The sequence below is a fragment of the Spinacia oleracea genome, chromosome 6, assembly GCF_020520425.1.
Source record: "Spinacia oleracea cultivar Varoflay chromosome 6, BTI_SOV_V1, whole genome shotgun sequence".
NCBI classification, from domain to species: domain Eukaryota; kingdom Viridiplantae; phylum Streptophyta; class Magnoliopsida; order Caryophyllales; family Amaranthaceae; genus Spinacia; species Spinacia oleracea.
In genome coordinates this window covers 120034374-120322731 of record NC_079492.1, presented here as the reverse complement: position 1 = coordinate 120322731, position 288358 = coordinate 120034374, and the positions used below count along the sequence as shown (strand labels likewise).

Below are 288358 nucleotides of genomic sequence, written 5' to 3'. Positions count from 1 at the left end.
TATTAGAGATTGTACCCAAAATACAAAAATCCATAAAATTATATTTTGTTCACATTATTTTGAGTTTATTATTTTACAGACTTTAAATTTGTGTTTACAATACTTTCAATATCAACGAGGGCCCCAATTTTATAAAACCGCAAAAGGCCCCTAATCACTTTGCCACGCCCTTTTACATCGGAGTAGCTCTTATTAAGTTTTTGGTAAATTTTAACATGAGGAATAATTTTTATTAAACAGAAAATTTTCATCACTAAAAAAAATAACTTTTACATTATATTGGGGTAACTTTTAATCATTTTGAGTTAAATTTACCTTTGATTTACAATATTTATTGTACATGATTAGAGTACAAATTTAATTAAGGGGGATTAAGCTATATTAAAATACACGGAGTAGTATCATTAAATCGTCCTAGATTTAGGGAAAAATCAGCCTGCATTTAGTACCCATTATAATCGAACTAAACTTAGGTGATGTTTGGTTGAGATGAAAACCATGAGAGTATGTCTTCCTAGGAAGTGGAAAATTATATTGTTTGGTTGAGAAAATCACGAGACACTTCCTAGGAAGTTATAAGGTTCTCCTAGGTAAGTAAAACTTTCCATGTTGCTTTACTTCACGTTTAATACCATCACCCAATTTCTAGAAAATGCTTATATCGAGTACACGTGAAAAGCTTCTTTCTAAAAATTTATATTTTCTTATTTTATTTATTTTGTTACACCCTGTAAAAGATTATCCCATATACTATAAATGGATTATGGATGTCTCTATTTTTTTGCCCCATATCTTTACTCTTTAGTAGTCCACACATGTTTCTCCTCACACACTATTATTTAATTTAACTACTCCCTTTGTATTTATTTAAGGGATACACTTGCCTTTTCCGGCCTTATTTATTTAAGAGATACACTTACCATTTTTAGTAACTTATCAACCCCACCATCTAATTAAATAATATATCTACACCCCACCCCCACCCACACTCCCTAAAATGACATGGTCCCCACTTATTTTTCTTATTAAAATATCAACTCAACTCCACTTGTTTTATTACTTTATTTCATTCAATTCTTTTTCTTAATACGCGTGCCCGATCAATTGTATCTCTTAAATAAATATGGAGGGAGTAAAAGACAAATTATTTACCCATTTATTTTTGGTTAAATTTTTTTTTACCACCTGAAAAAATTGACAAATTATTTTCAAAAGGTCTTGCGCGCACAAGGTGTACAATAAATTTATTGTACACCAAAATAACTTTTACCTATTTTTTTGTAACTTTAACCTAGTTTTGATTAACTTTTATATTAGTAAAAAAAAGTTGATAGATAAACATTGTAAAGGGTTAAATGATTAATGTTATACATTATTAGTGATTTTGAAGAAATAAGTTTTACTAAAATAAAAAAATTTATCACTTAAAAATAGATAACTTTTACCTATATAAGCTTAACTTTTAAGCATTTTGAGTTAACTTTTACTTCGGTGTACAATATTTATTATACACCCCTTGTAAATAAGAATTTGTGAATTATTTTTTACCACCTAAAAAATAAAAGTTGTCTTTTGCCACCTAAAAAATAAAATAAAATTTGTTTTTTTTACCACCTCTTAACCCAAAAAAATGCAAGAAAATGTTATGTAGATCAATTTCACCGACTATATTTTTTATTTCTTTTTCTTCTCCCATGATTTTTATGCATATAAGTTATCACTTTCCCTTACTTTCCATTAATTCACACAATATTTTCATCCATTTTATAATTATAAAATGGTAAAAGAAATTTTTTATTTTACTAGGTGATAAAAAATAATTTTTATTTTTATAAATGGTAAAAAACAATTTAACCAAACAAAAATAAAATAAAACTCCTGAGATAAAGTGTAATTAATTATCCTCAAAATCGGCAGCAGCTTCGAGAAGTAATAATCGACAGTATGAGTTAGTGAACTTTATACCACAACACCCATTCGCCATTAAAGAGCCGAGAAGAGAGAGAGACAGAGAAATCCTTCGAAATTTTGTGAAAATGAAAAAACAGAAAATTGAAGACGATTTGAAGGTATGCATGTCAATCTCTTCCCCCAATTTTATTTTTTTCAGCGCCTAATTTGCTACATCTTTTTTTGTGCTTATTTACTTATTTCTAATTTAATTTGGTTTGTTAATTGGAAAAGATAGTGTATTTAATACGAGTATAATTTTTATGATAATTGAACATGACAAATTTTGCACAATTCATGCATGAAATTAGGTTTAAAATTGCAGTGTTTTTTTGACAATTTGGGCTAAATTCGGGAAAGTTTGTTATTCTGATGGTATTAGGGCTTTCCTGTTTAGAGTTTGTTGGTTGAAATTGACCATCTTTATGCTTTTAATTAAATTTCGTTGCTTTACTTTTTCAAAATTAAGGTGTTGGATTTTTTAATTGTTCAGATTCGTGGGTAATGTTGCTATGATCTTAAGCTGTAATTGAACCTAAGATTTTTTTTGGAACTTTATGAATTTATCGGGAATTTGTTGAAGAAGAGGGGTAGAATTTGTAATTTAGGTTTGCTTCCAGTTGAGAATTACAGTATAAGCCCTACTAGAAGGTTTCTATTTTTGCTTTCTGGGTGTTAATGCTGTAGTTAAACATTGATTTAATGGTTTTAATAGAGGATACATTATATTCACAGGTTTAGCTATTACAGTAATTGGTTTCATTGCTGAACAATTGAAGAACTCGATTTAACTAGCGTCTAGGTTCTAGGTTATAGCCACTGGCGTGCTGTTACAATTGGACTACCTTGCAATGGTTGTGGGATTGGTTATTGGAGAATTTTGTATAGGGCGTCTGCAATGTTAATGTACATAATTTCTTTTGAAAGGCTCTATGTATACGATCCTTTGGATATGCAGTGCAGCAATGCCATTTGGTTGTTCGTTCTTTTGATGAATTTTTGCCTGCACTATCTACTATCCTTCATATGAATGCACTATGTTCCATCGAGTGTCTTTTTACTGTAGATGTCCTGTAAGTGTGTTAATACAAGAGTTTGGCATGTCAAGGGGCTAAAGTCTGCCACATTTTCATTCAAAATTCTTAACTACATGAATATTCCTGCTTATTTCGCTCTAACAACCCCCCCTCCTCTCTTGCACATTGTACAGTGGTGCTTATATGATGTATACAATATATTATTTTTCAAAAGCTGAATGTGAATAGAGTAATCTCTGTGATTCTTTCTGAAAATTCTCCCCGAGTGTAGACTTGATAGATATGTTTGCATATCATGTTAATCGGTTCTGTTGTTATTGTTATATTGTTCACTTTAGTTTTCTCTATGTCTAAGAATAATACAGAATAAAGGATGGAAGAATTACTGGAATCCTTCTAAGTGCTTTTCTGTTGTTGTATTCTTCGGTTCTTCTTATTGAAGCTTAATGATTGGTAGGAATCTTCCTCTTTGATTGTATGATCATTGATCAATGAATAGACTTCATGTATAGTCTACTAAGATGTTGCTGAGATATTGAATGAACAAGATGCTGAAGGACATTCTAATCACCAACAATCTGCGGCTTCTTTTAAGTTGCCTGTTATTAGTTTTAAAATATCGGCTTTGCCTTACCCTTTTGTTACTCAGAAATGGAGAATTGATTTGCTCTAAACTAATTGTCATCACTTTCTTTTTAAAATATATTTCTTCCCTGTAGCCAAAGCGGGGTGCCATAGACTTGTATGCTGCTCAGTGTGCTAAATGCCAAAAATGGAGGTCAATCGCTACAAAGGAAGAGTACGAGGAACTGCGAAGTACGTTCACAGACGACCCGTTTACCTGTGACAGAACACCAGATTTAACATGTGATGACCCGACAGACCTTGAATGTGATGCAAGCAGGACTTGGGTAATTGACAAGCCAAATCTTCCATTGACTCCAGCAGGATTCAAAAGGGAACTCATACTAAGGGCAGATTACTCTAAGTTGGATGCACATTATTTGACACCAACTGGGAAAAAAGTGAGATGTCAGGGAGAATTAGTAGCATTCATGGAGAAGCATCCAGAATACCAACACTTAAAGCTGGATGACTTCAACTTTACTGTTCCAAAGGTATTGGAAGATACAGTCCCTTTAGAGGTGAGAAAGAAACGTGCTGAGAAATCTGCAGCTAAAAAGGAGGAATCTGATGGTAAGAAGAAGATGTCAATCAATTCTTAGACTAAGTTGGCAACATTGCTAATGCTCTTTTGCTATCCTGTTTATCCATTACTCGAAAACAAACAATTGTAATCACAGAAGTTTAGGTATCTAGGAATCGTAGGACTTGAACGTTTGTGATGTGGGTGGATGGCTTCCTTTTGTGTGATTCTGGCCAGAGTGGTATGTAAATGTAGATCATAACTTTCTAGTTTCCGTGCATGCTTATTGGATGTCTCATTAGCTATCACCTTTCCTCACACATTCGAAATCTGGAAATACATGGTTGTTGCCGTGATGTGTTGTAAATATTTTTGCCTTTCCTCTCTTATGTTTATAAGTATATTAATGTTACTTGACACTAGAGGCCTTAGAGGCATACTTGGATTGGTGGCAATGGCATACTAGAGAAAACTCAGGAGAGGGGATAATTATAAGGTAGTGGTGATTAAAAGAGGAGGTATTAGGGAATAATTGTGGCCAATTAGCCAAATGAGCATAAAACTTAGCACCCCTCAGACATTGGTGTAAAAGTTGTCATTGTGGCAAATTAAATGAGTACAGAAATTAGGTATGTGAACAATTTAAACGAATTTATTTTTTGGCGCCTCACTTTTCATATTATTACATTTTAACTTTGTTTCTCTCTATTCTCACCTAATTAACGATGAAAATAAAATGGCATACCTCCTCTTTCGTGTGAATTGTAATTCTACTTTTTTTTGGTGCTTCGATAATCTTAATTTCAACATGTTTTGTTAAGGTATTGCTACATTTTTTTTAACCGTATTTTTGGTTATTTAAGGTCCTTTCAATATGTATTTCTAAATAACTATTTGTACTTTTTACAAATATGTAATTACACTTAGGTTATGTTATTTTAACCTAAATTTTGTCAAATTGAAATTCTTTTTTTTAGTAATCCGTATTAAAGTATATTTTCTTGATTAAAATTGACCACTATTTACTTTTCTTACCTTTTTAAAATAAAAATAAAAATTTACCACAGTTTATTACTATTTACGGAGTATTTGAATTTTATTGATTTTCTATTACACTTCTTGTATACAATGCATCGACCTTAATCGGTTAAAACTAAATTGATCCAATTGAAAATTTATTTATCAAACTATTTTTTTTGGCACGATTAAGCAACAAGGCTATGCAAAATACAAATAGGGGAGGAATAGTTTAGATTGTACCCGTATAATGTTCCTAAATCTTACACAATGAGAATGGGATTCTTCTACTCGTATCTAACAAAGCAACATAGTCATTTACATGACTGTAAAACCTTATACTTCGTATATTAGTATATACATGCTTGAATAATTCTACAACTACAGAAACAAGTACAGTATATACATCAACTTTTTCCCCTAAAATAAATAAATAAATAAAAACATATACAATTTTTTCTTAATCACTACTACGTGTTACAGCTCTTGTGTGTCTACACCCGCTCTCCCAGAAACCATCAATCAAAGCAAGTACTCGGAAACTCTTGACAAGAACTGCTATTAGCCTCGCATATTGTACACGTCTAGAATTCGTTCTGAGCATTTCTTCCAAAAATCGAAGTAAATTGCTGAGACATTGCAAATGACAGTGGTTTTCAAGAGCAAGTTTGGAGTTGGAAAGCTGAAAACGATCACTCAGAGACTTGATCTCTTTTGTCTAAAAGAAGCATAACATGTTCTCACCTTTGAACATCTAATCAGGTTTGGTGTATTCGAGCAACATGTGTGGCGATCTATAAATTTTGACCAAGGTCCAGTAAAGGACTTCCTCCACTCCCAGTTCACCTTCTGCTCTTGCAGCATATATGTCTTCACAGATAGCAATCAGCCTGTACCAACCACAACAATGTTACTTTTGATTTCAGTATCATATATTCACAACAATATTACTCTATCTATCAAGAATTAGTTGTCACAACTCATAATTACAGATAAAATATATTTACAAAAGTTGACCCTTATATAGTTAGATCTTCTTACCCTCTCCCTTTCACTTGAGCAAGAAGTGGCATAATCATTAACATAATCATTGATTAAGTGAGAAATCATTTGCAAATGAAAAAAAAAAGACGAATCTTCTGGGGGATCTGGAAGCAAATTTAGGCTTTAGTATCTCAATGATGTGATACACCAGGACATTTGGGTACAAAGTGTTGACCCAAGAGTCAAACTTATTGATTTACATGGGAATCCTTCTGCTTGGGAACATAACTAAAGTGGCGTAGTACCATATCTTGGTGCCAGAGTAACTGTAGAGTGTGTAGACTCTTGAAGATGATCAAGTTCCTAGCCCTGAAACTGGAAACTGGCCAAGTGGCCATACACTGACGGCACCCTTCAATTCAATCAACTAAAGTCATATTCTTTCAAGAATATTCTCTCATTTCTAATATGGCACTTGTGAATATTTCTCTTAAACGAAAATAAAACTCTCTAGTTCCAAGTACTATTTCTTCAACTAGGTGCTAGACCACCTATTTTGGAAACTTTGTGATGAATCAATACTTACACCACAAAAATTATAGAAAAGCATGCATGATGCAAACTACAATCTCTTCTGTTGATTTGACAATTACATATGTGAACCAGGGGGAAACGTTCTAAATTTGCCAAAATGTATTTGAATTTATCCCAATTATCTATAATTCGTAGAAAACATGAGAACACTTCACTGAATTTCACTTGACTTGTTTGAGGTTTTCTGGGAAAAGATCGAGTGAGGAGAGGTCGATAATTTAAAACAATAATAAATACAAAGGTATATATCCAGCTTCTCAGCCAAAGTGCGGATTGTTTTTCAAACGGATATTATGGTCCAAATTGTATAAACCTCCAAAGTAGGGCTTAGAAGGGTTCAGTATCAACTTGCTTTGAGAAACGGATGGCTCGGTATTAAATTCCTTTCCCTTTTGACTACCTGATGTTTTGATATTCAGCGTCTCTGTAATTGTACCTTTTACCTGCTTTGGAACCACTTGCAGACACCAAATTGAACCATTCACATTGATCTCCCAATCTCGTTTTTTTTACAATGGACTGAAAGTTTGAAACAATATGTTGTTCTCGCCACTTAGGACATGGAACTAAAGCAGAACAAAAAAGTTATACTTTCTAAAGCTTAAACAACTTGACCCGTTAACAGTTGGATCTCTGGTACTTGTATCGGTGATCAACCCAAACCCCAATCTCTGAATTCTCAAATTATTGACACGGAAGTATATTCTGCTATGCATACACCCAACCTCTAGTCTTCTTAAGGTATTTTATATTGAGCAAGCAGTAATACAAACTAACAAAAGAAAAATAACGGAAAGCTGAGGTAGAAATACCTGTCACAGGAAGGCAGGTTCTCATATGGGATTCTCATTCTAAGATCAGAGCATTGTAGCCTGATAAACCGTCCAACAGCAAGCACAAATGTAATATAGAGACCCCAGATGCTGAACTTGCTTAAAGTATCTCCGAGAAGGCCCTCTAATTATTAAAATTTCAAGCATTAGAAGACATCATAAACACTGAAGCATTAGAAGACGGAAAACATTAACTAATTCCCAAGATCTCAATGCGAGTTTTGATCATACTTACGTGGTGTTTCTTCTGAGACCACAATTGCTGTAGGTCCAGTCAGACCCTCACACCTAGAGACATTTAGTGGATTGACATCATAAAATGACCACCACTCAGGATTCTGATGATTGATGACAAAATCTGCATCAACTGCATCTAACTGAAACACAAAGGAATTTAGACAACATAATGATGAGGAATGTTGCAATTTTCATGTCCTAAGGTTAAAAAAAAAAAAAAATTAAAAATCCACTTTTGCAATCTGAATTTTGATGACCTAATAATATCATAAAATAGAGTCGTCACTAATCTTAAATAACAATAAATAATTTGTTCAATTTCAGTAAAACATGCACAAAAACCTTATATTTTAAAAATTATTAAATTTATAATCCTGTTACCGATGTTTAAGCTTATTTTAATTAAGTTGTCTGGATACATTCCCTATCATCCTCCATAAGCTTTGTGCCAAGGAAGGCAAGGATCTATGTTGAAGGTAAAGATATACAAAGGAACTGTTGTCATTTTATCTTGCACCAAGAGTAACCCCCTTCCCCCCCCCCCCCCAGTTCTGTTTTTGGCTTTAACTGGTATCTGCCAAACTAGGTATATTGACTAGTTCCCACCTGATCCTTGCATCCACCACGCATCAATCAATATTTGGAGAGGGAAACGGATCAAAGATTATCAGCTAAGTATGATTTGTGTTGACAGTAGGTTAAGTGGTATGTTACATATCTTGGGATTTTGTTTGTGTGCCAAACCTTCTATGGATCAATACTGCAATCTTTTGCTTTGTTCTATTGTTTTACTTCTATTAATTTTTTTTCCATTATTAGTACTTTCATTCAGCTAATGACAATTGTTTACTCACGGTTGAAATTATGTAGTATTCTCTGACATTATGTCCAGATCAAGTGCTTCCACTCGGGGCTACATTCTGATCAACAAACTCAAGCACAATGTATTCCGGTTATTCAAGTTCTATAAATTTTCCCTTTGTAAAGCACTAAAATTAGATTAGGCCTCTATATCACTTGCTTAATTCAACCTACTCCCCTCGACTCTGCTAGCCTCAGCTGTATACACATACCAAGGATATGATGAGAGAGAATATGGTTTTGAGAGTGTGTGGAATTAAGCGCGTCCTTAAGGAATAAAGCAAAAGAGGAAATATCCTTAAGGGATGGAAGGAGTACTCATAATGGCTTATCGTTAATTAGAATTTAGAACTCTACATTCTATTCCACACTCCAAAGTCAGCTGGAACTCAAGATTACATTTATCTAGTTCCAAGTGTGTCTCACAATGTGATGGTCTAGGGCTGGGGTGAAGGGAGGTTAAGTGAATCAGTAATACCACACTAAGCACACTTTTTTAATATTTCAAAGTTATATGCAGAGTTAACTAGTAAATGCATAGGATGAATAGACAAACCACTAAGTAGCATTATGACCACTTCTGTAATGACCAACAACACCATTGCTAATGGTTTACAAAAAACAGAAGCCAAGAAAAATGCGGAAAGCATAAAGTTGAGCATAACGTACCTCTGGATCAAATGGCCTCACATCACCAGAACCTGTAACTCGGAAGAATCTTGGAAAGATGTTCTTCACTCGGAAACTATTCATAGAACCACTGAAAACAGCCTGTACCTCTGATCTTTTAGGAAGATCGGACACATTGTCAACATGTCTTTCATATTTCACAACCTCTTTTCCTTTAGGTCTATCCCTGGTGAGTACCCAAGAAAAAATTATATCCATATACGGGCCTGCATTCAGAGACTCCGTAAATCTCTTTTGAACTACTTTCGGGACCAGCCAAAGGGTACTAGCATCAGCTTGGCAACATATTAATTGAATGTCATTCGCATCATAAGCGGTCAAGAAACCGTGAGGATCAAGATCACCCTTATTCTTGACATCTTCCCACTTCACCTTTTCGCAGAGGGTTGTTTGATATAGGGTCAACCTACCACCATTTGACTTAATATCAACTTGAACAGTGACGTCGTTAACGGGATTTGCGATGTTTGTGGGATTGCCACTGCTGTACATCTGCAAGGAAAATAATGCATCAAAGCCCCAAAACTCAGCCATACATACGTATACATGTACAGATTATATAATATTTGGGTTCTTAGATCTTCATACATGGACGCTGAACATCTCAGTGATCTCACTGTGTCATTAATGGCATTTTCATGATTTTGCAACTTCCCAAATCTACGTTACTCGGTTTGGGTAATCGTGTTCAACACGGGTACGTGTCCAAGTTCCCAACTCCGCTATTTTGTGAAAAGTTTCATGATTTTGGCCCAAAATATAGTGTCATACCCATGTCCGAGTGTCGAGGATCCGACACGGGTACTTGAGGTGAAATGAAGAGTCCATGTAACATAGTCCCAAACTGGTTCCCTTTTTTCTCTTTTAAATCAGTTTCAACTACTTTTTGACTGATTTCATTTAGTTTACTAGTTTTTTCTTTACTTTTAAACTCTAATTTAAAAGTACTTGTCGAAAATGATTTTTTAATCAAAGAGATTTAAAAGTTTGCTGTCAATGTTGTCACTTGATGATTATAAATATATTTTCTTCATTTAAAGTTTAAAAACCGTGTAGAAAGAGTTCCATTATCGCCATCGGATATTTAATTTTAAATCAATACAAATTACTTCAAAGCCTTTTTGCTTTGATTTTAACAGACGAAATTGTCTCAGTTAGTTTTTATTTTATACTGGGAGGAAAAGGGGGTAAAATGTAAGGAAGAAAGCTATAACTTAGGGAGGGAGAGTCGGCAAAGGTCATTACTGTACTGAGTAATCCACCGTTCTCCTTTTACATATACATTTGTCAGTTGACCAAGGGAAAGTAAAGAGGCATTTCCCATCACAAAAAATTCTAGACACTATTAATGAAGATAGATTTTTATTTTTATTTTTTTGTTTCTCATATAACAGATGTAACCTCCATAAATGCAACTGAAAGAAAGAAGCCAACCTAGGAGCTATTATAGATAAAGAAATATTCACATCTTAATACTAGAGACTTTAGTGCAGGACGGGAACAAACAATTCTAGAAAAGGGGAGTAATTGGTTATTTGTTTTAATCTATTTTATATCAAGTACCCGTGTCAGATCCTCGACGTCCGGATATGAGTATGTACACTTTGCAGTTTGCACTTTATTTTGGGCCAAAATCATGACTTTTTTTCATGACAAGTCGGACACTTGGAAACATACCCGTGTTCGGCATGGGTACTCAAGTCCAAGTAACATAGGTTTTAATTTCCATAAACTTACAGAAGATGAAGAAAACAGAACATCATAGTAAACAGGTAATTCACTTCAATTTAATAATCAAATCATGCAAACTCAAAAGCCATATTTTAACAAGCTTCTTACCAGCATTGGAGCCCAAATAACACACATCAAAATGAGGAAGAGACAGATGCCGCCGCAGAATTTAGTCATTTTTGTCTGTTTGTCTCCTTGTTTATGACTTGCTCTATTCAAAATGGCATCACATTTAACCAGATATAAGCTTGCATTTATATCCTCCAACTATTCAACATAAAATGAAACATTGTGTAAGTTTGTCTGGGTATCTCCAATACAGATAATGAAACAAAAACTTCAGGCATCACATCGTTATGGTCAGTGCAAATCAAGTAAAAATAAAAAACGACAATTAAAAACTTAATAATGATCAAAATTAACCAACTAAAACAATCAGAAAAATGAACACAGCAGTACATAGACTGGTCGATACACGATCATGTCAACAATAAAACATGTAGGCACATGGATCAAAATAAAGTCTGAAGAAAACCTACCATACCATTTTATTTCGACCGGCATCTAAATCCTTGGCCTAAACACATGTTTGAAAATTTGTAGAATCGTATTGATTGTAGAGTGCGGCACATCTTACTGTTACTGGTTACTTGTGAGATAAGCAGTTTAACAAAAGATATTTCAACTTCCATACATCCGACACAATATCCACTTAATTAAATACTAATATCTGTTAACTCATCACATGTGTTTTCTGTAAATAACCAAAAGAGTAAGTCATCAGAATCTTTCATTAAAATATGGTTTTTTTTCAAATGATGACCTCAACTGGATTTTAAAGTAACCACCTCCAATAGTTATTATGCAGTAAACCCACTTCCTCGCAGTTTCTAACTAGAATTTACCAAAATTTAATTGATTTCTTGTCATTCTAGTTTCTAATATAGAACTGTTGTTGGTCCAGCATTCCATACGAGTCGGAATGTCGCCTTTCAGGAAAGCTCATGTTTGGAAGATAAATGTGCAAAGATGTTAGTGCCGAGGTGGAGTTTGGTAACACAAGAAGAGATGGATCCACGTTGTATTGATCCGGATTAGGATCGAAGTGGCAATCACGAAGGACAAATTGAAGAAGTAGGATCCGGACTGCGATTGTTTGGCTATATCAAACACCAGCATCAAGAGGTACTAATTTGTGGAATAGAGAGTTGGAATAATGAAGACATTATAAGAAGTCAAGGAAGGCCAAAGATGATCTACACAGATAGAGTAAAAACGAATGTAAATCCACATGGGGATGACAGTTTGGTCCATGTAATGGACCCCATCCTATTAGAATTAAAGCTAGTTGGCTAACATTTTTTTGAAAATCTTTATTCCCTTCAAAGTTATTCAACATGGAAAAATAAATCCAAATTCCATCAGAAATCAATAACAGAGGCTCACGGAAAGTGGATTTAACCTTGGGGGGAGAGAGGGGTGGGGGCGATGCTGTCAACAAGTGTTTCGTAGCTAGAAACTGACTTCAGCAGCTGTATTTAGTGAAATCTACTCATTTGGTTTCTTTTAAAAATAAAAAAATAAAAAATTGAGCTGGTTTTAGATAAATACCATAACTTTCAGACCCTTTTCTTTTTCTTCTCTCCATAATGAAGATTTTGAGTAAGAAACGAAAATATATGTGTTGGCTAATAAGAGTTTTAGCAGGTTCAGATACACATGTTTCATAATAAATGAATACCATAAAGTCCATAAATAAATATAGTTGTTCTTCAAGTGCATTTCAAGTAGGAAATCTAAAGGAATTGCAAGTGAATCTTGTTTCAAGCACCTTATTGCTTAATGCACACTCTAAGCAACTCAGCCTAATTTTTTTTTAATCATTGAAACTGAAATTGGATGGCCCATGTAGCACAAGACTAAGTCTTTCACTTTGACTGCCTTATATGGTATTACTCCCTGAATTTGGTGGTTATATTTTTCTAATAGAATCAAAGAAAATGAGCATCTCTTTTCCCATTCTTTCTTCTAACATAGAAACTTGTCAATGATAGAAATTGAAACAGATACAAGTGAATAAAGAATCCTCAGGAGACAAAAATGAAAAAACAATAGCACGCCAATCATTACTAATAAAAAAAGAAATCTCCCACTCAATAGCAACAAAGGAATACAGCTATGCAAGGTAAACTACTTGATCCCACAAAGCCTCTAACCCCACAGCACACCAGGGCCACTGACAACTTGATCTTTTGAGATCCAAAACCCAATGTCAAGTCAGACCATTGTATCGGAGTATTTGTCTCTAGTGTAAAAAAAACTTCAAGAATCCAGAATAGATCACTCTGCCGGTTGGGTTTAAAAACAGTCTTTCCATTTCCCTCAATTTGCATCATCATGCTATGAATTAGCATAGATCACAGCCCAAAACAATAAGACTATGGACATAAAAGAGAGATTAAAGGTGGAAGAAGGATGATTGGTGAAGAACAAGTAAAGACATGACTGAATTAATGTTAACCAAGATGATAATCACCAATTACAGCCTCGCTAATCTTTCAAGAGGAATGGCACTCTACCAATCTACACTTACTACTCACTTTCCACAATTCAACATACTTTCCCTCTTTCTAACTTTCCTTATTTATAGAGCTTCTACTCTAATAAACTATCTTCTTCTTCAAGCTACCAACAACACAAAGCTATCTCCTAGAGTGCCCCTACTTCTTATATCAGTTCATTGCACCTCGCTAACAAGTTTTTTTGAAGAAATATTCCTGCGCACATTCATCATGTTTTAAAAGGCTTTATGTCATTAATAATTGATCTCTCGTTATAAAAGGATGTTATACCCTCTTGTACAATTTTCTACGATTTAAAAAAAAAACCATCAGAAAAGAAGTAATTTCAGTTCATACTACCTCAGTGATTCAGACAACAACTAATATTCCTGATTGGAAGTCGACGTATGTGAACTTTGGCAATCAAAATTGATATACATTGATTCGAATCATTAAAATATACTGTCAAGATTCCAATCGAAAAGTAATTTCAATAAATGTCATCTTCATTAGTTTAGCCATCATCTTGAGTGAAACTTAAATGGTCAAAGGTTGTCCTCGGAGACCATAAATAATGGATAATGAAGTTAATTGTGAATGGAGCATTATATACTATCATGTTCAAGTATTAACTCCAAGAGAGGGAGAAGGGAAAAAGAAAAAAAAAGCAGTTTAGGCAAATCAAAACAAGAGCACCTCTTTCGGTTATTGGGAAACAACATAGAAATAGGAAAATAACAGAAATATGATTGTCAATGATGATAATGTGAAAATATAATGAATGCACTGCAAGTAACTATTACCTTCAGCCAGTCATACATTGTCAATGATGTTGTTGTACATGACCAGTCAAGCACACAACGTAACTCATATAGGAAGGGAAGAGCTCGATAGAGCCGATAGCCAAGGTAGTTAATCCTAGAAACCGTGCTGGTCAAAAATTGGCGATACAGTGTACTTTTGTGTGGCATTCCGTAGCGGATTTGTATTGCCTGAAGTGCTAGGGACACTGCTTTTGTCAGAAAGATAGCACGAAGTGCTAAAATTCCAACGTACTGTTGAAATGGTTGCATGTTCCAAGCATACTCTGTAACTGAATATGTAAAGAGTACAAGGTTGAAAAGGTAGAACAAAACTTTCCCCGTGGCAAATGAACATAGGTAAATAATTCGATCAACCACTATCAAGAAAAAGATGATCTGCATTCAAACAATAAGCAGTTACTTATACCATCTCATGCAACACAAGCTGGAGATTTTAATAAATGCGCAACCCCAGAAAAAAAAAGAACAGGAATAAAATAATGATGCACTAAGAAAAATTATGGAGAGAAATATATGCATGCCAAATCACATCGCATCACTAAGAAGCAAGTTAGGACCCCATAGAATAGTACCAAAGACATGTAAGATGTAAATTCTATCCCACAAAACTCCTAACCTATCACTCTTTCTAAATTTTCGTTATTGTTTCTTTCTAACCATAATACCAAAAACAGAAAATTATGCGAGACATTAAACGTAATCTACACCTTAATTCCTCTTCCCTTATTCATAAATAAATAATATTCCCAAGTGGTTTCCTCTACAACAACAACAAAGCCTTAGTCCCAAAATGATTTGGGGTAGGCTAACATGAACCATCATAGGGAACCGTCCGTTAAACGCAAATCAAGAAAAGTAAAGGTATAAAAATAACAGAAAAGTAAGAAAGTAAACACAAAAAAATAGAGAAAGTGAAGGTGAGGGTACTGAGTCTACTGACACAAGAAAAATAAAGGACACGAAACAGTGTTGGCTCATAGAAGAAATAAAAGATATAAAAACACAATTTGAAAACATTTTAAAATTAAAAATAAAATAAAAACGAAGAAAAAAGTGAAAACAATAAATGTATAAGTTTGACAAAACCTTAAGAAAGTGGGCAGAAAAGTTTGCAAAAATAAAAAAGTGGTGAGTAATGATATTTGTTGATCAGGTAAATCTTCCCGCAATACACAAACTTTCCTAGTTCCTAGAAAGGCTAAAAAAGCGGCGTACACCATGCACAGTCTATGTCATTTTGACAGTGAGTTAATACACAATAGTGGCATGAGATCTCAATACAACACCGTGTAAAAAAATTAAGACATACAAAAGAGAAAGTAGTGGAAACAGAGGCTTACCATTAAAATAAACACAAACTCCTTCGGGAACTGATCTTCGAGTTGGTAGACACCAAGAAAATCACTTTTATTCTTAATGACCGACTGGTAGAAAATAACAACCAAAAAGAAAACTGCAAGATCAGCTCCAAATACATAGGCATATAGATCAATTTCTCTTTTTCCACCACCAATTACAGATAGTACAGGGTACGGGAATCCAACTTCTTCAATATATCCCGAGCGTTTTGCAATAAGAATTTCCCTGGCAACATCGGCAGCTGGTGTAAGTGACTTTGACCAAACCATTGGCACACAATCCGGCAGTGAAGAGGCATGTACAACTTCAAACACAGCCAAAGCCACATTGGCGTTTTCTTCACTTCTTTCAATGCTCTGAATGTTAACCCTGCTAGCTGAGGGGCAAACATTTGAATTTTCTTCCTTGCAACTTTCACGGTGGACGATCTTAAGCAATTGATTCATTACTGACTCGATCTTCTCAGGTTGAATACCATCTTCAGGCCATGCTCCCACATCCATGGACAGCTGAACAAAGTATGGGGGAGAGTCTGCTCCCAGTGTGAGTGATTTCCAGTAACTGAAGCAGCTTCTAGCTATCATCTCCACTGCATCTTTCAGTGGTAGGAAAAGTTTATTTAGCTTCTCACTCCAGCTAGAACATGGGCCCACATATTTTTGGTCATGCATTTTTCTCTTTAAAGCATTAAACTCCAATAATGCACTCCAATCACCATCTTGTGCAGTTATGGAGCTTTGTAAAAGTGTAAATAGGTAGACCAAAAAGAGTGGCAACGAGCTTATCACAAATGATGAATTGATTTCATGATGAGGAAAACCCAACTGTTGAAGCAATGTCATGTCCAACAACCCACAATGTTGAATGATAATTTGGTACAAGTATTCAATTAAGATGTAAAACTCTGTATAGATTAGCATGATAACCCAGAAGGTATAGCTAGGACCTGTGTTAACACACAGAGCATACAAAAACAGAGCTGCAAGGTATGCCATAGATAATAGACTGAAGTTCCAGAGGAAGACGAGAATAAAACAACAATAGCAAACAATATCGTTATTGGATCGCATTTGAGACCATATGTGTCGAAAGATTCTCAGAAGCTGCAACCTCACAGATTCGGACATAGTTCTACTCTTGTCAGACTGCAAAGAAGATGTACGAGCGATATGAACATTTTCAGTATTTTGGCTCTCCATTTCACCACATCCTCCATCATCTTCCGAAGAATGGTCGATGGAATCCACATCCTCATGCGCTACATTCAAGAGATTTGCAAGATTGCTAACAGCTTGGTTTCCAAAATATTGTACTTGAGAAACACCATCACCTATCATCTGCACCGCAGATTTTAATGGGTGATCCTTTGCCTGGCCTTTGGAGCTCTCTCTTTTCTTTTCAACTGCTGAATGGTGAGCAGTATCCTCAATTTCAGTTATTTCACCAAAAGAAAATTCTTTTGAATCTTGCCTTGTTGACTGTTCCGCAGTCGGACTTTCGGATTTTTTGCTAGCTGGAGATCCAAGCAATTCTGAATCACCAGAAGTCCTCTGCCCCTCTCTCAACGTAGGAGCAGCCCTAAAACCTCTATCCAAATTAAAAGAGGGGCATAACAACTCCTCCTTATCAACAGCCATAAAATCTTTATCCACAATAAAAGAGGCACTTCTCCTCTTCCTTAAACCTGCACTCCCGGGAGATACCTGACCACAATTACCTGGAGAGTTCATATTGTGAAGCTGCACTTGAAGATCAAGCATCTCTGACTTCATCTTCTCCACTTGCAAATTACGTTGTCTTTTCTCCTCCTCGGTCTCGCGAATATGCTTTAGCTGTGCAGTTTTCCATGCAGCTTTTTTCTCCTGCTCACGTACAATGGCCCCAATTTGTTCTGCCTCGAGATACCGTGATACATGTTCAAACTCTGGAGATGAGAACATATATGACTGCAGTGAAACCAGCATGAAGATGACGATCTCAACCAATGCAGATCTTGAAGTAATACGAAAACCATAATCATATTTATAAAAACCTATGGCTTCGTAAATGTAACCGACAGTACCACACTTCCCTTTATTGAAGACCCCAATAAAAGGAGATTGATAAGCAAGAGATAGAACTATAATGACAAAATTGTACATGCGCAGGAACTTGAAGATCTTGTTCCTTTTCCGTAGAATTTCCAATCTCATCCGGAAGAACACCAAAGCAAAACCAAGATATCCAAGGTGCAGAATGTCGTACTCCAAAGTTCCAGTAATCAAAATCAAAGTAAGCACAAGATCCAGTAGGTGGCAATAACAGTAAAGTCTCACATAATCAAATATGGTCCACATACTTTTCGTTTCAAATGAGAGGTCCTTCCAAACAAATATGTTCTTACGCTGAGACATCATCTGATTAAAGGTAAATGATCCTGATAAACTAGGTGATCTGTCAGCACGCAGCTTGAAACAAGCAACAATGAACACTATAAAGTAACTGATTAGCATTCGAGTGTCATCCACAACAAACCCTGCAAAACATGATAACAAGTTTAAAAATTTAAAACTTAAGGCTAAAAAAGTCATAAGTATTCTAACACTCTAACCAAACAAGACTAACTGTATTCTAATAAACAAGAAGTGAAATTTTCCACTAGGTAAGGAGAGAAACAAAAATTGTGGTTCTAAAAAGCCTCTTTCCAGTTTTCATAGAACATTGACATATGACTTAAGATTAATATTCCATATAACTAGTATATAAGATCACACTCATTAAAGAACATTAGAATAGTCCAGCTTGTAAAGTTATGGTAATAATTGATTAGCATAAAATTTCAATAACATTAATTTGCAATGTTCTTTTGACGAAAAAACCATTATAAGCAAAGGAAAAAGAAGGGATATAACCAGTGGACAAGATGCCCTTGCATTTGACACTGATGGGAGAAAAATATTTGATCAACACCTATCAAGAAACCTTCTCTGAAACATTCCACAAAACTAACAATAGATTTCAAATATTCTGATTTTCTATTCTATTTTTCTTTGCTATAATAAACTTATCAAAAAGATCTACAATCAACCAGTTCCATTTTCTCAAGAAGGTCCTGCATATGCTCAGCACTCAGATGATGGTTAAGAGATGATTTTACAAGGATTTTAAGGGCATAGATGCATGACAACAAAGTGACATATTGATTTATGGGGTGTTACAAGTGGTTATAGAGGAACCATGCGTAGAGTTGGGCATGTGATGAGCCGTGAAGGCCCACGTGCCAAGCTCGCGTACCTCGACGTGTGGGAATGGGTAAAGGAAAATTCATGTTGTGTCGGGCTCATGCCTCTCTGCCATAAATGAGGCTCATGCACGACCAATCCCATCTATTGTGGAGGCCAACAGGCCCCTTACTATTTTAAAGATTTTTTTCTTAATAGGTTAAAATTAAGCACGCCGATGTTTGAGCCGACCCGCTGAACTCGTGCCAAGTTTCTAAAATTGATGTCCATGAACTTCCCATGGCCTATCGACGTGCCTTTTGTGCCATGTCGGGATTACAATGGGCTTGTGCCATGTCAGACCAATATAGTATCAGGCTCGAACAACCCGCGATATTCCTGATTAGCTCTAACCATGTGTGCCGTGTCGGACCAATATCATGTCAGGCTCGAACAGCCCGCGATGTTCCTAATTAGCTCTAACCATGTGTGATAACCATATGGACAAAAAAGGAGCTTGGGTCTACTACCTAATGAAGTAACGATGAGAGGATTTTGGGCCGACATTAGGGTGGACAACAGGTTAAGAAGTTAAGAGGGAAGTGTACGTCTATCAGTCATCAAAGCACAACGAGAAAGTTGGAGTCTTCTTAAGGGATTGTATGTAACACCCAAATGATAAGTGATGGTTAAAACAATAGTTTATAAGGATTTAGCGGTACAACCTATACCAACAAGGTGCACCTTTCTTTTCTTTCTTTCTAATGTCAAGTGCAGCTTTTTTTTAATGGAGCCTTTGTGTTATGAAGGGCAGTGGGACGCAAGAGGGCAGTGGGGCCCGATGGTATACCTATCGAAGTCTGGAGATGCTTGGGAGAGAGAGGGGTTGTATGGTTAACAACTCTTTTCAACAAGATTTGGGGAAGTAATAGGATGCCATTAGAGTGGAGGAAGAGTACTATCATCCCCTTGTACAAGAATAAGGGTGATGTCCAGGATTGTGCCAACTATCGAGGAATCAAACTAATGAGTTATACTATGAAACTTTGGGAGCGGATCTGAGCAAAGACTGAGGAAAACTGTGAAAATTTCGGAGAACCAGTTTGGATTTATGCCTGGGAGATCGACTATGGAGGCCATTCATCTTATAAGGCAACTAATGGAGAATTATCGGGACAAGAAGAAGGACTTACATATGGTTTTCATAGATTTGGAGAAGGCGTATGACAAGGTACCAAGGGAAATCCTTTGACGGGCATTAAGTAAGAAAGGAATTCGGAGGAAGTATATTGATATCATCAAGGACATGTATGAGGGAGTTAGCACGAGTGTGAGAACTAGTGTTGGTAAGACCGAAGAATTCCCCATTACAATTGGAGTGCATCAAGGTTCCGCACTTAGCCCGTTTCTTTTTGCTATAGTCATGGACGAATTGACGAGGTCAATCCAAGATGGTATTCCCTGGTGCATGATGTTTGCAGATGATATTGTGTTGATTGATGAAACAAAAGAAGGAGTGGAAAGTAAGTTGGGGTTATGGAGACAAACATTGGAATCTCGGGGTTTTAGGCTAAGTAGAAACAAGACGGAATATATGGAGTGTAAATTTAGTGGAGTCCAAGATAGAGAGACAGGGGAGATTACCTTAGATGGGAAAATTGTCCAAGGCTCTGAAACGTTCTGTTATTTAGGATCTATTATCCAAAAGGATGGAGAATTGGATGGCGATGTGGCCCATAGAATCAAAGCAGGTTGGTTGAAGTGGAAAGGTGCCACGGGGTTCCTATGTGATTCAGGCATGCCCCAAAGATTGAAGGGAAAATTTTACCGCACGGCAAACCGGCTTTGTTATACGCCACAGAATGCTGGGCAGTGAAACATTGTCACGTGCACAAGATGAATGTGGCGGAGATGCGCATGTTACGTTGGATGTGTGGGCATACAAGAAAGGATCGTTTGAGGAATGAGATTATTAGGAAGAAAGTAGGGGTTGCACAGATTGAGTTTAAGATGATGGAAAATCGTTTAAGATGGTTGGACATGTGAGCAGAAGACCAAGTGATGCCCCGGTTAGGAGGATAGAAGGGTGGCAAAGTGATAGAATTGCAAGGGGTAGGGGAAGACCTAAGAAAACTTGGAGGAAGGTGATTGAGCACGATATGAGCTTTCTTGGGATTGAGGAAAATATGGCGTTGGATAGGACAGAGTGGAGGGAGAGAATATATATTGATGCCTTCAGTTGATTTATACAGTTTTCATGTTTTTGTTTCTTTCTATTTTTATTTTTATTTTATTTTTAAAATTCTTTTAAATTTTTTTTTTTTAATTTACATGCTATTTTGAAATATACTTATTTTACTTATTCATTTATTTTAAACTTTACTTATTTTTTATTATCTCTTACAATATTTCTTCTATAATATATATACCTTTTTCTCTTATCTTACTTTCATTAATTCCACTTTCTCTTCCTTGTTTTTCTTATTACTTCTTGCTCCTTTTTGGTTTGATTGGTGACAATGACGATCTCCTACGTCGATTCATGTTAGCCGACCCCAAATCATTTTGGGACTAAGGCTTTGTTGTTGTTGTGGTTGTTGTTGTTGTAGCCTTTATGTTATGAAACTCTACAGTCAATTGTAAGATAAGCAACCTCTTTGAAAGAAAGTTATAGAGGTTGTGCATGGGTAAGGATCAGGGGTGCTGAAGGGCGGGTTGGTTTGTGGGGCAAAGGAGAGAGTCAGGGTGTTACATGCTCGACAACACCTTTTCTGTTAAAGACAAACCACCTAACTGATCCATTGGTAATGTTTGGGTTTGTAACTTGTGTAAATTCCCTTTTTTGGGGCTAAAATTAGGGTTTAGGGTTTAAGGTGTATAATCCCCTATCGCTCCACTCTTCTATCGGTAATTTGATCACACACCTGGCATTAAACATCACATGGAAGCAAAGAGACTTAAATATGCCTGTGAGGTAGTTCCCTTCCACTAACATGACAAGGATAATTTGAAGACTTTGTACTTCTTCCTAGTATAGATGGCATAATCCAGGGAAAGACTATTTTTAGGGTTGGGTGGCTTTGTTCTCAGAACCACTTCCTCCTAGTTATGATGAAGGGGTAGCAGGATTTGTGTCTTAGAGGGTGTTTGGCCAAGCTTCTAAAAGAGCTTCTAGGTCCCAAAAGCTGAAACTTGGCCAAACACCATATTTTTTGGGAACAATTTCTACTTCTTGAGAAACCCAAAATGGGCAAAAACAGCTTCTAGGAGGCTGGGAAACAGAAGCTACAAATCCAAGCTTCTCAAAACTATTTCTAGGGAAGGATTTTTGCCAACTTAATGAGTTTTTTAGTCTGCCAAAAGTACCTCTCATATTACTAAAAAGCCTTTCTTCTCCCAAATAATAAAAGACCAACATTCTTCTTCAATAATTCTTTTCTCCACTCAGCATTGGATCCTCCGACATCATCAATTCCTTGTTGCTGGTAAACATTCTCGACGAAACAAAGTAAACCACACAATCCGTGTTTTTCAAAAACCAGTCAACATCAAATAAAAAGTGAAAGAGAAGAGGGAGATAGCAAGTGAAGCTAATTTCTGCAAGCTCATCGTCGATCTCCTCGGAAAGTACTATCAAATCGATTCTTTCAATAGATAAATTGAGGTTATTGGGCTTGAAAAGTAGGGGGTGATAACATCAGATTTTAAAGAAATAAAGAAGGAGGTGAGGATCAGGTGAAGTGAAATGGAAAAAAAAAATTGTAGACTCGTATATTATAAAATCTAGGGGCCATGAATCCCACTTATTACTTAAAATAAAACGGAGTATTAGTTTTTATAAATAATTAAAAGTATCTTACTTTTTTGAGGGAATAAAATTGCGTACAACATGAGTACTTGTTCATCACTATGGAGTATTTAATACTTACTCCGATTGGAAATACTCGCAACGTTGGTCACTTTCACGCATGCCAATGCACAAGTTTGATCGTTAGTATCTTAAATTCTATTCAAGCAAAAATTTTAAAAGAAATTGATATTTTGAAAATACGCATTGAGACGAATCTAACAAGATCCCACATCACTATGTTTTATTTGACATAAATTACCAACTATAGTCAAAGTAGAATATGTGAAAAATGTAAATAATCCAAACGTTGCGAGTATTTCTAACCGGAGGAAGTATGAACTATTATGGTAAGTAAATAATGGGCCAAACATGATAAAGCAGTTTCTATTTTTCAAAAGTGCTTCTTAAATTTTGTGGCCAAACAAACCTATTTCTCATAATGGTGTCTCTAGAAGCTACTTCTGGAAATCTACTTCTAAGAAACAGAAATTGTTTTCTAGACACTTGGCAAAACAGACCCTTAATCCGCATAGTGTAAAGGCGTGGAAGTGGGATGGTGGGCGTAATTCATTGGGCGTAGGGGCACCTGTTACCCTTTAAGCACTAACTCCACAAGTGTGGCTAAATACAGGGTAACAAATAGTCTTTTTTAGTATTCATTAAAATAAAATAAAAACACAAAGAGCACATCAAATATTTCTACTCCTCTAAAAATTAATCAGTTCACACAAATGAAAAGATTATAAACATTAGAACCATCATTCTCATTTCCAAACGGATCGTTTGCCGAAAGAAACTTAAGAGGAACATAAACTTTACAAGATAACTAAGGGGGTTTTTAAATACTACTCCCTCCATTCTTGAATGTTAGTACCTTTTGGAATCTAAGACAATCCAACATAAATACATTTGTCACATGAATCTCAATCTAACCCGTGTAGGTAGGAGAGAAAAATAATTAAGGGGATAAAGGTTTACTTGGGAGTAACCAAGTGAGTATTTTGACATTTATAAGGGCATAATGTTCCAAAAGGGACTAACAAAAAAAAAACTCAATACGAAAAGAGAACTAACATTCAAGAATGGTGGGACTGTGGCAGTACTTGATATGTCCAATTGTATTACAGCAGCCCCCCCCCCCCCCCCCCCCCCCCTCTCTCCCAAGATTTTTATCCTGGTTCCATAATTAGTTAATCCGATCAGCAAACTAGTCACCAAAGAATGATTTATTTTCCTCAATAACATTACAGAGAAAGGGGAAAAAATCTTACCCAACCAACAGCTTTGACAATACTGAAAATGTAGCTTTGAGCTTCTCCAGCAATCATGGCAATGAACAGTAGTCTCCTGTGAGGATTGCCGGTTCAGAGACATCTTATTCTCCCAGATGGAAAAGTATTCTAGAATCAGGACACATGCGAACAGGAAAACCAGAATGGACCATAGCTTACGAATAATATGCCTATCCAACAGAACAAAAGCAGCAAGCAAACCGATATAGAGCAGTGAAATGACATTCAAGAGGGCAAAACTAGCAAGAAGCAAGACAATCATGTTTATTTCTAGACCAAAGAGGTTAAACATATTTTCAATCCAAAACATCAAGTACACTTTCAAAGTCGTCTTCTGCATGTCAAATCTCTCATTTCTTAAGGCAATAACTCTCCTCTTGTTCCACTTCTGACTCTCCTTGGTACTTTCCCAGAAGTACCCAGACGAATATCTTTCCGTTCTGGAATTCTCAGATTCTCTTCCCATAAGAATTGGTTCAGAGGGGTCAGTGGTCGATGATTTCCACGTATAGCTTGTTGCTCTCCTTTCCATATCAGAGAGCGTGGAATGTGACTCAAATCTATTTTCTTCATCAGAGCTAGACATAGAAACTACATCATCTTCAGATGTGACAAATAATGGACATGGCTCCTCCCAATCGCCTACCAATACATTATTATTTGGCATCCTATCCAACCAATGAAAAACATTATATTGAAGAGTACATGCAGATATTACTAAAACTTTTCCCCTCAAGCTTGATTCTATTCCCCAAAATCCAGGCTCAAATACTTGGAGACCCAAGAAATCAGACACGTTAGAATGTTTTTGGCCAGGGAACATCTTTGCCTGCTGACCCCACATCTGGAAAAGATACTCCACCATCACAACAAATCCTGTATAAACTAAAGATGACTTTGATGGGAACCTTGAAGTTTTGGGGAAAGTGGAGCAGATGATCATGCCTAGAAGATACAAAAAACCAAATGCATTTATTTGTGACATGGCCGCATAAAAGAGAGCAGCAAATAGAAGCTTATTGCTGTGCCATATCAAAAACCTTCTCATAAAACCTAATGACCCTGGCTGCAGCACGTTAGCGTCACATGGTTCATTGTACTTGCTTTGTCTCCTTTCATAGCTATAAAGTTGCATTACGATCAAGATTGCCAGTGATTCCCAGATGTTATCCAACAGAGAAGCTTCAGGTTTATAGCCCAGGTTTGGGTAGAGATCAATACTACGAGAGAGCCATGTTTGAAAACTGGGAATTATGCTGAGGCTATACATGAAGATGAATACCAGAATAGCATAAGCTTTTAAAGGGAACCATAGGCGTCTTTTTGTCTGTTCAACAAGTTGCCTTCCAATGATCCAGGAAAGTAAAAGAAAAACATACCCAAACGATATATAATTGGGTCTAACCAGGTAAACTGCAACAAGTATTGTCACAAAAGCAATATAAGTTCCCCATGATCGGTATACTGCAAGAAATTTCTGCCCTACTGCACTCAGGTACGATGCTATTCTTCTCTCTGCAACAACAAGAGGAAAGAAAATAGATACAATAATGATTAGATCCAGACATCAAGACATACAACAAAGATATTGACATTCTACATCCCCCATGTTACAGTTTTAGAAGAACTGAGGAAGTAATAAATTTTTGACAGGGATAAAACAACAACAATAAAGCCTTAGTCCCAAAATGTTTTGGGGTCGGCTAACATGAATCGTCGTAGGAGATCGTCATTGTCACCAAATAAACCAGAAAAGAGCGAGAAGGGGAGAAAGTGAAATTAATGAAAGTAAGATAAGAGGAATATATATTGCAGAAAAAATCACAAGGGATAATAAAAATAAGTGAAGTTTAAAATAAATAAATAAGTAAAATAAGGACATTTCAAAATAGCATGCAAAAACAAATAAATAAAAAAGTAAATAAATAAATAAATAAGTCAAAATGTAAGTTGTCTAAGTCAAATGAAGTCATCAACGTATATCCTATCCAATGCCATATTTTCCTCAATTCCAAGAAAGCTCATATCGTGCTCAATCACCTTCCTCCAAGTTTTCTTAGGTCTTCCCCTACCCCTTGCAATTCTATCACTTTGCCATCCTTCTAGCCTCCTAACCGCGGCATCATTTGATCTTCTGCTCACATGCCTAAACCACCTTAAACGATTTGTCATCATCTTAAACTCAATCAATGCAACCCCTACTTTCTTCCTAATAATCTCATTCCTCAAACGATCATTTCTTGTATGCTCATACATCCAACGTAACATGCGCATCTCCACCACATTCATCTTATGCACGTGATAATGTTTCACTGCCAGCATTCTATGCCGTATAACAACATCGGTTGAATTGCCTTGCGGTAGAATTCCCTTCAATCCTGCACTTTTCCACTTCAGCCAACCTTCTTTGATTCTAAAGCCACATCGCCATCCAATTCCCCATCCTTTTGGATAATAGATCCTAAATAACGGAACATTTCAGAGCCTTGGACAATTTTTCCATCTAAGGTAATCGCCCCTGTCTCTATGTCTTGGACTCCACTAAACTTACACTCCATATATTCTGTCTTGTTTCTACTCAGCGTAAAACCCCGAGATTCCAAAGTTCGTCTCCATAACTCCAACTTATTTTTCACTCCTTTTGTTTCATCAATCAACATATCATCTGCAAACATCATGCACCAAGGTATACCATCTTGAATTGACCTCGTCAATTTGTCCATGACTATAGCAAAAAGAAACGGGCTAAGTGCGGAACCTTGATGCACTCCAATTGTAATGGGGAATTCTTCGGTCTTACCAACACTAGTTCTCACACTCGTGCTAATTCCCTCATACATGTCCTTGATGATATCAATATACTTCCTCCGAATTCCTTTCTTACTTAATGCCCGTCAAAGGATTTCCCTTGGTACCTTGTCATACGCCTTCTCCAAATCTATGAAAACCATATGTAAGTCCTTCTTCTTATCCCGATAATTCTCCATTAGTTGCCTTATAAGATGAATGGCCTCCATAGTCGATCTCCCAAACATAAATCCAAGCTGGTTCTCCGAAATCTTCACAGTTCTTTGCTCAATAGTCCGCTCCCAAATTTTTGACAGGGATATTATACAAAAAATAAATTACTTCCTCCGATTTTTAATACTCGCAACGTTTGTGATTTTTACACTATTCACATATTCTACTTTGACCATTATTAGTGATTTATACGTAAGATAAAACATAGTCATGTGGGATCTTGTTAGGTTCGTCTTAATATGTATTTTCAAAATATTAACTTTTTATAATTTTTAGTTAAAGAAAATTAAATCAAAGTTGTGCATTGGAATGCGTGAAAGTGACAAACGTTCCGAGTAAAAATAAACAGAGGAAGTATGTTATATCGCAACACGAACATTCTGTGGGATATTGAGGAGTGAAGGAATTCAAGGAAATTGTAGCCGTCTGGCCCGTCTCTTACAACAACTCATCAGCATAATGACCTCCACAGTTTCCCGTGTGAGAATTTGATATGGGAATCATCGACAATTCATTCCTAAGTCTACAAAGATCATGACAAGGAACACTTCAAGGTACATCAATTGCATAAATACCATGAAATAGGCAAAGGAACATACTGGACAACAGGACTGATTGAGCTTGTTTCTCCACTCAGGAAAATACAAGGAAATTCCTCTTTGTTCCATTGTTATCCAACAGCGAGAAAATCACTCTTTCTTTGGGAGCCTCACTTTAAAGGCTTGGTACTCAATTTGATACTTGATAGGTCGGAACAACAATTAACTCAAAGCAACCTAACACTTTTGGGGAGGTCAACAAGCCCTCCAAGTTTATAGAACTATTGCAAAGACTAAAACCCTCCAGATAACAACATCTCGACACAAAACACTTGCAGTTCTCATCTGCAACATTCCCTCATATCATTCACTAGAACCTGCTACCGAACCATCCTGCTAAGCAGTCCTTGCTAGTCCCTTAGGCAGTCATCTCTCGTGGAGAATGCATTATTACATGACAATTTTAGTCCATCAAAGGGAAAGCAACAGAGTTTGAAGCATAAGTTTCCAAATCTGAGCGGTGGAATAAGTGAATAACATTTAAAGAATACATCACAACTTCCTTTCCCCTCTCAAGCTAGATAGTCTTTTGACAACAAATAAATGATCTAAAAACCGCTAAGGTGGGTGTCACCCATGTACAGAAGGTAGTCTAACATCTCGATAGAAGTAGAGTAAAATTAACATACCGTGAGAAGGACCATTGCTGCTGTCTCCATTAGCTGAAGAGCAATAAACAGACAATAAAACTGACTTGTTCAAACCAGCTTTAAGCACACTGAATCCCACTGGAGGATAAGGTGTATGCTGTACAAATGCTGAGAATGAAAATAGCATATCAAATCCATGATTATGAATGGCACAAAAACACGCAAGAAGAGCTGTTTCCAAGAAGTCCCATGAACAATCACGAAGACCTACAACATGGAAGATGCAAATTTGATGAAGATGATCCTTTATAAAATAGAGTAAACAGAATAATGAAAAATTACTGAGGTAAAATACTAGAAAGAAGGAAGATGGACAACAGCAGAAGTATACCTAGTTGTGACAGAATTTCGGCAGTTAGTGGGCCTGCATGCTCCAGTTTTTTGGATATCAGGTTTATTTGAAGAATGTACAACAATGCAAAATGAGCTTCACATAGAAGAATTAATGCCTTCCTTATCTTCCGGCTGATACTGTGTCCCAGAAGATATATCAAAAAAAATATCACTGCAACAGGTGGAAATATTCAGCAGTTAAAATTTAGCAAAAACCTCAACTTTATTTTGGTGATATTGATTCCACTCCAGACAAATGACGGAAAATACAGAAATCCCCAAGGAGAGCTCATAAAAGAACAGATAAGATGCAAAGAATAAAAGCCCCTTTACATACTGTAAACAGCATGAATAAATCCAGGCTTCATCGCAATAAGGAATATCAAAACCAACATGATAGCCCGGGAGCATTTCCGCAATCCCCAAGCAATTGTAGCAACAATAAGCACCTTGGTCTCCTCCTTTACTGCAAGTTCGGCATAAAGGTTAAAAAACTAGATATTAGAGATGAAGAGGAAGCAAATCAAGGGCCACAGTACACACAGAACTTGACAGGACATATGAAAAATAAACGGTGACTTTTTAAAACTAACTTTGAAATTGAGATTAAGAGTCACCAACTAGGTTTTGCTGTTTTCTGGAAGTGGTAAACACTATTTTGTTTATTGTATTTGTATAACTGAAATTAAACTCTAAAACTTCATCATTGGTTGATTATATGGGAATACTCTGATCCACGGAATAATTAAATCTATGTTGGTAAGCCATTAAATTGGACTTGCACAAACGAGTTCAGAATAACTTCCTTCTACGTCAACAAGGAATTGCAAACTAGATAACAATTGCGGCAAATTATCTGACGCACTTTACAAGTTTCTGGGACATTACTGAGAAACTTGAGAGGTTCTTCACAAATACTTTGTATCGTGCAAATATTTTAGTGGGCAAGAGCACGTACTTTACTTTAAGTAATATCTGTTTCCACAGAGAATGACTTTATTAGAAAAAAACAGATTTTATTAAGGAAAATAGAAGTTTCGCGAAGGGACAACCAGAAGCCCAACAAATATTAATGAAAAATAACACATGGGAAATTCATCCCATTTTGTATCTGGTGGGGATATGCCAAAGAAAGCCTCATTTTCATGAGTCTAAAGAGACGCTAAACCCACCACTATCCCACAGAAACTTTTATTACTAAAATTTCTAAGATCCCGCACTTCTTGCCAAGAAAACCACCAAAAAAACTAGGACCGTTAACAAAATAGAGTATACCTTCTATCGTATGGTCTCCATTTGGAAAATCACCAGTCTCATTAGATAGGTACGTAAATACAGAATTGTTCACAAGATTACCAACAGCAATCAGGACTCCAAGACCAAATTGAGCAAGAAGGAAATATCCAGGAGTCGTGTAACGCCATAAACCAACAAGCTCCCAGATCTCCATATTCTGCACATTTTATGAATTAGAACATCCAAATTAAAAGAAAAACTTACCAAGTAGCACAAGATTAGAGGATTACCTTCCCCAGTTTCCAGTTCACAATTGAAAATCCCACATTGAATATATAAGTACTGATGGCCCACAGGAGTGTGAAAACAAGCAACAGACTATTCAACCGGTGCAAACGAAACAATGACGGGAAAGCATACACAATGTAGCCAACGTATGCTAGCAATCCAAATGCGCATATACTTGCAAAATGGAAAGTCCAAAAGGAAAGAGCAACCACCGATAACTGCCACATACAAAAACTGAAAATCAATGTCCAGAATATAATAATACACATAGAAATTCAAGATGTTTATCCTTCACTAAAGAACTTCTTATATACGAAGTATAAACAACTAAACCAACAGACTTCTACTTCCTCCGTTCCATAAGGTTCCTCACTTTTACTATTCATGTGGTTAAAGTTTTATAACTTTGACCGTAATTGGTAGTTAAGATATTAGATAAATTATTATCTTGATGGATATCATTGAATTGGTTTCAATATAAATTTTCAAATATCAAACTTAATAGTTTTTAATAATGCATAATTAAAGATGTTAATGGTCAAAAGAATGCAATTGATATTGCGCAACTGAGGGAGTACAACAAAAGAAAAAAGTTCCAATTTTCTAAAAGATTAATGTCATAGCGTCAGACAATCCTATATTCCTATGAGCTAAATACTAAGGTAATGATTACCAGTTGCACTTTACATCAACTCTAAGTCAACAGGCTTTTAAGCTCGTAAACTATTTGGTGGTAAAAAAAGAATAGCAACAAAAAAAAACAATCAAGAAGACACTAGAACTCTTATGTGTAGAACTTAATAAATAGAAAAGTGGTCAGTGGTCACTAAGGCACTAAATTACCTCAATTTTCCTGCAGAAGAAAAACTGGCAAGAATCCTAAATTGCCGTACATTAAGATACTTACCGGGAAACCATATGTGAAAAAATTGATGGTAAATGTCCGAAAAACTGCTCCTTTCACCAAAAAGTTGGTATGTCTCTCTCCTGACCTAGAAATAAAGTATAATCAAATGAGCTCAAGAAACATAAATCAAGTCAATGTTAAATAATCTTTATAAAGCATAATTGATAAAATCTCAGAACCCCAGATTACATGATAATATAATAAGTTAAGGTAAACGGACTCGGGTATGCATGTCGGACACGTCGGAAACATGCACGTGTCCGAGTGTCTAAATCAACTGTTTTGTGAAAAAAGTTCCACGATTTTAGCCGAAAAAGTGTCAAGTGTCCACACCCATGTCGGGCGTGTCAGTGTGTCGTGGATCAGACATGGGTATTTGACGTGAAATGAAGAGTCTGAGTAACAAATATAATAACTACATCCGGTCTATATCAACTGTCGTTTGAGATAATGAACAATTGGGCAGTTTTTTCCCAAGCAAATTTTCTTGGCCAAGCCAATTTATTAAAATCACTCCAATGGTTAAGCTAGTAGCTTGAGATTTTTGCAAATTGCAAGCAAGTCCCTAACTACAATCATTGGAGTTGCTCTTAGAGTGCACAACTAAGGTGCTTTTGCACATTCAGATCAATTAAAATTAATGACATCACCTTCCATTGTACAACGCCTATTCAATATTTTCAAAATTTTCTCCAAATTCTACAACTTTGGAAAGGTTTAATTTATTAAAGGAGAAAGGATAATGGATCCTCACATAACCTTTTCTCTCAACCCATCATAAATATTTTCAAGATGTGAAAGATGATTCACTTTCTCTCACCAAACATAGCTTTATTCCGATCTTACTGATCATCACATCATAATACCTGGTAGGCAACCAAAGAAATGTGAGGGCTTTCTATTGGACAGCAAATTAATTCCCTGATTAGCAAATTAAATTATGACAGAAATGAGAGTTATCATCAAAAATCGAACTAGTGGCCGCCAGATGACAAAGTTTGATACATACAGACACTACAAAGCCACACTGTAAGATTGCATGTATCACCATTCTTTAATTCATAAATATGCACCAAATAAGATACCTTAACTGACGAATAAAAAAAGAACGCCTTGCAGGAAGAAGTTGCTCAGTCAAATCACTTTCTGTAGTTGACATCATGAATTCCATTTCCTCCAAGTCATTTTTTATGTATGACAGCTACATAACAAGGAAAAGGAAACAATAACAAGGTCAATACAGTTCAAACAAATGGTTAGAAAACTTAAAAGTGATACTTGTGGTCTTATGGACAACAATAATGCCAACTGGTTACCACATAAACATTAAAGACAAATGAAAATTGCTGAAGAAATTTGATTTCAGACAACAAAATATTTTTACTCCACATAAATTTGAACAAATCCGGGCTACTTAGGCACAAGATCAATATTTGTAGGCAGTTATACTTTTGCCTTATCTGATCTTTCATGGGTTGAGTAGAGAGTGACTGTAGTAGTAACTCAAGCAACAGCCATGATTCTGCAGAGTCCGTGTGACTGATATGCAACAACCATCATTCCAGATACCAGAAAATTTTCCAGTCTGTGAGTGCAGCATTAATTGATCTCACAAAAATTCGGATAGATGGTGCCACAAGTTTGTCACACCGACACAATATCCTTGTTGAATACTTGAATCCAAATTATTTACCGTCATTTCCTCACCAAGCACAGATAGAATTTATTCATTCTGCAACATCAATTATCTCTGTTTGAATTTTGTGTAGAAGTCCATTGTAGCAATAATAGGCACGAATTTGTTAAGTAGCCTTCAGGTTCCTTCTCTATATAAAGATGAATTACACAATTTGCTACTTGAATTTAAGGTGGATGAGAGATGACAATGGGAAATAACAGAAAATTTCATGTTCATATGTTTTGACATAAAAAAGCCACTGCACTCCTTGAAACTAATGTAGCTGTAAGTGTATGGTTTGAGTTTATACTACAGATTTGATGACCAATGCTTGTAACTTGGTACATATTAGTTGTACCAACTGTACATGTGTTACTTGCCTATGAATATAGCATTTCAGATAAATTTTCATGATTGAGACGGAGTAAGTTTTTATGGACTTAAGATCCTTATCATGTTCCTAATCCACATTAAGACAATATATTGATGCCTATTAGCTAAAAATGTTGAGCATTGGGTGTGGATTCGAATCCGGCATGCCCTACGAAAGTTTAGGTCTTATGCTAAGGCTATGCATCTTATGCATGGTGGTTGTGTTAGTAGATGAAAATTAGTAGACCTCATACAAGCTGCTCTCTCGCTTAGGGGAAAGAAAAAAGAGGTGATAAATTTTAGATGGATTGCAGTTAGACCTGTCAAAATCGACGTGACCCGAAACCCGACTCGAAAATAATGGTCCTTGAACAAGATTTTGTGACCCATAACCCAATTTTAACCGAACCCAAACAACCCGAAAAGTAATGTGTCAAAACCCGACCAAACCCCTTTTTGACCCGACCGATTGAAAATCGTTGTATTTATAGTAATAAATTAGATTATGAGGAACTTTAACCACAATATACACGTTGTTACTATTGTTGGGTGTAATATGATTTTGGTTTGATTTATACGTCTTTTTATGGTTGATTTTGACTAAAAATAAACCTCTGTATGAAAATTTGTTAATTTGTGCGCAAATTTTTTACATTTATTACCCAAATTAATGAAAATATAATGCGCGTTTTAAAATCTCTCAACCCGTTGGGTCGGGTCGACCCCAAAAGTTCTTGGTCTTGAACAAGCATTTATAAACCTGAACCCAAAAGTGACCGACCCGAATTAACCCGAACCCGAAAGTAATTTTTTATAACTCGACCCGATAGATTGTTTGCCAGGTCTAATTACGTTGTTCAGTGGTAGTGATTTATGTCTTGTGCCGATGTGGTAGTGATAGAAGGCAGTGAAGGACATTAGAAGTGAAGGACATTAGAACAGACAAATAAGAAAGGAAGTTTTCTTAACCCAAGATGGCTCATTTACATGCGAGAGGTCCCGTCCTAGTCCAGTAGTGTCGTCGTTCTTAATAAAAAAAATATATATCGAAAGTCTAGAGAACTATGCAAGTATAAGGACTAAATTATCCCTATCGAAGTCTAAATCTACTTTTCATCATCTTATGCCAAAGTGACCAAGTCCAATATTCAAAGGAAGAAAGAAATTATACGACACCAATTACAAAGCCATGCACACTATATAATCTCTAATTCTCTATCTTCCTACATAAAACCAAAAAACAATGTTACATATTTCAAAGGATTCGATGCCATACGGGGTAAGGAAATGGATACACAAAACTCTACCTACGTTGGTATGCACATGTTTACTCATATTGAAATGTGTGTTAATTCATTTAAATAAACAATTAGTTCCCAAAAGTGCTACATAATAACGAGTAAATTTAATGGGTATTAAAGTGAAAATTGAATTGGGTAAGAGTGCCAACAGCCTAACATCATCCAACAGAAGTCTTAATTGCAGATCTTAGGCTTTTGATCTAAACCCAAGATTTATCCTTGATTGAATGGATTTTAGGGGATCGGGAAGATGAATTTTAGGCCATCGAGTTTAGTGATATGGGTCGCAAAATGCAGCAATCCAGCACACGTCTGTCTTGCTGTCAAAAAATGTCTTTCACATCCCTTCATCCCTTGAAAGTTTGAGGAACGTCTACTAGGATTACAAAGAGTGTATTTCATACCAGATGCTAGACAAACAACAATGAAGTAAGGTGATATCTAACACCCAAAGCGAAGTAAATTCTTCTACCACCTATTTTTAGCCTTAAGATACTCTGTCATAAACACATTAGAAAAGGTTTTTGAGGTTATTACCAATGGTAAGAGCCTATAAGGGGACTAACCTCCTTTTACTTAGTAGGTTATCCTCACAAGTAAGACAACATATTCCTTCGGTCCCTATTTAATCGTCGCACCAAGGTTTTCCCCAAGATTTGACGATAAGTTGTTATTGGCTTATCTAGTATTTACTTTGTTCTTTTTTATATGACACAATTACTTAAGCACGTTTGTCAATGCACGATTTCAAACATTAATATCTTCAGTTATAGATAAGAAAAATTATGAAAACTTGATATTGAAAAAATATTCATTGAGACGAATCTAATAAGACCTTGCAGGACTATGTTTTTCTTAAGTATAAATCACAAAAGGAAGTCAAAGGAGCTTGTGTGAATAGTGTCCAAAACCCAATTGTGTCATGTAAATAAGAACGGAGGACGTATATTTTAACAGAGTGGGAGATAGTTGATAAACATTTAAATAGAATGAGAGAGGTCGTGGGGCTATAACTTTTGGTAGTAGGAAGAGAGAGATAATTAAATAACAGTAGGTTTAAGCCATAAAAGAAAATGTGATAATTTAATTTGGAGGGGCGTAAATGGAAAGTGTGACGATTAAATTTGGACAAAGGAGTATGAAAGAACGCATAGGAATTCCAAACATTGTAACACCAATTACCACCTGAAACGTTTATTGTATTGCACAATTTCAGTTAGGGAAACAGTAGTAGTATTCCTGACATTCTATAATCTCCGTCTTTTAAGGTTATGAACACATATTAAAACTTGTTATTTACTACACTAATTTCAAAAGCAACTTGTAATCTGCATGATAAAGTAAAAAGGAACAAGAAACACTGTATTGGTGTTTTAAATACAGATTATAATAGAATGAAAAAAGTTGGTTTAGTAGACATATGAAATGGAGAAGTAGTTTCTTAGAGAGAGCTTTCACAGTTTAGGCCAAAAATAGAACTGGATATAGGTAATCACCGAATGAAAAATGCCGCAAAAAAAGGTATTCCCTTTGAATAATAATAATCATAAATAATAAAGAAATGTATGTCCCTACAAACAAGTGTTTTGATTGAGCTTAGGGTCGCAACTACTCATTAGCCAAAAGTAGATTCCTCTAAGAGGTCCATTTCAAATCACCATATATCATGAGAGTACAACGGAGAAGAAGATAAAATATTACCACCTTATAAGCCTAAAAAGTTAATCTGCCCAAAACTAATTGGACTAGGGATGGAACCTCGCTTAAGCTTGTAAGTGTCAATTAGTTTAAACTGTCTTGATTTGTGGGTTTCCCAAGGCAGCAAGCCCATTTGCATTTCTTCACAGAAGAAATACAGGATTATGCAACTAGATAAGGATTCGGCCTCTATTGGATCTTCGGTCATAATGACGATCTGTTATTTTTTTGCCTTTCCGTGTTTAATCGAAGTTTAAGTCACATGTGAGGTTTGGAACCTGATTTTGGCACACCACTTAGTTGACTTTGGCACACCACTTAGTTGACTTTGGCACACCACTTATGAGAGAATGTAAAATTGTGTTGTACTGACATGAGGTGTGCCAAAATCAATTCCCGTGAGGCTTATGTTGATTACCTATATGTTGTGCACGTGTGAGTTATCTCACGCTGGAGAAGGGGAGATAATATAACCACCTTATAAGCCTAGGGAGCTAGTCCTCCCTTGGCCAATTGGTTTTATGATGAAACCTCACTTGGGAAGATAAATGCTCTAATCTCTTCTAATTAATGGGTTGTCCATGCCTATTCTCATATCTTCACAAAAAAAAATTGTTCTTGCCACACGGAGGCTTGTGACATTATCAAACCATGGTGCATGTTATGCCCAAACATTATTTGTGACCTCAAATAGCATCACATGTTGGACTGATGACGACAAAGGACTCATTGATCTTGAGAAACTATGGCATAGTTAACCAAATATGAAAGAAAGATAAGATTTCTAGTTCCTCCAACTTTGAACAAGTACCAACAAACATTTGTGGGTTAAAAGTTTTAATCCTTTATTGTGTATCGGCAACTATTGACAATTGGTTATACCTAATTGAGCTGGCCATTGAAGAGAAGACCGAAATTATTATCCAGGAGGACAACAGTCACCATTATGGAATTATACTACTATGTCAACCAAATCCTGCATAACTCTAATAACAAGAATTCAATATATGCATACCACTGCAGAGAAACATATGAGAGAAAGACCAGAACATATTTCCAGCCAACCAGATTCCACAGATATCTTGTAAAGACCAATAAAATTAGCCATCTGCTGAAGCAATGTTGGGAACTGCACAGGGAGCTGATACGTATAAAGTAGGAGAATAATGAAGCAAGCATAGAGTTGAAGAGACCTCCACCACCTTCAAGAGGTTCAATAAGAAAAGAAATTATCAGCTGTGTATGATTAAACAAAAAACCCCTACTCAATAATAGAATAAATGATGACTGGAACTGTCATCATAAACATTACCTGAAGAGGCCTGAAAAATTGCTCGTCAAAGACCAGTCCACTAGCCCGACACAGCTACAAATGAAAAAGGGCAAAGACACCCAAGAAGGATGACTTATGCCCACTACCAGTTGGATGGCAGGCAACAGGAAGCAGGACACACCCTTGATGTAAGAACCTTTGGAGTGACCAACATGAAAAGCAAGGAAACCAGTAAACAGTTAGCTGAGGCTCAAAAGAGAGTAATAAAACAAAACAAAAGGAAAGAATGACTCAGCAAGCAAAACTAAGCTCAACTTGTACACTTCAACGGATTATCAGCAGTCCCCATTAGATGAATCTTAGGGTGTGTTATTTTCAATATTTTTTTAATTGGCTGAGCTAATTTTGTATGGTACGGAGTACTTATTTTGATGGAGGTTAGTAGCAATTTTTTAAAAACATATTACAATTTATTTTGTCTAAATTAACTTATCTGACCTTAGTTTTTCTTAAAAGAAAAAAACTTTATCTTATATGAGCTGTTTTTTGGTCAGAATAAGTCAAACTAAGTTGAACAAAACACCTTTATTTCCTAAGAGTCTGCCTTTTGTGGTTGGGACTTGAGAAGATATCGAAGTGGTTAGACCTTGGAAGTTAGCTAGTTGTTCCTTAGCAAGTAGGTTACCCTCATCCAGCCTTATCTCTTTGGCATTCCATTGTTCTATTCGTTTCCCTTCAAAAAAATCAACAACTTATTCTGCATAAACTAGAGAGGCTAATGAATAATGTTACTTTTGTTTGTGAAGAGAACTGAAAAACATGATCTGATAGGTTGGAACTTGTTTGTGAACCTAAGAAGGGGGTAAGGTTTTAGGTGGGTGGTGTGACACAAAAAAGTTCCTGAAATACAAGTGCACGAAGTTGTTTCGTTCAGAACTTGTTTAAATTTTGGTCAAGTCGTTGTGATGCTTTAGAAGGAACCCTCCTCCCTCCCACCCCCCCCACCCCGGAATTGATTTTGGCACACCTCATTTGGTAGAGCACAATTTTTTATTCATTCACAAATGTTGTGCCAAAATAAGTAAGTGGTGTGCCAAAATCACCCCCCCCCCCTACACACACACACACACACACAATTTTTTACATAAGATGCAAGACATAGCATCATTGGTTTCTTTACTTTTCTCTAATCTGAAATTTGATAGCCAGGATAACTATGTTTTATAGGAGTCGTGCATGGGAAGCAACCACCATTCATTCTCTTTTCTCGTCTTTAACCAATCAAACCAACCAAGAATAACTTTCTATTTGTTATAGGATAGGATTGAGTGAGTGATTCTCTCTTTTTTTCATTCCTCGACTAAGTTAAAGTACCTGTTGTTAATCCCCATTGGAAAAACTTCATTTCATTTTTATTTTTTGGGGAAGTTAGCATAGTTATTTTAAGCAACGTTAAAGTCATGTATACGAGATTTTGAGGGGGTATGTAGAAAGCAGCCAAAGAAGAAAACAGGAAAGGAATAACAACAAAACTAGATCAAGAAGACTACATGAAAATTATTGATAAAATAATAAAGTGCAATTTCTATTGTAGTTCTAGTGTAAGATAGGCAATGTGTTAGAAATGGATGACCTTGGTACAGTGTAAATGATGACTTTTATGTGTGGCCTTTAACACAGATGATGAGTTTCAGAGGTGAGGAGAATCAGGTGATTCTGACCTTATTGTCTACAACCATCGTATCCTAAAGTTTGAACAAGTTTTATAATTGTATTTTGTCTTCTCTTGCAAAGCAATCTCCTTCCAACTTACAAATGTTTCATAAACATACTATGATCCTCTCTTGGGAGCTAGGTACTGTCGGTAAAACGACTTTCACGACTTCTTTTGCCTACAGTTGCAGATTTATTAAAAAATCACGCTACCATGTCTTCCTTTGGTATTGACTACTAATACATTGTATTCACTTTCACATGAGAAACACGCAAAACTACATGTGATTTTACAAAGAATATTGTCAAGAGAACATAATTATATAAGACATATGGGACAAAAGCAGATTATTAAAAGAACCAAAGACTTTAAAGATACCTAAAGACAGAAAAATGGATGAGTTCCCCCAGCGTGAACCTCGCGAAGGAACCATACTGAGTCTGTGCTGATACAACCAAACTAAACAAACAAAGCCCACCATAACTTGTATCAGGGCGTAAACTATTGCAGTTGAAGATCTCCAGGACTGGAACCTGCAGGAGGCACAATATATACAGATGGTGCCAAGTCAATGGAGGAAAGTGGACACTAAGGTGTCTCAAGAGCTCAAGCAAATAGCAGTCATTCACGTACCTCATGAGCCCAATTAGCTCCACCCACGATGCATCTCCTAGGTTCCATTTTCCCTTCTTGATTGCCCATGTAACTATGAAAATTGCTTGTACAAAGGCAACAAGCAGGGAATATATACTAATACCCCACAAAAACAGAATCAGCCTACGGAAATGGAAATCTGTGAAAACAAGTCAGGAAGTTGCACACTATCTAACATCAAATACAGTATTAAAAATGGACACATCAATTAATAGTTTTTACATATTATGTGACAACAAATAATTAAAGAACGCACAAGCAGCATAGAACTCACCTCTTCGACGCAGATTGAATAGAATGAAAAGAAAAGCTACTAGGTCGACAAGTGATATTAAACTCCAATTAACCAAAGCAGCTGCAATAACAAAATAACCCCATAAGAAGGCTAGTAATTGCCAAACTTAATGGAAAGTAGAAACAACGAAGAAAAAGTGGAACACTATGCAAGCTCGGAAACGCTTTCTGGGAAGTAAAAAGGGCAAATAAATTGACAAGGAGCTAATAGGACCTGAGAAGCAGACACAGATAAATAGCCAAAGTAACCCAAATCCAGCTGGAAGCCAACTGATCCCGCATACTCTCACTTGCTACTAATAGATAAATCATTTCATGCAATATCTACAACAGAAATAAAGGATACTATATCCAAAAATGACATAGACAAATAGAAAGATTTATCTAAAAGTAGAAAGCACATGAAACACATGAATTATTCACTGGGACAGTTGAACAATAATTATCTACATTTTATCAAATACCTCCTCTTCTTGAACATACGTTTGAACTATTAAAGTACTTAACCTTCTAGCACAAAAAGGTATACAGACAACAGTAAACAAGGATATATAGATAAGACCAAAGACAAAAAATCTCTCTTGGAAAACTGCATCAATTTCATCAAATCACACTTTACGGTCTGTCTGACAGTTTCAGTCCCCTGTAGTTTTCAAGTCTTAGACCTTAGCACAAATTGAAAATCCAGTCCAACAAATCTTATTTACTGAGAACTTCTTTAATTACCAGGAGTTGGCCCATTATTCGTATGAATGAATCATCCTGAAAATGTTCCAGCTATTATCTGAAACTAAAAAATCATGCTTGTTTCAAGGATTGGAGCAGTCAGCTACCACAAAGATACAGCGACAAACTGAGAAAGGCCATCTGGAGATATGGAGGTAATTAGAGAGATGCCGGTCATCTCCAGTCTTTGATATGTGTTATTCATGGTTGAGAATACCAAGGTATCAAAGTGTCACAACTACAGGAGAATACACAGCTGAACATCAATATAAGCAGATTGAAGTTGATCCCCACCCATATCTCCTCCAACCATTCAATTGGGATTGATGGAACGCAAGTTTCCACACAAATGTTTGAAAAGATTTCCCTCGCACTTCAAAATATAATTCTCATTGTTTAAATTCTGAGGACAAATGGCGAACCTCGTCAACTCAAGGCAAAGCTCCTCTGCCCTTTTATAAGGCTCTTTCTATTTTCTGAAGTGCTACCTTTTCTCAACAGTGCACTTCCCATCCTATCCTTTCCAGTGGTCTAATATGAGTGAACAGGAAAATAGATACAGACTTGCCACATCGCATCCTTTCCAGTGATTTTTGTTTCTGTGAAACATTTTACTATATGCCTTAGCAAACTAGGGGAACACAGAAAACGCTACTCCGTTGACCCTGTAATTTGTGCGATGGATAATTCAGATCTGAAGGCTGAAGACTTTATTATTGGGATCGGGGTTCAACAATTCAGTTTACCTGGGGGAGAGGAAGTGAGGGTGTCGACCCTAGGCATCAGCGTAAGACTGTAAGAGATGAGTAGTCTTGGGTCTACACTCTTCAATAAACTTGGGAGAGTATGATAGGAGAGCAAGGGATTGATGGGTGAAAAATCAACAAAAAGAAATAGTGAGAATGTTAGAGGTTTAAGGATCAGGATAAAAGAAGATTTCTTAGTTGCTAATTATGTAGGAAGTCCACTCCTCGTGTTTGTCCAGATTTCCTGTTTTGTAAGACACTAAGATTGAGTCTTTCAATGCTTTTCACATTATTCCAAACAAGGCTAACAATAAGTACCGAAGAGGGGGGAGGGGGGGGGGGATGCAAAAGTAAGGATGACTAACAAACTCTTCTTCCTAAAAGGCACAAACCATGTAATGTAAAAAGTTCCTTCTCGTAAAAACACCCTCAGTCAGAATCTTCTTTCTAACAGCTACAAAGGTCAGCGCAGGGTCTAGAAAGGCCTAAATGTACGCAGCCTTGCCCTTATTTTCATAAAGTGGTTGTTTCAGGGGTCGAACCCGTGAACTAGCGGATAGCAAGTAGAACCCGGGACCTAGCAGATAGCAAGTAGACACTTGACTATCGCGCCAAGGCTCAAATAATTAGGCTCAAACCTGATCATATAAACCTCAAATAATTAGGCTCAAACCCCCTTTACACACCATGCCACCATGGTCCCAAAACTAATGCGCCCCCCCCCCCCCCCCCCTCTCGTTGCCTTTACAGTTTTACACCATGTCTCAATTCACAATCTACTATGAAGTGCCAATTTATAAAATGGCCTTTCTCATCGTACACTAAAAAAATGGCCTTTCTCATCGTACACTAAAAAAATTACCTTGGGAACTTCTCGTGTTTGTTACCCACCTATAGAAACCCAAGATGAACACAAATAATAAGCCTAGGCACTAGATAAAACAGGCATAGTAAAGGTGAATTTTACTAATAATTTGAAACTTGAGATTAATAAAAAGGACAAGAGTCTTCTCAAAAAACTAATAAAGGAAAACTACATAGCACTATCGCATTAAAATTCGAGAACACGATCTTTCAATCCAATCAAAAGTATCATCTCGCTCGACAGTCCAAAAGATTGCCCATCCTTTCCATTACTTAACTTTACGTTGCCTATGCAAATGTTATACCACCTACATCAATTCAGTTTCTCTTCTTAACTTTAATCCTCCAAATTGGAGATTTGGAGGTCAGCTAGTGAACCATTTGATATCGTAAAAAATGCTCCAAAACTAAGATACAATTCTGAGGAATTTGCATGACCCAGATTCTAAATTGATAAACAAACAACAAAAAGAAGCACTGAAATTACAGTAAAACTAAATAAGAACATCGATTATTACCTGCTAAAAGTAGCAATGCCAGCAAAAATTGGCAGAAAAAATTCTCCATAACCCAGTTGATATCATCGATAAAATTGCCTTAAAGTTGCCCACTTCATAACTAAAACCATCAAATGATCGAATTGGAGAAACCCCAATTAAACCCCAGATATTTTCGCCAAAAATATCAGTAATTTAGGGGATCTCAGCAATTAATCGATGGTAATTTGATTAATTGAACTTCCTCCACATTAATTAGTGTGAGATTGTGCGAAAGCTGAATACTTCCCCAAGTCTAGCTTTCAAAATCCGATAATATAGAACACACTAATTTTTTGAGTTGATGTCACCTGATCGTACGATTACTGCTCAATTTGAGTCCAGACAACGGAGAAAGCCGAAAGAGAAGTTTCTAAGATTTGATTTGCTTCCGCCAATCCGCCAATGCTCGAGTATAGTTCCGCCAATCCGCTCAATTTTCTTTGTGCAGAATTTAGAAATGTCTTAATATCTTTTTATATTCTTATTAGCCGATTTCCGGTTAAATACGGGATGATGATATTCTCAAACACACATCAGAAAAACTTCGTAAAAAGGACATGCTTGCAAAAAAAATATTAAAATATATGAGTGTGTAGCCAACCGTAGATATAGGGATGTCAATGAGCCGATACGCTCGTGAACAGCTCGTGAACAAGCTCGGTCAAAGCTCGGTCAAAACTCGTTCAATAAATAAATAAACGAGCTTGAACAAAAAATTTAAGCTCGTTTAATAAATGATACTAGCTCGAACAGCCTAGTGTTCGGCTCGTTTAGGCTCGCGAACAACTCGTTCATGTTCATTTCCAAGCTCGTTCGTGTGTTCGTTTATAAGCTCGTTTAAAAGCTTGTTCAAGCTCGTTTATATTAAATTTCTAAAAAACATATGACAAATTTTTATTTATAAGTAAATATAAGTTGCAATTATTTCGTTAGATTTTGATTTTTAGGAGATTATAATTTATGAAATAGTATTAGTTAGTATACTGTGCTAACTTTTTATTTGGGTATGGTTATGTTTTTATGTTTTATACGGAGTAATTTTTTAAAAATAATATTTTATATTTAAATTCGATCTTGCTTGTTTATTAAGGCTTGTTTGTTAAAAGCTCGTTTGTTAATAGCTCGACTCGGCTCGAGCTTGAACTTAAACAAGCTACTCGTGAGCTAAGCTCAAACAACGAAAAACTTAAACGAGCCAAGCTCGAACAGGGAAAATGAAAGCTCGGTTAAGCTCGGCTCGAGCTTGAGCTCGAAAATTTGTTATCAAGCCTAGCTCGAACAACCAAATACTCGGCTCGGCTCGGCTCGTTGACATCCCTACGTAGATACAGAAATTACGTAATCAACTATCAAGATATCGTACTCGGTAACTCTTTGAGTAGGTAGCTGATTGGAAAAAAAAAGTATAAAAAGGTAAAATAAAAAATTGTATATTGAATTAAATATTATTACAAGGAACTACAAAGTATTGCAGTCAACCAATGGAAAATTTTGCACCTTAATAGCATTTTAGCTGGAAATTTGATGCGACAAATTTAGCTACACCGCCTTGTACTCTTATAGCTAGATATTGGAGTTGCTTTTTATACGCTCCATTTTATTTTAATTCTTATTATATCATCCACATAAGCAAGAGTTAGTAAAATAAATATACAAAATTCCTAATTCAATCATGAACGACCAACACTCAAATGGCGTTTTTGTATTGTAATAAACCGTCATTTGAATTAGCGGTTAAGTGTAGTTAACCGCAATTTAGAAGGTGGACTATGGTACACATAGAACATGGTGCACCTTAAGAATACTAGTATATAATTGAAAGAATATCTGGTTACGAGAAAAGAACATGAGTAATTTTTTTTTAAGATTTTTAATAAATAGTAAAATAATATATTATTTTTATAACAAAAAAGTTAAATATTATATCGCATGTTCTTTTGCCGTAGTGTCATGTTCTTTTGCTTATACACATATGTTCTTTTGGTGCACCATGCTCTATGTGCACCACGGTCTATATATAGTCCACGGATTGTGTAGTTAACCGCCAACTCAAAATAGCGGTTTTTTTGCAATACCAATACTCCCTTCGTATAGAAGTGATCACAAATTCTTATTTACAAGTGGTTTACAATAAATATTGTACACCGGAGTAAAAATTGACTCAAAATGCTTAAAAATTACCTTTATTTATGTAAAAGTTATCTATTTTTTAGTGATAAAATTTTTCATTTTAATAAAAAAAAAAAAATCAAAATCACTAATATTGTATAAAGTTTATCTATCAACTTTTTTCTATAATATAAAAGTTTTAAAAAAACTAGGTTAAAGTTACAAAAAACTGCATAAAAATTATTTTGGTGTACAATAAATTTATTGTACACCTTATACGCGCAAGAACTTTTGAGAAATTTTTGGTGCACTTTGATCGGCACAAAGTTTAATGAAAATGAGTTGATTTTGTTAAAATATGAAAAAGTAAGTGGTAAATGGAGAATAAACAGTTGTAATAAAAGATAGGGTATTGAAGTATTTAAAGAAAAGAAAAGACAAAGAATAGATGATAAAATATTACTAGTAGAGTCGTTGGTGTAAGAAAGATATAATAAAATAAGGGGGGAAATTTCCAAAAATAGAAAGTGCACCAATCATTAAAATACCCCTGATTAAGAAAAGTGCAGAAGGTAGGAAAAAATATTATCAAATATGAGTGTCTTTGCAAATAATCAAGAGAATTTCCTAAAAATTATTTGATAAATACAAAGTTGTATATAAAATGACAAATTTGTAAGTACTTGCAAACATTTTATTTACAAATAATGAAAATCTGATATTTACTTTTACGTACAACATTTGTAATTTACTACGCAACATTTATTCTTGAACATACAACATTTGTGTCCAAAAGTACAACATTTGGTCCCCTCGAAAACTCCGACAGTAACTTGGACGTGAAATTATTAAAATATCCCTTGTTTGGTGCGATTCTTCTAAAATATTGTGTGATTCCTCTTTTATCATTAATTGTGCTTTTAGATGGTTAAATTCGTTCGTGGATACTCTAGATCTATAATTTTCATGGTTGAATTAGACATTTAAAACTTCAACTTAACCTTTAATATATGGTGGCGGTGAGACGTAAAGAAGGAAAAGAGAGAAAATGCACGGCGGCGGTTGAAGTAGAGAAGGCAACGACTACTGGGGTGGTTGCGGCAACAAGAAAGGATAGTGGTGGCAAGTGGCAACATATGAGAGAATAAGTCTATGGTAGGGCTAAAGTAAGAGAAAGAGGAGATGAAAAACTTAAATATCACCCAAACGATGCGGGGTATTGAGTACATGTGAGAAAACCTGGCAAAATTCAAGTATTGACGAACTTTGAATTGGAAAAGTATGTTATTGGTGAATAGCGCAAATAATATTTTATTTTCGTAAATAAATCGGTAGGAAAAAAAAAAGTGGAAATAAAAAAACAAAAAAAGTAAATTAAATAAATAAAATATAAGGTTAACAAAATATAATTTGAAGTTAACATAATAAAATGCGAGCTTAAATAAATAAAGTTGAACTTAAATGTATATCTTTAAAGTCTATTTATTTACAATTTTGCCGTGTGATTTATACTATTAATCAGAATTGATTTGGAATCACCTGAGTTGAAGTGACAAAGGAAAAGGGAATGACATAAACAAAAAGGGAAAGAAGAGAAATGAAAAGCTAAACTCTTCGCAAAGGCTACACATACCTTTGGTGTATGTGGGCCAGCTATACCTTGCTCTCTCATTCGCCAGATCCAACTCAGCAAATCCAAGTCAGCATCCAAAATTTCAGCCAAATTTCAAACCTGATTTGAATTTGAAATTCGAATTTTTTTTTTCTCTTTTTTTTTCTTCGATGTTTCCTAAGTTTTCAAAAAATACCAGATCTTCCATGTTTATCTGACAGATTTTATTTTCGCTTGATTTACACATATCACTTGATTTACCAGATCTACAAATATCGTTTGATTTTCTGACATTTTTTAATTTTGTTTCCTTTGTAAGTTTTTGTCGTTTAATTTAATTTCATCAAAAATAAAATGATATTTTGATTTTTGATGATTGTTAATTAATCCTAAGTATCGTCAATTGGTTATTTATTTATTTTTGATCAAATTTATTTTTTTATTTTTTGATGAAATGATGTTGGAGGTAGACGAAGGTAGACGAAGGTAGACGAAAAAGAAGACTTGACTGATGGGCGGACATTACAATGTTGGTTTGAGTATTTTTTTGTAACTATTGTAGTTAATAAATTTAAGTATTGTATGTGTATTTTGACATATTGTTGCTTATTAAAAATACTCCTTTTGTAATTATTAGTAATGTGCAATGAATTTGCAATTGTTTGTTTTTTATGAATGAGTCTTACCCCATAAGACAAGTTATGACACAAATGTACAATAGTCGTGTGTTTTTATTTTGTTTCACGTCTAAAAAGTCATGTGTTGAATTATTGTTTGTTGAATTATTTGCCCACACAAGTCAAGTGAATATACTTTGATGATTGAGTTCACATTGAAAAATTGCAAAAAAGGAAAGAAAAAAAAAACGGGTGGTGGGGGTTTAGCAGAAATTAATTATCACCCTTCAATTCAGCGGAATCGAACCAGTGACCTCCAATAACAAGTGAAGCGCTATTTTAAGGCATAAGTAGTAACCAAGTTGACAGTGAGGCTAAGCCATTGGCATTTATAATGAATTAATTTACTTAACGACTATTGTTGTACTCGAAAAACAGTAAAATGCAAAACATTAATTAAACATTTTTACTTGGTTTAAGCAAGTTATGTAATCCCCCGTAAATTTAGAAACATTATTTATATATTTTAACGTATAGTTAATTATATTTAAATAAGAATTTATGAATTTTAGAAATAAATATATAATTAACGTATATTTATTTTATTGCATTTTAAATATTTTTAATGATTTATGAAATCAAAAGTAATTTTAGAATTTTACGTTGAAAAGAAATCAAATTACGAAAACTGATTGAATTTAGAAAACGATCCTATTCGATTTTGGATTCGAATCCTAAAACTAAATTCCTAAGTCTAGCCCAATTGGGCAAAGCCCAATATTATAAACCCATACCCCCAAACTACTCTACTCCCTTCTCTACCTCTAATTCACGTGAATCAAAAGAGTTCAAGCAAACCCCCTTCACTATTCACGTAACAAGAAACAAGAACCCTCAAAACCTTGCCTCCCTCACCCTTCGACGCCGCCCCTTGCTGATGCCCAGCCACCGCCGCCTCAGCCACCGGCGAAGCCTTACCGCTGTTGTTGTTTGTTCGACCAACACAACCGCCGCGAGTCTCCTCACCGCCACAACAGTCGCCACAACCCTCGCCGTCCTCCACCGCGAGCACTACCGTCGTCCGGCCGTCATTCAGCCGCCACCGCAACTCTACGTCGCCGGCCAGCTCTCCTCCCTTCTCTACGTGGCGGAGAATTCTCTTTAGGCGACTTTTGAAAGTGTTAAGTGGCCTATCAGTTTGTTTACACCAGGTACGTACATACCTGTGTGCTTGGAATGCGTGCTATTTGTTGAAACCATGTTGAAATTGTTGATGAACTTGGTTATGTTGAGATTGTTGATGAACTTGGTTATGTTGATATTGTTGATGAACTTGGTCAGGTTGATATTGTTGATGAACTTGGTCAGGTTGAAATTGCATGTTAAATACTGTTGGATGGACATATTGAACCTATATTGCATTATGAGAATTATAACATGTTAGTATGGATGATTGATGCAAACATGTTGGTTGGGAACACTAGATTATTCTATATATGTTGGTTTGGATTGATCGATCGTTGTTCCCTTTTTAGCTTTTCACTACTTTATGAGGGCTGTGGACCTTGTTTAGTAAGTTGAAACCTTATACCCATATACAGGGGTTGATCATGGTTAAAGGAAAGGTTGGATTAATTGGAATGAGTCTTGATTGATGCCTTTATGATCACTTACTTAATTCCAAGATAAAAATAGTTGTGAACAAATGTGGATTGTATGCCTTATGTGATTGTTGAGTCATAACAGAGTCTCAATTTGTAAATCACGTAAAGTGAAAGTGAGTAGCAATAGCTTTAAACTGTGCACGTCTAAAGTGACGGACAAACAGGAGTTGGGGTTCATGGTGGTAGCCCATGGCCTTTTCTGGGACCGGATTGATCACCGTGTTCTATTTTTATTCAAACGTTCCTCGATATCGCAGGTCACTGAGGTTACGGAGTCGCACCCGTACCTCGTCTTCCTTAGTGAAGACTTCTGGATGGACAACTCGGTCCATTGTCTATTTCAACTAAAATAATACTATTGTTATAAGTCTAGCCTAGTTTAGTCAAGTATGGTCGTCAAATTATCATGTTTTGTCTTCCCTTATTTATGTTCATTAGTATCATGTTAGGATGGTTCGTTTGATAGTATCATGTTAGGATTATTATTGCTTTTAGTATGTAGTACTCAGCTTTGCTGATTACGTGCTTTGCTTGTGTGTGTTGATCATGGCTATGCCTTATTGATCCTGTGATGACCCATCTTTGGTGAGCAGTCTCTAAGGATCAATAAGCGTTGCCCATCTACAGGTTTGAAGATGATGCATCGTTGGGATCGGGATTAGAGAGCTTGTAGTTAGATTTGGTTTGTTAATTTGGATTTGAAATTTGTCGTACTATTCGTATTTCCTTATTTCCGTTAATTGGTTTTGGGACTTAATATGTAATCGCTTGTTTATGAACCTAAAAGTTAGTTTTATGTTTTCCGCTGCAAAATTCTGAATAAGCCGTTACGTTTTCACACGGGCGATAATACTTTGATAATTCTCTATAGTTATATTTATAAAAGGGTTATTTTAGAAAAAGGGAGTTTTCGGGGTGTTACAAGTTAATAGTAGTATATAAAGTTAACTTGGAGTCGTTACCAAAAGTAACCCCAAAAAATTACACATTAGTAGTTACGTAATAAGCCGAATAATTAGTAATAATACTACATCGCCCCAAAACTAAAAAGAGTCCTTATATAGCCGATGTGCGCCTATGTTAATTTCAGTTGTTGAAAAGTCTATTGAAAACATCATCGTTTGGTTGATCCGGTTCTCCTCCGGAAACTTGTTGGACGATCGTTCCGATCACCCGGATCACCTTGATAATCTGTCATTATTTAAAATAACCGTTAAAATTTTCTTTTTATTTAGTAAAGTTTTAAAAGAAAATCAAAAATTAAAAATAATTTAACATGCAATTGTTTCATAAAACTAAGTACAGTATATATTACTTATTTGTTATCTAAAAAAAAAATTATGATAAAAATTCAATTTTGATTATGGTATTGAACCAATTTAGAACACGGAACAAAACAACACCAGAATATATAACGCAATTATTTTGTTTAAAAAATAGTCAAATTTATGAAATAACGCAATATTGTTAAAAAATAAGTAGGAAATCCATCATAAAGTATGTGTGGTCTGTGGACAAAAAGCAAGCAAATTCGCACGAAATAAATTAAATTTGCAAAAGAAAAAAAAGACTAAAACAAGATAAATTACCATTTTGAAGATCATCCAAGTAAGGTAAAGTGCATAGATGACATTCTCAAGCAATTTCATGGGCTCCATTGTTGAAGAAAAGCAAGCTAGAATTTTTTTCGTGGAAGAGAAGTTTGTGGTTTAGGAGGAAGAAGGATGGAAGTAGAAGTTTGTGAGAAATGAATAAGAACCTTGGGTATATATAAAGGAGTACATAGATTGGTGTGTAGTAAGTTTAATTGTGTAAGATCTGTTTGCATGTCTACTGAATTTAGAGACTTAGCCTCTGTTTTGTTTGACGTTTGGAATTCCAAATCATTTTCGTAAAAATTGAACTGAAATTTGAATAACCTATAGATTATTAATACATTGAATTATATTATTTATGCATAGTGTTGTGTTACAGATCAATGCGTTTTATAAATTTTCATGTGGGTGTAAAAAAAAAGAAAAAAAAATGAAAATTGCATGTCATGATTACTAAATGGCGTGTGTGCAGGTGAGTGTGGGCTGCCTGTTTTTTTCGATTAACGTGATAATTTTCAGCAAAGCTACTTGTCTCTTCCAATTACCTTAGATGTGTAGGTTTAGTAAATAGGTTTGTGTATATGGTCGAGGGGTTTAGTAGTAGATTAAAGGGCAAAAAACACAATATTGGCAACGAAATGTTCCAAAAAAGTCGTATCCCATACACGATCGCATTTTACGGAAAAATAAAAGTTATTTTCATTTTTATTTTTACGATAATTGTAACATAATACAACCATATTTTTCTTTAAATTTGCAAAGTCACCTTGGTTATATTATTGAACGATAAGTAAAATCCCAAACACGATCCCATTTTCCCTACAAATTTTTTTAGTATGTAGTGTGTTAGTCAAAATTTTGTTAAAAAAATGATACGATAAGTTGCATAAGACTCATAAGACTAAAACAAAAAGAATTAAGGTTGTTATTCTTCGTAGGTAAGCCTTTTATAAAAGCCGTACATGTAGTCATTATACTAAGTAGTTTTTTTGTTTTTAAAAAAAACGCGCGAATAATGTAACTATTACTCGACCTAACAGAACCGAAAAAACCCGATACCCGAATAAGAGGGCAACGGTAGTTCTAGATACGGTTTAGGGTGGGCAAAAGTATAACCCGAATGAAATGGTTACCCGAAATAAATTCCTATCGGGTAACCGAACCAGTATATGCACACCCGTGGGGAATAATAAAGCTAATTGAAGGCAATGTACCGTTAAGGGACTCAAACTTGACTTTTTGTGGAGCATTGTCGGTTACTTGAGAATTATTTTTTCGTTGAAAATCACGTGGCATGAACAACAAATTATATAACACAATTCTAAATATTTTAAATAAAATGAGATATTAATAGGATGCAATGTTTTCGGATAAAAGTAATGAATCCAAGGTAAAAATAATGTGTCCAAAGTTAAAACTTAAACGAAATATTGTGTCATTCATTTAATTGGAAACAATTCAATGGTAGTTGACTAATCGTACATCATTCCATAATTGGGCACTAGATCAACGTAGTACATTTACCACTTGTACACTGTAAGAATGATGAAAAAAATTGCCACACACAAACAATTCTTATAAATCAACTTTTCGTTATTCCTTGCTTCAAACATTTAGTGTGCCAATTCTTCCTATTTTCAACAAGCTGAACCCTTTCATTCATCACCAAATTCTCCAACTTGAGTGTTTCATTCAAGCAAGTCAACTTCACTAGTTGTTCCCGGAGTGTGGAGTTCTCTCTTTGTAGATTGTTCATTATGTTGTTGTTGACCTCGTCTTCCCAAAAAAAAAACCCGCAAGTATCGTCCTGCATACAATCGGGTAAATAAATTCTGAATAAATCATAACAGCAAAAATTTCTTAAAGATGTGTAGAAATGAGGTGCTCACCTTCCAAACAGGGCACGAGTAAAATCTTAGGCCCGCATTTGCAGTGTGGTTGCAAGTTTGTAACTTCGCCGGGTAACCATGATGACAACAAACATTAGTTGCACTTACAGGGGTGTGTCTTGTTGCGCTTCCTCGAGTTCTTCTTGTTGAGGAAGCTGAGGTTGGAGTGCTTGGTTCCCTCGCCATATTTTTTTTTTTCTGAAAAATGTAGCTTACAATTGATAGTATGACTATGTGTTGTGTTTGAAATGATCTGTTTTGTGTCTTTATTTATAGGCACTAAGATGTTACCGTTAGACAATTTGGCCAGTCAGGTAATTGCTGATAAAAATCATATAACGAAACTTCAAATGAATTATAAATATTTGGCTGGGAGGGAAATGAGTCATAAATAAATCAACTTCAAATAGTTTAATTTTTTACAATTTTTAAAACAAAATAATTGAAACAATTTAATACAAACTACATAAAAACATACACTGTAGTGTTTATTAAAAAAGAGTGAACTACCTACAAATACTACGCACAATTAATGGTACGTAGTTCTCTTTGAAGTGTTCATAAACTTATACAAGCGACTAAACAAATATTCAACTAATGTTACAAAACAGCCACGAGATGTGCTGTTTATATATCTCCGTACACAAGGTCGTGTACAACGTCTGCGTATCCGTAATCACCATCTGGACCTTGATCGAATTTTAATGCCCTGCCAATGCTCTCTTGATCCCAAACGCGAAGGCGACAAGCGTTTGGCATGATGTTCAAATTCAGTGCTGACGATGCGAGCCTATCTATGTAGATTATCTGTTCACATGACACTAAATCAGTTAAAATAGTTCACAACACTATATTGGCATACAAGCAATTGTACAAGTTTGAGTACTTACGAGCAAAAGTATTGTGCATCCACCGTACCCCTCTCTTGATGTGTCCAATTTTTTCACGAATTTCACCAGCCAGTCTAACACATACCTCGCCCAATTAAACTCTGCCGCGTTAAACGCTTTGTCTAACATGTAGACATGCAACGGGCTTATGGAACCACATCTTTCGCTTGGGCAAAGGATCGTACCAAGGACGTACAACAAAAAGTGTTTGGTGAAGGTTTTCTTATCCTGTGGCTGTTCTATTAGTTTCGCAAACACAACATCCTCAGGTATATGACTGCACAACGTATTTTGGTTGTACTGTCTAATGATTTCTTCGGGATTGCCAAATTTTCACCGGAACGTAACCCTAATACCCAACCCACCATCTCCTCGTCTATTACTACCTTATAATCATCTCTAATTTGAAGTTCTAATGTACAAGGATCAAATCTAGAAGTAATCCAATACCCGAAGGCGGGATCAATATTAGTGATCTGCGTAAACAACAGCTCTTCGAATCCCATTTCCTTAATCCACTGTTTTTGCTCATTGGATAAATTCTTAACAAAGTATGCAAATTTTCTCAGACCACAACCCACTCCAGTCTGTATTAATGTGAAAACGGTTTACTAACTTACATTGATCAAAATATAACTGGTAAGTTTGCAACATATGTGTGCGTGACTATCAATTTACTGAAAATTGTCAATCAGATAATTTGTCAAATATTTATGATGGCATACAATTGAGGTGTTATTGAACTAACCTTTGTTGAACTTTCCCCATTTTTTTACTGGCCCGTACTACGTTTATGCAATGCAATTTTCTGGAAAACATTGTGGTATATAATTTTAACATTTTGTAAAATAAACCCAACAACAAATGAACAAAGATTGTGTCACCGTTGTTAAAAATTAAAAGAGATAAACATACCTTTCCCTTTTGTTCTTGAGGACGGCTCAAGGATGAACGCTTCAGATTTGAAATTGATTTCTTTTCCTCTTCAATTTCGTCAGTGCAACAGTGCTGGACTACTATGTTTACATAGTTCCTATTGACCGCCAAATCAAAAACCCTATCAAATTCGGCTTCATATTCGACCAAAAAACCTTCCTCCCCAAATCGATTTATATTGCCCACAAACTAGATCTTGTAATTTTCGTGACCCATTTTGTTAATGATTTTGACCAACTTCGTAATACTTATAATGTAACCGGTTGTTCTAAGCAATTGAACTTCTTTTCTCAACGAATCATATGGATCCTTATATTAGGTTAGACTAGTTGTAATATAACCGGTTGTACTAAGCAATTGAACCTCTTTTCTCAACGAATCATATGGATCCCTATATTAGGTTAGACTAGTTGTAATGTAACCGGTTAATCTAAGCAATACGAGAATTGAACTTCGTAATACTTATAATGTAACCGGTTGTTCTAAGCAATTGAACTTCTTTTCTCAACGAATCATATGGATCCCTATATTAGGTTAGACTAGTTGTAATGTAACCGGTTGTCCTAAGCAATACGAGAATTGAACTTCGTAATACTTATAATGTAACCGGTTGTCCTAAACAATTGAACTTCTTTTCTCAACGAATCATATGGATCGCTAAATTAGGTTAGACTAGTTGTAATGTAACCGGTTGTCCTAAGCAATACGAGAATTGAACTTCGTAATACTTATAATGTAACCGGTTGTTCTAAGCAATTGAACTTCTTTTATCAACTAATCATATGGATCCCTATATTAGGTTAGACTAGTTGTAATGTGACCGGTTGTTTTTTCAACGAATTATTTATATCCCTAAAATTGGTTAGTGTAGTTTTAACGTGACCGGTTAGTCTTGACGACGACCATATGTGAATACGAATGACTTAAGTCTCTAATTTAAACCTTTTTATCAAATGATCAAGTACGTCTGGTAAACGTTTTGTGTCGTGAATTTTCATTAAAGGTATATTAATTATTTAACTAGTTTAGTACATTTATAACAATACGATAATAAATTATATACCAAAATAGTTGTAAATAATGAAACTAGTTGTCTACTAAATGTAACCGGTGTCACGTTTTCTCACAAAAGTCTAACCCACGCTTTCCTAAAAAGTCGAGAAGGATTGAAAATGAAAAAAAACACTGACATTGGTTTTGTAAAAAGCTGGTGTCAGCCATTAATGAATACTTTTATAATTTTTTTTCGTTTTTTTAAATGTGAAAAATTATAACTAATAAATTGTAATCTGAAGAAGGATTGACTCATTTCACACTATCACCGTCTTCAACATTGTTTGAAAAAAAAAATTGCAAGGCTACCAAATCCTCCAGGCCAACGTTGTTCAACACCAGCAATTTCAATGTAAGTAAAAAAACCAACCCTTTCAACTTGGCTTGAATTCAACTTAGTAATTTCTCCCCAGAACCAATCTTTGTTGATTACCCTTATAAAATTGGGCTTTGTGATATTGCTTTGAGATTTAAGGTTTGCATGTCATTTTTATAAAATTAAACTTCAAAGTTTTTCCCTTTTTATGTGAACCAGGGAAATTGATCCGTCGATCAATCAATTCGCAGAAGTAATTGAGATTACAAAGGAGTTTGAAAATGAGGGAAATATTCAAGATGATGAAAATGGGGAAGGGGAGAAACCAGTGGACGAAACAATACCAACGGAGGTATTTAGGTTTAAGTTTGATTTAATACATTTTTTTGTGGAGATGATTAAGTAATAGTTAGTCCTAGAAATTTATTTGTTTTATTGTTTTCACTCGTAGCTTGAAAAAAATAAAGGAACCAACGAAAAGTTCACGATTCCAATTGTGGCAGAGGAAATTAACCAGGTACTTATAAGTGTAACGAAGAAATTAGAGTAATAACATTGGTTTTTAAACATAAACAACATAAATTTTAATACAAATTAATATGTTTGTAGGATACATTATGGAATGATGTTGACAAAATTAACATAGCATCTGGAGTGTTAAATGAAGAAAATGTTTGCTTAGTTGATTCAACGTACACAAAATGAAACTGACGAAAATCCAATCAATCCCGTAGTTCAATCACAAAATCCTGAAAATTCAATGGGATCAAACCATGTTGTTTACGATAATGATCCCGAATCTCGGTCAAATGAGGACCCAATTCACACAACTGAACACTCTACTGCGGCTGAAACTGTTGTTCAGGAAAACAAACCCCATCTTCGGCCAACTGCTGATGTGACCGCGGCTGATAAACCAACAGAGCAACGAGTTAATGAACCAGAACACAAGAAGAGGGGAAGGCCACCTCTTGCCCCGGGACAGAGTAAGTCTAAGAGAAAGCCAGGAAAGCCGTGGGTTGCTGGTGGACCAGGCAGACCACCAAATTCAGTAAGGGGTGGTGACCCGCCAAGGGCGAAGGTATGATTTGCTTTCATTGATGTATTTCTAATTCAAAATTGAAAATTACTAGAATAATATAGTTGGTGTATCCTTTGTTGCAGCACAATTCTTTGAGGGCGTACCCTGGTTTAGTGACAGAATTGGTTGAAACCCTAAGTCCTCCATGTCGTAGTTTGGTACAAAATGCTGGTTTCGGGTCTATTTTAAATCTACTAGTTGACAAAGTGGATAGGCTATTTTTGACTTGGTTAGAGAAAAGGTGGGACTGGGAAAAGAAAGTGTTGAAAATTCGCGATGGGTATGAGTTAGTGATAGACGAGAAGATGATCGAATGGATTACTGGCGTTCCAAATGGGGGGTACAGGTTCCATAAGCGTAGAACAAATGACAAGGAATTGCAAAAGTTGTACGATGAATACATGACTAGCACTGGGATTGATTATATCAGTGTCTACAAGAAATGCTTCTCGGAAGAAGACCCTATTGCCTTCATCCGGAATTTCATCCTCTTGGTGTTTGGTTGTCTTTTTTGTATGAATACATATAATTCAACCACCCCTAAGTTATTGCCTGTCCTAAAGAGTGCATACATGAGGTGTCCAAAAAAGTGGAACTGGTGTGGTTTCTTGTACGAGTGGATGGTTGGTCGAGATGGAAAGAAAGGAAGGGCATCAGCTTTTATTATTTTGGTAATAATTTTTTTCTATTCGTACATCTTTTGAATTCAGTTGTCAAATGCTTCACATGTTCAACTCTTTGTACTACTTGCAGATTGCCTATTTGGACAGGAAAAAATTTTCTGAGACACCCAAGAAATGGAAAACTAATGAGCCTCGCCTAGGTGCGTGGACACCAAATGACATTACATAACTCATACAACAAGATACGGGTCCAAACGGAGAATTCGGTTACGCAGAGGTAACAGTAAATCTTTTAGTACGCTCCTCCTAAAAGTGGTGTAATTTTATTGATTTGAATTAATTGATCTTGATGTTCCTGGTGTGATTTTTTATCTAATTAGGTAAGTGACTATTAAATTAAGTGTGTGTACATTTTATGTATTTAAATGATTGACTTTAAATATAGGTGGTGAATAATGTAGTGTACGGGGAACCATACCCTGCTACACCAATTGTTCCGTCAGCTCCATGGGTGTTTCCATTCGAAAAGGAATGCATTGGTATATCACGACTACAATCTAAGGATGTTGATGATTGTACGCTAGCGGACCTCCGTCATAGGAGAAGAAAGATAAGAAGAAGATTGGTGCAGGATAATGTAACCTTGGATCAGACACCCAATATGGGGGATCATTCAAAGTCCGCCACCCCGACAAATGCTTCAAATGAGCCAACCTCTGAACCTAACAAGGAGTATGACGAGGACGAAGAAGACCAAACTGAATCTGATGAAGATTGGGCTCTGAATGCTGAAGGTGGTAACATGACGCAGGTTAATCCTACACAAAAGAAGTTTTCCGATATAATTCTTGAAAGGAGGAAATTTGGTGATCAACAACTATTTGTCAAGGGGGATTCCATACTTAGTCGGGATATGCTATACAACACCTTCAGGATAAAAGGAGAGGTTCAGTGGAGGTATGATTTACAAAACTCAATGTTGTTTGCATTTTGAACAAATTGCGTAATATAAACGACTTGTATTTCTCCATTCGAATAGGTGATGACTGCTTGGTGTGTATGTTTGAACCACGACCTCTTCCAAATGCGCATGGACGTTCATATTATCCCCCCGAAAATCGCGGTGAGCAATAATTTTTTATTTTCAAACAACTTTAATACAATTTTATACTTACGATTTTTATTTTTTTTTGAAACTAGTGTGAATTTGCAAGGAGTGATCTGTCTGATGTAGAACTTGCTCTCTGCACTGACAAACTTGAAATGCATATGAAAACTGAAATGGCCAAGGGTCTAGATTTTGCTACAACTAAGCAGGTTATTAATGTCTACAATAGCTGTTATTATTTGCAGCTCTCTTTACCATTTTGCTGAACCTTTAGATTTTAATTTCTTATTTGCAGCTTTACATACCGGTTTTTCACGAGGGCCGTTGGAGTATCTTTAGGGTTACCAACAAAACTAAGGTGTTATTGTTTGTTTATGACCCAAAAAAGACGTCTGTTGATCAGCAAGGTTATGGTGAGGTTTTAAGGGATCTGTTGATTCCGCTGGTAAGTTTGGAAATGTTGTTTTTGTTTTTGGTGATTTTTTTCTATGTAATTGATTGTAGGATTTTAATTTAATTACAAATTTTAAATCTTGTGTAGGATGGTGCATTTCGTAAGCTGGTTCCAAAATTTGGAATAAACAACAAAGTCTTTCGATTTCGTGTAGGGCGCTATAGGGTGTATGAGGGTCCTTGGAAGCAAAGAGTAAAGAAAGATGGGGGCTTGCTGTGTCTGGTTTTCTTGCTCACGACCCTGGAAAGTGTCGGAGAGTGGTTAAAGGTATTTCTAATCCAGTAAAATACGTGTACTAATGCGTGCTAATAAAAATCTAAGATGCATTGACATTGCGCTGCGTGCTTATGTTGCAGGTTTATAGAAAAAATGCGAGGGACCTCCGCGCTTACATCCTTGGACGTCTACTTGGTCACGAAGTCAACACCATCATTCCAGCCGAAGTTCTTAGGATTGTATCAAACGCTGCTGGATAAGGATCAATTCTAATGTTCCAAAAACAATTTTAATGTTTATGTTGTATTTCGGATTTTTGGTTTGGATATTGCCAGTTGAATGTTCAACTTACTTTTGGGCTTTGGATATTGAAAGTTGAATGTATTTCGTCATTTTGTTATGAATGTCTTTTGTTTAGAACAATTAGATTGTCAAACAAAGGATGGTTTTCTTTTTTATGCTAATGAAAATGGTTTCATTTCTATGCTATTGATATTGGTTTCCAAAATATATTTAACGAATTAGTCATTTGCAATTGCGTTAACAAACCGTTGTATCCATGGACGACACTTTTTTGAAAATAAATATTTACAATAATAATTACTACGTATAAAAAAAATACAAATATTATTAATAACTCAATAATCATACTAGTAATACTCCAAAAATACTAGTAGTTATAAAATCATCAAATACGGAGATAAAAGATGATAATAAAATTGTACGTTTAATTACAAAAGGTATTCATAATTGCCACTGGCTTTGCCTCACTATCAACTTGGTCACACATCATGCCTCAAAATAGGGCGCGCTTAACTTAATGGTCATGGGTTCGAATCCAAGCTCAAGCATATAACTACAATTCCCCCCCCCCCCCTCAACATTTTTTTGCAGCATCAATAGTAATCTATTTCGTTTTCCTTTTTTGAAAATAATTCAACTAACAAATTTTATGAGGCATATTTGATAGATTTAGAAAAACCTTCAAGTAATATATTGGAATTAAATCCTTGCACTGCAAGACTGAAAATAATTCAAGTAAGGTACATTAGTCTTGAGTTGGCAAACAAACGGAAAAAAAACTACATTAGTCTCGTGCACCATGGGTAACTCCCAACATTACTTAATGGTTGTGAATTATCTTGAGAAAAGTTAATTTGGGAGCCTTGAGGAATATCTTCGAACAAAACTCCGTTGTTCAAGCCCGTATCTAGAGAAGGTCCAGCAATGTTATTTGCGTGCTCACGCCTAGCGCGATAACTAGGAATGTTACCAAATGCGGAGTAAATTAGTGCCTGTAATAATCATATAACAAAATTAGCCAGGCATACAATTTAATAAATTCTGGAAAATAAATAAATTAGTTCTACGTTTTGCACAAAGTAGTTACCTCTTTCGCGACTAATTCCTCTTGTGTTGTTGTTTGGTTCTTCTTCGACGGCCCAACAACACTCTTATCAAATGCAGAATTTCTTTTAGTCTTTACCCTTCCAGTATGCCTCTTATCAACGGGGGTTTTTAGGACGTCATCGTCAACAACCTCCTCAACGTGTATCCTTTGTTGAGCCCTTTCGTTGCATTCTCTTGGTCGTAGCCTACGACGGCCAAAAACATTACGAGCATCGGGATCCCACCAAAGTATTGAATCGTCACCCGTGTCACCCGTTATCCTGATTCCGATTGCATCCTCCATTTTAAGACGAACCACATCCATAGCCTCTTTGTACAATTTCAAAGCTACCTCACTACGCATGCATGGCCATCTCATACAGATAATTATGCCTTTGTGACAACTCTTTGGCTTTCTCTAAACGAGATGACTGTAATTGGTCAAAGTAAGAAATCTGAAGACTTTCATACGACCTCACTTGTTTCATCCAACGTGGTAAAATGTATTTTTCAGGAAGAAATTGAAAATCTTCAACATCCATTGCCTTCAATATGTGCCTACATAGTATTCCCGTGAATTCAAACAAGTTACACGAGCAATGTAATTCACCCTTAACCTTATCCACTTTGACGTTGTACTGTTTGAACCTTTTCCGCCAGAATGGGGATGTCAATTTCTCATCTGCTCTATAGAATGACACGGTCCCAAGAGCCTCGATTTTAGTGACATTAGTGTGCGTCAAACCCTTACGTTTTGCCACCACCTCCGCAAACTTCTCATTAGTGTACGACTAATTAACCAACACATATTCAACTAACACACTCTTATCCGGCTCAAGCCGGGGAATCTTATCAATGCTATCATAATTATCCTGCTTCTCTTCCTCAGCTTTAATCCTCATGCACCACTCATAATTTTTAATGAACAAAACCAAACCGCATTCTAAGTTAACATGAGTTTTGAAGAATCAGTTCATACCTTCACTTCTTTGTGTAGAAGACATACCAGCCCAAAACTTTCCTCTGTTGTACGCGGGAGCCCACTGACACCTCAGTTCGTATGCATCCTTCATCCACCTAGGACCGGTTAGACTGTATTCTTCCATCACATGACACCATGCTTCATCAAACTCGTTAGGATTAAGCAAATCATGTATTGCAGTACGTATTAGGGTATCAATCTTCGGCCAGTCCTTACGGCTACCAAGCGCTTTCGTAGCATTTTGGAGCATGTGCCATAGACATAGTCTGTGTGGCACGCCAGGGAACACTTGCTTAATTGCTTTACCTATTGCCCTGTCTTGGTCCGTTAGGATGCCCGTAGGAGCCTTACCCATACACTTCATGAATTCTTCGAACACCCAAACAAATGTTGGCGCATCTTCGTGGGATATAAGTGCTGCCGCAAATATAATTGACTTCCCATGGTGGTTTACACGAATAAATGGTGCAAAAGGCATACGGAACCTAGTACAAAATTGTTAACTAGTCAATTAAAAAAACATACGTAACAAAATCAAAATAGCGATTACAAAAATGATAATTGTATAAATACCTGTTGCATGAAAATGTTGTATCGAATGTGATTACATCTCCAAAATACTTGCATGTCCCTCTACTTCGCGCATCGGACCAAAATGCGTTTGTAAATACACCATCATCATCTTTTTGGATGGAGCAATAAAACTCAGAATTCAATTCCCGTTGCGCCTTAAAATATTGATCTAATCCAGCTGCATCAGAATCCTTAAACCTAGACTTACGACGTTCAACACTTATCGCATTTCTAAGGTCCCTATGGTTGAATGCGATATTGTCAAACCCACCCTTTTCAATCAATTGGGTACCATAGTTTTTGCTAATGCTAACACCACCCATGTCATTAATCATCGCTCTTTTAAACGTCGTACTATCAATATTCCTATAGTTAACCATCATTCTACTACAATCTGGATTAGAGCATGGTTGTGTTTCAACTCACACTTCAATATGGTAAACTTATCATCTTTATTTTTACCATAAATGAACATTCTACAACCAGTTATATTGGACCCAACGTTCATGCCTCCCTTCTTACATTTTAATCTAATGAATTCCATCATGTGAGGCTTTGGCTCAAGCTCTCCAACACCTTTCCTATTCACTCCAATAGCCTTATACTCTTGTTTCAAAGCATTACTTTTCATAAACATCTCAAAACCTTCCTTAAACGCATACATATTACAAATATAGAAAAATTCTTGACCCGTTAAAAAGCACATGCCTTCGGTAGGGGGATTGGAGTTCTGATCAGTTGCACCAGTATCCTCATTACAATCTTCAATTGTTACAGTTTCATTAAGGTCTATTCCTTCCATGGCTCTAGCGTATAACACTGTAATATTTAACGGAACATTATTAAATACGTGATGCATTTAACATTTAATTTAATATAACGAAATATATTTATTATTTTGACAGTAAGTTTTACGTTAATATAATGACATGTTTTTTTATAAAACGAAACGCATTAATTATTAACAAAAATCTATTTAACCGGTTTTTCAATAAAATACGTACTACAAGTTTTAATACTACGTAAACTATAAACCCTAAAATAATAAAACAACTTCGTAATATCCGCCCAAAATTCACGAACTCAGATCTGATTTTTACTACACAGTAGATAACATGCATTCAGTATGTATCACAAAATCATAATTTCATCAAAATATTCTCAAGATTTACAGTAAAAAGATAAAATCCTAAACTTGGTTGAAAAAATTACCTGAGCTCAGTCTTCAATGAAAATGGAAGTTACGAACTAGTTCCACTTCGTCTTCAAAAACCAGACAAGTTGCGACCCAGCCAAAAAATGTTGAAGCTCAGATCTGTTTTTTTGATTTTTTTTTTTTTTTTTAGAAATGTGAGGTGAGATGAGCGTGAATTTTTTTTCAGGAATTAGGGCGGAAAAACTACCGCTCAGCAGGAATGAATGGCGCAATCCCAACCAAAAATTTCCCCCCTTGTTTTAACCCAATTCCCCCCAAAAATGAATTTTTTTTGCTGATATGGCCCAATCAAAAGCCAGTGTATAATGATACAACATTGTTTTGCTGATATGGCCCAATCAAAAGCCAGTGTATGATGATACAACTAGAGCTGGCAAAAGATGACACGACACGATAACACGACACGAACCGGACACGAAAAAAGTGGGTTAGTGTTGAGAATTTCAACCCGTTTAGTTAAACGGGTCGACACGACACAACACGACTATTAAATGGGTCGGGTTAGTGTTGAAAATTTAAACACGAACTGGACACGAGACAACCCCCTTAGTTATGCGGGTTAGATGTGTTTACCCGTTTACCCGTTTACCCATTTACCCGTATAAAAATCTAACACTTAATTATGAAGAACAAAAAGAAACTAATAAATAGGCCCAAAATAACAATTAATAAATAGGCCCAAAAAAGAGTAAACCCTAAAAAGAGTACTATATAAGTGTGTCAGTCAAAATACTTCAAACCCTACCAAAATTATTGCAGTAAAAAAAACTCAAACCCTACATTTTACTCCCTTGTGTTCTCCGTCTTTTCACTTTCTACTGGAGAGTGGAGACAAAAGCCTCCATTTTACTCCCTGATTCCACCTTCAACTTGAAGCTAGCAAGGTAATAAACTAATTAATTATTCCTCTCTAAATCCTCATGTATTATTTTATTCTTTGATTACTTCGATTCTTTAGTTAATTAGTTCTTTAATTCCTCCATTCTTTAGTTAATTAATTCTTTAATTCTTTCATTCTTTAGTTAATTAGTTCTTTCATTCTTTGGTTAATTAGTTCTTAATTCTTTAGCTAACGTGTTTCACATGTTTATATACAAATACTATATTTTGGGATTCATTTATTAGTTAATTATTTTTGGGGTTTTAGTTGTTGTCAAATAATGTTAATATGTTTTCTGATTTTTTCTTTGATTTTGTAATTTTGTAGGTTACTTTGTTGGTGTTCTGCCTTTATCTAAGATTCTAAGGTAAGATTATATTTTCTTTTCTGATTTTGTTTGTTATTTTTAAATTATTGTTCTTTTTTTGGTAATCTACTTATTTTCTGATTTATGGTTTAAAGTTTATTTCTTGTGAATTTCATATGTCTTATGTACGTTATTATTTTTTGTTAAGGTACTATGGAAGCTACTATGGATCCAAAATCAATGAACATTGAAGGGGCAGACCCAGAGGTTGAAATTCTCTCTAAGCCTAATAGAGAGAAAGGAAAGAAACTTGGTCATACATACAAGCCTGGTAAGAATTTCAAACGCTCTAGAAAACTCACTTCTGGTGTGTGGGTGAACTTCACTTTTCTAGAACCTGACCCAGAAGGTAATTTATGGTGTAAGTGTAAGAAATGCGGTCAAGTTTATAGTGCTGAGAGTAAGTATGGTACGGGCAATTTAATTCGACATTCTGCTAGTTGTAAGAAGAAAAATACTAGGGACATAGGTCAGATGCTTTTGCAATCTAATGGTGTTGGTCTAAGAACTAGGGCTCTTACATTCAATTCTGATGTGTTTCGTGAATTACTTGTTGTTGCTATTGTTAAACATGGGCTCCCTTTTCAATTTGCTGAGTATGAAGGGATAAGGAATGTGTTTTCTTACTTGCAACCTGATGTTAAGTTGTTTTCTCGCAACACCACTAAGAGTGACATATTAAGGATTTATAATATTGAGAAGGAAAAAGTTGTTGCTATGTTACAATCTGTCCCTTGAAAGATATCTTTAACATCTGATTGTTGGTCTTCCATTACAACTGATGGTTATATCTTTCTTACTGCACACTATGTTGATGCTGGTTGGTCTTTACAAAAAAGAATTTTGAACTTTTCTTTTATGCCCCCACCCCATACTGGTGTTGCTATGGCTGAAAAAATTTACAACTTATTGAAGGATTGGGGGATTGAGAAAAAAGATGACCTTAGATAATGCTTCAGCTAATGATGTATTTGCAGATTGTTTGAAAGGTAATCTTGATTTGATGTGTGATGGGGCTTACTTTCATGTAAGATGTTGTTGTCATATACTGAATTTGGTTGTCCAAGATGGACTTAAGGAGGTTGATGAGGCTGTTTGTAAAGTTAGGGAAACCGTGAAGTATTGTAAGGGTTCTCAGGCTAGGAAACAAAGGTTTCTTGATTGTGTTGCTTATGTTTCACTTAGTTCAGCTAGAGGTTTGAGGCAAGATGTGCCAACTCGTTGGAATTATACTTTTTTGATGTTGGAGAGTGCTATATTTTATAGGAAGGCTTTTGTGCATCTTCAGAAAACTGACACTAATTATGTGAACTGTCCAACAAATGATGAGTGGTCTAGGGTTGAAAAGCTATTCAAGTTTTTGAAAGTTTTTTATGATGTAACCTGTGTCTTTTCTGGATCCAAGAATCCAACATCAAATCTCTACTTTCCTAATGTTCTCAAGGTGAGGTTATTGTTGAAAGATGAAATGGAAAGTGGGGATTTTTTTTGTTAGGAAGATAGCTACAAGAATGTGGGGTAAGTTTGAAAAGTATTGGTCTGAATTCTCCCCCATTATGGCTATTACTGCCATTATGGATCCTCGGTACAAGTTTCAGTTGGTGGATTTTGCATACAACAGAATTTATGGTTCAACTAGCTCTTTTGAGGTGTCATGTCTGAAAGACAAGCTCTTTGCCTTGTTTGATGCATATGTAGCAAGTTCGACCCAATCAAATGGTGGGCAATCCATTTCTAACCTTAATTCTGGTGGTTTGAATGTTGTTGCTGGAGATGGTTTTATGGAGGTATACTACTTTCTACTTACATATTTTTATATATACTAGTTGTTGGAACGTGCGCTAGCGCGCACGTTCCCCCAAGATATAAAAAACTATCTCCCGAGACACTATATAAATCATACACAAATTCTTGTTTATAATAGGTGTACAATAAATATTGTACACCGGAGTAAAAGTTTACTCAAAATGCTTAAAAGTTACATTTATATAGGTAAAAGTTATCTATTTTTTAGTGATAAATTTTTTCATTTGAATAAATATTATTTTTTCAAAATCACCAATAATGTATAAATTAATCATTTAACCCTTTAAAATGTTTATCTATCAACTTTTTTATTTTATAATATAAAAGTTACAGAAAAATAGGTTAAAGTTATGAAAAACTGCATAAAAGTTATCTGGGTGTACGATAAATTTATTGTACACCTTGTGCGCGCAAGACCTTTTGTAAATCATAAGCCTAATTACTCTATAGAAATAGTTGAAATCATGAAAAGAAACACCGTTAATTACTTGATGTAGGTTACATATATAGAAATCATGGCTAAGCACAAAAAAAATACATGACTAAGTATAGAGAAATTAAACACGACCGACATAATAGCATAAAGAACAGTCGCGATAGTTCCTCGCCCAACTTTGTGGCAACGTACAACTCTGCAAGAAAAGATACATTATTACTTAGTTGATCAATGATGAAGCAAGAAAGCAAGAAACTTGTCCGTCCTGCAATTATTGATTATAATTATAATTATACACAGACTATTGTCGCACTCAATCACCTGATATAAGGTCTTATGCATAATAGTATTTTAGAGTTGGATAACTACGTTTATTACGTTTATTTGCGCTGGTGAAATTTCAATTGCACCCTGAATATTTGTTTACATTATATTTACCAGAAAATCCAAATAGAATTAGCTCTTCATATTCATTTATCAAGTTCACTTATGTTGTGGTGTACTCTAAATTGTAATTTTGAGAGAGTGCTGTAGAAATTTGTTGATTGATTATATGTAAGTTTAAGATATCATGTTCCATATTTGTTGCCCTGAGACTTCATTTGTAGATTATACGTTGCTCCTGAGATAAGGAGGGATTTAAAAAAATGAGCTAACTTTTTTTTTTAAAATGACAAAAATTAAACAAACCATCCTTTCTAATGTGACAGACACAATGTTGAGTGTCCTCGACGACAACATTTCCAATACGTACTGCTAAATAATGAAACAAAAGCAATGCATTTGCTGGAATTTCAAGGCTCCTACACTCGTACCAATCTCTAACTTCTTTAGAACTTGGGGGAGCAAATTTCCTTACAAACGAGTATGCAGAGTACTTGTCTCCGTTTCTCCATAGTCTGACATCAATCTCTCTCCCTCGGAGTCCCAATCTATCTGATTCATCTTTTATAGCGCTCACTCAAAGATGCCCTCGTATGCCATCTTCAAATGATATATTCAAGCCTCAGAAAAGAAGAATGCAATAATGATGGCCTTAGGAAGAACTTCGCAATAAAGGGCTTGGATTTATCATCAAATTCATACTTGACCACTTCAGGTCTGAAAACGATCCTGAATATTTGTCCCAAAGTGGAGAAGATCAGGCTATCTTCTTGTTTAAAACGCGATAACCAACTGGATTTAACTGATATCCTGGAGTGCAACAGGGGACTCGTGAACATGAACTTAACTTGCGAACTGAAAGTATCTAGAAAAGACGCGGTTATCTCAATGTTAGAGGTGTTGAATGTACAAGATTTAGAAATAACTGATGAAGTGTTAGGGATGTTGGTGAGGATGTGCCCTGGGCTGGCTCATTTGGATCTAGAGGATTGCGACGAGTTGACAGAAGAAGGGGTAAAAGAGGTGATAAAGCCGTGTAAAAAACTAAGATTTTTAAGCCTTAGTGCTTGTTTGAATGTGGATGTCAACATTATAGTGTGGATTGTGGATAACATCCTATCCTTGAGACGACTCGTCTCACCATCTTACTCATACCCAGACGACGAAGATCAAAAACGTTTCTTGCAGCAAGGTTGCCTTGTTAGTAAGGGTAAAGATTACGAAATGTATTGTGTTTGCTTTGCATTGATTTGTATGAGACTCTTTTCTTGTATTTTGTTGTGTACATTACCTTAATTTGGTTTGGGGTTGATGATTATATAATCTAATGAAATACGAAGTGTAATATGCTAATTAATTTATGCTTATGGTATGCTTAGTCCTAGTCAAATATTGCTACTATTTCAGGTTAGGTACTGCATCAGTTTACAAAAATCTCAGAATGTGAGGTACGGATTACTCATTAACTTTTGATAATATTGTAGTCACTTTTGGGACGCATTTTGATGGTTGCATACTTGATGTACGATGTGGGTTTGCCTGTAATATTCTATCAATAAACAAAGTTGACTTTGCTCTTTTGGTAATTAGATTGGTGGATTTGGAACCTTTTTTGTTGGTGCATTTTAATATTTGTTAACAATGTGTTGGTCATTTTTAGCTTAAGAACTCTGTAATATTGTCACTTTGTATTTAGTACTTCGGTTTGGATTGGTTCTGGCAGTATGGGGTAGTCAAGGTTAGAGGCGCTGTGTAGAGATTGTTGCAGTTGGTGTAGTGCATCAGTTTCTAAAGTCATCAGGTTCAGACGTCTCAGATCGTAGGCTCATTAGGTGCACTCGTGAGCTGTTGTGGCTGTAGTAAAGCAATGGCGTTTGCTGGTGGTTTATAGGTGGTTGTGTATCGGAGTTATTGCAGGATTGTGTTAGAGGCTACTTGTGGTAATGTTGTATATATGTTCTTGCAATGTAGGTTATTTTGTTGCTGCAGTTGTCACTTGTCATTTAAAGTGAACTGACCAATGTTGACTTTTGGAGGGTGTTAAGTGTTGCTTCACTCGCCTGTGTTATCTTGTTTTGATTTCGTTTTGCAAGCATAATATACTTCGTATAAGCTAGAAAAGCAATCAAAATAGAGAACGATGACACGGTGTTCAATAAACGAAACCTCCATTAAAATATGACTTTTAATTACAGACCAACCCATTCTGATTGCAAACTAAACAACCAAACCCAAATAGTTTGAATCATGAACCAAATAATAGTCATACCTACAGTAATCAGGCTGACTTTGAAAACTGACAACAAAAAGCTGAAAAGTTTTCATAATTTGTAAAAAACAGAAAATTGAAAACAACAAATGATACTGAACGATCCCAGAAGCAAAATTAAAGCTTCCTATCACTATCCAAAAAAAATTTATTGAAATTGCAGCTTAAGTGAAGCTAAGAAGACCACAATAGAAATTGGGTTTATGAAACTGGTGTACCTTTGAAAATGGGATGTTCCAAGATCGTTTGGAAAGAAGATCGTATACGAGAGAACCACCATGAAAACGCCATTAAAATGTTCTAGTTTTCCTGACGTAGCAGCCGTTATAAGAGAACCACCATGAAGACGACATTATACGAGAGAACCACCATGAAGACGATAGTATAGTTGATCAAATAAGTCTTTTTCGCAACAGGAAACCCACACCTATAATTGATATGTTTAAAGGTAGCCTGATGCAAAAAATTTGAGCAGAATTAGGGAAATTGTATGATTTTAGATTGGCAGCCATTTCACGGATAATGAACCACAAATAGAAATAAGGTAACACTGATAAGACCTAGTCTATATAAAGCATGAACTATGTGAAGCCAAATTAGTGTTGGTATCATGAAAGGTTGGTGTACCCTGAGAAATTATATCAGGGATAAATACCAAGTTTAAGACGGCCTAACACCAACCCAGTTCAACAGGTATTGTGGTACAGCTCAAGTCAGTTCAACAGGTATTGTGTAAAGCTCACCTGAGATGCTGAAACCCAGTGTATCATTGACTTAAGTTGTGGATCTCCACCAAATCTTCACAGCACACCCTAGTAAGAGATAGAATGGAGGAATGATAGTAAACATTAGAATGTCAATAATGCTCCCAAATTGCGGAAATTAAAGAATGGGGGAACGATAGTAAAACCCCTAAAAGCAAAATTTAAATACCTACCCCTAAAAAATTGAAAATTTGGGAGAAGATAAGACTTTGAACGTACACCAAGAACCCCTAAACCCCCTAAAACTCAAAATACTCTCATCGTCTGTAGAGTATTTTTACTATGTGCCTTAAATTTAATAGAAAAGAAAGGAAGGACATTGGTCCAGAATCATAAGAACCTGAGCACTTTACCTGAGCCTGCTATATGATCAGGATTCTGTCAAACAGCTGCTATTTGAATATTTTCTGATAATATGCAATTGAAGAAAGAACCTGCAACTTAAGAAGCATTGGTTTAGACAAAGGAATAACAAGTTCAGATATAAATAGTACAATTAACTACAGTTCCTTAGTTTCAAGATTTTTTTGTCAGCAAAGGCGGCAATGTACTTATCTCTCTGTCTATGTATCTCTCTATCTCTTATAGTTATCTCTGAGTCTTACTATTTACACTCTCTCCCCCCATCTCCACTATCTCCCTCCTTTTAAATGATGATTTGAATTTTGAAAGGCTAAATGATATGAGATAATCTCGTGGGTAAATCTCCTGATTCCATAAATCAATATAGACTTTTACAAATCATCTTGTGAGTAAATCACCGAATTCTATAAATCAACATAGATTTTTACAGTCATCGAACTATTTCTTCACCACAACATAAACTGATGACAAAAATGCAACACAATAACATCACAAAGACGATTTCAAGTGCACAAACGATTCCAATTAAACATGAAAAAATCATCAGAAATCCTAAGCTAAAATTAACGAAGCGAAGCTCAAACTTCAGGAAAATTAAAGAATATCGTACAAACATAAGGCTAAATGAGAATATGAAATGAGTTATATTGTGAGAAAATCAGTCCTGATTCTAACAAAGCAAACCAGTTCGTGATAAATAAAGCAAACAAAATTGAATCCCTAAAATTCATTATACAAAATTGAATACAAGTAATTGAAGCGGGGAATAAAGCAAACCATATCTACAGCAAGCAGAAACCGACAACCTCAAGTTCATCTGGCGAGATACCCTCTTGTGGTATAGCCGGGTATACTTGCACTTCAGGAGAGCCTGCAGTAGCATAGATTCTTCCTTCTTCAGTGAGAACCCAGCGCTCCCTCTAATATCCTGAAAATTGCCAAAAATACATATTCGCTATAAATCATGCAACAAACCCAAGAAAAATCTAATCTAGTATCCTATACAATTACCAAACATGTATTAGAGATAAATAACATAAATAAACAAAAAAATCCAAGAAAAAAAATTCTCGAAGAGCATAAATCCATAGGCCTGGAAACAAAAACCTTTTTCCTTATCCACACAGTTAAACGAACTGACCTAATTGTACAAATCACAAATGGCTGAACAAACTATGCAAATTATATTCAGTTAATATAAATGGCTGGACTCTACAAGAATGGAAAAGTTAATATAATTGACCAAGCTTAATAACATGTACTTGAAGACCAAGCTCAACAATAGCTTATAAAAGATATCAGTGACATTGTGCACAAGTCAAACAAGTCACGGAGACACTCAAGTCATTAAAAATACAAGAATAAGTCTCACTATATAGGGGAACATTCGGCTAAAAACTCACTGTATAGTCGGATAATTGCTTGTTTATGCCAGCCTTCACTCAAAGTAGCAAGAACTATTACGGGAAAAAAACCAACTATTGAGTTCTGAAATAAGAATTTGGAGGTGAAATGTGATCAATAAAGAGATCACTTGTTAGTTATATACATCACTCAAAGTAGCAAGAACTATTACGGAAAAAAAAATACAAGAGTGAGTAAGCTTAGTACTATTAGTCACATTAGACTCAAGAACCTTGTTTCAAGCAACCCTCAAAGTGTAACCAAAATCATTTTAGGCAGCTTACAAAAATTCAAGTGCCTATACAGTGTAACTACAATATATCACTCAACCATACTTCCCTGCCACTTACTTCCAAAACATTAAACCTAATTAACTCATCAAAGTTCCACTCTTTCCTCTTTTGGCGATATCTATTTAAGAATGATTCTCAATATTTGTGTCCTGGATATACCTCATATCTCCCCATACCCTCCTAGAGCTAATAGAATTGCTTCAGCCTGCGATAATCAAATACTCAAATAAAATAATTATTCCCTCTGTTTGATAATCTAAAATATCTAAAATTAAAGGCATTTGAACAACATATAATTCAGATAAAACAACAGTGGACGGAAATTAATTTACTATCTCACTTGAGGGTTAGCCTCTCAAGTCTCAATTACATCAAACACGGATGAATGAAGTAATCAAGCTTACTATCACACTCTTATTCCTAAAAGAAGTAGGTCAAGCTGATCTAAAGATAAATGAAGTTTTCTTGAAAAAGGAAAACTTTCCAAATACAACCCTAAAAACTTAACATTTTACGGGTTACAACCTCAAACTCTCATTTTTGTTAATTACAACCCAAAACTTAAGCTCCCTTATTAAATTTCAACCCCGGGTCACATTCCTGCTAACTTAATCGGAATGTGATGTCATAATTATAATTTCAACCAATTTAATCCCAATTAAATGAAATTGAAAACAAAAATCATTAACAAAAATTAACAAAAAGGAATTTACTCCCTCAAATTAATCCATCTTCTTCTCAACTCTGTCCCTCGATTATTCCCTTCCCCAATTACTCCATCTTCTCACTCCCATAATTCTCAAATTGCTTCCCACAAATTCAGTTGTTCATCCATGGAGCTCAACACACACATCCTCAGTATCAAAATACACATATGAGGGCCGCTGCGCACCTCAACACAAAAACACAACTCCAGCAAAGACCGGTAAGAACAACACCAATAGGATGACCACGCAACTACAGTAAATTTAAACATAAAGAACATCAAATTTCTTAGTTGAATCAACAATAGTTATTCTAACTTCTAAGCAATTTGGCTATGTAATTGACCCAGAAACACAAAACTCCGATAGCAAAATACCCATACGAGGGGGCTTTTTGCACCTGCACAGGGATGTACTCGTATGAACCAATTCAACAGAGAGATACGAGAGATACTCGTATGAACCAATTCAACTAAATTGTAGATCCAAAACACAAAACCCTAATACAAAATCAGCCATATGAGGGATATTCTCAAACCTCAGTCCAAAAAAAACACAAACCCAGTAAAGAAATATTAGCAGCTAATCATAAAAAAGCTTTCTTTGAGTTTTCTTTGTTTGTACCTTCCGATGTATCAATGTTGTACTCCTTCTCAGAATCCTCGAACGTGGCCTTCTATCACCATAAAACAACATCCTCTTGAAGAAGAACGAACATTGACGATCTTAAAATCTAGGGTGATGGAAGGAGATGTGTGAAGGGGCGGAGGAGATTGTAGAGAGGAGAGCTAGGGTTTTTTGAAAATGGAAGGGGATGAAGATCCCAGTGTCGAGGAAAAGGAAAGGGGAAACAAAGAGGAACAAAGAAGGCAGATGGTTGATGGAACATGTGGCATCATCCAACATTATGGCAAAATTCAGTAATTAAGGTTGAAAGTTAGGGGCAAAATAGGCAGCACACTATTGCTGCAATAATAAATTGAAGTTTACATGTTTTAAAGTGTTAGGATTTTGTATCTAATGCACAAATAATTGTTTTTTTTTTGGTTAATTAGGAGTTTGATTCTTTTTCTGGAGGGGAGTTTACCGGTATTCCAAAATCAGAACTTGCATTATACTTGGAGGAGCCTAGAGTTCCTCGTGCGAACAATTTGGATATCATTGACTATTGGAGATCTTGTTAGTTGCGCTTCCCCGTCCTTTCTGTTATGGCTAGAGACCTATTATCTATTCCGATTTCTACAGTTGCATCTGAATCTGCCTTCAGTGTTGGCGGAAAAATCTTGGACCCTGTTAGAAGCTCTTTGAAGTCATCTGTTGTGGAATCATTAATATGTCTAAGAGATTGGACTTATGGACATCAAGGTGATGCTTTTGACTTGTATTTTTGTTTACAATATAACATGTGATATTAAAAGTCTAATATTGTGTTTGTCCTACTAGCTTAAACGGTTCCAGAACTTGAGGAATTATGTGACAACGTAATGAGCTTGAAGTTGGATGTTGATATTTGTCCTCCCACTACTACTCCAAGTCCTCTTTCTGCCAGTGGAAGTGAAACCACTGCCTTCTCAGCCCCCAAAATGTCTATCAATATTGATTAGGTAATTAATCTCCTTTTTTCTATTCAATCGGGTTTATTTAAGTTTAAATCCTTTATTTTATTTACTTATTAATTATTTCATAGAGTTATTTATGTTCTTGATCTTTTGAACACTTCTTCTATTGTTAGGTCTCTGTTGTTTGCATGAGGAACAAGAAGTGGCTGATCGTTCGTTGAAGGATCTTCTAGGAGTCAATATTAATATTTTGTCTAAATCCTCATCTTTTGCCAAAACTTTTAAACAATTACATTATGTGGTTTGTAATATTTTGGAGCCCGTGTTTTGAGGCTGTAACTTATTTGGGCTAGCTTGAACTTTATATAGCCAAATACATGTTGATGGTATTTGTGGTACTAACTTTTATGAGCAGCGTTGCTTATGGCCTCATGGATTTAAGTAATATTGGAAATTTATTAGGGTCATTGTTTGCTTTAAAGTATCAACATATTTAATGGGTTTAAAAGTTATGACACGAACACGACCTGTTTAGTTAAACAGGTAAGGCGTGTTAGGTTCGTGTTACCTGTTTATTAAACAGGTCGTGTTCGTGTTTGATTTTTTTAACCCGTTTATTTAACGGGTCGTGTTCGTGTTTAAGGTTTTCAACCCGTTTAACAGTGACACGGAAACGAACACGACACGACACGACCCGTTTGCCAGGTCTAGATACACATACCCTTATCATCTCCCTAGACTCTTGGATATCGGAGTAACTAGTTTTGAAGCCCGTGCGATGCACGGGTTTGTCAATTTTCGTACATCTTTGACTTATCATGTCGTCATTTATACATAGGTGTTTTTTATAAATTATGCCTATAATGAAAAGTTAAAAATAGGTCCCTATTCAAACTGGAGCATAAATATTTTCTTAAGATCGATTTAAAATATTACACTCATAGAAAAAATGAACTTATAAAATGATTAGTTCATGGGACAACTCTAGTAAGATTATTATTTCAACCAATCAAATTCATTGGGTCATTTAATTTCTCACATTTTTCCATTGGGGCATTAAATTTTTCTCATTTCCCAATATCAAAATGTTGATAAAAGTGAAAACATTATAAGTAAACGTAATTTATCTCGTTTAAATAAAAAAGTTGAGAAATTTTAATGCAAATTAATTATTCGTTAAAACGCGTGAAAAATAGCAAACGTAAAAAAAACAAAAAGAGACGGGGGGAGTACTTTGTAGTTAAGAGTAATAAGAGTAATTACTGATATTCTTCTGATTTATTTGTTACTTCTAAAGTGAGATGTCATTGAAATCCTCTTTATATTAGGCGTCCACTTAAGCTCACACCTATTTCTTTCCTTGCTTAAAGAGACCTAGGCGAGTCAACACAACCATAATGTCCATAAATAAAAGACATCACCAAAATTACTATGGCATTGGAAAAATTAACTACTGAACATTGCACTTTTCAGGCAAAACAAAAAAATGTATTCACATGTTTGTTGTAATCTCTTATCTTTTATCACATTCATAAGATAATAAAATATATTTATATGTTGAAATCTATCTCTTATCATGTTATCATATTAAGTGGTTTGTTGAAATCTGCCTCTTATCATATTAAGTGGTTTGAAGCTCATTTGTCTCCAACGAAAACTTTATTATCAGTTTCTAAATACGACAGGACTCGTTATTCATGTGATCTCAACAAAATCATTACATATATTTTGTATAAGTATATACTCTTTTTGTTGCTTCATTTTCGACGTAGTAGTTAGTTGATTGTTTTTTTTTTCTTTTTTAATATCTTTAAAGATAATAATTTATATTAACTATGCTACCTATCCATTCCAATTTATGATGATGATAATAATTATCATAACTCAAAATTATGATATAAATATTGATCCAAATATCAAAGGTTTAATGTAAATAAAACTCTATTACATGCTTGATAATTATCTCAAAATATAAATTAATCGTACTATTAATTTGACTATTCTATCTTTTTTTCTTGATTATTTTTCCTTTTTAAAATAAAAAACTTTAAGACTGAGTATAGCCTATTAATTATTTGACTCACTTTTCGTATTGGATTGTTTTGCCACGTAGATATTTTTAATGAACTAATTAATTATATATACAATTCCATTTAAAATTAAACACTATACTAATTAAAAATAAATCTAAAATTCAATTCAATTCAATTCAAAATAAAAAACTAATCTAATCTAATATATAAAATTTAACAATTGTAATAAAATTTTTATTTTAAATGAACAATTTAATAAACGACTAAAATCTAGATTTTACTAATACACGATTTAGGAGCGCGCATAATGTAAAAGTGATGAATTTTATGAAACGGAGGGAGAAGTATAATAGCATGGAGTAATTGTTTTAAACATCAAGCGTACATCGGTACATTCTTGTGTGTATCCATTAATTAATGAAGCTTTACGTACAATACAATTAGTGAATTAGGACATTTTTACAGAAGATTACAAATCAATCCCATTTACATTGAATCGTATTCATACGCTTCAAGTTGTACTTCTTAATCAAAATCTCATCAATCCTCCTAACCAGAATCCTCCTAACCAAGAAGCTCTCAACCAGAACATAACACCCCACATCGTGTAAAAGACACAAATCCTGACACAACCGCACGGGGTTCGCTTATATCATGGCTTTGGTACCATAAAAATACCATCTTCCTACGACAACAACATGAGGTGGTAGAGGATAAGGAGGAGGAGGAGGTAGAAGAAGAGATGTTGGGACAAACTCGTTAAGGCATAATGAAGTCATGGGTAATTTAAAGAAATAGAGGGATATATATACAAAAAGCTGGTAGAAATAGGATAAATTTTGTTGGAATCTAATCTTTATCATAAGCTAAAATATTTGTTAATATAATATATATATATATATATATATATATATATATATATATATATATATATGGCCGTAGGATTGGTGCTAACATTCCAACAATTTTGTTTGGTGCCAGGACTCTAACATAATATACGAAAAGGTAGACGTAGGATTTGGTGCCTAACATTCTAACGAAATTTAATTATGGCAGGGCTCTAATATATTATTTAATTTTATTTTTTGATAAACCTAAAATATTAGTGTGTGATGACATGAAAATCCTACGTGGACGCTCTAAATACTCTCCAAAAAACTCCCCTTTATTTATATATATATTAGATTTTTATATTTATATGTATATTTTACTTTTACTTTTTTCGAAATTCACGAAGGTTCCTATTTTCCCCGAGAAACTTCTTCTCAAAACCTCTTGGGCTTAGCTTAGGTGAGGTACTTGCCCGCCATTGCGATTTGCGAGAGCTCGAGCAGAAGCCGCGGAGAACCGCTGCGCGCGCTAGAGAGAAATGTGTAAGGCTTATCTACTTCCGATTGTGCTTCTCACTTGGGTTTTATTAGCAGTAACCCTTTTAGCTTCTGATTGCTCTATCAATGGTAACTTTTCAATTCTCATCCTACTTCTTCATTCCATTTTTTTACGGGTTTTTATTCTATTTTATTTATTCTTTATATAGTTTTTGCCAGCCATTTCATGTTAATTACCTAATTTTATATCTGGGTTTGTTTCAATTATTTGGTTGTTCAATTGAATTACTGTTTTCCGCAATTTAAGTTCAATGCCACTATGCATATTTGATCCGTTAATTGAATTAGTGGAGAAGGGAAGGGAACATTGTTTTTTAGATTATGTATTGACTGTTGTTGATGATTAGTTAGGGTTTTAGTGGTTTGATTTTGGACAACAGTCTTGTCCTGAAAATGGTGTGTTCCCGGCCACCCGAGGTTTGTGTAAGAGTTCATGGTACTTTAGGAAAAAGAGAGGGGGAGGGAGGAGTCACAGGGTGCCTTTGATGAAATGGACAGGTACGACTTTTTCGATCACGTGCAGGTGTTAATGGTTGATTAGCAGTACATTTAACCATGTAACTAATCATTAAGACTAGTGTAGCGGTTAACTGACTAGCCTCGTTGTTTTCCCGGTATGGTTATTCAAGCTGTTTTACCATAATGGTCGATTGTATCTAACCGTTATTATTTATAATGTAATTTTAAGCATAGCTGTAATTGTTACCATTAACTGAGACGAAGTTTTTGGTCTTTATTACTAATTTATAGCTAACCGAACTGTTTTACCATAAACGGTGAACTTGGATAAAGGACGGGTTAAACAATTTGCACAGCTCTCTGCATTAGGGTACTACTGGAGTTTGGATTTTTTTACAACTTGTTGCATGATCTGTTAACTGTCATTTTGCATTTGGTAGGTAACATCTAGGTTGCACCAAAACGGATACGGATACGGACACGGACACAATACGGGTACGGGGATACACCATTTTAAAAATGACGGACACTGGGACACGGGAAATAATAATATTAAAATAATAAAATATAATATAAAAAAAAGATAAAATTACAATCATTTATAAAATAATATGCAAAAAGTAATTAAATTTATTAACGGCATTCAAATAAGAAAATAGAACTATTCTACACGATAATGACACGATAACCATCTCCTCCTACACCCCACATTTTTGTTCTTCCTTTGTAATAACTTTCACTCATTCTAGAAAGTAGACGGAGATTGTTGTGAACACCAATCCTTCATAAACATAAGATCATATTCATGTGATGATGGAGTAACCCACAAATGAGACCTTAATTAATGTCATGGTGGCTTGTGAATATGGTCATATGTTTATGAAGGTTGTTGATTAGGAGACATTCGAAAGAATTGTGAAAAAGAAAGAAGTAATTGAAATATGTGTTCAAGATGTGTCCAAAATGTGTCCATCGTGTATCCGGTCGTGTGTCTCGTGTACTAATTTTTCAAAAAGAACCGGACACGTGATTTCGCGTGTCAGACACATATTTTCGCGTGTCCAAGGCGTGTCGGTGTCCAATACGTGTCGGACACGGGACACGGCAGCCCAATGGCGTGTCCGTGCTTCCTAGGGTAACATTAGTATAACTAACATGCTAAAGCTTTCCCCTCAAAAAAATAAAATCAAGCTGAAGCTTTTGGGTGAGGTATTATTCTGATTTTCTCTGTTGCACACTGCGACCGGTTGGCAAGTGCAACTTTTTTTCTTGCTCCCACACTCCTTGTTCACATCTCCTACTCTCTAATTCCCATTTCTTGAGTTGTAGTAAAAACAGGTCAACTTATATTACATGTCATCGAATTATGAGAAAGCATTAGCTAATAAATAAGTACATATCAAGTGTATACTAATTTCAAAAACTGTCACGATGCAGATGCTTTTAAGACATTATGTGGCAAGTAATTTGATACCATCCTACCATTTTTCGGTATAGTACTAGCATCATCTTTTCCCAAATGCCGACATGAGATTCTGTATAGTTAATCCGACCCAAAAACAGTGTGTTTTGCCAAAAAAATCCCCAAGATTACTTTACTGAAGCAATAGTAGATGATACGTAAGTACGTAATGTCGCTAGCAGAAGTAAAATAAGCACCAAAGGAGGTTTTCCTTTATCTTTCCTGTCTTAATTTGTCTACCTAGAGCATGGGGTTCTGCTACGTGTAGTACTCTAAACTAGTCTCTAGTGCTCTACTGCACTAGCAAACATTTTGGCAAGTCACAACCTTGAGGAGAAGATTCTTAAAGCTCCTTGCTATCCTAGGTTGGGGTTTTAGAAGTACGAGCTTAGTATTAATCCGAGCTATTCTTGTTGGGTATTACTCCCTAATGGGTGCTAAGAAAGGAACTCTGTGGCATTTAGAGAATGAAGACAAGGTGATTTTATGGAGGGACACTTGGATTTTGGAGACGAAAACTTGGTTTTTGGGGTGGTATAAATGATTTGAAGGTCAATGGCATTCTTGATTATAGTATTGATAGTTGAAATATGCAGTAATTTCTAAGTCGTTTCTTCTGTTTGAGCAGGAGAGTATATAATCCTTTCCAATAGCCTTATTCTAGCAGGCTTTGAAGATGTGGAAAAATATATGGTTTTGGGAAAGGTCTTGAGTATAGTAGTGCTACTTGATCTATGCAGTGGATTTCTAAGAGTGGATAAGTTGTTTCTTCTGTTTGAGCAGGGGAGTATGTTAGCCATCCCGATTCGCCTTATTCTAAGAGGATGTTGAAGATGTGCAAAACATGATGGTTTTGGGGTTTGATTCCTAGGGCTAAGATTTTGCATAGAGAACATGTATGGAGCTTTTCCAATAAAGTGAGGGATGATCTGTCAGACCACAATGGGACAGGTTTTGTGTTTGTTATGGCGAGGAAGTGTCTCTATTACATGCTATTAGGGTCCGCAATTCTGCATCATTGCATAGGAGTTGTGGCTGGATGCTGATATAGTAAGGATTTGATTAAGGCTTGCAAAGCGGAGATTGATTCTCTTGGGAGGGCCTTTTTGACATTTGTTGGAGCATCGGGGCCTCAAATTGATGAACTTTTGAGGGTGAAGCAGCAACTCGTTGCATACTACAACTTACGTTGATAGAATGTATTCTAAGCCACTAGAGGTGTTGGAGAGGCTGTAGAGATTTAGTTGGGAGGTAGTGAAAAGTGGCTTATATCCATCATATTCAGGTATACTACATGTTAGATGCAAATAACTTTTGGAGGTCGGTACGCGGACTGGCGTGGTGGTAGACTGGTAGGTCAAAGTTTGTTCAACCTAAGTTCCTGAATTGTGTGCATTTGTTCAATGCGGTCATGATGGCAAGTTCCAAGTTCCAAGACCCATTTTGAATTGTATTTGAAAAAATCTCGTGAAACTGTCCACATATGATTGTAAGCAACTAAGCACAATATTAGAAGCTATTACTCCTTCCGAATACTCGCAACACTTTTGTTTGTGCGTAGTTTTAGGTAAGTTTGTGGTACTACATGAAAACGAATAAATTAAAAATGGGGTTAATAGTGATATTGTAATGGTTTATGTGAGAGAGAAACAATAAAGAATTGGTGCAAGTGGGGCAAAAAAGAAAGAAAAATAATAAAGAATTAGTGGTCCTATGCCAAAAGAGGAAGTGTTGCAAGTATTCACAAACAGCAGAAAGAGGCAAGTGTTGCAAGTATTCAGAAACGGAGGGAGTATTATTGGACTATTGCTGGCTCTACTGTGTGCTGGAGAAAAGGGCCTTTCTGATCCCTGCAGTAAGCAAAAAATATTGTGGAAATTATTCAGAAACTATACAAGATGGTATTTTATTGAGCGAAACTTAGTGTTGTCTTTCTGTTATTTGTTGCATAAAAACTTAAAAAGGATACTATTTGTTGCGACGTTACTAACACCGGGCGTTTATCTAAAACTCTGACCTTTATAATGTTTAATGTTAGATATAAAGATGGAATACATTCTTTTTGTTGAATACTCATTAAAAGGAGATGAAGGTTTGGTGTAATGCAGGCAATCCATTATATTCGTCTCCCTGGCCTTCTTTGAGGTCTTGTTTCCTTTTGTTTATAGAAAGATTTTTAGGATGTAGATTTCATTTTCTTACTTTACCACGATCTTTGACATAGATGCATCATTTCTGACATGTATGGTATGTCAAGTAATGTTTAAAGAAAAATGTTTCTAGCACTAGATTCAGAAATCTACTGTCTTGTGTCCTTCAAATTATTAACTTGTACTAGTATATTACTTTTAGACCCAATAATTTCTTTTCAATAGTTTGCTATTGATGCAGGATTTCCACTAGTGAGGAATATAAGTGCGCTTCCACAAAGTAACTATGGTAGAGAAGGCCTCTCTCACATCACCCTGGCTGGGTCTCTCATCCATGGAATGAAAGAGGCAAGTCATATGGTTATTGCTATAGATTTTCATTCGCTGCTGATTTCTCCTTTCCGTAGTATCTAGAAGCTTTCAAGTTCCGTATTAACAAACATTATATACAAATATATATATTTTCTAAAGGTGTGTTAATTATTTGGAATTCTCAGATGCTTTTGTATTTTCAAATATCAGACTGTCAGTCATTGATGAATGTGTTATTCTGTGTGAAAACTTGTCCTAGAGTCTGAACAGATATTGCTGTGGAGGTGTGTTGCTTTTTAATACTTGTGTTGTGGATAGGTCCGTGCTATGTTCTACTGATACCTAAGAAACCTTCTGAACATGTGCTAAAACCTTCCTTAGGTTTTTTGTCTTTTTATTGGAGGATAGGACTCTACACTTACCTTTCTTACAATTTGCACTTTCCAAAATAGTTGTGGCCTATGTGGGGTCTTGAAAGTCATGTAAGCCACCAGCCCACCAGGTTTGAACTTAAACATAGAACCAAGTTCAGCTCTTGAAACACACATGTAATATTTTTTGCTTGTCTAGCGCTTGATTACAATTTTTAAATTCAAGTCGACTCTTGGTGTTTGGTTTATTCGTGCGGTAAGTCTTTGGGTATGAATGCACGAGGGTTTGCGAAACTGGTTTATGAAGATTGTGGCAAGTATTTAGGAAGGCATACAAGAGTTTGAAAATGAAAGGGGTCTACAGTGATTGGCGTAAGTTGGATAGGATACGAAGTTCACAGAATGATAAGTTTTGTTGAAAACTCCCTCAATCTGTTCTTTTAAAGGTATAAATGATAGGATTACTCCAGGTTTATCAGTTTATTACTAAGAATGATAAGGTAGGTTGAGTAGTTAAGAGTTACAAACGAATGACAAAGTATTTAGAATAGGATTAGGGAAAGATGATCACGAGCCTTGGGTGTGTTACAGTGGCCAGTGAGAATGAAGATGATGGTTTCCTTTTTTTTTTCTTTAATAAATAAAGGAATCGTGCGACCAGGAATGAATGCACGAATGTTTTCGTTACTGGAATAATGTTTAGGAAACTAACTTTTTATTTTTTTGAGGGGATAAGAAACTAACTTTATAAAATACTAATATTTAGGAAATTAACTTTATAGAAAATTAAGCATATATTACTAAATACTTGTTTTAGTTATTGTTAAAATATATATATTGTTGCTAATAAAATATGGGCTATTACACTCCGCCCCCCTTATCCAGGTCTTCCTCTAGGTGCTTCTTTCGTCCAAGATCCATTTTTTTAAGGATGAAAAACTAAGCTCTACTTTAGAAAAGTGGAAGAAATTTGGAGTTCATTGTTTGGAGTTGAATATTTCTATGATACCAACTTGTGCCTTCTCTTATTGAATTGATAAGCTCGACCCTTTTCTGTAATAAACACTGTGAAACATGACAGAAGAATCTCAATTTTTGTGGTTGTTCTGGTTAACCACAAAAGCATACTGTTTGAGTGAGGTGATTGGAATCAGAACTTTTTAAGGGAATTATAATGGTTAGGTGTAAACAAAAGGTGACAATAATTAAGACGGTATGTAGAGATCACATTAGTATATGAAATTATGAATTCTTATGGTTGTGGTTTTAAGATCCCAATGGCCTAATTTTTGCATGTTTAATTTTGGCAGATAGAGATATGGCTTCAAACCTTTTCTCCTGGATCACACACACCAATTCACAGGCACTCATGTGAAGAAGTTTTTGTTGTCCTGAAGGGTACTGGTACACTCTATCTTGCTTCAGACTCGCATAGAAAATATCCTGACAACCCTAAGATGTATCCTGTCTTTGCAAACAGCACCTTCATTGTTCCTGTTAATGATGCTCACCAGGTAACTGATATGTGCCTATTTGGTGTTAATATCTAAATTGTTTATGGAAAATATGGGAACAATAGATGTGTTCTACCCAGATACTAGTCTATTCTCTTTGTAGTGGCTTTACTTCAGTTACCAAAATGACACAAAAAAGAATGTTCAATAATTTATTCTTCGAAGGTCACTGTATGTTACTAAGTGGACATCAGACATCAGAATACATGTCTCAATCTCATACACTGGGTTGGGAATAGATTGAACGGTGGTACCAAATCAGGCCTGTTAAGTCCAATTGGCTATTAAAGATGTTTTAGTACTCATACGAGTTCAAGGTTAGAACTCTAGAAACTCCTTGGATGGCTTGAGTTTTTGAGCTTTGGTGATCTTATTATCCCTCTTCGATAGAGATTTAACACAATTACACTAATGAAGTACTCTCTCTATTTCACAAAGATGGTTACACTTTACTTTTCACAAAAACCCAAAAAATGTTTAGAAGTAGTGGAATATTGTAAAAAAGGATAGTAGAGTAATGTAAGTAGTAGAATGTTGTAAGAAAAGATTAATAGCATAAGGTAAGTGGGGGAAAAGTGGAGAAAGAAGTAACAGACATAAGTCCAAAAACAGAAGAGGTGAAATGTAACCATATTTATGTAGCCGCTAAAAAAGAAAAGGTTAACCATCTTTGTGAAACAGAGGGAGTTTGAAATGTAGGATTAAAGTGCACTTGCTCACTTTAAAGATGTGTAAAAGAAAAAAGAGGATATGGAAAAGGACCAACCTTTAGTACAAGGAAAGTTTTAATTCGAAAGCCAAGGGTTGCTTTAAAAGTGGGGTTTTTGAGTGGACATCTTTGGGTTTCGGCCCTGTATAATCACAGTAACTTTCACAAGGGAATCGAGACTCTACTGACATTTTTCATGATTGTTACAGAGGAAAGCAAAAGATCTAAGGCGGCGTTTGGTTGGGGGTCTTCAGGAAAGGGAAGAGATTGGTGGGGTTTCATTCCCTTCGTTGTTGTTTGTTTGGTGGTTTTTGTCATTCCCTTTACCCTCTTTTCTTCTTCACTTACCCCTAAATCCCTCTACAATGATACCCTACGCCCCCCAAGGTTTCCCATTCCCATTCCCTTGACCACCCTCTTTTCATAATAAATAATAATAATAATAATAATAATAATAATAATAATAAATAATAAATAATAAATAAGTGATAAGTGATAAGTAATACTCCCTCCGTTCCTTTAAGTTTTATCCATTTGGGAAAGTGGGGAGTTTTTAAGAAAATTGGAATCTTGGTTTGTATTGGTATAAGTGTAATGATTGGGTTTAAGAAAAATGATTGTATGTAAGAGATTATAATAAAAAAAGAAGAGAGAAAATAATAAAGAAATAAGGTAAGAGAGAGGAGTGATAATGATGGGTGATCAAGGAGGTGAGAGAGTGGGTATATGGGGAAAGGAAAAGAATTAAATAATAGGGGTGGAGAAATTTAGGTGGGAATATGGGTAGAATCTTTAGGTATTTTGGTAATTAGATAGAAATGTAAGGGTATTTTAGGATAAAATGTATGTCCAAACAGGGGCGCAGGAATTTATATATGGGGGTCCAAAAAACTTATGATTTTCTTTCATTTTAGTGGCTTAAAGTTGAAAGGTAAATAGTCAAAATATTATAAACGCCTTAATAAAATATGTGAAGATTTAAGAACTTTAATTTTATGTTTTCATAACAATAAAACTCAATAGAGATTGCAATTTAAAATGAAACGAGATTTTCATACTTTGAAGGAGATTTCCTTATTACGATAATTATATTGTCAATGAACAAATAGCACACAAAGACCCCGTGGGGTATTATAAATCTATATATGAATTAATTAATTAGACCTATAAAAATTCTAAGTAACATGCAACTATAAGTCTATAAAGGTGAAATATTACATCCTTTATTAGAAGTATATCTTATGGAAATTCCGAAAACTTTTTGAGAAAATATAACACTACTATTTATTTTTTGTGTTTTATAAAGCAAAATCATGAATAATTATAGATTTATAGAAACAAAAACAATAAAAACTGGTGAAAAAAAACGACTTACAAAGGGAAAAACAAAAAAAGTGAAGAATTTAGAGGACTAATGAATGACAAATAAAAGATAAAAAAAATTGTGAATTTTTTTCTTTTATGGGGATTCGAACCCAACTCACTTGGGTAAAATATAAATCTTGCAACCATTAAGCCAAAGGTATTTCATTGTCATTAATGTAGGTTAATTAGATATATTTTAAGTATTAAAGTACAATTAATTACCTCAATATCAATTTTACAATTTTTTTGGGAAAATAATGGGGGTCCCTTTGGACCCCTCCGAGGTCACGTAGGTCCGCCCCTGTGTCCAAAAATAGAAACGGATACAACAAAAAGGAACGGAGGGAGTAAATAATAAGTAATAAATAATAAATAATAATAATAATAATAAATAATGAATTAGTAAATTAATAAATAGTATTTATTATTTATTTATTGTTATTATTATTATTTATTATTTATTATTTATTATTAATTATTAATTATTAATTAATTATTTTTATTGTTATTTATTATTTATTATTATTATTTTATTAATATTACAGAGTATTTATTATTATTTATTATTTATTATTTATTATTTTATTATATATTACAGAGTGTTTATCATTTATTATTTATTATTTATTATTTATTATTTATTATTTTATTATTTATTATTTTATTATTTATTATTTTATTATTTATTATTTTATTATTTATTATTTTATTATTTATTATTTTATTATTTAGGAGAAAGAATGGAGAAGAATGGGGAAACCAAACACCATTCTTAAACAAAGGGTTTTCATTCCATTCTCCTTGATTCTCATTCTCATTCTCTTTCCCTTTCCCCTTCTCCAACCAAACGGCCCTAACTATAGGTGACCTTCCCATAATAATTCTTACTACGGGTTATTCTAGTATAATCCAACCTAAGGGAGTGTCTTCCCAAAATAATCCCATGACCTGAACAAACCAGTATAGCAAGTCATTAGGCCACGTGTCACTAGGTGATTTGTATTCTTTATAGTGAGAGAACAAATGGAGATATTAACTTGTGTTGGTTGGTTGAACTTATTAGTTATTACAGTTCCTGTCTTACGCTTTGTTTCGTCGTACGGTAATGATGTTTGATAAGGATGAGGGATGAATGATTTAATGCAAGTGAGAAGTGTTGGTTTGTGATTTGGTGGCTGAGGAAACTTGTGGCCCGTGGAAATTGATGGGAATCAACGTTGGTTTAAGACTGAGATGCAAGGTTTGGTGGTGGCTGGGGCGTGTAGGGGTGGTTGAGGTGGCTGGATTGGTCGGGAGGGGGGTGGGTGTTAGTTAACTAGGCAGGGGTGGGATACATGGCAGAGTTTGGCAAGGGAGGGGGTTAGCTAGGCATGGAAGGGAAATGATAAGAGGAGAGAGAAGGGATGAAAAATTCAAAAAGAAAATGAATTACCAATTCAACTAGTTATTGGTAACTCGGATGGATTTTAGAAGATGCCCTCTAAGTTTTGGAATACATCAGAATAACCCATAGTTGGGTTTGTATTTGGAAGCCCCTCTATAGTTCTCAAAATTTCCAATCTAAAAAAAGACGGTGAAATATTTTCCTGTAAACTTTTAGAATTTTAAGTCGCTTGGCTAATTCTTTATTTTACTTAATCACAAATTCACATCCTTTGAGCTCCTGCACTATTCTTTTTGTTGTGGATGAAGAAGACTGAAATAGTGCCTTAGGAAGCAGAATAATCTTTCTTTATCTATGCAGGTTTTAGAGTCGGTGATGCCTTGGATATCTGTTTTTCCTGATTTCTTTGGTTCCATAGTTGTCTTGTTACAGTTCTTTTACGTGGAAGTTTATTTCGGATTAGCCTTCTTGAAAACCTGAAGTTCCTGTCCAACTCCATATGGGGAAGGGAGAAGAGGGGGGGGGGGGGTTAACCTTGTTGAAGTCCCAGGTGGGCCAGGTGGTGTGGCTTGTCGAGAAACAGTGAGATTTTGTGGGCTGGAATAGAGACAAAAGATTATCATGGAGTTCAATGTCTTCTCTAGGGGGAATTGTATTAGACCTCTCTGCTGTGGACTTAGCTCTGTAGACAATAATGAAGAGTTGATAGGGAAATGAATTTTCTGGTGTTAGGAGGCTAGGATTGGTGAGCGTAGAAAATTTTCTTCTCTCGTGCCTCTCATGGAAGCAAATATTTGGAAGCTTGGTACTTTTCAGAGTTCATGTTCGCTAATGTTGGCAATAACTTGAATACGTGATTTAAATTATAGAAAGATCGGTTAATACTCTGAACTGAGAGGACCTATGACAAGTTTGCCTTAGAGAATAATGGCTTTAAAGTGTTTAGTCCTCCACCAGAGATGTAACTTGATCAACTGGCAAGCACTCGTCAACAGCAGTCTGTTATTGCGTTCTCCTTGTTCTTAATAATTTTGTGAAGAAGAGAGAAAGAGAAAGTGTCTCTAGTTTAACATTGTGACTATATTTGTTTACTTTGTAAGGTAATGGCTTAACATGGGGAAGTCTCGTCTTTAAAAACTCTGCTGCTTCGTGCCTTGTTTCTATTTCGTTATAATGTGTTGTATATTCCGCATCAGCAAATAGAATATGCAACTTCTCTAATTCTTCTCTTGCAATGACAATGGACAAATGTTTATGTCCCTTAACTTTGTTTTGAATGCACAGGTATGGAACACTGACGACAGCGAGGATCTGCAAATGCTGGTTATTGTATCACGTCCTCCAGTCAAAGTGTAACTTTCTTTTCTTAGTAAAGCACTGTAGTTTTCCTATTTTCGCCCACTTTTGAGCATGCTCTGAGGTCCAACCGTCCAATGAAGTACATATTTACATTCTTAGTAGTGTCATTTATTTGATTTGTTTTAAAAATATCTGCTTGACTTGTGAGAGAGTGGCGTGCTACCATTTTGCCGAATAGTTAGGATGTTCTTAACTACTTTAATCAAACTTCATTGCTTGAAGGTCTTGCAGATGAGCTTATATATAATCACTTGCTCAGTGCATCTGTTGTAAATTTTCTTGGGCATTTTTCATTACTAAACTTTTTGATGAATTAGATCTGCCTTCTTTTGATTCTAATATACCCCTATGCCCTATATCATATCAAATTTTGCAAAACCTATAGGATATGGAAGATCCATGGTGGTTGCACTAAAATTGGGGCTTGAGCAAAATATAAGAGCAAATTATTGATGATGTTTAAATATAAGAGCAAATTATTGATGATGTTTAAATATAAGAGCTTATGATAACTTGTGACGATGAAGATTTGGGGTGATACATTTTTTTTTATGGGTGAGAGGAGATTTTCATATATTGATGACATCTAGACTATTCTAGCTGAGCTTATCATGTATGCAGACATCTAAACTATATTATCTGCATATAAAACGTTAAACGAGTAATTTCCAATGTTACGAGCAATGTTGAAATTGGTTTTATTGAGATTCTTTTTGATGAATTAAAACATCAAGGCTGTTTTGAGAAAGCTTCATTACTGGAGGAATGGAGGGTGTCCAAAAGCAATCCCTCATTTTTTTCACATTTTTACTTTCTTTTTTGTTTCACGTTGTATCTTCTATTTAATGTTCTAGTTGAGCTTGAAATTATAAATGCAGCATCTGCTATCTCATCCGTTCTTTGTCTCGTTAAAAGATTAGCGATCATCAAATAAAATCTAATAGTATTCACTTTTTCAGTGTCAGGTGTAATTGTGATTTGTGAAATTGTGATTGCCAAGCCATCTTCAGTTTCTAGTTTCAGGGTGTCTGATATATGCCATGTTAGCAAAGTAGGGTGAATCCTTTTTTGATTTGGAGAAAAATAATGGATAGATTAGTTCTGAGGTTGACATGCTTCGAAAATTTTGGCATGCCTGCCCCTCACCAGTCTTCTTTCACTATCAGCAAAGTTGGACATATGAGCTTAGCCGAAAGATCTGTCACGAGACATGATCTTGAAATGCGGGGAACTCAACCTATGATTTTCTGTTTATGTATTGCATGCACCCCTTTATGGTAGATCTTGATTACACAAGTATTCCATTGCAATATGCTTAATTTCTGTAATTTTGGTTGATTGGTTGCTGATCAAAGCACTGCATGAGTTAGTCTTGAGACATTCTTTAAATTTGAAGCAGAGATCCTTCTAATTTATAGTTACTGAAAACTTGGAATATATATCAACCCTCATTATAGTGAACAACCATGGGACGGTCTAGGAATGGAACGATTTACAGTGGAGCTTTTATTCTGATATTTCATCAAGATCGAGTGCTGACTTTAGGTTGCCGACTAATTGTGATAGACTGTTATTTCAGTGTTAATACCATGAAATACTTGAGCGCCATTGTTGAGTCACAATACCTGCTAGGGTTCGTATAATCTCGGTCTTGAATAGTATGAATGTGTTCTATTTGTATTTGCTGTATAGATCTTGAGAGGGATTCAGGCTTCTGGACAAATTATTAACTTTGATGTTTATGTTTTAGGTTCATATATGAAGACTGGTCCATGCCTCATACTGCAGCTAGATTGAAGTATCCATACTACTGGGATGAACAATGTTTCGACTCACCAGTAAGAGATGAGCTTTAAAACATTTTCACTCAGAAGCTTTAAGGAAATTATCTCTCTAACAAATTACAGTGCAACGAGCAAACAATTGGAGAAAAGTTTGTGTATTCGAAATTTCGAACTTGTAAGTAAATGCTCCTAATCTTGTATAGAGACTTGGTAACGTGCGTTGTTATGGTAATATAGAGAGATGTTTAAAAAAAATGTGTTTCTTTAAATGTACTCCTACCTTTTTTTTGGGTGCTTCTCCATATTTCAATCCTCCTTTTCTCCTCGGAAATGTAAAGTAAAGTTTCCTTTCTGAACTCAGTGTAGAAAATAGAAATCATCGGAATCTAAACTAGGGTTTGACATCTACCGTCCCACCATTGTTGATGACTCAAATGCTTACTTCTGCATACACCTGCAGCACGAAAAATCTATGTTTCAAAAATCTGGCTACCTGATTTTGAATAATCATAGGTCTGTTTCCTAGCTCCTTAATAAAGTAGACTTCAACCCTTGCTTCGTTGATGGGTTGATCAATTTGTCAAATATCATTATTATCGTTGTCACTTTGCGAGTTACAACTTTAAACTTCTAAAATTGCGAAATACAACCTCAAAGTCACCTTTTAATTTAAAATACAACCACATATCAAATTCCAACCCGGTAAAGTGGAACTTCTTAGTTGTTGTAATATGAAAATAAATTTTACGCATTAAATTTGTATAGAAACACTCACTCCACATAAACCATAACCTAAATCTATTATATTTCGACCCATAACCTAGCTAACGGATAGACCGATTTGACAACTCTATAATATAATGAAGGCCTTAGAGCAGCTCTAATGGTGAGCTACACAATGGTGTAGCCAAGTTTGCCATATCGATTTTCTAGCTACAAGTTAAATTACAAATTTTCACATTGGTTGTTTACAATACTTATTAGCTCCATATAATATTTAATTTTTTTTTCCAGCTACCTGCTCAAAATAGCTACTCCCTCCGTCTCTTTTTGTTTTTTACGTTTTCCTTTTTGGGTGTTTCAAAATGTTCTTTACATTTCCTTTTATATCATCACATTAATGATTTAATATTCTATCAAAATTTGTGTCAAATGATTTTTTAACCAATTAAATTCATTGGTTATTTAATTTCTCACACCTTTCTATTAGGACATTAAATTTTTCTCATATTTCCAATATCATAATTTTGATAAAAGTGAAAACATTATAAATAAACGTAATTTTTCTTGTTTAAATAAAAAAATAGAGGAATCTCAATACACATTAATTAGTCGTTAATAAACGTGCAAAATGTCAAACGTAAAAAACAAAAAGAGACGGAGGGAGTATAAGATTTTGATAGTTGCTAATGCCATTGATGTATCAATGGTTGGCTACCTGCTCACATATTTTTATTTTTTTATGAACATGTTACTTTTTTAATCACTTTGACGAACATAATCGGGACCGTACGTTTCTAATAATAAATCTATACCACTCGTTTGGTGGACTAATTAAAATAAAAATGATTTTCTAATAGAGTGAAAAAGTAACCGCTTCATAAACCTGGTTTTCCTTTCCCTTCCATGTAGGCAGTAGGGATATACTTTCATTTCCACAATTTTCACAAGAACATTAATGCCCGCAATTCTTATAAGAACATTAGCGGATGTTACGGATATATAGAGTACTTCCTATATATTGCCGCAAATACATTTTACTCTTTGAACCGTGTCAATCAACTGTGGAATTCACTTTTTTTTCCTCATAAATTGATAATAACATGAATATAGATTAAATTGTAAATAAAAAAAATTCAAGCCCTTTAGCATGAAAGCCTCATTAAATGAAATTCGGGACATGGAAATTCGTAGAAAGAGAATTTTCTTCCATTAAATCATCATGCATTTGTTATGAAGCCTTATTTATATATACAATGCTTGGGAATAACTGAAATTTATTTGATTTTATTTTAATAGTCTAACAAATAAACGACTATAATTAGTCCTATAAATTCAAAGATTCAGATCTAAATAATTATAGTGGTTACCATTTTTTGTTAGCCATTGAAAAGACTTCCCTTTATATATTCCGTATTTAACAAATATTAACAAATAATGAATTTTTAATATTTCTTGTATATATTATACATGTACTTCTTATAAATGTTACGCACGTGCATGAAAACATGAATACTATAACCAAGTTATCATGTCAAATTCACAATGCATTTTTATTTTTATTTTTATTTTTATTTTTATTTTGTTTTACATAAATAAGTTGAAAGGCGAAATATATGGCTTCTCCTTTAACTTTCCGTTAGCCTCTCATCTTCCATCTAACAACCCTTCTCTCTCCTCTCGAGCTCTTCTCTTCCTTTTCACAATCCATGATCAATGTAAAAATAATCCCAGATTAATTAAAACAAAAAGTATGCATAGTTTTAATCTAAATGCACCATCCTCAAAATTCCGGCATTTTCCAACATCATTCTCTCTTCTCCGACGACAACCGCAGAGGCGGCGGAAGCCTCGGTGGTGGACAACGATCCACGATCCTCGTAGCGAATTCATAACTAGCTGGAATAACCTGTTCCTCGTAACATGCCTAGTTACCCTCTTTCTTGATCCTCTTTACTTTTATGTTCCTACAATTTGTGGTTACGCATGTCTTAATACTAACTTCCAGTTATTAATCATTGTCACTCTCATTCGAACTATTTCTGATTTTCTTTATCTTACCCACATTTTCTTAAAATTTCGAACCGCTTTTATTTCGAGAAATTCTAGAGTTTTTGGTCGTAAGGAACTTGTTATGGACCCTAAAGCTATTGCTGCTAAGTATTTAACGTCTGATTTTATTATTGACGTTGCTGCCATGCTTCCTTTGCCTCAGGTATGTTTACATATTTCATCTACTAATTAATTAGTTACTAGCCCGGACGATTGCCCCGATAGTTACGCATAGTTTAATACCAAGTATTAAGTTTTTTTTTTAAAAAATGAAATCACTGGATTGGCTAACCAACTATTAGTGAAATAAATCTTAACTTTTAAGTAGTTTTTTTTTTTGGTGAAAGTAAACTTAATTCAATAACAAAATAGTTTACATGATTTGTAGAATCATTATTTTTTGTAATGTACTTATAACTTATAAGAAATGTCTTAAATTACAAACTTCACCTTAACTTACAAAAGTCGATATGATATAAATTTTGAGGAAAAAAAATGAATACTTAGCTAAACTTTTTGTGAGATATATACGAAGCATATGATTTGAGTAAATTAAGAAAGATCTAGGCACCAAAGCTTTAAAATTTATAAGAATGACTTTTTAATTTTTTAAATTTTTATATTACTTTGAAGTCCTACATTGTATCATTGTAATAGTGGTTAATACTTTACATTAATAAAAGCGAGGTCATGAGTTTAAATATTGATACTAGATTTAGGGATATAGTGACAAATTCGTACCAATGGTCTCATAAAGTTCATGTATGAGTGTGATTTGTTTTAATATATTTTTTTTTACTAATTATGAGCATGTACAGATAATGATATGGTTTATAGTTCCGGCATTGAGAAGCGCAACAAAAGCTCACACAAATCACACAGTAGCTCTAATAGTACTTGTTCAATTCATTCCTCGGTTGTTCGTAATGATACCGTTAAATCGCAAGATTGTAAATTCTACCGGAATTGCTGCAAAAAATGCATGGTCTGGTGCTGTTTATAATATGCTTCTCTTTATATTGGCAGGCCATGTAAGACCCTTTTTCTTTTTGCACTTACTCTAAAATCAATTAAGCATTAGGATTTTAATCCTTCTGTCCAACATTACTCGTTACTCCCACCTCTGCACAAAGTTTTTAGGTTATAAATGGGTATTTTTTTTATTATCAATTGTTATTTTATTGAAAAGTGATAGGGGTTTAGTGGAATATTTTTTGATGAATTGAACGATGATAGCGTGTAATGACCAAACTTTTGTTAGTTGAAAGAAAGAGATCGACAATATAATAATTGTAGGATCATCTTAATTTGGATGTATACCAAGCTAGTAATGTGATAGTCATTACACGAATGAAAAATGAAAGTGTAAGAAGTAACGTGATACGAATGGAGTATTAGTAATGAAACAAACTCAGAGGTATGAGTTATATATATATATAGTCATTCCATACTCTTAACTCTTACATTACCTTATTATCTGTGTGCACTAAACATCCCCTCGACAACAATGCTAGCTAAGAAAGTGAGTAAGTAATAATCTTAGTATTTTGTTACCCTATGGTGCATGATATATGTCACACAAAAGACGTGTTGTTATTTGTTTATTGATACAAGATTTCAAACTTAAATTTGTTGTTATATCCCAACACAGGTAATAGGAGGTATATGGTATTTATGGGCGCTACAAAGAGTACACACTTGCTGGAAAATAGAATGTGTAGGGAAACAAAATTCAACTCGGTTTCCTTGTAATCCCACATTCTTCGACATTGAGAATAAAGAGCTTCCTGCTCGTAAACGTTGGTTAGAAAAATCGGGTGTTCTATCAAATTGCAACCCTCAAAATAAAAATCATAAATTCACGTTTGGAATGTTTGGTCGGGTTATTACTGATGATGTTGTATCTGCTGGTTTTACCCAAACTTATTTCTATTGCCTCTGGTGGGGCTTGAAGACGTTAAGGTAAACTATATAGGTACCTTAGTGAAGTATTTACTGTTTTGTCGTCTCAATATGTATTTTCAAAACATAAATTTTTTGTTCAATCTTAATCAAAGATACTATTATTTCATTAATATGGTAATTTTAATTTTACACAGTTCTTATGGACAAAATACAGACAACAGCACCTACATTGAGGAAACACTATTTTGTAGTTTTATTTGTGTCATGGGTCTATTCCTTTTTTCCCACTTGATCGGCCAAATTCAGGTAATTTCATAAATCATATTAAAATCTTGACACGCCCACATATCTATTTTGTTCTAAGAAGGTGATTTTTTTTAATAAGCCCAATTCAGGAAGAGTTCTATTGTGATCAGTGAAATTGTAAGTTCAAAGAGGTGAAAATAACAAATTAGGTTTTGTCATGGTAGCTAAGACCGAGTTCTTGTATACTATAGGTCTCATGTTCGTACCCTCCTTCCCCTATATTCACTAATTTGTGTTGAAAAAGGTAATTTAAAAACAAATTTTCAAGAACATATAATAGTCGATCAGTAACCTTCATTTTGTTCTCAGGTACACTTAGAGGTAGTTTAAGGTTGGCTTTGGGCGTATTTGATCAATTTTGCTTATTCAAAGAAAAACCAAATGAAGAAAGAAAAACATGTACTCATTAGATACACCTAGTTGGCTATCTCTAGGTGTATTCGAGAACAAGAAAAGTTATAATTTTATTGGAAGTTAATTTATTTTATTTTAGGGTTCGTTTCTTAGAATTATGATATGAACTCATGTTGCAGACTTATCTTCAATCTATAATGACCAGAATTGAAGAGTGGAGAATAAAAAGAAGAGATACAGAAGAGTGGATGCAACATAGGCAATTACCAGAGGAACTCAGGGAGCGAATTCGACGATTTGTTCAATATAAGTGGATTGCTACAAGAGGAGTCGAAGAGGAGTCTATTTTACAATCACTACCCTTGGATATTCGACGTGAAATTCAAAAACATTTATGTTTGGGTCTTGTTCGTCGAGTAAGGATTTATTTTTCTCACCTTATTGTTATTGATTATTAAATCAAACCAGACAAATGAGATCAAACCGGCCAGAAAAAATCAGAGACCATGAAGAGAGAATAAAACAATGACATAAATATATATTCAGATAAGGGCAGACAAAGAATCAGACAAAACCATACCATAATTTAATTAATTAATGCATGACATCTCCTCTTTTAATTTGTAATTTGTAGGTTCCGTTCTTTGCACAAATGGATGATCAACTATTAGATGCAATATGTGAACGTCTAATACCATCATTGAACACGAAAGACACATATATAGCACGAGAAGGGGATCCAGTTTCAGAGATGATGTTCATAATAAGAGGACAACTAGAGAGCTCAACCACTTACGGTGGTCGTTCGGGTTTTTTCAACTCCATTACACTTGGACAGGGTGATTTTTGCGGGGAAGAGTTGTTAACATGGGCAATATTACCTACAACAACAACCCTAAACCTTCCTTCCTCAACAAGAAAAGTAAAAGCCCTAACAGAAGTCGAAGCCTTCGCCTTACGAGCAGATGATCTAAAGTATGTAGCCACGCAGTTTAAACGTCTACAAAGCAAGAGGCTACAACATTCATTTAGATACTATTCTCATCAATGGAGGACATGGGGGGCTTGCTTTATACAAGCCGCTTGGCGACGTTACACGAAGAGGAAGATGGCTGAGGATCTTGCTAGGAATGAAAATTACGAGTTTTACTATCTTATGCAATTAGATAATGAAGAAAATAATCATGAGGATGAGGACGAGGATGAGGATGAACCCTTATTCATTAACCACGATGAAGTTGATCATGGTAGTAAACGCCAACAACAACCACTTAAAGCGACGATATTAGCTTCAAAGTTTGCTGCAAATACCAAAAGAGGTGCAAACCATAAAATGAATATTATTGCTACTTCATCTCACGACCTAAAGATGCCTAAGATGTTCAAGCCAGAAGATCCTGACTTTTTTTAACCAACATTTTATTTATTTATACTATTTCACATCTATTGAAATTTTCATGTTAGAGATAAGTGTTTAGTGTTGGAATTAAAGCTCCAAAAGGGTTGCCCGACCAAGCGCCAGTGCAAGTAAGAAATTGGGTAATTTCTGTCGCACTTTCGCCCGATCGGCCAAATTTGGGGAGTTTTGGTGGAGTGCACTCGGGCGAGTTACAACGGGTTTTGAGAGTTGCACTCGCGCCCAATCGGGCAGGCTCATTTGGTCCGATTTTGATTCTATTTCTTCCATTCCTTCTTTGTAACAACTTTTTAATTGTGGTTTAAGGATGATTATCATTCTGATTATGATGATTTATGTTAGTCCATTATTTCTCTTGATTATGGGGTTATAAACCCTTCATTATCATGGGTTTGATTGGATTGATTAATATCATTGGATTCCTTTGAGTCCTTTGATTTCTTTGGGTTGTTTTATCTCCTCCACCAATCTTGTAAATACTCTTCATTTTTTATTAGGTTGAGACAAAATATCATCCTCTCATCTTCTTCTTTCTTCCTCTCTTTTGGGCATAAGTTCTAAACCCCATCTCACACCCAAGAGTGCCATCGTGTGTTGAGAGTTGTGTAAATCTTAGGGAACAAATCGGTGAATACACCGGTTGCCTCGAATCTCATTTTCAAGGCAGTGGTTGGGTCACCACAACACAACAAGTTCCGTAAGATTTTCTTATTCTCCTGTTCTGCATTAGCCTAGAAAACACTTAAATACAACGGTTTGAAAATCTATAGAGTTTCTCTTTGGAGGAGACATCTGAATAATATGATCATTAACTTATTAAATAAATCTACAACTCCGTATTTGAGTGAACTAGGAGTTCGGAACACTCCTTGGCCGGATCACCCAAACCACAGGCATGCACTCCACGAGCATGCGCATGGGCCAAGCTCATGGTGGAAGGCCTGCGAGCGTTGTTGTGCTCACGCACGCCAAGGATGCACATTGCAACACACACGAGCTAACGCACTCCTTGCGGGCTTGCAGTGTAACACCCAAAATGTGAACCTTTTTACATAACCAAAATTCATACTTACGGGTATACCTGGTTATTGGACAGGGTAGTCCAATGGATATAGGGTTAGGGTCAAGTTAATAGGGCTTTTATTGGACAGGGCCTTTATTGGACAGGGCCTTTATTGGACAGGGTCATTATAGGGTCAAACTTATACTACAATTATTTTGAAAATAAAAATAGTAATGATACAAAAAATTACATGCATAGCTTCGTATTTACTTGTACTTGCACATGGCTCTTTTGTTTTTCATTTTTCATTGCTCGTTTATTGACCCGCCCAATAATGACCCGCTATTGACCCGCGACCCGCTTTTGACCCGCCCATTATCGACCCTCTAAAAATGACCCTTTCAATACCCGACCCTCTTTTGACCCGCACCGACCCTGACCCGCCCCGCCCGATAATCAGGCCTACTTACGAGTATATTATTTGAAAACGATTGTTCAATATTGTGAGTGTTACTAAGGCTCTGTTCTGTTCACCTTATTTCCACTTATTTCAGTAAAAATAAGTTTAGTTAAGTTCGGATAAGATAAGTTTAGGGAAAATAAGGGTTGACCAAGTACAATTTATAACTAAAATAAGTTTTGATAAGTTCAGATAAGTTCAGTTAATTTCAGATATAAGTTTCGATAAGTTCAGATAAGATAAGTCTAGAAGAAATAAGTGAAAATTAGGTGAATAGAATGCACCATAAATACAGAGTAAGTAACTAAGATATTACTCGATCCCTCCGTCCCTTAATACTCGCCCCGCTTTCCTTATAAAGCCGTCCCTTAATACTCGCCTCATTTCTATAGATGTCATACTTTTACTAATATTATATCATTTCTCTCACTCATCACGGACCCACATATATTCTTATTTCCTAAAAAGAACATTAAAAAATTCAATCCACTCCCACCTCCTCCCCTTTATTTGACACATTTTCCACTAACTATAATAAAATAATACTCCAGTATCAACTACCACCTAATAAATTAATAAGTCAATTAAATTGTCTAAAACTCGGTGCCAGTCAAATCAGGGCGAGTATTAAAGGACGGAGGGAGTATAAAACTAGTCATTTAATAAAAAGATTTCTAAGTGGTCTAATCAGTGATATATCAACCAACACATAAATATTATTATCCAAATATAGCCAAACTGGTATCCCAGATTACCAAGTTGTCTATTGACGGGGTAGCCTAGTCTTTAATCACGCACACATCACTCGTATGTAGCCTATCTTACTACCAACCTGCAAAAAAAATAAGAAAATAGAAAAAAGAAACAAACTCACAGAAATCAGAAAAAACCAAGTAATCATGACTCAATCCCATGGAATAAGTAACTTTATTTTTAAAATGCTTTAGGAAACTTTAAAATTTAACAAAACCAAGTATAAACCAAATTATGCAATTCCATTAATTAGTCAATAAAAAATATATACATTTTCATCGAAAGGAGGGAAAGAAAACACTATAGAATATACATTTTCATTTAAGGGAGGAAAAAAGAACACTAGTAGGGTGAATCTCAAATAACTACCTATTAAGTAGGGGTCGCACGTCACCCTAAAATGATGGTCAAGTAACAACATTACAAAATTTCTCTAATTTGCACACCCCTCACTAATAGATTTGATGTCTTAATATGAGAATGTCAAAATTTCGCACGTCACCAGAGATGACTTTCAGAAAGCTTCATATCGTCTCAGGGAACTTGGAAAACTTGATACCTTGCTTGCTAATATAGTCTCGGGATTGTTGGAAAGGAAAAAGATCAAAAATCATTTTTCAAAATCATTTGTAATTTTCTCCTTATCGAAAGTTCACTCTTTGTCATCATTTTTTTATCATGATTATTTCATTATGCATTGATCTTTGTTTTGCAGACTTGTAGAAAAGTGAAGAAGATGAGTCTGTTCCAATTAAGACGAGATGTTTGCTTTACAATTGAAGTTTGACTTTCTTTTCTTCCATCAATTTCGGATTTGAGTTCGTTCATGTGAGAAATATTTGCCGTGCTTTCTCATTAATTTTCTCAGAATATATACATAGCTAGGTTAGGGTTTAGCTGAGGCTATTCTAGAAATTACAAAATTACAAAAATAATTAATTTACATTAATTACAAATTATGTATTCTATCACACCCCCGCAGTCGAAGCGGGAGGTTTACGTACGGTTAGACTGTCCCGAAAATCATCAAATAGGACGCGCGGAAGCCCTTTAGTGAAAATGTCAGCAATCTGATAGCGGGACGGAACATGTAGAACACGTACTTCACCACGTTTTACTTTTTCACGAACAAAGTGAATATCCATCTCAATATGTTTAGTGCGTTGATGTTGTACCGGATTACCAGAGAGATAAATAGCACTTACATTATCGCAATAAACCAATGTGGCCTTAGAGATGGGACAATGTAGTTCAAGTAACAAATTACGGATCCAACAAGATTCAGATACAACGTTAGCCACTCCCCTGTACTCAGCTTCGGCACTAGATTTTGACAACGTAGGTTGTCGTTTGGCCGACCAAGAGACTAAGTTGTCTCCAAGAAATACACAATACCCCGAGGTAGAGCGTCTTGTGTCCGGGCATCCACCCCAATCAGCATCTGTGTAAGAGAGAAGTGTATCCAATGGGGAAGAATGCAAATGTAGGCCAAAGTCAATTGTACCTTGTATATAACGAAGGATGCGTTTCAAAGCTTCCATATGGCCAACTTTTGGGTCATGCATAAACAGGCAAACTTGTTGAACCGCATAGGAGATGTCGGGCCTGGTGAATGTCAAGTACTGGAGGGCACCGGCAAGACGCCGGTAATGTGTCGGATCAGAATAAGCGGCGCCGGAAGTGGCGCTAAGCTTGCCTTTCGTATCAACCGGAGTGAGGCTAGGCTTACATTGTGACATGCCGGCACGGTCAATGATATCCTCTGCATATTTCTTCTGAGACATAAAGAGACCAGTATTATCCCGGGTGACGGCAATGCCCAGAAAATAACTCAGAGGACCCAAATCCTTCATAGAAAATTCGGAGCTCAGTTGAGAGATGATGGAGCGCCGGAGAGTATCTGAAGAAGCAGTAAGGATGATATCATCGACATACAATAAAATATAAGCAATATCAGCACCATGACTGTAAATGAAAAGAGAGTTATCCGACTGGCTGTGACAGAAACCAATGTTAGCAACATAATCAGCAAACCGTTGGTACCAAGCCCGGGGTGCCTGTTTCAAGCCATAAAGAGATTTCCGCAAAAGACATACATGATTGGGCCGAGTCAAATCCCGAAATCCCATGGGCTGATACATGTAGACAGTTTCATTCAAATTACCATGTAAGAAAGCGTTCTTGACATCCAACTGATGAATGGACCAAGAACGAGATAAAGCAATGCTAAGAACAACCCGGATAGTAGCCGGTTTGACTACCGGACTAAAAGTCTCATCACAATCAATGCCTTCCCGTTGAGTCTGACCATCACCTACAAGACGGGCTTTATGCCTCTCAAAAGAACCGTCAGATTTCTTTTTATGCCGAAAAATCCACAATGACCGAATCACATTAACATCAGGTGGACGTGGTACTAAGTCCCACGTCCCATTTTCAATAAGTGCATTATATTCATCCTGCATAGCATGTTTCCAATTTTGGTCATTAAGAGCACTTATGGGATTTTTTGGTATAGGGGAAATGGATTGGGTAGAGGCATGTAAGGCGTGATTTTTGTATTTGGGGTTAGGTCGGAATATCCCATGCTGACTACGGGTCCCCATTCGCTGGGTGGGCTGCAGTGATGGACTGGGCCGGGGCAGGGCTGGCGGGTTTTGGCTGGGCTGGGTGGCAAGTCGCAGCTGCGGTGGGCTAGGAGTAGGGGAGCAATGAGAGTTGGGCTCCACATTGTGTGGTGTTCCTGCAGGAGGGGGACTGGCGTGTTGGGCCAAGGGGGAGGAAGGGGGAGTTGGCCCAACATGAGCTGCTGGATTGGGTTGGGCTATTTGAGGTGGTTGAGTATTTGCAAGGCCATGTAGATAATGAAAATGCAAAGGAGATACATCATCACCCAAAAAATCATATGAAGTGTTTGAAGATGAAGAGTTAATTTTGGCAAACGGAAACTGCTTCTCATCAAACCATACATGCTTCGAAATAATAATTTTACGACTTGAAATATCATAACATTTATACCCCCGGTGGTTGGATGGATACCCAAGAAAGACACAAGGTGTGGATCGAGCTTGTAGCTTATTTATTTGGGTTGATGGGAATAGAGGAAAACACAAGCAACCGAAAACCCGTAGATGAGAGTATGTGGGATCTTTTTGGTACAAAATTTGGGTCGGAGACTTGTAATTCAAAACCTTAGTGGGGAGTATATTGAGAAGATAAGTGGCCATTTCTAAAGCATGGTGCCAAAAGGTGGGAGGTAGAGAGGCATGACAAAGCAAGCAAGGTAGGGTTTAGCTAAGGCTATTCTAGAAATTACAAAATTACAAAAATAATTAATTTACATTAAATACAAATTATGTATTCTATCAGTTCATTCACAAATTAGGATCTGATTGCGAAATTGAATTAAGTTGTAGTTTCTCCATATTGTATTTGAGGGATCTCAGTTTTCTAGAGATTGAGGCTTTGTTTTTCACCTGGTCTGGTTTGGCCTGGTATAGTATTAATATTTTCTATGAGTGTCTTTTATTTTTCTGGTATAATATTAATGTTTTCGATGATTTTTCCAATTTGATCATACTCAATAAAAAAAAGTTGAAAAGAACAGAGCTTGAGCTTTAGCGATCCAGTAGTAGTTTCCAAAACATGGACCAACCTTGAATTATTTCATCAAACTGTTTAAGCACAAGATTCGAATTTGTATGGCCTTTTTTAGACCCCAATTTTTTTTTTGACAGAACATAGCTAGCTAGTTACTGTAATTAAAATTCATTAAATGTGGGGACAGTTCTAGTCTTATTAAAATATAAACAAGTTATAAAAATAAATAATTAATAATAACAAAAAGATTAAAATAACATCCATTTGAAATTATTGAAACTTTTTACAAGCAAAGACCACATAACTTTTTGTTTGGACTCATTCGAGTGACAAAATCACAAACCCCTAATATTTCCGATTTTCTTATCAATTCGATTATGCTATTTGGGGATTTCCGGAACAATTCGCTTCCTGAAATCCCTAATTAATTGCACCTTTTACTAATTTAGGGTTCACTATTCGGATTTTTGTTTGGAAATTTTGAATTTGATTAATCTCAAGATTGCTGAAAATGTCAAGCAAAAGGTTAGAGGAGAAAAATGAGAAGATCATCAGAGGTCTAATGAAGTTGCCACCTAATAGACGTTGCATCAACTGCAATAGTTTGGTACATTTCTTCAATTTTTTAAAAATGTTTATATGATTCCCCCTTTTTTTAACTTTAAATTATACGCTTTTTGATTTCTTCTTATGATTGATTTTACAATTTTATACTTCGTATATTGATTTGTTTAAATTTAAATTAGTTGTGTTTGTTGTGTGTGATGTAATTGTTTGGATTCCATTTTTGGTTATTTAGTTGCAAAAGTGATGCTTTTTTTGAGAAATTTATCTAGTTAGAGACTTAGAGGTGAGTTTATAATGGGAAGTTCTGGTCCAGGACTTTGGTAGTACTTGCATTTCGAATCAAAGAAAAGGTATTACTTGTTTGTAGCTATCAAATACATACCCACCTACCGGTAATGAAAAGGGGAAAAAAAAGGTTTGTTATGGATGTCTTTTTGTTGAAGGAATTGTGTGATAAGTAAACAAACAGGAATAAGAAAGTTGGTGAAGGTATTACTTGGCTAATATTTTCTGCATTAGAGCAAGAAAAGCTTCACTCTTACAAGTTTAATCAGATTCATTTTGTGATGAAAGAAAAGAGAAACTGAAATAGGATACTCCGTTTGTGGATTTGTATTCCAAGTAAGAGCTCTTGACAATTAAGTTATGGTTTTTATGCAAACAAGGTTGTAGGCGGAAAGCGAGAGATGTGAAAAGAATCAAATTTTTGGAAGAAAATCAAGTTCCTAGGTGAAAAAATTCAGCAGTATGTTGATACGCTTGTTGGACATTTTATCTACCAAGATGAACTTTATGTTGTTTGTCAATTAGGAAGTTTTTGGATGAGTGCTCAGTGGTGAAGGGACTTAATACGGATGATAATCATCAACATTTAAATTGTGATTATGGTTGTATTCTTTTGACTTGGAAATTCCCTTTATCGGTCCTCATCTGAACTTATTTTTAACTGAACTTGATAGACCTTCCCTGAACTTGATTTCTTGAACTTTTTTTGAGGTGAAAAGACAAGGCATCTGACACCCGTAAATTTATTCAGTACTTTCTCGAAATGGGATATCAGTTCACTACAAAATCAGCTACTTGGCTAGCATAAGGAATTTTTCGAATAGGTGATTAGAAAAATGTGATTTTAACTTTTGAGTGGATCTGGAAATTTGGTGTACTCAGCAGAGTAAATAATTTTAAAGGGCAGACTTACGATGATGGATGATCTTCTATAGAGAAACAAACTCAGAACGAATACAGCCTCAGTTCCCCAACATGCATTTATCGCGATAATGATGGCAGGGATTCTCACTATATTTTTTTGGATGCATGTCTTAACCCTGGCAATAAACTTGTTATTCAAGTATTCAACAGATGAAATATCATAGTTTTCCATCCGAAAGAAGATAAGTTAGATAATAGATCTTAGTAGGAAATTTATACTAACACTGTATTTACATGTCTGAGATTCTGATATGCTTCGAAGAGGAAATAATAATCATACTCCCTCCGCGCAACCCCCCCCCCCCCCCCCCCCGTCCTGCCTAAAAGTATGCACCATTTTCCTTTTTACGGATGTCCCTGAAAAAATAATCTATCCCATATTTGTTCATTTGGTCCCGTTACTTTACTCTCTCATCACCATGTGGTCCTGCTAGATCGCACCAGGGGGTTGATTGTGAGTATTCATGTCGTGAATGGGAGTAGAATTCCTGATATTAAGAAGAATTTATGGTCATCTCTAGTGTTTTCTTATTTTCCCTAGATTCCGCATCTTTTATAGATTTCAACTTATGTCTACTATCCCAAATTCACATTTTTTAAACATGCTTCAATGCAGGGTCCTCAATATGTTTGCACCAACTTTTGGATGTTTGTTTGCACGATTTGTAGCGGAATACAGTAAGATTCTTGCTCTTCTTTGAGAATGATTTGTAGCGAACCATTGTGGACTTGTATATCCCTTTTTAGAACAATAAAATGTCATCATTGAGGTGGCTATACAACGGCACATATTCGAATGCATATTGGTTAGTTAGGTGATTATACCTTTCAAAATCATACCAGCAGTGTTGCATAGGAGATTGCACCCAGAGTAAATTTTCTAGTCAAGGTCATGTCTCTTTCCTAAACTGAGAAACAGAATGAGGAAGAAATTTCTATACATGGACTCATGGAGTATATGCAGCCAAGACTGTTGCACTCTTTGTCCAGTCTGACTCTCCATATTGCTCAATGATCTTTGACTATTCTTACAGACCCCAGCTAGTAAGATTCTTGGAGCTTTTGTGTGTGTGTGTGTGATGGAGTTGCTGTGATATTAGTCAAATGCAGTCATCTGATGCTCAACTTTTTCAATTAGTTTGAAGTAAATTTGAAAATGATGTTTCTTTCAGAGAGACTAAAACTTACGGCCCGTTTGGTAGCCGGCCATAAATGGAGTCAATGGGAATGAATTTGTATGTAAATTTGTAAGGAGAATCAATATTCATCCCATGATAATGTTAGTTTTTTTCTTTATAAACTTCCATTACCATTTGGGTAGTAGTATTAGGTGGTAATGCAAATTTATGAAGAAAAACACCAAGTTTAAGACAAAATTTCATTACCATGGACATCATGATGTTATTGTTTTGCCAAATAACACTTAGATTTATTCTCATTCCCACCATTTATTACCGGCTACCAAGCGGGCCATTAAGTCATTCAGTTTGACAGTGCAAAATTGACATGTCTATCAGTCTAGCGTTTGGTGTTGGAAAAGAAAATATATGTTCTTTGTGGAAATAGCCAACTTTCTTCAAATTCTCTATCTTTCCTTTTTAACAACTCAAGTTTTGGATATCTGTAACTTGGGTTTCTAGGGGTGGACAACTGTCTTTGCTCTTGCATGACTTGCGTACTTTTTCTTTTGAACGGAGTACCAACTATATCTTGCCTTCTTCTCCAAGATCATCTTTTCATGGTGACATAGGCTGTCCAGTCATGTGCTCATGTCCGCTTATTCTTTTATGTTGGCTATAATATTCTGTCTTCTGTGCTGCTTTCTCGATTCTGTGCCATTGGGTTAGACATCTAGAAAATTTTCACTGCCTCTTATTTATAGATTTTACTCCCAGTTACTTGGTACTTTCGTGTTCCCTGATTAGGGGCTTGCATGGGCTGGAGGCTGGAGCCACTTTTCTATGTTCCCATTATTATAGCCTGTCCGGAGGTGTTGAAGAAATGTAGACCATGTCATATGTTGCATATTTTGCATGTTTTCTTCCAATATGCTTGACTGTTCACGAGGGATAATTTTTTTCACGCAGTCGTGAGTTTACACATCGTGTTAAGTCCGTGTCAATGTCCAAATTTACGTCACAAGAAGTTGAAGCTCTTCAAAATGGTGGTAATCAGGTAGATATTGACATTGATCTTGTTTCAGAGAAATACCTTCCCTCTCCTCTCTTTGTCTGTGTGTGTGTGTGTGTCTTTCTCCTTCTCTCCCCTATTATGTGTGTCTCTCTGTTGTGTGTGTGTGTGTGTGTGCCCACCCTTATAAGAGGTGCTATTGTTTTTAGCGAGCAAGGGAAATGTATTTGAAGGACTGGGATCTGCATAGACAAAGACAGCCAAACAGTAGGTAAACAATGTTTTATTACCTTCTAGTGTTACACATCATATTGGAGACTCTAAAAGTGTTGTAATCAATTTTCTTGCAGTGACGTTGAGAAAGTCCGAGAGTTCATCAAGGCTGTCTATATAAATCGGAAATATGCCGGAGGAAACAATTCTGAGAAGTCTTCTGGGGACATGCAGGTGATTAGTTCTTTAATGTTTCCTCTGATGTATTGGATTGGAGGTTGTTTGTTGGGAGATTCATTTCTTGCTTGGTTTTTTCATGTTTCTGATCATAACACGAAATGTGTGACCTTATGCAAAGTATCACTGTTCTGTTTGTATATGTCAGGGTCAGATCCAAAGAAATGTTGAAGATGAGACAAGGCGAGCCAGTTCGTATCATTCTTTCTCTCAAAGTCCACCTTATGATTATCAATATGAAGACCGGCTCAACAGAAAGCAAACAGGTTCACTCACTAGAAAGCCTGGCTCGGATCATAATCTTTACGGGAGGAAGGCTGCAAGTTTCTTATATAGTCCTGGTCGTTTAAGTGAGCATCTTTACGAGGACAGATTTGCAAATGATGGATCTAGCTCGCGAGTTTCAGACTACTCCTTATCAAGTGGTGGAGATCCATTCAAGTCCGCTCCCCAGTCACCAAATCTTCAGAAAGATGATGGATTTTCAAGTCCTGCCTCTGATTCCTCAAGGGAAATAGTTGATGGTCTTCATCGCCAGACATCAAGCACGCATTCAGAAATCTATGTAAAGAGAGACATTGACAAAGCTCCCCTGCCACGACCACAGGTAATATTTCTTACCAACTGGTTAATACACTGGCTTGATTATCTTTCATAAATCTTCTTCTAAATGGGAGGGATTTAAGTACATGATTGTGGGATGTAATGTTAAATCCTTTTTGTCTCATGGTATATAGCACTGTATTGATATAGTCATTCAGAAACTAAGGGTGATAGATATGCCTCAGAACAAAATTCTAATTGTGGCAAAGGGGGTGGATGAGGGGATATCTGACTCATTTCAAGCTGTTTAAAGTGTATAATTTCTACAAATATGCCCAACTGTAGCATGCTTGATTTTGCAACTATGCAATTATTTGTTACTGTTGATTCATGGAGCAGAGTTTCAGTTTAGTACGTATTCATGATTTTTTTTTGCTATATCTATTTCACGATGTATGGAAGCTGTATATGTAAATTTCATTCAGTTTACTGTTTCTATGTTGTAATTGACATCAATGTTTTCTGGCAGAGAACTCTTTCTTCGGGGAGTGTTGGTTCGTTTGAGAAGAACTGTGTGTCTCTTCAGTCAACTGATTCTGATGTCAATTTGAAGCCCAGTCCCTCAAATGCCACCACTCAAAATAAAGTTTCCGCCATTCCTTCTTCCTCACAGTTGCCTGTAGGTGGATTGGATCTATTTGAGGATGCATTGGCAATGTCGTCCGCCAATTCAACTCGGGGTGTTGACCTGTTTCAAGGACCAAGTGCTGGACCAGTCGCATCAATGAATTCTTTTCAATCACCTGCAGATTCTTCAGCTTTTTCTCAAAACTTTCCACAATCATCTTGTTCCTCATCGTCAAGTTTCCTTTCTCAGATTTCTCAGAACCCTCATGTTCCATATTCAAACCAAAAGATGTCCGAGCCGACAGAACCAAGTAATGAGGGGTGGGCAACATTTGATTCGCCTCAACCCAATCCTCCTTGTACTAATACCTCGGATACTGGGGGTTCAGAAGCAGGTTCAGATGGTGGAGTTTCTTTAAAAGATTTTAATTCTGCTGCAACCTCAAATGCCGGGTTGCAGTGGCTAGAGTTCCCGAGTTCTGCTATCCATTCATATTCCTGGAATGAGGGCCTGCAGGATGTTCATGTTCCAACCGACATGCCGAGCAGTCAGGTATGTCATTGGCTGAAAAAATGAATCTCGTCTTTGGATGACAGGGAATTGATGTTTTTAATGGAGTCCATGGACATAAGAAACCTTCTCTAGCTTATTCTTTGATTGAATTCCCTTCTCTGAATTGATTGTGCTTGTCATTAATGAAAAAATGTTATTTTTTGTACTGTATCAAACAATCCATTTGCTGGTAAAAAAAAGTGAAAAGTTTGAACTGGATATTGTTATTTGATGCGGTTGGCAGGATTGGAAAGCCTTTGGAGAAGCCAATGAACAACATCATCAATGTATAGACATGGGTGGCATAAATTTGCAAGTTTCTGTCGATACCTCTAGCACTGATGTTTTCCCTGGCTTGAAAAATCCACAGGCGAGTTTATTTTTATGGGCGGATCATCATCTCTATTCCTTGGTTGTATGCTTAGGGAGATCCTTATTACTTCTTGAGATTGTACATGGGTTTCAGAATAATTGCATAGATAAGACTACTATTCTTCTCTTGAAAGCGTTTTTGAAATTATGTACTTGCAGGATTCTGTTGTAGATGGCCTTCAGAAACTTTCTTCTACTGAAGGATTCTCATTTCCAACTTTACCATCTCATACTGGATCATCATTTGTTGAACCAATGCACCCTTTCATGGTTGGTGTTGTCTTTTCCTTCTCAGCCTTTAAGCAGGGATTTTTTTGCACATGCACAGTTTCCCACTGCATGAATTGTTCTTTTTTTGGCAGAATAATATAGCAAATGTTCAGCAGAAATCTGGGAATCCATTTGATGTGCCATTTGATTCTGAATTCGAAGCACACAATACGGTATGCATAAACATTTTTTTCCAATTAGGTGCATTCTACTTATTTAGTTAGCTATTATGGATAGAGCTATCGATCATTTGGTGCGTCATGACGTCATTATTCCCAGATTGAGGCTTCATTCATTTCACCTAAAAAACTTTATTGGAACTTGTTTTTTTGGAACTATCTAAACTTATTTTAGTTGTTAGTTGAATTTCAGTACCCTTATGCAACTTATCGGATTATTTGGACTTGAAGTTATCTGAAAATGATTTGAGCTTATTTTTCCTGTTTTTTTTAGGTGAAAAGAACAAAGCCTAAGATTCCATTATATTCTTAAAGCCTAATTGAATTGAATTTAAATTTCCTGCTATCTGAAGTTGTAGACTTGTAGTATGTGTGAAGAGTTTAAGAATTATGCATATAAGTGAACTTTTCCTTGCGTATATCTGGGGAAAAAAAACTTTTTATTCTAAGAAGTTGTTAATGTTCAATTTTCAGTTGTCTTATAGTTTGCATTAGTGGTATCTCCGCTCATCGATTGGCTCATGCTGGAGAAAGAAATTTATGACTTCTATCCGTTGTAGTGCCAGTAGAGATTAAGGATATAGAAAATTGGAAAAGTTGCTAGTGTTTTAGTTTAGTCTTTCTAGGAATCGGGTAATTTGTAATAGTTTCTATCTGATGAGCTATACTTGTTACTTGCCTTTATTTTTGTATTCTTTACGTCCTATTACATTATACTTCCTACAAACTCTGACTTTAATATTTTACTTATATGATTAAAAATATTATTATGTGAGATCTTGGTAGATTATTTTTAAGGAAAAATTGTTTTAAATAATCCAACATTTGGACGATTTTCCGTTAGTAATCCAGCATTTGAAATATTTTCTAATAATCCAACCTTTGCACCCCATTCACTTTTATTACACCCAACAGGTCACCAACCCGGTACAACCGTACAACAGGTAATATTTACACGTGTCAAGCAACCATTCGTTGTTAGTTTTTTTTCAAAAAAAAAAAAAAATCATTTTCTCTGTTTTTATTCATTTACTTTCTTATCCTTTTTTCCCCTTAAGATCATCCTTCATTACCAATTCTTCTACCTTCTTCGTTATCTTCTTAATTAACAATCTCCATCATCATCTTGTTGAATAAAAATTGATCTGATGCATTTCAATCTAGGATTTCCCTTAAATTAGAATTTAAACACACTTTATTCCTTTTCCTCTCACTAAGCTCAAACCTGTAAAGCACTAAAGCACTCAACAGTCAACAATGGCGATTATCACTAAACATGAAGGCAACCAGATTAACCAATCATCTTCCCCTTCCAAATCCAAACCAAAATTCAAACTCAAACCTCAATCCAAACCCATAACCATTTATCTTCTAGTTCTACTTCACTGTAACAATCTCTCTCATCATTATCCCTTCGTTTCTCTATCCTCTTTCACCTCCCCTGACCCCAATTCCCCAAAGCCTGGTTTTTGAATCCACCATAGTTTTCATGTATCATTATTCTAAAGGAAGAACGATCAAGGTTCGGGTTAACCATAATGAACCCCCTAATTGAGGTACTTGCTTACTCCCCAAGGTCCCGGACATCGTCTGAAAATGTGTTGATAATTCATGGGTTGGGGTAGTAGTTCTTTCACATTTCGGAGGGTCGTTGATGATTTGGGTTCTAAGGGATTTTTCGGGGTGGCGATTGATTTACCGGGTTATGGGTTTCGAATAAGCAGGTTGAGAGAGAGAGGGAGATAGTTGGTGCCTTTGTGGTGACAGAGTTTTAGTGTTTTAGAGAGATTTTTTGAGGTGTATGATGAAGAAGGTCTATTTTGGGGGTTTGATAATTTGATTGAAAAGGACAACTCCCCTTTCAAAAGAGGGAGGGGAGATCAGAGAAGCTATGGACTATGGACTATGGAGGCAGAAAAAAGGAGGAATGAAAAAAATAAATAAATAAAAGATGACCTTCCTAGTCGGTTCCCTGTCATATAGGTTCAATAAAAATTAATGGGGTTTAAAGGTTGGATTATTGGATAATAATGAAGATGTTGGATTATTAACGGGAAATCGTCAAAAAGTTGGATTATTTAAGACAAAATTTCCTATTTTTAATATGTAGTTTAAAAATATAAAGTTTTCACAACTTTACTAATACGTGAGTAATAACTTGTGCAATGGTGACTGTTACATATTCAATGTTGCAAGTATTATAGTCTAGTCATGATTGAATAGTTGTCACATTGTCCCACACTTACAATTGTGCCAGAAAAATCTGTTCTAGTATATGTATCATCCTCACACCCTTCCTGAAGCTTCTTCTAAAAATATCTTTGGGAATGGAATGCATGTTACTATTTAGAAAAGGTACAAATTTTGTGGACATCTATGAGTATTTGATGAGCTTAAATTTGAATGGGGGGTGTATCTTGGGAGTTCTTGAATTTAAACCTTGATGACAATATCCTATTATCATAGACTGAGTACGTACATGTATATAAGCAATAAGAGCTATTACATTCTGGCCTTTGTTAGACACTGCTTACCCTTATCTCTTATTAATTTCTCTTTCTTACCTCGAAAATTAAAAAAGGACCCACTTTCCACTAACTCCCTCCTTTCCTAGATTGAGCCATACCCACTTCCCCGCCAAGGGTTTCTAAATCCCTTATCGTATGGTTGAGACTTTGAGGTGTGGGTTTAAAATTTATAATATTTTCAACCAAGCACATGGTATGGGTGTTATCCATTCTAAACCCATAGCTCATTCTAGAAATCTGTGGGCCAAACGTCCGTTAAGAGAATTAACATTCTGTTCTTTTTCTTATTGCTTAGCTGTAGCTGATGAGGCTGTCTTCGTCATCAGTCAGGTGTTCGAAGATCAGCTAGTTGGTCTTTTTTATTATGTTTTTAATTTGGTATAATGTCTTGATTGTAGTTTTTGGACATGAGTACGTTGCAAGCTGCACTTCCCAATTCACCGCTACCATCCTCTTTTATGGGGGGTATAAATGAGCAATGGTTTCCTGGAAATCCTGTGGCTTCTCATGGTAACTTCTAGTCTTAGATTTTACTGCGTGATGTATGACTTGATGGTATAAGTTGGAATCTGATTGAGTTGTTTTAACAGGTGGAATGTCATACATGGCGACACAGGCTCCAAGCTCTCAGCTGCAGTAAGAACGTCCTCTTATTATTGTTTTGTCTTTACAGAGTTCATTACTCCCAATACTTCTCTTCCTTGTAGATGATGGTAGAATTAACTTGCTAATATACATCCTTGTTGTTACTCTTGTGTTATATTTAGTTTGGTACTATCCTTTTCGGCCTGCCATGAGTACTTGAGATTATAGCTTCCTTTGGATTAGCTGCAAATTTTGAATTATTTGGGTCTAGCAGAAGTCAAACTTTGGACTGACTTGCTTATGCAAGCTGAGTGTTAGAAACTTCTTTAAAGTTTTTTTTTTTTGTGTGTGTGTGTGTGTGTGTGTGTTTGTGTTGAAGGTGATTGTGATCGGTGTTGGTAGGCATATTGGGGAGGAAAATTCCTATGGTGGTCTGCTTGTATGTCTATGTTTTGAGTGTTGTGTAAGAATGATAAGATTTCAGTGTACAAATTCTTATCAAATCATATTTAGGGGGCGGAGGGTCTTTTTGACTTAATTGTTGGATTGTTTGTGCTTCTAGATCTAGGGAACCATTGTCATTAATTGTTTTAAATAATGCAATTAGACAGCTATGAAGGTATCTGTGGTGGTAGTATGTATAGAAGAATTATAGGAACAGAGGAGGAGAATAACAAATTATAGTATGGACATTGGACGGAGCCCGTAGGTGTACCTGGTAATTTATTGGAGGCATGTGCTCAATGAGAGGCAAACTTTGCTACTCTATTTGTCAAAGAAACGGTATAAAGAACCATTCGAGAAGACATCCAAAGAAGCTTAATGGCCACTGGTGTATCTGCCCTTTGTCCCTGACAAGGCCACATATAATATATGTAACATTGTAACCTACATGTTCGCGTAAATGGTAGCAGGTCAAAACTACTCTAGCAATAGAACTGAATAGTTAAACAGCAATCTGGCAGTGCCAGAAGAAATAGGTACTAGTTTTTCCATTGGCAAGATAAATGACACGTCAGATGATTGCACTTCTTTTGGTTCAAAAATATGCAACTTTTTTTTTTTAATGTCTATTGAGTTAAGCTGTAACAGTAACAGATGTCAACAGATACGCTTTTTATCCATGTAGTGCTTAAACTTCCAAATATTTGAAGTGTAGGTGTTGTGAGGTTTTCAAACTCCTTTTGTTGAAGGAATTACACGAAAATTACTCAACCAAATTCTCCTATCTAAAAAATCTAGCAAAGAGGCATGTATTTAGAATTATGAATAACTTATTGAGCTCTCTTGACTGTCAATTTTGTGGATTATTCTAATAGACATTTTATATAAGAGCACCATTTCCTCCAATAAAAGTAGAGATTGAGCATGATGTAGCAAGGAATTGGTGATAGAGATGCTGAAGAGAAAGACCGACTTAAAATTATATCAGAAATCCTTATATTTCCTTTTCCCGCGCTATTCTTGACCATGTTAACTCCTGGTAAGCTTCCTGGGCCTGGTTTCTGTTCTAGATTTGTTTGCAAATGCACTTTGTGGGGTTCAATGCTTATATGGTGATTCTATGTTGTGCCTAGTCAGAACAGAATTTGCGTCTTTGTTTTGGTAGGCATGGTAGATTGGTAGCCAACTAGCCACTATATATTGGGCTAGCTTTGGGGTAGTGATTTTCTTAAGACAAAGGAATTGGGGTTACTATTTTATGCCGTCCACCTTTACATTACAAGACTGTGGTGTGGCTTACATACTTCCTTCTGTCCTTGCCTGATGGCTGCTATTCACGGCTTTCTGTTCTTTGATATCTTTCTGGTCTAATATGTCTGTCCCGTCTCAATGATGATGCCCATAGTAAAAGAGAAGAAACGCAGACAAACACTTTGTTCACAATATTTCAAAACTTTCTAGTGTGGTTTCTGGATGACAAAATGAAACTTCCTCTAAAGAGCTGCTAGGTACTATCAGGTTATCAGCTGAAGTGCTAACTCTGGCTGTACGCTTTCTGCTATCTGTGTGTTTGACATGGATAATGTTAAACAATCTTGTGCTCTGCGGAAATTCATTTCATTTGTTTATATTTGTTTTCTTTTTAATATGCTGTCTGAGTTTCTGGTGCCTATGAAATAAATATGTTCACTATTCTGCAGGAATGTTCCAACACATGGACCTGTTGCTTCCGTTGGGGGAAACCCATTTGCGTAATTTATGATAAAAATCAGCACGTACGACATCTCTGATATCTTTTTTGTATCGATAATATTCTCCGGGAAGGTTTTCTGGAGGAAAGACGGTTTTAGGTTACTTTTGCTACGTTGGTGTGAAAAAATTCCGTGCAGCGATTACAATCTGTGCATTTCAGCTTCAGGGATTCAGCGTGCAAAACAAAGATGCTTTACACTTTGTTCATTGGGCTGCAAGGATGCTGTAACACTATGCATGGATATTCGACATTCCATGCAAAGGATGGATACTTTTACATTGATCGGTCATTGTAGGGTTGAACTAGTGTTACATTTCCTTAAAACTGTATATAGCTTTCGTTTGTAAATCGCTGAGATACCTTATGTTGTTTCCACATCAGAAGCCATTATTGTATTTGATCCATTGTGCAAGTTTGAGAGGTAGATTATGTTCGAAATATACAAGATTCTTTCTTGTGATGTATTAGGGTTTTATTGCTGTAAACCTCATAGTGGATGCCATTCCTCGATTGATCTTCTTTGCTTTCAACTTTTCTCGAAATTCATACATTTGAACATATGTACAAGTTTTTGATTATATATTTATATGCCTTTTATTTTATTTTATTTATTCGTTTCAGATGATGTGCAACGAATCTGTGTCAAAAGCTTTGAATTTAACAACTGAGAGTAGAGGAAGAGTGATCTATTAATCATGGATAGGGGTGCTTATGAGCTCAGAGAACTCGCGAGCTACTCGAACCCGCCTCGGTCAAAGCTCGGTCAAAACTCAACTCGAATCAGCTCGACTCGAGCTCGAGATCGACTCGAAAATTTAACGAGTCGAGTCGAGCAACTTGATACTCGACTCGAAAAGCTCGAGAAGCTCGAATTATATATATATAATATAATATTTTATTAAAATAGAAATTTTTTATTTTATCATTTTTATTCATCATTTTATGTTTTTTTGTTCCTTAAAAAATATACTTGTTTTTTTTCTTCCTAAAATGGATGAATAAATTATTAAGGACAAAAAAAAAAATCGAAATCGTCCATCTAAATTACACTATTTGGCAGCCAAATTTTTTTTCTATAGTTACTCCAACATTGGTATATAGATGAGGGAGGAAAGAAGGAAATAATTATATTCATTTTGTCCCACATAGGTAAATAAGTGAGGGAGGAAAGAAAGAAAGGTTATATTATCTTTGTCCCACATTGATAAATAAGTGAAGGAGGAAAGAAGGAAAGGGTTATAACTTATAAGTATTACTCTTTGAGTGTGAAAGTGTACAAATCACTTCCATTGGGCTTTCATTTGGGCTAATGGATATAATGATTTGGGGTATAAACTTATTTTTTATAAGATTTGAACGTGATTCAAGTTGAGTTTGAGCTCAATTTTGGATTTTCAAATCGGGTTTTGAGCTCGAGCTTGAGTTTTCGAGCTGATTTTGAGCTTGGGTTTAGTTTTTGAGCTTGAGTTTGAGTTTTCGAGCTGATTTCGAGCCGATTTCGAGTCGAGTTTGAGCTTGGGTTTAGTTTTCGAGTTCGAGTCGAGTTTGAAAATTTTAAGCTCGCGAGTTTTCGAGTCGAGTCGAGCTTGACTATAAGTTTTCGAGTTCGAGTCGAGCTTAGCTAAACTCGAGCTCGACTCGGCTCATTAGCATCCCTAATCATGGATATGTTTTTCAGTCTAAGGGGATCCTCTTTCTCATATCTACAAAGAAATAAGTACAGAGAAAGACGGTTACTGCCCAGGCTGTTGATCTTGTGCGGTTCCTTATTCCTATTATTATAGCTACAGTCAGTTAAGGGGATCCTCTTTCTCCATACTTATTTCTATTTTATATCAACAAATAATGGACACTTGATGGATTAAACAAAATCATAAGGTTACTTTAGACAATGAAACTTCTTTGTTTCCACTATGTTAAGTTTTATAACCGAAAGGCCACGATGTAGAATTCATAGGCTATAATGTATGTATAATGAATTAATGATTAACTAGCTCTTTTGAGCCCGTTCACTTATATAGTGGTTATTAAGCCGTCTTTTAAAGTGCTAATGTTATTGAGGGTTTGCGATTTTAGTGCGAATAAATGATTTATATAGAGGTGAAATTTGAAAGTTGAAAAATTGTACTCCGTATAAGTTAGATGGTGAATTATGAGTGTTAAAGCGGGAAATGGAGTGAAAGAGGTTGAATGATCGAATGCATAAATTAAATGGTGAATTGATGTTGAATGAGCAGGATAGAGTGAAAGAAGTGTTGAAGTTGCAAAATAAGTACTTCGTATAACAAACCACAAAATGAAAAATTAAAAAAAAAATGGATGAAAGATGGAGGTGACACTTGTCATATATAATCAATAAGATTGAGGTGACGCTTGTCATATAATAATCAATGGTTATCCTTTTTATAGACTAGGTATAGATAGATAGATGGTGATAGGAACCTTAAAGAGAGGGAGGTGTTTAAAGGCGTTAGGATCCTTAGAAACTCTTGAGTATATAAAGCTTAAGGCTCTGTTATGTTTGACTTATTTCAGATAAATAAGTTCATAAGTTCAGTTAAGATCAGATAAATTTAGATAAGTTTTATTTTTAGGGAATAAGTTCAGATAATATAAGTTCAGCAAAAATAAGTTTTTTTTCAGATATTTTCACACACAAATAAGTTTATTTCAGACAAAATACGGAGTAAGTTTTTTTAAGATAAAACAAGTTCAGTTAAATTCAGATAAGTTTAGTTAAGTTCAGTCAGAATAAGTCCAATAGAACAGGGACTAAATATCATTTGAGGTTATGTTTTGAATAAGTTGAGTTTAGTTCAACGTCCCTTATGATTCTACAAGGTAGATTAACTTGAGCGATTTCCTTCAATATTGCTAGAAGATACATTAATTCCCAAAATATGTCACATTATCATTTATTTCCCACTTTACCGTCCACATCAGCAAGACAAATAATTCTTTATTTCCGGTAGAAAGTTGAACCGCCAATTCAAATAGCGGTTTGGTTTTAGGCTAAACCGCCATTTGAATTGTCGGTTAAGTGGACCAAATCGCCAACTCAAATGACGGTTTAGCCTGAAACCAAACCGTCATTTGAATTGGCGGTCTCGTCCAATGGCGATTTAGATTTACTGTTATTACTATTATTATTATGGAGGAGAGGGAGGAGGAGAAGGATGAAGAAACGACGTCGTCGAATAATGAAATTGAAGCATGAGGAACATTGGAGGAGGAGTTGTTAATGTGTGTCGTCAACCGCCATGGAATCAATAGTTGGGACTCCATTGCTAAGGAACTCCAGAAACGTATCAAACACTCTTCTAACAATAACCAGAACAACAACCGAAACGACGACGACAAAGAAAACGACGATGACGGTGGAGGCGGCGGTGAAGGAGAAGGTACAATCATTTCTTCATGTTTTTCGTCGGGAAACTGCCGGAAAAAGTACGTTCACTTGAAGCGCCCCTTTCATATCAAGGAGAGAGAATCCGTGGAGGAGGTGGCGGAAGCGGTGGCGGCGGAGGATGGATGTGAGGAGCATCTTTTGCGTATGGTGGATGAGCTGCGGAAGCTTCGCGTCGAAGAGCTCAAGCGGGAGGTTCATCGCTACGACGTTCAATCGTGTAATTTTTATTTACATTTTTTACTTAATTTAATTCTTCCGATCTAAAAAATATATTTATTTTTGGATTGAGATCTGATTGTTGAAAGCAGAGGAAGTTGAAGAAGACGACAGAGAAGAAGAAGAAAGAGTAGTCGTATTACTACTGTTATTATTATGGATGAGTTGTTGTTAGTGTGTGCCGTCAACCACCATGGAAACAATAGTTGGGACTCTATTGCTAAGGAACTCCAGAAACGTATCAAACTGTATAAAGTACGTGAACCGCCAACTCAAATGACGGTTCATTTAAAAACTGAACCACTAATTGAAATATCGGTTTACTTGTTTCAATCGCTATTTCAGTTGACGATTTTGCGCTGATTGATTAAAAAAAATTAGACCTCTTTTAATGCTAACATGGATGGTAGAGTGAAAAATAAATTATAATGTGACGTATTTTGGGAATTAATGCATCTTTCAACAATGTTGAAGGAATCGCTCAATTAACTTTTTCCTTTTTCTTTTATAGTCTAGAGGATCTAAATGTTGTTTATTGAGGTTCAAAAAAAATTGTTGTTTAATGACTCGTACATGTTTGTTTTCATTTACAAAGTGAAATCACGTAAAAGGGGAATTTAAATGATTGTCTAACATCTAAAAGTTGCTTACTTGACATTGCACATTTCACTTCCATCATTAATTGGAGTTATCTATTATCAATGATTGCCTTTAGTTTTATTTGAATAATTTTTAACTAGAATTAGTATAGATTACAAAAATTATATAATTCCTTTTCTCACTCCACTTTAATATGAGTCATATCTTATTCCTTTCATCCACACACATAACATGTTATCACCATGGACACATGCCTTTGACTTATGTGGCAATCAACATTATTAAGCAACATTAATTTGTCCAATGGCTTTATCCTTGATGTTACTCTTCATCATTCTACCTTTAATATCAATTTCCATCAATCATAAAGATAGAGGCTAGGAAGTGTGGAGCTAGCGTAAACCAATGCTTTAAAGTACTTCCTCCGTCCCTTTTATTTTTTGTAAATTAGGTAAGGAAGAAAAGATCCTACTGAACCAGTACTTATTATAAGTTAATCAACCTATGCTACACAGGTTTTTTACTTGAGCCACTCTAAAATATTTGTAGTTGATGGGGCTCAACCCTGTAACCTCCAAGTCACAAGGTAAGTACCCCACCAACTCCATAAACTTATGTTGGCTGACTGACGTAATTAATTATAAGAGCACTAAATTGACCGTAATTATATACATAGTACAATTATATATTACTCCGTAGTAAAACTATATTTACAATATCGATATTTGAACAATATACTTACTACTAATCCAAGAACATATTTCGTATTACGCAATAACATTTTATTTTATTCAGCGCCGAAAGGAAAATAAATTCTTTTTTTCTTTTAGAAGCAATCTGATTATCAGAATCAGATATTTAGTAAAACAATATGGTCAAAGTTAATATATGAATAGTATAAAAGTCAAACTGTTGCAAGTATTCACTGCAATATTTAACTTAATTTAAGGGCATGTCTATGGTGATTAAATACCATCACCATAAAACTTTATGCATAATTTGATGCCATTATTAATAAACTTTAGCTAGAGGTTATGATATGACTTGGGCGAGAAACGTGTTGGACCTAAGCTTATTTGTTTGTCCAACAAGCTAAAAAGAAAAGAAACAAAGTCCTCTTTTCTGCCCTTGACTTGTTGACCATAACGCCTTATAAACAAGTCGGTCTTGCCCGCGGGCTAACAAGACTACAATTTTTTTTTATTACAAAGTCAAGGCCCAATTAAATTACTTGTTTTTTTTAAACTAAAATTAATTCTTTAATAAAAATTCATACGACATCTACAAAAGAGATTTGAATCCATCAAATACATAACTAACTGAATCAAATAAAACTCATTTTCTACAAAACTACGATCATTGCACGTCGAACATCTTGTATACCCTCTAACACATCGTTGTTTGATACAGCCTTCAACGAGGGGGTCGTTTGATCTGTTGTAGTTTTGACATTGAATTAAATCTGATTCAATTGATTGTAGACGTATAACTGATATCTGCTACAACAACGCACAAATCTTCATCGCTGAATCAATTTCTCCGGCCTGCTAAATTGAACAATATTCTTCCCTCGTACACCAGAAGTTTAGGATCCTCTAACCTAAGAAAAAATCTCCCTAAAAGAGGAAGAAAAAACCCTGTCTTTCGAGGGAGAACACTTCTTCACACAAAGAGAAGTATTATTAAAACCCTGAAAACAAACAAAATTAAAGAAAAGAACAAAATAAAAAGATTGAGGCTTTCCACCGATAAATGAAAGCCCCTCTGAGATTCACTAATGGAGGCTAGGGTTTGAGAGAGGGAGAGGAGGCCCAATAAATTACTTGTTAGTCCGAAAATTCTTTTTTATATTACTTGTTCACCGACATTTAAGATTTTAAATATTTATTTTGCTCAAATTATTTTCTAAATTTTGAAAGATAAGACAAAGTGAAAAGTAAAAACAGTGAGATATTCCTGTAAGAACGTTGAAAGAATTAATTTGCAATGCCCTTGTAGGTCATTTACACGCAAAAAATGTTAGAAAGAAGCAAATTATTAAGATCTGTTATGTTCACCATATTTTCATTAATATAGGAAAAAAAAGTTCAGATAAGTTCAAGAAAAATAAGGGTTACCTAAGTACATTTATAACTAAAATAAGTTCAGAAAAAATAAGTGAAAATCAGGTGAATAAAACAATTTTATAGCCTTAAATAACAAAGTAAATAACGGAAGTAAGTTCTACCCAATGAAAGATAAAAATAAAACATTTCTATTACTTGAAAAAAACACAACCAACTCAAAATATTATAAAACTAGATAGATGCCCGTGGGATGCACGAATTACTTTTTCTTTTGTGTTCTATTTGGCCTTTTTTTTTTGTCGAATATTGTTATTTTAATCAATCATAAGAATATGTAAGATGGGTGGTTTAGACTTTAGATGATTGTTGACATAAATTCTATCATGATTATTAATTATGTAAACTGTATTTAAAAAAAATTACGCTTGAACATACACTATCTTTTTACCATAATAACAATTTATGAGAATCCAGTAAATCGTAATTAATGCTTAATAATGAAATTGCTACTCACCGGCCTTTTGTAGGTGGCTACACTTCGTGAGATTTTTATCCAACTTTATAATAGTATTAATAGTACGTAGTGCTACGTCTAAGAGCAAAAAATATTATTGGTCATGACTTAGGTCGTAGGTAATAGACTAAATTGTTTATTTCGGAAAATACATAATCCACACCGTACCATGTAAAATCCTTCAATGAGGATGTCAAACAATTATTAAATCTAAAGTTTTACGGAATGTAATCTTGATTATATGGAGAATATACATGCAATGGCTGCAATTCATTTATTAATTAAGAAGCAATAAACAAACAATTAGGGCTACTTTTTTTTTGTACTTGTTAAAAAAAATCATGAAACCATACATGGATCATTCTTAAAATATATTTTGTATACGTTAATACCCTATTCGATACACGGAAATATTAATACACTTTATTACTCGGTGCTATGCATTAACGTCTCAAGCAAAACCAAACAACAACATACCTCATAAGAATAAATAAACCAAAAAAAAAGTAAAAGTATTTGCTTAATTAGGGGGGGAGGGGATGTGGGGTTGATAATTATGTAAAATTTATGGGTATAAATATATATATATATATATATATATAACTCTTACCTATGCAATGCAATTCTAATATCTTAGGAATCAAAACTATTTTTAACCAAAATTTATCTTTATAAAATTATTTTTTTTGAAAGAAATTTTCGATTTTATCTCATATTTTTTCAGAATTTTTTACGGAAATCCCATGCGGACGCTCCCATTACTCTCCAAAAACTCTCCTTTATATATATATATATATATATATATATATATATATATATATATATATATATATATATATATATATATATATATATTATATGAGAGTTAATTTATGTTTGTTGTATTATTTGATTTTTCACCCTTTACTCCATCCATCAACTTTCATGGTCTCGGCCGATGCAAGAGTTTATATAGTAATTAAATTTGGTACCCCGTATCTGATTTTATCTTTAAAAAAATGATAAAAAATTATTATCAAATTATATCTTTTAAATATTCACTTAATCTTATCTTTTCAAAAATTAATATTACCTTATCTTAAACCTATTTAATTTATTTTATAATTGCTAAATTTTAATATTTAAATAGAATTAGTAACTGGACAATCCTACGTGGATGCTCCCAATGCTCACCAAAAAACTCTCCTTTATATATATACTAGATTTAGCCCGTGTGATGCACGGTTTCTATTAAATTGTTAAGTTTAAATAAAACTCCTATATATATATATATATATATATATATATATATATATATATATATATATATATATATATATATATATATATATATATATATATATATATATATATATATATATATATATATATATATATATATATATATATATATATATATATATATATATATATATATATTACGTAATAGATTATACTAATTTTTGATTTTAAATTGAATTTAATTTTAGATTTATTTTTTAATTATTAGAGTGTTTGATTTTGGATTAAATTGTATGAGCGTAACATTAATAATTTAATCAATAAATATCTACGTGACACCTAATTATTTATCTACGTGGCACTCGAATTGTTTAATTCAAAAATAATTTTGAAATCTTATTTTTCATTGGCTGAAACCATTAGATTTCCTATGTGGCGCTCTAATATTGTATTAATGTTTGATTTTAGATTGAATTTTATTTTAGATTAGTGTAGTATTATATATTTTTATTTTAGATTTATTTTTTAATTATTTGAGTGTTTGATTTTGGATGGTGTTGTATCGATTCTATTAAATTGTTAGGTTAAAATAAAACTCCTATTTCAACTTCTATATTTTGTATATTAGATTAGATTAGTGTTTGATTTTAATTTAATTTAATTTTAGATTTATTTTTTAATTATTAGAATGTTTGATTTTGGATGGAGTTGTATATATAAGTAATTAATTAATTAAAATATTTACTTTTGGATGAACTTTATATCCATATTAGAGCGTCACGTAGGAAATCTAATGGTTTTCACCAATTAAAAATAAGTTTTCGAAGTTATTTATGAATTAAAAAAGTCGAGTGCAACGTAGATAATTAATTAGGTGCCACATAAATATTTTTATTAATTAATTACTAAATCAAACACTAATCCAATATTAGAGCGCCACGTAGGAAATTTAATGGTTAATTTTGACCAATGTAAAATAAGATTTCGAAATTATTTATGAATTAAAAAAGTCGAGTGCCACGTAGATAATTAATTAGGTGCCACGTAAATATTTTTATTAATTAATTACTAATACTACGTATACAAACTTTTCTATAAGACGGTCTTACACAAAAGACCACCTTGGTATCATATAAGTTAAGCAATGAAACTAATTAGTTAAGTACTGAAACCAATTAGTTAAGCAAAGGAATTAATTAGTTAAGCAATTGAATCAATTAATAAAGTAATGCAACCAATTAGTTAAGAAATTGAACCAATTAGTTAAGCAACAAAAGTGGTCTTTCCGGTAAGGCGGTCCTACACAAAAGTTGCCGTACTACGTATATACAATTTCATCCAAAATCAAACACTTTAATAATTAAAAAGTAAATCTAAAATGAAATTCAATCCAAAACCAAGCATTATTATAATTTAATCTAATGTTATATATTTGCTGAATTATTAGAGCGCCACCTAGGATTACTATTGGTTTCGGCCAATGAAAAATAAGATTTCTAATTTATTTTTGAATTAAAAAAATCAAGTGTCACGTAGATAATTAATTAGGTGCCACGTAGCCCACCAAAATTCTATTTTCAATTAAAAAGTCCAGATAAACTCATGTACACTTAACACAAGTTCAAATAAGAAAGGGAAAAAAACTCTCATGAATTCTAGTAAGGAAATTTTGGCAATTTACATTTCTATGTACAACCATGACTATTCTTTATCTTTATAACTAGTTCTTGATCCCGTTCATAGAACGGACAGTTATATAGTGGTTGTATAACCGTCTTTTAAAGTTATAATTTTATTGACAACTTGTGATTATATATATATATATATATATATATATATATAGAGAGAGAGAGAGAGAGAGAGAGAGAGAGAGAGAGAGAGAGAGAGAGAGAGAGAGAGAGAGAGAGAGAGAGAGAGAGAGAGAGAGAGAGAGAGAGAGAGAGAGAGAGAGAGAGAGAGAGAGAGAGAGAGAGAGAGAGAGAGAGAGAGAGGTGAAATTTGATGGTTGAAAGAATATTTAAATTAAATGGTTAATTAATTTTGAGTGTTAAAGGGGGAGATGAAGTGGAAGAGATTGACTAAATATATTGGACTGTTGGTGAATTGATGTTGAATGAGAAAGACTAAGTAGAAGATGTGTTTAAGTTGTAAAATATAGCCAATCAACAAAAAGAAAAAGTAAAAAACCAATTTGATGGATAAAAGGAGGAGATGACATGTGCCATCTAATAAGTTATGGTTTCGCTAGGTATAGACTAGGTACGTATAAATTATATCTTGTGAGCCTCGGTGCAACAAAAAACTCCATGTTTATGTAGCTTTTATCGTACCTTACCTTGTAAAGCACGTACTATACAATTGACCGTACGGTAAATCGTTGGATGTTTAAGGTGAAATGAATGAAGAAGTTGAAATTTTATTGGTCCATTATTATATGTGAAGGGGTTGATTTGGGTTTTAAAATGTTAGGCTTACGTCGAGTTATCAATCTCACATGTAATTTACAAAAGTGGATAAAATGGAAAAGGTTAAGATTAAGTATTTCCAAAAATAGACATATCACTTCTGGATTTGTCAATTGAACACAAGTGGGTTAGGTGTTCGTTTAATTATCCATGTTGCCTACATCATATTCGTTGTCCATGACTTGGACTTATATATTTATGAAATTATTAGTTGTTAACCATGTAAACACACTCCATTAATGGAAAACAAACAACATTTTAGATATGTTATTTAATTATCAATCACTCTGTCTTAATTTAATTGCAATAGTAAAACATATTCAGTATATCTTTTTTTTTTGTACCACCCGATTTACATTTAGGGCTAATTCGAATTTGGGGCGAATTATGAGTCGATAGGTTCTAGTCCCCTCCCAATAAATTCAGTATATGATTTACGTAGTACTACGTACTGTACGCATTTACCAACCTAGCTTGGTTGCTCCGAAAAGTAATCAAACTCAACTTATAACATTATAAGTGCACAAATTAAAGTGTAATCAGCTTATCAAAACGGTTAAAAATAAGATTAGTCCCAACAAATAAAATTACTTAAAATGATTGCTTAATTTTGATTGATGTAACATCGATATCGATCCACCAAACAAGCTCCTTATTCCTCGAGTAAACTCATCGTTAACTAATTTAAGTATACATATCATGTCTTTTCGTCGACTTTTGTTACTTTGTTTTTTTAGGGTAACTTCAATATATATATATATATATTCAATTCTTGTCTTTACTTGATAATTCTATTTGATGGTACTATAACATGATGGTTGAAGTCCCAAGATTAGTTTTATATTCTATCACGCCCCCTCACATGAAATGACTCTGATACCATGTCAGATGACCAACTCAACCAAAAGCTTAAGCTGATGGTTGAAGCCCCAAGATTAGTTTTATACTCTATCATATTATGATCTTACAGAGTTACATTTATCGAATTATCGATTCATTTTTTCCTTTCCTTGAAGCTCTTCCTTACACATCCGAAAAAAAATCACGTACGGAGTACTCCGTAATGTCCCGTCAAAAAAAAAGGTCCTAATGCAGATACATCAGTGCGAAAAGAAGGTAATCATTTGTGAAATAGGTTGATTTCCGATCCGTATACTAAAGGTACGGTATAGTTGAGATAATATTCATATGTACGTATGTAAGTACCAAGTATTCAAGTAATGTCTTGGCCTAGTGAAAGTTTTACCTTTCACCCAAAAGATTGAGCATACAATCCCACTAGGGCACCTTGAGAGTGGGATTCTCTTTACAATAACCCCGGCCCACTCTCAAAGTGTCTAATTAATATGCATGCTAACCCAGGTCGAGTTGACACGAGCGGGGTTCCGATATGGTAGAGTAATTGATGTTACGTATTAAAAAATTGTATACATAAATGATAATGATTTCAGAATTGGATTTGGGGCCATCTATCATTAATTAAGAAGAAGATTACATGTACAAAAAATCCAATGAACATGGTATTACAAATACAACTTAACTATATACGTAGTATGCCATAAATATGTATATGTATGTATAGATAGAGAAATAGATACAAAATAGTTTTATCAACCACCCAAATTACCAATCCATTGCATGGTAATACTACTGCATAATTGTACTTTCATATACGAATTATATATATAATTAAGATTACATGCATAAAGGTTGATGATTAATAACAATAGTACGTAATTAATTAGTACGTACGCGTTAATAACCATACTTAATAAATAAATTAATTATTATAGGCGTTAAATAATTGCATTGCCCAAAGATCTTCATCAGGAGTGACCCAAAAATTATCAGTAGTAGTGACAACAGGATGCATTTGATGAGGAGGTACAATATTATAACTTGTGGCCTCCATGGCATGTTGATGGTGATCTACGGGGTACGACGACGAAGCTGACATGGATGGCAAGTACGGAGTATTTTGTTGTTGATTCGAAACATAGTTATTGTTCGGTTGTTGTGTAGATGCCGAAGCAGTGGATAAGTGGCTGGCCGCCGCACACGCTTGCTCGCGGTGGTTGTCGGAGGAGCTCATCGTCGTCTCTTGTCTTGAAGTAGTAGTACTAGTGCTGCTGCTCTCTACTTGCTTCAAATGCTTTTGAATCCTTGTTCTCCAATAATTCTTTATTTCGTTATCTGTTCTTCCTGGTAGATGTTTTGCAATCTTAGACCACCTATAAAGTACAAACCCATATTATAAGGGATAGATCCATTATATTATATGAAAACAACTAGTCTCCTATCAGATCCAATAGCGGGGAGAGATTGATCTTTGATCTTAAGCAGTGTGCGGAACCAGGATTAAATTAAAAGTTGGTATATATAGGTGTTCCAATTAGCAAAATTATAGTTTAAAGCCAAAGGAAAACTGTGAAGAACAACAAATTTCTTTAGTTTTTTTTTATATATATATAGGTCAGAAAAAACAAATATAATGGACCACCACCTATCACATGTTAGTCATCTCAGCTAAACGAGTCTACGTATGAGCTATACCCAAACATTTTGTAACAGAGGGACTCGATTTTGTAATCTCCAATTCATAAAGTAAGTTTCCCACCAACTTTACCAACTTATTATTTTTTTAAATAGGTAAGAAGAAATACCCTACTGAATCAACACCTATGACAAGTGTTATACCACATTACCGAGTATTGTTTTATAGTAAGGAAGTAGCTAGGTAAAGGGATACACTTACCAAAACTATCAATCAACACTTAATTAACTACTTGGAAAATTTATTTCCACTTTGACAAAAGAACGAAAATTATTTGAGCAATGAACACTACATAGTACATACTATGCACTAGGGGATCTAGTCAACCGACCCCCTAATGTGAGAGAAAATCCTTAGTCGAAAGTAGGATAGCCGGCCTCCTCGTCCTCGTCCTCGTCCTCGTCCTCGTCCTCGTCCTCATCACAGATTCACAGATAAAAGGAAAGAAACACTTATTGACGCGTAATTAAAGACGTCACATCGAAGAAGATGAAATCCAAAAGCATAAAAACTACTCCGTAAATGTAACTATTATTCCTGTTTTAGAGAGCAAGTTTTCCAAATTAGGAAAAGAACGTAAAAGTAGTAACAAGTTGTAAATAGAAAACTTGGTTAGAAAGGAATCTGCATGGGTAATTGCGTGTTGATTAAACTACGAGCCCTCGACCAATGCATGTGCACACTACTATTGTACGGCATATTTAGGTTAGGTTAGGTTAGGTTAGGTATCACCTCTTTTCAAGCTTATGTCCATTTTTCTTTTACACATTTTCAGCTTAATTGCTTTGCATTTGCATTTACATATGCACTCATTCCAAGTATTGATGCAAATTTTATTGATTCCCACACTTTTTCTCTTCTAGGCCGTTCATGAATTTATTCTCACTCCTTTACATGAATTTATTTCCAATTTTCTCTTCGGGAATATTTTTGTAAAACAAATACTTCGTATTATTTTAACCTACTACGGAGTATTTAAATGAGAAGAATTTAATTTACACATCAGAGTGAGTATCTATAGCTCATTAAGATAATGCATGCGTGCTACTCCCTAAGGACGAATGCAACGTAACTCGATCTGAAACCTTAGTAGAATTTTATCGAGACACTATCGTTTATACACCATGCATGTATTTTTTTTTTGAATTTTTTTTTATGCATGTATGAATGAAAGAAATTAGCTAGCTAGACAAGGCATGCACAAGATCTAACTATTAGACCTGTCAAACGGGTCGGTCGAGTCAGATTGTAAAAAATATTCGAGTTCGGGTTGAATTGGATCGGACACTTTCGGGTTCGGGTTGACCCATCGGGTTGAGAAATTTTAAACTGCACATTACATTTTCATTAATTTAGGTGATAAATATACAAAATATGGACACAAATTAACAAATTTTCCTACACAAGTTTATATTTAGTTAAATTCAACCATAAAATGGCGTATAATTCAAATTAAAATCATATCACACACAAAAATAGTAAAAACAACGTTTTTATTATGCTTAAAATTTCTCATAATTTCATTTATTACTATAAATACAATGATTTTCAATCGGTCGGGTTCGATCGGGTTTTGACCCATTACTTTTTGGGTTACTCGGATTCGGATAAAATCAAGTTACGGGTCCCAAAATCTTATTCAGGGTCCAGTATTTTCGAGTCGGGTCGATTTGATTGATGATAGGCCATGGATCAAAGTACATACTCGATCCTGTAGGTAGATAGAGTCTAGACAATATACTAGGAGCCTTTTTACGTACGTAGTACTATATTAATTACATGTATCGTCTTTTTAGTTTGTTTCACACTGAAATTTCTCGAAACAATCTCCCCGGCCCTCAATCGTACGTGCTACGTACTATATATGGCTTTCCATAATACTCAAACCAAACAATCCCTTAGCATTACATAATCAATTTACCATACCTTTCGAAAACTACGCCGTACGGAATTCCTCCCTGGGATTTCAATATGCTCCTTCATCTTCTAATTTCAAACTACATAATCATATCCTTAATTTCATTATTCTATTCAGTGATTTTCTCTCTCTTTTTCTCCTTGGAATCATTTTTCTGGTTCATTTTGCAATTCTAACTAGGTAATAAGTTACCGTTCCTTATTCTATTAATTACAATTTTTAATTTCAAATTATACAATACCAATTTAATTATATATAATACTATATTTTTTTCTCGATAAAACATCAAATGAAATACATATACGTATATTATTGTATTTTGGTCGGTAATATTTTATTTTAACGACTACTTTAAAAGTAGTCGGTAAAATTAATTTTACCATCTAATCGTCTATTATTGTGACAGTCGGAAAATTTCCGTTTTCTTATAGCGTACTCTTTTAGTCATGTGATTTGAAAAATCAAAATCACTTATAAAAAAAATTACAAAGGTCGTGTATGGGACAAGGTCAATACTAATAAGCTTTATACATTGACCAAGATTGTTTTTTATTTAGATACCACGCGTAATTAAATAAGAATATGTCAATTTAGAAGGTGGAGCATGGTGCACAGTAAGCATGATGTATCTTAAGAAGAAAGAACACTAGTATATAATTAAAAGACCATTTGGTTGCGTGAAAATAACATGAATATATATATTTTTTTATATTTTTATATATAGTGAAATAATATATTATTTTTTATAACAAAAAAGTGAAAAGTATATCACATGTTCTTTTATCGTAGTGTCATGTTCTTTTGGTGCACCATACTCACTGTGTACCATTGTTCATAGTCCACGAGTTGGGGACGGAAAGATGCACAAAAAAGAGCTATTAACTACAAATATTATGGGTAGAGGTCTTCATCGATGACACCTGATCGAGAAGTGTTTTCAATTTGTTTTTCCTCTTTATAGCAAAGTTTTAATTAACATATTTCTTTTCCTATGGTTTATTTTGCCTTCAAAAATCTAAGACACAAAAAGCTGTCAATTCAAAGACTTGTACCTATTGATAACTTCAACTTGTAAAATCTGTCACTAAATTCTATTCAAGTTAATCACTTTGACAACTACCAAGTCATACATGGAAAAAGATCCTCCAAGTATTTCTTCTTTTGTTCTAAATTAGTTTCCCATTTTATCCTCAATGGCTCAATGTGATTGAACAAAAACTAACAATTACGGAGTAGATAGCCAAAACATAATTAAATAACCACCGAAAATTTCCATTATACATCAGGTGTAGAGGCGGATCTTGATCAATTTAACCAAGGGGCCAATAGAATAATAAAGACTACGTTATAATATGAAAATTATACAACTATACGCAAATTTTAGAAGAGCCCAGAACTAAAACCACTACGAAACGAGTCAGACACACCTAGACCATAACAAAGATATGTCGTCAATCGGGTGTCCCATGAAAACAGTACATCAACACTCATTATGATCTTAGTTAAATATATAAAGAAAGATGAATGACCTCACTGCACTGGTACTCTTTACGTGTACTTTTAGCCAGTGTTGCAGATCAGACTCATTAAAAGTGAGGAAGATTGATAAGGACTAAAATCCTTGCTTTCAAAGAGCATGGGTCCTATTGGGGTTTGATCTCATCACCTTGATATTATGAGGCGAAACATTTACCATTAGGACAAGCGCATATTGCTTGGGTTAAGTTTTTATTTTTCTTTTGTTATGCACATGCATGCAGAAGGACAAGAAACTTTGTATTACGTATTGATTGTTGATGGTGAATAGTTAGAAGAAAGAAAAAGAACCATGTTTGTCTAAGCATTGATAGAAAAAAGTCATGAGTCTATATAAAAGAAACAAAACAAAACAAAATTATAACTACACCATACTATACTGTAGCCACTATAAATATGCATCACAAAGATGCCATGTCCAACAACAGTGTTAAAGCCTATTTAATTTCTAGAATTAGATAGTCAAAAGGAAAAATATATACACATGCATGTCGTGTACTACTATAATGAAGCGTTCATAACAAAACAAAAAAAAAGGGAAAGAAAATGAATGAAACTACCGATTACAAGTTGATGATAATGTGATATACTTTAGAAGTTTTTCGATCATAAAAAAAATCTTACAAGTTGACGCGTTATTCCCATCAAATCATACGTATATTTTAAAGATTTACATTGATAAATGTGCAAAAATAAAATACGTAAAACATTATCAAATAGATGTGGCATAATTTAATATCTTTACCAAATGGAAAGATAAAAAGAAAAGAGGGTTAAAGAAGCCATAGGTTTTTTTAATAACCACGTGTTAGGTTCTTTTTCCTTTTTTTGTTGCGATGTTACTTTAGTTTGAACACATGTTATGTGATCCTCAAAATGGAAATTAGCACATGTTACACGTTGTGTCTTATCAATTTGTAACTTCACAAATGAATTATATATTTAATTAAATTCATAGTGAATTTAGTTCATACTATTAATCAACCTAACTTCTCAGTTTTCATCGATGATTGAATTAAATCAATATTAAACATTATCTGATCTTAAGGATTGGGTAACACTTCCGGCTCTAATACTATAACTAACTAAACTAGTTGATATTTACGACGTATTGTATATGTGCCCTTGAAGAGCAGTATGTTTCGACCTCTTAATTAATACTCCGTATACTTCATTCATTTTATTGTGCCCTAAACCATGCCTATATTTCCTAGCTGGCTAGCTAGCTCCCATATTTTCAACTCGGGCATTTTATGAATTTATGAAGTTCCCTTTTAAACAAATAAAAAGGGTACGTAGTGAACTTTGGCTATTTTTTAACCATAAAAACAAAATTAAAACATCCACTAAGGGTACACAATAAAATTGAATCTGAATTTAATTCAATATCAAAATTGCAACAGATCAAAAGACCCCCTCGTTGAAGGTTGTATCAAACAACGATGTATTAGAAGATATACAAGATGTTCGATGCGCGATGATCGTAGTTTTGCAGAAAACGAGTTTTATTTGATTCAATTTGTTATCTATTTGATAGATTCAGATTTCTTTTGTAGATGTCGTATGACTTTTTATTAATGAATTAATTTTAGTTAAAAAAAAAAATTATGAATCAAATATTTCTTGTGGAAGATGCATATATATAAGTGTACGTACCTGTTACCCCATTTAGCATGCAACTCCATGATCAACAACTCTTCTTCAGCAGTTATATTTCCACGACGAACATCCGGCCTTAAATAATTCAACCACCGAAGTCTACAACTTTTTCCGGTACGTTTTAGCCCTAACGTACGAAAATCATCAAACTATGTTAGGGTTCCAAACGCAAAATGGATCAAAAAGATTAACCAATATGATTGAAATATGTAATAATAACAATATCGATCAATCATAGGTTATAATCAAATATATACTACTAATGGGATCTCAAAACGTACCAGCAGATCGAGCTAAGGAGTTCCAAACACCTTCGCCGTGATTAGCAATATAGTTAATGAGAATTAAGTCTTCTTCCATGGTCCATGGACCTTTCCTTACTTCATTATTTTCTTGAGAGTTGTTTGGATTTTTATCCATTTTTTTTGGGAGCTTGAAATTAGAGAATTAAGAAAGAGGAAGAGTAGAGAAGATATAATATGATGCATGTGATTGTGAGCAAGAGAGACAGATACTGAATGTTATGAGCAGTATTTATAGAGGCTATCTAATCTAACCCCTTTTATGTAAGCTCATTAAATCAACCCTATACTAGTAAACTACTCATGTGCTAGCTAGCTAGCTAGCTAGCTAGCTGCATTATTTAACTTAACTTATGGTCTAGTTTCCATTTGCGTCGTATGAGCTAAAACTAGTTATCTTTAATAATTAAGTGAAACTATATTTTCTTTATCGTAGACTAAATGTAGCTAGCTTTGAACGGGTCGGGTTTATTTATGAGTGGGTGAACCATGCGCTTTTGAAATTGTACGGAGTACCACGTACAATTAATGAAGTTTCTTTAAGGTTATGATCAAAGAGATGAATTTCGAAAAGAAAAAAAAAAACAAGTGGAATGATGATTAAAATAAAAACAAAAGGAGGATTGTTTGATGAAATGGTGTTTAGATTATAGGGTTACCTAAGGGCTAAGGGCCATACACCATTTTATCATCATTCCACTAAGGGTGCATTATGTAGATCATTAAATGGAATAAACTTTCCAATTTCTTTTAAGTTGAAACAGTTCTAATTAAATTATAATCGAATCCATATTTTCAAGTTCAATTTTTATTTTCTTTATAGGCCCAATATAATTTATTGAAACTTAAAAGAGGTTTAATACCATTTTGGCCTATTTAATATCATTGGCCTAAGAGCTTTACAAAACGTGATACAACAACTGAAACCGACCTAAAACATACATGAAGTTACTGAGAGAAAGCACTAAGTCGATACGTCAAGAAATCAACCTGAACACAAGACTAATTTAAAATCGTTTTGTCATATGTCCTACATTTGCATAATTTGGATAAATTTGTGAATAACACTAAGTGATGGACCAAACACGACATATTGTCCACCTCTAATGAATGCTAATTGATATACATTAAACAACCCATGAGATATTGGTCTAATATATAAGACCGAGGATCTGTGTACGGTAGATCACCGATTCAAATCCCCCTTGACTCGCTCATTCACCCATTTGAAATTTGCATAATATTAATTTATTTTAGTTTAGGTTACATGACATCTACAAAGTATATTATCAAAATGAGTAGGAAAAAAAAAACCTTGAACAAACTCCATCATCTACTTTCGTATTCTATATCTGCAGCAATCCACACTCAACTGCATTCTAAAATATTTCTCAAGCCTTAACTACAGTCTACAGATCATCTGCTATAAAAGATGTAGAAAAGTGTTAGGGAATTGCCTGAACTCGACAGCTCTGCGGTTCAGCCTCATCGGAATCTTTGATCAGTTATTGCCAATTAGTAGTTGTAAACAGGCCTCATGATAGTCGTTTACATGGACTTTATACACTTAAGCTAGTGTCAAACAGAAATCATTAAAATCTAATGCAACATCATTCAAGGTCGTCTTCTAACAATGATATATGTATTGATGGTTTGCATTAATTTTTTTGTCAAATGGTCTAGTTAAGGATTTTAAGAAGATGAAAACCACATATATACAACGAATTACGAAATACTTCTACGGCGTATATTATTACAGAACTGCTAAAGAGTTGGGATTGTAACAACAGCTAGATAACCAGTTGAAGTCCCAACCCAAGCGATTAACATACATGGAAAAAAAAAAGAAAAAAAAAAGTAATAAGCCAAGAAGTAAGAGAATTACCGGCTTCAGTTACCAAGATGGTTGACGAATACTTTGACAGTGCGGAATTCCGTTTTGGGAAGCCGTACTGGTCGAACTCATAAACTTAGCCAAGAATTCAATCGAACAAGTTCTCACATAACTGGTATTCTTCCATGTGTTTGTTTCACGTGGTCCTAGAACATGAATACAAAGCAGCTCTAATACTATCACATTAATGAGAGTGCTTCCATCATCTCAACATCAGCATCACTATATCCTCTTAGACATCTTAATGTTATCGTCTTTAGCCGAGTCGAGAAACAAGCAGGAACAGAGTTTGGCTTATTCCATGTCATAGCCAGTTCCTCAGCCTTTTGAAGTAACGAAAACAATGTTCACCCTCCCAAGATGTACACGAAATATTTAATTCTTCCAATAGTGGGCAAGACTTGATCAATTTGGCAAAGTCCTGACAATCTTTAACCACCAACAGGCGAAAGATAAAGTTTCTTCATATTTGGAAAGCCCTATATCAGGATTCAGGAGCATTGAAATGATGTGTTCCACCGAGTTTGAGCTCTGCAAGAGATGAACATTGCAAAATACAAATTGGTAGTGAGAACGACTTTGACATGGAACAGAAAAAATTAACCTCGATTCGCTCAGGCCGGCTGCCAGTAACAAATAGTGGAGAATCAAGATTCAAAAAAGACACTTGATTTGATTCTTATTCACAAAACACAAACCAGATGTATGAACTTTCGACGAGGTAAGCTGTGGTTGACAGCAGAAAAGAAATATTCCAGGCTTTCCACCAAATTCGAGTATTGACTGATGATCAGGCGAGAGACTTGAGTCCAGAGGTAGCGCCATCTCGAAGACAAGACGGAGGAAGCAGCAGTAGATCAAGTGTATAGAGAGGATGTCAGACAGGATGCAGTCCGGAAGTGAGCTCAATCGATCATCATTATCCGTTGTCTCCGAATCCAGCCTCTCATCTCCTTCTCTGCTCATTTCTTTGATTACACTTTCGGGAAACAAAATTAATTAAAACCAAGAAGCTTCTCCTTGTACCTGCTGCAGCATTGACATGAGCCCAATGCACTTGTGCCACCATCTTCGCAAAAAGAGGAAGCCAAATGCTGTATTTCTGGCAAAACTAGCAGGGGCATTAGAAATGCCAAGAAGAACACCAACTAGTTGATAGGAATCCTCAAGTATCCATAGCTCAACGGAGAACATTGAGACAAACGAACGCTTCAGCGTGTAAGGAAGAACGACCATCAAAACTATCACTCTCAATTAAACCAGGGAATTAGAGTACGAAGTTTCATCAATTCGCAAGGAATGATGATTAGAACCTACATTTGAAGAGCCAAGATGAACACTCAACAAACCAAGAGGATTACTAAGTAAAGTCGAGCGAAATTGTTGGCCTCGAGGAACCTTCTACCAACACTAGAAACATAAGATAGGTTGTTAGACAACAAAAGTTATCAACACCAATCTTACAACAAACTACTCTAAGTGTAAGTCTGCTCATGATTCATACTTTTGCAGTTGGCATCTCCTTTATCAATCCAATCCAACCATCCAGGTTAAAGTTTGCCGTATTCCTGCATGTCCCCACCATAAACAAGCAATGGCTGCAGTGACTTTCTAGATTCAAATAATGTATGGCTACAGTCCTCAGCTCATTGCTGCAGATTAAGCTGTTGGAAATTTGGGAGACAGTATGCTTCTTTCGGGCCAATTCAAAGCTAAGTTCCATATACATCCACAGAGGTCCTAGGCATTCACATTGCACTCTACAATGTATGAAAGAACCTGCTGTGGACTAAACAACCACCTAGAGAGCCTACAGTAAGTTTCCAGCAGCAGCATCCTGCCTATCAACCATGTATAAAGTATCGGACTTATACCTTTTAACTTTGTTCATCATCTGCTAACAAAAATAGAAAAAAAAATGCAGGACATATTAATGACATTAAACCTCCTCATCTTTTGTGCATGTTTGATATGCAGCATGAAAACAGAAATACAGAAGCAGAATAACATGGAAAGACAATATCCTCATTTTTGTTATTGGCAACAGTATATACTTTTATATTCTAAAATAACAGGTATTGGAGTTAGTTTGGGCTTTTGCAAAGAGAACTTTAGCAAGATCCATAACTATTACACAAGTTGTTTCAATCCAAGGACACTCAGACAAATATGCTCAAATTTTTCAGGTTTAAAATACAAGGTCTAAGAAGATGATTATGAAGCTACTCTTTTACAACAAAAAATTTTGAAATCCATATTCGCAATCTGAAAGCACCAGCATTCTTTCCCTCATTCCTCTCTCTCTCACCAAGCAAAGCTTATAGGATTCATTCATCCAACATAGGGTGTCGAACTTTTCCTAATTCTGGTGCCAGAGCTACCCTTTCAACATACAACAATGACACTTGTGTAAAGGCAAGGTGACAGCTGAGATTCAAGGGAAGCAATGGGCTAACATAATGAATGAAGTACCTACAATTTTATATACTTCATTTTTATAGGTATGAGAACTTTGGTGATTATTAATTGTGTCAAAGATGATAAGATTATGGTTGCTGAAGGTTTATAGTCACCAGCCATGTTGCTGGTAGTTCCAAAATCCAAATGTTCTGCCGATGGGGCTGGATGGTAATTTAGGTACTCGTGAAGTTTGCTGGGGGGCAGGAGTATATAAAAGGGAAGCTGGGCTTTTTAGTTCCCTACGACATGGCAGATTTTACCTGGGAAGAGGTGCTAGTTGGTAGGAGGTGAAATGAGAAAGGTTAAGTAAAGGTATTTGTATTTGTCCCATTTAGTATTGACTATTGACAACATAAATGAACGCACACACCCCCATGCATAGAAGAGTGACGTATAAGGACTGATTGATTGCTTGAAATGTAAAATACCTAGTAGGCTAAAACAGCATAAAACAACTTCAAATACCAGAGGCTATCAATCAAGGGGACGGGATGAACTCCAGGATTTGCGGGGAGACCCCGACAAAATTAAGGCACGGCAGAAAGATTATAAACTGGATTATGATTCATAGTTTCACAAGGGCAGAAATTAACCAGAAAATAAAGGAGGAAGGAATTGCCAAATGAGTGGGCAGACATAAATAGAAAATGACAAGACTAATTTTACAACTCTAACCCGAGATATGTCTTTTCAACTTCTTCCTCTTAATGCTAGGATCACCAACTCTCCTCTCAGTTACAGGAACATTTTGCAAAGGATGATACTTCTTGGAATTTAGCTGTTCCTTTGCTTCTTCAAGCCTTCGTTTTTCATCTCTCTAATGAAAAACAAAAAGTTAAAAGACTTTTCATTTAAGAAAACAGCTGATGCTATTCATTAAGCAAAAGATCAACTCTTACATAAGTCTTCTCATGCACAACAACATGCTGCTTACAGAGCTTCAGCTCCATCTTAAGCGCATTGATCCGTGAATCAACAGGAACAGCACATTGCTCCACTATTTGTTTCTGTCTTCCCCGAACAACCTCTGGCTGCCACACATTTAAAGCTACAGAAGCTTGCCTAGAAGGTGTCAAGAGACTCATTAGAGTGGATAAATGTCCCTTACCATGTCAAATCTTTAGACATATGCTAACGCAACCAACAATTGATGATGCAAGAAAAGTAAACTACTAAAGAAACAATACAACTACATATCAATGACGTATTCAACAGAGATTTTGAATAAAACAAACGCCATAAACTCGGTTTGCACAACCCCTGATTGCTTAGTTCTTTCTCCCCTGCTCTAATTCACATTTGACATTTGACATTTGACAGTACCATAGGCAGATAATTAATAAACACTGTAAATTTGTGTTGCCGCGATTCAGTTAATTAGTTAATCCTGTGTCTAAACTAACTCAACTAAATATATATAAAAATGATAAAACCCATTCAATCAAATCAAATTAGGAAATTTGGGGTGGAATATTACCTGACCTTATGCAAATTCGACAATTCCGAAGCGACCGCCTTCATTCTGTCAGTCTCTTCAAGCCTACGCGTTCGCAATTCCTCAAGCTTTCTAGAATGTTCAGCAATCCGACTCTCAATCCTTAGCACAACTCGTGTATGTGCCGCTATCCTTTTCGCCTTATCTTTCTCATACCTAACAATTTTCACAATTCGAAACTCAATTGAATTCAAACCCATAGAGTTAAAATAAATTTTAAAACAAAAAAACAATTCAATTGGGAACCCTAAATTTCAGCCATGGGAGAGAGGTAGAGTGAGAGACCAAGATTTATAGAGTGATTTGGGGGAAAACGAAGAGGAAGACGATGAATTGTTGTTGGTGAGGCGAAGAGGGAAGTCGACGGAGAGCAAAGAGGACCAAAGCGAGGGTTCGTTGGCTATGCGATGAAGGCGTTTACAAGAGATTGCGATGCAGCACAAGTCTTTGAAGCTCAAACCATTGTCGTTGGAAATTTTTAAGGTTTTGACTCCTATTTCCAGGATTATCCGCCATAGTTCGTCTGGAAGGTCCGCCATTGTTAATTGCTTGGTTATTCAAGTGGTGTCAATGCTCATATTAACGCCAAAAAAATTTTAAAAGAGCCATTTATATTTACCTCCACCGATTCTTTTATGGAGTACCATAGAATGGTGTTTTTTTTTAATTAGTTAAATACGGAGTAGTTATGTTTTTTAATTCTACTTTAAATATGTTTAAGTTAGATAGGATTAGCGTGTATTTATAGTATTTTTCACATATTTTTATGTTATTTGCTAATTTCCACAACATAATGATTGTAGGAAAATGTAAATTTTTTGTTATCATTTATTGAAATGGTTTCGAATAATATCACTACATTTTTTTTTTTTTTTTGACAACATTCGAATAATATCACTACATCTTTAATTTGTCCATTTTCTACATATCATATAACATGCTTTTTAATTTATTAGTCAACAATTGTCTCAGCATATATGGATTACTAGTCTTATATGCACGCGATGCGTGCGAAATTATTTGAAAAACTTAAAATTGTATTATTACAACTACGAAAATGATAAAGGTCGCAACATGCGACCTTTAAGCCGTGTCACAATGATGACATGGCATGCTTATGTGTCATGATTTAAATTGGAAACTAAAATATTTAACTTATATAATCTATTATATACCTTTCAAAAAAAGGTAGGAAAATCTTAATATTCTAATTTGTTTCCTTCTTTACATTGATTACCTTTTTTATATATTTTTATAGTAAAAATATTGAATTGATAGTAAAAATATTTTGATGACGCATAGCCTACGTGGCGCCTATATGTACCAATGAAACTGCGACACGTAAGATTGCGACAACTAAATGTTGTCGCAACTTGCGACCTTTATCATCATCCTTACAACTAATCACAACAAATATTAGGCACAAAAATATTCACAAGTTCATATTTAAAAACATGAAGGTCATGCTATAAGTCAATTTTGCAATCTAAGTTCATATTTAACTAATCACAACTATTGCATCAATCAAAAAAAAAATCTATGTATGTAAATAATAATCAAAGTAATAAACATTTAATTAATCAGTTTTTTAAAATAATAAGTAATCAGATTTACATTAATACGTAATTGTGAAGAGCTGAGGGTATTTTCGTCTTTTAGTTGGTGGACACCAAAAGTGTGATTACGAAAATAACCCTCCCCTCTTGGCTTATATAATAGAGATAACATATATACAAGACATTAATTAGATATTGGCCCTGTTTGGCAATTGGCTGTTGGCTGTTGGCTGTCGGCTGTTTTACTTGGCTGGTTTGACTGGCTGTTCAAGTTGGCTGCTTTTGTTGGCTGTTTGACTATGGATTGGTTAAAAATATGTTTGGTAAAATCAGTTGTTGGCTGTTGGCTGTAGCTATGTAAAATGACATTTAAGGACATTTAATGTATTTTATTCATTTTTCAATACATACTTTGTATTATGTACGGAGTAAAACGTAATTACAAATAAATAAAATATAAATTTAAAAATAAATTACTTTATGCAATAGTATTAATAAATTTTTATTTTAATTAATAATTATGGAGTAATAATTAATAACTAATAATTAATAATAAATGATTAATAATTAATAATTAATAATAATAAATTAATAATAATTATTAATTATTAATTAATTATTAATAATTAATGATTAATTATTATTTATTAATTAATCATTAATAATTAATGATTAATTATTATTAATTAATAACTAATTATTTATTAATTATTCACTTTTAGTTATTAGTCATTAATTAATACGGAGTACTCCGTAATTATTAACTTTTAGTTATTAGTTATTAGTTATTAGTTATTAATTATTAGTTATTAATTATTAATTATTAATTATTAATTATTAATTGTTAATTGTTAATTGTTAATTGTTAATTGTTAATTGTTAATTATTAATTGTTAATTGTTAATTTAGATAGTGAAAAGCCAAAAGCCAACTCCAAAAAGCTAGTGTTACTAGCTTTTCATTTTTGGCGGAAAAGCTGGCTTTTCAGCAAGATAAAAAGCCAGTTACCAAACATATTTTTTGGCTGTTTGACCAGATTAAAAAGCCAACAGCCAAAAGCCAACCAAAAAGCCATCAAAAAGCCATTTGCGAAACAAGGCCATTATGTATGATTTACAAATACTAACAACCCAAAAAGGACGAAGAACACTATTATTAAAATATGATACTACGTACAACACACCATATCCAAATAAAATAAACTATTTCCGGATAGTTATTAAAAAAGAGTCAAACGGGCATACCCAAAACATGTAAATGTAAATAGTGCGTAAAAAATTATTTCATACACGTTTTAATCGGGGCATCGTCATGGGTAAACACTAGTTAGAAGATCAAAATTGTGTTAGGGGTGTTTGGTTGGAGTATTCAATTAAGGGTAAGGAGAACCGAAATGATTTTCTTTGTTGTGGTTCACTGATGTCATTTCCTTTTCACTATGTCCTAAAGTCTCTTCTAGGTTGATTCGCCATACCCCGAGTTCTCCTCCAACCCATAAAAAAAATGTTGACCACCATTGACCAACCTTATAACATCGTCCCACCATTTGCCATCCTCTACAGACCCCCACCACCCCTAATATCACCCCATTGTCGATCTACAGTGTAACGCCCCAACCTCTAATTCAATAATTAAAGCATAATTAGCAGCGGAATTAACCTAATTGGTCAGGGCATTACCTGCCGTAACTCCCTCTTGGGAATTACAAGGCAACCATCAATCATAAGATATTAAATCCCAAAAATTAATATAATAATCTTTAATATTACCAAAATAAAGTGCATAACTTACTACAAGTCTTTAATTAAACTATTAAAACATTAAGCATAAACTAAGTGAATATTATTGAAGTGAAATCCTCGCCACTACTCGTTCCCATCGTTCCCAACGGTACCTAAAACAGAAAACAAAATAACGGTGAGCCGAAGACTCAGTAACGAACTATTCTAGCGACGTAAATTCATTTCAATTCATTTTATTTAATAACACAGGGAGAATAGAATAATGTAAAACATTTTATAAAGTCCTTTATTTAGTTCATTTTCAACTTTTAGGGTGCACATGCTAGTCGTGGCAAGTATGACATGGTGGAACGTCTTCCACGATGGACCGCTGTCCATAAACATGGGGCCTTGGCCCGAAAACATGAGAGCCTTGGCTCAATGGGCGGATGCCCCATGGGTACATGCATGACCGAGAATCGTAACCTGTGAACATATACTGCCAAACGGACTAGGAATTTCACTTTCATTTATCATGTTTCGTTTAATTTTACGTTTTAGCCTTTTTACTTCAGTAGAAGTAACATAATTCCTTTAGATCATGAGATCATGATAAAACATCATTTAGATCCTGGGATCCATAAAATATCATTTCTTTCCTGGCATCATAGAGACATCATTTCATTCATGGTTTCTTATAAAGATCGTTTTATAAGAATTTCAATCAATCATATTATAATAAATAATTCAATCAAATCACATTTCATTTCCCGCAATTCATAAAACATGTCAAAGCATTCAATTCATAAATAAATCATAACATTGTATTTTCATAAACGCATTTATAAGGGAATTGCGGGTACTAGCAATAGCCGTTACCTCACTTCCGCGATTTGCTAAGGGTTTTCGTTGGTTCGTTCGTCCTGAGCTCCGAGTCCAATTTCTTTAAAAGTAGTAAATAATTGAATTAGTACTAAAATCGATAAATAGTTATAAAATCAATATTTTATAAATCATAAATTTTATAAGTAATGGATTTATAAATAACGAATTTTAATAAAACATAATTTCGAATTTAACGAAATATTATTATTATTAACCGAATTTTCGATCAAAATAGATATATATGCTTTATGAATCGATTTTCATGAACATATTATTTCATTTTTATTAATTCAAAATAGTGAATTGATTTTGGTAAATCCTGAAAATTAAATACATATTTCTACTTGAAAAATAATAAACAATTTGATTGGGAAAATAACTAAATTATCAAAATTTATCAAAGCAAGCAAATTAATAATTAGAATTTCTGAACATGCAATTCAGTTGGCAACTCACCCAAAAGCCCAAAGGGATTATGGCCCAAATTTTTAATGTGGGATTTTAAGGAGAATTAAGACCAAAATTAGAAACCAAAGTTTCTGGTTCTTTGGTTTCTGAAAAAGGGCACGAGTAGGGGAAGGGAAAGGGGCTGAAACAGGGGAGGGCGAAGCAGAGGAGAGCACGAGGAGGAAGAAGGGAGGTGGCTGGCTGGGCGGTGCGGGATGATGCGACGGTGATGGTGAGTGGTTGGCGGCGGCAGTACAGGCAAGAAAAGGAGGAGGGAGCGCGAGTAAGGGAAAAAGACAGGGGGGTTTGGGTGGCGTCGTGGGTGGTTGGGGAAAGTTACAGTAGTTTTCCGGCGAGGGTAAGGGTGGTGGTGGACTCGACTGGTGGTGGTGGTGACAGTGAGTGGGTGTCGCGGCTGCAGTTTGTGCAGGGTGAGGGCGGGAAGCAGGGGAAATTAAGGAGAGGGGAGGCAAGGCTACGGTGGTGATGCGGGGTGGTGCACGGTGGTCGAGTGACGCTAGGTGGTTGAGGTGATGGTGCTGGGAAGTGGTGGTGACGGTAGTGGCGGACGGTGGTCGTTTGCGGTGGCTCGAGCATAGGGAAGAAGCAAAGGGATTTTGAAACTGATTTTTGGTTGTGGTAAATTTGAGCAGAATGTTGTTCAATTTAAGAAGCTCACATGATACATCTATGAGTTTATGGTAGAGTGATGAAGAAGGGAAGTGCTTGGAGACCAAGGAATGTATCCAGACTAAGTTTAGGGAAAAAGGGAAGTCAAAAAGTGGGATTGTCTGGCAAGCTCCATGCTTGCCAGGTATGCTGTTTCACGTGCCAAAGAGGAGGAAGAAAATTGGATTTTGTTTCTCATTTGTGGTGTTAGGCTATTTTTTGTAGTTTAGAAATGTTATAAGTCTTCAGAAATTCTATTGCTATTTTTGGAAAATAATAAAAATATAAATGTTTAACTAAAATAATTCTTTATAAAATATCGTTAACGAAAATTAAATAAATTTTCGTTTACAAATTTATCGTTTAAAATAAATCATAAAAACATTTAAAATAACGAAATTCGATTATTCGTAATTATTTAAAACAAAATCAAGCTAATAAATATTTTTAATTTTAATAAAATCATGTTTAAAAATTTCGGGGTATTACATCCTTACCCCCTTAGAAAAAGTTTCGTCCTCGAAACTGGAGCTCAGTCGAACTTGTCATTCTTAAAATCATACGAGTCATATTTAATTGTTCTATTCGTCATTCACTAATCGAAAACATACATGTCATAACCAATCATTTGATTTCACGCATAAGCATGGTTGATACATTACACATTCACAGAAAACATGGAGATTCGTACATCATATCGTTCTTAGGCAACTATTTGAAGATATTTCGTTTTCGTTTTTTTTTTTTTTTTTTTTTTTATTAGGCTCCTTTTTACTGGAGGGATCTTGTCGTTGACTTTCATTACTTGATTCGTTTTGCTTTCGAACTTCGATCTTTTCTTCTACGCTAAGTAACTTTGTGGATTACGTTCGTTGCAAGGGTTCGAGTCCAATCATGTGACATGAATACATCGTTAGACATGTGACTTGTTACTTATCCTTTATATTCTTAAGTCGACAGACCTCGAATTTTGCAGATAATGCTAAGCAATCCAGAGTGCCTTTATCAGAAACAATCTAGCTCCCAGAAAACTCAGTTCAGCCTACATGGTCCTATAGATATGTCATTTGTTGATTTCCTAATCTCAATTTCATTGCAATCCTCAATCATTCTTTTCGAATTTCTAACATTCTATGATATCATCAAACTTATTGACAGATTAATACTTGATAACTTATTTTGGTAAAATTCCTCAAGATCTTATTCATGTGTCACCTCAGATGGGTCTTTCATCAAAACTCGTGTTGGGTTCATAACATTTCTGTTTAATCTCTTAGCTTCCTTAATAGAGGCATATCAATCATCTTTTAGTCCTTCAACATGCGTTTCTTTGATTTCACTTCAAAACAGTGATGTTCAATATTCTCTCTCCTTAGTCAAATTCTTTCAACAATGGAGGGCTCAACCCAAATTACGTGACTCGGTCCTTGAACATATCCTGGTTGAGATTTATACATATACTCAAAATATACGGTAGATACCTTAGCATAGATTAGTCTAGGTTGTTCACTCTAGATTGCCATTTCATAGTCTTCGAAACTACTTTCTTGCCAACTTGACATATTTCAAAACTTCACGAACTCCTGTATTTTCCTCAAATTTGTTCCTTAGGGTTCTCCATAATTCTGAAATTATCCATAGGTAGGTTTACTAAATGTATCAAAGCACGGGCCTTAATTGTGATTCATCAAGATCTCACATACAATTGATAATCCCAAAATAACTTCAGGTAACTTTATGGTATTTGGTTCACAACCTCTAGTATATTCTTAAAAGCTCAACGAACCTTCCAAAATAATTTGTACCAGTTTCATTGATACGGGACTCATGAACATAACTTGGCTTGATTCTCTATAACTTATACTCATACGCTATTGTTTCTTTATACTTAAGATTGGGGTTCCCAAGGTGACATTTTCACGTTATTATTCTTAGAATGATTTCCTCAAATTAAATCTTCTCATCTCATTGAAAACTAAAATCTTGTTCTCTTGTTAAAGGTCTATCATGGTTCCTTCTTGAATATATATTTGGGCACTTACTATGGGCAACTAAAATTTTCTCTATCTCAGTTTCTCCCCTAGTTGTCTGATTCCAATTTCAATCTTTTGCCTCTTAGTCATCGGAGTAATTTACTCCTATTCTTTCATACGCATAAATGTCAATCTTTTTCATAATCTCCAACCTATCATCCTTTCATTACATCCTCTAAATATGCCTGAACTTTCAGGTTACCTATTACTCACTATCCTACTCATGTCAACCGAATTGGTATAAACTCGAAACATGTATAACAAATAATAAATGAAGGAATACCAACGAGTATCATACAGAATAATTAGAAAAGAGAATTACAAGGACCATTGGTAACATTTCTGCCTTTTTCATGTGGTTTTGCCATAGAATCTACTCCAATCATGGGTTCCTAAAGCATGCTAACAATGTCATTGGTTCTATGTTTGTTGTCAATAGACGATCTTTTAGTACGTGTAGCTGATGGTGATAGCTCAGAATAATCTCGAACCTAATGGTCATGACTTCCACAACGATCATTTGTTCCTATTGCAAATCCTTAGTTCGTGCTTTCCTACTCTCATAATTCAAAGTTGGCATCGCATTCAAGCAAACGTTTCCTTTATCCTTAAGGAACTCGACTTCCATAACAAATATTTCCTTAGTCTCATCAATCAAAGTTGGTCTCGGTACTGACTTAACGCATTTAAACAAACATTTCCTTTATTCTTAACAACTTAACTTCTAGGTTTTACAGATCATCTTGGATGGCTCGTAGAAAGGTAAGATCGAATTTAGGTAAGATTTTGACTCAAGCATCTATAATAACATTAGCTTTTCTGGTAGGGTATTGTATATCAAGATCATAAGTAAGGTAGTTCTATTCAGGGACTTGGAGTTGGCGAGAGAATCATCTATGACCTTCCTGTTCCATTTCGACACATCATATTCCATGTTTAGAAGTATTAATATAAATAACAAATCTCTTAGTTCCGGATGGAAGGCAAGGATATAGGAAATTGTGATACGTCTCTTAAGTTCTGAAATTGCAGATTTACAATCATCATTCCCCACAAATTTGATATTCTTTCTAACCAATCGGATTGTGAGTAAGGCAACCTTAGAGAAATCTTAGATAAATTTTCGATAACCTTCAGCTAAACCCATAAAATTTCATACTTCAGGGAAATTGGTTGGTCTAGGGTATTCCACGATTGCTTTTACTTTCTCATGATCAACAGATACACCTTTCTCAAAAATAATATGACCTAAAAACGATATTTCCTTAATGCCAGAATTTACACTTTGACAACTTAGCATATAATTAGTTTTCAATCAACATATCTAACACTTTTCTCCGATGCTCCTCGTGTTCCTCATTACTCTTAGAATGTACCAAAATGTCATCAATGGAAACAACTACAAACTCATCAAGGTATGGTTTGATAATGCGGTTTATTACATCCATAGATACTGTTGATGCATTAGTTAACCCAAAAGGTATTGCAATAAACTTATGGTAACCATGATTGGTTCTAAAGGCTGTCCTTGGAATATCCTCAAGTTTTAATGCAAAGTTCATAGTATCACGACCTCAAATCTATTCTTGAAAATACTTATGTACTTCGAAGTTGATCAAACAAATCATCAATAAGGGGTAAATGATACTTGTCTAACTCTCTATAACCTATGCATAACCTCACAGTTTCATCATTCTTTTCCTCAAAAATATGACAGGGCTCCCAGAAGTGAAGCACTCAGTTGAAAATACCCTTATCCAAGTAAACCACTTGATTGTTTCTCGATTCTTTGCAACTCAATTGGTGTTACTCTATAGAGGCTTTAGAAATAGGGGTGAATCTTGTGATTACTTTAATGCTAAAGTCTAATTCACTCGGTGGAGGCATACTAGGTTTCTTTTCTGGAAAACATTTGCCTATTAAAAAAAACGATAGATGTATCGGTGATGGGTGATCGAAAACACTACAAGGATAACCAGAAAAACTCACCATCGGTCACTAGGGGTTTTCAAAACAGCGACAATTGGTTTTCTTCACTAACTTTTGTGATGAAATCCTATCCTTATTTGCCACCATGCCTCAAACAATTGATATTAGCTTCATATTCATTCAACCAATTCATTCCGAAAACTACATCAAATCTAGATAGGTCAACGGATAATAAAACTCAAATTTCTCTAACATCATTGGACAATTTCTCTACTAGAAAATAAAACATTCATAACTGCATCGATATGGCATAGTCCTAGTGCATAATGTGGTTATCATGGTGCTCGTTGCGAGCCCTTGGGGACATCATTCATAGTCTTGATAAGCAACATTCAACATAACATGTCTCAACAAATGGAAGCAAATAAATCATAGAAAATAAACCCGTTCATCCCGTTCCTACACTCACACTCATATTCATTTTAACTTAAGTAACATGATTTTAGAAAATTCTTTTTAACTCATTCCTTAAAACTCTTTACTTAAAGCCTAATGAATTCTGTTCGTGCGAAAACCCGTAAGGTTTAGCACTTATGGTTCAGAACCTTGGCTCTGAATACCAAACTGTAACGCCCCAACCTCTAATTCAATAATTAAAGCATAATTAGCAGCGGAATTAACCTAATTGGTCAGGGCATTACCTGCCGTAACTCCCTCTTGGGAATTACAAGGCAACCATCAATCATAAGATATTAAATCCCAAAAATTAATATAATAATCTTTAATATTACCAAAATAAAGTGCATAACTTACTACAAGTCTTTAATTAAACTATTAAAACATTAAGCATAAACTAAGTGAATATTATTGAAGTGAAATCCTCGCCACTACTCGTTCCCATCGTTCCCAACGGTACCTAAAACAGAAAACAAAATAACGGTGAGCCGAAGACTCAGTAACGAACTATTCTAGCGACGTAAATTCATTTCAATTCATTTTATTTAATAACACAGGGAGAATAGAATAATGTAAAACATTTTATAAAGTCCTTTATTTAGTTCATTTTCAACTTTTAGGGTGCACATGCTAGTCGTGGCAAGTATGACATGGTGGAACGTCTTCCACGATGGACCGCTGTCCATAAACATGGGGCCTTGGCCCGAAAACATGAGAGCCTTGGCTCAATGGGCGGATGCCCCATGGGTACATGCATGACCGAGAATCGTAACCTGTGAACATATACTGCCAAACGGACTAGGAATTTCACTTTCATTTATCATGTTTCGTTTAATTTTACGTTTTAGCCTTTTTACTTCAGTAGAAGTAACATAATTCCTTTAGATCATGAGATCATGATAAAACATCATTTAGATCCTGGGATCCATAAAATATCATTTCTTTCCTGGCATCATAGAGACATCATTTCATTCATGGTTTCTTATAAAGATCGTTTTATAAGAATTTCAATCAATCATATTATAATAAATAATTCAATCAAATCACATTTCATTTCCCGCAATTCATAAAACATGTCAAAGCATTCAATTCATAAATAAATCATAACATTGTATTTTCATAAACGCATTTATAAGGGAATTGCGGGTACTAGCAATAGCCGTTACCTCACTTCCGCGATTTGCTAAGGGTTTTCGTTGGTTCGTTCGTCCTGAGCTCCGAGTCCAATTTCTTTAAAAGTAGTAAATAATTGAATTAGTACTAAAATCGATAAATAGTTATAAAATCAATATTTTATAAATCATAAATTTTATAAGTAATGGATTTATAAATAACGAATTTTAATAAAACATAATTTCGAATTTAACGAAATATTATTATTATTAACCGAATTTTCGATCAAAATAGATATATATGCTTTATGAATCGATTTTCATGAACATATTATTTCATTTTTATTAATTCAAAATAGTGAATTGATTTTGGTAAATCCTGAAAATTAAATACATATTTCTACTTGAAAAATAATAAACAATTTGATTGGGAAAATAACTAAATTATCAAAATTTATTAAAGCAAGCAAATTAATAATTAGAATTTCTGAACATGCAATTCAGTTGGCAACTCACCCAAAAGCCCAAAGGGATTATGGCCCAAATTTTTAATGTGGGATTTTAAGGAGAATTAAGACCAAAATTAGAAACCAAAGTTTCTGGTTCTTTGGTTTCTGAAAAAGGGCACGAGTAGGGGAAGGGAAAGGGGCTGAAACAGGGGAGGGCGAAGCAGAGGAGAGCACGAGGAGGAAGAAGGGAGGTGGCTGGCTGGGCGGTGCGGGATGATGCGACGGTGATGGTGAGTGGTTGGCGGCGGCAGTACAGGCAAGAAAAGGAGGAGGGAGCGCGAGTAAGGGAAAAAGACAGGGGGGTTTGGGTGGCGTCGTGGGTGGTTGGGGAAAGTTACAGTAGTTTTCCGGCGAGGGTAAGGGTGGTGGTGGACTCGACTGGTGGTGGTGGTGACAGTGAGTGGGTGTCGCGGCTGCAGTTTGTGCAGGGTGAGGGCGGGAAGCAGGGGAAATTAAGGAGAGGGGAGGCAAGGCTACGGTGGTGATGCGGGGTGGTGCACGGTGGTCGAGTGACGCTAGGTGGTTGAGGTGATGGTGCTGGGAAGTGGTGGTGACGGTAGTGGCGGACGGTGGTCGTTTGCGGTGGCTCGAGCATAGGGAAGAAGCAAAGGGATTTTGAAACTGATTTTTGGTTGTGGTAAATTTGAGCAGAATGTTGTTCAATTTAAGAAGCTCACATGATACATCTATGAGTTTATGGTAGAGTGATGAAGAAGGGAAGTGCTTGGAGACCAAGGAATGTATCCAGACTAAGTTTAGGGAAAAAGGGAAGTCAAAAAGTGGGATTGTCTGGCAAGCTCCATGCTTGCCAGGTATGCTGTTTCACGTGCCAAAGAGGAGGAAGAAAATTGGATTTTGTTTCTCATTTGTGGTGTTAGGCTATTTTTTGTAGTTTAGAAATGTTATAAGTCTTCAGAAATTCTATTGCTATTTTTGGAAAATAATAAAAATATAAATGTTTAACTAAAATAATTCTTTATAAAATATCGTTAACGAAAATTAAATAAATTTTCGTTTACAAATTTATCGTTTAAAATAAATCATAAAAACATTTAAAATAACGAAATTCGATTATTCGTAATTATTTAAAACAAAATCAAGCTAATAAATATTTTTAATTTTAATAAAATCATGTTTAAAAATTTCGGGGTATTACATACAGCCTCGAAACCACCGCACCGTCGAGCCACCATCTAGACCCAGCAACACTACCTGAAACAACCATATGAACCACCGTCCACTACAGACCCCATCGTCGGTCCACCACCTCGAAACCACCACCATTGTGAACCACCACCCAAATCCAGCGACACTACCTGCAAACAACATTTTCCACACTGAAAACCACCTCAAAACATCCCAAAACCAAAATCACCAAGAAATCCACCTGAAAAATCTCAACCAAGATATTTTTTAAAAAAATAGATATTTCGGAAAAATATCAATGATTTTATATTAGTAATTATGTCTTCAAATTACCAATATTAGAAAGATTATGATTCGGTTGAATGGCTTTTTATTGAATATCTATTGCTCTTTCTTGGATTTCCTAGACTATTTGTTGAATGGATCATGGAATGCTTATAGCTTCAAGGTTAATTTGTTCTTTGGAGTTGAAATAGCTACCCATCTTTTGTAGGTGGGTATAGCTTCAAGGTTAATGGTTTAGTGACAGACTCTTTTAAAGCAAAAAGGGGTATACGGCAAGGAGATCCTATCTCTCCATATTTATTTGTCATTCGTATGGAGTATCTAAATCTGTGTATGAATCTGCTTCGTGAGAATTCTGATTTCAAGTTTCACCCACGGTGCAAAAAATTGAAGCAAATTCACATGTGCTTTGCCAATGATATTCTTCTCTTTTCTAGCGGTGATGCTAATTCAGTCAAGCAATTCAAGTCAAGTGCGGAGATTTTTTGAGCGAAAAAATCACTCACGAGTATAACTTTTCCCATTAACGTAATCACTCTTAACAGATACCGCTAAATGATAATATTTTTTATTTTTAATAAAATACGTGTGCTAATAAATAAAAAAGAGTTTAATTCGAGTAGTTTTTTTGAACAAGAAAATGATACTTATAAATAATTGTTGCCAATAGTGACAAAATTTTAGGCAGTTTGTTCACAAAATTTCCTTAGAACTGATTGAGATTGATGTTTATTGTAACAGTTTGTTCAGGAAAAAAAATGAACTCATCATTTCTCTTAATATCCAACTTCAGCTAAGCATTACAAAACAATGATACTAGAGTTTTAAATTGCTCTCTAACTCAAGAAGTCAGGACCTTTGTACCCAGCTGAAAGTGTCTTCATCGCGCATACAACTTCCAATATCTACATTCCATGGATCACTTTGTGAGTGCACTGGCGTTAGACAAAGAGAATGCGACTTGATGACCGTGTCAAAAGACAGAACTCTGGAGAAGAACTTAGGGGGTTAGACGGAGTACTGCCATCGGTTGAATTTGTGAGTGCACTGTAGGATGCCAAGCATCAGAACCTGAAATTTTAAATGGTTGATGAGGTTTTTGGCAACAAAGAAAATAACAATAATCAATAAATTAATAAAAATGTGTGCGCGGTTGCATACTTACTTAAGAATTATGGCCTCGGCTGATCTTTGCTGGTCATGAAGACTACGCAATCCTCTGCTCACATTTGCAAGTGTTTGGGATGCTTATATTTATCCTTCGGACACTATTCTACCACCATATTTTGTGCATCTTTGTATATAGATTGGAACAGAACAGTAGGAATATATCTTTCACCAAAACTTGGAAATATCACCTGCAACATCACCAAATTGTCCAACTTACCCCAGGAAGCAACTACTCTAACAATAATTCTCATAAACCAATAAAATGCAATCAAAACTCGGTAATTTGTACATTGACTTACTTCAGCCGCTGGCATCAAATTTACGCATTGTAGACATTATAGTTGCCCAGGTCAAGATTCTAAACACGCTTAATGGCAGAAAATTTGATGGGTACAGAATAAAGATAGCTATGAATCTGAATTCTGAGCCTCCACATCTATTTTGTCACTTGGTTTTTCTGTTTGTCCCACTATCACGTCCAGTGCACTGATGCTACCTTCTACCAAATATTTTGATGGATGCCATTTAAGAGTAAGAGCTACTTTGGGATTGAGGAACTATGATTCTTTGTTTTATAGTGTTTGTCACTTTGTCCTAGTTCACTTTTCACCAAGATTAAGAACTGAGGGAAAAGCCGGAAAACACCAAAACGGAACTTAGAATAACTTTAATACACATTAAAAGCTTAGAGAGGCAGTGGGAAATTTAGAGTCAGTTGAAATATGATAAAAGCGAAAGGACATTAGGACAGTCACTATGAAACACAACGAGCTCAGAGCTCCTTTGCTCAGGGCATGCTTGCATTATGGGGTAATTAAGACAAAACGTAGAAAACGAAGATGGGTTTGGGGAACGGTAGAACAGATGACGTAGTGATAATGCAAAGAGGAAGGGAAGGGGAATCATTACCCTCTTTCGGGACAAATACATTACGCTAGGGAAATGGTGAGTTCCTGTTGCATGCTAGATCTCAACAGTTCATAGCACGACAATACCTCACAATAATGCAGAAAATCCTTGAATCTCATAGTAATAGAACCTGTCCTCCTGACTCTATCAAATCGCATTCACCCTAGTGATATTTTCTAGTTGGTTCCAATATCTGGAAACCGTTTACATGTTCAAGCTTCAGCCTTCATATTTATATCAACATACTCTAGTGTGATGTTGGAGGAGGTTCTTAATATTGCTGGCTTCCTAACTGAAAATTGACAGCAGTTGCATATTATGATCTGTCAATACATTTAGATTTCACTTCATCATGTTAAAGGATTACTGACCCAGAAAATTATCTCAAACTGCATGCTGAAGCCTAAATGCATTCAGGAATGAATATCTTGTGGTCCCACAAAGTGAACTTTTAAACTGCTCAGCGAGTTGTGGTTCTAATGCCATGACATCTTCCTTGATGTATGATCTTAGGCTCCATTAGTCCTCAAAATTTAACTAATAAGCTAAATATATTATACTAAAGCAGGTTTCCCTCCCTATAGTTCTCTCCTAAACCAAATCAGGTGCAAGAGTAACAAACGACATGTTGGAGATGTAAGCAACTAAGCATGGGTCTTTTTAATTGAGCATTGATTAATATGACTGTACATTATAATTTGGTCAGCCAATGCTTGTAGTAGATTAGTAGTTCACTAGAGATTATAGTTAATTACCAACTTTTTTTCACATATAAACAAAACGACCAATCATGGCTAGGGAATACCTAGTAACATATTACTATATTAGAGCAATCAAAATACCACAAGTCCGAATATGCAGAAAAATAACCGAAGTAGCCCATGAGCCTACTTGTGTCTTTGAGTTTGAGACTAAAAAGTCAAAACTAGCTGGCTGCAGCCATGTCAACCAGGACACCATTTAGCAAACTCCTTTGCTCTAATAACTTACAAGTAACTTTTAGCAATTCTGATATGAAACAAGAGATATTGCTTACACAACAACTGGCGCCTAATTTAGATTCTAGACTAAATTGATATGGAAGGGGGTGGAAAGAAAGAAAACACTTACAGCAATAAGCTTTCCAGCATTCTCAGGCCTCTTTGCTACTTTTATTGCAGCAGCAGCTGCTGCTCCTGAAGATATTCCAACCTGCAAGCAAGCATATGATATCCAATTAGAAACAGCATACGAATGCACTACAGAGACTCAATTAAACAACACGGCTTGGAAAGACGGAACAATATATCAAGATTATTAGGTGTCCAAATGAGGAACCAGTAACCGTTGACATATTAAGAAAACCCCTTCACACGCATCACGAATGAAGTTAACATGAACAATAATACTTTGTATGATTTACACCTAATATGCTAAGCAGTTTCTTAATGCCACCCAATTCAAAATAAAATTTACCAGTAAACCTTCCTCCAACGCCAATCTCCTGGCCATCTCAACTGCTTCACCGTTGGAAACCTTCAAAAAAAGTTTCCAAGATTAAATATTAGTGAAAAATTCAACGGACAACATAGAGGCACAGATGTATCAAATAAAATGTCCAAAACCACAGAAATAGTTATAAAAAAATAGTTATACAAGGGATGTCATAGACAAGCAATTCGATGACTCGAATAGTCATACCACTAGAAAAAACAGTTATAGAAAAATAGTTATACGAGGGGTTATTTCACAAGCTAAAAGATGCATTTAAGGGATCAAAGCAAAAGGGATGACAAAAAAAAGCAGTTCGATGACTTGAATAGTCAGATCTATACTGAAGCAGAGAAACAAATGGTGTAGTACAGTTAAGAAGTGTAATTAGAGAACTGGCTTCCAGTTTTAGGTCTATACTATAATAAGATTAATAACTTTTGTATGCACTGCTCAGCTTGTGTTCTTAGAACCATACGTGTCCATACCACTAGCATCTACCTGACAACTGAAATACAAATCAAACTTGGTATCTATGAGATGTATGGCTCCTTGTAATTGCGCTATAGACAAAAATGGACTAAAGGAACAAAGCATTAGAGAAATTTTCTTTTTCTGCTATATTGCCATCCTCAATTTATACATCCCTTTCTACTCTTCCTTGTGGGTGGCATCACAGCTATCTATTATCGATTTATATAGGTTTTAAAGGGTGTACAAGGCCAAGTAACCCATACATTCATTGTAGAGAAACAAACACTTCCAGATGTAACTCCTCCCTCCATCCAAAAACAAACTTTAGCACAGGTTTTAAATGTAGTTGTTGAATGTTAAATAATAAAATAATTTGAAGAGGGTGAAGAGAAAATAAAGGTAAGAGAATGTGTAAGGATAAAGAAAGAAAAGCAAGAAATGTGATGGGGAGATTAAAATAGTTTCACCACTGGATTTTTGTTAAACGAAAAGAACAACTTTTATGGAAGTCCTCAAATAATAAATAAATGGGTGGGGGGTGGAGTCCATCTCAATGTATGAAAAGGCACACCCGCTGCTCCCAAGTGCTAGGCAAAATGCACAGTGGCCGCATTATTTCACATCTAGAATGGTAGAACTTGAATCTTTAAATTTAGAAATCAAGTGTTACTTTGATGAGGCGTGCACCTCATACTTCCGCTTTGTGCCTAGGGCCCTAGGCTCTACAACCCCTATCACGGATCACCTTAGTCCGCAACAGAAATTAAAGAAAGTAGGACTTTATGAATGTATTTTCAATATATTCTACATAATGCCAGAAGGAGACTGCTTGCCGATGTGGCTTCTCACGTGGATAGGCCACTGAAGGTATTTCTAAACTATCCAAATATAGAAGCAGGCTACTGTACAGAAACTCGTATACTCATCGCAGATTTCAAGACGCATAAATCTCAAACTCTTAACAATTTTATCGTGTAATTGTACAACGAGGTCAGGCCCTATAAACTGATTAACCTACTCGTGATTCAGATAGCAGCATATAACAATGTCAGAACTAAAGGAAGATCACAAGAGTATTGTGAGAGTGAAAGATTAGTGTAATACCTTCAAAACTTCGTCAAGTAATTTAATATCCAAGATACTTGGCACATATCCTGCACCCACATCAAAAAATTGCGCAAAGGGCATCAGAAGCAGAGTGAGGAGGGCACAGAAATAAGCATACATTCATATAATGCCTAGCACCCCTAAAAGTAAACACCGTGGTGAAGACAAAAGGCAAAATTCAAAACATTTACCTGGGTTTTCTCCAGAGATAACACCTCTTTCAGCAGGTTCTACACCTATTACCTGAGCATTTGCAAAAAATTAAGTCATCAATGTGATCATATTCGGTGGACCAAAATAGTGTTGAAGATAACAAAGAAAGGGATAGCCAAAGGTGACATGTAGCAAATGGATAAACCCAAAAAGTAACAAAATTCATATTCAAGATCAAATACAAAGGAAGGTAGACGAAAACGGGGTTCCTTAGGATATATGAATTTGGAAGACAGCATTACAAGACAGAAGAGTATTCAACCTTCCGGCTCAATCCATAAAGGAGGAGGATTCTAAAATTAGTGGATTATCTACAACGTAAAAGTTCCATGATCCCATACCAACTGGAAGTCTGGAAACTGCAGAAATGACTTTGAATCTCAGATCTTTCAACTGGGAAATAAATCTGAAACCATTGCACTAATAGTTCAAAGGCACAAGCCTTCACGAACATAACATAATTGTCGGAGAAAAAACTCAACCCTAGTTCTTCTTTTTCTTACAACTACTTGCTAAATTTCAAGTCCCTGAGGTAATAGAAAGTACCAAAACTAACACGTTAACATTTTGGACTTGAAGATTAATTGGCATATTTGATAATCCTGCTACTGACCTTAATGTCTTTGTTAACCATTTTCAAATAACGTCCAGTGCCAGTGACAGTTCCACCAGTGCCCATTCCAGCCACAAAGATGTCAACACTACCCAAAGTATCTTCCCATATCTCTGGACCCGTAGTTTCAAAATGGATCTGCAATAGCAAGAATGATCAATGAACAAGGAGTGAATGGTTCAATTTGATATTTCTAAATCTAATAATAGAAAAGCACATGTGATATGTTATTTTTCATTAGAAAGAACCTTAGTATTGGCAACATTATCGAATTGTTGTAACATGTAAGCATTTGGAGTGCTCAGAACAAGTTCCTCGGCCTTCTCAACAGCACCTTTCATGCCTTTCATAGGGTCTGTTAGAATAACTTCAGCTCCAAATGCACGTAAAATAATCCGCCTTTCAATATTTACATATGCAGGCATTGTGACTATTAATTTATACCCCTTTGTCGCTGCTGCAAAAGCAATACCAATTCCAGTATTTCCACTTGTAGGCTCCACCAATATGGACTATGGTATGCACAACAGAAGTAAGAAACATAAGAATGTGAGAATAAAAAGGTCATAGGAACAAACAATCACGTGATATTATTAGTGGTTATTTGATAAGGAGTATACTGACACAAATATGATTGGAGAATAACACACCTTTCCAGGAGAAATTGCTCCACTTTGTTCAGCCTCTGATATCATAGCACACCCAATTCTGAAAGATAAATTAGAGATATATAAATAACATCCAATGCAGCTTAAGTTAGATAAAAGAAACAGACTGTCTTGAGAAATTTTTCACTAGAAAATAATACTTCTTCCGTCCCAAAAGTATTGCAACATGGGGGGTAGTGCACAGATTTTAAGAAATTGGCTAAAAGGTGAGAGGGGAACACAAAACCCAAGTGGATTAGGAACTTAACAGTTGTAACTTGTAAGTAAGGGTATATTGGGTATTTGCAATGTGAAAGGAAACATTGAATTTCCTTAAAGGGAAACATTACAATATTTGTTAAACTTCCTTAAATGGTGAAAATTGCAATACTTATGGAATGGATGAAGTATATATCATGACCTCCATGGTAACCACTTTCAAAGTAAAGATAGAGATCAGGAGTATATGAGTTCCATCTCACTGACTCTGCATTGAAATGGAGAATAATGAGAGAAAAAAAATACTATAAGGTAGAGTGTACTATCTGAAGGGATATGCCCATCAAAATTTACTAACAAAATAATGTCTCTAGAGAAAGAAGGTTATAACACACAGTCACATGAAACTTAAGTGCAAGCTTTGGAACAGATGACATACCGGAAAAGGCCAAAATATCATAAGGTAGGGATACCAAAACTAAGCAGTGCGGCCTCGACCTACTAACAATAAGATATGCCTGAATTTGGTCATAGAGTGGAATGATATCTAGAGGATGACTTCTTAAATTTGCAGGGAAAAACCAAAGCACTGAAATCTAATGAGATTCAATAAATGAACGTCAGAGGTACAATATATTGTGTCCTGGGACTCTAGACAGCTTATTGTACTAATGTCTTGCTCCACATATGTTCCACGGGAGATATTTCATCATCCCACTCTAATCTCTTGTTTCCTCTAAAAGGTATTTTCAATTTTTCTACGTCTTGTTTCCTTTTCTCCTAAGGATATACAAGTGGATAAGATTGGTGAATAAGTGTCACAGTAAATGGAGTTTCAAATGGTGAACAACATAAACAATTGTAACATGAATTTCGCAAGCAAAGCCTTGTGAATGATTACGGGAGGTAAATTTAAGAAAAGAAAACACCAACAATCACAAATGCACGAATTGTTATTTTTTTTTTTTTGGGGGGGGGGGGGGGGGGGGGGGGGGTAGAAGGTCAAGTTTTATTAATAAAAGTAAGCCCAAAAACTGAACAAGACTATGAGGCCGTATCCCAAGTAACCAGGTTCAAACCAAATTACAACTTAAACTATCGGAACCCCCCCATCCCCCAAAACAAGACTAAAGAACGCCTATGCTAGATTACAGAACTGGATACTTTCTTGGGCAGTAGCACACGAGCTCTAATTCTACCCTGTACAGTCTCCTTGATTAACTGCGCAATAAATTCATCATTGAGCAACTTAACGTTGCTGATCAATGTTTTAATTATGCCTAAGAATGATACAGTCAGAATGCTCCTCTTATGCTAAATGTTTTATGTTTCAATTTTTTTTTAAATGAGTTCAAAGTTATCAGGGTTGAAATCAAAGAGACTGTGTTGATGAATGTTTATGCCTATGAATTGAGATGGAAATCAAAGAGACAGAAAGGCAAGCAAGGCTGTTTCCAAAATTCACATACCAGCATCTGCATATTCATAGATAGCTCGAGTTTCAGAGGAAACGAGCAAAGAAGAGTCATATCAAAAAGAAGCCAATAACACTTGCAATAAATAAACCAAGTAGGCAAAAACATGATCAAGACACGAAGATATACTTGTTTCCTGGCAATCAGAGGCTGCAAGAACAGGTACAACCGTACAAGTAGCAAAATAAGGCTAAAAGGTTTCAGCAGCATAAAGTTCAAGAAAATGTACCTGTCCTTTACACTTCGGCAAGGTTCCATGGATTCAAGTTTTGCAGCAATGTTTGCTAAACAGCCTTCAGTAACTCTGTTGAGATATACCATTGGTGTGCACCCAATCAACTACTCAAACATAGAGATATTGATTGTTAAGTAACAGATTTAACATCAACATTCTAGAAAAGTTAAGCTGCACACATTCTCGTAGCTATAGCTTTCAAAGCAATGGATCAGATTCAGGCAAAATCGTCAGGGAAGGGTAACTGATTTATTTTCTCGAAGCAACTGATTTATTTTCTCGAAGCAAAGAACATGTCACAAACTCAGCTAAGCTTTCAACATAACTCACATTTAAGATTCCTTCAAAACATATGTAACTAAAGGAAGAAACAGTTTATACTCACTAAATACGCACAAAACGAGGAGTATGATATATATAAATCTCTGAGATGTGCTTATTGTTGCATTTTCATAATTTGACATTAAATTGGAACTTACAAGATAAATCTGTGTAATTAAGACAAGACACTTCATATCTCCTTAAGTACCCTTGTCGAATACTCGGCATTCGGACACGGCATGTAGAGGGCTCTTCATTTTGGACCCACAATCCAATATCATGCAAGTTTTTCATAAGATGGCTGTGTCTAATACCTGAACACGTACCCATGTCTAACACTTCTGGTTGAGCCTGAGTAACATAGACCTAATTATGAGAATAAGCTTCCTAAACCTCTCAATAACAGTGCTAAAATTTTACTATTCGCGGAAAACTCATAAACCTAATCAATACCAGCTTGCAAAAAGCAATGTCTCATTACTCCAACGTACCAAATTGGGCAAAAATAAGAACTACGAGTACAAAAATGTATCATCAAAATCAGCAACTAATTCAAGAAAAATAAGCAAAACCTATGAAAAACAAATGAATAAGACGAAAGCGAAAGCCGAGAAAAACCCACCTGAGTGACATCATCAGCAATATTCACAACATCATCAAGGTCTACTGCTCTGGCTTGAGTTTTAATGGGGGTAAATTTAACAAAATTAGAGGGTTTTAGAGATAATGAAAAGGGTTTTGGAAGTGTTGAAATTGTCAGAGAGTTGAACCATGGTGTCGCCGCCTTGCGCTGAGGTTTGCAACACCAAGAAATGACTGAAGAAGATGATGTAGCCGCCATGAATTATATAGGAGAAAGTTCCTGAAGCATAAATTTTCACCATTAACGAAGCCATCACTACTAGTTCAATTAACCCAGAAATCAATCGTTGTACTAATTCAAATTCAATTGTGAAGAAACAGATGAAAGGAAGAAGAAATTTGTTACCTGGTTGCTTTGGTCAGCTTCAATGGTGATGTTTGAGATTGATGAAAACCCCAAGTCAGGTACTACTCACTTATCTCTACTCTCTAGTCTCAAGTGTTCATCTTAATAAGCCCGTGCACGTTACTACGGAGTAGCCTTTAACCCGAGTCAATTTCGAGTAAATTAATGCTTTTTTTTTTTTTTTAAAGTAACGAGTCGAGTTGAGTCAAGTATTTGGCGGTTCAAGCTAGACTTGATAAGAAATTTTCGAGCTCGGGCTCGATTCGAGCTTAATCAAGTTTTTCATTTTCCCGGTTCGAACTTGGCTCATTTAAGTTCTTCGTTGTTTGAGCTTAGCTCACGAGTAGCTTGTTTAAGTTCAAGCCCAAGCTGAGCCGAGCTATTAACAAACGAGCCTTAATAAACGAGCTTTTAACAAACGAGCCTTAATGAACAAGCAAAATCGAATTTAAACGATCATATTTATAAACGAAATATTATTTTAAAAAATTATAAAACATAAAAACATAAAAACATAACCAAACCCAAACAATTAAAAAGTTAGCATAGTATACTTACTAATACTATTTTATAAATTATAATCTCCTAAAATAAAAATACTCTAAACATCAAAATCTAACTAAATAATTGCAACTTATCTTGAGAAATTCCTTCAATATTGCTTAAATATCCAATAGTTCCCAAAATACGCCCCTTTCTAACTTATTTCCCTCCATACGTCCACGTCAGCATGGAAAAAAGAAAAGTAAATTTTTTTCCCGATTCACCTAGAACCGCCAATTGAAATGGTTGTTTTGTTTTAAAGCAAACCCCCATTTGAATTGGCGGTTCATAGTGACCGCACGATTTTGTAAGTTGTGTTATGTTAATCGCTACATGAAATGGCAGTTCATTAAATACATAAACCGCTATTTCAGATAGCAGTTTACCCCTTTAAAACGTTGTTTCAGATAGCGGTCTATTGTAGATTTTATATAAAAAAAAAATTAGACCGGCTTTCTTACTGACGTGGACGGTAGAGTGGGAAATAAGTGAAAAAGTAACGTATTTTGGGAATTTACGAATCTTCAAGCATTATTGAAAGAAATTGCTCACTTATACTCCGTATTTACTATAAATAAAATTAGTCATATCTTTTTAGAAATTTAATATAAACGAGCTTGAACGAGCTTTTCAACGAACATTAACGAGTTATTCGCGAGCATAAACGAGCAGAACACTAGGTTATTCGAGCTAGCATCATTTATTGAACGAGCTTAAATTTTTTGTTCAAGCTCGTTTTTTATTAATGAACGAGCTTTAGCTGAGATTTAACCAAGCTTATTCACAAGTTGTTCACGAGCATATCGGCTCATTGACATCCCTATTTTTAGGGTGGAAGAAAGGCAAAATTGTCAAACACATGAAAACTAGAAAAGGCAATTTTTTTCCTTTTTGTTGCGAGATTATAAAATGAGCATCATTATCCCAAAATAATTTAAAGTAAAAGAGATATGATAAAGTCTGTGTATAACATAAATTTCTAAAAATGCTCAAAATGACAGTAAATCTTTTAACATGTTACATAAAGCTTTGATTTTGAATCTTAATATAAAAAGTGAGGATTTTAATTTATAGAATAAACATAATTATCATTTTAGAGAAAGAAAATATATACTCTCTCTGTATTTTTTAATTGATATAATGAATACCAAAAAGAATGTTGTGGTTCTACTACTCGTGGTTATAATTGTATTCGCGACGGTGACAATTGGTGCGGCCTAAGCTGAAGATATGCACATTCCATTGATCCCATGCACAGGTTTATTAGACAAAGTTGTAAGGCCGGTGGGTGTTGTAAACCTCACTCTTGCACCGGATGGATTTCTGGTCACGATGTCTATGTAATACAGAGTAATAACTAAATAATGATAATAACGAGATCTTTCATATATTTTCATATGTCATATGCAATAATAATATTATTAATATTAATAAACGATACCTTTCATATATTTTCTTTTTACACATACTATGATACTACCACTATTTTTACAATAGGTCTTGCGCGCACAAGGTGTACAATAAATTTATTGTACACCAAGATAACTTTAACCCTTTTTTTTATAACTTTAACTTAATTTTGATTAACTTTTATATTAGTAAAAAAAATTAATAGATAAATATTTTGAAAGGTTAAATGATTGATTTTATACATTATTGAAGAAATAAGTTTTACTAAAATGAAAAAATTTATTACTTAAAAATAGATAACTTTTACATATATAAGCTTAACTTTTAAGCATTTTGTGTTAACTTTTACTTCGGTGTACAATATTTATTGTACACCCATTGTAAATAAGAATTTGTGCTATTTTTATTACTTTACACATTTTCTAGTGGTTGGTTTATGTGTGTTGTCCTCCACCGTATTGTACTAGTTATTTTAAGAAAATTTGGTGAATCACTACCTTTAAGTTTGACGGTTTTGTGAATTGTTACCTTTAAAAAAGAAAATTATATTTTACTACCTTATAAGTTTGGTTTGTTTGACTAACACTACCATTTGCCGTTTTTTGTTGATGTTTTCCGTCTTTGAACTCCACTACAACGGTTATTTAGTATGGCAGATGAACAAAACGACAAATGAGCAGAGATATTTAAAAGAATAGATCGATCAAATACACGGCGGAAAACATTAACAGAAAACGTCAAATGGTAGTTTTAGTTAAACAAACCAAACTTATAAGGTAGTTAAATTTAAAAAAGCTTTTATAAGGATAGCAATTCACAAAGCCACCAAACTTAAAGTTAGTATTTCACAAAATTTCCTTATTTTAAGTATGGCTATTTTTTAGGATAAGTATAAGAGGGATGGTCAAATTTTAAAATGTTAAAAAAAAAAAAAAAAAACACGAATGCCCAAAATAGAATAAATTGGATAACTTGCACAAAAAAAAAGCACCTCTTGTGTGTAAAAGTATGAATGAGATTAAGATATTAATTTAAGTTATCACGACTCACTAGTATCAACGTGTTGAGGCATCTCAACTCAGAGGGAGGCTACATCGCTGGTAACTAGCGGCACAATTACTTCATACCCGGGGTAAAATGGTAATTTCATCTCATGAGTTGAAAAGTCAAACAAAGTACTACATATGAGCAAAAATGACAATAATTAGTACAACAATGACCGTATTTTAATACAACAATGACAGTATTTATACAAACGATGACAAAACTTATATAACACTTGTATACATACTTTTACCCATTCATTTAATATGCAACACTTTTATCCATTCATTTAAATGGTCTCTTTACTTTTTATATTTCATTACAGGTGTATACAAAATTTCCTTTTTTTGGGTGATTGTGACAGTATTTTAATACAACAATAACAGTATATATACAACAATGACAATATTTATATTAGAAATGACAGTATATAACAAGTTCACAACACTTTTACACATTTATTTGAAGGTGGGCCATGTTTCCAATTTTTTTTTTTTTTTTTTAAAGTGGGTATGGGGTGCTTATTTCGCTGGTTACCAGCGATGTAGACAACCTCCTCAACTCACGTTAACTTCCATGAAATGCGATTAACATTAATAATTCTAGTTGGAGTAGGTATGTTATTCAGACCCTTATATATAGATTATAGACCATATGTAATACCCTGTATTTTTCTAACTTTAAGTTTCGAGACGAAACTTCTTTTAAGGAGGGTAGATTGTAATACCCTAATATTTTATGATTTTATAAAATATGTTTATATCTAGAATAAGGTTATATTTATTTATTAAGTGAGCTTTTCTAAACTAAATGATGCATTTCTATTTTTATTAAGTTATAAAACCTTATTTTGTCTTTAATAGAACCCTTATTTACGAAACAATATAAATACGATTTAAACCCTAACTATTTCTAATAAAGTAGTGATTAGCCGTCATTGTTATTTTTCCTTAGGTTTGTGCGTGAGTTTCACTATTTCCTTTCTTCATCTTCTTCACAAATCAACAAATTTTCCTTTTGCAGCACATGATCTAGCTCCCACATGATTACTCATGTCATGTATTTAATTTTCTTTATCAAACTCTAATGAATTGAATCACCACACAATCATACGCGTCATATTATCATTGAGCATAAGCCGCACGTCGTACCTGATTATGTTACTCGTTCGCTTGAATTTTACTATTTGGTATTGTTATTTCGGAAAGGTAATCACGCTTAGTGCCTTTTAATTGTTCGTGTATATTATTAGTTGTAATCACACGCCCCTAATCTATTAAGTTATTTATATATTGATTATTATGTGTAATCACGATTTAGAGTCACATGAGCATATTAGTCGTCAACTATGCGTAATTGATTATATATTCTGCTTTGTTATAATGTGTGTTAAATTTCTATTGTGTTCAATTTGCTAATGTGCACGATTATCTATATTAGAATATAGTATTGGTTTTCTTATATGATGCACTTATTGTTGTCTTATTGATTGAAGAATATATAGTAGCAGTAGACATGAATTTATTTATTTCGGTAGCATGAAAAATATGAAGGATCGAAGATTTAGGCTAGTTTTATGAGTTGAGTTGTATTATAGAGTATATCAATCATTAGAGACTTATATTATCATTTTTGGGTTACATTGAGATGCTTTGGATGTTCGATTAGTAATAGTTTGGATGGATTATTATTTTCATTTGATTACTCCTTCTGTCGCAATAGAGGAGTCATATTATTATGGAAAATTAATTATATGGTTCTGGATCGTGAGCCGTTGTTGAGCAGTATATATATTTTAGAGACCTAGCGCAGGTTTTGATAAGATTAGGAGATCACGAGATCAAGGTTGAAAATGAATGTTATATACTTCGTATATTTTTGGTTTGAGGCTCGATGTTATAGACCTTAGTACTTGGCATGTTAGTAAGGAGATGATAACCATTAGTAGAGGAGCAAGATACAATCTTTATTTTTCTTAATATCTCCAAAAGTGGGATCTTGTCCAAAAGTTGCCTTGACTCAGAAAGTCTTTCTAGTAGCTATTGAGAGTTTCAAGTTTTTATACTTGTTGGTTTATTATTCGAATTACCCATGTCCAAGGCTAGGTATAGAACAAAGAGTGAATATGGCACCTATTAGATTAAGTTTAGTATAGGAAAATATTATATCAATATATTTGAGGTTCAGATGAAAAGATCTAGAGTATCTATAGACTATGGAGTTAAGTATTCTTTTGGGACTATACTTGAAATGTAGTTTCGTACTACATTGTTTACATGAGCATTTATTATTCTATATTGGTATGTTTTTGTTACAGGTGATTACTCAGCTTTTTGCTGACGTGTGTGTTTATTTGTTATGTGTGTTTGCGGCCATGTCTTTTTCTTATGGTGGTCCTGCGACGATCCTTTGGAATTTGTCCTCTATGGTGAGCAGTCGAGATTAGACCTGATCAAATGGTGGGCCGGGTTCGGGCCGGGCTTGAGCGTAAAAAATCAGCCCGCTATGTCGGGCCGGGCCGGGCCAAGATTCGAGCCAAAATTTTTTGCCCAAACCCGTTATTTTTGGGCCAGGCCTACCGGGTTTTTCGGGCCAAATTTATAACTAAAAAGTGTATTTTTGTGTTTCCCAAACCCGCCCAAAAAAATAAAATTTTCGGGCCGGGTCGGCTCGGGCCCGGAAACCGGGCCGGAAAATTCTGCCAAAACCCGCAAAAATTTCGGGCGGGCCGACGGGCCGGGCTCATCTTGATCAGGTCTAGTCGAGATGATTGGAGCAGATTGATCGTGAAGGACTGTCTTTAGAAGTTAAAGGAGCTCAAGTGTTACCGTTTAGTCTTTTATGATAGTTGTACGGTTGTAAATAGATCACATAGTAATTGAGTTGTAATAGTTTGAGTTTTGTAAGCCTTAGCACTTGACAATGTGGCCAAGTGTGGCGGTGATACCTCCGATTTAGGTGTAAGCTTCCGCAAATTTATTATAAAGTCATATTATTTCTTATTTATTTCTAGTTAGTAAATCGGGGGTGTTACACCAGAGTTGTTTCATATTGTTGTATCGTTGTTATTTGTTCTTAAAAAGAATCAACCTTCTCATCCTCTCTGTTATTCCAATAATGGGTTGATTCAAGCAAATTTTGCATAGCATTATGGGTTCGTTGGGTTCAGAGTCGGCTCCGGCAATTTGGTGACCTGGTACTAAGTTAAAAATCGAAGCCACTATGAGACCCTAAAAATATTTTAAATATTTAGTCTATTACAATACAAAATGCAGAGGAATACACTTCCAATCTGACAAAAAATGAGAAATCAAACAAAGATTACATAAAAATAATTAAAAGTAAAAATTGAAGATAGACATAACTTTGATGTGGATTGAACGCTCGTCAAAGGAAAAAATAGAAGAACTTGAGACCTTGATCCAATAACGTTTTCCCCTTTGCAATAAAAATAAATAAAAAATCAAAATTGGGGGTTTTGTTTAAGAAAAAGGAATTAATTGTAGGAAAAAAAAGGATTGATAGATTTGAAAGAGAAGATGAAAAATACATTTCCATAATTGTAGAAAAAATAGGGGAAGAACGAATAGTTCAGTCAATTAGGGTGCTTTTAGGAGAGATACTTAAGAGAATTAATTTTGGTGGGTACTAAATGCAGGTAATATTTTACCTAAATGCAGAACAACTTAATATTACTTAAAATATTGTTTTTCCTAAATTACTCTTGTTTTAATATCTATACAGTCAACTCTGATTAAGATCAATTCTATGTCATTCAGTTTTGCCGAAAATGAGCAAGGAGCAACCGCGTAGTTACTCCCTTAGAACTCCGCTAGAAGGCTAGAAGTTAGAACCCACCATTGTGACAAACAAAAGAAACAGATGTACTGTCATGCCTTCTTCTCTTCCTCTGCACTCATCATTGTCTTTTCCTCATGACCCATTTCTCAACTTTAACTCCCCTAAAGTGAACCACACCAACGCCTTCAAAACCATCTTCTTCTCCATTTTTTCTCCAATTCTCACTGGTACATAATATTTACAAGTTAGATTTTCTTTTAGCTCAATGTTTTCACCGAATTCGTAAAGCATGAATAGAAATAAAAAGAACCCAATTAAACATAACAATCAAGATAAAAAAAATCCAGAACACAAGCACCTCCGGAACTTGTACCCGGTGGTTAATAACTATCTCCGTTGAAAGTAGACGGTCCCCTGACTACACCTCCGGATTACCCTTCCGAAAATATGGCTTAGTCTCCGAAAAATCTAGCCAGCATCCTATCTTTAACTTCCGAAAAACATTTCCGGCAGGCTCGTTTACCCAGGGAAAATGATATATAAAGGTTAATCAACAATTTGAAAGATCTTACCATAGAAAAGGAGGGAGGATGAATGAGAAACAATTAAACAACAAAATTCTTACCAGCAAGGAGGGAGAAATGAATTCTAGAGTGTTTGTTGAGGGGGAAATAAAGTCAAGGAAGAAGAACGAAAAAGTTCTGAGGTTGAAAAAAGCGTATTAATAAAATAAGGGTATTTTTGTCTTATAAAATTTATAAGTTTCATTAACTTGTTCTACATTTAGGATTATTTGTACTGTATTTAGTACTTGCGTTAATTTTATGGGAACCAATTTATGGGAAAGAGAGAGAAATTGAAGAAGTTTAGCCTTTGCTTGCTTTCAATACAACACAAGTCACGGGGAAGAAGAAGGAAGCATTCATTTTTCTTCGTTCTTTTTACGTTTTAACTTCCAGCAGATTAATTTTTTTTTGGGCCAACCAAAATTTGGGACCCTGTTATGTAGCTCCGGTTGGACCACTTAATAGTCGGGCCTGGTTGGGTTGTGCTTCTTTTGAGCCTGAGAAGGCGAGCAACAAAGAGGAGAAGAAAACGTCATCACCTTCAACATTTGAAGCCAAGGTGACGAAGAAAGAATCTGAAACAAAGATTTTGTTGACATGATCGTCAACATGGCTAATAAAGCAACCATCACAAGTAGCTTATTGTCGTACACATTTGACTTCTTTTTAAGCTGAGCTAAGCTACATAGTTATGTGTTTTGTAAGTTAATTTGTTCTACTTTTTTGTTGTTGAATAGTTTGATTTAGTTTTAAGATATATGAAGTATTTACCTTTAATAAAAGATATACGAAGTATTTTTTTTTGTTCGGCACATTGCTGATTTACGGAATAATTTATCGATGTTATTTTTGTGATTTATCTATATGATTGTTGTTTTAGTAAATGTTTCCAAACAGAACACAATCAACATATAAACCTCATAATTTGAATTTAACCTTGTGAAAAAGACATGCACAATAAAGATACATTATGCACCTACGTAGTAAATAGTAATATACATTGGAAATTTGTTTAGAGTAAGCTGCTCTCGAGATCATCAATTTCTTTTCTATTTACAGATCAATTTAATTCATTTTTACTTATTTTTGGGGTTCAAATTCGAATTAAGCTTGATTTTTCAAAATTTTCACAATTTTTTTTCCTGGGTTTTCTCTCACCTCCTCCAATGAAGGCTTTATTCATAAGCTAGGCTTGTTTGAGGATTCACGCATTAAGTTCAAGGTCACAAATTCAATCCTAATTTATTTTAAAACAATGAAAAGTATTATTGTCGCCTCTAAATATGACATGCAACTCATAATGATTAACCAGTGTTTGGGCCGGGTGATGCCCCGTGTTACTACTATGAATATCATATATGTGGTGTGTATTGTGTAAAAAATTGGTGTATATTATGCACTTGGATGTTCCAAATTACATGTACTTATGTGCAAAAAAAATTATATCGAATTCCTAATAGTTGGCTAAGATGGTAAGATATCAACTTTTCGTGAGACAGGTCCATGTTCGAATCTTTTTGCAAGAAATGGAGATGACGAGGCATCTTTCACTCATAAGGAGTTCTACACTTCTACATGACATACCTACGGCATTAGAGACACATTTTAATACATTACTCACAGTCTCACACTATAGTAATTTTGGAAAATTTACCAAAAAAGACAATTTATAACCCAAATTTTGCGAGAAAATACCTTATATAATTTTTTTGTGAAGTCACACTTTAATGTAATTTTTTTGGCGAAAGATAACCAAAGGAAAGTTTCCGGCATTGACTGACCTTTTTCGGTCGTTGACTTGCACGTGAGCTATACATGTTGCTTTACTTGGCTAAAGACACCATTTTTCTCCCATTTGTTCTTCCTCCCCAAACCCAAAAAAATCGGAAAAAAAAATTCACCAATTTCAAAATGGTTAAGAAGAAGAAGACCTAGGTAGCATTCTCTTCACATTCAGTAGGAAAATCATCTCACCAGGATATTGTAGGAAATAATCGTGACAATATGCTCCATACAAATAGTAATCAAATACTCAATTCGTCGAGCAATAAGTCGGTACCAATTTCTAGGGTCGCAAACTCCCCGCATCCCAGCGCTGGTCCAATTGAAAAGAGGTTCATGATGTAATTAAAGCTTACCAAGATGCGTTAATGGGGCCGGAAAGTGCTATGGCGTCTGCTTCAAGCCCACTAATAGTAGCTCCATCCGAGTCTACTAATGGTGGTAATGGTGACTTTCCGTCAACTGGGAAACGGTTAGGGATGTCAACAAGCCGAGCTGAGCCGAGTATTTGGCTGTTCGAGCTAGGCTTGATAAGAAATTTCCTAGCTCGAGCTCGAGCTGAGCTTAACCGATCTTTTATTTTTCATGTTCGAGCTTGGCTCATTTAAGTTTTTTGTTGTTCGAACTTAGCTCACGAGTAGCTTGTTTAAGTTCAATCTCGAGCCGAGCTATTAGAAAACGAGCCTTAGTAAACGAGCTTTTAACAAACGAGCCTTAATAAACAAGCAAGATCGAATTTACACGATCATATTAATAAACGAAATATTATTTTAAAAATTATAAAACATAAACTTTAGGGTTTTGACCTTTAAGAATTTTAATATATCCTTGATTGAAGAAATAATATAAAATCATTTATATATTATTTGTTAATATTTTATTATATTTACTATGAATATTTTTTTTTTAAAAAGTTTAATATAAACGAGCTTCAACGAGCTTTTAAATGAACTTATAAACGAACACGAATGAGCTTAGAAATGAACATGAACGAGTTGTTTGCGAGCCTAAACGAGCCGAACACTAGGTTGTTCGAGCTAGAATCATTTATTAAATGAACTTAAATTTTTTTGTTCAAGCTCGTTTATTTACTAATGAACGAACTTTGACCGAGCTTGACCGAACTTGTTCACGAACGTATCGGCTAAGAGAATTAAGAATAGTTGATCAACTAATCTGGATGGAAGAACAGAGAGGAGAAAATAGGTGCTGATCACGTGCAAGTCAATGGCCTGAAAAAGTCAGTTAATGCCGGAAACTTGCCTTTGGTTGTCTTTCGCAAAATAAAAATTACTACCTCCGTATTTTAAAAAGAGTTACACTTCGACCGACACATAGTTTTAGGAGAGTGAGTTGAATTTATTAAAATAAGATGAAAGTGGGGTATTGGGTGAATTATTTATTATAATAAAAATATGATGTGAGTAAGTCTGAGGACCACAAGAAAAAGAGAAATATTAATATAGTGGGAAGTGGGGACTAAAACATGTCAAAAAAAGGAAAGTGTATCTCTTCTTAAAATACGACCGTTTAAGGAAAGTGTATGTTTTTTAAAATACAGAGGGAGTACAAGGTGTGACTTCACAAAAAAAATATAAGGTCCTTTTTCGTAAAATTTGGGTTATAAAGGTCATTATTTTGCAAATTTTCCAGTAATTTATATAGATTTTACGCACTTTAGGATAAAGAAGAATGATCAAATTTCTTACAAATACCAATTGTCTGTTGGTCAGTGGTGATTGGGACGAACTTGGTAGAGATGACTACGCGTTCAATCCCCTACGACTACAATTGAAAGGAGACTAAAACCTATCGACTCACCCCAAATTCGAATTAACACTAAGGCTTTATTTGGTTGGTAGGAATTGGAAGGAAAAGAAAAGAAAGGAAAGGTAAAATAAGGTTTCCTGTATTTGGTACAAATAATTATATGGGAAGTGGAAGGAAATGAAGGGAATTGGAAGGAAAGCTCCTTTATAAAATTTTCACTTTTCTTTCCTACCAAAATTGGAGGAATTTGGAAGGAAAGAGAAAATTAAAAGCTGTCATTTATATTTCCCTTCTTTTCCCTTCATTTCTTTCCCTTAAACCAAACACAGGAAAATAAAATCTATTTCCATTCCCTTCTTTTCCTTTCTTTTCCCTTCCTTTCTTTTCTCTTCCTTTCCTTTACTAGTAATGAACCAAATAGGGCCTAGGGATTAAGCGGGTGATAACACACCCAAGTTACAAATACGACCTAAAAAATACGGAGTAGGAAAGATACAAGCATAAAGATTACTCCCTCCGTTCTTTTAATACTCGCACCGTTTTGACTGGACACGCATGCCAATACACAACTTTGACCACCAATATTTTTAACTACATAATATAAAAACTTATAAAATGTTAATATTTTGAAAATATATATTAAGATGAAGCCAACAATATATTATATACTAACATTTGTTTTCATATACTATAAATAAAATAGGGTCAAAGTAAATTATGTGAATAGTGCAAAAAGTCAAAACGGTGCGAGTATTAAAGTACAAAGGGAGTATAAAGGTTATAGGAGTAAAATAAAAATAATAATAAAAAATTTACAGAGTTGCTTTCTACCAGTAGAAATTCCGGCAGTCCGGCTGACCGTAATCAACTGAAGTCGGTATTGAGAAGAGGAAAGGTTTTGGGTATTTTCAACCTTTTCCAGACGAATTCGAGTTCACTTGCTGTCAGGTTCTTCACTTTCTTTTCTGTTTCCAGATTAATCGAATTAATTCTTACTCAATTTTGGGGTTCATATTTGAATTCCGCTTGATTTTTCAAATTTTTCACAATTTTTTTTATTCTGGGTATTCTCTCTCTTCCTCCATTGAAGCACGATGAAGAAGATTTCCTTCTCTGTTTCATCAAATCAATCGAACAACAAACCTAAACATGGCTTAATTGATTCTACCTCTCAAAACCCCCAAATCAATCGCGAATCTATCACTGAATTCGACCCATCTAAAGCCCCAACCCTAGAAAAAAACGCCCCCAAAACATCTGTAATCCCTCCTAAGCCGAACGAATGGCGTCCCACCAAGAAGATGAAGAATCTCGACCTTCCGCCTATTCATTCAGAGGGTAAACCCCTTGAATTTGAGGTTGAATCTTCCGATGTTGCTGCCCCTGAATCCGAATCAAACATTTCGTATGGGTTGAATCTTCGGCAGCAAGATTCGATCAATGGTAAGTTTGATTCCGATGTTCCGAATTCAGTTGATACGATCATGCGTAAGAAATTGAAGTCTGATTTAGATAAGTTGCCTGATGATGAGGGTTTTGATCAGTTTGAGGAGGTTCCGGTTGAGGGTTTTGCGGAAGCTTTGTTGGCTGGGTATGGGTGGAGACAAGGTATGGGAATTGGAAAGAGTACTAAGGAGGATGTCAAGGTTGTTGAGTATAAGCGGCGCACCGCGAAAGAGGGGTTAGGGTTTACTGATGATAATGCAGCTCCTAAGGCTAAAGGGAAGGAGGGGAGTGGTGGAAGTTTGAATTTGGAGGTTGGGAAAGAGGTTAGGATCATTGGTGGTAGAAAGATGGGGTTGAAGGGTAGAGTTATTGAAGTGTTATCCGGAGGCGATTCTGTTTTTTTGAGGCTTTCGCGTAGTGAAGAGGAAGTGAAGGTTCGTGTGAATGAAGTGGCTGAATTGGGCTCTTTGGAGGAAGATAAGTGTTTGAAGGAACTCAAGGAGTTGAAGATTCAATCTTCTAAACAAGATTTGAGGGGCAGTGTTAAAAAGGGTAAAGATTCGTCGAGTGAAAGAAAGGAGAGTAAGAGAGGTAGAGAGGAGGGTAGAAGAGATGATGTGGATGAAGTTAAGCATGAAAGGATGCAGGTAGATGAGAAAAGGACGACTAGTAAAGGAGTTTCTTGGCTTAGGAGTCATATTAGGGTTAAAATTATTAGCAAGTCATTCAAAGGTGGGAAATTTTACTTGAAGAAGGGTGTGGTAATTGATGCAGTTGGAGCCAGGACTTGTGATATATCGATGGAAGAAAGTAGGGAGATTGTTCAGGAAGTAAAACAGGAGATATTGGAAACTGTCCTTCCTAGGAGAGGTGGTCCTGTTCTTGTTCTCTTTGGAAAGCACAAGGGTGTCTATGGCAGTCTCGTGGAAAGAGATACAGATAGGGAAACTGCTGTAGTTCAAGATGCTGATACACAGGAGATGCTCCATGTCCAGTTTGAACAAATAGCTGAATATGTTGGAGATCCAAGCGACATTGGTTACTAGATAAGGATGCGGTATTTAAACCAGTATGGCAAGGTGATGTATCTGCTACATTAAACTAATGGCTTGTTCTGATTTATCATGTTTATCTTATGCCTGTTGTATTTTTATGAATGTGATTTGGATTTGCAACATTCAAGCAAGTTGTTACAAGACGTTTTTTTTTAAAGTTGCTTTGTAATATACTATTTTGTCGCCCATAAAGCTTGAACTCTAATGAGTAATTCTAATGGTTCGTTTTGCACTTGTTGAACATGTTGGTTTTTGATCACTATTTATCATCGTGATCTTGAAGTGTTTGGTACTTGTTTAATAATTAGGGGTTGAATTTGAATCAATAAACCAACTCATGTCTAGTCATAAGTTCTTAAATGTAGAATCTCAGGAGTTCTGGTGGAGGGACTAATAGTTAAGATTGTTACTTGGTTGCCATGGTTGGTAAAATCGTTTACCAGGTACTGACTCAGAATTCAGAAGACAGCTAATATATGAGTTCAACATCATATAAGTGGTGTTGATCACTCATTAACCAGTCAGTTAATCTAGTTACTGCTAAATACTGAGTCAAACTAGACACCTCTTGCCTTGGATCACCAGCAGGACATTGATACGGTTACCAGTAGATCAGAATCTTCAGCTCACCAGAAACATTAAATTCTTGTGTTGTCCTTATACAGTTATCCTATGAGTTTTCTCTGTGCAGTACTTTGCTCCCTGTAGCTTTTTTACTCCTTTTACTTGTTTTACATGCAATTTCCAATATGCTCCGAAAATGATAGTTACTGCAGAGTGATGCACAAAAAAACATGTATGCACAAAAAATATGTATATTGGGAGAAAGTGCACCATCCAGAGGCAAGATTGTACACGTCTAGCCCTCTTGTTTTTTTGAGGGAATACTGGGTAGCTGTTGGTAGCATAAGTTATTGTTGCAGAAGAAAAACAAATGGTTTTTTGGGAGAAAAAAGAACATGGCAACATGGGATACACTCATTTGTCAGATGATAAGCTATCTTTGTGAAAAAAGAGTTTGAGAGAAACGAAAATGGATTACCTATGTAGAAACCATTCTATAGACCATGGCTCTTATATTTAATCTTTGATGTTAGTTTTGCTAAATCCTTGTTCAGCTCTTTGTTCTATCTACTATGCTAGAAATGCATTTCTTAGAAATAAGGCTATTTTGGAGAGAATTATTCTCTTGTCTTGTTTTATTTTTTATTTTTTTTATTGTGTGTGTGTGGCAATTATTAAGAATTTTATTAATAACCAAAGAGACCTTGAAACATGTACAGTAAGTTCAGACTACCAGAACTACAACTTCTCTAGCAGTTAGCTATCAGACAGCTAACCTCAGACATTACTAATCTTCTCTAGCTTCTAGCTCACTGCTGACATTCGCACTGACTTTAGAAATACCCAGAGCCTGCAAGACTTTCCTGATTTCCTCCACCTCTAGCTGAATAAGAGCATTCAAAGAACAAATGACTCACTGATTCTTATCCAGTACTGCGTAAGACACAGATATCTACACAAGGAAGTGAGGAACACCCCATGACTTCAACCTATCTTTAGTAGCCAGCCTGTTTAGGAGCTAACCAAATTACAAAAACACGTTTAGAATTAGCTTTATTGTTACACAACACTCTTCTCCAAGGAACCTTAACATGATCACCTCGAAGTTTCTTATACACTTTGCTAATAGAAAATTCCCCACTCCCATATTGTTGTTCCAGCCTCCCATGTGCTGTATGATTCCACTGCAACCTAAGATGTTCTTCAGAGCCCTAGAGTGATTTTTGGAAGTTCCCATGATTGCACTGCCAGCTATAATGTTCCTTTCATGTTTGTATTTACTATTACTCGTTTCTTAAAGGGCATTATATATTGACAATTTGCAATTGAAGACGTAATTGGTTTAGGATATGGGCTATTCGTTGAGATACATTATGGGAAAAAAAGGGAAGATGGGGTTATTGTGAAGTGTAACAATTATGTATTTTAGTATGAAGAATTTGAGTCACATGTATGAAATCTATCACAATCTTCACTTTGACTAAATTATGTGAAGTAGTATGTACTAGTGAAATGGCCAAGTCCCATATTGTATATCACTTCATATAGCGATTGTAACAAAATCTAGCAATTCTTATATTTGGGGGGGAAGGGAGTGAACTTCTTTATTTGCTGGCAGTGGCATCCGCTGACAATTTTCTTGATTGTAATATGCTTGACCACAATTCCCTGCTCGATACATTGCTGACAATCTTGTGCTTTTTTCTCTGTAGTTCACTTGATTCTCACATTGAGAGAGGGGAGAGGAGACTATCCTCAAGATACTTTTCATTTCAGATGTCTGTTCTTTATCTTAAGCTGAAGGTGTATGTACTTAAAGGATGTGTATTAGATAGTCCTTCCACTCACCCCGACAACTATTTCTTTATCCAATCGAAGAAGTATCCATGCTTTATTAGATCTTCAATTGTCAACTTTGGGTCAGAGGTGACATTAGGTATGTGACAATTGACAACGAGTAGGTTAGAATTTTTAAGGTTTACTCTTACCGTGTTATTTCTCACTTAGTGCTATTGTCACAGGCTCTGGAATCCTGTGCAAGATCTCATCTTCTAAAGTCGGAATAAGGATATCTACATGATACTTATGGCAAAGGGACTTTCTGGTAAATTGCTCCTGGTAGAGAAACAACCTTTTTGCTCACGAACTGGAAATATGTTTGTGATAGCTTGTTAGCTACTTAGCTGTACTGATGATTGTAAGTCCTGAGAGTGGGATATGAGTCTTTAAATGTTTTCATCTCTGTCCTCGATCTTTATTCTACTCTTTTCTATATGTTATCTGACTGGTAAATATATCAATTAACCAGAGCTTCATATCTTCTCTCTGGATTTGAAATACCAAGCCGACATTTCTGGAAGTTTGGTCACTTAGGTGATGTTCAGTTGATCAGTTTGTGATTTATTTCTAATTGTGAATGGTGCAAGTTGCTGGAATGTTTTTTTATCAGTCTCTCTGTCCCAGAATTCAAACAAACAGATAAGAGACTGGATCTTCTTCCAAGAAACTAGAACACTGAGATTTGAACATGAGAAAGTGACATGAGAAAAAAACAGCCCATAAACGACAACCCATGATAGGAACCGAATCCTGTCGTTATTGTGATGAGTTTTACGACAGGTCTAAATCCCGTCGTTATTGTGATGGGTTATACGACAGGGCCCAAATCCCGTCGTTTTTGTGATTTGAGTTTTATGACAGAAAACTTGAACCTGTCCATCACCCACCCGCAAATAATTAAAATCCTACAGCAATCTCATATTTTCTCTCCTCCCTCATTTTGTTCCTTTCGCTCCATCAAACAAAGGCGATGAAGCTCCTCCGTAAAAATCGCAGGATTTTATGAATTCCTCCATAAAATCGAGCTTATTCAAGTTTTATTTGTCCAATTCAGCTGCAAATCAGAGATTATTTGATTAAAATCAAGCTTTATCAAGTTTAAATCCATATATGGCAAGTGAAGCTACTATAAAGTGGGAAATCAAAGAGGTTCAGGATAGGTGACTTTTGTAAGAGATGAAGTTATATCTTCTATCTTCTAGGTGATGACTCAGAAATCAATGAAGTTATGTCATCAAAAGTGCACTTGGTTACGAAGTTTTTGTGCTGCTTCAACTAACTCCTTTTAATTAAATTTTTGTTCTAATTTTTTTTAACTCATTTTCAAGCAAATAAAAATTGCAAGGTAAAACATCACTTGATTTTATTGATCCGACGACAATTTTAACTTCAGAGCCCGGTTTGCTCGCTCTAGTCTTCAATGCTGTCCATCCTCAACAGTGAACACTACTCTCGCTAACTTCCTTGACTTCAAAGAGGCCTATCCTTTTTTTCAAGCTAATCACTCAACCCAGCTCGATCTGGCTTCCCAATCATGTTATTTTTTCTTTTTTCTTTTTTCTTTTTCCCTTTTCTATGCTCCGTCTACCTACAGAAACATTGAATCATATCTGCTGCATTCCCTATAGATCAAAACATGGGCTTTGCTATCAGAAATCCTGTAGACAAGTTCTTCCCTAGCTTTAGTATTATTCTTCGAAATAACTGACCTCCCTGCTTCGGTGAGAATTCCCTGATCGTGACGTCATTATTGTGTTATGCTCCTCAAGGTTGAAAGTTACACAAATAAACAGAGTACAATAAACTCTTGTTTATGTACGTGTCCATTGGGGAAAACGATCATCATCTCAGTCCTGTTCCTGAACAACTTAAACCGTCAGCACTTTTCGAGCCAATTTGTGATACTTCAGTTGGAAAGCTTAATAACCCAACGTCTTCACCTGTCCTCAGCAGATCTGTTGATGTGGTCAAAACAACAGTTGAAGCGTGGATAGTGTCCAGAAACCCGATCTACAGGGATAAGTAATTCAATTGTTGAATGTATTCTTTCACCTCAACCAAGGGAACTGAATCTGCAGAAACATATGAAAGTGAAACATATATCGAAATAAAATGAAGACGTTACAAACTCACAATGTGCATACAAGATGAACCGACTTCTAAGTTTGACCTCAGGAGACAACCCTAGAAGGCTAGAACTCATATTAATAATCTATTCGGACTCTTGACAAGAATCTCTTCTTACTAAGGCCAAAAGTATATACTCAGCCCAGCTTGATCTAAGTTTGATCTTGATCTAATCTCAACTTTATATCGTATTCTCTCAAAATGAAGTTAATTCACATGGCCAAAAATAATAACCTTAATACCATCCTAGAATATTCCCTAAAATAAAAATAACGAGAATTATAAATAAAACAAGACTTCCTAAATAAGACCAGGTCACCAGGATACTCAACCAGACTTGCAGCAACAATTCAGCAAAACTATATGAAGCCCACATATATGCTCTATTTCCATACATTCACTATCACGATTATCCAAAAGCACCTAATAAGAGGCCCATGATCTATCTGACCACTTCCACACAGACTATCACATCACAACCTATACAAATAATTATTCCATATATATACCAAAGGTTGCTTTTGTTTCCATGATAATCCAAACCAAAAATTTAAGAAGTCTTTAACTAAACAATTAAATTTAGGTTAGAATAGCTCACATTGATCACCCACGACCCCTACTTAAATGCAAAAAATAAAAAACGGAGTAAAAGATTAGCATAAATAACAATAGAAACGTAAGATAATTTCTATACCAACCCAAAAATATAACAGCTCATCTCCAAACCAGGTCTAAGGGCTGTTTGCAAACAATTTTGTGCATCTCCACCTCATGCTGAAAACTAGCCACTGAACCACATCAAAAGCAATACTTCATTAAACAGATTTGTCTCTATAGACTCGTATACCACGAATGCCTTTTCAACCAAGGTCAGGCCTCGGGAATCAGCATTCTAGGCATGTAATGCAGTACAGGATGATAAACCTACCGATGCTTACTCCAACCTTCTGTACACCATAAGCCAGCAAATTCATCTAGGCAATCAACTACCTCCCTTCTTACTTGGCTTCCCTTGTCCACAGCTTGTTGTCTTCTCCAAGACTTGGTAAAACATATCCTGTTCAAGAAATTACTGCATACCCATGGGCCATGGGAGAAAAGGAGATCACAAACATTGATTATGCAGTGAATTCTACTACTTAGATATGTTATATACAATCAAAGACACCATTTCCGAATTATTTATACCAGTCACAATTCACACTTATTTTATCATGCTAATCCCAGGATCCAATGCACTTTAAAAGTTTGACCAGTCAAAATGTCCCTTCCAGGATGGTGAAAAACTCTTTAGTTACTGGAAGCATGATATACTAAGCTTAAATAAGAAACAATTCAAAGTGACAGAATATTCAAGCGTCGTCTGAAGCATGTATAGGAGGTTTAGAAGCTCACAATTCTCTTCTGTATACGAGTAACAGTTTTTCTACGGAGGACTGCCAAGGGTAAATCTTCCCATTCTACGGATTGATTGCGATGCAATCTGCTTTTCTTCTGCTGCTTTACATTATTCTCCTTACTTGACACAGCTGCATCCATAGAATGCGCCTCATTGCCATCATTACATGTTCTCAACTCCATCTCCCCACAGTTGCTATCCCCAAGAGTAGTCTTAGTCAAGAAACTCCTCCTTGGTTGCAATTTAGAGGACCTTTTATTATTTATCATAGTCACTAAGGGTAAATCTTCCCATTCCACGGATTGATCAAGATGCAATCTGCTTCTATTCTGACGCTTTACAGAACTCTCCTTATTTGAGCCAGCTGCATCCATGAAATGGGTCTCTTTGCCATCATTACGTGATTGGAACTCCATTGCCTCACAGTTGTCCACAAGAGTAGTATCAGCTGAAACATTCCTTCCTGGTGGCAGTTTAGAGGACCTTTTTTTCCTCTTATAAGTAATTATGTTCGACCCTTTTACCGTTTCTTCAGGTATCCTTAACTGTGAATCAGAAGTGGACTGACCATGAAGCACATCCAGAATATTACCATGATTTGCGCAATGCACGAGGGTAGTCATATTCATAGTAGTATCAGGTACGCCAGCAGCCTGAGACACACCACTATGACTAATAGCAGGAATCTCCTTCAGTCTAACTCTTCGAGGCCTTCTCGATCTGACTCTGATTGGCTCGTCCCTACACATCAGTGCGATAAACATGAATAAAGTGTAAATAATATGGAAGCAAAACTAATGCACACGACCAAAATTTAATCCACAGATTCTAGTATCTCAACATTGCCGAGAACTACATAAACATACATACACACAGTCACAAACTATGACATAGACACATACATGTATTTTTGAACAATCATGTGCTCGTGTGCATGTGTACTATATAAACATACAAACACAATTACACAAACCATGACAAAAACACAATCTTTTTTTTTGTACAAACGTGCATGCTTGTTTGCGTGCACACACATACCAGCACTGCCTGGGTTGTCCTTTCACCCCTATCCAGATTACCGGCAATGAAATATGGGTCAAACATAACATGACTCAAATCCGAAACAATCATGACCCCGTTCATTATACCTGGTGGCAAAAAATTCCTTGTTTTTTTTACTGAAATTCGCCAAATTAACCATCATGCTATATAGTCAAAGGACATTTCATGATTAGGATTTAGATTGAAACCCAAAATCTGCACTTGAAGTATCGATAGAGAAGGACAAAGCAAAGGGGTTTTTGGTCGTCTAGGTCATGGAAATCAAGCTCCGCATGTTATATACTTCATCGGTTTCACTAAAATTGCAACACTTGCTACCTTGGAGTGTTTCAAAAAAATTGCATCATTTCCCTTTTTGGTAACTTTAACAACTTACCTATTTGAATATTTATGAGGATATAATGGAGATAAATGTTAGACAAATAAGGAAAGATTTCAAAAGGGACTAACTAACTCAATACGAAAAAAAGACTAACATTCAAGAACGGAGGGAGTAGTTTATTCATAGTTGCATATTTAGCCCACTCTTTCTCTCTCCCCCCTCTCTATATTCCTTAAAATGTATTCTTACTTTTTGTATAATCACAGGGGTTAGCAACTCACTTGCATTCTCTGCTCTCCAATGCGCAAATTGCAAGAGTTGCAATTTTAGTGAAATAGAAGAAACATATATATGAGAGAGAGACGGAAAGGAAGAGGAGGAGGTCGGGGTTGGTCGCCTAGGTAACGAATGTCCAACTGGAGCATATTCCTAGCTCTAGTGCATGTTATCCTGAGAGAGATAACCAGTAAACTTATGGGTTACCCATTATAAGTACAAAGTAAAGAGCAAAATAATGGCTTTTAGTTTTATGGGCCAAGTGTTATCAAACTCTCTATGGAACAAGGGCCTCTGTCAAGATAATCACATGGCCAGGTAGGCCATTCAGTTCTCTCTAAAATTTCAACTCACTATTTAAAATGGTTTGCTCCCTCTTTCTGTTCTATCCTAAGTTTTATCCATCAGTTTAAGTAACAGAAAAACAATGAAAAGCTCCAGCACATACAAAAAATAGTACATCTTGAAAAGAAATAGATACATTATGCATGCAAAGATTGCAAACACCCACAAATACACACGTGAACAGACATACGTAATTAATCATAGATTCACAGTTATATATTATGCATCTGTCAGGATTTAGTTTTCAAAGTACTAGTGCAAATTACACTAGTTCAAAATAAAAATTTAAAAAAGTACCAATTCAATTAACACTATCAACCCGACAATTAATTATGGACAGAGAGAGTATATGCATAACATATCCTTTCAAAAAAAAAAAAAAATATGCATAACATATCATGCCTGATTCATAGTAGCAACATATATCATTGTGTGTTACCATTCCCATATGACGTACAATGTAACATTGGTATTGATATATATATATATATATATATATGTGCAGTTGTGCACGTGTGTATAATACGGAGAAATATGGATGTATCTCTGTACTCCGTACAAATTTGTTTCAGTTTACTTAACAAAGAGAAAGGTAATTTCAATATCCTAGGCCATTTTCAATTTATGGCCTAACCACACCCTGGCACTTGTTACTCAAGCAGGCTGCAGCTACCTCAAAAGCAAACAACTAACGCCCATTACAATCAGTTGCTTTGGGGATTTTTTTTCCTTTTATTTTCCGTTGTATTTAGCTGTACCTTCTTCTTCTAGCTTTTGATTATTTTGTTTTGTTTAGGGGCTTGGCCTCTCTTTACCTTATCAAGTGTTCGGAGATTAGGGGCTACTCAATTCAGATTATGGACTAATCCTTATCAAGTCAGAATAAGGGAGAAAGAACAGGAAACAGATAAACATAAAAACTTACCAGGTCTCCAACTCTCTGTTCTCGTTTGATTCTGTGCTTTCACTGCAAGAAGGTTGAAATCAGTGAAGATCATAAGAGCTCTGTTAGTACAATGAGACGTAATTAATAAATGCTACTACTCAAACATCATACCACGACTTCTTGGATTCTGTTGAAAGATTACGATTTCCTGTCTGTTTCACCGTCTTGGAACCAGATCTAATTGCCTTTCTCTTCTTATTTTCAAGGGCATCATACCCACTCTTGCTACGTTTATCATCCAAGCCAGTTGATCCATCACATCTTTTACGCTTTCTTGATCTAAAACAACAGACTCATTAATCAAATCGCAGCAACAGGTGTCAATAAAATCAACAAAGCATTTAGACCAGTAGTTAATTTTCTTGAAAACCAGCATATATAAACCATACCTAGACTTATTTCGTGCTTGGGGAACATTTTCTTTTTCATGGTTATTAGCTGAGTCTGTAATCCTCAATGGAACAAAGTCATCCGCCCCAAGGGTAGGACGCTCTGACTCCCTATCCACAAAATTTGATATAAGAGCAGCCTTCTTTATATCTTTAGCAGCTTTGAGCAGCAGAACTTCATTTGGAAACAACCTCTTCCATCTCCTGATACAATCAAACCAGAAATTAAATCAGAACGAATACAGTAAATGTATTACCACAGAAACAATATTGACACGACATTTGTAAACCAATGAGCTTTATTTTAGAAATCATTTATTTGATTCGTTTAACTTCATTTTGCTGAACTTGTCTTACTTTTGCTAAACTGAACCTAGCTATATACTATTACTAAAGCGGACTCCAATAAAGTAATTTTCCCTCCCAAAGTTATCCTATTTTCCCGCCTAAGTTCATGACTTCTATTTATATATATATATTTAACATTTAATGCAATACCCTTGGTAAATGCATAATTCGCTTACCAATAAGTAAAGGTTGTCAAGAACATTTCACTTCATCCTTTTGGAAAATAATTTATTTCTTTTACTATTCTTGGATAACGCACAAGTTTACGGCATTTTTTTTTCTATTGAATTACAACCGTACAAGATTGTCATGTCCATCTGATTAACCTTTTTTCCAAAACAAAATAAATTGTTTTTTCTATTACAGATCACGTCGTATAATTCTCCATTGGCTCATTGTAAATTATAGTTTGGTTTTCTAATTCTCATTTTTAAAACGACTGACACAGAAATTTCAGTTTAATTAACTTTGATTTTTATTGATGAAATATTTTATTCAACTTTAGCCCAATTTCAGTTAAAATAACGAGCATGACTGTATTATCTAGTTTTTGCTAAATTGAACTTATTTTTACTTAAGTTTATTTTCACTGAACTTAACTTTACTGTAACTTTTGTAACAAGTTGAGAAGAACAAAGCCTTAGTCAACCTGACCACGTTATCAAAACAATACTAGCTTGAAGTTTGTGTGTCTGCATCGTCACAACAGAATCAACTACATTTCAGAGGACTTTATTACCATTTACCAAAGCTTTCTTTGTCACTCACCCAATCATCCCCACTAGCCTACTACCATGGTATAAAATCCTGTCCACGTCACTACATAGAGACTACATTTTAAAGTTTTTTCACCAAATGACTGTGGTATAACCGTATAAGCCGAGACATCCCCTACCACATTACCTGTGGAAGTGTTATGGGACTGTTATGTAATCACTACCACATCTGAGATCTAAATCCATGCCTACCTTATCAGAACACACCAGATAAGATGCAAGAATTGCTAGGTTAATGCGATAATTTTCTGAAACCTTACTATAAAGTATAAACTCCTTCGTTAGCTTATAATGCCAAACTTCATAACGTAATCCTCATGTTGGCCCACCCATGCCTTGGAATCTAAACCCCTCCTCATACCAATGAAGAAGGTAGGGTAAAGCTTAAGATGGTGTATGGTAAAAAAACACGTACACTTTTAGCTGAGCGACTTTTAAACATGATCTTTGCGCACAAGGAATGCTTTTAAAATAAAAAAAGGGTGACTATGATACATTTGATGTAAACACCCGTCTTAAGCTAGAATTTTGCATGTACATATGAATTGGAAAATAAGAAGCTTGTGCTGCATAATGGCTTCGGAGAACATGCACTACACTAATAATTGCTTCAGAGACAATGTGCTCCATGGACCACATCCACAAGTTCGATATTCACTTGCCGCATACGCAGATACAAATAACAACAACTTACCAACAATCTATTCCCCCTCACAGACAACTTAACAACCCAACCGCGTCCAGCACCACCTATGGTTGTCTTTATGGTTATGTAAATACTCTAAGGCTCTGTTCTATTGGACTTATTTTGACTGAACTTATCTTATCTGAACTTAACTAAACTTATATGAACTTATTTTATCTAAAAAAAACTTATTTTGTCGGAAATAAACTTATTTGTGTGTGGGAAATGTCTGAAAATTTTTATTTTTGCCGAACTTATATTGTCTGAACTTATCTGAACTTATTTTGTCTGAAATAAGTCAAAATAAGTCGAACAGAACAGAGCCTAAGCTTGGTTTGGGATGTTTACTAAGTTATTTGATGTACAAAAGAGTGAATTTGGATTTTCCTTCCAGCTACATAAAATTTGTGTTGCAAAAGTAAACGATCGTCAGGATGGAGAACGAACCTATTGGAAAGTTTTTATTTGTTGACGAATATGGAGAGAAGGAAAACATCGTGCAGATGCAACAGTGATTAGACAGGAAAGTAAATAGAAAAAATCAGTTTGTGGGAGACAGATTGGTGTTGAAATTGAAACAAGAAAGAATAAAAGATGGAGAATTGGAGACATGGAATCTCTTTGTTAGAGACTACAATGAGCTAAGAACAAGTGACCTTCCAAAGCTAAATACCATCAAGGCATCAAGTCTAGTCAGCTTTGCATTGTTCAAATTTTAAGAACTTCTTAAGTAGCTAAATTGAACATGTTCTTAAATATAAAACGTCGATGACTGCAATATATATTGCCAACACAAATTCTTATTTACAAGTGGTGTACAATAAATATTGTACACCGGAGTAAAAGTTAACTCATAATGATTAAAAGTTAACCTTATATATGCAGAAGTCGTCTATTCTTCAGTGATAAAACTTTTCATTTTAATAAAAATTATTTTTTCAAATTCACTAATCATGTATAAAATTAATCATTTAACCCTTTAAAATGATTATCTATCAACTTTTTTTTCATAATATAAAAGTTAATCAAAACATATTAAAAGTTGCAAAAAACTAGGTAAAAGTTGTAAAAAACTGGGTAAAAGGTATCCTATTGTACACCTTGTGCGTGCAAGACCTTTTGTATTTCCAAATAGCAAAAGTCTGGAAGAAATGATTTTTATTCACAATCATACATTCATACCTACGGCACTGGTTATCTGTTCGTAAAGGAATACAGACAGCAACTTTGGACCAGCAGTATCCATGTTCTGCTATTGCTGCTTTTAACTTCATATCATCTTCTTCAGTCCATTGACCTCGGTTCAAACATGGATCTAGAACATTAACCCATCTACAAGAAGAAAATTCATATAAACATTAGTCAGAATAATTTCAAACAAAAACCAGCTCAAAGACAATTTTTTTTTTACCTTTCTCTACACTGTGCTTGGGTTCTTCCAGGCACAAACTGGGCTATTCTATGCCAGCTTTTGTGACCAAAAAGAGTGACAGCAACTCTTAAGCGTTTATCTTCATTAATACTCCACTTCCCCACCTTTTGTCTCGCGGGAAGTAAGGTTTTGTTCCACCTAATTTTAGAAAATGGAACGAATATCAAATCCACCAGCTTTTCCGTTTCACCATTGGATTCATAAGAAATAAGACAGCACTGTAATGGGTCCCAAAAATATGTCATCGCAAGAAGGTTCTTACGCTCTAAATGGAAGAAAAAAAGAAAAAAAATTGAACCGAATGGAATGAGGTTGAATGCATAAAGACAAGGACAAATGCTTCAGAACTGATTTACCTCTCATATCATGTATAGCCAATACCCAAAGCCAAACACGACATATTGCATGGCCCTTCTTATAATGTAAGCATACCAGATAATAGATCTAGCTCTATGTCTGTTTACATATCTTAAGCATATAAAATCAATACAAGATGTTCATCAGGTTACATTCTTGAATGTATTGAGCATAAGCAATTGATCAACAGCGACAGCCTAAAGCATTTCTCTGCTTCCACCTGATAGTCAGATGAAACTGATCTCGCTACACATAGAAAAGATTGTATTCTTTTTTCATGGGATACATATAGAACATGTGAACTTGACATTATACTACAGCAATCTAGAGTCATTCTAGCATATGGGGGAAAGTACAGACTTAGCCTTAAATTGTTTATGTTTACTGACCTGTTAGAACATTGGGTACCTGTACGTCCTTCTAATACTGAAGCAACAGCTTGCCAATTACTCTCCCCAAAAGACTCCACAGCGGAACGCAGTTGAGCATCTTCATCCTCTGTCCATTCTCTTTTCAATATGCTCGCGTTAAGACTCCTCTGATAACGTGCCAAGCACTGAAATGGAGTCCTATTAGTCTCCAATTTTTGAGCAATATAACTCCAATTATGGATTCCATTCTTTTGAATGAGAAGCAAAAGATGTTTGTCCTCATTTGATGTCCAGTTGTCCCGGTTGATCAAGCAGTTTTCCGAATTTAACCACCTGCATGTTTTAATCAGCAAATAATCAACCATTGCCATAATACAATACAAGTGACTGCATGCAACAACAGAGCATTAAGCCTTCAACTTCACATTTTAGAAAGTTTTCAAACAAGTGCCCTCGAAAATAGTGGAATATTATTCAAGTACTCAATTTTTAGAGTGTGGTTCAGATACCATAAACTGTAAAAATTGTAACATAAACCTAATTTGTAAAATATTTTGGTGATGTGGCTGGTAAAGCATGTTTAAGGTTTGCCACATCAGAACCATCTAATTCACTAGAAATTTCATTAACTAAAACTTTTCCTTCCGCAACAAAAAGCTGCTGCGAGAAATACATGTGGATAGAAGATAAAACCAAAACCCTAAACTGTCTAAACCAAAGTTTCTATACAAAAAAAAACCGTGATTTCCCTTTTACACTCCGTTTTTCTCATTCATAATTAAGGAAGAAAAAACTACAGACTAGCCTTCTTATCATTTGAAGAAAGTAAGAAAATTTAATTCACTGAACAGGTGATGGCCTAATTAAAACTGAAAATTAAACAAAAAAATCACCACAAAATGAGATGGTAGTTTTTAAAACAAGCTAGTAACTCTTTGTTTGCATTGTTCACCCTTTTTCTAAGTAGTTGTCACAAAAGACTGGTTTCATAACTAAAATTCCACTTAAAGAGTTGGTTTTTTTTTTTAATACAAACTCGATTTAAGAGCGGTTTTTAGTCAACTTACTGTGAAAAGGTAACTTAAAGGTTGTCATAAGCGGTTATGTGAACATGAGTTAAAGCCTAAAGCACTCACCTTGCCTCACATTCTGCTGCAAGGCGACGAGGGACCCTTTCTTCTTCACATTCTGCTGTAAGGCGACGAGGAAACCTTTCTTCTTCTAACCTAGAAGCCAATTTATTCCAGTCTACCTTCCCTAAGAAGTCTTGGATAATTTCCGGAGTAATGTCGAGATTCGTGATTGATGATATCATGCCATCCACTCCATTATCAAAGCCAGGTTCTTCAAGAGCACTGGAACAATATACATCGGTGATCAGAGCTACGATAAACCAATTACAGAATATGAAGTATACCCCAAAGAAGAAATGCAGTAAGAGAAAATGAGACTGTACAGCAGAAAATAAGTATTCCAGAACACATTTGCATTTAGAGTTTTCCATTCAAACAAAAGTGATAAGGCATAAACCAATAAGCAGAGTGTCTTTTCTTCCTTTTCTTTTTCTCTGTAAAGGCAAAAGGATTAGCTCCCGAAGGGTGAACATACAAGATTTAAAAGCTTTTCACAAACAAAGATATTATAGTTTGGGAACAGCAAGTAAATAAATATAGGAAACAAGGAATTTTTTTCAGATCCTCAGAATATTTATAACGATATGACATACATTATTCTTAAAGACAATTTACACTAACAAAGAAAACTCATCTTACAAGTATTATTTGCTCAAAGATAAAAATAACTGGCTTATATGAATGTTAAAAGTCACATGTAAGCAAGAAAATCATATACCTTATTACATCTGCAGATTTATCGAACACTCTTTCCTGAAACTGCTTTATAATTTCTTTCTTAAGACTTTGGTTTTCAACCTTTGACCATTTCTCCCGTCGAAATGACAATGGAAAATCTTTCATAGCGGTCTTGTACAAAGCAACATGGGAGTTTTCCAGTGGCCCATAATTCATTGCAGAAACATTTTTCTCAGAACCCTGTGTGAAATAGTTGTCAGTCAGTGGAAATAAACTAATGCAGAACAATTAAAAAGTACAGTATGTCTTTGTGATTCAAAGGAATGTCTCAGTACAGTAAATAATCAGGTCAAATGTGAAGCAACTACAACGTATCAACTCATATTATAACAGTTTCCTGTTACAAGTAATGGGGCTAATAAGTTCACTCCTTCCCTCCAAAGTCCAAACACAAGCAAATATAATGACCGTCAATAGTGAAGATTAGGTGAAAACATTTGACAAGGTAAAATAGCTTTTATTTAATTGCATTGATATAAAACAACTGGGAGTAGAGACAAAACCTTTTTATTAGCTCTCTGCTTTGGCACTGAAATTAGCTGAACTCGAGCATCCTGCTTTTGAGATAATGCTCGGCCTATTTTCTTCTTGCACTGCACCTGGAAGTCTCGAAGTGTTTTCAGGCGCTTTTGAAGCTCCTTGATTTCTTCCATCCTTGCCTCAACATGAAGCATCTTGTTTCGTAAAAATTTCTGACAGGACCTGTTTTTCTTTATGGCTTCCATAAATGTTTGTGCAGACGAAGGGAAACTAGAATTCTCCACATTCTCCACATTCTCAGCAGCATCATAAGTGTCACGTCCAAAATCATCTCCATGTACATCCAAGAGTTCACTACCCAAAGACGTGTCAACGGCATCATTTTGGAGTGACTCGTCGACACAGGTATCATCCTTGTTTTTTGTTACATCTAAAACATTGATCGTCCAATCAATCAATAATCCTCTGATGAGCAGTAATGACAAATTCAGTACGTAATTACTATAAAGCAAGTTGGATATCACATTGATTGTAAATTAAATCTGTTCACAACTCAATTACAGCAGCATGAAAATTCAAGCCCAATCAAGCCACATTGTCAAATGAACTACTAGCGGATATTGACAATTTAACCAATACGCATTAAGCATAAGCTATTATTGTCAATCCGACCATTACAAATCTAGTAAATAATGTAATAATACCACCAATTCCTTTAATCGCATCGAAAAAAATGCAGTAGCAAATCATTCGAAAATCAAGGGTGGAGCATAACCAAAACAACAACAATGCAAGTATGCAGTCAACGAAAACTTCAACATAAGTTTATTGTATAAGTAATTAGGGTACTAACCGGCATCACCACCAGCATCATTGCTACCGCAATACTGCGAAAAGCGCCTCTGAATAGCACGGAGGGTCTCGAAATCATCTTCGTCATCATCAGACAGAACAGGTGGTAGAGTAGTAAGGGGTTTCAAAGACAATGGTTGATTAATATCACCTACATACCCATATTGCTCCTTTATACTACGAACTAATTCTAAGTCATCATCGTCATCGTCATCGTCGGGAAATTCTTTGTCGTCGTAGGCGGTGGAGGGGTTGACAGTGGCTGCGGCAGTGCTACCACCGTCTGAGGTGGGGGTAGTAGTAGGCGGCGGCGGCGGCATACACGCCTTGGAAAGCGCTTGAATCTCGTGTTGCAAGAAATCATCATCGGGGTCACTGTCAGACAATTCTTCTTCAAAATCATATCTGCCCATTGAAAACCCTGAATAAAAGTTTCAGTCGAAAATCAAATTCAGTATCATAGAAATTATTAGGGGTGGAAATCCAAACGTCAGCGAAGCACTAAAATTGAATTGAACCCTAAAAGGAGGCGATATGAACTCCTGCACCTTCGACGGAGTTTGGAAGAGAGAGAATAGGAGATTGAAGGCGGAAGGCGGAAGGCGGAGGGCGGAGGGCGGAGGGCGGAGCACCTACCGACCAGCGGGAAAGTATACGAAAGGGGCGCTGTATTTGTAAAACCCAAATTAGAAAAGTTTCACCATCTGGTATTCTAGAATCCGAATCGAATTATTTGGCTTGAGGTCCAAAACGTTACCCGAAATCACTTAAATTGTAATCTGACCCGAAATTGATGGGGATAAACATGAACCGATCCGACAATATTTTCCTTTTTTTTTTTTTATCGTAATAAGCATATTGATTATTGACCCACCTGAATATCTTGGTGGTTGGAGTTCTGTGCGTAGAAATGACAAGTTTTTTATTAAAAAAATCTAAATTTTACCCAAAATCACTTGAATTGTAATTTACCCAAAATTAAAGGAGATAACATTAAGTCATATACCAATCCGATTATCAATGATCTAATAATGAATTTTTATACCATAATAAACATATTAACCCCCAATATGTTGTCCTTCAAGAAAATTCTAGAGTCTATGGAGTTGGTTGATGTTGTTGCCTTGTTGGTGGTTGGAGTTCTGTGTAGAAATGACAAATTATCTACATCAAAAATTTCTAAGATATGAGAAGGTGTTTTTTTTTCCCACAATAAGGGCTAACATAGTGAAAAAGTTATTCTTAACTAAATCAAAATTATTCTTAACTAACAAAAAATATTCTTCACAAAAGGAAATTTAATTTTACCTAACACAAAATTAATTTTAAATAAAATAAATTTCATCTTAACTAAAACAAAATAATTCTTCGCCTTTTTTTAATCTTAACTAAAACAAACTTAGTACTAACTAAGACAAATTTAATCTTACCTAAACGAAATTACTCTTAAATAAAGCCAAATTAATCTTAACTAAAACAAAATAATTAATCTTAAGTATTGTTAAGCTTGCACATGTATTGGGCACAAATATATGTGCTTTCTAAGAAAGTTTTGCAGGATATTAATAAGGTTTGCAGATCTTTCTTATGGAGTGGTAAGGCTTATAGTTCTAAACCAAGTAATATCTCTTGGGAGAAGTCATGTTGTGGCAAGCAGGAAGGTGGTTTAGGCTTTAGAGATATTATCAAGTGGAATACTGCAATGATGGGGAAATATGTCTGGGCAATTGCTTCTAAACAGGATAATGTTTGGATCAAATGGGTGAACTCAGTTTATATTAAGGATGGGGTATGGTGGGATTACCACCCAACTGCATCTGCTAGCTGGTATTGGAGGAAGGTTTGTGACACCAAAGAAAGTCTGAAACAAGTGTATTCTCAGACTGATTTCAGTTCTATGAATCAGTATTCAGTTAAAGCAGTGTATGAGAAGTTGGTAGACCATAGACCATTGGTTAATTGGGATAGATTGGTGTGGAACAGACTAAGTATCCCTAAACATAGATTCATTTGTTGGTTAGCTGTGCAAGCAAGACTCCAAACAACAGCAAATCTTGCCAGGTTTGGGGTTAGTGGTTCTGCTCTGTGTCTTATGTGTGGTTTGTATGATGAAGATCACAAGCACTTATTCTTCTCCTGCCCTTATAGCAAGCAGTGCATAGAAGAGATTAAGACTTGGCTAGGTGTTACTGCATCTACTGTTGATTTACACCATCTGTTTAGAGGGATTGGACATAACAAGCATTCCAAGTTTCAGAAACAAGTCTATTATGCAGGGTTGGCAGCAGCAGTGTACTCTATATGGCAGTGTAGAAATGGTAGCTTCTGGGATAAGAGTGTTCCAACTGTCCAGAATATTGTAAATGGAATTAAACAGATTGTTAAAGCTAGAATTAAGGTAGTGATGCCTAAGAAAGTTAGTAGGAGAGATTACTTGTGGTTTATGGCTCTGTGAGCTGTGTTTTTGTATAGCTGTGTGTTTGCTTGCTCTTAGGTGATAAGGTCCAACCTAGTTGGTTCGTGTCCCTTTGAGTCAAGCTTAGGTTGTTTTTGTTGAGATTAATATTATCATTACCTTGCTAGCAAAAAAAAAAAAAAAATTCTTAACTAATACAAATTTAATCTTAACTGCAACAAATTTAATTGTAACTAACACGAAACTATTCTTAACTAAAAATAACATTAGTATGAACAAAAATTAAAATATTCTCAACTAAAACAAACTTAATCTTAACAAATTATGAGCGGAATAATCTTTATTTAGTTAAGAATAATTTATTTTAGATAAGATTACATTTGTTTTAGTTAGTACGGAGTACTAAGTTTGTTTCAAAATCATAATTATTCGACTCATAAGTACAACTATATATTAAAATTATTTTGTTATACAATTAGTTATCTTCTAGACTAAATCTAATTAGTACCAACACAGGAAACACAACACGCGTGATATCTAGATGATCTTATATATAAAATGCGGTTTCATAGGAAAGTTATTGCTCCAATAAAAAAAACTATTATTTGTTGAACTCAACCCACTAATTTCATGAATACAAGAAATAGAAAATTTTAACCTAGCTTTGATTTGTGCATAAATTTGTCAAGCAGTGGTTATTGGCAAAGCTGAGGTTCAATAGTGGGGAATTAAAATAAAAAGCTTATGAAGTTAAGGAAATCCATTACTTTTAGATTGGTAAGATAAAAGTAGGATCCGACCCGGGTCGCACACCTTGCTTGTGGTGGGTGAGTCTCCCAACAAGAGTTTCTGCATACGGCGAGGCTCGAACCCGAGACCTCCCTTAAGCGGCATCAAGCTGCTTACCACTTGAGCCAACTCTATGTTGGTATTCCAATCCATTATTTGAGAATTGAGAATAACAAGTCTTTCTCATAGATCCCCAAACAATTTACCTTTTTTTTTTTTATAAACAAATTAATTCATTGTTAAAAAGTCATACGACATCTACATAAAAATTTAAATCTAACAAATACATAACAATCGAATCAAATAAAAACTTCCTTTCACCATAGCTACGGTCGTAGTATATCAAACATTCTGTATACCCTCTTTTATATCGCTGTGATTTACAGCCTTCATTGACGAGGGGGTCTATAGATCTGTTGTAGCCGTGACAAATATGATTTCCGTCTGATTCGTTTGATTGTAGTCGAAATATTGACATCTTCTTCGATCCCGCATAAATCTTTACCAAAGAAACAACCTAAACTAAACTAAACACACAAACTTAACTAAAATCAAACCCACCATAGGGGTACTTCCTACACCGAAACAATCAAACCCACCATAGGGATACTTACTACACTGAAACTATGTAGTTTTATTGAAATCTAACGCAAAAGCACAACAAAATTGAAAGAGAAGGGGCGAAAATAACCAAATTTCTGAAGAAAAATGGCTATTTCCACCCTAGAAAACTCTAATTTTTATAAACCCTAAAAAGAGAGAAAAGAGGAGAAGCGGCGTCCTTTTTTGTTTACCTTACTCTCCTCTAATAAATTATTTCACATTCTCTCTCCTTTTTTGTTTCTCATCTTCAAGTGGCAACCATAAATTAATTTTGATTGTACGCAATGATTTCTTGGTGGATCACATTCCTCTTTTCATTTTTCAATCTTTATTTTTGAAAGTGATTCCATTCCACTAGCTCAACCAAACAAATTCGAACAATAACGGTAACTATTAACCCTTCTTCTTCTTATTTGTTTCCAATCCATTCCGTTTCCGGCATTCAAACCAAACACCCGCTTAATCGAAAATAACTGGAAAAGTCGCGATTTCAGATGCTGCATGACATCTACCTGACCTTAAGATTTGCAGTTCTTAATCCTTAGTCAAACACTCATAATTTGCAAGTGTGACAACAAAGGAATAGCAAGAAAAACGTCCCTTGTAATTTGTAGACTGTTAAACATCACCAACGCCAGTGTTGTTCTATTAGTAACAACCCTTCTGCTAATTTGTTGTTGAAACAGCTGTCTAAAATGTTAATCGAGCAACACAGGAACTTAATGAGTCAAACACTCGTACAGATTTTCTAATCTTGACGCCAACATAAACAAGCTAAACAAGTTTTCTGGCATCAACTTAAACACTCGCAGAAATCACCTCGCCTAAGTAGTTCAACATCTAGCCAATGAATCAAAGTGGTATAACAATGACATAACCCAATCTCACGTGCTAAATGAAGCACGATATGAATGGAATAATGGATTAGTATGATCAGAACTGAAACTGCATCTCTGAAGAATAGCTCAGTTCCTCCAGGTGAGCAGCCATAGCTTTGTTCATAGGCGGAGGGCCGCACCTCAAGATCTGTAAAATTCATGATTTAAGTTCAATACACCAAGTTACCGTCATTGATAGATGTTCAGGAGGGAGTAAGCTAGGAATTTAGTATGTACCCGAATATCTGATGCAGGTGCAGGGCAGTGTTCTTTGATCATTTCTTTGCTTACAAATCCAACACCACCTTTCCATCCTTCAGGAGGCTGTCAAGTAGAAATAGAAACCCAAAACAAAAGTCCAAATGATTTAGTACAGGTGAGAGGAGTTGCATAACATAAAATACAGCACGCTAAACAAAATGTTGCTGAAGAAGATACTTAGTGACTTAGTGTTCCATTCCTCAACCTCATAGTGGAAAAGAGCCCAGTGCAAGAAAGCATTATTTGAAATATATTAAACAAGAATTTTGGTGGTATTGACAATGTGTTGTACCAACAATGTCTACTCTACTCCCTACTTTTCGTGGAGGGATTTCGCAGAAAAAGGGAAATGGGACATGGATAAGCATTTTGTCCCTCCCGTTTCTCAGAAAAAAAAACTGCTACATTATCAGACCAGTCTCGAGCTATTTTCAGATTTCATTATCCCCCTTGAGGAGTAACTTCCGCAGTGCCCAAGCCATGCTCCGTATTTTAAATTAGTATATGAAAAAATAAAAAGTTGGGCATCATTACAGTCATAAACTATGTTACTCGGACTCGGGTACCCATATCGGACGCGGATACGTGTCCAAGTGTCTGACTCGGCTATTTTGTGAAAAAGTTCATGATTTTTGTCCAAAATGAAGTGTCCAGTGTCCATACCCATGTCCGAGTGTCAAGGATATGACACGGGTACTTGAGGTAAAATGAAGAGTCCAAGTAACATAGGTCATAAATTAAGAGGTTTTGACCCATCATACACTCTAATGCAGCAGTTCCTCAGAAAATTACAACAGAAGACAACATCCTGAACTTAGAACACGACGATATGCATATAACAAACAAAGACTCATGCAGAAACCATTTCTAAATTGGATCAGGATCATTCCAGATATAGGACTTCGTAACACCTCCGATGTAATACACAGGGCCATAGCCCCTTCCCCTCCCCCATCCCCCAACTTCCAAGAGAAAGGGAAAAAAGAAAGAAAATGATTTTCATGTCCGAGTAACAAGACCATGGCATTGTTATTAAAATGAATAAGGGAGCAGTGAACCTGATTAAGGACATAGAAAATACTGAAACGATCAGGATAATTCTCGGTTAGCCCATCCAGTTCTTCCTGCAAAAGTCAGAAATTCACCAAAGTCATAATGAGCTCTCAATGGAGCAAATATATCAACAAAAAGCACAACGTATACCACGTAGAGTAACCTTCTTTATTGAGTCTTTAGCATCGAGATATTATCAGCACAAAAGATTATAGTTAAAAGTAAAAGTGTAAAACAGTAGACTCGAAGAGAATCTTGGTTTTCTGAACACGTCGCTCAAACTTGGAGAAGCATATCCCACACAGCTACAGATCAGAGTGAGCTAGTGACTTATTTGAATCGAAAAAATATAAGGATAAAAGGACTTGGCCAAACAAAATACAAATTCAACACTATGTTGGAATTCAACTTCTGACAATAGAAAAAATTAAAATTAAAATTAAAATTCAACATCATCTAATTATCTCAAATACGGAGTATTATGTTAAAAAGGGATAGACCTTTTTCCCGTCTTTGTATGGACTGCCAAAGTACTACCAGATCACATCTTCATGCTCAACCCCGATGTAACTTCCATCAATAACGTTGTTCTACTTTTAGAAGTTGAAATTCTAAATCTCAAATTTCTTCAAATGATTTCCCTATTGACATGACTACATGAGTGGTCGTCCCCTGTCCAAATCGTTTGCTTTGGTACCATGTTAAATCAGGTGAACACAAGACATATGCTCTTGCTAGGTGATTCAGAGCATCACAGTTTCATCCGAACCCTCTTAAATTCTCTCAGATATAGCAAACTAATCTTCTGTAATGTGTTATATTTTGAAATGCTTAAAAGAGGGGAACATCAAACCCAACAAGGTGGACAAATAATAAAATAGCAGAGAATGCAAAGAAACAAATCTGGCAACAATGTCAAAATAAAAAGATCCTGCTTGTATTATTTAGAATCATCAGATTCTTCATGGTATCAGAGCTAAGTTACGAGTAATCAAGCACGGTATGAATGTGAGAGTTTGTTGGTATTAATAGCTTTGTAAGGCTAACCCTTTTTCATATAAACATAATGAACATTTACAAGAGTATGCAAGGGTATATATATATATATATATATATGTATATATATATGTATATATATACTCTCCTAAACCTAGGGATTGCTACCTAGGAAGTTATGAGGTGACATATATAATTCACCTACATCACAAAAGGACAAACATAGGATCCAGTGCGGGGAAGATAAGTTTGTTACAAGAGCAGTCCCATGTGTGTTCTTATGCTATCCTGTGTTAACCAGAAGGGTTACAAACTCTTAAACTTGAGCACCCAGCAGTTCTTTGTCTCTAGGGATGTAAAATTCCATGAGACATTACAATAAAAAACACCTCATCGCTTCCATACAGGGAATCGAATCCTTACATGTTCCTGTGCCCACTGTGGATGATGTTAATGGTGCTGCAGAAGATGAGGAACAGAAGATACACCCACAAACTCACGACCAAGTTCACCTCAGTCAGCACCAAGCTCACCTCAATCAGCACCCCCTCACATACACTTACCTGTCACTTCTCAAACTACACCAGAAGCTCCAAGAAGAACCACTAGACCTTAGAAACCCCCCTCTTGGTTGATAGACTATGAACACAACATAACTATACCAACCACAGATACTCAAGCCAACTATGTTGCCAACATGGTGTTCCCTACAATGCAACCTCTCTTTTCTATCTTCCTTGCTGCACTCATTGATGTATAGGATCCCATACAATTCAAGGAATCAGTCAAGTTGGAAAAATGGAGAAAGGCCATGAATGAGGAGATACAAGCCTTAGAAAGCAATGGCACATGGGAAATCACTGATCTTCCCTTGGGACAAAAAGGCTATAGGGAACAAGTGGTTGTACAAAACCAAGAGAGATAGAAATGGTGCCTTGGACAGATACGAAGCAAGAGTGGTAGTGTTAGGTTATAGACAAAAATATGGGGTTGATTATGGAGAAACATTTGCCCCTGTGGCAAAAATGACCAAAGTAAGAGCTCTCTTAGCAGTGGCTGCCATGGAAGATTGGATAGTGGTGCAAATGGATGTCAAGAATGCTTTCTTGCATGGAGAATTAGAAGAAGAGGTGTACATGACCCTTCCTGATTTCCTGCAGGCTACACAAAGTGGAACAGAAAAATCTAAGAGAAAGCATACACCAAGTCAACACAGGTGTGCAAACTCAAAAAGTCACTCTATAGGTGAAATACCCACTTGAAACAAGCCCCTAAATAGTGGTTTGCAAAACTGTCATCAACCCTAAAGCAATTCATGTTTGTGCAATCTAAAACTGATTATTCTTTTTTCACTCAAGTATTGGAGAAGTCCTTTGTAGCTGCCTAGTCTATGTTGATGATCTGATCATAGCTGGGAATAATGAATTACTCATACAAAGAGAGAAAAACTTTCTCTCATCTCAATTTCACATGAAGGATCTAGGAGCTTTAAGGTACTTTCTAGGGATAGAAATGGATAGAAGCAATCAGGGTTTCTTTTTGTCACAAAGGAAATATGCTTTTGACTTGATCAAGGAGTATGGAATGCATAAAGACAAATCTGTTAGGGTACCTATTGAAGCTCATCTCAAACTCACACCTGAGTTGGGAGACTGATAGGTAGATTAATCTATCTCACCATCACAAAACCTGATATCTCCTATGCACTCTGAGCCAATTTTATGCACAAACGTACCACTGCTCATATGCAGGCAGCCAAAAGAGACTACCGAGGTATCTCAACTACTACCCTGGCCAAGGGATATTGCTAGCTTCTTAATCAGACAGTGAAAGAACAAAATACAAAATATCTACCTTCAAAAGAATTCTTGGATATTTCACATGGATATAAATTTGTAAATATAGTGCTATTACCTTCAAAAGAATATCTTCATATGTCACATTGGCATAAATTAGTTGTACTTTTGTTTTATCTTTCGGGTTCTCCAAGATGGCTCTAGCTACCTGATTCAAAAATAACCAAGAGAATTAAGGCATTTGATGTCAAATCAAATAACATAAACATTAAGAACGATTTGTTTCAAAAAGGAGAGCACAAATAATTACTTGAAACATTGGAGTGATGCCAGAACCTCCAGCAAGCATCCCAAATGCTTTAACTTCACCAGGCTGGTATTTGAACCGTCCCTATACACTCAACAAAAAAGATCGTTGAAGTTAGAGTCTTGTTACTGTTGCTTTCAAATGGTAAGATAACATGGCACAAAAAACACTAAATGTAAAATAAGAACTAGCTATACTTGAGCCAAACAATTCTTGTCACGAAGAATATAGAACACACCTTAGGTCCCTTCACAGCAAGATAATCACCGACACGCATCTCTCGGAAATGATGTGACATTCTTCCTTGAGGATACATCTAATTAGAACAAATCCAAACACAACATCAACTCTAAAATTGTTAGAACAGAACTGCAATACTTACACCATATCACAAACCACAAAGAATAGAGTCAAACACTCAAATAAAAATTCAGACATGCCTTGATGACTAACTCAAAGCGTCCGACATCAGAGTCCAATGTAGTTGGAGTGTATGGTTTAATGACCTCTTCTCCTTGACCGTCCTTTCCCCTAAATTCAATATATGGAAAAAATTTATAAAAATATATTACTGGGGCTACATACATAATCATAATAAGTTATGTTGGCACAGGCAGATCATAACCATAAACGAATCATGTTCCTAATGAAACATCTTCAAGTTCCAAAGATTAATCATGAAGCCAACCACAAATGAATCAACCCACTAAAAACTAATCTTATCATCAAATATCAACAATCTTTTTTGAATCCCAAAAACAAATTATTACAAACCCAAAAATAAACATAATAGTTTCAAAGATTGATAGTCTGAAACCTAACACAAATTAATCTCCCACTAAAAAAAACAATCTTAGCATCACATTATCAACAGTGTCTACTGAAATTCACCAAAATACAAACTATAAATTCACCAAAAATATCAACAATCTTTTTTGAATCCCCAAAACAAATTATTACAACCCCACCAAAAATAAACATAATAGTTTCAAAGATGGATAGTCTGAAACCTAACACAAATTAATCAACCCACTAAAAAAAACAATCTTAGCATCACATTATCAACAGTGTCTACTGAAATTCACCAAAAATACAAACTATAAAAACCCCACCAAAAAATAAGCACAGTATAAGTATACAATTGAATACCTGCAACTTATATGTTGACCAATGGGAAGACCCAACAAAGAAGTAGGAGAAGGAAGTGCAAATGTAAACTTAGCCACATTATGGCTGATCTGGGTGCGCTTCACCAGCTTAAATTCCTTGAAATTCTCAGGATCCAAGCAAACTACAATGCACAGAAATCACACAAATTTGATCATATTTCATGTACAAATATTATATTCAAAATTATACAGAAATACAAAGAATCTAATAAAAAATAACACCTACCTCTAGATTTCTTCTTGGTGGAGAATAAGCAAGAAGCTGTAGCTGCAACAACAACAACTGCTACTCCAATGGCTACAATTTGCATCTCAGGAGATTCCAAGTAATCCATATTTTGGGGAAAGGAATGTTTTGTGGCAAAAAAGTAAAATGGTAGTTTGATTTTGAAGAGAAAGAATGGGTGTGTTAGGTGTGATTAATGAAACAATGGGCGGATTTAGGTGAGGAAATGGGTCAACTTCGTATGATGAAAACAATGTGTTTGAGGAGATACCGAGATATGAGAATCAGATTTCTCTCCCCGACTCTCACCACCTACCACGAGTTTCACGAGTAAGAAGCCTACATTATTTCACCAACGGGCTGTTAATGTTTAGACCGGATTCGATTCGGCTGCAACTAGGGCTGTCAAATCGGGTCATCGGATTGGTTTCGGATCGGTTATAAACGGTTCGGGTCTTGTCGAAATCGGATAATATCGGGTTAATGTTTCTATCCGGGTCAATTTGGATCGGTTCGGATAACTTCGGTTTCGGATGAAGTCGGTTAATATGATGTTTCGGTTTCGAGTCGGTTTCGGTTCGGGTAATTTCGGTTCGATTAAATCTCGGGTTCGGTTTGAACCGGTTCGGGTTTAAAACGGTTTTGTATCGGTTTAATTTGGTTCGGGTCTAGTTCGGTTCGGGTGTATGTCGGATACAGAGTTGCTATTTTTATCGGCTTACTGCGGGTACCGGTGATGTCCGGATTGGATAAGTTTCGAATTCGAGTGTATGTTTGATTCATTTACTATTTTAACTGATTTACTGTGCGAATGGGTCATGTCTAGATCGGATATAGTCTCGAGTTAGGGTCATGTTTGATCGTGAGTCTTTGGTTCGGGTCAAGTTCGAACTGGTCGCACCTCAGATCGGGGTCAATTACGGATTGAGTTTGCGGTTTGCGGTTTGTGGTTCGGGCTAAGATCAGGTTGGCTTGTATTCTTATGTTGTATGGATCGAGTATCTCTCGAGTTCACTATCAAATTCAGATCACTTTATAAATCTAATATTAGATGCCAAATACTAATTTTTTAGAATTCTACTCCCTCGGTCCAAAATTCGGTTGAAAGTCGGTTACGTGTTCATTCGGACCGAGTCAACACCAATGCGGGTTAAATCGGATATCGGGTTTTATCGGGTCGGGTCGATTATAGTAGTTATCGGGTAAAATCGGATTTCGGATTGCTATCGGGTCGGATGCGGGTTCGGTTCTGTTAAAACTAGTCAGATACTAATCGGGTCACGGGTCTCCTCGGGTTGTTAGCGGATCAGGTTCGGGTCTTTGATTTACGGGTCAAATCGGATTTCGGATCAATGTCGGATCGGTTCTGTAATCCCCCGTAATTTTATTATATTTTATTTATATACTTTAACGTATATTTAATATATTTAAATGTAAATTTACGAATTTTAGAAATGAATATGTAATTAAAATATAATTATGTTATTACATTTTGAATATTTTAAATAATTTATGAAATCAAAATTGATTTTTGAATTTTACGTTGAAACGAATTCGGATTTTGAAATCACGTTCTATTGAAATTAGAAAGCAAATCCTAAATTCTAAATTCTACTCCTAGCCCAATTGGGCAAAGCCCAAACCAACAAAACCCCAAAACCATACTCCCTTCTCTTTTCTAATTCAAGTAAAACAAAATAAAACCCTCCTTCTCTTCTCCTTCCTCATTCACGTGAAACAAAAAAGAAAAAAAAAGAAATAGAGCTTCTTCATCCTCTCGACACAGCAGCCTCATCAACCACCACCGCGCCGCCGTTCCAACCACCGACCGCCGTTCGGTATCTCTCCTCCTCCCCTTGTTCTTTCTTTCTTCTTCGTTCCTTTTCCCCCTCTGTTTTCGTTAGCTTAGCCTTGTCGTTTTCGCAGCATCACCGCGCCCAGCCACCGTCGCCGGTGAACCTCTGCCGCGCCCAGCCACCGTCGCCGGTGAACCTCTGCCGCGAGCCACCGCCGTCCCGCCGTCCAGCCCTTCTCTCTCCTTAATCCTTGGTTATTTCTTAAACCCTAAGTAACTAATTATTTTAAATTAAAGCTTGTTAATTTAGATTATGTTCTTAAATTAAATTTGTAATTTTTATGGTAAATACGATTTTCAGATTTGATGTTGAGATTAAAAACGAATTAATTTTCAGTTTTGATTAATTAAAATTAAGTTAGGGCTTTATCATGATTTATTAATTTGAATTATGTTTTCTTGAATTAAAGTTATGGGTTTTGTGATTTAAATTATAAATTTAAGATTATATGAATTTTATAATAAAGTTATTAATTTTCAGATTATCTAATTACATTGAAATATTGGTTTTTGATTGTTTAAAGTATGAAATTCAAGGTTTTTATAATTATTAATCATGGTAGGTTGAGTATGGATTATTGAATTGGTTGTTTTGGGATACTGGGAACGTAGATTGACCTTGGTGAAGCTTTTAAATGAATTTATATTGCTGAAAATTTAAAGTACGATGTTTGCAAAAAGTTTTCAACGAATTTCAATCACTAGTTCAATAACTATGATGCTAGGAAAGCAAATGTTTAAGTTTTGATATTGGGGAAAGTTCTAAATATGTTTAGGATGCATTTAGAATGCTTTATTATGGTTGCCAATGATTAGAAATTGATTGAGATTACTTGTTGGTTGTTTAGGCGGAGAATTCTCTTTAGGCGACTTTTGTAAGTGTTAAAGTGGCCTATCAGTTTGTTTACACAAGGTACGTACATACCTGTGTGCTTGGAATGTGTGCTAATTGTTGAAACCATGTTGAATTGTTGATGAACTTGGTTATGTTAATGTTGTTGATGAACTTAGTCAGGTTGAAATGGCATGTTTGATACTGTTGGATGAACATATTAAACTTTTATTGCATTTTGAGGATTATAACATGTTAGTATGGAAGATTGATGCAAACATGTTTGATTGGGAACACTAGATTATTTAGTATATAATTCAGATCAGTTAATTGTTGTTCCCTTTTAGCTTTTCACTACTTTATGAGGGCGGAGGACCTTATTTAGTAAGTTGAAACCTTATACCCATATTCAGGGGTTGATCAGTATTAAAGAAAAGATTGGAGTTAATTGGAATGAGTCTTGTTTGATGCCTTGTGATCACTTACTCAATTCCAAGATAAAAACAGTTATAAATAAATGTGAGTTGCATGCCTTATGTGATTGTTGAGTCATAACAGGGTGTCAATTTGTAAATCATGTAAAGTGAAACTGAGTAGCAATAGCTTTAGACTGTGCACGTCTAAAGTGACGGACAAACAGGAGTTGGGGTTCATGGTGGTAGCCCATGGCCTTTCATTCGGACCGGATTGATCACCGCGTCCTATTTTCAGTCAAACGTTCCTCGATATCGCAGGTCACTGAGGTTACGGAGTCGCGCCCGTACCTCGTCTAGCTAGAAAACTCGGTCCATTGCCTATTTCAATTAAAAAAATATTATTGTTATAAAAGTCTAGTCCAGTCTAGCCTAGTCTAGTTAAGTATGGTCGTCAGATTATCATGCTTTGTCTGCCCTTAATTATGTTTAATAGTATCATGTTAGGATTATTATTGCTTTAGTATGTAGTACTCAGCTTTGCTGATTACGTGCTTTGTTTGTGTGTGTTGATCATGGCTATGCCTTATTGATCCTGTGATGACCCATCTTTGGTGAGCAGTCTCTAAGGATCAATAAGCGTTGCCCATCTACAGGTTTGAAGATGATGCATCATTGGGATCGGGATTAGAGAGCTTGTAGTTCATTTGATTTTCTAAGTTGGATTTGGTTTGTTTAAGTGGACTCTAAAACTTATTGAATTAGTAACATTAACTTTGTTTTTCGTTGATTGGTTTTTGGGATTTATTCTGAACATGATTATTTATAAACCTACAGTTAGTTTTATGTTTTCCGCTGCAAAATTCTGAATAAGCCGTTACGTTTTCACACGGGCGATAATGCCTTGATAATTCTCTACGTTTTATATTAAAATGTTCTTTTAGAAAAGAGAGAATTGCCGGGGTGTTACAAAGTGGTATCTAGAAGCTTATGGTTTTACTTCAATGATTTTAGGTGCCTAAACTAGCTATTTTCCTAAAACGAATTTCCTCTTCTACGTATTACATCATTCAAAAATGCGTACTTTTTTTTTGGGGACCAAATTCATTTTATTTTGTTTGAAAGTATATAATATTTCTTATTTAAGTTCGGAATTAACTTATTTATTCGAAACTTTTTGTTTATGTGAATTAAGTACGTTTTTCTTTATTTTCGAAATTAAATTAAATATATTCGAAAAAAATAAAATAAAAAAATCTTATTCCTTAAGTATATTTATTCGTTTAATATTTATTCGCTTAATAAATATGTATTCGTTTATTATTTATTCGTTTAATAAAAATTTCTTATTAATTATTCGTTTTTTTAAAAAAAAAAAATATTCTTTATTTTATTTATTCGTTTATTATTAATTCGTTTAATAAACTTTTTCTTACTAATCGTTCTTGTTTTATTCTTTAAATTCTTCAATGTTTGACCTATTATGATTTATTATGAGAGATGGGTAATATAGGAAAGGGCATATAGGATAGAATTATATGTGCATTAGTAGTTAATTGCTAACATAAGAAGTTAATTGCTATGTGCATGTGTTAAATGTTTAAGTGTTGCATGTAAATGTGCATAGAAATTGTTTGATTCCACCAAACTTATTGTTTTATTGAATTCTGATTATGCTTTGGTTGGGAAATCGTTAGTAAGATCTTAAGTTGTTTGTTTCAGGAATAAAATATTCCTTTCCAAGTACACCAATATAGGATCTCTCGAGAAAGATCGATATAGAGACAACTGATATTTTTGTGAGAAAGTAGTGTTTAGATGTGAATATCTTCCTATGATTCAAGAGCAACCCAATTGTACTAAGTGATCATGAGAATGAAATGGATTATGAGTCTGACATTAATAGTTACACCAGCGTTGAACGCAGAATGCGTCATATATTAAGAACAGGAGACCCTGATAGGGATGAGGAAACCCTTCGTGAGTTTGACCGTGCTAGAAGGCACACTAGAGTTGATATTTATAATGTAGTGATACTAAGCTAGAGGATGACCTCAGTCTCAAAGGCTACGAAGATCCACAAGGCAGAGAAAACTAGCTTAATATTTTAATACCGAGGATGATGATGAATTTAAATACGAGCCCTTTACTCTAGAAAGCTATAAGGAATCAAAGAACAAGATTGATAATGTTTCCCTCTAGGATTGTTTCATTATTTATTTATGTTGGGAATAATGTGGGACAAGTCGCCCAACGGTAGTTTAAATTTATTGCATAGCGCTTTTATTTTATTTTGAGGACAAGTACGTTATTGTGGTTTAGAAATTGTTATTAATATTGTTTTGAGGAATAAAATTTTCTTTAGGAAATACAAGTTTCTTTTGAGGAATTAAAGTTAAATATTTAATTATCCAAGTGGTCAATGATTTAGTTTGGGCACGCGAAGAGGAATATTTCTTTTATTATTATTATTTGTGATGATTGAATTTGATTTGTTTCCCTCGATCGGATGTCCTTTATGTGAATGTCGTTCGCAAATGATAGAGGAGAATTATTTTGCAATGATTGTTGCACCTTCGTAAAAGATTTTATGTGAATATTGTTTATTGAGGCGATCTCTATGGTCAAATCAAATATTGCTTGATATAGAATGACATGTAAGTAGTGTTTAGAACCTAAGATACAGTATATTAATTTCAGGCCGTGTTATAGAATGGACAATAATAATGACTTAGTTGTTGCTATTCGCCTCTTGGCGGAAAAGCTGACCCAAGAGAGAACTGAGCGTTCTGATTCTGCTGGGAACATGTTCGAGAGACTAGCCAAAGTTAAATCACCATACTTTAAGGGGAAAACTGATCTTACTTTTTAGAGAACTAGGTTAGAGAGTTTGAGAAATTGTTTGAGACTGTGAACTGTCCTTAGAATATGAGAGTGGGTCAAGTTGTCATGTATTTGAAAGATGAAGCTGATTTATGGTGGAGAGAGAATAGAGTTAGGCTTAGCACTGCTGAGAGATTCAATTAGGATTCAATTGTTACTGTCTTAAGGGAAAGTTTTACCCTACCTTTTATGAGAAAGCGAAAAGTTTAGGAATTCATAAACCTTATTATGGGGAGCATGACCATTGCCGATTACTATAGCAAATTTATAGCACTGTCGTGGTTTGCACCTGAGGTTGTAGCCACAGAGGAGCTAAAGGCTCTGAGGTTTAAGCAAGGTTTGACCGAGGAGATCCAATTAGGATTAGGTGTGGAAACCTTTACATCTTGGATATTGTGTATGGGAAAGCTGCTCATATTTATGGTTTCTAGTCTAGAAGGGACAAGAAAAATATTGTTGTTAGGGAGAAAAGAAAAGAGTAAAATGTTGGGGAAAACCAAGGGAAACCAGGGTTTAACCAATCCGGAAATTGGAGTTCGAAGCCTATAGGGTCGCAGAATAACCTAGGGAACCACAATAAGTCTTCCAATGAGAACAACAACCATAATAAGGCACCGGGTAAACTATTCTTGATGAGTCGAAATGAAGCCGAACATTCTGCAGGCGTAGTTCATGTTACTTTTCCTATTAACTTTGTGCTAGTTGAAACGTTGTTTGATTTGGGAGTAACTCATTCTTTTGTTTTGTCATCTGTCATTAAGAGTCTGAAGTTAGTAGATTTTGAATGATTGATTTACCTGTTATTATGCCTACTGGTGTAACCATAAGGTGTATATTATGGAAGAACTTGCCTTTGAAGATAAAAGATTGCGTTTTCCCTTCTGATTTGATAAAAGTTTAATCTGAGGGACCTGGATGTAATTCTGGGGATGGACTGGCTAAGTTTGTACAAGGCTAAGGTAGACTATGAAATTTAGAAAGTAAGTTTAAGGAACTCTATTGAAAGGTTGAGCTCATGTAGATGTTTTGAGAAGTCCAAGAACCTTAGTTATTTCTGTAATGCAAGTGAGGAAATCGATGAATAGAGAGTGTGAACGATTTTTCTGTAGTGTGTTAGAGGTGAGTAAAGAGGTTGGAGTTAAATTCGAGGATGTTGCCATTGTGAGTGGATTCATTGATGTGTTTCCGAGTGAAATTGCAAGTATGTTACCAGCTAGAGCATTTGAGTTCACTATAGAGTTAAATCCTGAAACGACACCTATAAATGATCTAATTAGGACACAATTGCAAGAGTTGTTTCGTTAAGGAGTATGTTAGACCTAGTTCATCACTGTGGGGAGCTCCTGTGTTGTTTGTTAAGGAGAAAAACAAGAGTATGGAATTATGCATCGATTTTAGGGAGCTAAACACCATCAAGAACAAGTATCCCTTGCCTAGGATAGATGACATATTAGACCAATTGAATTGGGCGAGTGTGTTCTCGAAAACTGATTTGTGTTTGAAGTACCACCAATTTAGAATAGCTGATAAGGGCCTAAGACCTCATTAGGATTCGTATTGTCATTGTGGGTTTAGAATAATGTCTTTTAGGTTAACCAATGCACCTGCATTAATTATGGATTTGATGAATGAGATTTTCTACGAATTCCGAATTAAGTTCGTTATGATGTTATTGATGATATCCCTATTTATTCAAGGAATGAGAAAGAGCATGACAAACACTTGAGGATTACTTGGAGACGCTTAGGAAGAATCTAGTTTTATTAGATAAAGTATACAAATCTTGAAGTCATATGTGTATAAGTGACACCGACGGAAAAGTGAAGGACTAAATTGATTGAGAACTATGTTACGTAAGGGAATAAATCTAAGAGACGATTTGAGTGGTCCAGGATCGTTAGAAATCATTGTTGTCTGGAAAAGATGAAAATAAATACATGAATTGATGCAAGAGCTAAGAGTTAAGCCCAAAAGTTATACACCCATGAAAAGTGTAATGAGGTTCGGTAACAAGGAAAATTTGAACAGAAGCAGTTTCTGTAGAACATGCTAAGATTCAAGCTGTGAATGAGTGACCTACTCAAATGAACGTGTCCGATACTTGAAGTTTTCTAAGCCTAGATGACCATTATAGGAGGTTGTGAAAGACTTTTCGAAGTAAGCAAAACCAATGACCAACTTGATGAAAAAGGAATCGAATTTCAAGTGAAGTGAGAAATGTGAGGAAGCTTTCTAGATTTAGCTGTTGTCGCGTCAATTGAAACCTTATAAGGCTAATTACCAAACCCATGACCTAGAGTTAACTGATATGGTGTTATCTACGAATATTTGGAGACATTACCTTTATAGGGCAACTTGTAAGATCCTTACCGAGAACAAAAGTCCGAAATTTTGGCAATAAGGTCCAGTTAAATCTTGGGGACAACATTGAAAATGAGTATTTCTTTCCACCCTGCAAACGATAGACAGACTAAGATTACTAACGGAATATATGTTGAGAACGTGTGTTATGGATTTTAAGGGTAATTGAATTTTCGTGCGTCAATAGTCACCATGCAAGCATTACGATGACACATGTTGAGGCATTGTATGGAAAGAATTGTAGAAGTCTTACTTGTTGGAATGAGTTTAGTGAGAATATTGTATTGAGGACATAATTCGTTGAGGAGAAATATCCAAAGTTATTCCCTGAGATGAGTTACGAGGGCGTAACTCGTTTTCTTTAAGAGGGGTAGAATGCGATATAAATTCGCGCTTTTTACCTATTTTTATGGTGTTTTTATGCATTTTTATGCTTATTTTAACAAATTATACGTGTTGATGCAAGTAAATAGATCCTCCGCATAAGAAAATGTGTTCTTGAGTATTGCAAGTAACGCTTAGTTGGCAAAAGAGTGCACAAGAGTGGCACAAAGTACTTCTACAATAAGAATAAGTTGAAAAGTTTGGAAAGATATGTGAATTTCCGTGTCAAGTTTCGGGACGAAACTTCTTTTAAGAGGGGTAGATTGTAATCCCCCGTAATTTTATTATATTTTATTTATATACTTTAACGTATATTTAATATATTTAAATGTAAATTTACGAATTTTAGAAATGAATATGTAATTAAAATATAATTATGTTATTACATTTTGAATATTTTAAATAATTTATGAAATCAAAATTGATTTTTGAATTTTACGTTGAAACGAATTCGGATTTTGAAATCACGTTCTATTGAAATTAGAAAGCAAATCCTAAATTCTAAATTCTACTCCTAGCCCAATTGGGCAAAGCCCAAACCAACAAAACCCCAAAACCATACTCCCTTCTCTTTTCTAATTCATGTAAAACAAAATAAAACCCTCCTTCTCTTCTCCTTCCTCATTCACGTGAAACAAAAAAAAGAAAAAAAGAAATAGAGCTTCTTCATCCTCTCGACACAGCAGCCTCAGCAACCACCACCGCGCCGCCGTTCCAACCACCGACCGCCGTTCGGTATCTCTCCTCCTCCCCTTGTTCTTTCTTTCTTCTTCGTTCCTTTTCCCCCTCTGTTTTCGTTAGCTTAGCCTTGTCGTTTTCGCAGCATCACCGCGCCCAGCCACCGTCGCCGGTGAACCTCTGCCGCGCCCAGCCACCGTCGCCGGTGAACCTCTGCCGCGAGCCACCGCCGTCCCGCCGTCCAGCCCTTCTCTCTCCTTAATCCTTGGTTATTTCTTAAACCCTAAGTAACTAATTATTTTAAATTAAAGCTTGTTAATTTAGATTATGTTCTTAAATTAAATTTGTAATTTTTATGGTAAATACGATTTTCAGATTTGATGTTGAGATTAAAAACGAATTAATTTTCAGTTTTGATTAATTAAAATTAAGTTAGGGCTTTATCATGATTTATTAATTTGAATTATGTTTTCTTGAATTAAATTTATGGGTTTTGTGATTTAAATTATAAATTTAAGATTATATGAATTTTATAATAAAGTTATTAATTTTCAGATTATCTAATTACATTGAAATATTGGTTTTTGATTGTTTAAAGTATGAAATTCAAGGTTTTTATAATTATTAATCATGGTAGGTTGAGTATGGATTATTGAATTGGTTGTTTTGGGATACTGGGAACGTAGATTGACCTTGGTGAAGCTTTTAAATGAATTTATATTGCTGAAAATTTAAAGTACGATGTTTGCAAAAAGTTTTCAACGAATTTCAATCACTAGTTCAATAACTATGATGCTAGGAAAGCAAATGTTTAAGTTTTGATATTGGGGAAAGTTCTAAATATGTTTAGGATGCATTTAGAATGCTTTATTATGGTTGCCAATGATTAGAAATTGATTGAGATTACTTGTTGGTTGTTTAGGCGGAGAATTCTCTTTAGGCGACTTTTGTAAGTGTTAAAGTGGCCTATCAGTTTGTTTACACAAGGTACGTACATACCTGTGTGCTTGGAATGTGTGCTAATTGTTGAAACCATGTTGAATTATTGATGAACTTGGTTATGTTAATGTTGTTGATGAACTTAGTCAGGTTGAAATGGCATGTTTGATACTGTTGGATGAACATATTAAACTTTTATTGCATTTTGAGGATTATAACATGTTAGTATGGAAGATTGATGCAAACATGTTTGATTGGGAACACTAGATTATTTAGTATATAATTCAGATCAGTTAATTGTTGTTCCCTTTTAGCTTTTCACTACTTTATGAGGGCGGAGGACCTTATTTAGTAAGTTGAAACCTTATACCCATATTCAGGGGTTGATCAGTATTAAAGAAAAGATTGGAGTTAATTGGAATGAGTCTTGTTTGATGCCTTGTGATCACTTACTCAATTCCAAGATAAAAACAGTTATAAATAAATGTGAGTTGCATGCCTTATGTGATTGTTGAGTCATAACAGGGTGTCAATTTGTAAATCATGTAAAGTGAAACTGAGTAGCAATAGCTTTAGACTGTGCACGTCTAAAGTGACGGACAAACAGGAGTTGGGGTTCATGGTGGTAGCCCATGGCCTTTCATTCGGACCGGATTGATCACCGCGTCCTATTTTCAGTCAAACGTTCCTCGATATCGCAGGTCACTGAGGTTACGGAGTCGCGCCCGTACCTCGTCTAGCTAGAAAACTCGGTCCATTGCCTATTTCAATTAAAATAATATTATTGTTATAAAAGTCTAGTCCAGTCTAGCCTAGTCTAGTTAAGTATGGTCGTCAGATTATCATGCTTTGTCTGCCCTTAATTATGTTTAATAGTATCATGTTAGGATTATTATTGCTTTAGTATGTAGTACTCAGCTTTGCTGATTACGTGCTTTGTTTGTGTGTGTTGATCATGGCTATGCCTTATTGATCCTGTGATGACCCATCTTTGGTGAGCAGTCTCTAAGGATCAATAAGCGTTGCTCATCTACAGGTTTGAAGATGATGCATCATTGGGATCGGGATTAGAGAGCTTGTAGTTCATTTGATTTTCTAAGTTGGATTTGGTTTGTTTAAGTGGACTCTAAAACTTATTGAATTAGTAACATTAACTTTGTTTTTCGTTGATTGGTTTTTGGGATTTATTCTGAAAATGATTATTTATAAACCTACAGTTAGTTTTATGTTTTCCGCTGCAAAATTCTGAATAAGCCGTTACGTTTTCACACGGGCGATAATGCCTTGATAATTCTCTACGTTTTATATTAAAATGTTCTTTTAGAAAAGAGAGAATTGCCGGGGTGTTACAGGTTCGGTTCGATTTCAAGAGCCTTTACTTCTCGGATATATTCGGTTCGGATGTCGGTCGGTTTCGGTCGGTTTCTCGGATCGGGTCAATTTTTGACAGCCCTAGCTGCAACTGCGTTTGGGTTATCTTTGGGTGATTAATCTTTCGTTTGGTAATTTTTCGAGTATGGTTATGTCCGGGTTAGATTTTGATCGGGTTATGCCCGGGTTAGATTTTGATCGGGTTATGTCAGTTATGTTCAATTCAATAGGGAGTGCAATTTTTTGCAAGTATTATTAAGGTAAAATTATCAAAAAAATATATTATTTTTGTACAAATTTCTACTCTCTCCGTATTTATTTAAGGGAAATATTTGGCCGGACATAATAAAACAAGTAAGGTTAGTAAAATATTTTAATAAGTAAAACAAGTGGGGACCATATCATTTTAGGAAGTGAGGTGGGGTGCAGATCTGAAATTATTTGTTTAATAGGGTGGTGACTGGTGAGACATAACATATATTAGATAAATTATTTAATTAGATGGTAGGTTTGATAAGTTACTAAAAATGGAATGTGTATCTCTTAAATAAATACGGCCGAAAAATGCAAGTGTATCCCTTAAATAAATATGGAGGGAGTAGATAAGAGCATCTCCAATGGTTGTAGGTATGGACTTCCTTGCAATTTTTAGATATTTCAAACTACTAGTTTGACCATAGGAGTTGAAATGATAAATTAGTTTGGCCAACCAAATTAGCTTATCTAAGCTAATTTGCTTGAAAAAACTTGGCCAATGCAATAATATTTAATTTAATTTAATTTAAATATTGATTGACAAATATGAATACATTAAATATCAACCTATTAGCTAACCATTACGGCACTAACTAGCTAGAAAGGGAAGTAGCTTGAAATATTATGTGGCATGACAAACTAATTTAGAAATTATCTTATCGTTGGAGATGCTCTAAGACGGTCTTACACAAAAGACAGTTTTGGTGTCATATAAGTTAAGCAATGAAACTAATTAGTTAAGCATTGGAAACAATTAGTTAAGTAATCAAACTTATCTTTTCGGTAAGACAATCTTACACAAAAGATGCATTATTTTTGTTGAATTTATGAACTAATACTTTATTGTGTTTTTTTGACAACTAGCACCTTAATTTAACGCAAGTGTTAAAATCGATAACTTAACTGTTAACTCAACTTTTCGGCCATGAAGTCAATTTTCCGACTGTTTACTTCACTTTTTCACCAATTTGCATTGGTAAAAGAAATTCAATAAGGTACTTTAATTTTGACAATTTGCCTATTATTGTGGTTAAAACAGAAAAAGAAAAATCATTACATGTTATTGTTGCGATTAATAATAAAATTAGAACAAACTTATCTAGTTGATGAATGAGTCGATTGAACAATTATTGTCTCGGGGATTCTCACTGTCCTAAAAGACAATTTTGGGCTACCTCTCGGTGTTGACAGTAGAACAGAAGTTGTCGCCCTCCAAGATTAGCACGTCTCTAAGTTTGTGTGCACTTACAAACCCGAATTGGGTTAGAACATATGTCCAAAACCAAGGATTATTTTGGAGAGAGAATAATATGTTTGACTTTTCTAGAATCTCTATGTAATGTGTTTAACGGATGAACAAACGATTTATTAAGTAATCAATATATCTCTGGGAATACCAAGGACTTAATCAAACATGTTGGGTACCGTAATAGTCAAACATGATGTGTACCAAAAAGAATAGGTACGCCCATAACCCACCCCACACCCGTGCCTTCCCCGAGAACCAGAGGCCCGAGCCAATCCAATTGGCAGGCACACACGTGTCACGCGTGTGTATCCACCAACACTACTCTTTCACTTTCTCATACCAGATTTACATCTACAACTCAATACACAGACAAGGAGAACAAGAGGAATTCTTTCAATGTGGGAAAAACTTACTATTCACCCTTTTCCACTCTTTTCTTTTTGTTTTCTCAACTTAGAACTTCCAACAGTTATTGCCAACTACTCCCTCCGTCCCAGAATACTCGCACCGCTTTGAATGAACAATTTTGTCAATGCACAACTTTGACCACCAATATCTTTAACTACATATTATAAAATCTTATAAAATATTCATGCTTTGAAAATATATCTTAAGATGAAGCCAACAATATACTATATACTAATTTTTTTTTGGAGAGACAGTTGTTTTTGTATACTAGAAATAAAATGGGGTCAAGGTGAATGGTGTAAAAAGTCAAGAGTATTCCGGGACGGAGGGAGTAAATAGTTGTGTATGTGTGTATATCCATGTACTTCCTCAGTTTTTATTTAAATTCGAAGTAATGCACTTTATTTGAACAAGAATTAAGTAAGAGTGAAAGAGAACGTCTAAAGACAATAATGCCTCTAACTTATGATGAAAAAGAGATAGAACGAGTAAAGATAAAATTGAAACATGTCAACTAAAAAAGTCATCCGAAAAAAAGACGTGTCAACTAAAAAAACACAGAGGAAGTATACTTTGCAACAAAATAACTTCCAAAATGTGCATACTTCTACCAAATAACCACTACATATTTTTTTTGGAATAATTAATTAAGGAATAGGTAATTCAATGACATGACATCCAAATGCCCTCAAGATCTTTAGTTAATTCCTTTATTTGACGGAGTATAATAGTAGAATGACTAGTCTTGGGTATAATTATAACATCTGCATGGGGTACTCTCATTTTAATGTTATAACTGCATTCAACAGGTAAAACTTGATCTTCATCACCTTGAAAGATCGTAAATTTCACCCTTGCATTTCTCAAGATTGTTAAATATTCCTCCATGAATTTGGCACCTCCACAAATCACATTATGCATGGTATGCCAAGCCGAGTGATGAGTATGTCTTGTTATGTCCATTATTGAAAATTGTAGGTCCCTGAAAAATGGTGAAATTTAAAATCTGGGTTATGATTCATAAATGCATCGGTTACATTTTATAAAATACTACATACTCTATAAACGATTCAATTTCAATAGTTGAGTTATATCTATTTGGCCGCATCATGACTTTACTTTGTGTAATAATATTTATAGAAAATGCAATCATAACATGATTAAATATTGAGTTAGATTGTTTTTTAGCACCTAAAAAAAATTAACAAGTTGTTTTTTTACCACCTAAAAAAATTAACAAATTATTTTTTACCACTTAAAAATAAAATAAAAATTGTCTGTTACCACCTCTTAACTACAAGATGGACGAAAACGTTATGTGAATTAATGGGAAATAAGAGAAAATAGTAGCTTATATACATGAAATCTTTTACCACCTCTTAACTACAAGATGGACGAAAACATTATGTGAATTAATGGGAAATAAGAGAAAATAGTAGCTTATATACATGAAAACCGTGGGAGAAGCGAAAGAAATAAAAAATATAATTTTGAAATGGATCTGCATAACGTCTCCTACCATTTTTCCGGTTAAGAGATGGTAAAAAACAATTTTTATTTTATTTTTAGGTGGTATAAGACAATTTTTTATTTTTGTAAGTGATAAAAAACAATTCATCAATTTTTTAGGTGGTAAAAAACAATTTAACCTAAGTATTGCCAAAGTTAGAAATTTACGATATTATGTTAGGACTATTAATTGATTAACACAATACATAAAAACGTACCTTCTCCAAGTGAGTAGCCTTAGGAGAAATTCCCAAATCCTGTGGTTTCGACATATTATGAAACATATAGTTCGGCCCAAGTGCTCATACCATGACATAAATGATGCACCAAATACTAATGGTGGCCACAACCTTTTATCAGCAACTTTTCTGAGTGTTAATAAGCTCCCATCTTCATCACTAGACGAAGGGAAATAAGGCTGAAAAACATAATTAAATAAACTCACATCATGAAAAACACAATCAAGAGAAATTTGTATTTTTCATTATTGTATATTCAAACATGTCAATTCAATGAAGAAAATGGAAATCGATTATTATGTTGCACGGAAATCATTAATAAATGAAAATCAAAGGGGTAATATTAATGAATTTATATCGCATAGTCGCAAAGTGTTACATACACTAGATAAGTAGATATACCTAAGAATGGATACATATCACCTAAATGTATATTATGGTAACTTATGCACGACACACAATTGATGATATGAACACACCTACACAAACGCACAATGGCCATACTACATAACTACATAACTACATAACCCTTTAGTGACTACGTGTCATCCATGTGCACACACATCTAAACATAGGATAGACATGTTTCAAATACACATACATACGAGTCTGCGAAAATCAAAGAAATTATATATTTTTCATTCGTTCCATAAATATCTCACCATATACTTTTTACACTATTCACATTACACACTTGGTTATCTTTTAAGATTCATACATAAGAAAAATTATACTCCATCCGTCCCTAAATACTCGACCTGTTTTGACCGAACACAGTTGTCAATGCACAACTTTGACCACCAAAATCTTTGACTACATATTATAAAAACTTATAAAAATATTAATATTTTGAAAATATATATTAAGATGACGCCAACAATATATTATATATACTAACATTTGTTTTCATCTACTAGAAACAAAATAGGGCCAAAGTGAATTATGTGAATAGTGCAAAAAGTCAAACCGGATCGAGTATTAAGGGACGGAGAGAGTAGTCATGTAAGATAGATTCATACCAATATATATATTTTTCTAAATATCAACTTCTTATAATTTTTTGTTTTACATAACTCGAGATATTAAAAATCAAAGTATCTGTTGGCGAAAAGCATAAAGTCAATCAAAATTCAATATTTATAGAAGTGAGGAAGTATAGTACTTCCCATGTTGAAAGAATGTTGTTTCAAAACAATAGGCCGGCCACATTCAACTGGTTGTATACTTGTATATGGTTATATGGAGTCAATGGTACGCGTAAGCTGGAATAAATACTTACAGGTGCTATCAAAGTGATAGATTTGATGTGTTGTGGATACTTGGCAGCCAAAGCCAATGCAATAATAGATCCCATAGAGTGAGCAACCAAATGGAAGGAACTCAATCCAAATGGAAAGATAACTGATTTCTCTATCATTTCCAGATGATCTCTCATTGTATATAAACAATCTCTTGGCTTTGGACTTCTTCCAAATCCCAACAAATCAATTGCAAACAATTTGTATTTCTTTTTTGTATCTTCTGATAAGTTACAGAACACTGTTTCGGTCCACAACGAGGATGACGAGATGAAACCGTGCAAAAATATCACATTTTCGTTGAATTTGTGCTTTGAGTTTTCCATATCCGCTGCTAAAAAAACAAGCATAGAATCGTCGTTAGTTAGAAGGAAATCACTCGTCCAAAGTTTAATTTATGATGTTATATCATCGTTAAACAGAGGTTGTATGATGCTCTTTAGGCTCAAATTTCATGATTTATGTGTATAAAGTCTATGCAAAATGCAAATTAATTTTGTCTACTTTTTAGTTGGAAGAAAAAAATGGCACACTATGAAATATGAATTATAGGTAAAATCTCCTTTTCTTCTTGGTGGTGTTTTTTTTTGTTTTGGTAGGTAATTAAGATAAACTTATTCACCTCTTATGCGTGGCAAGACCTGGTTATTAGATAGGGTATATTCCAATGAGTATGAGTTGGCCCTGTTCTGTTCGACTTATTTTGACTTATTTCAGACAAAATAAGTTTAGATAAGTTCAGATAATATAAGTTCAGCAAAAATAAGTTTTTTTCAGACATTTTCACACACAAATAATTTTATTTCAGACAAAATAAGTTTTTTTTAGATAAAATAAGTCCAGATAAGTTCAGTTAAATTCAGTTAAGTTCAGATAAGTTCAGTTAAGTTCAGTTAAGTTCTATTAAGTTCAGATAATATAAGTTCAGTCAACATAAGTCTAATAGAACGAAGCCTTAAGGTCAAGTTAATAAGCTATATATGCCCAAATTTATAAGCCAATATTTTAAAAATTAAAATAGTTATATATAAAAACTGTGTATATATAGCTCCACATTCACTTGTAGTCGCATACGATTCTTTATTTTATTTTTCCCTGCTCATTTATTGATCCGCAAAATCTATAACCCACTTTGACCCGCTAAAAATAGCCTTTATTTATGACCCATACCGCTTTTAACCTGCACTGATCCTAACCTAACGTGCTCAATAACGAGGTCTACCCATGAATCACGAATCGACTTAGTTGAGTAATTGCAGATTGACCAGACTCTAGGCATTGACCTAGGGGGAAAAATGATAAGGGGAATTAAAGTCTCACCCCTAAGAGCATCAGCAACCTTGACAAGAGCATGCTGTCAAGTTGTTGTTGCCCCTTCTTTGTTTGTACAATGTTGACAAATAGCAAGGTCAAGTTCTTCTAATTTTTGACTTGGGTCAGATTCTTGACCCCTTGTCAAGCAAAAAATTGGTAACATTCTTGGATGGGTTTCATGGGTTTTCCTATTAACTTTGTTGCAACTTTAATTTGCAAATTGCTTTATTTTTTCTTTAATAATTATTATTTATAATAAATATATTTTTTTATTATAATTAATAGAAATAACATCAGTTTTTTTAAAAAGTTACCAACAAAAACCAATTAATATTGAAAATAATATACTTTTAAAGTCTGTCAAATGTAATATATGGAGTAATTAAAAAGTTATTAATTGTTAAAAATACTAATTTTGTAGTAGAAAATATAATTTGAGGTGGGAATATATAAAAAAAATAGGTGAGAGAAAGTGGTGGCCTTGGGTCAAGATTGTGGATGAAAATAGAAGGGTTAAAGTAAAACATAGGTTAAGTTAGTGGAAAGTGAGGTGGAAGAAGGAGAAGGATGAGAGAGAAATTATTTTACACTTGACCAAGGGTCAAGGATGCACATGGTCTAAGAACTTGTATTCACGAGATGATTTCAACCAATTAAAATTCGGTCCTATCTACTGGTAAACACATACATTCAACATAATAATACGGAGTAATATGTTTAAAACTACTTGTCCAATATACTACTCCCTCCGTCTTTTTTTGTTTTTTACGTTTTCCTTTTTGAGTATTTCAAAATGTTCTTTACATTTCCTTTTATATTATCACATAAATAACTTAGTATTCTAACAAAATTTGTGTCCAATTATTATTTTAACCAATTAAATTTATTGAGTCATTTAATCTCTCACACTTTTTTATTGTGATATTAAATTTTTCTTATTTCCCATTATCAGAATTTTGATAAAAGTGAAAACATTATAAAAAAACGTAATTTATCTTGTTTAGATAAAAAATTAAGAAATCTCAATGCAAATTAATTATTCGTTAAAACGCGTGAAAAATACCAAACGTAAAGAATAAAAAGAGACGGAGGGAGTATAGTACTACGGGAGTAATATATATGGAGTAATAAATTAATAATTATGTGCAACTCGTCAAATCTATTACTATATACTAAAAGAGACACCAGGAATGACACGTGTCATTTTCTGGTGCGATTTTTTCCCGCCAATTTTTTTTTACTTTAAAATAAATAAATTACATTACGTTTTTTTAGGAAACTAAGATAAAAATATATTTTAATTACCATAGATGTGTACTGCATAATATTTTATTGGAGGAAAGCTAAATCAATATTATTTTTTCCTTTATGATATAATTTTATTTATGTATTATTATAACTTTTTAATCTGATAAGAAATATAAAAAATATTGATAGATGAACTTCTAATGTTAGTCTACTATTAATAATATGACATGGTAACTGGTAAGTAAGAATGTTAATTAAAATAATAATGTATGGTAAGTAGACTAACATATAAGTTTATTTATCAAGATTTTACTCAATTCAGAATATGTTGTATTTGACTAACTCGGTTATGCTTGGGTCTTTTCGAAATTAGTCTTGAGTCATTCGGGTTTGGTTAACGTTGTTAGATCGTTCTACATACAAGTAAACGACTATAATTTTTAACTTTGTATAATAATATGCAAATTTAATTCATTTGAATATTTTTTTACACAACTCTGTCATTTTTACTTTCATGTTTTTCTAATATCACAAGTACGTCTTTTAGTTACTATTAAAATAATAATTTATTTTAGTAGTAGCCGTGCGTTGTACGGGCCCTAAACTAGTATATACTATATGTCTACTTTAACTGAAATTAAAATAGCTAAAATAATTATAAATTGATTTCTAAAACATAACCATATAAGTAGTACTTCGTAATGTGCTACCTTCGTCCCAAATATCTATGTCTAACTTAGTATTTTCCTGACTACTAATTTCAGACGGAGAATGTATGACTTAGTGAAAAGAGGAAGAAGTTCAATCCGATTACCTGGGTCTTGAACAACAAGATGAAGCCGAAGATCATCGCCATTTTTAATCCAAGCAACACACGACTCACACCCACAATCAGACCACCTATTACCAAATTCCGACGAACTTTGCTTCGACCTTTTCATCCTCTTTGTTTTAAGCTCGAAACAACCCATATCTCTAAATAAGCTCTGCCTCCTGTACAATGTCGTCGAAACTTGATCATCATTATTCTCTTGCTCTTTCCTAAAACAGTAGCAAGAAGTTGATGATGGCGAACTTCCCTCAAACAAGTCATCAAGGTATGAATAGACTATGCATAGAACATAATCAAGTAAATCGAAGAATGTAAATACTATCGAGCTTAGAAATTTGAGTAGTAATTTTTTAATTTGCTGCTTAATACCCATTTCTGATAATCTTTATAATGAGCAACAAGTATTATGGGATCGGAGTGTAGGATTAAAAGAAACAATTGATTTCCGGATAGAGGGGGTCGTGGTGGTGACCGGTGATATTCTGGAAAGGTTAAAAGAAAAACAAAGATGTTTGTGATGACATCAAGATAGATTGATGAGCGATCAGCTTGCTGCCACGTTGCACAAAGGTGGACCTTTTGTTTAAAAGGTACTAACTTCAATGAGAATACTAATGTCTAATAGTCATGGCGTCATGCAATTAGGGGTGTCAAATTGGGTCATCGGATCGGTTTCGGATCGGTTATAAACGGTTCGGGTCTTGTCGAAATCGGATAATGTCGGGTTAATGTTTCTATCCGGGTCAATTCGGATCGGTTCGGATAACTTCGGTTTCGGATGAAGTCGGTTAATATGATTTTCGGTTTCGAGTCGGTTTCGGTTCGGGTAATTTTGGTTCGGTTAAATCTCGGGTTCGGTTTGAACCGGTTCGGGTTTAAAACGGTTTTGTATCGGTTTAATTTGGTTCGGGTCTAGTTCGGTTCGGGTGTATGTCGGATACAGTTGTTATTTTTACCGGCTTACTGGGGGTACGGGTGGTGTCCGGATCGGATAAGTCTCGAATTCGGGTGTATGTCGGATTCATTTACTATTTTAACTGATTTACAGCGAGAATGGGTCATGTCTAGATCGGATATAGTCTCGGGTTAGGGTTAAGTTTGATCGTGAGTCTCGGGTTCAGGTCAAGTTCGGACTGATCGCACCTCCGATCGGGGTCTATTACAGATTGAGTTTGCGGTTTGTGGTTCGGGCTAAGATCAGGTTGGCAAGATTCTTATGTTGTATGGATCGAGTAGCTCTCGACTTCACTATCAAATTCATATCACTTTATAATTCTAATATTAGATGTCAAATACTAATTTTTTAGAATTCTACTCCCTCGATCCAAATTTTGGTTGAAAGTCGGTTACGGGTTCATTCCGACCGGGTCAACACCAATCCGGGTTAAATCGGATATCGGGTTTTATCGGGTCGGGTCGAGTAGTTATCGGGTAAAATCGGATTTCGGATTGCTACCGGGTCGGATGCGGGTTCGGTTCAGTTAAAACTAATCGGATACTAATCGGGTCACAGGTCTCCTCGGATTGTTAGTGGATCGGGTTCGGGTCTTTGATTTATGGGTCAAATCGGATTTCGGATCAATGTCGGATCGGTTCGGTTCGGTTTCAAGAGCCTCTACTTCTCGGATATATTCGGTTCGGATGTCGGTCGGTTTCGGTCGGTTTCTCGGATCGGGTCAATTTTTGACAGCCCTACATGCAATTCATAAGCTCGACCAATTATACAGGATGTCGACTACTACCCGTCTACCATACCGAATCACATGCGACTTTCAAATATTTTATCACTTTGTTTTTATGGTCTTATTATTTACCGCATCATATTACTCAAAATCGCCTCATTTATATATCCATATATCCTCCTTTATTTACCCACTTCTTTCAACATTTACCATCCTCATTTACCCTCTTATCTTCCTGCCCCAAATCTAACCACCACCTCCGGCCACCATCACGTCGTCGACGACAAAATGATCGAGTCTTCACAAGAGTTTTCTTTTTTTTGTCCGGAATTTTTTTTAGAAACTTATGCATTTTTAACTTGTACCATGGTACAGACTTATTAATTTTAAGCTTGTACCATTGTATAAACTTATGAGTTTTAGCTTCAACCATGGTATTGACTTATGCAGTTTAAGCTTGTACCATGTAATCTATGTTATATATTAAAAGACGTCTATAAGAAAGTAAACGTGACATGTGACGCTCTGTTTATGGGTCGTTCGCTCAATGTAATCTTTATATAGATAAAAAAAATGTCAAACAACCTTGAGTTTAAACAATAAAGATTTTGCCACTAACCTATAACATGTTTCATGTTATCAACCATATGACATTAGACACCTGCATTGATAAAATAGATCTGTAAACCAAGAATTTAGAGAAAATACATAACCGTTACAATCAAAACGATTACTATTATATATGCCTCACAACTCGCACTCTACCGCTTCTAACTTGACGCGAGCGATTATTTTTAATGTCTTCACATCTTTTCAAATAAAGTGCTTTCGCAATCTGCACATGTATTTATATTGTTCCTATCAACGAGTTTATGACAAGCCTTAAACTCATAATAATCCCGACTTCTGGAGTACCTTCTCAATTTTAAAACCCTAAAATTAAATACTCTTCTTTTTGTTTCTTATATCAATTCTAATTTATACTTTAGGGAACAAAAATTATGTCTTATTACATTCGTTTTAATGTATAACTTTATACGAAGTGTATATCAAGTTTTATAATTGTTAGCAATTGATTAGTTGTTGGAATGTTGGGGTGCTTGTAAGACTCTCTTCATTTGGACAGAATCGAAAAATTGATACTCCGTAAGAAATAATGTACTTATGCCTAAAGACGACTAAGAAGTCCCTGAGAGTGATGGATAGCTCAGTTGGTTAGAGCTTTTATCCCGCTTCCAGGTGATCCTGAGATCGATTCTCATCCCCACCCTTGTGGCTCATTTACACCAAAAAAAAAAAAAAACGACTAAGAAGTCCCTTGGAGGCCTCTTTAGCTTGTTAAGGTCCTTTGGTGGCTGTCCTTCAATCTTAACCGAACAACATGCCACAAGATTATCACGTCATATCGTCAATGGAAAGGCTTGCTGACTTGCACAATTTCATTTAGGGTGAGTTTATCCCTAGTTTTGAATGGAGTCTTGAGCTGAGTCTCAAGCCTAAATCTTGGGATAATGTGGTAAAAGACTACACCAAATCTTGAAGTGAGCTTGAAAATCTAATACTCACTCAAGACTCACTTAAAACTCCACTTTTTTCTTCCTCCAATCAAATCATGTCACATCATCAAACTTAATTTATCTTATTTCACCCAATTAAATTATTGATGGTTTATGACGTATTATTTTGTTTCATTTGCCTTTAAATTTATGTTCTAGATCTTTTGAATTTAATATGTTGTATTATTATTGTTTCTAATTTGTACAGAATATACGTCAATTTCGAAATTAACATTTTCTGCTTATTTTTCATTTTTTTCTCGAATTATAAATTACTTTGTTTTAGAGTGATCAACATGGGCCCGGCCCGACCCGGTCCGAAAATTACCGCGTAATGGGCAGAAGATTCCGGTCCGATTTTTTTAAAAAAATTGCGGGCTTTGGACAACGCAAGACAACAATTTTAGTTATAAATTTGGCCTAATTGGTCCGAAAAGCTCGCTACTTTTGGCCCGAAATAGCGGGTTTTGGGCATACAAAATTGGCCCGAAGCTTGGCCCGGCCCGGCCGACATATTGGACAAATTTTTATGCCCTCGGCCCTACCCGAACACGGCACAACCCGACCCGCATGTTGATCAGGTCTACTTTGTTTGTATATAAGAAAACATAGTTTCAATATTATTTAGAAAATGTACCAAAAAAAAAGATATATACATAAAATATTATTTTAAGAGTTAGGTGAGTCTGAGGTGAGTCTGAGGATAATGTGTAAAAATAGGGTGAGTTTTGTGTGAGTCTGCAAAATGAAAAAGTTAGTGAAAAGCTGATGTGGCAGAGTCTGAAGATTGGAAGTGAGTTTGGGGATAAACTCACCCTTAACTTTCATTGTTGCACATTAATGAATTGGTTGGGTTTTCATGAATGACTTTTTTCTTGAATTGGGTTTCAGCTGCACATTGCGTGCTTCCTATGATAAAAGCTTCGTGATTCAGGCTTTATTGTTCTTTTAATACAGTTAAGCTTAGTTATGTCAATATGCACCAGTTGGATCTGATTCGAAGAGTATGCTCAGTATACTTGTCTTTTGAAGAGTTCTCCAATTAGTCTTTTGATGCATTTTGTTTAAATTTGGTCTGAGGTTTCAAGTGTGGTGTTAGTCAAGGTTGGGATTAATATTGTTAATAGATAGGAATTGGGGCAACCAGCAGTCATATTTCATATATTGATGTTGATGTTCTTGGAAATCTGATGCAAGTATGGGATTTTACTTGTGTCTTGTCATTGATTCCTGACTGCATTATTGCATTTATGATAAGATTTGTTTGAAATACTAGAGTAACTTCTGCAGAAATGAGATTTCTTTTATTTGAGACGCCGGGATGATATTACCTGAGTAATTACCCTAAACTTTTGTTGTGAATGTAATCTCCTTTGTGAAATTGAGCTAGAATCATATACAGAGCCAGAGACAGTTCAACATACAGAGACGAAACAGACTGTTGCAGTCGATCTGTCTAAGAGGTTAACCAATTCCCGCACTTTAATGATGCAGCTAGCATAAAAGGTAGCTTTAAGAATCTATCTTTTCCTCGATCTATTGTGCTTGTTTAAGACCTGTCTAATTTATATGCTGAGAAATGCTTACAGACCAAAATGTATTACAGTTTCTTAGTTGGACCATAAAAATTGAGCTGTTGCGTCATTAATCATTATAAAAATTTTGTTGGGACAACGAGTACAAACAACAAACAAAGAGACTGAACAAACCCTGATCCCTAGCAGAATAAGCTTGATCACGAGCTCCTAATCTCCTACAAACATAACTTATACAGCGATATCAAAACGCGTAGCCCATGTATAAAATATCTGTTATTGGTCGTTTTGTATGACGTGAGGTCGACGCGGGAACAAGTCATCGCAAGTCGCAGAGATATAGATCTCAACCCCGCGTAGATCGCAGAGATATAGATCTCAACCGGAAAGGTACTTAGGTATTTTGACGAACGAGAGCTATGACGTTCTATTACTTGAAAGTGATGAACCTGCGACTTACAAACAAGCTATGACGAGCCCTAGCTCCAAGCAATGGCAAGAAGCCATGCAATCTGAATTAGACTCCATGTCAGAAAACCAAGTATGGGATTTGGTCGATTTGCCAGATGGCTACCAAGCCATTGGAAGCAAATGGGTTTTCAAACTGAAAAAGGACAAGGATGGGAAACTTGAAGTTTTCAAAGCTAGATTGGTTGCAAAAGGTTACAGGCAAGTCCACGGTGTGGATTACGATGAAACCTTTTCACCAGTTGCAATGCTAAAGTCTATTCGGATAATGTTAGCAATCGCTGCATATTACGATTACGAAATATGGCAGATGGATGTCAAAACCGCTTTCTTAAACGACGTTTTAACAGAAACTGTGTTCATGACACAGCCTAAAGCTTTTGAGGATCCAAAAGAATGCTAAAAAGGTATGCAAGCTAAAGAAATCAATCTACGGATTGAAGCAGGCATCCAGGAGCTGGAATATACGTTTTGATGAAGCAGTCAGTGACTTTGGTTTCATCAAGAACGCAGACGAGTCTTGTGTATACAAGAAGGTCAGTGGGAGCAAAATTGCTTTCCTAGTATTATATGTCGATGACATATTACTTATCGGAAATGACATCCCTATGTTGAACTCTGTCAAGATTTGGCTTGGAAAATATTTTTCGATGAAGGATCTAGGAGAAGCACAGTACATATTGGGCATCAAGATTTACAGAGATAGATCTAAAAAGATGATTGGACTTAGTCAAAGCACTTATATCAATAAGGTGCTTGATAGGTTCAAGATGGCAGACTCCAAGAGAGGCTACCTACCCATGTCTCATGGAATGACTCTAAGCAAGACTCAGTGCCCAAAAACACTTGATGAGCGTAGACGAATGAATGGGATTCCATATGCATCATCGATTGGTTCAATTATGTATGCTATGATATGTACACGCCCGGATGTTGCGTACGTACTCAGTGCTATGAGCAGATACCAGTCAGACCCAGGAGAGGCACATTGGACTGCTGCCAAGAATATTCTGAAGTACCTGAAAAGGCACAAAGATGACTTCCTGGTCTATGGTGGAGATGATGAATTTATTGTTAAAGGCTATACGGACGCAAGTTTCCAAACCGACAAAGATGATTTCAGATCACAGTCTGGGTTTGTCTTCTGCCTCAACGGAGGTGCAGTAAGTTGGAAAAGTGCTAAGCAAAGCACCATTACGGATTCTACAACTGAAGCGGAGTACATTGCTGCACATGAAGCAGCAAAGGAAGCTATATGGCTAAGGAAGTTCATAGGTGAACTTGGTGTAGTCCCCTCCATTAAAGGACCAATAGCGCTGTATTGTGATAATAACGGAGCTATTGCACAAATAAAGGAGCCTAGACACCACCAAAGAGTCAAGCATGTACTTCGTAGATTTCACCTTCTACGAGAGTTCGTTGAAAGAAAAGAAGTCGAGATAAGCAATATTGGAACTGATGACAACATATCAGATCCATTGACTAAACCTCTGCCGCAGGCGAAGCACAACTCGCACACTGCAACTTTGGGAATCAAGCATATTGGAGAATGGCTTTTATGTCCTTATTTAATGTTTTAAAGTTTTAGAGTTTAATTCTTTGTAAAACATTATTGGTTAATCATTCACAATAAATGAATAGAATTCATTTTTCCATTTAATTTGTGGTTTATTAAATGATGAGTCCCTTCAATTTGACGATATATTCAAGATAGACGGTCAGGACCAGTCCTGTGACTAAGAAATGTCTATCAAGTGAACTTGAATGTCAAAGGTTGAAAATGGTCCCTGGTCGGAGTTTTCTGTAAAATTGGACGCATAGAAAACGTTAGACGACTAGAATGCAAGATGACTAGTAGTTCTGTTTCTTGAACTATGTGGACATGGCAATGTCATAATCATTTGCATAGATACTTACTTTGGGAAGACTAGTATCGGACAGACCTATGAAACTTTACTGTAAGAGATGAAAATCTGTCATAAGTAAATTTCATTAAAATTATTAGACACTAAATCCTCAATACCTGAGTAATTTGAGATTACTTGTTTGAGAACTGGTTACTTTGTTGTTGACCAACCGTCGCACCGTAAAAGGAGGCTATAAAGGCAACGCTCAGGTAATCACCTATCAAACGAAGTCTAATCTCAAGATCGCAAGATTGGGATTGTCCTCCCATAAATCGGGATGAGATGCTTAAAAGTTGTACAAGGCCGCTCGGAGAGCTAGAAACTGTGAAATGCATGGCCGTGCTCGGATGAATCATAGGCTATGATTATCTGTTTATTTGATCAGTTGAACTCTGAAACCGAGAAACACCTCTGGACATAATAAGGATGACAACTCTTACCTTATGTTCAAGAGCAAGCATCGAGCGACAAAGGAATTAGGTAATGCACACTTGTCCCTAAGGACAAGTGGGAGGCTGAAGGAAATAATGCCCTTGGTCCAAGTATGCATATAATATTAAGTCTAATAAATGCGGTTCAGTATTAATTAACAAGTTAATAATTCAGTGAGATCAAGTGAGCTGAATGCCTAGCTAGAGGCCGCTTCAGTTCAAGTGGAATTAATGATATTAATCCACAGCTTACTCTTGACTGAACCCGTAGGGTCACACAAATAGTACGTAAACAGATCAAGTATTTAATGGCATTAAATACTCCATCTATGGATATTGGGAATCGACGGATCTTGGTTTCAGTGGGAGCTGAGATCGTCACAAGCAAGAAATGAATACTCCGGAAACGATGATATTGTCGGAAAAGGAAATATGGATCGTATCAGAAATATAAATATTATCCAAGTCGTAGATGTTGCCGGAAACGGAAACATGGTACGTATCGGAAAATATTGATGGAAATGGAAATATTGCCGGAATCGGAAATATTGCCGGAAACGGAAATATTGTCTGAATCGGAAATATTATCGGAAACGGAAATATTAAATATTTGTTCGAAACGGAAATTAATTCCGGAATCGGAAATATTAAATATTGTTCGTATCGGAAATGAATTTCGGAATCGGGAAATTAATCGGAAGCGTATCGTACGAATTAGCATCGGACGAGGCCTGCCAGACGAAGGCCCAGCACGAAGCCGGGCCATTGCCCAGCAAGCCAGCGCGCCACAACGTACCAGCCAAGGCTGCGCCAGGCCCATCGCAAGGCAGGCCCAGCGCGCGCCAAGGCTGCGGCAGCGTGTGGGCCTCGTGGCCATGGGCTGCTGTAGACACCTACTTTTTTCCTTGTTCCCGCAAGGGAAAGGTTCGATGATGAAAGCATAAAAACTCCACTTGACAACGCATCTCCTATAAAATAAACGAATCTCGATTCCCCATTTCATTTCACCCGAAACCTGCTATTTATGGAAACCTGCTAAAAATAGTAACTGTCGTAAAAGGTAGCTTCTAAAAGTGGCAAATCATAAAAGATAGAAACCTGTCAGAATTAAGTGTTGCATTCCAACATAAATCCTAAATGAGATAGAAAACTGCGAGAATCCTATTCCTAATAGGATTCGGAAATAAGAGTTATGTATTAATTAAAATCCTAACGAACCTAGAGTTCGTAACGGGCCCAGACGCATTCCGTCATAAAATTTATACGCGCTAAAAGACTCGAATTAATCTCAAACTCTACGGATTTTAGGAATCCGAATCTGACTAAACAAAACTGCCCAGACCCTATTTTCAACGCCTGGCTCTGGGCGCCGAAATCTTCGGCGCCCAGGCCTGGGCGCTGAAAATACCTGGGTACGTCTCTTTTCCTAATTCTTTGTGGATTAGAACTCTGCAATTCTATCTTTCCACGAACTCTTCCCTATAAATAGGCCCCTAGTTTCGACGTGAAACAACACACAACAACACATAATATATTCTGAGTATTGACTCTAAACCCCTTAGCCTAAGCCTCTCGCTGCGAAACTGTTCACGCGTTCTGTCGCAATCGGTCCATAAATCGAACAGAACGTATCCTGTCCCATAATTGAGATTTGTTAAATAAAAAGGAGAAATAGCAAAGTCAAAGTGGTTAGTTTTCTGAGAACCGTGACGCACCTCTCAAGGGTGCGTCGTAATGTGTCCCTTTTCGATGATTTAACTGCTTTCCTCGCCCTTTTTATGAACTGTTAAACTAACCTAATATGATTGTTCTATCACGCCTAACAAATATAATATTTTTGGGAAATCGGATTATCATGCTAGGTCCCTTAATGCTATTTAAATCAGATAATCACGATCGAATTAGTATTATATGCTGCATATCGCTAAAATCAATTCAGATTAGTTTAATAGTTAATGCATGTCCCTTCAATTATTTATGCTGAGCTAGTAAGGATATCCTGCCTCTGGAGTTATCGACGAGCGAATTACTCCTCTCGGTAGTTACAGTCCCCCGAACCCTCAATCTCTACCTTGCGGGTGTATATTGAGAGATCCCCACACCAGGGATCACAAGGGAACCTACGGCCGTCGTGGTCAAACATAATTGCACTCCCTTTATGTCACGATAACCGGGTTTTGTCAGTTTTTCTAATTGTCGTTAAAAACTGAATGGCGACTCCTATATTACTAGTCAATTGGGTGTATACTCACAGGAAATCCAATTACACTTGATTGAATAAAAAGAATCGTCACATCCACGAGGGACAAGGTCACGCATTAGCCTCGCGCTTTTTCGACCCCCTCACAGTGGCGACTCCGCTGGGGATAGTGAAGGAAATACTCGTGCTTGTAGGTAATCAAAATAGCCGAAGGGTGAAACGATCCTACCCCGCGTTTATTTCCCCATCAAGTTGGGACGACCTGAAAATCAGCATATTAATGTGAACGGGCAGAACATCATAACGAATCTCGGCTCCCTCGGGAGTTGGGACTAAGGATACCTTTTTTCGCCAATAGGGGGGGTGCATACGCCGCGCATGTTTCCCACTCGGTACTTGTGCAGGTAGTACACCTATCCCGAACCCAATCGCTCGCCCATTAGGTCCCTCTCGCCTGCATGCCCCCTTGGCTTGCACTTGCGGGTTGGCCTCTTGAGCGAAATTCGTCTGTTGAAGACACTACCTCGACCGGGGCATGTGTTGGATCTACGATAGAAGCGGTACCAAGCCAGGCGCAACTACTACCCATAGAATCCTATCATAAACTACGTGGCATATTTAATTTTCAAATCCATGTTTTTAATGTAGTTATGTGTAGCGAAATATGTGATTGTGTGTGACAAAATACCCTAGAAAACCAATGACCTTAAAAATTGCCCCAAACATTCATAGACTAATTTGCCAAAGAGTTATACCGAAACACGTGTTCCGCAAACCCGAATGATCGGCACAAAATAAGCGACGCTCGGGATGGCCTGTAACGAATCCCACAAACGCTGTTACGCGTAAAGGACGTTATTAGGCAAGCACGCAAATCGAAGTCGCATAAACAGAAAACAGAAAACGAGAACCAACCAGGGACGCATTTTCAACGCCCCTGGCTGGGCGCCAAAATTTCTCACGCCCACTGCTGGGCGCTGAAGTTGCTGCTTGGCTTTCTGGTCAGGCGCAGCAGCCTCGGTGCCCAAGCAAAACGAAAGTACGTAGCACAAAAAATGTTCATCAAAAGAATTGCTACGAGGGCGTAAGAAAAGCACTCGATTTCAAAAGGCGACTCGCAAAAAATTAATAACTCTTTGTGTCGTCGTTAGGCCTCCTATGACGGCAATGCTCGGCACCAAAACCGAACATGCTAACAACTATGAATGTCACACGGGCAAGTGTTTCGAAAATCCAAAGAATGACCAAAATCAAAAAAACCAAAAAAGTGTACCGACAAAGAGCAATAAAAACCAATTTAGAGAGTCGAAGTCTAGACTAAGTAATGCTTGAAACTCTGGGAACCTAAACTTTAGCTTATCTTATGCCTAGGACTGGTCCTGCCACTTGGTGCCGATCAGGGAATCAACGGCTAGTGCGTCTCGAAGATACATCACCAACATCAGGTTTAGTAACTCCAAGCTCCGTCCGTCTTCCCTCATTTCAAGGATCTCCGCTTCCCCAACCTCGATTCGCACCTCCAAACATGTCCATCGAAGATTTGCGAGACCAGATGGTCCAAATGACCCAACTCATGGGCCAACTGAAAATGGAACACGAAGCCTTAGCGGCTGCGCAAGCCAAAAATGACCTCGAAAACGAGAAGAGGATTGAAAAAATGGTCCTACAACAAACCATGGGGAGCAAATACTTCTCCCTCGAGCCCGAACCTTTTTCTGGCAAATTACTAGAAAAGTTCAATTCATCTGACTTACCAAAGTTCAAGGCCACGGACAACCCCCGTGATCATCTACTGAGCTTTGTGAATACCATGAACTTGAAAGGCGTGGACAAGTCCATGTACCTACCTGCCTTTCCTTTGTCCTTGGAACCTGTGCCGCTCAAATGGTACTATCACCAGGACCCTAAGCTCTTCCCCACTTGGGAAGACTTTGTCAATGTCTTCATCAAGCAATACTCGTCGAACATGGATTTCCAAGTCACCTTGCGCGAGCTGGAAGTTCTCTTCCAAAAGAAAAATGAGGGTTTCACAACCTACTTTGCTAGATGGAGGGACCAGGCGGCCCAGCTAATCAATAGGCCTCTCGAAACAGAATTGGTCCAAAAATTCATCGACAACTTGGACCCGGCTTACAGACAACACCTTAGGTACCTGGGACTCGACACTTTCAAAAGGGTTTATGATGTGGGAATAACAATCGAGGACGACCTCGCCAAAACCATACAGAGCAAACCTGCATATAAGACCAACACCTATAATCGGGGTAACACATCCCAAGCCCAAGAAGTCCATGCTGTAGAAGAGGCTCCCGCCCGAAGATACCCTGTAAGATGGGTCCGAGACCGAAAGTTTGCCCCACTCGGGTCAACTTTGGTACAGGCCTTTCAAAGACTAACCAATCAAGGAAAGTTGAGACCTATAGGCCCCACCCGTGACCCTCCTGTCAAAAACAAATATTGGGTCGAAGGTACTTACTGCAAATTCCATCAAGGAAATGGGCATGACACTGAAAACTGCTGGAATCTAAAACATACGATCCAGGACATGATAGAGGATGAAGTAATACCTCTCCCTAACGTTGGAAAACCCAACAACAAAAAGAGCCCACTCGGCTCTTGTCACATCTCTCTCGACCAACCAGAGAATTTCGACCCCACGGTGTATATTACACCTCAAGGTGCACCACTCGCTGTGGTACCTATGGATCGAATCGAGGGGGAAGTGTGCGGTGTGTGGAACGATGATGCTGAAGATATTTACCTATCTCAAGTCTCGGGTCAGGACCTCTTCACTGAAACTTGGCCCGGGTATGCTCTCATTGACACCACCCCTCAGGAGCCCGAGGTCGACAACCTCACCCGATCCGGAAGGATATACCAACCGGATATTCACCCACCTCCTATGGACGACATCCCGGTCAGACAAACTCCTAAGAACGGGCGGCACGCCACCGTCGCGGAAGTCATTTAAAATCCTCTCCTGAAACAACTAAAAAGAACCAAGGCTGAGATTACCATCTGGGATCTTATGTGTACTTCAAAGGAACATCGCGAAAAGCTTATTCGCTCACTTGACCTCATCTTAGTACCTACAGACATCACACCTGACTCATTGGTTAGCCATGTCACGAGAGATGCCGGAGAAAAGGCCATAGTTTTCACTGATAAAGACTTACCCAAAGAGTGGGGTGCTCACAATAAAGCCCTTTACCTAGTGGTTGGATGCAGAGGACAAAACATCCCCCTAGCACTCGTAGATAATGGTTCGGCGGTTAATGTCTGCCCATTGCGAACCGCCCATTGCTTGGGGCTAGGAAAGGATGATTTCCAAACCTCCACGCAAGGGGTACGAGCTTATGATAACTCCCGAAGGCCTGTATTGGGAAAAATCAACCTTACCATACAAACCGGGCCTGTGGCACGCACCACGGAGTTTCAAATTATCGACATCAAGCCCACTTTCAACCTCCTCTTGGGGCGACCTTGGCTCCATGACTTAGGAGGTGTGGCTTCTACCTTGCACCAAATGGTTAAAAACTTAACCATAACGGGGTAATACTAGAAATCCGCGCCCCTCCTCTCGACGTCAGTTGTACTATGGTTGGAACGGCCGAAACTGCAGACGACCTTTATGGGTTTCAAATGGAAGAAACAATCCAGTTCATCGAAGATTATGATCCAGCATTCCTAGACCCGCATGCATCCCGAGTCATCCCTAGAATGCTGTTAGCTCAAGGCTATTTTCCAGGAACCCCATTGGGCATAAGGAAGAAGGAATGCACATTCCATCCTTTTCCCGACAAATCTACTCTCTTTGGCTTAGGTTATGAACCAACGGAGGAAGATATTGCTGACCGCCTATCCAGGCTACGCCTTAACAAAACCAAACAAACCACCCTCCTTCCCCCATATCAAAGGACCCTTAACGGGATGTTCGTTCGGGAAGGAGAAGAACACCCATGCTGTGATTTCCCTGAACCCTTCGTTCAGGATGGCTTGCTAAAACCCGGATTTGAAATTTTCCATGACTGCCACACCTTGGATGAGGCATCCCACCTCACCAAGACTGAAACAACCGAAATATTGGACAACCAGGCTCTGTGGACATTGTTTAACGAATCGAGGCCTATGGAGGACGAGACTGTGATGACTACCCTAGCTTTACAAGATGAAGGTTTCGATCCAACCCGGTTAATCTCTCCTGCATCAACACTAGAAGAGGTCGAGAACGGATGGGTGAAGACATATCAGTGGGTCAACGCAAAAGGAATGGAATTCAAGATGAGTACCGGTGAAGGACCGAAGTTTTATGAGACTAAACCCCAGGCTTGAGCCACATAGAGCACCATTAGTAAAAAGCGCCTAGTAGTTCTTTAGATTGATAGAAAAAAAATAATAGAGACTTTAGATGGTCCTAAGGCCCTTTAGAATATGGGTCAGTTTTATTTCAGTGTGTTTTCCTTACTTTCCGAATCAATAAAGGCGTAATATTTCTCCTAAAATTTTTATTCTAACACTAAATAAACACCAAATGTACTTGCAAAATAAAAAAATAATAAAGAAGCGGCCCACTATAGGCCCAACAAACAAAACCCACTCGGTTTTGAAATAATGCCATTCCCGAAACCCACAAAATAAACCATACTATCCCATTCACGTCCCCAAAACCTTAAAAGCCAACCAGTGTCAGAACCAATCCATGCAACCTAAAATCAAAGGAAATCAAAAATTCAAAACAATGCAAATGTTACCAAAAAAAACAGATTCATAAAATATAGATTCCATCATACCCTTCACTACCAACCTACCTCCATAGCCTACACAAAGATCTTCATAAGTTCCGCACCCTAACTCCATTTTCAAAACTGTTTTGAGTCACCAATAGAAAAAATTAATCTGGACAAAAATGCGTTTCACGCTAACAGTAAAAAAAGCCTCCAAAATAGCCTCAAAATTAACTTTAACTACAAAGCAAAATACCAAGGCAAAAAAAAAAACGAAATAGGAATAAACGCAAGAACATGTGAAGCAAAAACGTCAAAATTGACCGCCCAAGTTATTTTCAGCGCCCAGGGCTGGGCGCCGAAATTTCTGACGCCCCAGCCTGGGCGTTGAAACTCTCTGCCTGCCAAAAGTTTTCTTTTTCGAAAGTGCTGGTCATTTTATCCGCACACAACGGAAAAACAACGAACACTTGGGGGGTACAGTACGTATCCAAATAGGTTTACCAACAAATTGGTCGAATTTTACGCAACCTATAAAAAAAACGGCAGATGAAAATAAATGGCAAATATTTCACTCATTTGACCGATTAAGTAATATGTTTCCACTTCAGGACACATCTACCGAAATCCAGCATACTAGAACCTATTCTAAAACCAGAACTACGCGCGACCTGATTCTGACAAGATACGTAGGCAATCCTTACCAAGGATTCGGTCCAAATAATAATAAAAAAAATTATATTCTTTGTGTAAAAAAGTGTTAGACATATAAACAAAATTGAATGGAAACTAAAAATACGCCTTTATTAAAATATAATAAGAAGGAAAACAAAGTGCTAGGAATAAAAACAAACACAACTGAAATAAATAAAGGGCACCTACACCCTAGCAAAGAACTACACTACTCTAGTTCTTCCGGATCATCAAATAAAGTCTTGAAGAGAGCAATGTTCGCAGGATCCACCCCCATAGTCTTCTGCGCTGCCCCAATATCAATCCCCATAAGAACTGGCTCCTGGGCACTAACTTCCAAAGATGCCAAAGCTTCAGAAACATTCTCAGTTATAGCCCGCTCAGCCTCAAGGGCACAAACAATGGTGGGAGAAGGATTACTATCATCAACTGGACTAGCCACTGTTTCTACAGGCGGCTGAGCCTTCCTAACCCATACATTGTTCCGGCGACGATCTCCGCGAGAGCTTGCATTTCTTTTAACAACAGCAGGCCCCTTCATGTTAGGCATCTTTTTAGGCCTGACACTGGAACGGGGAGGAACTTCCTTTCGCTTTCGATCAGGACGAGCTTTCACAGTCTTAAAACTATAGGTACGAGGTCTAGCAGAATCAAGACCCTCATACTTAACACGAATACGAGGTATCAAAAGCTCAGCCGGCTCCCCATTTCGAGCCTCGCTCCTCACATCTTTGTCATCGGAACTCATCCACAACTTATAGTTTGCAGAAAGACCCACAAAGCCATTTGTAGCCACGGCCCAACGCGGGAGACCATCATAATACCTAGTCCACGCTAAGACCCGTGTTTGTGAAAAGGCCGCTACCTTAGGTGGTACCGTATCAGAAAAGGGGATAGTCTGCCTTAAACCATATTGACGCATGACTCGGTAAGGGAAAATATAAATGGGACAAGATAGCCCCAACAAAGAAACATAAACCGATACATCAGACCCCCCTATCATAGTAGTCAAACCCCACCATGGTACCACCCACTTAATAGAACAAATGCCATAAGTAAAAAAGGAGGTCCATTCGGCCTCGTCCTGGCCTTGGTGCAAGTATTTTCGATTACCCAAAGCTATAGGGCGATAATGTTTAGGATCGGCAGGAGCTTCCAAAAGTCTAAGCCGTTCCGCAAGCCAAATCTGCAAAAACAGGTACGATCGAATCAAAAGAATGAAAAGAAGGAAAAAAAAGGTTCCTTGGGCGCAGTTTCAACGCCCAGGACCAGGCGCCGAATATTCCAGCGCCCAGCCCTGGGCGCCTAAACTCAGCCCCAGGCAAAAAGAAATATATAAAAGTGGCGTATGTGTGCGCAAAGAAAAATAGATTACCTGCAGTAATAGGGGGCTTCCCTTAAAAATTTCGGATTTGGCATCCTTCTTCAGCTCATCCGCACTCAGTAAAGTCTCAGCAACAACCAACGGCATAATAGAATAGCAACTTTCCATCTGGCTAATCAAGGGGATCAGCCTTATGTCACCGAACTCACCATTATTATTTGACAGCAAATAATGATTCAACAAGCAAAATACAAGGGCTCGAATGTTCAATTTTTGTTCGGTCATATTCTTACTAGGCCTAAAATGATGTTTTACGAGTTTTGCCAAGTTAACCTTATCGTCTACAACAAGTTCAGCAAACATGTTATCATCTAGCCCTAGGAAAGCCCTTATGGTTGTTTTACCCTCTTCAATAGTGCCAGGGGTAACAGGAGTAGCATTAGTAGGATAACCAAGGATCGCAGCAAATTCATCAGGCAAAGGACATATTTCATTGCCCCGAAAGGAAAAAACATGATGATCGGAGTCCCAAAAGTTTAGGGCAGCATGCAGAAAATTATAATCAATATTAATTTGTTGTAAGCCTAAAAGTGCCTCTAAGTGGTATTCTTTTAACAAAGCTTTTTCTGTGGGAGTAAGGGCTCGTAGCCAACGCCTAACAGTCCGTTGGAGTGAGAAAGTAGGAGTCGACATGGCAAAAGCAGTAAATAATTAGAGCACAGCAAAAAGAGAGAAAGAATTTGAGAGTGGTGGAAAATAAGGACGTACCTAGCCCCTATATATAGCTGAACGCACCCAATAACATCCTGATCCCATTCGGAGACGTGTTTAGAAATCGGAAAATCAAATATTACCAGGAAAGAACTTTCAGCGCCCACCTCTGGGCGCCGAAATTTTTAACGCCTGAGCTTGGGCGCTGAAAATGCAGCCCAAGGCCCAGATTTCACAAAACACGGAATAAGAAAGGACTTAAGACCGTGTTGCTAAAACACGAGGCCCTATTACAAATAAGATCAAGCCCAAAGCACCTTTAGCTCCCAAATAAGCAAATAATAATAATAATAATAATAGCATTAAAACTTGGTCGAAACTTAGACTCGTCTAAGAAAACGCTCATGTACACTTTTCAAAAAAGCAAGTTAAATATCATGGTCATTCTTCGAAACACCAAAAATATGTGTCGTCAAGTCATTGGTTTTCCAAATAGAAAATGTCCGTCTGTCAAAGGGAAAATCCGGGCCAAGCCAAAACCGGATGTCGCCCGAAAACTAAAGTCGCACTCCACAGCTTCACTAAAATAGCACACTACTATAGGAGGTCGCTCGCACATACGAGCGTGACCCAAACATAATTACAAGACGCAAAAAAACAACCGACGAGCCCCAACGCTTGGGGGCTCGCAAAAGTGGACTCCAACAAGGAGCGCGCAATCAAAATCACATTCCCAGACTGCGCCACGCACCATATCATGTTTGGATATCTCAAAAAATATACACAGTGTGGACCCACTTACAAGACACATCTAATCAGGAAATATTACGACCCACCAACAGGTTGTAATCACCAAAAGCTCTTCTACATAGGCAAAATAAGAAATTCAAAGTGGGCCCGCCCACCCTCAGCGGGCGGGGTCTGCGTCATTAGCCGCGCAGGTCCTCAGTTTTCGAAAAATAAAGTCTTCAAATTTAAAATAGGCTCGCCATCTTCAGCAGGCGGGGTCTACGGCGCAAACCACGTAGGTCCTTATTTTCAAAAAAAAAAAAACAAAATAAAATTTCAAAACAGATTCGTCCACTTCTATCAAGCGGGGCGTCCACCCTCAGCGGACAGTTCGCCATCTTCAGCCGACGGGGTCTACGTCACAAACCGCGTAGGTCCTTATTTTCAAAAACATCAAAACAGATTCGTCCACTTCTATCGGACGGGGGGTCCACCCTCAGGGGACAGGCTCGCCCACCTTCAGCGGGCGGGGTCTGCGTCACTAACAGCGCAGGTCCTTAGTCGCTGCAGCGATAACTTTTATCGGTTTTCCCTTTTTCTGAAAATTAAAGGATCGGTTTTCCCTCTTTCCGAAAAATAAAGGATCGGTTTTCCCTCTTTCCGAAAATTAAAGGATCGGTTTTCCTTTTTTCCGAAAATTAAAGGATCGGTTTTCCCTTTTTCCGAAAATTAAAGGATCGGTTTTCCCTTTTTCCGAAAATTAAAGGATCGATTTTCCCTTTTTCCGAAAATTAAAGGATCGATTTTCCCTTTTACCGAAAATTAAAGGTACGGTTTTCCCTTTTTCCGAAAATTAAAGGATCGGTTTTCCCTTTTTCCGAAAATTAAAGGATTGGTTTTCCCTTTTTTCCAAAAATAAAAGGATTGGTTTTTTCGTTTTTCCAAAAAAGAACGATGTGTTGGATTTTCCTTCGTTTTACGTCCTATAAAAACAAGGGGGTTTTCTCGTTTAGCTAGCCCTGAAAATGAGAATCTTTAAAAAACGTTTTACCTCGTGATTGGGCTTGGCCAGTCCCAATTACACTTTACAGCTTTAATTTCGAAAACATTTGTAGCTACTCCCAATGACAAAGTGAGGGAGTTTCTACGCATCTTTAGATCTTTCCAATGACAAAGTGAGGAAGTTTCTATACTATCAGTTAACAAATCCCAATGACACGTGATGGATATGTCGACACTTCAAGTGATGACCCTTAAGTCAAATGTTATCACTCGGGGGCTCGTGAGACCCTCGCAAAACAGGTCACATACACCATGGCTTGTGTGACGCACTCCGTCTAATACTTTGACCATCGTCTTACTCCAAGACTCAGTCAAAGTGGGGGCTAACTGTAGACACCTACTTTTGTCCCCGTTCCCGCAAGGGAAAGGTTCGATGATGAAAGCATAAAAACTCCACTTGACAACGCATCTCCTATAAAATAAACAATCTCGATTCCCCATTTCATTTCACCCGAAACCTGCTATTTATGGAAACCTGCTAAAAATAGTAACTGCCGTAAAAGGTAGCTTCTAAAAGTGGCAAATCATAAAAGATAGTAACCTGTCAGAATTAGGTGTTGCATTCCAACATAAATCCTAAATGAGATAGAAAACTGCGAGAATCCCATTCCTAATAGGATTCGGAAATAAGAGTTACGTATTAATTAAAATCCTAACGAACCTAGAGTTCGTAACGGGCCCAGACGCATTCCGTCATAAAATTGATACGCGCTAAAAGACTCGAATTAATCTCAAACTCTACGGATTTTAGGAATCCGAATCTGACTAAACAAAACTGCGCAGACTCTATTTTCAACGCCTGGCTCTGGGCGCCGAAATCTTCGGCGCCCAGGCCTGGGCGCTGAAATCTTCGGCGCCCAGGCCTGGGCGCTGAAAATACCTGGGTACGTCTCTTTTCCTAATTCTTTGTGGATTAGAACTCTGCAATTCTATCTTTCCATGAACTCTTCCCTATAAATAGGCCCCTAGTTTCGACGTGAAACAACACACAACAACACATAATATATTCTGAGTATTGACTCTAAACCCCTTACCCTAAGCCTCTCGCTGCGAAACTGTTCACGCGTTCTGTCGCAATCGATCCATAAATCGAACAGAACGTATCCTGTCCCATAATTGAGATTCGTTAACTAAAAAGGAGAAATAGCAAAGTCAAAGTGGTTAGTTTTCTGAAAACCGTGACGCACCTCTCAAGGGTGCGTCGTAATGTGTCCCTTTTCGATGATTTAACTGCTTTCCTCGCCCTTTTTATGAACTGTTAAACTAACCTAATATGATTGTTCTATCACGCCTAACGAATATAATATTTTTGGGAAATCGGATTATCACTCTAGGTCCCTTAATGCTATTTAAATCAGATAATCACGATCGAATTAGTATTATATGCTGCATATCGCTAAAATCAATTCAGATTAGTTTAATAGTTAACGTATGTCCCTTCAATTATTTATGCTGAGCTAGTAAGGATATCCTGCCTCTGGAGTTATCGACGAGCGAATTACTCCTCTCGGTAGTTACAGTCCCCCGAACCCTCAATCTCTACCTTGCGGGTGTATATTGAGAGATCCCCACACCAGAGATCACAAGGGAACCTACGGCCGTCGTGGTCAAACATAATTGCACTCCCTTTATGTCACGATAACCGGGTTTTGTCAGTTTTTCTCATTGTCGTTAAAAGTTGAATGGCGACTCCTATATTACTAGTCAATTGGGTGTATACTCACAGGAAATCCAATTACACTTGATTGAATAAAAAGAATCGTCACACCCACGAGGGACAAGGTCACGCATTAGCCTCGCGCTTTTTCGACCCCCTCACAGCTGCGAGCTCGTGGGCTGCGCGCGCGCGCATGGCGCCCCTTGTGGGCTGCTGTGCGTGCGTGTGTGTGTTTGTGTGCTATACGAATCCTAAAGCTATCAGGTTTTGATATATGATTAAAATTCCTAATCCTAAAAGGATAAATTAATTAAATAAGAGTTCTATTAGGATTCTAGTTTAATTAATTCGTATCCTAATAGGATTCCAGTTCCTTTTCCATACCTCTATAAATAGGTGCCTAGGGTCATAATTTATAGACGCAATTGAAGTATTCTAAAGGTAAGATTTTGAAGAAAAATTAGCCATACACTTGCACCATATTAGCCGAAATTCCTAAGCAACCTTAAGGGCGATTCTAGTTGGTCAAGCTTAAGGCGGATCCGGACGTGCTGTGGACTATCTACGGAGGGACGACACTTGGAGTCCTAAAGACTTGTTCTTGTTCGGTTCGGGCGCAGCTAGGGAGGGCACGCAACAAAGTGTATGCATCTAAACTATGCTAAATGATTATGTGTAAATAATATGCTTTCCTGGCTTTATGGTTTTTCCGCATGATTTATGTTTTGTCATATGAATCATAACCTCTCACTGGTTACCCCTATGACGACAAGAAGTTTCTTGGCGTTAAACATGGTACGTAGAAGTAATTATCGAACATCTTTATTTTAACAATATATTTCTTCGTAAGTTCGCCAACAGATCGTTGATTGATACATGAATATCAATGGGGGCTAAAGGTACGAACATACTTTCGAAGTAAGTTATCTTTTATTTATAATATACACGTATTGTCGCTGCCACGTACATCGCAGATCGTGAGGGTCATCAACACAATCGAATGGTATGAGTGACTCAATTCATTTATTAGTGACGTCAAAATTTTATAAACTAACACCTCATACCCTATTGAAATTTTCTCATATATCATCCGTGATAACTATTTTTCATTTACCAACGACATGCCGCGACTATACGCGTTAGTATGTATATTAATGACAACAGATTACCTTGATCATGAGGGTATGCCCCGACGCCACGAGATGGCAATGACCGATGACACGACGCCACCAGACTACCGAGAAAGCTAAGGAAATCGGAATGTCGAATAATCATCATCAATGACCATGATGACACATGAGTAACTTAACCTAAAGTATTTTTCACACGCTTTCTCATTTCAATTCATTCATTGTTGTTCTCTTGTATTAATATGTCTCGTATTCAACGTTCATCAAGTTAACTAATATATTTTTGCATCGCACCATGAATATCTCAATTTCTCTAATGACTAAACCATTTTATCAAATCGTTTTGAGGTAATTTGACTTGACAGGACGTTTAGAGGTTGCATCATGCTGGCACGCATGTACGGCGTCAAATATAAACGAACGTCATCATATCTGTGGCCGACTTCAGTCATGATATATCTTCCTAAAGCCGCCACAGGGGGGCAAGATAGTACATACTCCTGTTCAGTTTAATATACTAGTTACAACTTTGAAATTTAACTAACGATGTGATACAATTTATTTTCATGATGATCTTGTCGTGAGATTTTGGTAACAGGTACGACGCTAAGACAAATGTACAAACATTGGGGGCTCAACCACTATCACATGACAAAATAGGCGGATAAAGAAAAGTCATTGGATTTCCCAAAGACGACAAGTCATAGGACGTCAACCAATTAACAAGAAAGGATCAACCAATAAGTCGACCAACGTTGGAATGGACAGTGTCAAGACCAGCGATGCGTCAATCTCATTCAACGTGACGGGACGACGCCATATGTGATGACGGTGGTACAAGCGATGACAATGATCTCAGGAACGAAAACAAGATCGGCGACCAGAGGTGTCACGACATAAGGACAATGATGTCGATTGTAGAATCGTCATCAAGGGACAGTCAGCGACACGACGCAATTTTGTTACACGAGCCCACATTAAGTAATATCTAACACTTACTTCGTGCGTTAATTAATTTATTACATTTTTCACTACACTGCGATTAAAGTTCAATTTCAGTTTTTGTTATCTGTCGCATTGAATATCTCTTTCCAAACGCAATTATATTTATGTTTCGTCTTATTTATTTGAAAATCAACGCTAACATCGCATCAAGCGAACGTCCACCTCTACCTTTTTTATTCTCTACAGATCACTTGTTAACGATATCACCAACGGCAACAGCAACGAACGACATCATCAGAAGACGACATCAACGAACGACGCTATCAACTACAAGCGACGACGTCTCCATGGTCATGACCCTTAAACTCATTGGATCCCAACGACGACATGTCGCTTCTAAGCGCGACCACTACAGACGACGTAGGTACTATTTATGTGCACATAACTTCGTTCTTCGAGTACCTCACAGGTAACATCTATTACACAGCGAACAATAGAGACAGCGTAAACAACATTTTAAGCTAACGACGTGTATGCGCCCCCGACGCTTGTCCAAATGCCTAACCAATCGACAAATACAAAATTGAAAAGCACATGTCTTTCCCCCTCAACACTGACGAAAAACAAAGCAAGCCCAGAATGCTCAAAACCTACTTAAATTACTGTTCTAAAAATCCCATAAGCTAAAGTCTTCTGCCATAGACTACACCATCAAAACATCTTATCCCTTGTCCTCATGTTATAGGAAACCTCACAACCCTTCGAATCTTCTTGACATTCGTCATAAGGTTGCTTCGAATCATTCACTTCATTCACCTGTAACTTCAACTTAGTCTCCTGCTACCTACCCTCACACGACATTACATCCGACTAAAATAATTCGACCTTGTGCCCAATCCACGCAACTTCCTTCTCTAAATTCTTCGCATGACTACGAACAAACGAAGAGGCTTATATCGCCTGCATACGATAGATGTCACACAACAGCGACAATAGAGGCACGCCTGTAAACATCAGATGACCGACTGAGATACAACAGTTGGCCATGACGCCTTTAAACATCAGACGACAGACTAAGATACAATCGTTGGCCATGACGCCCGTAAACATCGGACGACAGACTAAGATACAACAGTTGGCCATGACGCTTGTAAACATTAGAAGACAGACTAAGATACAACAGTTGGCCATGACGCCTGTAAACATCAAACAACGGACTAAGGTACAACAGTTGGCCGTGACGCCCGCAAATATCAAACGACAGACGAAGATACAAAAGTTGGCCATGACGCTAGATACCTAACTAACATTGTGTCTTAACATATATGTTTTCGCACAGGTTTTTTGAGAATTACATTCTGTTGTCTTACGCTCGTTAAGAGGAATGATTCTTTCACAAGATGTCAGGTTTACATCTAATTAAGCTAAGGACACCAACGCCGACATGAAGACGCCAATATACGCATGATGACATCAAGTGCTGTCAAAAATCATGGATGACACCAAGTTGCGACGCCACTGATCAAGATTAAGTATGGAAGACGACGGACAAGACGAAGACAATGACAGATTAGCATCGACATCAAATGAACGCGGTGGCAGACTTTGAAGATTATTTTCCTAACTTTCGACTCCCTACAATTAGGAAAATAGGGGCTATTGTTATTGGTCGTTTTGTACGACGTGAGGTCGATGCGGGAACAAGTCATCGCAAGTCAGTCCGTCCTCGGATCCTATTAAGGAAGCAGTCAAGGTTGGTTCCTATATTCAAGGAGCCATCATCCCACTTCATGCTTGTTGGACAAGGTCAAGGAAGCTAACAAGGATCAAGCAAACGGTTAGAGAAGATCAAGCGATCAGTTGAGTAGATTGTGGAGGCGGTTGAGAGTATCATGGAACAACTAACAACATGATTCCGTCTTTTATGCTAGACCTAGTACTATATAAAGATCACCACTCTACAATGATAAGGCACTTCCAAGATCTACGATAAAATCCACACTTCTCCATTATCTATATCTCCGTCTAAATATATGCCTAAAATATACCTGATGCCTGCTACTCCTGGTAGACGACATACTCATTGCACCTAAAGAAAGAAGCTCTTTCCCGTAGCTCATGCCATCAACAAGAATAAACCCACCTTCTAAGCTCCACCTAGATATTCCACTAAACTCTTAATCACCCTTATTTATCCTATTCCCATATTATCTTATACAGAAGACCTTGCTAACATTCTTCCTTATCTTACCAAATGACATCCGAACATATTATAAACCATACGCCATCCCTTATATACTCTACATATTCCCCAATACCTTCTATGATCACGCTTTATTGTTAACTATGTCTACATACGAAAATATACATTGTACTTGTACTCACGTACCTAGGCTATTTATGCCGACAACATAGTAGATTGGTGGACTCATTGCCACCCGCGGTTTTTATCTCTTTCGGGTTTTCCGCGTCACCATCTCTTGTCTCGTCTCTCTTTATTTTCTGTCATTTATCTCCCGTCATTTGCATACTTTATTTTATCTAGTCGTCTATGTCCCAACCAAAGGCCGACCATACGAAATTTGGCATAAACAATATCCTTAGTATTGCAATTTCCATTGAACCAGCAATTTTATTCTTCAAATAAAATAATAATTTCCTGCAGACTTGCAGTCAGATTGATCTTCCGCCTGTTCATTGGCAGCAAATACAAGTTTTCCTCCTTTTGTGAATTGCCACTCCTTTTCTACCAGTACCCATTAATGTCATGCATGCCAAATATTTGCTCTTACTTCTTTTCTGTGAACCATCCACAACAGTTGTGTGAACTGGTTACTGTCTAGCTTCCAGCTAGCAGAAACCCGATTTGATAAAGATACCCTGCTATTGGCTAAGAATGTTGCATCCGCTTTTTATGCTCCAGAGCCCTCCGTGTTGTCTCATTCTTAGTTATAATAGATCCCATTTTGGAGACTATCATAACTATGAATCCATATTGAATTGCCCAAAGAATGATTATCTAATCTGGAACTTGTAATAAGTTATTAATCCAACCCCCAATTAGGGTAGTATTTTTCTTAGTGATATTAATACCAAGAGACGAACCTCCACAATAACTCAATAAGTAGTGTTCGTCCTCAACCAACATTGACTGCTATAAGTCTCCAAATAAACAGTTTCCACTTAGTTAGATACTGTAAGGCCCAAAAGTTTTTCCGAATCAAGACCCCTTTTCGTAAGCTTCAAACACCGACTCTCCATTAAATGAATACAAACTGACTTAAACATACTCCCGTCCCTTAATACTCGCACCGGTTTGACCGGTGCATAGTTTAAGACATTTGAATTGACTTATTAATCTAATAAGTGTTAGTTGATAGTGAAGTATTTTTTTTAATATAGTTAGTGGAAAATGTATAAGGGGTGGACAGTAGTGAGTGGGGGGGGGTGAATTTTTAAATGAATTTTTGTAGGGAGTAGGGGTGTGGGTGGGTTAGTAGGTAAGTGTGAGAACTAATATAATATTGGTGAAAATCTCTATTTATAGAAACGGTGCAAGTATTATGGGACGGCTGACAGGCTAAAGTCGTATCACCTAATCAAAGATAACCTAAGTCCACTAACAAGATAGCAAGGGACGTAGGGATCGTATCCACAGGGAAACAAGCGTTCTTTCTACTATTAATCAACTAATCTAGACTATTGGGAAACAAGGATTGGTTGGTTTGTATACTAAGACTACGACAATAATTAAACAATTAAGAATTCAGATATTAAAGAATCTAGGGCATAGGTTCACCAACAAATAACAGTCCAGGATGACAATCAATCGACAATAATCAATAAAGTAATTAATTAGACTAGCATGATCTCTAGAATCGATACTAATCATAGACTTAGAATTAACGGGTTCTCGCTACGTATTAATCCTAATTCCACCTATTGACACAAGCCTAAACATCAAATTGCATCTCTCGGATCTTAATTTGATATTGCTAGACTATCACAATTAAACCTGCGCAAATCTAATCGCATAGTAGAATAAACCAATCAATAGGAATCAATTACAATACCAACAATCAACAATAGTCAATCATCCCTTCATAATTATTCATGGATCCCCAAACCCTAGGAATTAGACTACTCACACATATTATCAATAAACGAAGCAATTAACATGATTGGAAACATGATTAAAGAAATACAATAAATTAAAGTAAGAAGCAATACCTAATTGAAGAACAATGAATAATGAAAGCTTGAATTTTTGATTGAAAATAAAAACTAAGTGTTGGAACAAATTTGAGAGAATAATAAGCTAAGGAAAATAAACTAAGTGCTTAATACTAGAATGAAAGATGTCTACTAAAAATAAAAGGGCTAGTATTTATAGTTTGCCCAAAATACAAACCAAAAACCGGAAAGAAAAAACGCGAAAAAAGCATTAGGGGTTGGCGTCGCCCGATCGGGCGACGTTTCGCTCGATCGGGCAAATTGCTCGATAGTCGGCCCGATCGGGCCAAAATCCACCCGATCGGGCGGTTGCAAAAATCCCACAGCAGGTACCAGAATGACCGCCCGATCCGGACCGGGCAAAGTGCGCCTGATCGGGCGCGCATTGACAACTTCAATTCCTTTTTAATTCGCCCGATCTTCGCATTTCGCCCTCAGCTCAACGGGCGATTTGCAATCACCAACATCCTTCGCCCATATCACCGAGTCTAACTCTCGGGGCTCAATCGTAAGCATCTAAGGCTCCCGAAAGTTGATGATAATGGTCCCGAACTTCCTCGGGTTTATGTAGTGGCCTAAATCATCATGAAACGGGTCTAAAAAGACCAATTTCTCACCAATTCATCCTGAAACTCGAGGCACACTCACACAGATTAGTACTAAAAACGGCTCCTAAGAGCTCATTTGATGCATAATAGTACTAAGGGACGGGGATAAAACTCTATATAAAACACACATATAAAACTCCCCCAAGCTAGATCCTTGTTTGTCCCTAAGCAAGGAAATCATCGATGAATGCAAGATCAACTTCACCCCTAACATATTTCAAAACGAAAGACATAATTCAAGGAAAAATCTAACGAGCATGCATCAATGTCAACCAATCAAATCCACCCAACCACAAATCCTCCCTAACAATCGTCACGCAAAGCGAACCACAAGTGCATGCACAATGGAATTCAAGACTAGTTCTCACACACTCGTCACTCATTTATATGGCGGGTAAAAGATGTACCCGTTCGCTCTCCTCCCAACATATAAGTGAACAATTCCCTCCCAAACTCACAACACTCGTATGTCTAGAAAAACACACACTCAACCTAGTAGTCGAATCGAAATGTGTCATGTCATAAATTGCATTGATAGGCAACTACTTTCACATTAATACGACTCTATGCACAAAGGTTGGAAGGTCTTTTAAAGCTTGTAATGATAGGCTTATGTAAGGGTTGGGTAAATTTGGGTAAAATGTGAGCTTAAAGCCTTGGCTTTGGGGAGCATAAATCCTAAACATAACCAAGATCAACCAAAATAGTGACCATAACCCTCCCACTCAACACATGACAAAACAACAAACAACCAACAACCAACACCATACTTTGTTGCCTTTTTTCATAATTATAACCAACACTCATAAGGATATGAACTTACAAAACTCGAGTGAAATAATACTTTGAAATTTTTCTGAGAGTAATAGATTTTTTTCTTTTCTCTTCTTTTTTTCAATCTCTCTCTCTTTTTGTTTTCTTTCGTTTAGAAACCTTCACATTTGATTTTATTCTCCTCATCTCTTTCCTTTTTCAACTCATTTTTTCAACAACAATCATGACAAGAAGAACTCCCTTTATTCAATACTCAATATGCTCAAAATGTACCACACTACAACTCCCTCACCTCACTACTATTAGCTCCCCCAAGCTAGGCTTGGGACTAGTAACCAATGGGGCTTTCACGGGCTTGTAATATGGCTAGTCACTGAATAAAGGACACAAGTACAACATGGGTAGTAAAAGAGGGAACAAATGTATCTAAATTCATCTGAAGGCTACCTAAATAGAAAAATGCCTTCGTCCTCCACAATGTGCATGTTTATGAGTCATAAAACACTACTAATAGTTGCAAACCAATACTCAAATTCAACGAAACACCAGGAAACTATCACACATTCCTAACCAAGTCAACTAGCCAAGCACCAAGTCCACAAATAGTTAGTCAGAGTTGACTCATGTCATGACATCAAAGTAATTGAATATCAAATCATGGCTAACACATCCACATTGCTCGTCATCAAATACCAAGAATCAAAACAATTTTCAATCAAAGGGGCACAGGGAAGCATGATTTTGCATTCATCGGAACGTATTTTTGTATTTTTTTTCAAAGCGATAAACTAATCTAGAAAACAATAACACACCAAAATAAACACACCAAAAGAAGTAAATGCAAAAAATGAAAAGAAAACATACCTAATATGTACAGGTAAGTGAACAACCCCCCAAGCTAAATCAGACAATGTCCTCATTGGCTCAAGGGGTATCGAACCATCTCTATCATCCTCAGCATCATTGATGGCCTTGACCATCATCACCATCATCACCACCGCGACCACCATGATCGCTAGGGCCCGCTCCATGCTCACCGTAGTAGTGGGTGGGTGTGAAAGTGCCATGACACCGAGAAACACCTCTGGATATAATAAGGATGACAACTCTTACCTTATGTTCAAGAGCAAGCATCGAGCGACAAAGGAATTCGGAAATGCACACTTGTCCTTAAGGACAAGTGGGAGACTGAAGGAAATAATGCCCTTGGTCCAAATATGCATTTAATGATAAGTCTAATAAATGCGGTTCAGTATTAATTACAAGTTAATAATTCAGTGACATCACGTGAGCTGAATGCCTAGCTAGAGGCCGCTTCAGTTCAAGTGGAATTAATGATGTTAATCCACAGCTTACTCTTGACTGAACCCGTAGGGTCACACAAATAGTACGTAAACGGATCAAGTATTTAGTGGCATTAAATACTCCATCTATGGATATTCGGAATCGACGGATCTTGGTTTCAGTGGGAGCTAAGATCGTCAAAGGCAAGTGTAGACACCTACTTTTGTCCCCATTCCCGCAAGGGAAAGGTTCGATGATGAAAACATAAAAACTCCACTTGACAACGCATCTCCTATAAAAAAAAACGAATCTCGATTCCCCATTTCACCCGAAACCTGCTATTTATGGAAACCCGCTAAAAATAGTAACTGCCGTAAAAGGTAGCTTCTAAAAGTGGCAAATCATAAAAGATAGAAACCTGTCAGAATTAGGTGTTGCATTCCAACATAAATCCTAAATGAGATAGAAAACTGCGAGAATCCTATTCCTAATAGGATTCGGAAATAAGAGTTACGTATTAATTAAAATCCTAACGAGCCTAGAGTTCGTAACGGGCCCAGACGCATTCCGTCACAAATTGATACGCGCTAAAAGACTCAAATTAATCTCAAACTTTACGGATTTTAGTAATCCGAATCTGACAAAACAAAACTGCCCAGACCCTATTTTCAACGCCTGGCTCTGGGCGCTGAAAATACCTGGGTACGTCTCTTTTCCTAATTCTTTGTGGATTAGAACTCTGCAATTCTATCTTTCCACGAACTCTTCCCTATAAATAGACCCCTAGTTTCGACGTGAAACGGGACACAACAATACATAATATATTCTGATTATTGACTCTAAACCCCTTAGCCTAAGCCTCTCGCTGCGAAACTGTTCACGCGTTCTGTCGCAATCGATCCATAAATCGAACAGAACGTATCCTGTCCCATAATCGAGATTCGTTAAATAAAAAGGAGAAATAGCAAAGTCAAAGTGGTTAATTTTCTAAGAACCGTGACGCACCTCTCAAGGGTGCGTCGTGATGTGTCCCTTTTCGATGATTTAACTGCTTTCCTCGCCCTTTTTATGAACTGTTAAACTAACCTAATTTGATTGTTCTATCACGCCTAACAAATATAATATTTTTGGGAAATCGGACTATCATGCTAGATCCCTCAATGCTATTTAAATCAGATAATCACGATCGAATTAGTATTATATGTTGCATATTGCTAAAATCAATTCAGATTAGTTTAATAGTTAACGCATGTCCCTTCAATTATTTATGCTGAGCTAGTAAGGATATCCTGCCTCTGGAGTTATCGACGAGCGAATTACTCCTCTCGGTAGTTACAGTCCCCCGAACCCTCAATCTCTACCTTGCGGGTGTATATTGAGAGATCCCCACACCAGGGATCACAAGGGAACCTACGGCCGTCGTGGTCAAACATAATTGCACTCCCTTTATGTCACGATAACCGGGGTTAGTCAGTTTTTCTCAATGTCGTTAAAAACTGAATGGCGACTCTTATATTACAAGTCAATTGGGTGTATACTCACAGGAAATCCAATTACACTTGATTGAATAAAAATAATCGTCACACCCACGAGGGACAAGGTCACGCATTAGCCTCGCGCTTTTTCGACCCCCTCACAGTGGCCACTCCACTGGGGATAGTGAAGGAAATACTCGTGCTTGTAGGTAATCAAAATAGCCGAAGGGTGAAACGATCCTATCCCGCGTTTATTTCCCCATCAAGTTGGGACGACCTGAAAATCAGCATATTAATGTGAACGGGCAGAACATCATAACGAATCTCGGCTCCCTCGGGAGTTGGGACTAAGGATACCTTTTTCGCCAATAGGGGGGTGCATACGCCGCGCATGTTTCCAACTCGGTACTTGTGCAGGTAGTACACCTATCCCGAACCCAATCGCTCGCCCATTAGGTCCCTCTCGCCTGCATGCCCCCTTGGCTTGCACTTGCGGGTTGGCCTCTTGGGCGAAATTCGTCTGTTGAAGACACTACCTCGACCGGGGCATGTGTTGGATCTACAATAGAAGCGGTACCAAGCCAGGCGTAAATAAACTACCCATAGAAGCCTATCATAAACTACGTGGCATATTTAATTTTCAAATCCATGTTTGTAATGTAGTTATGTGTAGCGAAATATGTGATTGTGTGTGACAAACTATCCTAGAAAACCAATGACCTTAAAATTGCCCAAACATTCATAGACTAATTTGCCAAAGAGTTATACCGAAACACGTGTTCCGCAAACCCGAATGATCGCCACAAAATAAGCGACGCTCGGGATGGCCTGCAACGAATCCCACAAACGTTTTCACGCGTAAAGGACGTTATTAGGCAAGCACGCAAATCGAAGTCGCATAAACAGAAAACAGAAAACGAGAACCAGCCAGGGACGCATTTTCAACGCCCCTGGCTGGGCGCCAAAATTTCTCACGCCCACTGCTGGGCGCTGAAGTTGCTGCTTGACTTTCTGGTCAGGCGCAGCAGCTTCGGTGCCCAAGCAAAAAGAAAGTACGTAGCACAAAAAATGTTCATCAAAAGAATTGCTACGAGGGCGTAAGAAAAGCACTCGATTTCAAAAGGCGACTCGCGAAAAATTAATAACTCTTTGTGTCGTCGTTAGGCCTCCTACGACGACAATGCTCGGCACCAAAACCGAACATGCTAACAACTATGAATGTCACACAAGCAAGTGTTTCAAAAATCCAAAGAATGACCAAAATAAAAAACCCCCCCCCAAAAAAAAGTGTACCGACAGAAGAAAGAGTGAAAAAGTGAAAAACCAATTTAGAGAGTCGAAGTCTAGACTAAGTAATGCTTGAAACTTTGGGAACCTAAACTTTAGCTTATCTTATGCCTAGGACCGCTCCTGCCACTTGGTGCCGATCAGGGAATCAACGGCTAGTGCGTCTCGAAGATACATCACCAACATCAGGTTTAGTAGCTCCAAGCTCCGTCTGTCGTCCCTCATTTCAAGGATCTCCGCTTCCCCAACCTCGATTTGCACCTCCAAACATGTCCATCGAATATTTGCGAGACCAGATGGTCCAAATGACCCAACTCATGGGCCAACTGAAAATGGAAAATGGAGCCTTAGCGGCTGCGCAAGCCAAAAATGACCTCGAAAACGAGAAGAGGATTGAAAAAATGGTTCTACAGCAAACCATGGGGAGAAAATACTTCTCCCTCGAGCCTGAACCCTTTTCTAGCAAATTACCAGAAAAGTTCAGTTCATCTGACTTACCAAAGTTCAAGGCCACGGATAACCCCCGTGATCATCTACTGAGCTTTGTGAACACCATGAACTTGAAAGGCGTGGACAAGTCCATGTACCTACCTGCCTTTCCTTTGTCCTTGGAACCTGTGCCGCTCAAATGGTACTATCACCAGGACCCTAAGCTCTTCCCCACTTGGGAAGACTTTGTCAATGTCTTCATCAAGCAATACTCGTCGAACATGGATTTCCAAGTCACCATGCGCGAGCTGGAAGTTCTCTTCCAAAAGAAAAATGAGGGTTTCACAACCTACTTTGCTAGATGGAGGGACCAGGCGGCCCAGATAATCAATAGGCCTCCCGAAACAGAATTGGTCCAAAACTTCATTGACAACTTAGACCCGGCTTACAGACAACACCTTAGGTACCTGGGACTCGACACTTTCAAAAGGGTTTATGATGTGGGAATAAAAATCGAGGACGACCTCGCCAAAACCATACAGAGCAAACCTGCATATAAGACCAACACCTATAATCGGGGTAACACACCCCAAGCCCAAGAAGTCCATGCTGTAGAAGAGGCTCCCGCCCGAAGATACCCTGTAAGATGGGTCCGAGACCGAAAGTTTGCCCCACTCGGGTCAACTTTGGTACAAGCCTTTGAAAGACTAACCAATCAAGGAAAGTTGAGACCTATAGGCCCCACCCGTGACCCTCCTATCAAAAACAAATATTGGGTCGAAGGTACTTACTGCAAATTCCATCAAGGAAATGGGCATGACACTGAAAACTGCTGGCATCTAAAACATACGATCCAGGACATGATAGAGGATGAAGTAATACCTCTCCCTAACGTTGGCAAACCCAACAACAACAAGAGCCCACTCGGCTCTTGTCACATCTCTCTCGACCAACCAGAGAATTTCGACCCCACGGTGTATATTACACCTCAAGGTGCACCACTCGCTGTGGTACCTATGGATCGAATCGAGGGGGAAGTATGCGGTGTGTGGAACGATGATGCCGAAGATATTTACCTATCTCAAGTCTCGGGCCAGGACCTCTTCACTGAAACTTGGCCCGGGAATGCTCTCATTGACACCACCACTCAGGAGCCCGAGGTCGACAACCTCACCCGATCCGGAAGGATATACCAACCGGATATTCACCCACCTCCTATGGACGACATCCTGGTTAGGCAAACTCCTGAGAACGGGCGGCACGCCAACGTCGCGGAAGTCATTGAAAATCCTCTCCTGAAACAACTGAAAAGAACCAAGGCTGAGATTACCATCTGGGATCTTATGTGTACTTCAAAGGAACATCGCGAAAAGCTTATTCGCTCACTTGACCTCATCTCAGTACCCACAGATATTACACCTGACTGATTGGTTAGCCATGTCACGAGAGATGCCAGAAAAAAGGCCATAGTTTTCACTGGTAAAGACTTACCCAAAGAGGGGGGTGCTCACAATAAAGCCCTTTACTTAGTGGTTGGATGCAAAGGACAAAACATCCCCCTAGCGCTCGTAGATAATGGTTCGGCGGTTAATGTCTGCCCATTGCGAACCGCCCATTGCTTGGGGCTAGGAAGCGATGACTTCCAAACCTCCTCACAAGGGGTACGAGCTTATGATAACTCCCGAAGGCCTGTGTTGGGAAAAATCAACCTTACCATACAAACTGGGCCTGTGGCACGCACCACGGAGTTTCAAATAATCGACATCAAGCCCACTTTCAACCTCCTCTTGGGGCGACCTTGGCTCCATGACTTAGGAGGTGTGACTTCTACCTTGCACCAAATGGTTAAACTTAACCATAACGGGGTAATACTAGAAATCCGCGCCCCTCCTCTCGACGTCAGTTGTACTATGGTTGGAACGGCCGAAACTGCAGATGACCTTTATGGGTTTCAAATGGAAGAAGCAATCCAGTTCATCGAAGATTATGATCCAGCATTCCTAGACCCGCATGCATCCCGAGTCATCCCTAGAATGCTGTTGGCTCAAGGTTATTTCCCAGGAACCCAATTGGGCATAAGGAAGAAGGAATGCACATTCCATCCTTTTCCCGACAAATCTACTCCCTTTGGCTTAGGTTATGAACCAACGGATGAAGATATTGCTGACCGCCTATCTAGGCTACGCCTTAACAAAGCCAAACAAACCACCTTCCTTCCCCCATATCAAAGGACCCTTAACGGGATGTTTGTTCGGGAAGGAGAAGAACACCCATGTTGTGATTTGCCTGAACCCTTCGTTCAGGATGGCTTGCTAAAACCCGGATTTGAAATTTTCCATGACTGCCACACCTTGGATCAGGCACCCCACCTCACCAAGACTAAAACAGCTGAAATATTGGACAACCAGGCTCTATGGACATTGTTTAACGAATCGAGGCCCATGGAGAACGAGACTGTGATGACTACCCTAGCTTTACAAGATGAAGGTTTCGATCCAACCCGGTTAATCTCTCCTGCATCAACACTAGAAGAGGTCGGGAACGGATGGGTGAAGACATATCAGTGGGTCAACGCAAAAGGAATGGAATTCAAGATGAGTACCGGTGAAGGACCAAAGTTTTATGAGACTAAACCCCAGGCTTGAGCCACATAGAGCACCATTAGTAAAAAGCGCCTAGTAGTTCTTTAGATTGATAGAAAAAATAATAGAGACTTTAGATGGTCCTAAGGCCCTTTAGAATATGGGTCAGTTTTATTTCAGTGTGTTTTCCTTACTTTCCAAATCAATAAAGGCGTAATATTTTTCCTAAATTTTTTATTCTAACACTAAATAAACACCAAATGTACTTGCAAAATAAAAATAATAATAATAAAGAAGCGGCCCACTATAGGCCCAACAAACAAAGCCCACTCGGTTTTGAAATAATGCCATGTGAACCAGTTCCCGAAACCCACAAAATAAACCACACTATCCCATCCTCAAAAAGCCAACCATCATAAGAGCCAATCCATGCAACCCAAAATCAAAAAGAAATCAAAAATTTAAAACAAATGCAAATGTTACCAAAAAAATAAATTCATAAAACATAGAATCCACCAACAGCTTTCACATAGATTCCATCATACCCTCCACAAAGATCTTCATAAGTTCCGCACCCTAACTCCATTTTCAAAACTGTTTTGAGTCACCAATAGAAAAAATTAATCTGGACAAAAATGCGTTTCACGCTAACAGTAAAAAAAGCCTCCAAAATAGGCTCAAAATTAACTTTAACTACGAAGCAAAATATCAAGGCACAAAAAACGAATTGGAAATAAACGCAAGAACATGTGAAGCAAAAACGTCAAAATTGACCGCCCAAGTTATTTTCAGCGCCCAGGGCTGGGCGCCGAAATTTCTGACGCCCCAGCCTGGGCGTTGAAACTCTCTGCCTGCCAAAAGTTTTCCTTGTTTTCAAAAAGTGCCCGTCATTTTATCCGCATACAACGGAAAAATAACGAACACTTGGGGGGTACATTACGTATCCAAATAGGTTTACCAACAAATTGGTCGAATTTTACGCAACCTATGGAAAACGGCAGAACAAATTGGTCGAATTTACGCAATCTGTGGAAAACGGCAGATGAAAATAATGGCAAATACTTCACTCATTTGACCGATTAAGTAATATGTTTCCACTTCAGGACATATCTACCGAAATTCGGCATACTAGAACTTATTCTAAAAGCTAAGAACTACGCGCGACCTGATTCTGACAAGATACGTAGGCAATCCTTACCAAGGATTCGGTCCAAACAATAATAAAAAAAATTATATTCTTTGTGTAAGAAGTGTTAGACATATAAACAAAATTGAATGTAGACTAAAAATACGCCTTTATTAAAATATAATAAGAAGGAAAACAAAGTGCTAGGAATAAAAACAAACACAACTGAAATAAATAGAGGGCACCTACACCCTAGCAAAGAACTACACTACTCTAGTTCTTCCGGATCATCAAATAAAGTCTTGAAGAGAGCAATGTTCGCAGGATCCACCCCTATAGTCTTCTGCGCTGCCCCAATATCAATCTCCATAAGAACTGGCTCCTGGACACTAACTTCCAAAGATGCCAAAGCTTTAGAAACATTCTCAGTTATAGCCCGCTCAGCCTCAAGGGCACAAACAGTGGTGGGAGAAGGATTACTATCATCAACTGGACTAGCCACTGTTTCTACAGGCGGCTGAGCCTTCCTAACCCATACATTGTTCCGGCGACGATCTCCGCGAGAGCTTGCATTTCTTTTAACAACAGCAGGCCCTTTCATGTTAGGAATCTTTTTAGGCCTGACACTGGAACGGGGAAGAACTTCCTTTCGCTTTCGACCAGGACGAGCTTTCACAGTCTTAAAACTATAGGTACGAGGTCTGGCAGAATCAGGACCCTCATACTTAACACGAATACGAGGTATCAAAAGCTCAGCCGGCTCCCCATTACGAGCCTCGGTCCTCATATCCTTGTCATCGGAACTCATCCACAACTTATAGTTTTCAGAAAGACCCACAAACCCATTTGTAGCTACAGCCCAACGCGGGAGACCATCATAATACCTAGCCCACGCTAAGACCCGTGTTTGTGCAAAGGTCGCTACCTTAGGTGGTACCGTATCAGAAAAGGGGATAGTCTGCCTTAAACCATATTGACGCATGACTCGGTAAGGGAAAATATAAATGGGACAAGATAGCCCCAACAAAGAAATATAAACCGATACATCAGACCCCCCTGTCATAGTAGTCAAACCCCACCATGGTACCACCCACTTAATAGAACAAATGCCATAAGTAAAAAAGGAGGTCCATTCGGCCTCGTCCTGGCCTTGGTGCAAGTATTTTCGGTTACCCAAAGCTATAGGGTGATAATGTTTAGGATCGGCAGGAGCTTCCAAAAGTCTAAGCCGTTCCGCAAGCCAAATCTGCAAAAACAGGTACGATCGAATCAAAAGAATGAAAAGAAAGAAAAAAGGTTCTTGGGGCGCAGTTTCCACGCCCAGGACCAGGCGCCGAATATTCCAGCGCCCGGCCCTGGGCGCTGAAACTCAGCCCCAGGCGAAAAGAAATATATAAAAGTGGCGTATGTGTGCGCAAAGAAAAAAAATAGATTACCTGCAGTAATTGTAATCCCCCGTAAATTTATAAATTTTATTAAATATATTTTAACGTATATTATTTATAATTAAATAGAATTTATGAAGTTTAGTAATAAATATATATTTAACGTAATTTATTTTATACGTTCTAAATATTTCAACGTTTTATGAAATCTAGAGTAATTTTAGAATTTTACGTTGAAAAGAAATCGAATTACGAAAACCGATTGAATTTAGAAAACGATCCTAATTGATTTTGGATTGAAATCCTAATTCTAAGCCCACTTGGAAAAGCCCAAACTATAAGACCCAAAACTCTTCCTCCCTACTCCTATTGTACGTAAAAAAAAAAAACAAAAACAAGAAAAAAAAAAAATTACAAACACTCCCTCCATCAAATTCACGTGAACTAGAAAACCCTTTACCCTTCTTCCTTCAACTTCACGTGAACCCTCAAAACTCCACCCCAGCCGCCGGCAGCCGTCACCACAAGCCGCACCACCGCTGCTCTCCTCCGACGCCCGGCTTCCTCCTTCGTCCGGTAATCCTTCCACCTCCTCTTCTCTTTCGTTTTCTTTCTTTCGATTTGCCCTCCTTATTCATGGGTTCTGTTTTGCGTGTTCCTCTCGCACACCACCACCACCTGGTCGCCGCTACTACGCCACCACCTTGCCGCGCCGTTGAGACGCCTCCATGCTTGCTGCGCCGGTAATCTCTTATTCCTCCTCCCTCTCTTGCTTCATTCTTTCTCTTGTTCGTTTTCTACAACCTTACTCGGTTGTTTATGCGTTCGCAGCCACCAGCGCACCTCCGTGTGCAACCCTGCCGCCCAGCCGCGCCTCCAGCCATGCCTTCGTCCTTCCCCTCTCCTAACTTTTGGTTATTTCCTTAAACCCTAAACTAAATAATGAATTTAATTACGTTTTAATAATTTAATTATGTTTCTTGAATTTAAATTATAACTTTTATGATTTGATTATGAATTTCAAGAATTATATGTTTGCATAATTAAATTATTAATTTTCAGATTATATAAATGCATTGAAATATTGATTTTAATTATTTAAAGTATGAATTTTAAAGTTTTTAATAATTTTAAATCATGGTAGGATGTTTAGGAATTATTAAAGTTATTGTTTTTATGATTTCAAACATGTTAATTATGTTTTGGAGCAGTTTGAAAGTAGTTATATTGCTGGAAATTAAAGTATGATGTTTGCGAAGAGTTTTCAACGAATTTCAATCATTGATTCAATAATTATTATGCTAGGAAATCAAATACTCAAGTTTTGATGTTGGGGAATGTTCTAAGTATATTTAGGATGTATTTGGAATGCTTTATTATGGTTGCGAATGATTAGAAATTGATTGGGATTATTTGTTGGTTGTTTTAGGCGGAGAATTTTCTTTAGGCGATATTTGAAAGTGTTAAAGTGGCCTATTAGTTGTTTATACAAGGTACGTACATACCTGTGTGCTTGGAATGTGTGCTAATTGTTGAAACCATGTTGAATTGTTGATGAACTTGGTTATGTTAATGTTGTTGATGAACTTAGTCAGATTGAAATTGCATGTTTGATACTGTGGGATGAACATATTAAACTTATATTGCATTATGAGAATTGTAACATGTTAGTATGGATGATTGATACAAACATGTTGGTTGGGAACACTAGATTATTCTATATGTTGGTTTGGATCGATTGATTATTGTTCCCTTCTTAGCTTTTCACTACTTTATGAGGGCGGTGGACCTTGTTTAGTAAGTTGAAACTTTATACCCATATACAGGGTTGATCATGGTTAAAGGAAAGGTTGGGTAAATTGGAATGAGTCTTGATTGATGCCTTTATGATCACTTACTTAATTTCAAGATAAAAACAGTTGTGAACGAATGTGGATTGTATGCCTTATGTGGTTGTTGAGTCATAACAGAGTCTCAATTTGTAAATCATGTAAAGTGAAACTGAGTAGCAATAGCTTTAGACTGTGCACGTCTAAAGTGACGGACAAACAGGAGTTGGGGTTCATGGTGGTAGCCCATGGCCTTTTCTGGGACCGGATTGATCACCGTGTTCTATTTTTATTTAAACGTTCCTCGATATCGCAGGTCACTGAGGTTACGGAGTCGCGCCCGTACCTCGTCTTCCTTAGTGAAGACTTCTGGACGGTCAACTCGGTCCATTGTCTATTTCAACTAAAATAATATTATTGCTAAAAGTCTAGCCTAGTCTAGTCTGGTCAAGTATGGTCGTCAAACTATCATGTTTTGTCTGCCCTTGTTTGTGTTCATTAGTATCATGTTAGGGTTGTTCGTGTAATAGAATCATGTTAGGATTATTATTGATTTAGTATGTAGTACTCAGCTTTGCTGATTACGTGCTTTTGCTTGTGCATGTTGATCATGGCTATGCCTTATTGATCCTGTGATGACCCAATCTTTGGTGAGCAGTCTCTAAGGATCAATAAGCATTGTCCATCTGTAGGTTTGAAGATGTTGCATCATTGGGATCGGGAATAGAGAGCTTGTATTTAGTTTTGATTTGCTAAGTTGACTTGGGTTTGTTTAATTGGACTTTAAACTTGTCGTACTATTTACATTTCCTTATTTTCGTTGGTTGATTTTTGGGACTAAACCTGTAATCGATTATTTATAAACCTAAAGTTAGTTTTATGTTTTCCGCTGCAAAATTCTGAATAAGCCGTTACGTTTTCACACGGGCGATAATGCCTTGATAGTTCTCTACGTTTTATATTAAAAGGTTATTTTAGAAAAGAGAGAATTGTCGGGGTGTTATAAAGTGGTATCTAGAAGCTTATGGTTTTACTTCAATGATTTTTAGGCGCCTAAACTAGCTAGTTTTCTAAAATGAATTTCCTAGAATTGAGCTACTACTTATTATATCATTCAAAAATGCGTATTTTTTTTTGGGGGGACCATATTCATTTTATTTTGTGTGAAAGTACATTAATATTTCTTATTTAAGTTCGAAATTAACTTATTTATTCAAAATTTGTCGTTTATGTGAATTAAGTACGCTTTTCTTTCTTTTCGAAATTAAATTAAATATATATATATAAAAAAAAAAGAACAAAAAAAAAAAAAACAAAAAAAAAAAAAAAACTTATTCCTTAAGTATCTTTATTCCTTTATATTTATTCGTTTAATAAATATTTATTCGTTTAATAAAATTCCTTTCTTATTAACCGTCTCGTTTATTTCTTAAGTGTTTTAATGTTTTACTTATTTTGATTTATTACGAGAGATGGGTAATATAGGAAAGGGCATATAGGATAGAATTATATGTGCATTAGTAGTTAATTGTTAGCATAAGAAGTTAATTGCTATGTGAATGTGTTGAATGTTTAAGTGTTGCATGTAAATGTGCATAGAAATTGTTTGATTCCACCAAACTTATTGTTTTATTGAATTCTGATTATGCTTTGGTTGGGAAATCGTTAGTAAGATCTTAAGTTGTTTGTTTCATGAATAAAACGCTTCTTTCCAAGTACACCAACATAGGATCCTTTGAGAAGATCGACGAATACTGAGGATCTAGATTTCACTCCGCAAGTTTCCTAGGAAAGAACAGATAGGCAAGATGCCACAAGTATTTGAAGTTGTAAAGTTAGTTAGTTCTTTTATGTTTTAAAGAATAAGTAGCAAAGCTAAAACAGTTTAAAGTTAAAGCAATAAGAGTTTGAGTTATTCTTTATTCTTTTCAAGGATGTATTAAACCTTTATAGAATTAGCAATAAAAGTTAAAGCATTCGTTTCCAATGTGAGAATTCCATAATTCGCCAACAATAGTTTATGTTTATGTCATAGAACTTTTAATTTTATTTTGAGGACAGGTGTGTTGTGGATATTTAGGATTGTTATTAACATTCTTTTGAGGAATAGAGTTAGATCTAGATCATTGATTATCCAAAGGATCAAGAGTTTATTTTGGGCACGCAAAGAGAATGTTTTCTTCTTTTATTCTGCCTTATTATTCGTGATGATTGAATTTGTTCCTTGTTTCTCAGTTGAATGTCATGTATGCGAATATCATTCATAAATGATTGTTTATGTATGTGAATTCTGGATGCTGGTGTGATATTACATTGCTAGGATAATGTTAAGTGAAGTTTCGAACGTAAAATAGAATATATTACTTACAGGTCGCGCTTTAGGATGGCCAACAATAATGACTTAGTTGCTGCTATTCGCCTCTTGGCGGAAAAGCTGACCCAAGAGAGAACTGAGCGTCCCGATTTTGCTGGGGACATGTTTGAGAGACTAGCCAAAGTTAAGTCACCATACTTTAAGGGGGAAACTGATCTTACTTTTAAGAGAACTAGGTTAGAGAGTTTGAGAAATTGTTTGAGGCTGTGAATTGTCCTTAGAATATGAGAGTGGGTCAAGTTGTCATGTATTTGAAAGACGAAGCTGATTTATAGTGGAAAGAGAATAGAGTTAGTCTTAGCACTGCTGAGATATTCAATTAGGATTCAATTGTTACTGCCTTAAGGGAAATTTTTACCCTACCTTTTATGAGAAAGCAAAAAGTTTAGGAATTCGTAAACCTTAGTATGGGGAGCATGACCATTGCCGATTACTATAGCAAATTTATAGCACTGTCGTAGTTTGCACCTGAGGTTGTAGCCACATAGGAGCTAAAGGCTCTGAGGTTTAAGAAAGGTTTGACTGAGGAGATCCAATTAGGATTAGGTGGGGAAACCTTTACATCTTTGGATATTGTGTATGTGAAAGCTGCTCATATTTATGGTTTGCAGTCTAGAAGGGACAAGAAAAATATTGTTCTTGGGAGAAAAGAAAAATGTGTAATGCTGGGGAAAACCAAGGGAATTTCAAGAGGAATATGAATGAAAATGGGAATGGGAATGGATATGGAAACTTTCAAGGAAGGAACAAACAGGGGCACAACAATAGGAACCAATCGGAGAAGGTGTATCACTGTAAGATGTGCAATAACAACCATCCTGGTAGGAATTGTAAGGGAGAATTAATGAACGGTAACTATTGTTAGAAAAAGAGGCATAGGAAGTATGAGTGCTTTACTAAACGGAAAAAGGAACAAAATGGTAATGAGAGTGCTAACTAGGTGAAGTCGGGATTTAACCAGTCAAGAAATTAGAGTTTGAAGCCTATAGGGTCGCAAGACAGCCAAGGAAACCTCCATAAGTATGTTAATTAGAATAACAACCATAACAAGGCCCCGGGTAAACTGTCTGTGATAAGTCGAAATGAAGCTGAACAACCTGTTGACTTAGTTTCTGTTACTATTCTATTAACTCTGTGCTAGTTAGAAAGTTATGTGATTCAGGGAAAGCTTATTCTTTTGTTTCGTCATCTCTTATTAAGAGTCTGAAGTTAGTAGATTTTGAATGATTGATTTACCTGTTATTAGGCCTACTGGTGTAACCATAAGGTGTATAAGATTATTTAAGAACTTGCCTTTGAAGATAAAAGATTGCGTTTTCCCTTCTGATTTGATAAAAGTTTAATCTGAGGGACCTGGATGTAATTCTGGGGATGGACTGGCTAAGTTTGTACAAGGCTAAGGTAGACTGTGAAATGCAGAAAGTAAGTTTAAGGAACCCTGAAAGGTTGAGCTCATGTAGATGTTTTGAGAAGTCCAAGAACCTTAGTTATTTCTGTAATGCAAGTGAGGAAATTGATGAATAGAGAGTGTGAACGATTTTTCTGTAGTGTGTTAGAGGTGAGTAAAGAAGTTGAAGTTAAAATTGAGGATGTTGCCATTGTGAGTGGATTCATTGATGTGTTTCCGAGCGAAATTGCAAGTATGTTACCAGCTAGAGCATTTGAGTTCTCTACAGAGTTAAATCCTGAAACGACACCTATAAATTATCTAATTAGGACACAATTGCAAGAGTTGTTTCGTTAAGGAGTATGTTAGGCCTAGTGCGTCACCGTGAGGAGCTCCTGTGTTGTTTATTAAGGAGAAAGATAAGAGTATCGAATTATGCATTGATTTTAGGAAATTAATCACCATCAAGAACATGTATCCTTTGCATAGGAGAGATGAAATATTGGATCAATTGAATTCGGCGAGTGTGTTCTCGAAGATTGGTTTGTGTTCGAAGTATCACCAATTAAGGATAGCTGATAAGGGCCTAAGACCTCATTAGGACTCGTTATTGTCATTATGGGTTTAGAATAATGTCTTTTGGGTTAAACAATGCACCTGCCATAATTATGGATGTGATGAATAAGATTTTCCACGAATTCCGAATTAAGTTCGTTATTATATTGATGATATCCTGATTTATTCAAGGAATGAGAAAGAGCATGTCAAACACTTGGGAATTATATTGGAGACGCTTAGAAAGAATTTATTTTATATGAATTAAGTATACGGATCTTGAAGTCATGTGTGTATAAGTAACATCGACGGAAAAGTGACGACTAAATTGATTGAAAACTACGTTACTTAAGGGAATAAAATTAAGAGAAGATTCGAGTGGTCCAGGATCGTTAGAAATCATTTGTTGTCTTGAAAAGATGAAAATGTATGAATTGGTGGAAGTGCTAAGAGTTAAGACCAAGAGTTATGACATAAGGAGGTTTGGTAAAAAGGAAAAGTTGACCAGAAAGAGTCTCTGTAGATCCTGCTAAGATTCAAGATGTGAGTGAGTGACCTACTCCAAAGAACGTGTCCGATATTTGAAGTTCTCTAAGCCTAGACGACTATTATAGGAAGTTGTGAAAGACTTTTCGAAGTAAGCAAAACCAATGACCAACTTGATGAAAAAGGAATCGAATTTCAAGTGAAGTGAGAAATGTGAGGAAGCTTTCTAGATTTAGCTGTTGTCGCGTCAATTGAAACCTTATAAGGCTAATTACCAAACCCATGACTTAGAGATAACTGTTATGGTGTTATCTACGAATATTTGGAGACATTACCTTTATAGGGCAACTTGTAAGATCCTTACCGAGAACAAAAGTCCGAAATTTTGGCAATAAGGTCCAGTTGAATCTTGGGGACGACATTGAAATGAGTATTTATTTCCACCCTGCAACCGATAGACAGACTGAGATTACTAACGGAATATATGTTGAGATCCTGTGTTATTGACTTTAAGGGTAATTGGGAAGACCAACTAGAGTGATTGAATTTCTTGCAACAATAGTTACTATGCGAGCTTTAAGATGGAACCTGTTGAGGCATTGTGTGGAAAGAAGTGTAGAAATCCCACTTGCTATGATTTTAATGGAAATATAGCTTTGGGGGCATGATTCGTTGAAGTAGAAATATCCAAAGTCATTCCCTGGGGTGAGTTACGAGGGCGTAACTCGTTTTCTTTAAGGGGGTAGAATGCGATAGAAATTCGCGCTTTTTACCTATTTTATGGAATTTTTATGCATTTTATTGCTTATTTTAGCAAATTTTACAAGTTAATGCAAAGCAAATAGATTCTCCGCATAAGAAAAGGTGTTCATGAGTAACACAAATAGCTTTGAGTTGGCAAAAGAGTGCACATCGGTGGCACAAGTACTTATCTAGTAAGAATAAGTTAAAAGCTTTTGGGAAAAATGCGGGAAATTTCGTGTCAAGTTTCGGGACGAAACTTCTTTTAAGAGGGGTAGATTGTAATCCCCCGTAAATTTATAAATTTTATTAAATATATTTTAACGTATATTATTTATAATTAAATAGAATTTATGAAGTTTAGTAATAAATATATATTTAACGTAATTTATTTTATACGTTCTAAATATTTCAACGTTTTATGAAATCAAGAGTAATTTTAGAATTTTACGTTGAAAAGAAATCGAATTACGAAAACCGATTGAATTTAGAAAACGATCCTAATTGATTTTGGATTGAAATCCTAATTCTAAGCCCACTTGGAAAAGCCCAAACTATAAGACCCAAAACTCTTCCTCCCTACTCCTATTGTACGTAAAAAAAAAAACAAAAACAAGAAAAAAAAAAATTACAAACACTCCCTCCATCAAATTCACGTGAACTAGAAAACCCTTAACCCTCCTTCCTTCAACTTCACGTGAACCCTCAAAACTCCACCCCAGCCGCCGGCAGCCGTCACCACAAGCCGCACCACCGCTGCTCTCCTCCGACGCCCGGCTTCCTCCTTCGTCCGGTAATCCTTCCACCTCCTCTTCTCTTTCGTTTTCTTTCTTTCGATTTGCCCTCCTTATTCATGGGTTCTGTTTTGCGTGTTCCTCTCGCACACCACCACCACCTGGTCGCCGCTACTACGCCACCACCTTGCCGCGCCGTTGAGACGCCTCCATGCTTGCTGCGCCGGTAATCTCTTATTCCTCCTCCCTCTCTTGCTTCATTCTTTCTCTTGTTCGTTTTCTACAACCTTACTCGGTTGTTTATGCGTTCGCAGCCACCAGCGCACCTCCGTGTGCAACCCTGCCGCCCAGCCGCGCCTCCAGCCATGCCTTCGTCCTTCCTCTCTCCTAACTTTTGGTTATTTCCTTAAACCCTAAACTAAATAATGAATTTAATTACGTTTTAATAATTTAATTATGTTTCTTGAATTAAAATTATAACTTTTATGATTTGATTATGAATTTCAAGAATTATATGTTTGCATAATTAAATTATTAATTTTCAGATTATATAAATGCATTGAAATATTGATTTTAATTATTTAAAGTATGAATTTTAAGGTTTTTAATAATTTTAAATCATGGTAGGATGTTTAGGAATTATTAAAGTTATTGTTTTTATGATTTCAAACATGTTAATTATGTTTTGGAGCAGTTTGAAAGTAGTTATATTGCTGGAAATTAAAGTATGATGTTTGCGAAGAGTTTTCAACGAATTTCAATCATTGATTCAATAATTATTATGCTAGGAAATCAAATACTCAAGTTTTGATGTTGGGGAATGTTCTAAGTATATTTAGGATGTATTTGGAATGCTTTATTATGGTTGCGAATGATTAGAAATTGATTGGGATTATTTGTTGGTTGTTTTAGGCGGAGAATTTTCTTTAGGCGATATTTGAAAGTGTTAAAGTGGCCTATTAGTTGTTTATACAAGGTACGTACATACCTGTGTGCTTGGAATGTGTGCTAATTGTTGAAACCATGTTGAATTGTTGATGAACTTGGTTATGTTAATGTTGTTGATGAACTTAGTCAGATTGAAATTGCATGTTTGATACTGTGGGATGAACATATTAAACTTATATTGCATTATGAGAATTGTAACATGTTAGTATGGATGATTGATACAAACATGTTGGTTGGGAACACTAGATTATTCTATATGTTGGTTTGGATCGATTGATTATTGTTCCCTTCTTAGCTTTTCACTACTTTATGAGGGCGGTGGACCTTGTTTAGTAAGTTGAAACTTTATACCCATATACAGGGTTGATCATGGTTAAAGGAAAGGTTGGGTAAATTGGAATGAGTCTTGATTGATGCCTTTATGATCACTTACTTAATTTCAAGATAAAAACAGTTGTGAACGAATGTGGATTGTATGCCTTATGTGGTTGTTGAGTCATAACAGAGTCTCAATTTGTAAATCATGTAAAGTGAAACTGAGTAGCAATAGCTTTAGACTGTGCACGTCTAAAGTGACGGACAAACAGGAGTTGGGGTTCATGGTGGTAGCCCATGGCCTTTTCTGGGACCGGATTGATCACCGTGTTCTATTTTTATTTAAACGTTCCTCGATATCGCAGGTCACTGAGGTTACGGAGTCGCGCCCGTACCTCGTCTTCCTTAGTGAAAACTTCTGGACGGTCAACTCGGTCCATTGTCTATTTCAACTAAAATAATATTATTGCTAAAAGTCTAGCCTAGTCTAGTCTGGTCAAGTATGGTCGTCAAACTATCATATTTTGTCTGCCCTTGTTTGTGTTCATTAGTATCATGTTAGGGTTGTTCGTGTAATAGAATCATGTTAGGATTATTATTGATTTAGTATGTAGTACTCAGCTTTGCTGATTACGTGCTTTTGCTTGTGCATGTTGATCATGGCTATGCCTTATTGATCCTGTGATGACCCAATCTTTGGTGAGCAGTCTCTAAGGATCAATAAGCATTGTCCATCTGCAGGTTTGAAGATGTTGCATCATTGGGATCGGGAATAGAGAGCTTGTATTTAGTTTTGATTTGCTAAGTTGACTTGGGTTTGTTTAATTGGACTTTAAACTTGTCGTACTATTTACATTTCCTTATTTTCGTTGGTTGATTTTTGGCACTAAACCTGTAATCGATTATTTATAAACCTAAAGTTAGTTTTATGTTTTCCGCTGCAAAATTCTGAATAAGCGGTTACGTTTTCACACGGGCGATAATGCCTTGATAATTCTCTACGTTTTATATTAAAAGGTTATTTTAGAAAAGAGAGAATTGTCGGGGTGTTATAGTAATAGGGGGCTTCCCTTAAAAATTTCGGATTTGGCATCCTTCTTCAGCTCATCCGCACTCAGCAAAGTCTCATCCACAACCAACGGCATAATAGAATAGCAACTTTCCATCTGGCTAATCAAGGGGATCAGCCTTATGTCACCGAACTCACCGTTATTATTCGACAGCAAATAATGATTCAACAAGCAAAATACAAGGGCTCGAATGTTCAATTTTTGTTCGGTCATATTCTTACTAGGCCTAAAATGATGTTTTACGAGTTTTGCCAAGTTAACCTTATCGTCTACAACAAGTTCAGCAAACATGTTATCATCTAGCCCTAGGAAAGCCCTTATGGTTGTTTTACCCTCTTCAATAGTGCAAGGGGTAACAGGAGTAGCATTAGTAGGATAACCAAGGATCGCAGCAAATTCATCAGGCAAAGGACATATTTCATTGCCCCGAAAGGAAAAAACATGATGATCGGAGTCCCAAAAGTTTAGGGCAGCATGCAGAAAATTATAATCAATATTAATTTGTTGTAAGCCTAAAAGTGCCTCTAAGTGGTATTCTTTTAACAAAGCTTTTTCTGTGGGAGTAATGGCTCGTAGCCAACGCCTAACAGTCCGTTGGAGTGAGAAAGTAGGGATCGACATGGCAAAAGCAGTAAATAATTAGAGTACAGCAAAAAAGTGAGAAAGAATTTGAGAGTGGTGGAAAATAAGGACGTACCTAGCCCCTATATATAGCTGAACGCACCCAATAAACATCCTGATCCCATTCGGAAACGTGTTTAGAAATCCGAAAATCAAATATTACCAGGAAAGAACTTTCAGCGCCCACCTCTGGGCGCCGGAATTTTTAACGCCTGAGCTGGGGCGCTGAAAATGCAGCCCAAGGCCCAGATTTCGCAAAAAACACGGAATAGGAAAGGACTTAAGACCGTGTTGCTAAAACACGAGGCCCTATTACAAGTAAGATCAAGCCCAAGGCACCTTTAGCTCCCAAATAAGAAAAAAATAATAATAACAGCGAAACTTGGTCGAAACTTAGACTCATCTCAGAAAACGCTCATGTATACTTTTCAAAAAATAAATATCATGGTCATTCTTCGAAACACCAAAAATATGTGTCGTCAAGTGACAGGCTAAATCGCACTCCTATCAAAGATAAACCTAACGTTCACCAACTATAAATATAGTAAGGGAAGCAGGGATCGTATCCACAGGGAAACAATGTTCTTTCTACTATTAATTAACTAATCTAGACTACTGGTAACAAAGAGTTGGATTGGTTTGTATATTAAACTAAAGCAAATAATCAAATCGGAAAATAACAATATTAAAGGAATCTAGGGCAACGGTTCACCATAAATGCAGAGCGGGATTGGAAAACGGACAATAACAATCAACGAACAATCATAATTAGGAAAACATGCATCTCTCGAATCTTATGAATTCCTTAGGATAGAACAACTAGCAGGCTCTCGCTACGTACTAGAAATAATTCCTATCTAATAGCCACAGACCAAAAAACATCATATTTATACCTCTCGGCGCATAATCTAAGGTTAATCAAACTCAAATCAAAATAGTCCGGCCGAACAGAATTGACGAGCAATAAGAATAAGCTATAGAAATTATAATCAATCAATCAATTAATCAAGTCCACATATAATCCCAATCATGCATTCATGGATCCCCTAAACCCTAGAAATTAAACTACTCACTCATGATAATAAATAACAAAGCAATTAACATAATAGAAAACATGATCAAGCAATAAGATAAATTAAAGCAAGTAACAATACCGACTTGAAGAACAATGGAATAATAAAGCTTGAATCTTTGATTAAAATTAAAACTAAGCGTTTGGAGAAAATAGAGAGAACTAAAATAGACTAAGTAATTAGAAAACTAGAATAAAAGATGTCACTAAAAATATAAGGGGCTAGTATTTATAGTTTGCCCAAAATAGAGCCCAAAATCGGAAATAAAAACTCGCGAAATACGCTGGAGGTTGGTGTCGCCCGATCGGGCGACGCTTCGCCCGATCGGGCGATGTGCTTGATAGTCGGCCCGATCGGGCGAAATTCCGCCCGATCGGGCGGTTGCAAAATGCCCAGAACAGCTCCCAGAATGACTGCCCGATCCGGATTGGGCGAAGCCCGCCCGATCGGGCGCGTGTTGAAACTGCACGATCCTCTATCTTCAAAATGGCATATCTCCTTCGTTATTCGTCGGAATTAGGCGAGTGACCATTTGTTGAAAAGCTGTTGAAGTCTAGAATCCAACCCAATTAGAATTACATCTTTTGAAGTTGTAGAACTTGAGTTATCTCCTTCGTTATTCGTCGGACTATAGTCATTTTTGTACTTCCTTCGTTATTCGCTTTGCTTCAAAACTCTTCAAACTTAATGTTCGTGCTCTCGAAAGTACATAATCTCTTGTATTGATTCAAATGAGTAGGAAATGCACAAAAATATGCTAATTCCTACAATGATGAACCTGAAACTACAAACACACTACAAGGAGCACATTAGTACTAAAAATCGCTCCGAAGAGCTCATTTGAGATCAAAAAGTACTAAAGGACGGGGGTAAAAACTCTATATAAAACAAAAATATCATCAAGTCATTGGTTTTCCAAATAGAAAATGTCTGTCTGTCGAAGGGATAATCCGGGCCAAGCCAAAACCGGATGTCGCCTGAAAGCTAAAGTCGCACTCCACGGCTTCACTAAAAATAGCACACTACTATAGGAGGTCGCTCGCACATACGAGCGTGACCCCAAACATGATTACATGACGCGAAAAACAACCGACGAACCCCAAAACTTGGGGGCTCGCGAAAAGTGGACTCCAACAGGGAGCGCCAATCAAAATCACATTCCCAGACTGCGCCACGCACCATAACATGTTTGGATATCTCAAAAAATATTGTTAAACAAAAATACACAATGTGGACCCACTTATAGGACACATCTAATCAGGAAATATTACGACCCACCAACAGGTTGTAATCACCAAAAGCTCTTCTACATAGGCAAAATAAGAAATTCAAAATGGGCTCGCCCACCCTCAGCGGGTAGGGTCTGCGTCACTAGCCGCGCAGGTTCTCAGTTTTCGAAAAATAAAGTTTTCAAATTTAAAATAGGCTCGCCATCTTCAGCCGGCGGGGTCTACGGCGCAAACCACGTAGGTCCTTATTTTAAAAAAAACAAAACAAAATAAAATTTCAAAACAGATTCGTCCACTTCTATCGGACGGGGTGTCCACCCTCAGCGGACAAGGTTCGCCACCTTCAGCGGGCGGGGTCTACGTCACAAACCGCGCAGGTCCTTATTTTCAAAAAACATCAAACAGATTCATCCACTTCTATCGGACGGGGTGTCCACCCTCAGCGGACAAGGTTCGCCACCTTCAGCGGGCGGGGTCTACGTCACAAACCGCGTAGGTCCTTATTTTCAAAAACATCAAACAGATTCGTCCACTTCTATCGGACGGGGGGTCCACCTTCAGAGGACAGGCTCGCCCACCTTAAGCAGGCGGGGTCTGCGTCACTAACAGCGCAGGTCCTTAGTCGCTGTAGCGATAACTTTTATTGGTTTTCCCTTTTTCCAAAAATTAAAGGATTGGTTTGTTGGATTTTCCTTCGTTTTACATCCTATAAAAACAAGGGGGTTTTCTCGTTTAGCTAGCCCTGAAAATGAGAATCTTTAAAAACGTTTTACCTCGTGATTGGGCTTGGCCAGGCCCAATTACACTTTACAGCTTTAATTTCGAAAACATCTATAGTTACTCCCAATGACAAAGTGAGGGAGTTTCTACGCATCTTTAGATCCTTCCAATGACAAAGTGAGGAAGTTTCTATACTATCAGTTGACAAATCCCAATGACACGTGAGGGATATGTCGACACTTCAAGTGATGACCCTTAAGTCAAATGTTATCACTCGGGGGCTCGCGAGACCCTCGCAAAACAGGTCACATACACCATGGCTTGTGTGACGCACTCCGTCTAATACTTTGACCATCGTCTTACTCCAAGACTCAGTCAAAGTGGGGGCTAAGTGTAGACACCTACTTTTGTCCCCATTCCCGCAAGGGAAAGGTTCGATGATGAAAACATAAAAACTCCACTTGACAACGCATCTCCTATAAAATAAAACGAATCTCGATTCCCCATTTCACCCGAAACCTGCTATTCATGGAAACCCGCTAAAAATAGTAACTGCCGTAAAAGGTAGCTTCTAAAAGTGGCAAATCATAAAAGATAGAAACCTGTCAGAATTAGGTGTTGCATTCCAACATAAATCCTAAATGAGATAGAAAACTGCGAGAATCCTATTCCTAATAGGATTCGGAAATAAGAGTTACGTATTAATTAAAATCCTAACGAGCCTAGAGTTCGTAACGGGCCCAGACGCATTCCGTCACAAATTGATACGCGCTAAAAGACTCAAATTAATCTCAAACTCTACGGATTTTAGGAATCCGAATATGACAAAACAAAACTGCCCAGACCCTATTTTCAATTCCTGGCTCTGGGTGCCGAAATCTTTGGCGCCCAGGCCTGGGCGCTGAAAATACCTGGGTACGTCTCTTTTCCTAATTCTTTGTGGATTAGAACTCTGCAATTCTATCTTTCCACGAACTCTTCCCTATAAATAGACCCCTAGTTTCGACGTGAAACGGGACACAACAATACATAATATATTCTGAGTATTGACTCTAAACCCCTTAGCCTAAGCCTCTCGCTGCGAAACTGTTCACGCGTTCTGTCGCAATCGATCCATAAATCGAACAGAACGTATCCTGTCCCATAATCGAGATTCGTTAAATAAAAAGGAGAAATAGCAAAGTCAAAGTGGTTAGTTTTCTGAGAACCGTGACGCACCTCTCAAGGGTGCGTCGTGATGTGTCCCTTTTCGATGATTTAACTGCTTTCCTCGCCCTTTTTATGAACTGTTAAACTAACCTAATTTGATTGTTCTATCACGCCTAACAAAATATAATATTTTTGGGAAATCGGACTATCATGCTAGGTCCCTCAATGCTATTTAAATCAGATAATCACGATCGAATTAGTATTATATGTTGCATATTGCTAAAATCAATTCAGATTAGTTTAATAGTTAACGCATGTCCCTTCAATTATTTATGCTGAGCTAGTAAGGATATCCTGCCTCTGGAGTTATCGACAAGCGAATTACTCCTCTCGGTAGTTACAGTCCCCCGAACCCTCAATCTCTACCTTGCGGGTGTATATTGAGAGATCCCCACACCAGGGATCACAAGGGAACCTACGGCCGTCGTGGTCAAACATAATTGCATTCCCTTTATGTCACGATAACCGGGTTTTGTCAGTTTTTCTCATTGTCGTTAAAAACTGAATGGCGACTCCTATATTACTAGTCAATTGGGTGTATACTCACAGGAAATCCAATTACACTTGATTGAATAAAAATAATCGTCACACCCACGAGGGACAAGGTCACGCATTAGCCTCGCGCTTTTTCAACCCCCTCACAGCAAGTAAATGAATACCCCGGAAACGATGATATATTCGGAAACGGAAATATGGATCGTATCGGAAATATAAATATTATCCAAGACGTAGATGTTGCCGGAAACGGAAACATGGTACGTATCGGAAAATATTATCGGAAATGGAAATATTGCCGGAATCAGAAATATTGCCGGAAACGGAAATATTGTCAGAATCGGAAATATTATCGGAATCGGAAAATAATTCCGGAAACGGAAATATTAAATATTTGTTCGAAACGAAAATTAATTCCGGAATCGGAAATGTTAAATATTGTTCGTATCGGATATGAATTCCGGAATCGGGAATTTAATCGGAAGCGTATCGTACGAATTAACATCGGACGAGACTTGCTAGACGAAGGCCCAGCACGAAGCCAGGTGATGAGTCATATTTGTATAGGGTATTTTAGGCGCATTTAGGTTGCATTAATAGGCATTTATATCATTTTAGTTGCATTTAGGATCACATTTGCATAAGTTATCGTTGTCGTACTCTATTACGCCCCGTTTGTGTTTTCTTAATGTTTCAGGTGATTTTACGGTCATTTGGATGCTTTCGGAGTGTTATGAGTTGATTTGGATGATGAACGGATGGAATGTTGACTCGAGGATCATTGCATGTCTCTAGGGATAATTTTGAGTCAACAACGAAGCTAAACGCTATTTTTCTAAGCATCAAAACGGACAAGCGTTCACTCTTTTGATGATATCTCAAGTTCTACATGTCGGAATGAGACGAATTTGATTGGGCTAGAAAGTAGACTTCAAGAGCTTTCCAACGACAGGTCACACGTCCTTATAGGCATTGTAGAACAAGAGTTATGACATAAACAAGATGGCTCGACTATCCGATTCGCCTACGGCCCAAAACGCAGGCCCAACTCTCCTCCTTCGGCGCGAAAACCAGCGACCAACCAGCGGGCCCGCTGGTTTCTGCGCCCAAGTGATTTCCGCGCGTGTTTTGGTCTTCGTGATCGTCCAATTAAATCTTAGCTTATGTAATTGTTATTTTTTCCTATTTTGTTTAGAATTTGAGAAGCATATAAATACTTCAAGGGAATGCTTTTATCCCTCATGCTTTTATTTCCTTTAGGTTTCAATTCCCTAGATTTTGAATTCACGTTCTTTTTCTCTCTTTTCTTCTTCATGAACCCTAGTTTTTCTACATACTCCATCAATGTAATTCTTTGAGGTATAATTGATTTTTCTCTTTATTTTATTTATTGCTTTTAATTATGTTTTCATTCTTAGAATTGATTTTCATTGTTCGTTTCATGATTGAGTAGTTCGCTTTCTAGGGTTTGGGAATCCATGTTTATATTATGAATCCTTATTATTATTGTTGATGGTTTGATTATTCATTGATATTTCTAGTTGATTAGGTTTATATTGTTAATCTTTGCAATCTGATCAATTGTTTGATTAAATCATGCTAATAGGATTTAGAATCGAAAGATCGAATTTTAGAGGCTTACCTACAACTAGCAATTCTGATTATGTTAGCGATCGTACTGCATATGTTGAATTGAGAGTGTTAAGACCCGACCGTAGGATTAACTTGTGCTCTAGATAATTTGAATATTTGAGTTGTTGATGATGTTTTGATTGATTCTGAACTATGAACATGGTGAACCGTTGCCCTAGATCTTTTAGTTTATTTTTCTATTTATTTTAGTTTAAACATTGAATCCTAAATTTCGTGACATTGTTAGTTTCGCCATACCTTGGAAGCTAGATTTAAATAGCCATCTCTCTGTGGATTCGACCCTGCTTACCCTACTACATTGTTAGGAGGTTTCGTTAGGATTTTATTTTTGACGGGTGTACGACAGCCTATCAAATTTTGGCGCCGTTGCCGGGGAGACGGCTAGATTCTATTAGTTTTAGTTTGATTATTTGAACTGTTTCCATCGTCTCATTGGAACTTTTAGTTCCAATTGAGGCAAATTTCACTGCGTTTTCTTGTTTGTTGTTTATGCCCAGGTCTGCTAGAACCGGTACCTTAGTTCCACCCGATCCCGATCTTGGTAAGACTCTTCGACAACTCAAAAAGAAACAACAAAACAAGAAGCAGTCAGGGGTTCAAGACTCACAAACTCCACTGAGTCACACGATGTCTAAATCCTTGAAATCATATGGGGTTCCTTCCTCGAGCAGTGTTCCGACTGGGCTCACAATGCCAACTATTGAGGCAATCAACTTTGAGATCAAGCCCGCTCTAATCTCTATGGTCTCACAAAATCAATATGGTGGCCATCCATCTGAGGAACCCACCAACCATCTGCAGAGGTTCAACCAACTATGTGGCACTATCAAGCATCAAGGGGTCACTCAAGACCAATTGAAAGTAATGTTGTTTGGTTTTAGCCTTCGTGACAAGGCACAAATATGGTTGAACGATGTCAAGGAGACAGAGTGGAGTGCTATTTCACAAGCCTTTCTCGAAGAATTCTTTCCACCCACCAAGACGGCTGAAATAAGGCACAAGTTGACTACATTTACGCAAGAACCGGGAGAGTCACTTAGAGAATCCTGGGATAGATTCAAGGCTTTGCAGCGGTCGTGCCCGCATCATAATATTGAAAAATGGTTCTTGGTTCAGATTTTCTACCATGGTTTGCAAGATGAAACAAAGAACACGGTTGATTCTGCTTCTGGAGGTGTTTTTCTTGACAAAGAAGTGGATGCAGGTTATGATTTCCTTGCCAATCTTGCCGCTAATCATTACAGCACCACTAGAACTACATCTAAGAAGGGCAAGATTGATGTCGATGCTTATGCCCTATTGTCATCACAAGTGGCAGCCTTGAACCTAAAGATCGATGCTTTGAAGTCCCCTCAGCCTGGTACTCCCCCAATGAGTATCAATGCTATGTCCAGTGTAGCTCCGGTAACAACTTCTTACTGCGAAGTATGTGGAATCCAAGGTCACTTTGGTCATGAGTGCTCTTATAGTCTGCAGGATACCACGCGAATGGAGCAAGTGAATGCTTTTCAACAGAGGCAACCCGATGACCCATATTCCAACTCGTACAATCCAGGTTGGAGGAATCATCCAAATTTCTCATATCGAAGCAACAATGCTCAAAATCCTCAACCCCAGCAACAATGGTCACAACCACAGTTCCATCCACCTCAGGCACATGTTGCTAGGCCTCCATTTCCACAAGGAGCCTCACATAATGCTCCCCCGGGGTTTAATAGACCCCCGCACCAAGGCTATCAGCAACAACCTCCGCAGAGCAATGCCACTCCAGAGCCTAACATGAGTGATCTGTATAAACTCATAGCGAATATGCAGAAGACCTCAGAGATTGCTCAAAAGAACCACGATGAGAGCATAAAGGAGTTGAAGAATCAAAATAGAATGTTGGAAAACCAAGTTGCTCAACTCGCTGATACTTTGTCAAAAAGGCAACCGGGAAAACTTCCAGGGCAATCTACTTCATCTCAAGATCACACTAGAGAGAGTGCTTGTGCCATAGTTCTTCACAGTGGTACTACATATGATGCCCCCTTGGTACCTACTGATTTTATAGATATTGAAAAGGGGAGAGAGGAGGCTAGAAGGACTAAGGAAAGAGTCAAGGAGAAGGCTATTGATGATTCTCGCCCTTTTGTTCCTCGATTGCCATTTCCACATCGACAATATAAGTCAAAGGGTGATCATCAGTCTGGTGAAGAGGCACATGTTGAAATTAAGACTGTGGATGTAGGGGTTGAAACCCCGGGTGCTGAGGATGAAATAGAGGAGAATAAGAGCGGCAAGGAGAAGGTTACTGATTCTCCCCCTTTTGCACCTACACTACCATTTCCTCATCGAATGCAGAAAGCAAAGGTTGATCAACAGTTCGGTAAGTTCTTGGCTATGGTCAAAAATCTCGAGGTAACGATTCCTTTCATTGATTTAATATCTCAGATTCCTATGTATGCAAAATATTTAAAGGAATTAATCACTAAGAAAAGGGATCTTGGTGGTGTAGAGAGAGTGGCTCTAACTGAGGAGTGTAGTGCTATGTTACAAAACAAGTCTCCTCCTAAACTAAAGGACCCCGGTAGTTTCTCCATCCCTTGTCATATAGGTGCTCTATTCATTGATAAGGCCCTATGTGATTTAGGTGCCAGTGTGTCCGTCATTCCCCTCTCTATTTACAAAAAGTTAAACATGGGAGAATTAAAATGTACCACCATTACTCTTCAAATGGCCGACCATTCTATTAAATACCCCTTAGGTGTTTTAGAAGACGTCCCCGTGAGAGTAGGTAAATTCTATATTCCGGTAGACTTTGTTGTGCTTGACATAGCAGAGGACAATCAGATTCCAATAATCTTAGGTAGGCCATTCCTTCATACTGCAGGGGCAGTTATTGATGTTAAGAAAGGGAAGCTAACCTTGACTGTAGGGGATGACAAGGTGACCTTTAGCTTGTCTCATGTGATGAAAAGTCCAATGCAAGAAGTGTCTTGTTCAGTGATTGTCTCTAATTCCAAGTTGCCTCATTCTTATTCTAGAAATTTTTCAAATAATGCACTTGGTTTGAAAAGGTTTGCAGGTGATGATGATCTTGGAGATGCAGTTGATGCTAGTCCAACAGTTGGAGCAAGATGTTCGGTGCCCGATGGCACCAAGTTCAAAGCGAACGACCAACATTTGAAGTTATACACTGAAGGAGCGTTTATCGGAAAATTGGAGACGATCTATCTCTCCGATCCACCCATCAACGCTTGATTTATGAGGTTTGGAGTCAAGCTAATGACTTAAAACGAGCGCTTATCGGGAGGCAACCCGATTTCTAACTCTTTTTCTTTTCAATTTTTTCATTTATTTCTATTTTTAATCTAATTTATTTTATTTATTTGGTTATTTTATTGGAAAAAAAAATTAGAAACAACAAAAGAACAAAAATATTTTATTTTGATTTCACTTGAATTCGTATTTTTATTTTATTTTTAGATTAGTTTTTCGTTCATCGTATTTATTCATTTGTTTTTGCGTGTTCTAACCTTTACTAACGATCCTAATGTTTTATTTTAGTAGTGCTTGATTTTTTTTTAAAGATGTGTAGATGCAAGATCGAGTTAATTCCGGAAATTTTAATGCATCGACAAGCCGCAAGTGGATCAACAATCTCGCGGCAACCAGCTACACTATGCGCTGCACCCATGCTAGCGGGCCCAGCGAGCGCTCCCTCGATACAACGAGGGATCTCTCGCCATTCATGACTGCCCAGCGCTCGCCCAGCGAGCCCGCTTGTCTGTTTTACCCAAATCGCCTCGTTCTCTGCCTTGCCCGCTGGCGAACCAGCGACGCCGCTGGATTTCCCGCCTCCCTCTTGATTCAAAAAATAAAAACGAAACCCATCTCCTCTCTTTGACAAACCCACGAGAAAACCCTGCCACCAGCCCGCGTACCTCTCTCTCCCACCACCTGTTTGTCCTCCCTCGTCCAAACAATCACCACCTCACAGGCGCTACGCCGGCGTCGAACCGCTGCCTGAGACAAGCCCAGCCAACACCAGCCCGCCAGCCTTCCCTCTCCCTCCTTCGAATTCTTTCCCTTACTTGCGAAAAGCAGCTCGTCGTTCGTCCTCCAACGGCCGCCGGCGCTACACTGGCGGTCAGCGCACCACCACCCCCTCTTCACCTCTCAAATCTCCCTCCTTCACCATTATTGGTTCATGATTTAAAACCCTAACTTCTGAAATCAATTTGGGGATTTTTTATTTTTATTTTTGGTTCTTTGTGGACATTGGTAAATTGTGTAGTATTATGGCTCGTTTGCGGAATTCACAACTAAATTATGGTCTTTGTGGTGCATAAAAGATATTAAAATTTCAATTTTTCTAACGTTTATTCACTTGAATCATATTTTGAAAAGAAATTTGGAATTTTGATGACAATATTGGTTGTTGAATTCAAATGGTTGTCGTTGTGAATATTATATGAATTATTTATCGAGATTGGTTAACGTTTGTTGATTGTTGAGTTCAAATTGGTAGCATTGGGAACTTATTGATTATTGCATGAACTATTCGTTGGGATTGATCGTTGAATCTTGAAGTATGCACCGTCTTGGTTGATTGGAGTATTTTAACTCGCGGTTGTTGTATCATGAAAACAACTAAACCAACTAGCTTTCACCCAAATCCACCACATCTATGGAGATTGGCTCTTTGCGTCGTCAGTTTGAAGCTTCTGGCCCCACCGCTTCTACTGTCGCCAGTCCTACCGAGTCTTACTCGGCCGACGAGGCTCATCACGAGTGAGCACTTTCCATCTCTCTCCCTTGTTTGAGTTATATTGTTGCTATTTTCACAGTGAGGGCACTGTGTTTTGTTTAGCTTGGGGGAGGGATATCTATCTTTGTTGCTTTCTAGTATAGTTTTATTGTTTTGTTTAGGTGTTGTACGCTTTGTACCGTCCGTTAGGGGTGGGAGTTTACGTGCAACGAAAAAAATGTACTGCTTTCCTAGTGTTATTGTTCAATTTAGTTGCATTCTTACTTGCATTCATATGTCTTTATACCCTGCATTGTGCAATTGACTTTCAAACTATGTTCGGGCTTTATTTGACTCTCTTGAGCTTCTTTTGAACTTAGTTATGATTCTGAAATTCAGTCGGTCATGCTATACATTGATAACTGCTTGGCATTGTGTGAACCAATTGAATGGTATGCGGTAAGATGTTGGTCTCGTGTCAAGAATAGCTAGCCAATTATCTTGTAGGTCACCTTACTATGTGTTTGTGTGATTGATGTGACTTGTTATCGTATGATTTTGGCTTGAGATTCATTAGTAGTTTAGTTGCAACTCACGCATGCCGCGTATGACAGAGGCCATTCTCTTAGGAAGCCTTCAGACGAACTTAGAAACATCAGTTCCTGCCTTTCATACCCATGTTGTAGCCTTGTCCGTTTATTGTTTTAACTCCACAAAATTGAGCCCTATTAGCCCCGTTGGTTACTTGTCCCGAGTCTAGCTTGGGGGAGCTTCGGTGTTCGTAATGGTTTCATTGATGTTGATTGATTGGCACACTAAGCCAATAGTTCGTGGTTCGAGGCTATGTTTGGATTTGTGGTTCGGAAATGGTGTATATTATTGTTGGCACCCAAGCTTGTAACAGTTAGCATTAGATTTATTTATGTACTTTCGATTTCATTATCTAGTTTCATTTTCATTCAAAAAAAAAAAAAAAAAAAAAAAAAAAAGAAAAAAAAAAGAAAAAAGAAAGAAGAAAAAAAAAAAAGAGAAAAATCAAAGAAAAAAAAAAAAAAATATATGTTTTTCGTTCTTGTATGTAATTTGAAAGCAAGGAAAGGGGAATGAAGAAAGATCATTGACATTATATTATGTTTTCCCTTGGTTGTAACTTGGTTGATTGTTAGGGTTTCATGGTTCGATGGAGTTGGATTTGCGGCATTATCACGCCGACGCATATAGTTCACATTTGCTCCCCAAGTTGGACCTTACTCTCACTTTTTCCCAAATTATACCCTACCCTTCCTTTTCACCTAGCCCCATTACAAGCTTATTATAAAGACCTCTTGATCGGCATGTTTGTTTTGTGATTGAATGAAAATCGTTTCTTGCTATTGTCATCTTACCCTATGTTGCATCATATATTTATATTCTACAAGGTATGCGGCGACGACTAGCTTGATTGAGAATAGTTTGTGGCTAAGCTTGGTTGTTTCGATTGTGGATCACGATGCTTTGTGGTTCTATTTGTATCTGAGCTAGATTTCCGTCTCAATAACTCTGTTTTATGAAAGTCATGTGCGTCTCGTTTCTCTATCTTTGGTTTAGTGTTGCTTGGGGACAAGCAACAGTCTAGCTTGGGGGAATTTGATGAGTCATATTTGTATAGGGTATTTTAGGCGCATTTAGGTTGCATTAATAGGCATTTATATCATTTTAGTTGCATTTAGGATCACATTTGCATAAGTTATCGTTGTCGTACTCTATTACGCCCCGTTTGTGTTTTCTTAATGTTTCAGGTGATTTTACGGTCATTTGGATGCTTTCGGAGTGTTATGAGTTGATTTGGATGATGAACGGATGGAATGTTGACTCGAGGATCATTGCATGTCTCTAGGGATAATTTTGAGTCAACAACGAAGCTAAACGCTATTTTTCTAAGCATCAAAACGGACAAGCGTTCACTCTTTTGATGATATCTCAAGTTCTACATGTCGGAATGAGACGAATTTGATTGGGCTAGAAAGTAGACTTCAAGAGCTTTCCAACGACAGGTCACACGTCCTTATAGGCATTGTAGAACAAGAGTTATGACATAAACAAGATGGCTCGACTATCCGATTCGCCTACGGCCCAAAACGCAGGCCCAACTCTCCTCCTTGGGCGCGAAAACCAGCGACCAACCAGCGGGCCCGCTGGTTTCTGCGCCCAAGTGATTTCCGCGCGTGTTTTGGTCTTCGTGATCGTCCAATTAAATCTTAGCTTATGTAATTGTTATTTTTTCCTATTTTGTTTAGAATTTGAGAAGCATATAAATACTTCAAGGGAATGCTTTTATCCCTCATGCTTTTATTTCCTTTAGGTTTCAATTCCCTAGATTTCGAATTCACGTTCTTTTTCTCTCTTTTCTTCTTCATGAACCCTAGTTTTTCTACATACTCCATCATTGTAATTCTTTGAGGTATAATTGATTTTTCTCTTTATTTTATTTATTGCTTTTAATTATGTTTTCATTCTTAGAATTGATTTTCATTGTTCGTTTCATGATTGAGTAGTTCGCTTTCTAGGGTTTGGGAATCCATGTTTATATTATGAATCCTTATTATTATTGTTGATGGTTTGATTATTCATTGATATTTCTAGTTGATTAGGTTTATATTGTTAATCTTTGCAATCTGATAAATTGTTTGATTAAATCATGCTAATAGGATTTAGAATCGAAAGATCGAATTTTAGAGGCTTACCTACAACTAGCAATTCTGATTATGTTAGCGATCGTACTGCATATGTTGAATTGAGAGTGTTAAGACCCGACCGTAGGATTAACTTGTGCTCTAGATAATTTGAATATTTGAGTTGTTGATGATGTTTTGATTGATTCTGAACTATGAACATGGTGAACCGTTGCCCTAGATCTTTTAGTTTATTTTTCTATTTATTTTAGTTTAAACATTGAATCCTAAATTTCGTGACATTGTTAGTTTCGCCATACCTTGGAAGCTAGATTTAAATAGCCATCTCTCTGTGGATTCGACCCTGCTTACCCTACTACATTGTTAGGAGGTTTCGTTAGGATTTTATTTTTGACGGGTGTACGACAGCCTATCACCAGGCCCTCGCCCAGCAAGCCATACGCATCAAACCACACGCCAAAGCCTCGCCAGGCCCAGCGCAAGGCCAGGCCCAGCAAGGCATGGCGCGCGCGCGAAACCAAGTGGGCTGCGAGCAATGGGCTGCGAAGCTGTGCATCTCGCGTGGGCCGCGAGGCATGTGCGCGAGCTGTGCGGTGCTCTTGCGGTGCTCGTGTGCGTGCTATACGAATCCTAAAGCTATCGGAATTCGTGCAATGATTAAATCTTAATCCTAAAAGATAAAATTAATAATTTAGAGTTCTGAAAGGATTCTAATTAATTAATTAGTATTCTAACAGGATTCGAAATCCTTTTCCATGGTTCTATAAATATATGCCTAGGGTCATAAATTTTTACACGAGTTTTTTTAACAAGAATTCATACAATAAAAGCTGTGATTTTAGAGCAGAAAAATCAGTCACATTACTTGCCCATATTACCCGAAAATTATAGTACCTTAAGGGCGATTCTAGTTGGTCAATCTTAAGGCGGATCCGGACGTGCTGTGGACTATCTACGGAGGGACGACACTTGGAGTCCTAAAGACTTGTTCTTGTTCGGTTCGGGCTCAGCTAGGGAAGGCACGCTACAAAGTGTATGCATCTAAATTATGCTATATGATTATGTGCAATTAATATGTATCCTGGCATCTAGGTTTTTCCGCATGATTTACGTTTTTCATATGTATCATAACCTAACAGTGGTATCACGAGCCTATTATTATTTGCATAATCTATAAATTGCTTAACATTGTTAAATTTTACAAATTTGCAAAGAATTAAAAAGGGGTGATTAATTTTCGTAATTGTTAATTAATTGCAAATTGCGTTTATTTAATTAATATGTACGCAGTTTTTCGGCAGTTTCTTCGTTACTCAACGAAATTGAGTGATTTTTATGTCAATTCCGCATGTAAAAGGCATTCTAAAAGCCGAACCCAGAATTCCCAAATTCGAAGCCTAACTATGACTTTTCGGAGGTTTTAGTTTTTCGAACGCAAAAGTTTGTAGATTTAAGATGTTAAATTGAATATTTGCGAGTCTTGTTGATAAATCTTGAATTTTTGATTGACCTACTGTATATGTTTAACACATTTGAATGCCTAGACTTGTTAATTATACAACCTAATTTGTAATTATGATTAATTTGTTGAAATTCGAATAATTTAGAATTGATTTGATTTTCATAATTAATTGATGATTTAATTAGGTATCCATGATGAAAAACCACCATAAAAATTGTTAATTTGTGATAAATTTTAAATTTTTATGACCTGGATTTGAATCCATGTTAATCGGAAATTAATTGATTAATAAATTTTCGATTTTTCGCCCTAAAATTATGAAATTAATATGATTTATTAATTTTTCATTAATTTTAAATTAAAAGTTTTAATTTTTATATAATTCGCTCATAAAAGTTGCACGCACAAAGCAAAGGACGCAACGTGTTACCCTTAAGGGGTGTTGTATAGTGTGGGCATGCGACGATGAGCAAGGGAGCTCGTCGCCCATGCGGTACGAATGCAGCGAACAACGAGCGGGGCATGCACAAGGCAATGGTTGCCTAGGGGTTGTGTGCTACGCGTGTGGGGCGTTGGGGCGATGGGCAAGCAAGTGCCGCGAGCAAGGCAAGCACGCGTGGGCAGCGATGGATGCTACGCCACAATGTGCGTTTCCTCGCCCAGCAGCACGCCAAGGAAGTAGCCAAGACAGCGACAAGCACAGCACAACGTTCACGCGTGCAGCGTTGGCTGGCCTGTTCAGCAAGCGTTGCCCAGCAGCACGCCAAGGTGATGGGCGAGTGGGCTGCGCGCAAGCGTGGCTCGCTGGGCCTGACGCATTGGTGCGTTGTTGCTTGGGCTTTGCGGTACGATCAATCGAGTGACAAGGGGTTTGTTGCTTGTTGGACTTGACGAGGCATGGGCGCAAGCCCATGGCCTTGTCTTGACCCGATTGGTTCGTTTTAATTTTAATTTGAAATTTTCAGTTCGGAAATAATTTTAATTAACTTTAAAATTAATAATTTAAATTGTTTTCTCGGATTTTAATTTTGAATATTATAATTATTATAAAATTTTAATTTATACTAATTATTTTAATAAAATTAAACCTTGAATTAATTTAAATTCGTTTAATTC

The 288358-nt window shown here is 36.2% G+C and overlaps 13 protein-coding genes and 5 long non-coding RNA genes across 39 annotated transcripts; 7 read left to right on the top strand and 11 right to left on the bottom strand.

Moving 5' to 3' along the window:
- The first annotated feature begins 1908 nt into the window (after positions 1-1908).
- On the top strand, positions 1909-4490 carry LOC110797640 (methyl-CpG-binding domain-containing protein 4). Its single transcript, XM_022002747.2, has 2 exons — positions 1909-2069; positions 3707-4490. The coding sequence occupies exons 1-2, from the start codon at positions 2037-2039 to the stop codon at positions 4211-4213; spliced, it is 540 nt and encodes a 179-aa protein (XP_021858439.1). The 5' UTR covers positions 1909-2036; the 3' UTR covers positions 4214-4490.
- An 863-nt stretch (positions 4491-5353) lies between these two features.
- LOC110797639 (piezo-type mechanosensitive ion channel homolog) lies at positions 5354-43523 on the bottom strand. The gene is made up of 22 exons (XM_022002746.2): positions 43040-43523; positions 40166-40246; positions 39871-40030; positions 39616-39770; positions 37563-37719; positions 37266-37452; positions 32287-32402; positions 31202-31286; positions 30297-30512; positions 30046-30223; positions 29108-29236; positions 28769-28942; positions 28417-28644; positions 24147-25682; positions 15807-18340; positions 14446-14841; positions 11190-11348; positions 9330-9842; positions 7798-7939; positions 7542-7686; positions 5896-6041; positions 5354-5780 (listed from the first exon to the last, which is right to left on the bottom strand). Exons 1-21 carry the CDS (start codon positions 43086-43088, stop codon positions 5906-5908), a joined length of 7476 nt encoding a protein of 2491 aa, XP_021858438.1. The 5' UTR covers positions 43089-43523; the 3' UTR covers positions 5354-5780; positions 5896-5905.
- A 17445-nt stretch (positions 43524-60968) lies between these two features.
- Positions 60969-62547, bottom strand: LOC110797650 (protein FAR1-RELATED SEQUENCE 3-like). The gene is made up of 4 exons (XM_022002759.2): positions 62168-62547; positions 61592-62079; positions 61432-61501; positions 60969-61170 (listed from the first exon to the last, which is right to left on the bottom strand). The coding sequence occupies exons 1-4, from the start codon at positions 62545-62547 to the stop codon at positions 60969-60971; spliced, it is 1140 nt and encodes a 379-aa protein (XP_021858451.2).
- A 4300-nt stretch (positions 62548-66847) lies between these two features.
- LOC110797630 (uncharacterized) lies at positions 66848-74014 on the bottom strand. 5 transcript variants are annotated; one of them, XR_002535896.2, is made up of 6 exons: positions 73678-74014; positions 71430-71580; positions 70643-70723; positions 70269-70337; positions 69744-69978; positions 66848-67068 (listed from the first exon to the last, which is right to left on the bottom strand). It is a non-coding gene; the product is annotated as an uncharacterized lncRNA (long non-coding RNA). The 5 variants fall into 5 exon arrangements; XR_002535897.2 differs by having other exon boundaries at positions 71459-71580; XR_008924775.1 differs by lacking the exon at positions 73678-74014 and adding an exon at positions 72056-73102.
- A 3862-nt stretch (positions 74015-77876) lies between these two features.
- LOC110797638 (auxin-binding protein T85) lies at positions 77877-91254 on the top strand. Of its 3 annotated transcripts, XR_008923000.1 has the most exons (6): positions 77877-78102; positions 82346-82452; positions 84098-84301; positions 85220-85280; positions 89044-89111; positions 90869-91254. XR_008923000.1 is itself a non-coding variant. In XM_022002744.2 (5 exons), the coding sequence occupies exons 1-5, from the start codon at positions 78015-78017 to the stop codon at positions 90972-90974; spliced, it is 573 nt and encodes a 190-aa protein (XP_021858436.1). In that variant the 5' UTR covers positions 77877-78014; the 3' UTR covers positions 90975-91254. The 3 variants fall into 3 exon arrangements, 2 of the variants coding, with proteins under 2 accessions (XP_021858436.1, XP_021858437.1); XM_022002744.2 differs by lacking the exon at positions 85220-85280; XM_022002745.2 differs by lacking the exon at positions 85220-85280 and having other exon boundaries at positions 77963-78102; positions 82330-82452.
- Positions 91255-93256: 2002 nt separating this feature from the next.
- Positions 93257-98084, top strand: LOC110797631 (probable cyclic nucleotide-gated ion channel 16). Its single transcript, XM_022002733.2, has 6 exons — positions 93257-93837; positions 94493-94705; positions 95326-95636; positions 95774-95885; positions 96419-96655; positions 96874-98084. Exons 1-6 carry the CDS (start codon positions 93376-93378, stop codon positions 97648-97650), a joined length of 2112 nt encoding a protein of 703 aa, XP_021858425.1. The 5' UTR covers positions 93257-93375; the 3' UTR covers positions 97651-98084.
- A 5655-nt stretch (positions 98085-103739) lies between these two features.
- On the top strand, positions 103740-116289 carry LOC110797637 (probable ADP-ribosylation factor GTPase-activating protein AGD14). 2 transcript variants are annotated; one of them, XM_022002743.2, is made up of 13 exons: positions 103740-104079; positions 105865-105926; positions 107336-107423; positions 107588-107649; positions 107729-107825; positions 107977-108435; positions 108901-109551; positions 109796-109921; positions 110083-110193; positions 110286-110366; positions 113299-113410; positions 113491-113536; positions 115630-116289. In XM_022002743.2, the coding sequence occupies exons 1-13, from the start codon at positions 103984-103986 to the stop codon at positions 115682-115684; spliced, it is 2046 nt and encodes a 681-aa protein (XP_021858435.2). In that variant the 5' UTR covers positions 103740-103983; the 3' UTR covers positions 115685-116289. The 2 variants fall into 2 exon arrangements, with proteins under 2 accessions (XP_021858435.2, XP_056686629.1); XM_056830651.1 differs by lacking the exon at positions 107336-107423 and having other exon boundaries at positions 104025-104079.
- Positions 116290-127727: 11438 nt separating this feature from the next.
- Positions 127728-134356, bottom strand: LOC110797649 (MYB-like transcription factor EOBII). The gene is made up of 3 exons (XM_022002758.2): positions 134122-134356; positions 133838-133967; positions 127728-128404 (listed from the first exon to the last, which is right to left on the bottom strand). The coding sequence occupies exons 1-3, from the start codon at positions 134258-134260 to the stop codon at positions 127954-127956; spliced, it is 720 nt and encodes a 239-aa protein (XP_021858450.1). The 5' UTR covers positions 134261-134356; the 3' UTR covers positions 127728-127953.
- A 1767-nt stretch (positions 134357-136123) lies between these two features.
- On the bottom strand, positions 136124-140626 carry LOC110797636 (F-box protein SKIP24). Of its 3 annotated transcripts, XR_002535901.2 has the most exons (6): positions 140277-140624; positions 139974-140147; positions 139396-139558; positions 139172-139313; positions 136735-137930; positions 136124-136567 (listed from the first exon to the last, which is right to left on the bottom strand). XR_002535901.2 is itself a non-coding variant. In XM_022002741.2 (5 exons), the coding sequence occupies exons 1-5, from the start codon at positions 140528-140530 to the stop codon at positions 137914-137916; spliced, it is 750 nt and encodes a 249-aa protein (XP_021858433.1). In that variant the 5' UTR covers positions 140531-140624; the 3' UTR covers positions 136124-137913. The 3 variants fall into 3 exon arrangements, 2 of the variants coding, with proteins under 2 accessions (XP_021858433.1, XP_021858434.1); XM_022002741.2 differs by having other exon boundaries at positions 136124-137930; XM_022002742.2 differs by lacking the exons at positions 136124-136567; positions 136735-137930 and having other exon boundaries at positions 139034-139313; positions 140277-140626.
- Positions 140627-143291: 2665 nt separating this feature from the next.
- On the bottom strand, positions 143292-145536 carry LOC130464421 (uncharacterized). Its single transcript, XR_008924821.1, has 3 exons — positions 144610-145536; positions 144148-144211; positions 143292-143441 (listed from the first exon to the last, which is right to left on the bottom strand). It is a non-coding gene; the product is annotated as an uncharacterized lncRNA (long non-coding RNA).
- Positions 145537-149983: 4447 nt separating this feature from the next.
- LOC130464420 (uncharacterized) lies at positions 149984-152239 on the bottom strand. Its single transcript, XR_008924820.1, has 3 exons — positions 151316-152239; positions 150854-150917; positions 149984-150147 (listed from the first exon to the last, which is right to left on the bottom strand). It is a non-coding gene; the product is annotated as an uncharacterized lncRNA (long non-coding RNA).
- Positions 152240-153409: 1170 nt separating this feature from the next.
- On the bottom strand, positions 153410-162712 carry LOC110797635 (S-sulfo-L-cysteine synthase (O-acetyl-L-serine-dependent), chloroplastic). Of its 4 annotated transcripts, none has more exons than XM_022002740.2 (12): positions 162581-162712; positions 162215-162454; positions 161266-161375; positions 159346-159403; positions 158944-159207; positions 158696-158833; positions 158061-158112; positions 157867-157916; positions 156274-156333; positions 155929-156009; positions 153905-154097; positions 153410-153810 (listed from the first exon to the last, which is right to left on the bottom strand). In XM_022002740.2, exons 2-11 carry the CDS (start codon positions 162431-162433, stop codon positions 154008-154010), a joined length of 1122 nt encoding a protein of 373 aa, XP_021858432.2. In that variant the 5' UTR covers positions 162434-162454; positions 162581-162712; the 3' UTR covers positions 153410-153810; positions 153905-154007. The 4 variants fall into 4 exon arrangements, with proteins under 4 accessions (XP_021858432.2, XP_056687595.1, XP_056687596.1 ...); XM_056831617.1 differs by lacking the exon at positions 162581-162712 and adding an exon at positions 161751-161943 and having other exon boundaries at positions 162215-162354; XM_056831618.1 differs by lacking the exon at positions 162581-162712 and having other exon boundaries at positions 161266-161340; positions 162215-162376.
- An 11584-nt stretch (positions 162713-174296) lies between these two features.
- On the top strand, positions 174297-178920 carry LOC110797634 (protein MOS2). Of its 3 annotated transcripts, XR_008922761.1 has the most exons (4): positions 174297-174444; positions 174587-176021; positions 178274-178497; positions 178583-178920. XR_008922761.1 is itself a non-coding variant. In XM_056830781.1 (2 exons), exon 2 carries the CDS (start codon positions 174591-174593, stop codon positions 175986-175988), a length of 1398 nt encoding a protein of 465 aa, XP_056686759.1. In that variant the 5' UTR covers positions 174303-174444; positions 174587-174590; the 3' UTR covers positions 175989-176238. The 3 variants fall into 3 exon arrangements, 1 of the variants encoding a protein (XP_056686759.1); XR_008922760.1 differs by having other exon boundaries at positions 174318-176021; XM_056830781.1 differs by lacking the exons at positions 178274-178497; positions 178583-178920 and having other exon boundaries at positions 174303-174444; positions 174587-176238.
- Positions 178921-179582: 662 nt separating this feature from the next.
- LOC110797633 (uncharacterized) lies at positions 179583-193166 on the bottom strand. 6 transcript variants are annotated; one of them, XM_056830777.1, is made up of 17 exons: positions 192987-193141; positions 192440-192859; positions 191610-192016; positions 191087-191286; positions 190372-190590; positions 189254-189568; positions 188487-188645; positions 188258-188407; positions 185267-185470; positions 184989-185156; positions 184857-184898; positions 181923-182667; positions 181456-181599; positions 181226-181315; positions 180341-180472; positions 180110-180253; positions 179583-180022 (listed from the first exon to the last, which is right to left on the bottom strand). In XM_056830777.1, exons 2-13 carry the CDS (start codon positions 192849-192851, stop codon positions 181597-181599), a joined length of 3024 nt encoding a protein of 1007 aa, XP_056686755.1. In that variant the 5' UTR covers positions 192852-192859; positions 192987-193141; the 3' UTR covers positions 179583-180022; positions 180110-180253; positions 180341-180472; positions 181226-181315; positions 181456-181596. The 6 variants fall into 6 exon arrangements, with proteins under 6 accessions (XP_056686755.1, XP_056686757.1, XP_021858427.2 ...); XM_056830779.1 differs by having other exon boundaries at positions 179583-180259; positions 192987-193166; XM_022002735.2 differs by having other exon boundaries at positions 180110-180259; positions 192440-193099.
- A 3663-nt stretch (positions 193167-196829) lies between these two features.
- LOC110797632 (NADH--cytochrome b5 reductase 1) lies at positions 196830-203266 on the bottom strand. Of its 2 annotated transcripts, none has more exons than XM_022002734.2 (9): positions 202933-203266; positions 202687-202828; positions 201978-202068; positions 201776-201853; positions 201541-201621; positions 201349-201438; positions 198444-198509; positions 197362-197448; positions 196830-197272 (listed from the first exon to the last, which is right to left on the bottom strand). In XM_022002734.2, the coding sequence occupies exons 1-9, from the start codon at positions 203039-203041 to the stop codon at positions 197180-197182; spliced, it is 837 nt and encodes a 278-aa protein (XP_021858426.1). In that variant the 5' UTR covers positions 203042-203266; the 3' UTR covers positions 196830-197179. The 2 variants fall into 2 exon arrangements, with proteins under 2 accessions (XP_021858426.1, XP_056687022.1); XM_056831044.1 differs by having other exon boundaries at positions 201289-201438; positions 202933-203257.
- A 1092-nt stretch (positions 203267-204358) lies between these two features.
- On the top strand, positions 204359-206881 carry LOC130463954 (uncharacterized). The gene is made up of 4 exons (XR_008924198.1): positions 204359-204770; positions 204859-204981; positions 205636-205700; positions 206655-206881. It is a non-coding gene; the product is annotated as an uncharacterized lncRNA (long non-coding RNA).
- A 4964-nt stretch (positions 206882-211845) lies between these two features.
- Positions 211846-271183, top strand: LOC130464039 (uncharacterized). The gene is made up of 4 exons (XR_008924332.1): positions 211846-212395; positions 212484-212606; positions 213261-213325; positions 271014-271183. It is a non-coding gene; the product is annotated as an uncharacterized lncRNA (long non-coding RNA).
- Positions 217039-223541, bottom strand: LOC110779596 (probable lysophospholipase BODYGUARD 4). 2 transcript variants are annotated; one of them, XM_021984086.2, is made up of 4 exons: positions 222983-223541; positions 219588-219937; positions 218288-218487; positions 217039-217542 (listed from the first exon to the last, which is right to left on the bottom strand). In XM_021984086.2, exons 1-4 carry the CDS (start codon positions 223371-223373, stop codon positions 217224-217226), a joined length of 1260 nt encoding a protein of 419 aa, XP_021839778.1. In that variant the 5' UTR covers positions 223374-223541; the 3' UTR covers positions 217039-217223. The 2 variants fall into 2 exon arrangements, with proteins under 2 accessions (XP_021839778.1, XP_021839777.1); XM_021984085.2 differs by having other exon boundaries at positions 219588-219940; positions 222983-223540.
- Positions 271184-288358: the final 17175 nt, after the last annotated feature.

Coding starts and splice junctions, on each gene's coding strand:
- LOC110797650 (XM_022002759.2), bottom strand. CDS start 62,547: ATGGTTAACTATAGGAATATTGATAGTACGACGTTTAAAAGAGCGATG. Junction 62,080..62,167: donor ACAACATTTTCATGCAACAG/GTATTTATACAA, acceptor ATTTTGTACTAG/GTTCCGTATGCCTTTTGCAC. Junction 61,171..61,431: donor CTTGAGCCGGATAAGAGTGT/GTTAGTTGAATA, acceptor AATACTATGTAG/GCACATATTGAAGGCAATGG.
- LOC110797649 (XM_022002758.2), bottom strand. CDS start 134,260: ATGGATAAAAATCCAAACAACTCTCAAGAAAATAATGAAGTAAGGAAA. Junction 133,968..134,121: donor CTCCTTAGCTCGATCTGCTG/GTACGTTTTGAG, acceptor TTCGTACGTTAG/GGCTAAAACGTACCGGAAAA. Junction 128,405..133,837: donor CATGCTAAATGGGGTAACAG/GTACGTACACTT, acceptor TGTACTTTATAG/GTGGTCTAAGATTGCAAAAC.
- LOC110779596 (XM_021984085.2), bottom strand. CDS start 223,373: ATGGGTATTAAGCAGCAAATTAAAAAATTACTACTCAAATTTCTAAGC. Junction 219,941..222,982: donor TCTTGTTGTTCAAGACCCAG/GTAATCGGATTG, acceptor TTGTTTTTTTAG/CAGCGGATATGGAAAACTCA. Junction 217,543..218,287: donor AGGCTACTCACTTGGAGAAG/GTACGTTTTTAT, acceptor ACCATTTTTCAG/GGACCTACAATTTTCAATAA.
- LOC110797631 (XM_022002733.2), top strand. CDS start 93,376: ATGCATAGTTTTAATCTAAATGCACCATCCTCAAAATTCCGGCATTTT. Junction 93,838..94,492: donor CCATGCTTCCTTTGCCTCAG/GTATGTTTACAT, acceptor GAGCATGTACAG/ATAATGATATGGTTTATAGT. Junction 94,706..95,325: donor TCTTTATATTGGCAGGCCAT/GTAAGACCCTTT, acceptor ATCCCAACACAG/GTAATAGGAGGTATATGGTA.
- LOC110797636 (XM_022002741.2), bottom strand. CDS start 140,530: ATGGCGGACCTTCCAGACGAACTATGGCGGATAATCCTGGAAATAGGA. Junction 139,559..139,973: donor TCGAATTTGCATAAGGTCAG/GTAATATTCCAC, acceptor GACACCTTCTAG/GCAAGCTTCTGTAGCTTTAA. Junction 139,314..139,395: donor TTGTGCATGAGAAGACTTAT/GTAAGAGTTGAT, acceptor GTTTTTCATTAG/AGAGATGAAAAACGAAGGCT.
- LOC110797634 (XM_056830781.1), top strand. CDS start 174,591: ATGAAGAAGATTTCCTTCTCTGTTTCATCAAATCAATCGAACAACAAA.
- LOC110797638 (XM_022002744.2), top strand. CDS start 78,015: ATGTGTAAGGCTTATCTACTTCCGATTGTGCTTCTCACTTGGGTTTTA. Junction 78,103..82,345: donor TTCTGATTGCTCTATCAATG/GTAACTTTTCAA, acceptor CTATTGATGCAG/GATTTCCACTAGTGAGGAAT. Junction 89,112..90,868: donor TCACGTCCTCCAGTCAAAGT/GTAACTTTCTTT, acceptor TTTATGTTTTAG/GTTCATATATGAAGACTGGT.
- LOC110797635 (XM_022002740.2), bottom strand. CDS start 162,433: ATGGCGGCTACATCATCTTCTTCAGTCATTTCTTGGTGTTGCAAACCT. Junction 157,917..158,060: donor TATCTCTGGAGAAAACCCAG/GTAAATGTTTTG, acceptor ATGTGGGTGCAG/GATATGTGCCAAGTATCTTG. Junction 154,098..155,928: donor ATGCTGGAAAGCTTATTGCT/GTAAGTGTTTTC, acceptor GTGATGTTGCAG/GTGATATTTCCAAGTTTTGG.
- LOC110797637 (XM_022002743.2), top strand. CDS start 103,984: ATGTCAAGCAAAAGGTTAGAGGAGAAAAATGAGAAGATCATCAGAGGT. Junction 113,411..113,490: donor AAATCCTGTGGCTTCTCATG/GTAACTTCTAGT, acceptor TTGTTTTAACAG/GTGGAATGTCATACATGGCG. Junction 113,537..115,629: donor GCTCCAAGCTCTCAGCTGCA/GTAAGAACGTCC, acceptor ACTATTCTGCAG/GAATGTTCCAACACATGGAC.
- LOC110797639 (XM_022002746.2), bottom strand. CDS start 43,088: ATGGAGAATTTTTTCTGCCAATTTTTGCTGGCATTGCTACTTTTAGCA. Junction 37,720..39,615: donor ATCCATTTTTCTGTCTTTAG/GTATCTTTAAAG, acceptor GTCACTCCAAAG/GTTCTTACATCAAGGGTGTG. Junction 28,645..28,768: donor CGAAATTCTGTCACAACTAG/GTATACTTCTGC, acceptor TCCATGTTGTAG/GTCTTCGTGATTGTTCATGG.
- LOC110797640 (XM_022002747.2), top strand. CDS start 2,037: ATGAAAAAACAGAAAATTGAAGACGATTTGAAG. Junction 2,070..3,706: donor AAATTGAAGACGATTTGAAG/GTATGCATGTCA, acceptor TCTTCCCTGTAG/CCAAAGCGGGGTGCCATAGA.
- LOC110797632 (XM_056831044.1), bottom strand. CDS start 203,041: ATGGATTACTTGGAATCTCCTGAGATGCAAATTGTAGCCATTGGAGTA. Junction 201,622..201,775: donor TTGCTGTGAAGGGACCTAAG/GTGTGTTCTATA, acceptor TTGAGTGTATAG/GGACGGTTCAAATACCAGCC. Junction 197,449..198,443: donor TTTTCTATGTCCTTAATCAG/GTTCACTGCTCC, acceptor TCTACTTGACAG/CCTCCTGAAGGATGGAAAGG.
- LOC110797633 (XM_056830779.1), bottom strand. CDS start 192,851: ATGGGCAGATATGATTTTGAAGAAGAATTGTCTGACAGTGACCCCGAT. Junction 192,017..192,439: donor TGATGCTGGTGGTGATGCCG/GTTAGTACCCTA, acceptor TCAATGTTTTAG/ATGTAACAAAAAACAAGGAT. Junction 188,408..188,486: donor CAAGCACAGTGTAGAGAAAG/GTAAAAAAAAAA, acceptor TTCTTCTTGTAG/ATGGGTTAATGTTCTAGATC.